General features: G+C 44.2%; 1 protein-coding gene and 3 long non-coding RNA genes across 8 annotated transcripts; 3 read left to right on the plus strand and 1 right to left on the minus strand.

Annotated features, from left to right (window-relative positions):
* The first annotated feature begins 110,795 nt into the window (after positions 1-110,795).
* On the plus strand, positions 110,796-238,076 carry LOC118379365 (docking protein 6-like). Its single transcript, XM_052500166.1, has 8 exons — positions 110,796-110,995; positions 166,194-166,301; positions 173,825-173,939; positions 187,492-187,611; positions 207,350-207,539; positions 211,691-211,823; positions 215,996-216,104; positions 237,798-238,076. The coding sequence occupies exons 1-8, from the start codon at positions 110,930-110,932 to the stop codon at positions 237,953-237,955; spliced, it is 999 nt and encodes a 332-aa protein (XP_052356126.1). The 5' UTR covers positions 110,796-110,929; the 3' UTR covers positions 237,956-238,076.
* Positions 182,682-184,192, plus strand: LOC127916869 (uncharacterized). The gene is made up of 3 exons (XR_008096378.1): positions 182,682-182,731; positions 183,234-183,285; positions 184,062-184,192. It is a non-coding gene; the product is annotated as an uncharacterized LOC127916869 (long non-coding RNA).
* LOC127916860 (uncharacterized) lies at positions 198,903-200,992 on the minus strand. Of its 5 annotated transcripts, none has more exons than XR_008096377.1 (3): positions 200,637-200,992; positions 199,911-200,537; positions 198,903-199,085 (listed from the first exon to the last, which is right to left on the minus strand). It is a non-coding gene; the product is annotated as an uncharacterized LOC127916860 (long non-coding RNA). The 5 variants fall into 5 exon arrangements; XR_008096362.1 differs by having other exon boundaries at positions 199,911-200,504; positions 200,571-200,992; XR_008096371.1 differs by having other exon boundaries at positions 199,911-200,240; positions 200,472-200,992.
* Positions 238,077-268,495: 30,419 nt separating the features above from the next.
* On the plus strand, positions 268,496-269,262 carry LOC127916150 (uncharacterized). Its single transcript, XR_008093635.1, has 3 exons — positions 268,496-268,579; positions 268,727-268,768; positions 269,146-269,262. It is a non-coding gene; the product is annotated as an uncharacterized LOC127916150 (long non-coding RNA).
* Positions 269,263-288,358: the final 19,096 nt, after the last annotated feature.

The raw sequence follows: 288,358 nt of genomic DNA on the forward strand, positions 1-288,358 counted from the left end.
GAGAGAGAGAGAGAGAGAGAATACAGTAGCAGAATACCTGACCCCTGTGACTGACCCAACATTAAGGAAAGCTTTGACTACGTACAGACTCAGCGAGCATAGCATTGCTATTGAGAAAGGCCGACATAGGCAGACCTGGCTCTCAAGAGAAGACAGGCTATGTGCACACTGCCCACAAAAGTAAGTGGAAACTGAGCTGCACTTCCTAACCTCCTGCCAAATGTATGACCCTATTAGAGACACCTATTTGCCTCAGATTACACAGACCCACAAAGAATTTGAAAACGAATCCAATTTTGGCAAACTCCCATATCTACTGGGTGAAATACCACTGAGTGCCACCACTGTCTGTGTAGACTTTTTATGTAGGCTATGGTCTGTGTATAGTCTGTAGACCGTCTGTGTTGACTATTTGTGTAGTCTCTAGACTGTGGGTACTTTGTAGACTGTAGACAGTTTGTGTAGAATATAGACTGTAGTCTATAGTCTGTCTGTGTAGACCGTTTGTGTAGTCTATAGACTGTCTGTGTAGACTGTCTGTGTAGACTGTTTGTGTAGACTATAGACTGTGTACAAACTGGGAGTAGCTCTCTGGAAGACAGTGGGGAGCACTAATGAATCTTCCGCCTCCCAATCACTCTTAATGGCCTCCCTTATTTATGGAGGTATTATTTTTAGCTCACCATCATTTCATCTCTCCTCTTCTCCGCCTTCTGAAAATTAACTGCTTTGTTAGAACTGCGATTGAGTTGCAGGGGAGGGGAGGGTGGAGAAAGAGAGAGAGAGATAGAGAGAGGGAGGGAGAGGGTAGCTATATATTTCAGTATGTCCCTAATGGGGTAACCATAACCCTAATGGGTTAACAATAACCCTAATGGGGTAATCCTCAGTGTTTCCCTAATGGAGTGTGTCCCTAATGGGAGAGAAGGGAGAAGGAGAGAAGGAGAGAAGGGGAGAAGGAGAGAAGGAGAGAAGGGAGAAGGAGAGAAGGAGAGAAGGAGAGAAGGGAGAAGGAGAGAAGGAGAGAAGGGAGGAGAGAAGGAGAGAAGGAGAGAAGGAGAGAAGGGAGAAGGAGAGAAGGAGAGAAGGAGAGAAGGGAGAAGGAGAGAAGGAGAGAAGGGAGAAGGAGAGAAGGAGAGAAGGAGAGAAGGGAGAAGGGAGAAGGAGAGAAGGGAAAAGAGAGAGAAGGAGAGGAGAGAAGGGAGGAGAGAAGGAGAGAAGGAGAGAAGGAGAGAAGGGAGAAGGAGAGAAGGAGAGAAGGAGAGAAGGGAGAAGGAGAGAAGGAGAGAAGGGAGAAGGAGAGAAGGAGAGAAGGAGAGAAGGGAGAAGGAGAGAAGGAGAGAAGGAGAGAAGGGAAAAGAGAGAAGGGAGAAGGAGAGGAGAGAAGGAGAGAAGGAGAGAAGGGAGAAGCGAGAAGGAGAGGAGGAGAGAAGGGAGAAGGAGAGAAGGGAGAAGGAGAGAAGGAGAGAAGGAGAGAAGGGAGAAGGAGAGAAGGAGAGAAGGAGGAGGAGAAGGAGAGAAGGAGAGAAGGGAGAAGGAGAGAAGCAGAGAAGGAGAGAAGGAGAGAAGGAGAGAAGGGAGAAGGAGAGAAGGAGAGAAGGGAGAAGGAGAGAAGGAGAGAAGGAGAGAAGGAGAGAAGGGAGAAGGAGAGAAGGAGAGAAGGGAGAAGGAGAGAAGGAGAGGAGAGGAGAGAAGGAGAGAAGGAGAGAAGGGAGAAGGAGAGAAGGGAGAAGGAGAGAAGGGAGAAGGAGAGAAGGAGAGAAGGAGAGAAGGAGAGAAGGAGAGAAGGGAGAGAAGGAGAGGAGAGAAGGGAGAAGGAGAGAAGGAGAGAAGGGAGAAGGAGAGAAGGAGAGAAGGAGAAGGAGAGAAGGAGAGAAGGAGAGAAGGGAGAAGGAGAGAAGGGAGAAGGAGAGAAGGGAGAAGGAGAGAAGGAGAGAAGGGAGAAGGAGAGAAGGAGAGAAGGGAGAAGGAGAGAAGGGAGAAGGAGAGAAGGAGAGAAGGAGAAGGAGAGAAGGGAGAAGGAGAGAAGGAGAGAAGGGAGAAGGAGAGAAGGAGAGAAGGGAGAAGGAGAGAAGGAGAGAAGGAGAGAAGGGAGAAGGAGAGAAGGAGAGAAGGGGAGAAGGAGAGAAGGGAGAAGGAGAGAAGGAGAGAAGGGAGAAGGAGAGAAGGAGAGAAGGAGAGAAGGAGAGAAGGGAGAAGGAGAGAAGGAGATAAGGAGAAAGACAGTTTGCAGAGAACAGATGCGTCATGGGCTAGCTACAACTAGCTAGTCAAACTGGAACTGTATACATCATTGAAAGCTGCTTTGAATAATTTGAATTTCATTTGAAACAAAGAACAGGGAGGGAGAAGAGAAGGTAGAGATAACAAAACAGAAACATAGAGTTGCTTTCAGAAATGGAAAATAAAGCGAGATAGAGAGAAATGAGGGAGTAGAGACATATGAAAGAGATAAATGTACAGTGCCAGTCAAAAGTTTGGACACACCTACTCGTTCACTATCATTGCAGAATGATAGTGAAGACATCAAACCGATTAAATAATACATATGGGATCATGTAGTAACCAAAAAAGTATATTTTAAGATTCTCCAAAGTAGCCACCCTTTGCCTTGATGACAGCTTTGCACAGTCTTGAAGGAGTTCCCAACATATGCTGAGCACTTGTTGGCTGCTTTTCTTTCACTCTGCGGACCAACCATCTCAACTGGGTTGAGGTCGGGTGATTGTGGAAGCCAGGTCATCTGATGCAGCACTCCATCACTCTCCTTCTTGTTCAAATAGCCCTTACAAATAGCCGTTTTCAACTATGCACTGTTGAGTGGATCGTTGATTCTCCATTTTTACAAATCTTTTTCATAAAGTGTTGTTTGAAAGAATCTGCAGTCTCCCTTCCCTTTGATTAGATATTCCACTACAGTTTGGTGACCTCTGTGGGATGCTAACTCTGCTTGTTGATTGCTCCCAGGAGACCGAGGCTAGACTGCGTGCAGAGGCATTAGACGTGGCTCAGGGTACCACACACTCAAACTAAAACGATGCAGAGGGGGACCCACCTCGGACCTGCTGGGAGTGTCAGTGAGTGGATATGTCATTCTGGACAGATAAGATAAATTCAGGGTGAGACTGATTCTCTTTCGAACATAGAAAATTCTGTTGTAAGAACAGGTTGTGCACCTTATGTCTTTGTTGTAGCAACGACAACCCTAGTTAGAAACGTTGTCGTAGCAACGACAACCCTAGTTAGAAACGATGTTGTAGCAATGACACCCCTAGTTAGAAACGATGTTGTAGCAATGACACCCCTAGTTAGAAACGATGTTGTAGCAACGACACCCCTAGTTAGAAACGATGTTGTAGCAATGACACCCCTAGTTAGAAACGATGTTGTAGCAACGACACCCCTAGTTAGAAACGATGTTGTAGCAACGACACCCCTAGTTAGAAACGATGTTGTAGCAATGACACCCCTAGTTAGAAACAGATGTTGTAGCAACGACAACCCTAGTTAGAAACAGATGTTGTAGCAATGACACCCCCTAGTTAGAAACAGTGTTGTAGCAATGACACCCTAGTTAGAAACGATGTTGTAGCAACGACAACCCTAGTTAGAAACGATGTTGTAGCAATGACACCCCTAGTTAGAAACGATGTTGTAGCAATGACACCCCTAGTTAGAAACGATGTTGTAGCAATGACACCCCTAGTTAGAAACGATGTTGTAGCAATGACACCCCTAGTTAGAAACGATGTTGTAGCAATGACACCCCTAGTTAGAAACGATGTTGTAGCAATGACACCCCTAGTTAGAAACGATGTTGTAGCAATGACACCCCTAGTTAGAAACGATGTTGTAGCAATGACACCCCTAGTTAGAAACGATGTTGTAGCAACGACACCCCTAGTTAGAAACGATGTTGCTCCATTTTTACAAATCTTTTTCATAAAGTGTTGTTTGAAAGAATCTGCAACCCTTCCCTTTGAAAGATATTCCACTAAGTTTGACACCTCTGTTAGAAACTCTGTTGTTGATTGCAGGAGACACCCTAGTTGCAGAGGCATTAGAACCACACACTCAAACTAAAACGATGCAGAGGGGGACCCATGACACCTGCTGGGAGTGTCAGTGAGTGGATATGTCATTCTGAAGATAAGATAAATTCAGGGTGAACTGATTCTCTTTCGAACATAGAAAATTCTGTTGTAAAACGATGTCTTTGTAGCAACGACAACCCTAGTTAGAAACGATGTTGTAGCAATGACAACCCTAGTTAGAAACGATGTTGTAGCAATGACACCCCTAGTTAGAAACGATGTTGTAGCAACGACAACCCTAGTTAGAAACGATGTTGTAGCAATGACACCCCTAGTTAGAAACGATGTTGTAGCAATGACACCCCTAGTTAGAAACGATGTTGTAGCAATGACACCCCTAGTTAGAAACGATGTTGTAGCAATGACACCCCTAGTTAGAAACGATGTTGTAGCAATGACACCCCTAGTTAGAAACGATGTTGTAGCAATGACACCCCTAGTTAGAAACGATGTTGTAGCAATGACACCCCTAGTTAGAAACGATGTTGTAGCAATGACACCCCTAGTTAGAAACGATGTTGTAGCAACGACAACCCTAGTTAGAAACGATGTTGTAGCAATGACACCCCTAGTTAGAAACGATGTTGTAGCAATGACACCCCTAGTTAGAAACGATGTTGTAGCAATGACACCCCTAGTTAGAAACGATGTTGTAGCAATGACACCCCTAGTTAGAAACGATGTTGTAGCAATGACACCCCTAGTTAGAAACGATGTTGTAGCAATGACACCCCTAGTTAGAAACGATGTTGTAGCAACGACACCCCTAGTTAGAAACGATGTTGTAGCAATGACACCCCTAGTTAGAAACGATGTTGTAGCAATGACACCCCTAGTTAGAAACGATGTTGTAGCAACGACACCCCTAGTTAGAAACGATGTTGTAGCAATGACACCCCTAGTTAGAAACAGTGTTGTAGCAACGACACCCCTAGTTAGAAACAGTGTTGTAGCAACGACACCCCTAGTTATAAACGTTGTTGTAGCAACGACACCCCTAGTTAGAAATGTTGTTGTAGCAACGGCAGCCCTAGTTAGAAACGTTGTCGTAGCAACGAAAGCCCTAGTTAGAAACGTTGTTGTAGGAACAAAGCCCCTAGTTAAAAAAACAGTTATGCATTAGGGGGCGCTATTAACATTTTGGGATGAAAAACGTTCGCGTTTTAAACAAGATATTTTGTCACGAAAAGATGCTCGACTATGCATATAATTGACAGCTTTGGAAAGAAAACACTCGGACGTTTCCAAAACTGCAAAGATATTGTCTGTGAGTGCCACAGAACTGATGCTACAGGCGAAACCCAGATAAAAATCCAACCAGGAAGCACCGCATTTTTTGAAACCGCCTCATGCCAATGACTCCTTATATGGCTGTGAATGAGATACGAATGAGCTTACGTTTTCCACGTATTCCCCAAGGTCTCTACAGCATTGTGACGTCTTTTTACGCATTTCCATTGAAGAATAGCCGTAAGGGACCATATATAACAAGTGGTCACATGGTGTCTCCCACAGAAAATCTTGCGTAAAATACTGAGGTAGCCATTTTTCCAATCGCTTCTTATGAGAAACCAATTGCCTCGACGGATATATTATCGAATATGTATGTTAAAAACACCTTGAGGCTGGATCCTAAACAACGTTTGCCGTGTTTCTGTCGATATTATGGAGCAAATTGTGAAAAAAGTTTGGCGTTATAGTTGTAGCATTTTCCGGTCGATTTCTCAGCCAAGCATGATGAAGAAATGGGAGCTACTTCGCCTACAAAAATAATATTTTTGGAAAAAAGTAACATTTGCTATCTAACTGGGAGTCACCCCTAGTTAGAAACATTGCTGTAGCAACGACACCCCAAGTTAGAAACGTTGATGTAGCAACGACAGCCCTAGTTAGAAATATTGTTGTAGCAACGAAAGCCCTAGTTAGAAACGTTGTTGTAGCAACGACAGCCCTAGTTAGAAATGTTGTTGTAGCAACGACAGCCCTAGTTAGAAACGTTGACAACTGTGCCTGTAATTGATTTAGACTTGTATAAAATTGTTATTTTGGGGTATCAGTTTGATTGAGGAGGTTTACACACTGCTACATTTATAGTTATTTTAGGCTAATGAATGCATTGAGATACCGATCTGTCATTAACATGCCACTCACGACAGTGTAAGACAGGAATAAACGGGGGCTGTAATTTTTATTTTTAATTTAATTTTATCTTTATTTAACCAGGCAAGTCAGTAAGAACAAATTCTTATTTACAATGACGGCCTAGGAACAGTGGGTTAACTGCCTGTTCAGGGGCAGAACAACAGATTTGTACATTGTCAGCTCGGGGATTTGAACTTGCAACGTTCCAGTTACTAGTCCAACGCTCTAACCACTAGGCTACCCTGCCGCCCCAAATGATAAATTGTTAAAACTGATCATAAGTAGTAAAAACTGTCTATATGTGATCCCGTTTGCAAATTTACATTCCAACTGTATTGGTGTGTGCTAAGTTGAGGGTCTTGAATTTGAGGGATAGACTCAACGTGGAGCACTGCATTTGGGTTGAATAACATTGTTAGTAGGGGTTTTATTTGACCATGTTATCATAATTCTAATGTTAAAGAGCATCAATACACATGGCTTTCTGGCTGATACAGTACAATTGACTTGAGCATGTTTAAGTATGTTTATATATAACTATGTAAGTGGACCAGCAGTAGTGACTAACGTGTTATGAATTAGAATGATTCATTGTGCAAAATGTATTTGTAGCCGGAGGCTAAGCGGAATGTTTGCAGAAGAGTGTAGGTGATGATAGGTGACCATGGATGTTCATTCATACTCCAGGGTTTACACACTATCTACTGACTGCCAAGTATACAGAAAGAGGCTGTATGTATTTTCATTCATACTCCAGGGTTTACACACTATCTACTGACTGCCAAGTATACAGAAAGAGGCTGTATCTATTTTCATTCATACTCCAGGGTTTACACACTATCTACTGACTGCCAAGTATACAGAAAGAGGCTGTATGTATTTTCATTCATACTCCAGGGTTTACACACTATCTACTGACTGCCAAGTATACAGAAAGAGGCTGTATCTATTTTCATTCATACTCCAGGGTTTACACACTATCTACTGACTGCCAAGTATACAGAAAGAGGCTGTATCTATTTTCATTCATACTCCAGGGTTTACACACTATCTACTGACTGCCAAGTATACAGAAAGAGGCTGTATGTATTTTCATTCATACTCCAGGGTTTACACACTATCTACTGACTGCCAAGTATACAGAAAGAGGCTGTATCTATTTTCATTCATACTCCAGGGTTTACACACTATCTACTGACTGCCAAGTATACAGAAAGAGGCTGTATGTATTTTCATTCATACTCCAGGGTTTACACACTATCTACTGACTGCCAAGTATACAGAAAGAGGCTGTATCTATTTTCATTCATACTCCAGGGTTTACACACTATCTACTGACTGCCAAGTATACAGAAAGAGGCTGTATGTATTTTCATTCATACTCCAGGGTTTACACACTATCTACTGACTGCCAAGTATACAGAAAGAGGCTGTATGTATTTTCATTCATACTCCAGGGTTTACACACTATCTACTGACTGCCAAGTATACAGAAAGAGGCTGTATGTATTTTCATTCATACTCCAGGGTTTACACACTATCTACTGACTGCCAAGTATACAGAAAGAGGCTGTATCTATTTTCATTCATACTCCAGGGTTTACACACTATCTACTGACTGCCAAGTATACAGAAAGAGGCTGTGTATTTTCATTCATACTCCAGGGTAACATCTGAAAGAGCTCAGTGGATGTTGGAATCCATTTGGATGGGTTATTTAGTTATTTTTTAAAGTTTGTTTTTACAATAATGCTGATTATAACTTGTGTTAATAACTTTTCATGTTCAAAACTGTGCACTTTCCTCAAACAATAGCATGGTATTATTTCACTGTAATAGATACTGTAAATTGGACAGTGCAGTTAGATTGACAATAATTTAAGCTTTCTGTCAATATCAGATATGTCCATGTCCTGGGAAATGTCCTTGTTACTTACAACCTCATGCTAATCTCATTAGCCTATGTTAGCTCAACCGTCCCGCAGGGGACCCAACAATCCTGAAGAAGTTTTAAGAATTGTGCAGCAAAGCCGCAAAGACTATTCTATCCATGCCATTACTGACTCCTGAAGGAGACGCCTCAGAACCTTATTTACCTGATTTACTTCCTATGTCTGATTACATGTCTGATGAAGACTATGATAATACATAACACTGAGGTAAAAACATTGAGTTAATGGTGCAGCGTGTCCATAGGCCATGCTCACGGCAGGAGTTATGTAAACAGCGCTCCCAAGGTAGAGTTAAGGGCCTACCATCATGGTGACCCTGTGGCAATATGGACAGTCTCAACTAAGCTATTGGTGATAAAGTATGTACTGATGTGTGAATTCATATGTTTCTTTTCCCCTTCTGAGAGTGAATTGCACTCTATGAAGGATTGAAACTCAATGACAACAGAGGTCATTTACAATTGTAATGTACTAAGTGTAAGAAAGTATTTTCTTTTCCTGTATGTATATATTTTCTATTAGGTTGAGACTTAGTCTCAAAAGGGAGGACATGTCGTGGAAAATTACATAATTAGTCATGCTATCCCGTGTTTTGCTGCTTAAAGAATAGTCTCTTGCTATGTGCTAGTGTTTTTCTAACCCGATACAAACTTGCCTTGATGTGACTTAGTCATAAGACTGGGCTTACAGCTAAGTGCAACTGCAGCATGTGAAATCCCATGGGTTTACTATCTACAGAAAGTCACACGTATGGAAACTTGCAGAAAGGAGCACAATATAGTGTTTGTTGTTGTGAATGCAGTTAGAAGGTTGAGCCCTAGGCCTGTCAACCTTGTGCTATCTTAAAGTCTGCACAGACAACTAATGACCTTTTACACACTATCTACTGACTGCTAAGTATACAGAAAGAGGCTGTATGTATTTTTTCTATAAAAGCATTGAACCGGCACTGTTGGTGAAGCTTTTCTTCTATGCACTGTTGTAAGTGTTGTTTGAAAGAATCTGCAGTCTCTCTTCCCTTTGATTTGATATTCCACGACAACACGCAGACACACACACGCAGACACACACAAAAACACGCAGACACGCAGACACGCAGACACACAGACACGCAGACACACACACACACACACACACACACACACACACACACACACACACACACACACACACACACACACACACACACACACACACACACACACACACACACACACACACACACACACGCAGACACACACACACGCACACACACACGCAGACACACACACGCAGACACACGCACACACACACAAAACACGCACATGTACACGCAGACACGCAGACACACACACACGCAGACACGCAGACACGCAGACACCCACACACACGCAGACACGCAGACACGCAGACACACACACACACGCAGACACGCAGACACGCAGATACACACGCAGACACGCAGACACACACACACACACACACACACACACACACACACACACACACACACACACACACACACACACACACACACACTGAGCATGCCGTCTAATATCATTGCAGACAATAGCATAATGAAAAGGCTAACATAAAGGTAACGGTGAAACCCCACTATAAAATCAGCCAGACTACATCAGTCATCTTTGGGAAGATACTTGCATTGGATAACCAGAATGAAAAGAGTGCCACCATCAGGAAACATCTATCCATATCTCTCACACTCTAACATGATGTTGAACGTAGATTTTCTGTTTGGCAAGAACTAATCCTTAAGTGTGTTTCCTGGTCAGGTTACTTGACCACCAGGAAACACCCCGTGTCCCCTGTAGGTATGGCTGCTGAAGGATCGTAGTGAAGCAACAGGAGTCCCCTGTAGGTATGGCTGCTGAAGGATCGTAGTGAAGCAACAGGAGTCCCGAGACTGTCAGCAGTCTTATTCCTACAGTTCCACCAGTTGAAAACGCTGATGTCATTATATTAGAGCTCGACTGGACTATGGATTTTCAAAAAAGCAATACCCTTCCATAAAAAAACTGTCATTTTTTTTTATTTCAAAGACCCCAGAGCTGTTTGAATGGAAGTAAGTAAGCACTTTCATCTCAGACTCAATTTTGAATAGACGCGATCTAGATTGTCACCAGGGGAGGGGACAAAAAGATAAAACGACAGAGCGGGAGAGGGAGAGGGAAAGGGAAAGAAAGAAAGAGTGGGAGAGAGAGATGGAGAGAGCACAATAAATATTTACAGCATAATCAAAGAGCATTTAACAGGAATAAATCGGAGGGATACATGAGTTTTGTTCTGTTATCGATACTTTTAGAGGCGAACAATATGAGTTTAACCCCATTTACACCATGTTGGTACAGCACAGTCCACTACCATTAGCCCAAAGCACCTCCGTTGTGCTTTTGTTGTGAGCTCACAATGAAAATAAAGCTAGGTGGGAGAGCGCTTCAGGACTAGTATTTGCCTTGCTGGCAACACCTCATATAGTATAATAGCAGTCAAGAAATAATTTGCCAGGTCAACTGTGTTAGTTTGTGTATGTGTCGCTGTGTGTGTTGACCTGTGTTTGTGTGTGTGGGTTGTGTGTGTGACTGTGTTTCTGTCTCTCTCTCTCTCTCTCTCTCTCTCTCTCTCTCTCTCTCTCTCTCTCTCTCTCTCTCTCTCTCTCTCTCTCTCTCTCTCTCTCTCTCTCTCTCTCTCTCTCTCTCTCTCTCTCTCTCTCTCTCTCTCTCTCTCTCTCTTTCTTTCTCACTTTTCTCTCTCTCAGTGTGTGTGTGTGTGTGTGTGTGTGTGTGTGTGTGTGTTGCTGTGTGTTAGTCTCTGTGATTGTATGTTTGTGTGTGTGTGTGTGACTGTGTTTGTGCCTCTCTCTCTCTCTGAGTCTGTATCTGTGTCTGTGATTCTGTGTGTATGTCTCACTCACTCACTCACTCACTCACTCACTCACTCACTCACTCACTCACTCACTCACTCACTCACTCACTCACTCACTCACTCACTCACTCACTCACTCACTCACTGTGTGTGTGTGTGTGTGTATCTGTGTGTGTCACTATGTCAAATCAAATCAAATTGTATTTGTCACATACACATGGTTAGCAGATGTTAATGCGAGTGTAGCGAAATGCTTGTGCTTCTAGTTCCGACAATGCAGTGATAACCAACAAGTAATCTAACTAACAATTCCAAAACTACTGTCTTATACACAGTGTAAGGGGATAAGGAATATGTACATAAGGATATATGAATGAGTGATGGTACAGAGCAGCATAAAGTAGATGGTATCGAGTACAGTATATACATATGAGATGAGTGTGTAGACAAAGTAAACAAAGTGGCATAGTTAAAGTGGCTAGTGATACATGTATTACATAAGGATGCAGTCGATGATGTAGAGTACAGTATATACATATGCATATGAGATGAATAATGTAGGGTAAGTAACATTATATAAGGTAGCATTGTTTAAAGTGGCGAGTGATATATTTACATCATTTCCCATTATTAAAATGGCTGGAGTTGGGTCAGTGTCAATGACAGTGTGTTGGCAGCAGCCACTCAATGTTAGTGGTGGCTGTTTAACAGTCTGATGGCCTTGAGATAGAAGCTGTTTTTCAGTCTCTCGGTCCCAGCTTTGATGCACCTGTACTGACCTCGCCTTCTGGATGATAGCGGGGTGAACAGGCAGTGGTTCGGGTGGTTGATGTCCTTGATGATCTTTATGGCCTTCCTGTAACAACGGGTGGTGTAGGTGTCCTGGAGGGCAGGTAGTTTGCCCCGGTGATGCGTTGTGCAGTCCTCACTACCCTCTGGAGAGCCTTACGGTTGAGGGCGGACCAGTTGCCGTACCAGGCGGTGATACAGCCCGCCAGGATGCTCTCGATTGTGCATCTGTAGAAGTTTGTGAGTGCTTTTGGTGACAAGCCGAATTTCTTCAGCCTCCTGAGGTTGAATAGGCGTTGCTGCGCCTTCTTCACGACGCTGTCAGTGTGAGTGGACCAATTCAGTTTGTCTGTGATGTGTATGCCGAGGAACTTAAAACTAGCTACCCTCTCCACTACTGTTCCATCGATGTGGATAGGGGGGTGTTCCCTCTGCTGTTTCCTGAAGTCCACAATCATCTCCTTAGTTTTGTTGACGTTGAGTGTGAGGTTATTTTCCTGACACCACACTCCGAGGGCCCTCACCTCCTCCCTGTAGGCCGTCTCGTCGTTGTTGGTAATCAAGCCTACCACTGTTGTGTCGTCCGCAAACTTGATGATTGAGTTGAGGTGTGCGTGGCCACGCAGTCGTGGGTGAACAGGGAGTACAGGAGAGGGCTCAGAACGCACCTTGGGGGCCCCCGTGTTGAGGATCAGCGGGGGAGGAGATGTTGTTGCCTACCCTCACCACCTGGGGGCGGCCCGTCAGGAAGTCCAGTACCCAGTTGCACAGGGCGGGGTCAAGACCCAGGGTCTCGAGCTTGATGACGAGCTTGGAGGGTACTACGGTGTTGAATGCCGAGCTGTAGTCGATGAACAGCATTCTCAAATAGGTATTCCTCTTGTCCAGGTGGGTTAGGGCAGTGTGCAGTGTGGTTGAGATTGCATCGTCTGTGGACCTATTTGGGCGGTAAGCAAATTGGAGTGGGTCTAGGGTGTCAGGTAGGGTGGAGGTGATATGGTCCTTGACTAGTCTCTCAAAGCACTTCATGATGACGGAAGTGAGTGCTACGGGCGGTAGTCGTTTAGCTCAGTTACCTTAGCTTTCTTGGGAACAGGAACAATGGTGGCCCTCTTGAAGCATGTGGGAACAGCAGACTGGTATAGGGATTGATTGAATATGTCCGTAAACACACCGGCCAGCTGGTCTGCGATGCTCTGAGGGCGCGGCTGGGGATGCCGTCTGGGCCTGCAGCCTTGCGAGGGTTAACAAGTTTAAATGTCTTACTCACCTCGGCTGCAGTGAAGGAGAGACCGCATGTTTTCGTTGCAGGCCGTGTCAGTGGCACTGTATTGTCCTCAAAGCGGGCAAAACAGTTATTTAGTCTGCCTGGGAGCAAGACATCCTGGTCCGTGACTGGGCTGGGTTTCTTCTGTAGTCCGTGATTGACTGTAGACCCTGCCACATGCCTCTTGTGTCTGAGCCATTGAATTGAGATTCCACTTTGTCTCTGTACTGACGCTTAGCTTGTTTAATAGCCTTGCGGAGGGAATAGCTGCATTGTTTATATTCGGACATGTTACCAGACACCTTGCCCTGATTAAAAGCAGTGGTTCGCGCTTTCAGTTTCACGCGAATGCTGCCATCAATCCACGGTTTCTGGTTTGGGAATGTTTTTATCGTTGCTATGGGAACGACATCTTCGACGCACGTTCTAATGAACTCGCACACCGAATCAGCGTATTCATCAATATTCCCATCTGACGCAATACGAAACATGTCCCAGTCCACGTGATGGAAGCAGTCTTGGAGTGTAGAGTCAGCTTGGTCTGACCAGCGTTGGACAGACCTCAGCGTGGGAGCCTCTTGTTTTAATTTCTGCCTGTAGGCAGGGATCAGCAAAATGGAGTCGTGGTCAGCTTTCCCGAAAGGGGGCGGGGCAGGGCCTTATATGCGTCGCGGAAGTTAGAGTAACAATGATCCAAGGTTTTACCACCCCTGGTTGCGCAATCAATATGCTGATAAAATTTAGGGAGTCTTGTTTTCAGATTAGCTTTTGTTAAAATCCCCAGCTACAATGAATGCAGCCTCCGGATAAATGGTTTCCAGTTTGCAAAGAGTTAAATAAAGTTTGTTCAGAGCCATCGATGTTTCTGCTTGGGGGATATATACGGCTGTGATTATAATCGAAGAGAATTCTCTTGGAAGATAATGCGGTCTACATTTGATTGTGAGGAATTCTAAATCAGGTGAACAGAAGGATTTGAGTTCCTGTATGTTTCCTTCATCACACCATGTCCTGTTAGTCATGAGGCATACGCCCCCGCCACTCTTCTTACCAGAGAGATGTATGTTTCTGTCGGCGCGATGCGTGGAGAAACCTGTTGGCTGCACCGCATCGGATAGCGTCTTCCCAGTGAGCCATGTGTGAGTCTGTGTGTGTGTATCTGTGTGTGTCACTATGTGTGAGTCTCTCTCTGTGTGTGTGTGTGTGTCTAAGCCTCTGGTGGAAGAAGGATTGGGAAAATAATTCCTGACCATCTGGGTGCTGGTCTGGTCTGGAGGACAGCTGTGGGATGGAGTGTCTGTCTACCTGTCTGTGTGTCCTGAGGCCTTTACCATCATCATGGCTGGTCCACTCTGAGGCTCAGCTGCAAGGCAGCTACAGAGGCTAGCGCTGCCAGCAAACCATTAGTCTATAAGCCAGACCTACAGATAAAGAGGGAGAGAGAAGGGAGAGAGGGAGGAGAGAGAGGGGAGAGAGAGTGAAACAGAGAGGGAGAGAGAGAGAGAGAGAGAGAGAGCGAAAGAGAGTGAGAGAGGGAGAGAGAGAGAGAGAGAGAGAGAGAGAGAGAGGGAGAAAGAGAGAGAGAGAGAGGGAGAGAGAGAGAGAGAGAGAGAGAGAGAGAGAGAGAGAGAGAGAGAGAGGGGGAGAAAGAGAGAGAGAGAGAGAGAGAGAGAGAGAGAGAGAGAGAGAGAGAGAGAGAGAGGGGAGAAAGAGAGAGAGAAACATGTTCCTCTAGCACACCCGATCAACCATTACAGAAATGCGTTATGTGTTTTGTTGACATAAAATGCATTGGAGGTTAAATTATTTCAGGTTATAGATAATGTATGAAAGGATGAGTTACTACAGGAGGGTAATGCATTTCTCTATACATCTCTGTATCATGAGTCAAGTTAAGACCCATACCGTATCGAAGTAACACTGTTTATTACAGCAACAGGGGAGGAGAGGAGAGAGAAGAGAAGAGAAGAGAAGAGGAGAGGAGAGGAGAGGAGAGGAGAGGAGAGAAGAATAGGAGAGGAGAGAAGAATAGGAGAGGAGAGGAGAGGAGAGAAGAGAAGAGAAGAGAAGAGAAGAGGAGAGGAGAGAAGAGAAGAGAAGAGGAGAGGAGAGGAGAGGAGAATAGGAGAGGAGAGGAGAGGAGAGGAGAGGAGAGAAGAATAGGAGAGGAGAGGAGAGGAGAGGGAGAGGAGAGGAGAGGAGAGGAGAGGAGAGGAGAGGAGAGAAGAGGAGAGGAGAGGAGAGGAGAGGAGAGGAGAGGAGAGGAAAAGGAGACTGGCAGTGATTTCCCAGGCTTTGGAGGCAGTTGCATGTATTCCCAATCTGAACTGCTTGAGGGCATTGCTTTGGTTAATTGTAGCGACAGACATTTTAATGTCTTGTTAAAAACAATTTGTTTGAAAGCTGGTTTAAAATATTTAATAAGGCCAAAGCCACGTATAATAACACAAAATAACACCACTAATAAATACAACTAGTCCATGGTACAACACTAAAAGTAAAATAAGCTATTTTGCAGACACAAAGTTTAAATAGTTTTGCTTTTGTGCAAACTTTGAGAGAGACGTTTGAGTTACAGAATTAAAGCTGTGACATCACTGTGTGGTTGTCGGGCCGACAGAACAGGAGGAGAGTGTCTGACCAGTACTACCCTAAGCTGTGGCCATGGCAAACACAACCCCTCCCCATCAGTTGGAACCTGTCACCGTGACGACCACAGCGGGACCGTGTCACTGAGACGACAACCACACAACCCTCCTCACCACATGGAGACCTGACTGAATACCCACTTGGCAACAACACAACTCACATGAGTCCTCAGTATAAACTGGTATTCAATTAGCCTATTAGCCTAGTCCCACATTTGTTTCTGTTATGGTGCCACCTCATTGCTACTGTTATTGTCAAGCTAAATAACGCTCATAGGAGTTAGCAAAAGAGCACAAACACACTGCCACTCAGGCTAGCATCATACAGCATGTGGGCTAATACCAGATTATTAAAAAAATAAAAATACAGCTGCAACAATTTGCATTTGGTTTCATCCAAGATGTTTACAGTGTGAAGAAAACAGTTATTCAATTCAAAGACAGAAAGTCTGACAGTCTTATGGTTCATAAAAACGAATGTATCGAGGAACAGTCCTTCCACATAATCTGCTTGTGAATGTTGGCAACAGAATGTGCTGCACTGTCAACAAAAGAAGAACTCAATGTATATATCTTCACTTTCTCTCCGGTGTCTCCTACGACAAGAAGAGTGCTCCAGAGAGAAATACATTTTTCTCACTATCGTTATATCCCCTGTGTAACGAGTTTCCTCCTCTTCTTCCGAAGAGGAGAGGCGAAACGGATCAGAGGACCAATACGCGGCGTGGTAATTTTCCATGGTACTTTTTAATGCTTTAAGGTACACATGAACAAACTAACAAAACAAGAAATGTGAAAACTCAAATTACAGTCCTATCTGGTGCACACACAGAGACAGGAAACAATCACCCACAAACACACAGTGAAACCCAGGCCACCTAAGTATGATTCTCAATCAGAGACAACTAATGACACCTGCCTCTGATTGAGAACCATACTAGGCCGAAACATAGAAATTCCCAAAACATAGACAAACAAACATAGACTGCCCACCCAACTCACGCCCTGACCATACTAACTAAACACAAAACACAGAAAATAAAGGTCAGAACGTGACAGTACCCCCAAAGGTGCGGACTCCGGCCGCAAAACCTTGACCTATAGGGGAGGGTCTGGGTGGGCGTCTGTCCGCGGTGGCGGTTCTGGCGCGGGACGCGGACCCCACTTCACCCTTGTCTTTGTCCGCCTTATTTTCCGCCTCCGTGGCTTTCTCACCATGGCAACCCCTCTCAATGACCCCACTGGACAGAGGGGCAGCTCGGGACAGAGGGGCAGGGGCTCTGGACAGAGGGACAGGGGCTCTGGACAGAGGGACAGGGGCTCTGGACAGAGGGACAGGGGCTCTGGCGCCTCTGGGCTGAGGGGCTCTGGCGCCTCTGGGCTGAGGGGCTCTGGCGCCTCTGGGCTGAGGGGCTCCGGCAGCGGCGCCGGACAGGCGGGACGCTCCGGCAGCGGCGCCGGACAGGCGGGAGGCTCCGGCAGTGGCGCCGGACAGGCGGGAGGCTCCGGCAGCGGCGCCGGACAGGCGGGACGCTCCGGCAACGGCGCAGGACAGGCGGGACGCTCCGGCAGCGGCGCAGGACAGGCGGGACGCCCGCAACGGCGCCGGACAAGTGGGACGCCCGCAGCGGCGCCGGACAGGCGGGACGCCCGGCAGCGGCGCCAGACAGGCGGGACGCTCCGGCAGCGGCGCCGGATGGGCGGGACGCTCCGGCAGCGGCGCCGGACAGGCGGGAGCACCTGCAGAGAGGAGACAGAGAGACAGCCTGGTGCGTGGAGCTGCTACAGGAGGCAGCGGCGCCGGACAGGCGGGATGCTCCAGCAGCGGTGCCGGACAGGAGGGACGCTCCGGCAGCGGCGCCAGACAGGCGGGACGCTCCAGCAGCGGCGCCGGACAGGCGGGACGCTCCGGCAGCAGCGCCCGGACAGGCGGGAGGCTCCGGCAGCAGCGCCGGACAGGCGGGAGGCTCCGGCAGCGGCGCCGGACAGGCGGGAGGCTCCGGCAGCGGCGCCGGACAGGCGGGAGGCTCCGGACAGGCGGGAGGCTCCGGCAGCGGCGCCGGACAGGCGGGAGGCTCCGGCAGCGGCGCCGGACAGGCGGGAGGCTCCGGCAGCGGCGCCGGACAGGCGGGAGGCTCCGGCAGCGGCGCCGGACAGGCGGGACGCTCCCGACAGCGGCGCCGGACAGGCGGGAGCACCTGCAGGGAGGAGACTGAGAGACAGCCTGGTGCGTGGGGCTGCCACAGGAACTACCAGGCTGGGGAGACTTTCAGGAGGCTTGATGTTAGGAGGAGCCTGAAAGATCGGGCTGTGGGGAGCACTGGAGCTCTGGTGCGCAACCTTGGCACCACTTCCCCAGGCTGGACAACTACTCGAGCCCGGACCCTCCAGAGTGCAGGCACAGGTTGAACCGGGCTGTGGGTAAGCACGGGAGATCTAGTGCTTACTACACGCACCTCTCCCCTAGGCTCCACTCCCACAGTTGCCCGGTACGAGCGGAGCGCAGGCAGAGGACGCACTGCACCCTCCCAGCGCCCGGAGACACAGCACGCAGAGCCGGCGCAGGATAACCTGGACCAAGACTGCGTACCGGCGACCAGACCCGCTGAGCAGGCACCATACGCCCTGGCTCAATGCCCACACTCGCATGGCACTCTCGGGGCTGCCCTATAGCGCACCGGGCTATGGACACGCACTGGCGACACCGTGCGCTCAACCGCATAACACGGTGCCTGACCAGTAATGCGCTGCTTATCATAAGCACGAGGAGTGAGCTCAGGTCTGCTACCTGGCTTAGTACCACACCTCGTGTGCCCCCCCCCAAAAAAAATTTGGGGCTGCCTCTCGTACCTGTCGCACTGCCGTGCTGGCTTCGCCAACCTCATTCTCCTGTAACCTTCCTTGCATTGCTCCATCGAATCCCAGGCGGGCTCCGGCACTCTCCCTGGGTCGACCGCCCACCTATCTATCTCCTCCCAAGTTGTGTAGTCCAGATTCAGCTCTGATGCTGGCCGCTGTTGTTGTTGCTGCTGCTGCTGTCGTCGCTGTCCTTTACCACGCCGCTTGGTCCGATTGTGGTGGGTGATTCTGTAACGAGTTTCCTCCTCTTCTTCCGAAGAGGAGAGGCGAAACGGATCAGAGGACCAATACGCGGCGTGGTAATTTTCCATGGTACTTTTTTAATGCTTTAAGGTACACATGAACAAACTAACAAAACAAGAAATGTGAAAACTCAAATTACAGTCCTATCTGGTGCACACACAGAGACAGGAAACAATCACCCACAAACACACAGTGAAACCCAGGCCACCTAAGTATGATTCTCAATCAGAGACAACTAATGACACCTGCCTCTGATTGAGAACCATACTAGGCCGAAACATAGAAATTCCCAAAACCTAGACAAACAAACATAGACTGCCCACCCAACTCACGCCCTGACCATACTAACTAAACACAAAACACAGAAAATAAAGGTCAGAACGTGACACCCTGACTCTGTTTACCTCAACTACAGTTGAGCTACATCATTATATCTCCTGACTCTGTTTACCTCAGCTACAGAACAACTACATCATTATATCTCCTGACTCTGTTTACCTAAAGCTACAGTTCAGCTACATCATTATATCTCCTGACTCTGTTTACCTCAGCTACAGAACAACTACATCATTATATCTCCTGACTCTGTTTACCTAAAGCTACAGTTCAGCTACATCATTATATCTCCTGACTCTGTTTACCTCAGCTACAGAACAACTACATCATTATATCTCCTGACTCTGTTTACCTCAGCTACAGTTGAGCTACATCATTATATCTCCTGACTCTGTTTACCTCAGCTACAGTTGAGCTACATCATTATATCTCCTGACTCTGTTTACCTCAGCGACAGTTCAGCTACATCATTATATCTCCTGACTCTGCTTACCTCAGCGACAGTTCAGCTACATCATTATATCTCCTGACTCTGTTTACCTCAGCGACAGTTCAGCTACATCATTATATCTCCTGACTCTGCTTACCTCAGCTACAGAACAACTACATCATTATATCTCCTGACTCTGTTTACCTCAGCGACAGTTGAGCTACATCATTATATCTCCTGACTCTGTTTACCTCAGCGACAGTTGAGCTACATCATTATATCTCCTGACTCTGTTTACCTCAGCGACAGTTCAGCTACATCATTATATCTCCTGACTCTGCTTACCTCAGCTACAGAACAACTACATCATTATATCTCCTGACTCTGTTTACCTCAGCTACAGTTGAGCTACATCATTATATCTCCTGACTCTGTTTACCTCAGCGACAGTTGAGCTACATCATTATATCTCCTGACTCTGTTTACCTCAGCTACAGAACAACTACATCATTATATCTCCTGACTCTATTTACCTCAGCTACAGTTGAGCTACATCATTATATCTCCTGACTCTGTTTACCTCAGCTACAGTTGAGCTACATCATTATATCTCCTGACTCTGTTTACCTCAGCTACAGTTGAGCTACATCATTATATCTCGTGACTCTGTTTACCTAAAGCTACAGTTCAGCTACATCATTATATCTCCTGACTCTGTTTACCTCAGCTACAGAACAACTACATCATTATATCTCCTGACTCTGTTTACCTCAGCTACAGAACAGCTACATCATTATATCTCCTGACTCTGTTTACCTCAGCGACAGTTGAGCTACATCATTATATCTCCTGACTCTGTTTACCTCAGCTACAGTTGAGCTACATCATTATATCTCCTGACTCTGTTTACCTCAGCTACAGTTCAGCTACATCATTATATCTCCTGACTCTGTTTACCTCAGCTTCAGTTGAGCTACATCATTATATCTCCTGACTCTGTTTACCTCAGCTACAGAACAACTACATCATTATATCTCCTGACTCTGTTTACCTAAAGCTACAGTTGAGCTACATCATTATATCTCCTGACTCTGTTTACCTCAGCTACAGTTGAGCTACATCATTATATCTCCTGACTCTGTTTACCTCAGCTACAGAACAGCTACATCATTATATCTCCTGACTCTGTTTACCTCAGCTACAGTTGAGTTACATCATTATATCTCCTGACTGTTTACCTCAGCTACAGTTGAGCTACATCACTATATCTCCTGACTCTGTTTACCTCAGAGTAAACCTCAGAGTTGAGCTACATTTGCACATAGAAGTCAAGCAAATTATAGACCTGAAGACATTCTGTCAAACATCAACATCATGTACTAGTCTACATATTTTCCACAGCATGTTGAGCTGCCTGTCTTCTCTTCATGCATCCCTCTGTTCAGCTACAGAGAGAAAGAGAGAGAGAGAGAGAGAGAGAGAGAGAGAGGGGGTGGGGGGAGAGAGAGCGAGGGGAGAGAGAGAGAGAGAGAGGGGGGGATAGAGGGGGAGAGAGAGGAGAGAGAGAGAGAGAGAGAGAGAGAGAGAGAGAGAGAGAGAGAGAAAGAGAAAGGGGGAGAGAGAGAGAGAGAGACGTGTTTCCCATGACAATAAAGCCCCTTTGAATTGAATTGAGAGAAAGAGAGGGAGAGAGCTGGAGCCTGCCTACAATAATGAATAATAAATGCAGAGATGAGGAACGTTATATTATGCTTGGACTCCTGATGTGTTTTTTTTTCTTCCCTCTTTGAAGATGTGGAGTGGAGCCAGTAGCCTCTCCATCTGGGTCTGTCAATCTGGATACCTGCAGACTGGACCCTGGCCCACACACATTGCTAGAAATGCAATAATGGCAAATCACTGTTGTGTACTACTCTAGCTACGCATGCATGCACACACACGCACACACACACACACACACACACACACACACACACACACACACACACACACACACACACACACACACACACACACACACACACACACACACACACACACACACACACACACACACGCGCGCGCACACGCACACGTACAAACACACACACACACGCACACGCACAAACACACACACACACACACGCACACGCACATATACACAAACACACACACACACGCACACGCACACACACGCAAACGCACACACACGCGCACACGCACACACACACACGCACACACACACGAACACACACATGCACACACACAATATACGTATTTCACACTCACACACTACAAGCACCTCATCTCACAGTCAATGTTTCGGTGTGTGTGTATGTGTGCTGCACATGTGTCAGGGACAGTGTGATGTGATTTGGATCCTAGACCTCAAATTCTTCTGTTTCCATACAGGGTCTGTCTCTCCTATATGATAGTGGATCAGTTCAAGCCTCCAACCATAAACCTTCAACTCTAACCCTCCAACCATAACCCTCCAACCATAACCCTTCAACTCTAACCCTCCAACCATAACCCTCCAACCATAACCCTTCAACTCTAACCCTCCAACCATAACCCTACAACTATAACCTTCCAACTATAACCCTCCAACCATAACCCTTCAACTCTAACCCTCCAACCATAACCCTCCAACCATAACCCTTCAACTCTAACCCTCCAACCATAACCCTCCAACCATAACCCTCCAACCATAACCCTCCAACTCTAACCCTCCAACCATAACCCTACAACTATAACCTTCCAACTATAACCCTCCAACCATAACCCTCCAACCATAACCCTTCAACTCTAACCCTCCAACCATAACCCTACAACTATAACCTTCCAACTATAACCCTCCAACCATAACCCTCCAACTCTAACCCTCCAACCATAACCCTCCAACCATAACCCTCCAACTCTAACCCTCCAACCATAACCCTCCAACTATAACCCTCCAACCATAACCCTCCAACCATAACCCTCCAACTCTAACCCTCCAACCAGAACCCTCCAACTCTAACCCTCCAACCATAACCCTCCAACCATAACCCTCAAACCATAACCCTCCAACTCTAACCCTCCAACCAGAACCCTCCAACTCTAACCCTCCAACCATAACCCTCCAACCATAACCCTTCAACTCTAACCCTCCAACCATAACCCTCCAACCATAACCCTTCAACTATAACCCTCCAACCATAACCCTCCAACTATAACCTTCCAACTATAACCCTCCAACCATAACCCTTCAACTCTAACCCTCCAACCATAACCCTCCAACCATAACCCTCCAACCATAACCCTCCAACTATAACCCTCCAACTCTAACCCTCCAACCATAACCCTACAACTATAACCTTCCAACTATAACCCTCCAACCATAACCCTTCAACTCTAACCCTCCAACCATAACCCTCCAACTATAACCCTCCAACTATAACCCTCCAACCATAACCCTCCAACCATAACCCTCCAACCATAACCCTCCAACCATAACCCTCCAACCATAACCCTCCAACTCTAACCCTCCAACCAGAACCCTCCAACTCTAACCCTCCAACCATAACCCTCCAACTCTAACCCTCCAACCATAACCCTCCAACTCTAACCCTCCAATCATAACCCTCCAACTCTAACCCTCCAACCAGAACCCTCCAACTCTAACCCTCCAACTCTATCCTTTTCCACCTTCTGGTTCTGCTCCAGCCCAGCTGTAATAACTGCCCTGTCGGAACAGTCGGAACCCGGGAATACTCCCCCTCCCCTGTTCTAGAATTCCAGAGATCCCAGTGTTCTGGGCCAATGAGTTCATCTCTGCCCCTCCCCTGTCCCTCTCTCCCTCCTCAAGCAGAGCGCTCGGGGGATGGGAAGTTAATACTAGGAGTGATATCATTACAGCACACTGTGCCAGAGTCAGCACCAGAGAGAAAAATAATAGAAAGAGTGAGAGAATGAACTGAAAGAAACCACTCTGGTGAGGCAGGGGCTGGCTGGACTGATTTGGATTTCACACACAAACACACTGGTAGGGATATCAGTTCCTCAAAGGACGCGCTACTATGTTCAGGTTAAGGGGAGAAAAATGACAGCATGGAGAATGGAAAAAAACAGATGGATAATGTACTGTACATTCCTTTCAGAGCAAAAAGTGACAAATGGCACCAGTGAACAGTGAACATCAGCAGGTGACAGGTGTCAGTTAACAATAAACTGATTTTAAGACATCCCGAGAGGTCAAATGGCACCATGTTCCCTACTAAGTGCACTTGTGAATAGGGTGCCCTTTGGGATGCATACATTGCTTTTTCCAAACGTAAATGTCTGAGACGGAAGAACATCCAGTCTATACAGTACCTGCATCGGCAATCAGCCACTATACCAAGTCTTTCTAAAACCTCCCTGTCAGGGCAACACAACTAGGGGGGTTAACACACCTCTCTGTCAGGGCAACACAACTAGGGGGGGGGTTAACACACCTCCCTGTCAGAGCAACACAACTAGGGGGTTAACACACCTCTCTGTCAGGGCAACACAACTAGGGGGGGGTTAACACACCTCCCTGTCAGAGCAACACAACTAGGGGGTTAACACACCTCTCTGTCAGGGCAACACAACTAGTGGGGGGGGTAGCACACCTCTGTCAGGGCAACACAACTAGGGGGGTTAACACACCTCTGTCAGGGCAACACAACTAGGGGGGTTAACACACCTCCCTGTCAGAGCAACACAACTAGGGGGAGGGGTTAACACACCTCCCTGTCAGAGCAACACAACTAGGGGGGGTTAACACACCTCTCTGTCAGGGCAACACAACTAGGGGGGTTAACACACCTCCCTGTCAGAGCAACACAACTAGGGGGGGTTAACACACCTCTCTGTCAGGGCAACACAACTAGGGGGGTTAACACACCTCCCTGTCAGAGCAACACAACTAGGGGGGGGGTTAACACACCTCTCTGTCAGGGCAACACAACTAGGGGGGGGTTAACACACCTCCCTGTCAGAGCAACACAACTAGGGGGGTTAACACACCTCCCTGTCAGGGCAACACAACTAGGGGGGGGGGTTAACACACCTCCCTGTCAGGGCAACACAACTAGGGGGGGGGGGGTTGAGACACCTCCCTGTCAGGGCAACACAACTAGGGGTGGGGGGTTAACACACCTCCCTGTCAGAGCAACACAACTAGGGGGGGGGGGGTTAACACACCTCCCTGTCAGAGCAACACAACTAGGGGGGTTAACACACCTCTCTGTCAGGGCAACACAACTAGGGGGGGGTTAACACACCTCCCTGTCAGAGCAACACAACTAGGGGGGTTAACACACCTCTCTGTCAGGGCAACACAACTAGGGGGGTTAACACACCTCCCTGTCAGAGCAACACAACTAGGGGGGGGTTAACACACCTCTCTGTCAGGGCAACACAACTAGGGGGGGGTTAACACACCTCCCTGTCAGAGCAACACAACTAGGGGGGTTAACACACCTCTCTGTCAGGGCAACACAACTAGGGGGGGTTAACACACCTCCTGTCAGAGCAACACAACTAGGGGGGTTAACACAGCTCTCTGTCAGGGCAACACAACTAGGGGGGTTAAGACACCTCCCTGTCAGGGCAACACAACTAGGGGGGTTAACACACCTCCCTGTCAGAGCAACACAACTAGGGGGGCTAACACACTCCCTGTCAGGGCAACACAACTAGGGGGGGGGGTTAACACACCTCTCTGTCAGGGCATCACAACTAGGGGGGTTAAGACACCTCCCTGTCAGGGCAACACAACTAGGGGGGGTTTAACACACCTCCCTGTCAGAGCAACACAACTAGGGGGGCTAACACACCTCCCTGTCAGGGCAACACAACTAGGGGAGGGGTTAAGACACCCCCTGTCAGGGCAACACAACTAGGGGGGTTAACACACCTCCCTGTCAGGGCAACACAACTAGGGGGGTTAACACACCTCCCTGTCAGAGCAACACAACTAGGGGGGTTAACACACCTCTGTCAGGGCAACACAACTAGGGGGGTTTAACACACCTCCCTGTCAGAGCAACACAACTAGGGGGGGGTTAACACACCTCTCTGTCAGGGCATCACAACTAGGGGGGTTAAGACACCTCCCTGTCAGGGCAACACAACTAGGGGGGTTTAACACACCTCCCTGTCAGAGCAACACAACTAGGGGGGTTAACACACCTCCCTGTCAGAGCAACACAACTAGGGGGCTAACACACCTCCCTGTCAGGGCAACACAACTAGGGGAGGGTTAAGACACCCCCTGTCAGGGCAACACAACTAGGGGGGGGTTAACACACCTCCCTGTCAGGGCAACACAACTAGGGGGGTTAACACACCTCCCTGTCAGAGCAACACAACTAGGGGGGTAAACACACCTCCCTGTCAGAGCAACACAACTAGGGGGGGGTAACACACCTCCCTGTCAGAGCAACACAACTAGGGGGGTTAACACACCTCTCTGTCAGGGCAACACAACTAGGGGGGTTAACACACCTCCCTGTCAGAGCAACACAACTAGGGGAGGGGTTAAGACACCTCCCTGTCAGGGCAACACAACTAGGGGGGGTTAACACACCTCCCTGTCAGGGCAACACAACTAGGGGGGTTAACACACCTCCCTGTCAGAGCAACACAACTACGGGGGGTTAACACACCTCCCTGTCAGAGCAACACAACTAGGGGAGGTTAACACACCTCCCTGTCAGAGCAACACAACTAGGGGGGTTAACACACCTCCCTGTCAGAGCAACACAACTAGGGGGGGGGGTTAACACACCTCTCTGTCAGGGCAACACAACTAGGGGGGGGTTAACACACCTCCCTGTCAGAGCAACACAACTAGGGGGGTTAACACACCTCTCTGTCAGGGCAACACAACTAGGGGGGGGATTAACACACCTCCCTGTCAGGGCAACACAACTAGGGGGGGGGTTAACACACCTCTCTGTCAGGGCAACACAACTAGGGTGGGGGAGTTAACACACCTCCCTGTCAGGGCAACACAACTAGGGGGGTTAACACACCCCTCTGTCAGGGCAACACAACTGGGGGGGTTAACACACCTCCCTGTCAGAGCAACACTACTAGGGGGTTAACACACCTCTCTGTCAGAGCAACACAACTAGGGGGGTTAACACACCTCCCTGTCAGGGCAACACAACTAGGGGGGTCAACACACCTCTGTCAGGGCAACACAAATAGGGGGAGTTAACACACCTCCCTGTCAGGGCAACACAACTAGGGGGGGGGGGGGTTAACACACCTCCCTGTCAGAGCAACACAACTAGGGGGGGGGTTAAGACACCTCCCTGTCAGGGCAACACAACTAGTGGGGGGTCAACACACCTCCCTGTCAGGGCAACACAACTAGGGGGGGGTTAAGACACCTCCCTGTCAGGGCAACACAACTAGTGGGGGGTCAACACACCTCCCTGTCAGGGCAACACAACTAGGGGGGTTAACACACCTCCCTGTAAAGGTAGGAGCTGAAGCAGGAAAACTATTATGGCTGCTGCTGTCTGAAAGGTCCCTCTAGAGATAGAGGTAAAGGCCTCAGTAGGCCGGGGCCTCAACTCCCTGGGGATAAATCATACAGGCTGCTATATAATGAGCTATGATAGAACACACAGGATGTTTTATAATGAGCTATGATAGAACACACAGGATGTTTTATAATGAGCTATGATAGAACACACAGGCTGCTATATAATGAGCTATGATAGAACACACAGGATGTTTTATAATGAGCCATGATAGAACACACATGCTGCTATATAATGAGCTATGATAGAACACACAGGATGTTTTATAATGAGCTATGATAGAACACACAGGATGTTTTATAATGAGCTATGATAGAACACACAGGATGTTATATAATGAGCTATGATAGAACACACAGGATGTTTTATAATGAGCTATGATAGAACACACAGGATGTTTTATAATGAGCTATGATAGAACACACAGGATGTTATATAATGAGCTATTATAGAACACACAGGATGTTTTATAATGAGCTATGATAGAACACACAGGATGTTTTATAATGAGCCATGATAGAACACACAGGATGTTTTATAATGAGCTATGATAGAACACACAGGATGTTTTATAATGAGCTATTATAGAACACACAGGCTGCTATATAATGAGCTACACTATATAAACAAAGTATGTGGCCACTCCTTCAAGTTAGTGGATTTGGCTATTTCAGTATAAGTATAGAATCAATAAAATCAAGCACACAGCCATGCATTCTCCATAGACAAACATTGGCAGTAGAATGGCCTTACTGAAGAGCTCAGTGACCTTCATCGTGGCACCGTCATAGGATGCCACCTTTCCAACAAGTCAGTTAGTCAAATTTATGCCCTGCTAGAGTTGTGCCTGGTCAACTGTAAGTGGAGGGCTGCTAGTTTTCCCCCAGTGATGTGTTGGTCAGACCGCACCCCCCTCTTGAGAGCCTTGCGGTTGCGGACGGTGCATTACAGCCCGACAGGATGCTCTCAATGGTGCATCTGTAAAGTTTGTGAGGGTTTTAGGGGCCAAGCCAAATTTCTTCAGCCTCCTGAGGTTGAAGAGGCGTTGTTGTGCTTTCTTCACCAGACTGTCTGCGTGGGTGGACCATTTCAGCTCGTCACTAATGTGTACGCCGAGCAACTTGAAGATCTCCTCCCTCTCCACTGCAGTCCCGTTGATGTGGATAGAGGGGTGTGCTCCCTCTGCTGTTTCCTGAAGTCCACAATCAGCTCCTTTGTTTTGTTGAGTGAGAGGTTATTTTCCTGGCACCACTCTCCCAGGGCCCTCACCTCCACCCTGTAGACTGTCTCGTCATTGTTGGTATAATCAGGCCTACTACTGTTGTGTCATCTGCTAACTCGATGATTGAGTTGGAGGCGTGCGTGGCCAAGCAGTCATGCATGGGTGAACAGGGAGTACAGGAGGGGGCTGAGTAGGCACCCTCCATATTCTTCAGATATACTACATATTCCATCCACATCCTGTCCATAATGTCTATCATGTCTATTAATCCCATCACATACAGTACCAGTCAAATGTTTGGACACACTTACTCATTCAAGGGTTTTTCTTTATATTGACTATTTTCTACATTGTATAATGATAGTGAATATATCAACACTATAACAAAAACATATATGGAATCATCTAGTAACCACAAAAAGAGTAAAAAATAAATCAAAATATATTTCATATTTTACATTCTTCCAATAGCCACCTTTTTCCTTAATGATTACTTTGCACACTCTTGGCATTCTTTCAACCAGCTTCACCTGGAATGCTTTTCCAACAGTCTTGAAGGAGTTCCCACATATGCTGAGTACTTGTTGGCTGCTTTTCCTTCACTCTGCGGTCCAACTCATCCTGGCTTGAAGAAGCCAGGTCATCTGAGGCAGCACTCCATCACTCTCCTTCTTTGTCAAATATCCCTTACACAGCCTGTAGGTGTGTTGGTTCATTGTCCTGTTGAAAAACAAACCAGACGGGTGGTGTATCGCTGCAGAATGCTGTGGTAGCCATGCTGGTTAAGTGTGTCTTGAATTCAAAATAAATGACAGACAGTGTCACCAGTAAAGCACACTCACACCATCACACCTCCTCCTCCATGCTTCACAGTGGGAACTCCACAAGCAGCGATCATCCGTTCACCTACACTGTGTCTCACAAAGACACGGCGTTTGGAACCAAACATCTCCCATTTGGACTCCAGACCAAAGGACACATTTTTTTCCAAGTCTAACCATAGCTCGTGCTTCTTGGCCCAAGCAAGTCACTTCTTCTTATTGGTGTCCTTTAGTAGTGATTTCTTTGCAGCAATTTGACCATGAAGGCCTGATTCACACAGTCTCCTCTGAACAGTTGATGTTGAGATGTGTCTGTTATTTGAACTCTGTGAAGCATTTATTTGGGTTTCAATTTCTGAGGCTGGTAACTCTGAACCTATCCTCTACAGCAGCGGTAACTGGCTCTTCCATTCCTGTGGCCGTCCTCATGAGAGCCAGTTTCATCATAGCGCATTATGTTCTTTTACATATTGACTGACCTTCATGTCTTAGATATTACTGCATTGCTGAAGCTAGGAACACAAGCATTTCACTACACACGCAATAACATGTGCTAAATATGTGTATGCGACCAATAACATATGACTTGATTTGATATAAACACATATATAAAGAATACGAGCTTAGTCCCATGCAGGTGCGATCTAAAACAGGGTATTGTAACATTCCAACTGTGCGCGTTCCTACTATCTCTAACACAGACTGGCCCGTTCCTACTATCTCTAACACAGACTGGCCCGTTCCTACTATCTCTAACACAGACTGGCCTGTTCCTACTATCTCTAACACAGACTGGCCCGTTCCTACTATCTCTAACACAGACTGGCCTGTTCCTACTATCTCTAACACAGACTGGCCCGTTCCTACTATCTCTAACACAGACTGGCCTGTTCCTACTATCTCTAACACAGACTGGCCCGTTCCTACTAGCTCTAACACAGACTGGCCCATTCCTACTAACACAGACTGGCCTAACACAGACTGGCCCACTTCCTACTAACACAGACTCCCGTTCCTACTACAACACAGACTGGCCCATTCCTACTAGCTCTAACACAGATTGGCCCTATTCCTACTGGCTCTAACACAGATTGGCCCATTCCTACTAGCTCTAACACAGATTGGCCCATTCCTACTAGCTCTAACACAGATTGGCCCATTCCTACTAGCTCTAACACAGATTGGCCCATTCCTACTAGCTCTAACACAGATTGGCCCATTCCTACTAGCTCTAACACAGACTGGCCCATTCCTACTAGCTCTAACACAGATTGGCCCATTCCTACTAGCTCTAACACAGATTGGCCCATTCCTACTAGCTCTAACACAGATTGGCCCATTCCTACTAGCTCTAACCAGACTGGCCCATTCCTACTAGCTCTAACACAGACTGGCCCATTCCTAATCTCTAACACAGACTCCCGTAACTCTAACACAGACTGGCCCGATTCCTAACACAGACTGGCCCGTTCCTAAGACAGACTGGCCCATTCCTACTAGCTCTAACACAGACTGGCCTATTCCTACTAGCTCTAACAACGACTGGCCTATTCCTACTAGCTCTAACAACGACTGGCCTATTCCTACTAGCTCTAACAACGACTGGCCTATTCCTACTAGTTCTAACACAGACTGGCCCATTCCTACTAGCTCCAAGACAGACTGGCCCATTCCTACTAGCTCTAACACAGACTGGCCTGTTCTTACTATCTCTAACACAGACTGGCCCGTTCCTACTAGCTCTAACACAGACTGGCCCATTCCTACTAGCTCTAACACAGACTGGCCCATTCCTACTAGCTCTAACACAGATTGGCCCATTCCTACTAGCTCTAACACAGATTGGCCCATTCCTACTAGCTCTAACACAGATTGGCCCATTCCTACTAGCTCTAACACAGATTGGCCCATTCCTACTAGCTCTAACACAGATTGGCCCATTCCTACTAGCTCTAACACAGATTGGCCCATTCCTACTAGCTCTAACCATGACTGGCCCATTCCTACTAGCTCTAACACAGACTGGCCCATTCCTACTAGCTCTAACACAGATTGGCCGATTCCTACTAGCTCCAAGACAGACTGGCCCATTCCTACTAGCTCTAACAACGACTGGCCTATTCCTACTAGCTCTAACAACGACTGGCCTATTCCTACTAGCTCTAACAACGACTGGCCTATTCCTACTAGCTCTAACAACGACTGGCCTATTCCTACTAGTTCTAACACAGACTGGCCCATTCCTACTAGCTCCAACACAGACTGGCCCATTCCTACTAGCTCTAACACAGATTGGCCCATTCCTACTAGCTCTAACACAGATTGGCCCATTCCTACTAGCTTTAACACAGATTGGCCCATTCCTACTAGCTCTAACACAGATTGGCCCATTCCTACTAGCTCTAACACAGATTGGCCCATTCCTACTAGCTCTAACACAGATTGGCCCATTCCTACTAGCTCTAACACAGATTGGCCCATTCCTACTAGCTCTAACACAGACTGGCCCATTCCTACTAGCTCCAACACAGATTGGCCCATTCCTACTAGCTCTAACACAGACTGGCCCATTCCTACTAGCTCTAACACAGATTGGCCCATTCCTACTAGCTCTAACACAGACTGGCCCATTCCTACTAGCTTTAACACAGACCTTTCCTACTAGGCCCATTCCTACTAGCTCTAACACAGACTGGCCCATTCCTACTAGCTCTAACACAGATTGGCCCATTCCTACTAGCTCTAACACAGATTGGCCCATTCCTACTAGCTCTAACACAGATTGGCCCATTCCTACTAGCTCTAACACAGATTGGCCCATTCCTACTAGCTCTAACACAGATTGGCCCATTCCTACTAGCTCTAACACAGATTGGCCCATTCCTACTAGCTCTAACACAGATTGGCCCATTCCTACTAGCTCTAACACAGATTGGCCCATTCCTACTAGCTCTAACACAGATTGGCCCATTCCTACTAGCTCTAACCATGACTGGCCCATTCCTACTAGCTCCAAGACAGACTGGCCCATTCCTACTAGCTCTAACAACGACTGGCCTATTCCTACTAGCTCTAACAACGACTGGCCTATTCCTACTAGCTCTAACAACGACTGGCCTATTCCTACTAGCTCTAACACAGACTGGCCCATTCCTACTAGTTCTAACACAGACTGGCCCATTCCTACTAGCTCTAACACAGCCTGGCCCATTCCTACTAGCTCTAACAATGACTGGCCCATTCCTACTAGCTCTAACACAGACTGGCCCATTCCTACTAGCTCTAACACAGACTGGCCCATTACTACTAGCTCTAACACAGACTGGCCCATTCCTAATAGCTCTAACACAGATTGGCCCATTCCTACTAGCTCTAACAACGACTGGCCTATTCCTACTAGCTCTAACACAGACTGGCCCATTACTACTAGCTCTAACAGAGACTGGCCCATATCCTACTCTCTAACAGAGATTGGCCCATTCCTACTATCTTTAACACAGATTGTTGGCCCATTCCTACAAACTCTAACTTCCTGGAAGTTAGTGTCCCTCTACAACCCCCTCTGACACGCTCTGCTGTAAACCAATTAGATGAAACAGAGATGTGGATGGAGACAGAGAGAGAGAGAGAGAGACAGTGAGAGAGATGTAGGTGCGGTATGGATTCTTGGGGCTGCTCCCTGCATGTACTGTACAGTACTCTACTTGTTCTGATTCCTACCCTCTTTTCTTCAAATAAGAAGAGCTTGAAGCTCTTATGAGAGAGAGAGAGAGAGAGAGAGAGAGAGAGGAGAGAGAGAGAGAGAGAGAGAGAGAGGGGGGAGAGAGGGGAGAGGGAGGGAGGGGAGGGGAGGGCGAGACAGAGATATATCGAGAGAGTAAGAGAGAGGGAGAGACAGAAAGGATATGAGAACTGTAATGACTGTGTATGGGGTGGTGTGGGGGGAGGATGGGGGAGGAAAGGGGAGAAAGGATATGAGAACTGTAATGACTGTGTATGGGGTGGTGTGGGGGGAGGATGGGGGAGGATGGGGGAGGAAAGGGGAGAAAGGATATGAGAACTGTAATGACTGTGTATGGGGTGGTGTGGGGGAGGATGGGGGGAGGATGGGGGAGGAAAAGGGAGAAAGGATATGGGAACTGTAATGACTGTGTATGGGGTGGTGTGGGGGGAGGATGGGGGAGGATGGGGGAGGAAAAGGGAGAAAGGATATGGGAACTGTAATGACTGTGTATGGGGTAGTGTGGGGGGAGGATGGGGGAGGATGGGGGAGGATGGGGGAGGAAAAGGGAGAAAGGATATGGGAACTGTAATGACTGTGTATGGGGTGGTGTGGGGGGAGGATGGGGAGGATGGGGGAGGAAAAGGGAGAAAGGATATGGGAACTGTAATGACTGTGTATGGGGTGGTGTGGGGGGAGGATGGGGAGGATGGGGGAGGAAAAGGGAGAAAGGATATGGGAACTGTAATGACTGTGTATGGGGTGGTGTGGGGGGAGGATGGGGAGGATGGGGGAGGAAAAGGGAGAAAGGATATGGGAACTGTAATGACTGTGTATGGGGTGGTGTGGGGGGAGGATGGGGAGGATGGGGGAGGAAAAGGGAGAAAGGATATGGGAACTGTAATGACTGTGTATGGGGTGGTAGGACTGTACTGTAGGCCTAATGACTGAAGCTGAACAACAAAGGGTCAGTCAAAGTGTGAGGGAGACCTCTGCCCTCTCGCTGTAGGTGGTGATGGCATGGGAACTCCAAGGAGAGTACAACACTACAAAGCGCACACAAGACACAACACAACCCAACACAGCAAGACCAAACATGACACAACACAACCCAACACAGCAAGACCAAACATGACAAAGCACAAAATGTAATAACATAGAACAAAACCCCCCAAAACATGACACAACACAACCCAACACAGCAAGACCAAACATGACAAAGCACAAAATATAATAACATAGAACAAAACCCCCCAAAACATGACAAAGCACAATACAACACAGCATGACAAAACATGACAAAGCACACTATGTAATAACATAAAACAAACCAAAACAAAAACATGACAAAGCACAAAATATAATAACATAGAACAAAACCCCCCAAAACATGACAAAGCACAATACAACACAGCATGACAAAACATGACAAAGCACACTACGTAATAACATAAAACAAACCAAAACAAAAACATGACAAAGCACAAAATATAATAACATAGAACAACCCCCCCCAAAACATGACAAAGCACAATACAACACAGCATGACAAAACATGACAAAGCACACTACGTAATAACAGAATAAAAACTAAAAATAACATGACAAAGCACAATACAACACGGCATCACACTACTATTACGACAACGCATGACATCACAGCATAGATATGGCACAAAACAAGAGCCCTGCTGAAGAAAACAGCATAGACCAGCATATGCTGGTGACCAGCCTTTGTTGTGTTTTCGCTGGTGACCAGTTTTGATGTTTTGCTTCGCAGTGTTTTCACTGGTGACCAGCCTTCGCAGTGTTTTTTTCTGGTGACCAGCCTTCGCAGTGTTTTTTTCTGGTGACCAGCCTTGGTTGTGTTTTGCTGGTGACCAGCTTTGGTTGGTTTGCTGGTGACCAGCCTTCGTTGGTTTGCTGGTGACCAGCCTTCGTTGTGTTTTCTCTGGTGATCAGCCTTCGTTGTGTTTTCTCTGGTGACCAGCCTTCGTTGTGTTTTCTATGGTGACCAGCCTTCGTTGTCTTTTCTCTGGTGACCAGCCTTTGTTGTGTTTTCTCTGGTGATCAGCCTTCGTTGTGTTTTCTCTGGAGACCAGCCTTCGTTATGTTTTCTCTGGAGACCAGCCTTCGTTGTGTTTTCTCTGGTGACCAGCCTTTGTTATGTTTTCTCTGGAGACCAGCCTTCGTTGTGTTTTCTCTGGTGACCAGCCTTTGTTGTATTGCTGGTGACCAGCCTTCATTGTGTTTTCTCTGGAGACCAGCCTTCATTGTATTTTCTCTGGTGACCAGCCTTCTCAGTATTTTTGCTGGTGACCAGCCTTTGTTGTGTTTTCAGTTTTTTTCTGGTGACCAGCCTTCGTTGTGTTTTCTCTGGTGACTAGCCTTCGTTGTTTTGCTGGTGACCAGCCTTTGTTGGTTTGCTGGTGACCAGCCTTTGTTGTGTTTTCTCTGGTGACCAGCCTTCGTTGTGTTTTCTCTGGTGACCAGCCCTCGTTGTGTTTTCAGTTTTTTCTGGTGACCAGCCTTTGTTATGTTTTCTCTGGTGATCAGCTTTCGTTGTATTTTCTCTGGAGACCAGCCTTCGTTATGTTTTCTCTGGTGACCAGCCTTCGTTGTGTTTTCTCTGGTGACCAGCTTTCGTTATGTTTTCTCTGGAGACCAGCCTTCGTTGTGTTTTCTCTGGTGACCAGCCTTCGTTGTATTGCTGGTGACCAGCCTTCATTGTGTTTTCTCTGGAGACCAGCCTTCGTTGTATTTTCTCTGGTGACCAGCCTTCTCAGTATTTTTGCTGGTGACCAGCCTTTGTTGTGTTTTCAGTTTTTTTCTGGTGACCAGCCTTCGTTGTGTTTTCTCTGGTGACTAGCCTTCGTTGTTTTGCTGGTGACCAGCCTTTGTTGTGTTTTCAGTTTTTTTCTGGTGACCAGCCTTCGTTGTGTTTTCTCTGGTGACCAGCCTTCGTTGTGTTTTCTCTGGTGACCAGCCCTCGTTGTGTGTTCTGTTTTTTCTGGTGACCAGCCTTTGTTGTGTTTTCTCTGGTGACCAGCCTTTGTTGTGTTTTCTCTGGTGACCAGCCTTCGTTGTGTTTTCTCTGGTGACCAGCCTTTGTTGTGTTTTCTCTGGTGATCAGCTTTCGTTGTGTTTTCTCTGGAGACCAGCCTTCATTGTGTTTTCTGTTTTTTCTGGTGACCAGCCTTTGTTGTGTTTTCTCTGGTGATCAGCTTTCGTTGTGTTTTCTCTGGAGACCAGCCTTCGTTATGTTTTCTCTGGTGACCAGCCTTCGTTGTGTTTTCTCTGGTGACCAGCCTTCGATATGTTTTCTCTGGAGACCAGCCTTCGTTGTGTTTTCTCTGGTGACCAGCCTTCGTTGTATTGCTGGTGACCAGCCTTCATTGTGTTTTCTCTGGAGACCAGCCTTCGTTGTATTTTCTCTGGTGACCAGCCTCCTCAGTATTTTTGCTGGTGACCAGCCTTCGTTGTGTTTTCAGTTTTTTTCTGGTGACCAGCCTTCGTTGTTTTGCTGGTGACCAGCCTTCGTTGGTTTGCTGATGACCAGCCTTCGTTGTGTTTTCTCTGGTGATCAGCCTTTGTTGTGTTTTCTCTGGTGACCAGCCTTCGTTGTGTTTTCTCTGGTGACCAGCCTTCGTTGTGTTTTCTCTGGTGACCAGCCTTCGTTGCGTTTTCATTTTTTTCTGGTGACCAGCCTTTGTTGTGTTTTCTCTGGTGATCAGCTTTCGTTGTGTTTTCTCTGGAGACCAGCCTTCGTTGTGTTTTCTGTTTTTTCTGGTGACCAGCCTTTGTTGTGTTTTCTCTGGTGACCAGCCTTCGTTGCGTTTTCTGTTTTTTCTGGTGACCAGCCTTCGTTGTGTTTTCTGTTTATTCTGGTGACCAGCCTTTGTTGTGTTTTCTCTGGTGACCAGCCTTCGTTGTGTTTTCTCTGGTGACCAGCCTTCGTTGCGTTTTCTGTTTTTTCTGGTGACCAGCCTTTGTTGTGTTTTCTCTGGTGATCAGCTTTCGTTGTGTTTTCTCTGGAGACCAGCCTTCGTTATGTTTTCTCTGGTGACCAGCCTTCGTTGTGTTTTCTCTGGTGACCAGCTTTCGTTATGTTTTCTCTGGTGACCAGCCTTCTCAGTATTTTTGCTGGTGACCAGCCTTCGTTGTGTTTTCAGTTTTTTTCTGGTGACCAGCCTTCGTTGTGTTTTCTCTGGTGACTAGCCTTCGTTGTTTTGCTGGTGACCAGCCTTCGTTGTGTTTTCTCTGGAGACCGGCCTTCATTGTGTTTTCTCTGGTGACCAGCCTTCAATGTGTTTTCGCTGGTGACCAACTATTGTTGTTTTGCTTCGCAGTATTTTCGCTGGTGACCAGCCTTGGTTTTGTTTTCGCTGGTGACCAGCTTTGGTTGGTTTGCTGGTGACCAGCCTTCGTTGGTTTGCGTTACTTATCATGGGGAGAATTAGACTTTATAAAAGGCTGGTAAAAACATTACAAAAGGCTTGTCACCAGCAAAAACACAATGAATGCTGATCACCAGCAAAACAAAATGAAAGCTGGTCACCAATGAAAGCACAATGAATGCTGATCACCACAAGCGAAAACATAACATAAGCTGGTCACCAGCAAAACACAATGAAGGCACGTCACCATCGAAAACACAATGAAGGCACGTCACCATCGAAAACACAATGAAGGCACGTCACCATCGAAAACACAATGAAGGCACGTCACCATCGAAAACACAATGAAGGCACGTCACCATCGAAAACACAATGAAGGCACGTCACCATCGAAAACACAATGAAGGCACGTCACCATCGAAAACACAATGAAGGCACGTCACCATCGAAAACACAATGAAGGCACGTCACCATCGAAAACACAATGAAGGCACGTCACCATCGAAAACACAATGAAGGCACGTCACCATCGAAAACACAATGAAGGCACGTCACCATCGAAAACACAATGAAGGCATAACATAAGCTGGTCACCAGTGAAAACACAACGAATTCTGGTCACCAGCGAAAACACAACGAATTCTGGACACCAGTGAAAACACAACGAATTCTGGTCACCAGTGAAAACACAACGAATTCTGGTCACCAGCGAAAACACAACGAATTCTGGACACCAGTGAAAACACAACAAAGGATGGTCACCTACGAAAACCAAGTCTGCCAGTAAGACCATGCTGGTCAGACCAGCTTGCCCAGAATCCGCCCAGCACTGGCCAGCATAGACGAGCATGTACCAGCATGGGCCAGTTTGACATTTATGCTGGTCTATGCTGTTTTTCTTTCCAGCAGGAAGTACACATCTGAAAAACAAATTAAGACCAGAGGAAAAGTTAATCAGAAAAGTGGTATTGTTAAACGAGACAAACCTAAATCCAAATGATTTATAATATAAACAGCTGAGAAACAAGCTGTCATCAGAAAAACCGAACATTCAGTTTCCTAAGCCAGACCATTGAGGGCCAGCAGATATCAATTCCAAGCCATTCTGTGCTGAGCTGGCTAAGCCTTTAAATACAATTGATTTATTTCTTTATTTATTGGAGCCAATCCTCAGAGAAACGATAAAAAAAATGCACCTAAAATAAAACAATGTCCTCTTGAGATGTTCATTTCCTTCCAACCAAAAATATATTTATCTTCAGAGGCATATGCCTTGGTGTGGCTGAGTGGTTTGTTGGAAACTGGGCAAATGTGGGTATTATTGTTCACAAAAATAACTATTAATTAAGTTTTCACAGAGAGGAGAAGAAACGATTTTACCACCATGTGGAAGTAACGCAGACAAGTCCGCAAAGAGAGAGAGAGAGAGACAGAGTGTGTGTGTGTGCGTTTGTGTGTTTGTAGACGTCTTTATTGACATCGCAGCCAGTCAAAAGTGTGACCTGTTTCCTGGCCTCTGACCCTAAGCCAGTAAAGACCCCACGTCCCCCTTCCCTGGTCTGAATAGAGAGGAGAAAGAGAGGCATTGGAGAAGAGAGGAGAGTTGGGGCATGTTAGAGTTAGGGTTGAGCTACTCTGGAGCTTGCTAACATTCCATTATCAGAGTCTGTGTGGCTGTGTGTGTGTGTGTGTGTGTGTGTGTGTGTGTGTGTGTGTGTGTGTGTGTACATGTAACTGCCAGAATAAAGGAAACACTTGAGTAAATGAGGGATACAACGTATATTGTTCTCCCTTCTCCCTACTCCCTGTTCTCCCTACTCTCTCCTCCCTCTTTGTTCTCCCTCCTCACTACTCTCCCTCATCCATCCCTGTTCTCCCTACTCCCTTCTCCCTTCTCCCTACTCCCTTCTCCCTACTCCCTTCTCCCTTCTCCATACTCCCTTCTCCCTTCTCCCTACTCCCTTCTCCCTTCTCCCTTCTCCCTACTCCCTTCTCCCTTCTCCCTTCTCCCTTCTCCCTACTCCCTTCTCCCTTCTCCCTTACTCCCTTCTCCCTACTCCCTTCTCCCTTCTCCCTACTCCCTTCTCCCTTCTCCCTACTCCCTTCTCCCTACTCCCTACTCCCTTCTCCCTACTCCCTTTTCCCTTCTCCTTACTCCCTTCTCCCTACTCCCTTCTCCCTACTCCCTACTCCCTTCTCCCTACTCCCTTCTCCTTTCTCCCTACTCCCTAATCCCTACTCTCTTTTCACCCTCCTCCCTCCTCCCTACTCCCTGTTCTCCCTACTCTCTCCTCCCTCCTTGTTCTCCCTACTCCCTACTCCCTTCTCCCTACTCCCTTCTCCCTACTCTCTGTTCTCCCTTCTCCCTACTCCCTCCTCCCTACTCCCTTCTCCCTAGTCCCTCCTCCCTACTCTCTTTTCACCCTCCTCCCTTCTCCCTACTCCCTTCTCCCTACTCCCTACTCAATCCGTCCTACTCCCTTCTCCCTACTCCCTTCTCCCTACTCCCTACTCCCTACTCCCTTCTCCCTACTCCCTACTCCCTACTCCCTACTCCCTACTCCCTACTCCCTACTCCCTTCTCCCTACTCCCTACTCCCTACTCCCTTCTCCCTACTCCCTTCTCCCTTCTCCCTTCTCCCTACTCCCTCCTCCCTACTCCCTTCTCCCTACTCCCTCCTCCCTACTCCCTTCTCCCTACTCTCTGTTCTCCCTACTCCCTACTCTCTCCTCCCTCCTTGTTCTCCCTCCTCACCACTCTACCTCATCCATCCCTGTTCTCCCTACTCAATCCGCCCTACTCCCTTCTCCCTTCTCCCGACTCCCTACTCAATCCGCCCTACTCTCTGTTCTCCCTCCTCCCTACTCCCTACTCCCTTCTCCCTCCTCCCTACTCCCTCCTCCCTACTCCCTTCTCCCTACTCCCTACTCCCTTCTCCCTTCTCCCTTCTCCCTTCTCCCTTCTCCCTTCTCCCTACTCCCTACTCCCTTCTCCCTACTCTCTATTCTCCCTTCTCCCTACTCTCTGTTCTCCCTCCTCCCTACTCTCTGTTCTCCCTCCTCCCTACTCCCTCCTCCCTACTCCCTTCTCCCTACTCCCTTCTCCCTACTCTCTGTTCTCCCTTCTCCCTACTCTCTGTTCTCCCTCCTCCCTCCTCTCTGTTCTCCTTGCTCCCTCCCTGCCTGGCATGAAGACAGAGCCAGCAATTGAACTACACCACTTTCATCTGCAGGATCGGCTCCTTTTCTTTCATTTGGCCGCCTGTTCAAATCTATGTGTGTGTGTGTGTGTGTGTGTGTGTGTGTGTGTGTGTGTGTGTGTGTGTGTGTGTGTGTGTGTGTGTGTGTGTGTGTGTGTGTGTGTGTGTGTGTGTGTGTGTGTGTGTGTGTGTGTGTGTGTGTGTGAGTGCAAAAGAGAGACCTCCCATCATTTGTTACTCTGTTTGAATGTCCATGCATGTGAGTGTGTCTGTGTGAGTTGTGTTTTCTCTCCATCTCCTCTCCTCTCCCTCCATATGTTACCCAGTCTATCTGTATGGCTCTGTTGTCCACTGGCATATTGTGAATAGAGCAGACAGACATAGACTGCAGTAATAATGTCAGTATGCGTAATGACATGTATGTGTGAGGGAGAAAGAGAGAGAGAGAAAACGAGAGAGAGAGAGAAAGAAAGAGAACGAGAGAGAGGAAGAGAGAGAGAAAGGGAGAGAGAGATCGGAGGGGAGGGAGGGAGAGAGAACAAAGGGGAGGGAGGGAGGGAGAGAGAATGGAAGAGAGGGAGGGAGGGAGGGAGAGAGAGAATGCAAGGGAGGGAGGGAGAGAGAGAACGGAGGGGAGGGAGGGAGAGAGAACAAAGGGGAGGGAGGGAGAGAGAACGGAGGGGAGGGAGGGAGAGAGAACAAAGGGGAGGGAGGGAGGGAGAGAGAATGGAAGGGAGGGAGGGAGAGAGAGAATGCAAAGGAGGGAGGGAGAGAGAGAACGGAGGGGAGGGAGGGAGAGAGAACAAAGGGGAGGGAGGGAGGGAGAGAGAGAATGCAAGGGAGGGAGGGAGAGAGAGAACGGAGGGGAGGGAGGGAGAGAGGAGGGAGGGAGAGAGAAAGAAAGGGAGGGGATATAAAGATAGACGGAGGAGAAAAACAGAAGAATAGGAAAGTATAAGAGACAAAAGTGATTTGCAGAGTAACTAGTATAACTAGCAATATAACTAGTACTATAATTAGTAGTATAACTAGTGGTATTGTCACGGCCGTCGAAAGAAGCGGACCAAAGTGCAGCGTGGTGAGCGTACATTTTCATTTTATTTATAGAAAATGTCGCCAACAAAACAACAAACAACAACAACCGTGAAGCTTACAGGGCATTAGTGCCACTAAGACAAGTCAACTACCCCCACCGAAGGAGGGAAAAAGGCCTACCTAAGTATCTCTCCAAAGCTACCTAAGTATGATTCCCAATCAGAGACAACGATAGACAGCTGTCCCTGATTGAGAACCATACCGGCCAAAACGTAGAAAACAACTTAGAAAACAAAACATAGAATGCCCACCCAAATCACACCCTGACCAAACCAAAATAGAGACATAAAAAGGCTCTCTCAGGTCAGGGCGTGACAGTACCCCCAAAGGTGCGGCCGCAAAACCTGAACCTATAGGGGAGGGTCCGGGTGGTCATCTATCCGAGGTGGCGGCTCTGGTGTGGGACGTAGACGTAGCTCCACCTCTGGCTCACCCCACTTTGGTAGCGCCTCGGACTGAGGACCCTCTCTGCAGGCCCCGGTCTGGGGACCCTCGCTGCGGGCCTCGGACGGTCTGCGCTGGCTTTCTGGCGCAGCACGGCCCGCTGAAAGTGAACATGAGCGGCGTCCCATGTCCGCACGCCTGAATCAGTCGTCCACCACAGGAGTCTCGATCTGACTGATGCCAAGGCGCCTAAACTGGCTAGTACCCCAGTACGCACTGGAAGGGGGAAAGGTTAGTGGAGGTGTGGCGGAGCGAGTTCTGGGCCATCTCAGATCGTGGTGTTACCCTGTGAGGGAGGAAGATTGGGAAGGAAATCAACCGACAGGTGCGACCAAGGCCGTTGCGGAACGGGTAAGGGGTGTGCAGGTGCCTTGGAGCCTTACACTGGGCGCACACCTAGTAGGAGGAAACATAAACCCTCAAGCCACCAGTACTTCCCACTCAGACAGTGCACCGTCCGACCGATGCCTGGATGACCAGAGGAGGGTGACGTGTGGGCCCAATAGATCAGCCGGTCACGGACAGCAGACGGAACGTACAGACGCTCAGCGGGACACTGGAGGGGAGCGGGCTCTGCACGTAACACCTGCTCAATGTCCGCGTCCAGCTCCCACACTATCGGCACCACCAGGCAAGAAGCCAGGAGTATGGGGGTGGGATCCATGGGCCGCTCATCTGTGTTATACTGCCGGGACAATGCGTCTGCCTTCACGTTCTGGGATCCTGGTCTGTAAGAAAGGGTGAAAACAAAACGGATGAAAAACATGGGCCACCTTGCCTGGCGAGGGTTCAGTCTCCTCGCTGCCCAGATGTACTCCAGTTTGCGGCGGTCACTCCAGATGAGAAAATGGTGTTTAGCTCCCTCAAGCCAATGTCTCCACGCCTTCAAAGCCTTTACGACAGCCAACAGCTCCCTGTCCCCCACGTCATAGTTTTGCTCCGCCAGGCTGAGCATCTTTGAGAAGAAGGGACAGGGGCGGAGCGTCAGTGGCGTACCCGAGCGTTGCGAGAGCACGGCTCCTATCCCAGCCTTGGACACGTCCACCTCCACTAAGAACGCCAAAAAAGGATCCGGATGGGCCAGCTCGGGAGCCGAGGTAAAGAGAGCCCTCGGGTGACATAAAGCCTTGTCCGCCTCAGCCGACCACTGCAAACGTTCCGGTCCTCCCTTCAGCAGTGAGATGGGATCCGCTACCTGACCAAAACCCCGGATAAACCTTCGGTAGTAGTTGGTAAACCCATAGAAACCGCTGCACCTCCTTTACCGTGGTGGGAGTCGGGCAATTACGCACAGCTGAAATGAGGTCACTCTCCATCTCCATCCCTGAGGTGGAAATGCGGTATCCTAGGAAGGAAGAACAGGCATTTCTCAGCCTTGACGTACAGGTCATACTCCAACAGTCGACCAAGAACCCTGCGCACCAGGGACACATGCTGGGCGCGTGCAGCGGAGTATATCAGAATGTCATCATCAACCCGTACAGCATGACGAGGTACTCATAGTGCACTGAGGTAGTACTGGACGCTGTCTTCCACTCGTCTCCCTCCCGGATACGCACCAGGTTGTAAGCGCACCTGAGATCTAGTTTGGTGAAGAAGTGCGCCCCATGCATTGACTCGATCGCAGTGATCTGGTTTAGGCCTCAATAGTCACTACACGGACATAGACCTCCCTCCTTCTTCTTCACAAAACAGAAACTCGAGGAGGCGGGTGAAGTAGAGGACCTTCCTGTTTGGCCCTGTCCGGGGGTGTCATCGGATGGGGCCACAGTGTCTCCTGACCCCTCCTGTCTCAGCCTCCAGTATTTATGCTGCAGTAGTTTATGTGTCAGAGGGCTAGGGTCAGTTTGTTATATCTGGAGTACTTCTCCTGTCCTATCCCTGGTGTCCTGTGTGAAAAGCATTTAAATGTATGCTCTCCTCTGAATTCTAAGTATGCTCTTAATTCTCTCTTCTCTTTCTTTCTCTCTCGGAGAACCTGAGCCCTAGGACCATGCCTCAGGAGTACCTGACATGATGATTCCTTGCTCTCCCCAGTCCACCTGCCTGTGCTGCTGCTCCAGTTTCAACTGTTCTGCCTGTGATTATTATTATTTGACCATGCTGGTCATTTATGAATATTTGAACATCTTGGCCATGTTGTGTTATAATCTCCACCCGGCACAGCCAGAAGAGGACTGGCCACCCCACATAGCCTGGTTCCTCTCTAGGTTTCCTCCTAGGTTTTGGCCTTTCTAGGGAGTTTTTCTTAGCCACCGTGCTTCTACACCTGCATTGCTTGCTGTTTGGGGTTTTAGGCTGGGTTTCTGTACAGCACTTTGAGATATCAGCTGATGTACGAAGGGCTATATAAATACATTTGATTTGATTTTAAATGTACCCCTGATGCAGGAATTCATTTGAGACATATGTCTCCATAGCCACCGTCTCCGCCTGTGACAGGGGATACACGTGACTCCTGGGAATTGCAGTGTCTACCAGGAGATTTATCGCACAATCCCCCCATCGATAGGGTGGTAATTGAGTCGCCCTCTTTTTGGAGAAGGCGAGAGCCCAGTCGGAAATATTCGGGGGGAATGTGTACGGTGGAGACCTGGTCTGTACTTTCCACCGTAGTAGCACCAACGGAAACCCCTAAACACCTCCCCGAGCACTCTCGCGACCACCCCATGAGAGCCCTACGTTGCCATGAAACAGTGGGGTCCTGGCAAGCTAACCAGGGTAGGCCTAGCACCACGGGAAATGAAGGAGAGTCAAGGAGGAAGATATTCTCTCCTTGTGACCCCCCTGCATCACCATTCCCAGAGGAGCTGTGGCCTCCCTAATCAACCCTAATGGTTGACTGTCTAAGGCGTGAACTGGGAAGGGCATAGCCACTGGAACAATGGGGATCCCTAAACTATGGGCGAATGATCTGCCTATAAAATTCCCATCCGCGCCTTACGCTGGGAAGGCGGGGAAAACTCTTCCCTGCAGCCAGTCACGCACCTCTTACAGAATTTTGTGACTGACTGAAGGAAAGTCAGGCGCAGGAGAGCAGAACTGGGTAATAACCGGAGCAGATAATATGCAAAAGCAACGGCACCCAGAACAACAAAATCTGGGTACAAAATAACCCGTCGCGAATCAGTCAAACACTTTACAACGTAATATTTCACACACAGCCATATGGGGGAACAGAGGGTTAAATACACGATAAGTAATGACGGAATGTAAACCAGGTGTGTGGGTAAACAAGACAAAACAAATGGCAAATTAAAGGTGAATCGGCGATGGCTAGAAGACCGGTGGCGTAGACCGCCGAACGCCGCCCGAACAAGGAGAGGAACCGACCACGGCGGAAGTCGTGACAGTACGTTGTTGAGAGCCTCCATTTTGACTAGGTAGATACAGTATGTTGTTGAGAGCCTGCATGTTGACTAGGTAGGTAGAGTATGTTTTGTGCATATTGTTGAGTGTATATACCAAGAAAACTATGGGAATGTGTATTGTGTTTGGTGTGTGTGTTCACTGAAGACTTCACTGAAGGCTGACTGACTCACTACTGGGCCTCTTCATGAGTTGTTGACCACCTGACCAGTGGCAGGCCCTACTCCCACCTGCTTCCATAGTCAAACTCCTCCTGCCGCACCCTTCAACAGCCTGACCTGGCATTGGCAGTCCCTTAACTCCCATGTCAATCTGGGAAGTGCCCACTGGGTAGCCCTCAATGAACCCCCAGTCATGCCACATCAGGGAGGCAGTGTCCTAATGGAGGGAGAGACAGTCCCTGTGCCAGTGCCAAATTGCACCCTGTTCCCTCACCACTTTAATGCACACTCCCTGTGTCAGAAGACCACTAGTGTCCCAGATAGCTCCCTATTCACCATATAGTGCACTACTTTAGACCAATTGCACAGTTTGGCCTGGCGGCCATCTTTAAGAGGAGTCTTGGTGGTTCCAAACATTTTCCATTTAAGAATGACAGAGGCCACTGTGTTCTTGGGGACCTTCAATGCTGCAGAAATGTTTTGGTACCATTCTCCAGATCTGTGCCTCGACACATTCCTGCCTCGGAGCTCTACAGACAATTCCTTTGACCTCATGGCTTGGTTTTTGATCAGACATGCACTGTTTAACTGTGGGACCTTATATAGACAGGTGTGTGTCTTTCCAAATCATGTCCAATCAATTGCATTTACCACAGGTGGACTCAAGTCAAGTTGTAGAAACATCTCAATGATGATCAATGGAAACAGGATGCACCTGAGCTCAATGTCGAGTCTCATAGAAAATGGTCTACATACTTATGTAAATAAGGTATTTCTGTATTATATATTTTATACATTTGCAGACATTTCTAAAACACAGTTTTTACTTTGTCGTTATGGGGTATTGTGTGTAGATTGCTAAGGATTTTTTATTTATTTAATCCATTTTAGAATAAGGCTGTAACGTAACAAAAGGTTGGAAAAAATCAAGGGTCTGAATACTTTCCGAAGACACTGAATGTAGGGAAGTCATTTGGGACTCTCTGAACTGAACTGTGTGTGTTTGCATGTGTGTGTGTGCGTGTGTTTGTTTACATGTGTGTGTGTGTGTGTGTGTGTGTGTGTGTGTGTGTGTGTGTGTGTGTGTGTGTGTGTGTGTGTGTGTGTGTGTGTGTGTGTGTGTGTGTGTGTGTGTGTGTGTGTGAGTGAGTGTATGTGTGTGTGAGTGTGTGTGAGTGTGTGTGTGATGTGTGTGTGTGTGTGTGTGTGTGTGTGTGTGTGTGTGTGTGTGTGTGTGTGTGTGTGTGTGTGTGTGTGTGTGTGTGTGTGTGTGTGTGTGTGTGTGCGTCGGTGCGTGAGTGTATGTGTGTGTGTGTGCTCGAGTGTGTGGGTGCGTGTTGTAAGTTCATGCATTGTGTGTGTCAGTGCTGGGCTTGGCTTGTTATTATGTAGACCCTATGCTGAGTGTTGAGAGACTGAGGTGACGATTAGAGCTGGATGTTGTAGCTAATTAAAACATCCTGAAGCAGGCAATTATACATTTGACGCAGAGAACCAAAAAGAAAACATGGTGTTGGAAAAAAATAATGGCCATATATTTGTTCTGAGTGAAAATTGTCCAATACAGCATGATGTTTTGTGAATTGCTAGTGTGTACTGAAGGTTTATGTGTGTCAGTGTGTTCACTAATATAACTCAACAGCCGTTGGGTTTTTGAATGTAGTCAAATCTCATGAGATGTAAAACATTTTCTATTGTCCACCCTGTTAAAGTACATGTCCCGCCACATCATACTACTACTCTTCATGACATATGGCAAACCATTCCATCCCTTTTAATAAGTTTAGTTTTTGTTTGAATGAACATATTCTTTTTATGATTGTGACCAAGAAAATTCCAATGTGAACGTTTCCTATTTGGGTAAACCAAAATGTTTTATTTTATTTTATTTATGTTTTATTTCGGTATCAGTATTTTATCTCCTCCCCCTATACCCCATCTTATTTTAAGGAGGTTTGTGTACACACCTCCTTAACAGTATAAATACTGTCTTATTAAAAGACACATATTTGTCCAACACAGAATAGCACCAAGGGCCTCCATTTTCTCTAGTTTCTGTTTTACTCTAACTTACATAAAACGAACGTTGTGCTAAACGTTGTGCTAAACGTTATGCTAAACGTTGTGCTGAACGTTGTGCTAAACGTTGTGCTAAGCGTTGTGCTAAACGTTGTGCTAAACGTTGTGCTAAGCTTTGTGCTAAACGTTGTGCTAAACGTTATGCTAAACGTTGTGCTAAACGTTGTGCTAAACGTTATGCTAAACGTTGTGCTAAACGTTGTGCTAAACGTTGCGCTAAACGTTATGCTAAACGTTGTGCTAAACGTTGTGCTAAACGTTATGCTAAACGTTGTGCTAAACGTTGTGCTAAACGTTGTGCTAAGCGTTGTGCTAAACGTTGTGCTAAACGTTGTGCTAAACGTTGTGCTAAGCGTTGTGCTAAACGGTTGTGCTAAGCGTTGTGCTAAGCGTTGTGCTAAACGTTATGCTAAACGTTGTGCTAAACGTTGTGCTAAGCGTTGTGCTAAGCGTTGTGCTAAACGTTGTGCTAAGCGTTGTGCTAAACGTTGTGCTAAACGTTGTGCTAAACGTTGTGCTAAACGTCGTGCTAAACGTCGTGCTAAACGTCGTGCTAAACGTCATGCTAAGCGTTATGCTAAACGTCGTGCTAAACGTCGTGCTTACATTGTATTAACAGCAAAGCATTTCCTATACTTCAGACAGTTCAAAGCCATGCCAGTGCAGTGGGACACAGACTGTGTTCTGGTGACTGTTGAATGCAGCGTCCAAAGAATACTAAAATATACTCTCTAAACACACACAATGAATAATACATCTATAATCTTTAACCCACAAAGCTAAATATTACGGAGGCCCTGTGAGACGGCCAAGCCACCTACAAGGTAGGCCAAGATCATCAGAATGATAATCAGAATCTGTGAAAAGAATTTAATTCCAATGTATTGTATAGTCTTAATGTTTTTTTTTTTCTCACTGTACCACGTGTTGTGATTAAAAAGGTTTCATTTGATGGCTACATGCCCATCCTTCTGATACTGTTAAGACCAGGCACCACTGACTGAAATTACATTTTATTTTTATTTGGAAGTTTGTTGGTATTTTTAATCCATTTATATTATATTAGCATTTTCCAAAAGTAAACATTAAAATGTTTTAATAAAATTTGATGAAAATGAGGGATGAGAATGTTAACCACTTCAAAATGAACATACATCAATGTTTTCCAAGCACACTACATTATACAACCCATCATTTAAAAGCCCATTTCATTCAGAGTGTTACAAACTGGGAGATATTTAGTGATTTAGTTTGAAGAGATGGTGATTGAGTCTAAACAGGCATTTGGTAGTCAAAATTCAGTGTGTTTGTCCTTAACTCCTCCTGAGTGGCACAGTGTTCTAAGGCACTGCTTCTTAGTGCTAGAGGCATCACTACAGACCCTGGTTCTATCCTGGGCTGTATCACAACCGGCCGTGATCGCGAGTCCCATGTTGTCTGGTAAGAGGAGGGTTTGGCAGGGGTAAGCCATTATTGTAAAAACAAATGTGTTCTTAACTGACACACCTAGGAAAATAAAGTTTAAATAGACTCCTCCCATCTCCCTTTTCTCAGCCTCAGGAGCATCTGCATTCACCGAATGTTGTGTGATTATCCTTAGACATATTCTCCAGATTTACACAGATACTTTAACCATTGTTGTGTGATTATCCTTAGACATATTCTCCAGATTTACACAGAGACTTTAACCATTGTTGTGTGATTATCCTTAGACATATTCTCCAGATTTACACAGAGACTTTAACCATTTTTGTGTGATTATCCTTAGACATATTCTCCAGATTTACACAGAGACTTTAACCATTGTTGTGTGATTATCCTTAGACATATTCTCCAGATTTACACAGAGACTTTAACCATTGTTGTGTGATTATCCTTAGACATATTCTCCAGATTTACACAGAGACTTTAACCATTGTTGTGTGATTATCCTTAGACATATTCTCCAGATTTACACAGAGACTTTAACCATTGTTGTGTGATTATCCTTAGACATATTCTCCATATTTACACAGAGACTTTAACCATTGTTGTGTGATTATCCTTAGACATATTCTCCAGATTTACACAGAGACTTTAACCATTGTTGTGTGATTATCCTTAGACATATTCTCCAGATTTACACAGAGACTTTAACCATTGTTGTGTGATTATCCTTAGACATATTCTCCAGATTTACACAGAGACTTTAACCATTGTTGTGTGATTATCCTTAGACATATTCTCCATATTTACACAGAGACTTTAACCATTGTTGTGTGATTATCCTTAGACATATTCTCCAGATTTACACAGAGACTTTAACCATTGTTGTGTGATTGTCCTTAGACATATTCTCCAGATTTACACAGAGACTTTAACCACATTTAGTTGTTTGGAAGGAGTGCAATGGAGAATTGAGTTATTTGCTGGGTTGGGTAGGTTACTTTCTAAATGTAATCTGTTACGGTTACAAGTTACCTGTCCAAAATTGTAATCAGTTCGGATTACCCAAACTCAGTTACGTAATCTGATTACATTCAGTTACTTGTAGATTACTTTCCCCTTAAGAGGCATTAGAAGAAGACAAAAATGTCTGTTACCAATTGAACAACATCTATTGCAGGATAAATCAATGTTAAAGTTTACATAGCTGGCCATATATGGATGTTACATGTTAAGTTATGGGTTGGTTATGTAGGCTTCTTCTAACCCATCGCTTTCTACTACATATAATATGATTATATCTTTACATTAAAAACCAAAGTCTATCAAAATTCCAGTCATTCCAATAAATGCTATACCCCTTAATCTTCAAGAATAGGACTTGGAAATATGGAAGTATAGATTAGCCAAATTGTTTTACCTGAGCATGACCTAAAAACAAAGGACTTTTTAGCCAGCCCTACTCTGTTGTTCATGAATTTAATGCCATGGATGACTGACTGGGCTCATTGATTCGAGTTGAAAAATAAAGTCTGCGATCATGGAATGGCATGCTTTGCCAAGAGTGAAAAGCATTCCAGGTGAAACTGGTTGAGAGAATGCCAAGAGTGTGCAAAGCTGTCATCAAGGCAAACAGTGGCTACTTTGAAGAATCTAAAATCTAAAATATATTTTGATTTGTTTAACACTTTTTTGGTTACTACATGATTCCATATGTGTTATTTCATAGTGTTGAAGTCTTCACTATTATTCTACAATGTAGAAAAAAAGTTAAAATAAAGAAAAACCCTTGAATGAGTTGTTGAGTTGAGTCCAAACTTTTGACTGGTACTGAATATATAATTTATAAATCCATAAATGGATGTAGCAACTACAAATTTCCCCTTTAAGTCTATCAAACATGTGTGAATTTGAGCGTGTGTGCATTAGGACTTTTTTATCAGCATGAATTAAATTGAGCAACAAAAGCCCCACTTGTATTCCATAGGCTGGGATCTGCACTATGTATCTGTTGTTCCATAGGCTGGGATCTGCACTATACAGCTGTTATTCCATAGGCTGGGATCTGCACTATACAGCTGTTATTCCATAGGCTGGGATCTGCACTATACAGCTGTTGTTCTATAGGCTGGGATCTGCACTATGCATCTGTTGTTCTATAGGCTGGGATCTGCACTATGTATCTGTTGTTCCATAGGCTGGGATCTGCACTATGTATCTGTTGTTCCATAGGCTGGGATATGCACTATGTATCTGTTGTTCTATAGGCTGGGATCTGCACTATGTATCTGTTATTCCATAGGCTGGGATCTGCACTATGTATCTGTTATTCCATAGGCTGGGATATGCACTATGTATCTGTTGTTCTATAGGCTGGGATCTGCACTATGTATCTGTTATTCCATAGGCTGGGATCTGCACTATGTATCTGTTGTTCTATAGGCTGGGATCTGCACTATGTATCTGTTATTCCATAGGCTGGGATCTGCACTATGTATCTGTTGTTCCATAGGCTGGGATCTGCACTATGTATCTGTTGTTCCATAGGCTGGGATCTGCACTATGTATCTGTTATTCCATAGGCTGGGATATGCACTATGTATCTGTTATTCCATAGGCTGGGATCTGCACTATGTATCTGTTATTCCATAGGCTGGGATCTGCACTATGTATCTGTTGTTCTATATGCTGGGATCTGCACTATGTATCTGTTGTTCCATAGGCTGGGATCTGCACTATGTATCTGTTATTCCATAGGCTGGGATCTGCACTATGTATCTGTTATTCTATAGGCTGGGATCTGCACTATGTATCTAGTTTTCCATAGGCTGGGATCTGCACTATGTATCTGTTATTCCATAGGCTGGGATCTGCACTATGTATCTGTTGTTCCATAGGCTGGGATCTGCACTATACAGCTGTTATTCCATAGGCTGGGATCTGCACTATGTATCTGTTATTCCATAGGCTGGGATCTGCACTATGTATCTGTTGTTCCATAGGCTGGGATCTGCACTATACAGCTGTTATTCCATAGGCTGGGATCTGCACTATACAGCTGTTGTTCTATAGGCTGGGATCTGCACTATGCATCTGTTGTTCTATAGGCTGGGATCTGCACTATGTATCTGTTATTCCATAGGCTGGGATCTGCACTATGTATCTGTTATTCCATAGGCTGGGATATGCACTATGTATCTGTTGTTCTATAGGCTGGGATCTGCACTATGTATCTGTTGTTCCATAGGCTGGGATCTGCACTATGTATCTGTTGTTCTATAGGCTGGGATCTGCACTATGTATCTGTTATTCCATAGGCTGGGATCTGCACTATGTATCTGTTGTTCCATAGGCTGGGATCTGCACTATGTATCTGTTATTCCATAGGCTGGGATCTGCACTATGTATCTGTTATTCCATAGGCTGGGATCTGCACTATGTATCTGTTGTTCCATAGGCTGGGATCTGCACTATGTATCTGTTATTCCATAGGCTGGGATCTGCACTATACAGCTGTTGTTCCATAGGCTGGGATCTGCACTATGTATCTGTTATTCCATAGGCTGGGATCTGCACTATGTATCTGTTGTTCCATAGGCTGGGATCTGCACTATGTATCTGTTATTCCATAGGCTGGGATCTGCACTATGTATCTGTTATTCCATAGGCTGGGATCTGCACTATGTATCTGTTATTCCATAGGCTGGGATCTGCACTATGTATCTGTTATTCCATAGGCTGGGATCTGCACTATGTATCTGTTATTCCATAGGCTGGGATCTGCACTATGTATCTGTTGTTCTATAGGCTGGGATCTGCACTATGTATCTGTTATTCCATAGGCTGGGATCTGCACTATGTATCTGTTATTCCATAGGCTGGGATCTGCACTATACAGCTGTTGTTCCATAGGCTGGGATCTGCACTATACAGCTGTTATTCCATAGGCTGGGATCTGCACTATACATCTGTTATTCCATAGGCTGGGATCTGCACTATGTATCTGTTATTCCATAGGCTGGGATCTGCACTATGTATCTGTTATTCCATAGGCTGGGATCTGCACTATGTATCTGTTATTCCATAGGCTGGGATCTGCACTATGTATCTGTTATTCCATAGGCTGGGATCTGCACTATGTATCTGTTATTCCATAGGCTGGGATCTGCACTATGTATCTGTTATTCCATAGGCTGGGATCTGCACTATGTATCTGTTATTCCATAGGCTGGGATCTGCACTATACAGCTGTTTTTCCATAGGCTGGGATCTGCACTATACAGCTGTTGTTCCATAGGCTGTATCTGTAATCTGATTACAGCATTTTTGCTGTTAACGTAACAGGGGACAAAAAAGTGAGTAAAGGGTACCGTTACCGTAACGGATCCCTTACGTTACTCTCCAAACCCGGTTATTGCACACGCGCACTTCACAAAGTAGGCGTTCGCTAACGGAAATAAACCAACACATGCTAGAATGTGCACACAGTGTTGCCAACTTAGCGACTTTGTCTCTATATTAAGCAAGTATTCAGACCCTTCTAGCGATACATGTTTTTAAAAATCAACTTTTTCTGGTGTTATTGGAGACTTTTGAAGACTCTGACGTGAAAGCACGTATTGTTCTTACTCTTCTCAACGAGCAGTGGGTGCTGACGTCCCAAAGCACTCACAGGCGGCCCAGTCCTCGAGCAGCAGTTCCTCCCAGCTGCAGTCAGAGCAGGAGATGTTCACCCCTCCGCATCCAGACTGCAAATGAATTGCGCATGTGGAAAGCCGCCGCTGGCTGATCCCGCCCTGGCTTACATTTAGGTCGGGATGTAAATGTAAAATGTTCTTTGTCTAAAATAAATCACTGCACAAAAATAAATCACTGCATTTGACTCACACAGCCTCAGTCACTTCCTCACCTTGTCCACTGTGTGTGTGCCTCTCTGCGACATAAGCTAAACATCTAGCTGGCTAGCTCATCATGTCATCTCATCATACAGGAAGGAGTGGGAATCAAACCTTGAATTCTGGTTGAGGCCGTTTATTGGAGATGATACACGGGCATACTGTCTGTATTGTACGGCTGATTTCTACGCCAAACTTAGTGATGTAAAAAAACACATGACAACTCAAAAACAACCTCAAAAGGCAAAGCCTTATAACAGTTCCATCCAAAACAAGCTGCCATTTATGGTTAAAAAAAAATTGGCTCTGCAAAAAAGGCTGAGGCCACCATGGCATTCAGCTATCGCTGAGCACTGTTCCATGCTGCCATGTGATCACATTGGAGAAGCATGTTTCGAGCTGCTTTCTCAGACTCCACTGCTGCTACCTACTTTAACATGCACAGGACAAAGTGCAAAGAAATGATTAATGGTGTTCTAGCACCATACTTTCTGAAAAATATGGTCGCAGATGTGGGTGACCAGTGTTTCAGCCTCCTCCTCGATGAGTCCACGGATGTGGGTGACCAGCGTTTCAGCCTCCTCCTCGATGAGTCCACAGATGTGGGTGACCAGCGTTTCAGCCTCCTCCTCGATGAGTCCACAGATGTGGGGTGACCAGCGTTTCAGCCTCCTCCTCGATGAGTCCACAGATGTGGGTGACCAGCGCCGGATGTGGGTGACCAGCGTTTCAGCCTCCTCGATGAGTCCACAGATGTGGGTGACCAGTGTTTCAGCCTCCTCCTCGATGAGTCCACGGATGTGGGTGACCAGTGTTTCAGCCTCCTCCTCGATGAGTCCACAGATGGGTGACCAGCGTTTCAGCCTCCTCCTCGATGAGTCCACAGATGTGGGTGACCAGCTTTTCAGCCTCCTCCTCGATGAGTCCACAGATGTGGGTGACCAGCTTTTCAGCCTCCTCCTCGATGAGTCCACGGATGTGGGTGACCAGTGTTGTCCAGTTTCAGCCTCCTCTCGATGAGTCCACAGATGTGGGTGACCAGTGTTTCAGCCTCCTCCTCGATGAGTCCACAGATGTGGGTGACCAGTGTTTCAGCCTCCTCCTCGATGAGTCCACAGATGTGGGTGACCAGTGTTTCAGCCTCCTCCTCGATGAGTCCACAGATGTGGGTGACCAGTGTTTCAGCCTCCTCCTCGATGAGTCCACAGATGTGGGTGACCAGTGTTTCAGCCTCCTCCTCGATGAGTCCACAGATGTGGGTGACCAGTGTTTCAGCCTCCTCCTCGATGAGTCCACAGATGTGGGTGACCAGCTTTTCAGCCTCCTCCTCGATGAGTCCACGGATGTCCAGCTTTTCAGCCTCCTTGAGTCCACAGATGGGGTGACCAGTGTTTCAGCCTCCTCCTCGATGAGTCCACAGATGTGGGTGACCAGTCCACAGATTTAAGGGTTTCTAAGTACCTGGGGGTTGTGATAAGGTAATTTAGTGACACCAAGCAGACAATTGTATCAACTGTTCTGGGGCATGTTGAGTTGGAGGGAGGAGATGCCAAATCTATATCCCGTGCTGTTGTGGCTTTCCTCGAGAAGTGTTGTCTTAAAAAAGAGAAACTCCTGGGGATAGGGACTGATAATGCCTCAGTAATGACGGGGATTAACAATGGGGTCCATAAAGTGCTGAAGGAGGAGTATGGCCTCAAATGTCTGGTTCTTATTCGCTGTGTGCCACTCTCTGCAGCTTGCTGTAAGTCATGCTTCCAATGACATCATCCCCCGTATTGTGGAGTACTTGGTACGGGAGAATTATAACTGATTTTCAGTGTCTCCAAAGCGCAGGGAGGCCTACAAGGCCATATATGACACCATCAACTGTGGGGAGAAACCTTTACAGATAACCAAGGTGTGTGCCACACGTTGGCTCCCTATTGAACCCGCGGTTTCACGCATTTTGAACCAGTGGGAGGAGCTTAGGCTGCATTTCGCAGTCACCAAGTCCAGTGAACACTGCTACATGGCTGAGGTTTTATACTCCATGTCCAGTGAACACTGCTCCATGGCTGAGGGTTTATACTCCAAGTCCAGTGAACACTGCTACATGGCTGAGGGTTTATACTCCAAGTCCAGTGAACACTGCTACATGGCTGAGGGTTTATACTCCAAGTCCAGTGAACACAGTCCAGTGAACAAAGGCTCTGGAGTAACGAACCGCCCTTGCTGTCTCTGCCTGGCCGGTTCCCCTCTTTCCACTGGGATTCTCTGGGGGCTGAGTCACTGGCTTACTGGGGCTCTCTCATGCCGTCCCTGCAGGGGGTGCGTCACCTGAGTGGGTTGATTCACTCCCCCCACACTTGGGCTGTGCCGTGGCTGCTATACTCACCTTGTCTCCAGGATGGTAAGTTGGTGGTTGAAGATAACCCTCTATGGTGGCTGTGCTTTGGCAAAGGTTATACTCCCTGTTTGGTCCTGGCTTACTGGGGCTGTCTCTCGGAAGTCCAGTGAACTCAGGATGTAGTTTGTTGAAGATAACTACATTTGGGATGGGGCCACTGAGGGTTTATACTCCTGTGTGAATCTAAGTGTGCAAGTCCAGTCCTTGAGTCCACCTGGCCATGCTGCTGCTCCAGTTTCAACTGACCTGGCCCTAGGACCATGCCCCAGGACCACCTGACATGATGACTCCTTGCTGTCCCCAGTCCACCTGGCCATGCTGCTGCTCCAGTTTCAACTAGGACCTGAGCCCTAGGACCGTGCCCCAGAACTACCTGACATGATGACTCCTTGCTGTCCCCGGTCCACCTGACTGTGCTGCTGCTCCAGTTTCAACTGTTCTGCCTTGTACATTGAACACTGGTCATTTATGAACATTTGAACATCTTGGCCATGTTCTGTTATAATCTCCAAGTCCAGTGGCCACCCCACACCTGGTTTCTTCCTAGGTTTTGGCAATTCTAGGCTGCCACCGTGTTTTGCATTGCTTGCTGTTTGGTGTTTTAGGCTGGGTTTCTGTACAGCACTTTGAGATATCAGCTGATGTACGAAGGGCTATATAAATACATTTGATTTGATTTGATTTGATTTGAACACTGCTACATGGCTGAGGTGTTATACTCCAAGTCCAGTGAACACTGCTACATGGCTGAGGTTTTATACTCCAAGTCCAGTGAACACTGCTACATGGCTGAGGGTTTATACTCCAAGTCCAGTGAACACTGCTACATGGCTGAGGTTTTATACTCCATGTACAGTGATCCTCAAAACATATTGTATCTGACTCTTTTCAAGTCAGTGCTGGGTGAGGTATAGTTGGCCATCAAGGCTTTTGAGGGAGAGCAAGTAGATCCTCTTAAGCTACTTGACAGTTTGGTTAGTCTGATCAAGTATGTGAGCAGCAGGGTGCTGAATCCACTTGCAAATGTTGATGTACTCAAAGGGCCAATAGATGGATACATCACTCCCAAACCGTGCCTTGGTTACCTTTTTGAGTCAAAGGCAGCTGAGCTCCACCTTGCGCCTGAGGATGAAAACAATGTCCGAAAGCGATGTGTAGCCTTTACCATCTCCCTCACTAAGGAGTTGAGGGTGAGACTGCCAGACAACATCAAAGTGGTGTGGAGCCTTCACCATCTCCCTCACTAAGGAGTTGAGGGTGAGACTGCCAGACAACATCGAAGCGGTGTGGAGCCTTCACCATCTCCCTCACTAAGGAGTTGAGGGTGAGACTGCCAGACAACATCGAAGTGGTGTGGAGCCTTCACCATCTCCCTCACTAAGGAGTTGAGGGTGAGACTGCCGGACAACATCGAAGCGGTGTGGAGCCTTCACCATCTCCCTCACTAAGGAGTTGAGGGTGAGACTGCCGGACAACATCGAAGCGGTGTGGAGCCTTCACCATCTCCCTCACTAAGGAGTTGAGGGTGAGACTGAGACAACATGCCTTCACCATCTCAACATCAACATCGAAGCGGTGTGGCCTTCACCATCTCCCTCACTAAGGAGTTGAGGATGAGACTGCCAGACAACATCTCCTTCACCATCTCCCTCACTAAGGAGTTGAGGGTGAGACTGCCGGACAACATCGAAGCATTGTGTCAGTTTTCAATGTGTAGGAAACTCTAAATCACACTAAGAGAAATAGAAAAAATAGTCAAGTTCCTGCAGAGATAGACAAGATGGTCCAGCAATGGTGGGCCATCCATCTTGGTAAATGGAATGAGACAAACAACACACTGGGCTTCTGGGGTGAGATTTGGAAGTTCAGGGATGCAGCTGATATCAACCCGTTGCCATGGCCACTGTGTCTGTGGTTGTCCTTGCCATGGCCACTGTGTCTGTGGTTGTCCTTGCCATGGCCGCTGTGTCTGTGTTTGTCCTTTGCCATGGCCACTGTGTCTGTGTTTGTCCTTTGCCATGGCCGCTGTGTCTGTGTTTGTCCTGTGGCTGCTGTGTCTGTGGTTGTCCTTGCCATGGCCACTGTGTCTGTGGTTGTCCTGTGTCTGTGTTTGTCATGGCCACTGTGTCTGTGGTTGTCCTTGCCATGGCCACTGTGTCTGTGTTTGTCCTTTGCCATGGCCACTGTGTCTGTGTTTGTCCTTGCCATGGCCACTGTGTCTGTGTTTGTCCTTGCCATGGCCACTGTGTCTGTGTTTGTCTTTTGCCATGGTTGCTGTGTCTGTGGTTGTCCTTGCCATGGCCACTGTGTCTGTGGTTGTCCTTGCCATGGCCACTGTGTCTGTGTTTGTCTTTTGCCATGGTTGCTGTGTCTGTGTTTGTCCTTGCCATGGCCACTGTGTCTGTGTTTGTCCTTGCCATGGCCACTGTGTCTGTGTTTGTCCTTGCCATGGCCACTGTGTCTGTGTTTGTCTGTCCTGCCATGGCCACTGTGTCTGTGTTTGTCCCATGGCCACTGTGTCCATGGCCACTGTGTCTGTGGTTGTCCTTTGCCATGGCCACTGTGTCTGTGTTTGTCCTTGCCATGGCTGCTGTGTCTGTGGTTGTCCTTGCCATGGCCACTGTGTCTGTGGTTGTCCTTGCCATGGCCACTGTGTCTGTGGTTGTCCTTGCCATGGCTGCTGTGTCTGTGTTTGTCCTTGCCATGGCCACTGTGTCTGTGGTCCTTGCCATGGCCTGTGTCTGTGTTTGTCCTTGCCATGGCCACTGTGTCATGGCCACTGTGTCTGTGGTTGTCCTTGCCATGGCCACTGTGTCTGTGTTTGTCCTTGCCATGGCCGCTGTGTCTGTGTTTGTCCTTGCCATGGCCACTGTGTCTGTGGTTGTCCTTGCCATGGCCACTGTGTCTGTGTTTGTCACCATGGCCACTGTGTCTGTGGTGTCCTTGGGCTGCTGTGTCTGTGGTTGTCTTGCCATGGCCACTGTGTCTGTGTTTGTCCTTGCCACACTCCAATGCTGAAGTCGAGAGAGTATTCAGCCAGATGAAGGTGTGGTGAAAAGCTAACTTAGAAATGGGATGTCCTTGCAGACCCTTAACTCCATCCTGTACATTCGATATGGACTGAAACTGTCTGGTGAGGCTTGCTATGAGCACCAGCTGCCTGATAATGTTTTGCAGCTTTTTGGCACATCAGCTGCTTACTCATTTAAATCAGATCCCTTGTTGAACCTGCCATAGAGAGCCTTAACCAAAATGACGACGACCCACCCTTTCTGTGAGCCAGCACAGTCTGTGTGTGTGTGGAGGGGGGTCTGGAAAAAAGACAATTAACTTGAATTAGGGCCAGACTAGTAACCATCATTTTCTCACATTGCCATTGACAGTCTTTTCTATGGTCTCTTTTTGGTCTATTTAGATTGTTAATGTAGTTTGTATACAAAAAAAAAACGTAAACAATGTTATGGTTAAAAATGTTCATGTTTTACTGTGACTTGTTGTAGGCTCCTAAGTGGACCATAAGGTCAAAAACCAAACCAAATTAAGAAAACTAAACTAAAAAACAATAAAAATAATAACATTTTTAAAAAAGAGAAAAAATGAAGTAACTCTGCCAGAGTGTCTCTTTTGGGTCACTTTTGCCAGTCCCAAGCCCGGATAAATGAGGAGAGTTGGAATTGTGACATTAAAAGAAACAAGAATCGACAGAAGAAAGTTCATTTGTAGTTCTAATCATATTTAGGGTGTTTTTTACTCACTTGTTGTCTCTCCCATGACGTTATTCCTCTCTCCTACAGCGTCCATCACAATTCCATGCACATGACCAATTATGTAAATTAGGCGATGACGTCATTCAACGACTTCTAGCAACTTTTAGGACAGCCAATAGCTACTTTCCTTACTGAGGAGTTGGCAACACTGCGTGTCCATAGGGTCTTGCTAGCTCATGCTCGGCTCTGCCCACCTCCTCTGCACACTATGATTCATTTGCTCCCATTGGTAACGACAGGTGGCGGTCAATCTTTGGTTAGTTATACAACATTACGGCTAACATTTGACATTACGGCTGCCATTTTAATCTGTGTCAGGATAAAATCTTTGTGGATGCAAATTACATTTTGGCACTTCTATCTCAGCTTGGCTTGTTGAATGCTGTACTAATGCACTGAACCTTGACCCCGTAATCAGGTCACTGCAATCCAGACAGAGACACTCTTAGTTCACTCTTCATAATACTAAATTTACTGGCAGTGAAGGAGAAGAGAACAGAAAAGCACATCGGTATTTACACAGCTGACTCACTCACTCAGCCTGCAGGGTAGGAGATGAGGTGAACTCCACTGAGTTGATCAGCTGTAAACTCTGAGTTAAGGATGCAGAGACAGCTCTCCAATAGACAGCAGGATGGTGGAAGGGGATGTCCGCATCACCATGGTAACCTTGCCTCTTCAACAGCAGCTGTCAAATGTTCTATCAGTTTCCACAGTAACGCCGTAAGGTGGATGAAAAGTTATTTCAAAAATATTACAGCCGGAGGGCTTGGATGGGTCCCTAATTTTGTTCTATTACTATGCAACTTGGTGATATTACTTCACGGGCAGAAGACAGAATTGCAGTAATAGCATGACCACCCAGGGAATTGCAGCAGGCTAATCCTATAGTTTAGACACCAACGGGGATTCAGTCAAGAGACGCCAGGCTAGACCAATCAAGAGAATAAAAACTGTGAAAGTCTGATCAGTCCCTCAGGATTTGTGGATATTTTTTTAATAACATTTTACATTGTCAGATTGGGGATTTGATCTTGCAACCTTTTGGTTACTCGTCCAACTCTCTAACCACTAGGCTACCCTAGGGGAGAACGGGCCACATATCAGGTGGCTGGGATCCCTGATGATCTTCTTGACATTCCTGCAACACCTGGTATTGTAGGTGTCCTGGAGGACAATGGTGCGTTCGGCTGAGCATACCACCCTCTGTAGAGCCTTGCGGTCAGTGGTGGTAGGTGTCCGTACCAGGCTGAAATGCAGCCAAACAGTATGCTCTCGATAGTGCTCTCGATGGTGCTCTCGATGGTGCTCTCGATGGTGCTCCTGTAGAACACAGTAAGGTCCCTGTTCCTCCACTTTGTTCCTATACTTGTGTCTCGCCATCTTGGTTGATCTGCGTAGGGTTGTTTTTGTGCTGTTTCCCCGGTCACCTTGCCATTTTTATATCCTTCAGTTTTCCGACAAGGTCGCCAAAATTCCACATTTTTTGACTCGTGTAAATTTTGAAAGACATTATCGGTATCACATAATCTATTCATTTTTTAAAGAATCCGGTGACTGAGTTGACAAAATCATTGATGTTATCGCCAGAGGCGATCCGGAACATGTTCCAGTACATGTGATCAAAACAGTCTTGGAGCTTGGATTCTGATTCGTCAGAACAGTGTTATACCCGACCGCCGGAACTTCCCTTTTGAATCTTTGTTCGTAGGCGGGGAGGAGGAAAATGGAATCGTGGTCAGAAATGCCAATAGGATGACGGGAGAGGGCCTTATACCTATGTCGAACAGGCGTGTAGCAGTGGTCAAGCGTGGAGTTTCCTCGAGTTGGACGATCAATGTGTTCAGGAGCATAATCCTAAAATTACTTTTGTTAAAGTCCCATGCGACAATGAACACTGCCTATAGTTATGCGGTCTCCAGTTTGTTCAGGAGCTTTTGAAGATCTTGGAGATAATTTTTGTGTCAGCTTAGGGCCTGGTGTACACAGCTGTGGTGATGATCTCTGACAACTCTCTTGTAAACAAGGGCAACATCTGATGACCAAGTATTCTCAGTCGGGAGAGCAGAAGCTTGCAAGTTCCTGTACATTTCCTCTGTCGCATCGTCATTGTTATTGGTCATAAAGCAGATGCCACCGCCTTTGTTATTGACAACAAGTGTGCGCTTCCTAGCCGCTCAAAGAACAGTAAAACCCACTGGTTGAAAATCATTTGTTTGGATGTCAGAGGAGGGTCTCCGAAAAACAGAGTACGTTGCAGAAACGTATGTCCCTCTGGAAGGAGATCCTCGCTCTGAGTTTGTCAAGTTTATTGACTAATGATTGAACATTGGCGAGTAGTATGCTCAGAAATTAAGGACGGGTCTCCCGATGTCACAATCTCACGAGGAGGCCTCACGGCTGCCTCAAGGGTGGCGTCTTCGTTTCTTTCTCTCCAGTAGGACTCCCAGGCTACCCAGCACCTCACAAAGAGGCCATTGTTCCGCCGTCTCTCAGAATTCAGGAAGGGAAAAGGGGGATACCTAGTCAGTCGTACAACTGAATGCATTCAACTGAAATGTGTCATGTGTGAAATAATGCACAAAACAAACTGAGGAAAATCATCTTAGAAAAACACTAGGAAAAAAAGTAGAAAAAGTAGAAACATGCAAATCTTTGTAGGTGCTCAAGGTAAGAATGCTTCGATTGCTTAATCAATGACAAAGTGTGTCAAACATTTTCACTCGCTGTGTAATATCAAAGTAATAAGTGGTATTAACTGTAAATCATTTCAAACTCCCTGATATCAGTTTTGATGAAATTGTCTGGTCTCTGCAGCAGATGCAGGAGGAAAGACACACAGCTGTCACTGGGGGGAGAGAGGCAATACAACCAGACTAGTAGAATCCCTAGTACTGTAAGTACATTATAATATTCAACAGGCCAATGCTGTGGTACAATACAAAACCTCCCCGATATATAGACCCGCTGTATACCATTTTACTGTGACACTGGCAGCTATTGAGAAATAATCTGATAAATAATCTAATCTTCTAAAAGACCCCCAGTACATTTGAAATCAAATGGCAGGGTTAGACTCATAGCCCACAACATGAGTGCAAGGGGTTTTGCATAGCCTCTATGATATGTGCTAGAAGAGCTCTCATTTATTATGCTCTCAGCAAGTTATGCTGTGATAGAATATTCTTTCTGAGCTCGAACTTCAGCTAGGACGAACAAGTCTCATAAGGAAAAGTGAAGCACATTATACTTTGAAGTGACGAGATAGATCACAGCCTAGGGGTCCTGGCATTAGGGCACTAACCCTGTCCATCGCCCAGTGCGATGAGGCTACTGATGCCTGTTGGGATACAGAACGCTCAGTCTGAGCAGAATGGTAATCACTCCTCTTTACTGTAATTCACAGAGGTTGCGTCCCAAAAATGGAACCCTAGTTTCTATAGAGTGCAATACTTTGACCAGGTAAATGGCAACCTATTCCCTACATAGTGCACTACTTTTGACCAGGGAAATGGCAACCTATTCTCTACATAGTTGATGCTTATTTATAAAGCCCTCTTCGGCCTCACTCCCAACCTATCTGAGACATCCACTGCAGCCCTCATTCTCCACCTTACAACACCCGTTCTGTCAGTCACATTGCCTTAAAGGTCCCCAAAGCACACACATCCCTGGGTTGCTCCTCTTTTCAGTTTGCTGCAGCTAGCGACTGGAACGAGCTGCAACAAACACTCAAACTGTACAGTTTTATCTCAATCTCTTCATTCAAAGACTCAATCATGGACACTCTTACTGACAATTGTGGCTGCTTTCTGTGATGTATTGTTGTCTCTCTCTACACATGTTGTGTTGCTACCATGTTGTTGTCATGTTGTGTTGCTACCATTCTGTGTAGAGAGCATGGTAGCATGCTGCCTCCTCCAGTTTTGATCCTTTATAATGGGCAGACCGACCAGTTCCCTACCTCCTCCTACTGCCACCTGCCTCCTCCAGTTTTGATCCTTTATATTGGGCAGACAGACCAGTTCCCTACCTCCTCCTACTGCCACCTGCCTCCTCCAGTTTTGATCCTTTATATTGGGCAGACAGACCAGTTCCCTTCCTCCTCCTACTGCCACCTGCCTCCTCCAGTTTTGATCCTTTATAATGGGCAGACAGACCAGTTCCCTACCTCCTCCTACTGCCACCTGTCTCCTCCAGTTTTGATTCTTTATATGGGCAGACAGACCAGTTCCCCTCCTCCTACTGCAACCTGCCTCCTCCAGTTTTGATCCTTTATATTGGGCAGACAGACCAGTTCCCTACCTCCTCCTACTGCCACCTGTCTCCTCCAGTTTTGATCCTTTATATTGGGCAGACAGACCAGTTCCCTTCCTCCTCCTACTGCAACCTGCCTCCTCCAGTTTTGATCCTTTATAATGCGCAGACAGACCAGTTCCCTTCCTCCTCCTACTGCCACCTGTCTCCTCCAGTTTTGATCCTTTATATTGGGCAGACAGACCAGTTCCCTACCTCCTCCTACTGCAACCTGCCTCCTCCAGTTTTGATCCTTTATAATGGGCAGACAGACCAGTTCCCTTCCTCCTCCTACTGCCACCTGTCTCCTCCAGTTTTGATCCTTTATATTGGGCAGACAGACCAGTTCCCTTCCTCCTCCTACTGCAACCTGCCTCCTCCAGTTTTGATCCTTTATATTGGGCAGACAGACCAGTTCCCTACCTCCTCCTACTGCCACCTGTCTCCTCCAGTTTTGATCCTTTATATTGGGCAGACAGACCAGTTCCCTACCTCCTCCTACTGCTACCTGTCTCCTCCAGTTTTGATCCTTTATATTGGGCAGACAGACCAGTTCCCTACCTCCTCCTACTGCCACCTGTCTCCTCCAGTTTTGATTCTTTATATTGGGCAGACAGACCAGTTCCCTACCTCCTCCTACTGCCACCTGTCTCCTCCATTTTTGGGGTAATCCTGTAATCAATTGGTTGTACTCATGGATTGAGCAGGACATAACTCTACCATTCCAATTTACAATATAATTTAAGAACAAAATACTATTTTCAAACATTTTCCATAAATGAAGGTATTTTATCAACCAGCACATTTGAGTTCAGCCATAATATTTGTTGTAATATTTGTTCTATCTTTTCAGGGGGAGGAAATTGAAATTGTAGCTCTGCAATGTTGGTTTGAAAAAGAGAGATACTTTGAAAACGTATCATTTTGAATGAATCGAAAATGAGATAATCTGCACAAAGGCAATTGTTTTTATTTTTTTAACCAGGCAAGTCAGTTAAGAACATATTCTTATTTTCAATGACAGCCTGGGAACAGTGGGTTAACTGCCTGTTCAGGGGCAGAATGACAGATTTGTACCATGTCAGCTCAGGGGTTTGAACTCGCAACCTTCCAGTTACTAGTCCAACACTCTAACCACTAGGCTACGCTGCCACCCCAAGGCACTCTTTAAACAATGAATGAGCTTTTCTTAGTAATCTACTTGCCAGATATTTTGTGTTATATTCTCCTACATTCAATTCACATTTACACAAAGTTCAAAGTGTTTCCTTTCTCAAACGGTACCAAGAATATGCATGTCCTTGTTTCAGGGCCTAAGCTACAGGCAGTTAGATGTAGGTATGTCATTTAGGCAATAATTGAAAAAAGGGGCTATCCCAGTGACTTATAACAGTGGACAGAGCAGACAGAAACATGTTAACAGTAAGGTATAACAGTGGACAGAGCAGACAGAAACATGTTAACAGTGAGGTATAACAGTGGACAGAGACAGACACGTTAACAGTGAGGTATAACAGTGGACAGAGCAGACAGAAACATGTTAACAGTGAGGTATAACAGTGGACAGAGCAGACAGAAACATGTTAACAGTGAGGTATAACAGTGGACAGAGCAGACAGAAACATGTTAACAGTGAGGTATAACAGTGGACAGAGCAGAAAGAAACATGTTAACAGTGAGGTATAACAGTGGACAGAGCAGACAGACACATGTTAACAGTGAGGTATAACAGTGGACAGAGCCGACAGAAACATGTTAACAGTGAGGTATAACAGTGGACAGAGCAGACAGAAACATGTTAACAGTGAGGTATAACAGTGGACAGAGCAGACAGAAACATGTTAACAGTGAGGTATAACAGTGTACAGAGCAGACAGAAACATGTTAACAGTGAGGTATAACAGTGGACAGAGCAGACAGAGACATGTTAACAGTGAGGTATAACAGTGGACAGAGCAGACAGAAACATGTTAACAGTGAGGTATAACAGTGGACAGAGCAGACAGAGACACGTTAACAGTGAGGTATAACAGTGGACAGAGCAGACAGAGACATGTTAACAGTGAGGTATAACAGTGGACAGAGCAGACAGAAACATGTTAACAGTGAGGTATAACAGTGGACAGAGCAGACAGAAACATGTTAACAGTGAGGTATAACAGTGGACAGAGCAGACAGAGACACATTAACAGTGAGGTATAACAGTGGACAGAGCAGACAGAAACATGTTAACAGTGAGGTATAACAGTGGACAGAGCAGACAGAAACACCAGTGAGGTATAACAGTGGACAGAGCAGACAGAAACATGTTAACAATGAGGTATAACAGTGGACAGAGCAGACAGACACACGTTAACAGTGAGGTATAACAGTGGACAGAGCAGACAGAAACATGTTAACAGTGAGGTATAACAGTGGAAAGAGCAGACAGAAACATGTTAACAGTGAGGTATAACAGTGGACAGAGCAGACAGAAACATGTTAACAGTGAGGTATAACGGTGGACAGAGCAGACAGAAACATGTTAACAGTGACTTATAACAGTGGACAGAGCAGACAGAAACATGTTAACAGTGAGGTATAACAGTGGACAGAGCAGACAGAAACATGTTAACTGTGAGGTATAACAGTGGACAGAGCAGACAGAAACACGTTAACAGTGACTTATAACAGTGGACAGAGCAGACAGAAACATGTTAACAGTGAGGTATAACAGTGGACAGAGCAGACAGAAACATGTTAACAGTGACTTATAACAGTGGACAGAGCAGACAGAAACATGTTAACAGTGAGGTATAACAGTGGACAGAGCAGACAGAAACATGTTAACAGTGAGGTATAACAGTGGAAAGAGCAGACAGAAACATGTTAACAGTGAGGTATAACAGTGGACAGAGCAGACAGAAACATGTTAACAGTGAGGTATAACAGTGGACAGAGCAGACAGAAACATGTTAACAGTGAGGTATAACAGTGGACAGAGCAGACAGAAACACGTTAACAGTGAGGTATAACAGTGGACAGAGCAGACAGAAACATGTTAACAGTGAGGTATAACAGTGGACAGAGCAGACAGAAACATGTTAACAGTGAGGTATAACAGTGGACAGAGCAGACAGAAACATGTTAACAGTGAGGTATAACAGTGGACAGAGCAGACAGAGACATGTTAACAGTGAGGTATAACAGTGGACAGAGCAGACAGAAACACGTTAACAGTGAGGTATAACAGTGGACAGAGCAGACAGAAACATGTTAACAGTGAGGTATAACAGTGGACAGAGCAGACAGAAACATGTTAACAGTGACTTATAACAGTGGACAGAGCAGACAGAAACATGTTAACAGTGAGGTATAACAGTGGACAGAGCAGACAGAAACATGTTAACAGTGATGTATAACAGTGGAAAGAGCAGACAGAAACATGTTAACAGTGAGGTATAACAGTGGACAGAGCAGACAAACATGTTAACAGTGACTTATAACAGTGGACAGAGCCGACAGAAACATGTTAACAGTGAGGTATAACAGTGGACAGAGCAGACAGAGACACGTTAACAGTGAGGTATAACAGTGGACAGAGCAGACAGAGACATGTTAACAGTGAGGTATAACAGTGGACAGAGCAGACAGAGACATGTTAACAGTGAGGTATAACAGTGGACAGAGCAGACAGAGACACGTTAACAGTGAGGTATAACAGTGGACAGAGCAGACAGAAACACGTTAACAGTGAGGTATAACAGTGGACAGAGCAGACAGAGACACGTTAACAATGAGGTATAACAGTGGACAGAGCAGACAGAAACATGTTAACAGTGACTTATAACAGTGGACAGAGCAGACAGACACATGTTAACAGTGAGGTATAACAGTGGACAGAGCAGTCAGAGACATGTTAACAGTGAGGTATAACAGTGGACAGAGCAGACAGAGACACGTTAACAATGAGGTATAACAGTGGACAGAGCAGACAGAAACATGTTAACAGTGAGGTATAACAGTGGAAAGAGCAGACAGAAACATGTTAACAGTGAGGTATAACAGTGGACAGAGCAGACAGAAACACGTTAACAGTGAGGTATAACAGTGGACAGAGCAGACAGAAACATGTTAACAGTGAGGTATAACAGTGGACAGAGCAGACAGAAACATGTTAACAGTGAGGTATAACAGTGGACAGAGCAGACAGAAACATGTTAACAGTGAGGTATAACAGTGGACAGAGCAGGACAGAAACATGTTAACAGTGAGGTATAACAGTGGACAGAGCAGACAAACATGTTAACAGTGAGGTATAACAGTGGACAGAGCCGACAGAAACATGTTAACAGTGAGGTATAACAGTGGACAGAGCAGACAGAGACACGTTAACAGTGAGGTATAACAGTGGACAGAGCAGACAGAACATGTTAACAGTGAGGTATAACAGTGGACAGAGCAGACAGAGACATGTTAACAGTGAGGTATAACAGTGGACAGAGCAGACAGAGACACGTTAACAGTGAGGTATAACAGTGGACAGAGCAGACAGAAACACGTTAACAGTGAGGTATAACAGTGGACAGAGCAGACAGAAACATGTTAACAGTGAGGTATAACAGTGGACAGAGCAGACAGAAACATGTTAACAGTGACTTATAACAGTGGACAGAGCAGACAAACATGTTAACAGTGACTTATAACAGTGGACAGAGCCGACAGAAACATGTTAACAGTGAGGTATAACAGTGGACAGAGCAGACAGAGACACGTTAACAGTGAGGTATAACAGTGGACAGAGCAGACAGAGACATGTTAACAGTGAGGTATAACAGTGGACAGAGCAGACAGAGACATGTTAACAGTGAGGTATAACAGTGGACAGAGCAGACAGAGACACGTTAACAGTGAGGTATAACAGTGGACAGAGCAGACAGAAACACGTTAACAGTGAGGTATAACAGTGGACAGAGCAGACAGAAACATGTTAACAGTGAGGTATAACAGTGGACAGAGCAGACAGAAACATGTTAACAGTGAGGTATAACAGTGGACAGAGCAGACAGAAACACGTTAACAGTGAGGTATAACAGTGGACAGAGCAGACAGAAACATGTTAACAGTGAGGTATAACAGTGGACAGAGCAGACAGAAACATGTTAACAGTGAGGTATAACAGTGGACAGAGCAGACAGAAACATGTTAACAGTGAGGTATAACAGTGGACAGAGCAGACAAACATGTTAACAGTGACTTATAACAGTGGACAGAGCCGACAGAAACATGTTAACAGTGAGGTATAACAGTGGACAGAGCAGACAGAGACACGTTAACAGTGAGGTATAACAGTGGACAGAGCAGACAGAGACATGTTAACAGTGAGGTATAACAGTGGACAGAGCAGACAGAGACATGTTAACAGTGAGGTATAACAGTGGACAGAGCAGACAGAGACACGTTAACAGTGAGGTATAACAGTGGACAGAGCAGACAGAAACACGTTAACAGTGAGGTATAACAGTGGACAGAGCAGACAGAGACACGTTAACAATGAGGTATAACAGTGGACAGAGCAGACAGAAACATGTTAACAGTGACTTATAACAGTGGACAGAGCAGACAGACACATGTTAACAGTGAGGTATAACAGTGGACAGAGCAGTCAGAGACATGTTAACAGTGAGGTATAACAGTGGACAGAGCAGACAGAGACACGTTAACAATGAGGTATAACAGTGGACAGAGCAGACAGAAACATGTTAACAGTGAGGTATAACAGTGGAAAGAGCAGACAGAAACATGTTAACAGTGAGGTATAACAGTGGACAGAGCAGACAGAAACACGTTAACAGTGAGGTATAACAGTGGACAGAGCAGACAGAAACATGTTAACAGTGAGGTATAACAGTGGACAGAGCAGACAGAAACATGTTAACAGTGAGGTATAACAGTGGACAGAGCAGACAGAAACATGTTAACAGTGAGGTATAACAGTGGACAGAGCAGGACAGAAACATGTTAACAGTGAGGTATAACAGTGGACAGAGCAGACAAACATGTTAACAGTGAGGTATAACAGTGGACAGAGCCGACAGAAACATGTTAACAGTGAGGTATAACAGTGGACAGAGCAGACAGAGACACGTTAACAGTGAGGTATAACAGTGGACAGAGCAGACAGAACATGTTAACAGTGAGGTATAACAGTGGACAGAGCAGACAGAGACATGTTAACAGTGAGGTATAACAGTGGACAGAGCAGACAGAGACACGTTAACAGTGAGGTATAACAGTGGACAGAGCAGACAGAGACATGTTAACAGTGAGGTATAACAGTGGACAGAGCAGACAGAAACATGTTAACAGTGACTTATAACAGTGGACAGAGCAGTCAGAGACATGTTAACAGTGAGGTATAACAGTGGACAGAGCAGACAGAGACACGTTAACAATGAGGTATAACAGTGGACAGAGCAGACAGAAACATGTTAACAGTGACTTATAACAGTGGACAGAGCAGACAGACACATGTTAACAGTGAGGTATAACAGTGGACAGAGCAGACAGAGACATGTTAACAGTGAGGTATAACAGTGGACAGAGCAGACAGAGACACGTTAACAGTGAGGTATAACAGTGGACAGAGCAGACAGAGACACGTTAACAGTGAGGTATAACAGTGGACAGAGCAGACAGAGACATGTTAACAGTGAGGTATAACAGTGGACAGAGCAGACAGAAACATGTTAACAGTGAGGTATAACAGTGGACAGAGCAGACAGAAACATGTTAACAGTGAGGTATAACAGTGGACAGAGCAGACAGACACATGTTAACAGTGAGGTATAACAGTGGACAGAGCAGACAGACACATGTTAGCAGTGAGGTATAACAGTGGACAGAGCAGACAGAGACATGTTAACAGTGAGGTATAACAGTGGACAGAGCAGACAGAGACACGTTAACAGTGAGGTATAACAGTGGACAGAGCAGAGTGTATAGGACCCCCCAAATATTTATATTTCTATATTTACTACTTAAGTACATTGAGAGTTCTCCTCCACATCCCTCCACACAGATCCTGATGGTATATAGGCCATGTCCCCTCCACTATCTAGAGTAGCCTAGCTAACGCGACCCACGTGACTACACATCGAGGAAGAGCTGTGACTCACTGAGTCAGGAGGACTTGAGAGCTGGCGTCAGCCAGACTATCCACAGTGGTGGAAAAAGTAGACAATGGTCATACATGAGTGAAAGTAAAGATACCATAATAGAAAATGACGTAAGAAAAGGTGAAAGTCACCCAGTAAAATACAACTTGATTAAAAGTCAACAAAAAAAATAGGTTTTAAATATACTTAAGGATCAAACGTAAATGTAATTGCTAAAATATGCTTAAGTATCAAAAGTAAACGTACAAATCCTTTCAAGTTCCTTATATTAAGCAAACCAGGCAGCAACATTTTCATGTTTAAACATTTTTACGGATAGCCAGGACCACAATCCAACACTAAGGATTTGCATTTAGTGAGTCTCCCAGATCAGAAACAGTAGGGATGATAGTGCGTGAATTGGATGATTTTCCTTTCCTGCTAAGTATTAAAAATATAACAAGTACTTTTGGGTGTCAGGGAAAATGTATGAAGTAAAAAGTACATAATTTTCTTTAGGAATGTAGTGAAAAAGTAAAAGTTGTTCAAAATATAAATATTAAATTAAATTACAAATTCCCCCAAAACTACTTAAGTAGTACTTTAAATAATTTTTACTTAAGTACTTTACACCACTGACTATCCACTACCTGCCTGTCTCTACAGTATCTCTGTTCCTACCATTGGGAGCCCTAGGATGCTAACTAGTGGCCATTTCAAAATTCTGCTGTTTGCCCAGTTGGTTTCCGGGCAGTTGGTTTCCGGGCAGTTGGTTTCCGGGCAGTTGGTTTCGGGGCAGTTGGTTTCCGGGCAGTTGGTTTCGGGCAGTTGGTTTACGGGCAGTTGGTTTCCGGGCAGTTGTTTTCCGGGCATTTTGATTAATTTGTTTTAGCACTCAGTCTATTGACTAATTATAAGAACTGTATGGGGACATATATACACTACATGACCGAAAGTATGTGGACGCCTGTCAAAAATCATGGACATTAATATTTGGTTTTGCTGCTATAACATCCTCCTCTGTTCTGGGAAGGCTTTCCACTAGATGTGAACATTGCTGCAGGGACTTGCTTCCACTCAGCAACAAGTGAATTAGTGAGGTCGGGCACTGATGTTGGGCGATTAGGCCTGGCTCCTTGGTATTCCAATCATCCCAAAGATGTTCGATGGTGTTGATGTCAGGGCTCTGTGCAGGCTGAAGTTCTTCCACACCGATCTCGACAAACCATTTCTGTGTGGACCTATTTTGTGCACGGGGGATTGTTCCTGTCAGGAAAGGACCTTCCCAAACTTTTGCCACAAAGTTTGAATCACAGAATCGTCTAGAATGTCATTGTATTTTGTATCGTAAAGATTTTTCACTGGTACTCAGCCCGAACCATAAAAACAGCCCCCAAAATGATTCCTCCTCCACCAAAATTTACAGTTGGCACTATGGATTTCCGACTCTCTTTTGACAAACAGGTAGCGCTTCCTGGCGTCCGCCAAACCCATATTCGTCCTTCGGACTGCCAAATGGTGGACGTGATTCAATATGGAGAACGTGTTTGGTATTGCTGCATGGTGATCTCAAGCTTGTGTTCTGGAAACCCTTTCCATGGAGCTCCAGATGAACTGTTCTTGTGCTGACGTTGGCAGTTTGGAACTTAGGTAGTGTTGCAACCGAGGACAGAAGATTTCTAATGCTTCAGCACGTGATGGTCTGTTCTGGGACACTGATGTGGCCTACCACTTCGTGGCTGAGCCGTTGTTGCTCCTAGACCTTTCCACTTCACAACAACAGCACTGACAGTTGCCCGGGGTTGATGTCAGGGCAGACATTTTGACGAACTGACTTGTTGGAAAGGTTGCATCCTATGACGATGCCACATTGAAAGTCACTGAGCTTTTCAGTAAGGCCATTCTACTACCCCATTCTACTACCAATGTTTGTCTATGGAGATGGCATGGCTGTGTGCTTGATTCTAAACACCTGTCAACAACGGGTGTGGCTGAAATAGCCTTCCATACATTTTACATTACATTTTTTAAAAAGTAACGTCTAGGCAAGTCATTAAGAACAAATTCTTAGCGTAATGACGGCCTACACCTTCACAAACCCTACGACGCTGGGCCTAATGTGCACTGTCCTATTGGAAAATCAGCCCCCAAAATTCTGGATTAGAACCAGAGTGTCTGTAGTGATGCCTCTAGCACTGAGATGCAGTGCCTTAGACCGCTACACCACTCGGGAGCCACAATGGGCATCCTTTTGTATATATAATGTATCACCTTGTTGACTTGATCCATCTATTTATAACTAGAAGTACTTTAACATGTTAATGAAGATGGAGATACACACATTGCCTGTGTAATGGATGTCACGTTGCTTGCTTAGCGAGTGACGCTTCCTCCTGATTTGGCTCGAACCCGGGACCTCTGCCTTGTGACCTTGTGACCTTGTGACTGTCTTACCAATCGTGAGCGGCAGCGTAGCCTCTTGGACTAGTAACCGGAAGGTTGTGAGTTCAAACCCCCAGGTGACAAGGTGAAATCCCTTCTGCCCCTAACTGGCATTTAACCCACGGTTCCCACCAGTCATTGCAAATAAGGATATGTTCTTAACTGAAAATAAAGTTAAAAAAATATTTAAAAAAGGCATAAAAGGAGCCATTTGGCAGCACAAGTGGTGAGACTTCAGGCGCTTCACTCATCCCCATGTATTTTGATCTACTTATTCATTTTTAATATAGTTATCTCTTATTCTTATCTGCATTTTTTGAAACTGCACTGTGGTTAGGGACTTGTAAGTAAGCATTTACAGGTGTAAGGTCTGTTGTATTCGACACATGTGACTAATAACATTTGATTTGATTTGTCCTTCACACCAATGCTTAGATTTGAAGTATAGCCTAGTTTAGACTGCGCGTATACTGTCTCTTTCCATAACCACCATTTTAATTAAACAGTACATCAGCATAGATGTGGTGCAACCAAGACAAGGAAGTCTACGTTCACGACCAGTGTCTTGCATTCCCTCACTTGTGTACTACTGCTTCCGCTCTGAAACATGCAAGACAATGTTGCCATCTAGGGGACATTGTTGTCAATCACAGGATGCATTCGCCTCATTCTCCTCAAGCAGCAAAAGGCAGGGTACTGAGAATTGTTTTAATAATTGTTGAATTGTTAATCATTTATCCCCCTAGAGACTATTGATGCACCGGTGCATCAATCTAAGAAACATAATAAAGAAATCCCCATCAAAATCCATCAGTTTGAGCTGGAAATATCTAGTTTTTTTGTTGCTGCATCTCAATCAACCAATCAATCTGTAGTCGATACCGTCAATGTGCCAACTTCTGTTTGTAGCGTCTGAACCTTTTGGGCTACAAACTGAGATTCTGAGTTCTCACGAATGCAATGATGTTATCCATTTTGCTCTACGACCCCAGCTGAAGATAACCAGTACCCGGTTAAAACAATGTAAGGATGAAAGTCGTTTTGTGCCGACCAAAAAAAGGGGCTAAATTTGTGTCAAAAACAATACAAATATTTTCTGATCTTTCTTAGATCTCTCAGAGACAGCACAGACACTTCAAAACCTTACTCCTTATGATGTATTGTTTGATTGTCTTTGTTTTATATAGATAAAAGGGTCCTAATATTAAACAATGAAATAGCTAAATGATCCACTGTTTGACCATCTTAAAACAATTCCATATGTTAACCCACCACCCCATTGGCTTAGACTCCTAAGAATGCTCAATGCAGAGCAATACAACATCCCTACCGTACATCCCTGTCTAATCTCATGCTGTATCTGTAATAACACCCTAGTACCTAGGCACTACCTTTGGCCAGAGTCTCACTATATAGAGAACAGGAAGTATAGACACAGCCTTCGGCTTCCCCTGGAGGCTCTCTTTCCGGGTTTGCCTTTCGTAATAAATAGGTTGTAGGATTATAATAGGTTGCCTTTATTAATAAAAAACACACATTTTCCTTTTCTGAAAAGGTTCTGTATACTTCAACGGACCCAGTTTCCCATCCTCCTTCTGAACAAGAGAGGAGCCACAACAACAGAACAGTCAAGCTGGTCCGAGGGGAGCTGAGGGGAGATCATTCACAAATTAACAAAATGAACCCTGATCCAGATCACTGGACCTGGGTGTAATCGTCTGGAACTATCCTCTGAACTCTTCACCCTGTCCTTCTGGCTGGTCAATGTGTGGTCAGGTGTCTTGGGACTGATGTCTTCCGTGTGGCGAAGCCGTTCCACTTGGCACAAGACCAAAACTGCAGTAGCTGCATCCCACATAATAGTGGATGAGGTGAGTTCTCTTACAATGTAAAGAACCTTGAGGTCTGGTGGAAATTAGAACTCGCATCAGTCTCTTCACATTCGTGTCCCTGCCTCAACCCTTCATTAACCCTAAACCACAACCACAACCACAACACTTGCTTCCTCATCTGTCTAAATGATTATCACACGGTAACACTGACATCTGTGGCCATGAAATGATTTGAAAGGCTGGTCATGGCTCATATCAACACCATCATCCCAGACACCCTGGACACACTCCCATTCAGACACCGCCCCAACAGATCCACAGATGAAGCTATCTACATTGCCCCACCTGGACAAGAGGAGCACCTATGTGAGAATGCTGTTCAATGACTACAGCTCAGCGTTCAATACCAGAGTGCCCTCAAAAGCTCATCATTAAACTAAGGACCCTGGGACTAAACACCTCCCTCTGCAACTGGATCCTGGACTCAACACAACACATCCGCCACGCTGACCCTCACCACAGGGGCCCCTCAGCGCTGTGTGTTTTGTCACCTCCTGTACTCCCTGTTCAGCCACGACTGCACGGCCGCGCATGACTCCGACACCATCATTAAATTCGCTGACGACACGACGGTGGTTGGCCTGATCACCGATGACGCTGAGACAGCCTATAGGGAGGAGGTCAGAGACCTGTCAGTGTGGTGCCAGGACAATAACCTCACCCTCAATGTCAGCAAGACAAAGGAGCTGATCGTGGACTACAGGAAACGGAGGGTCGAGCCACGCCCCCATTCACATCAGGGGCTGTAGTGGAGCGGGTTGAGAGCTTCAAGTTCCTCTGTGATCACGTCAAACTAACACAGCCGGGATAGAGGGCATGACAACACCTCTTCCCCATCAGGAGGTTGGGCCGTCAGAACCTGAAAAGGTTTTTCAGCTGCACCATTGAGAGCATCTCGACTGGCAGCATCACCATTTTGTATGGCAACTGCTTGGCATCCGACCGCAAGGCGATACAGAGGGTAATGCATACGGCTCAGTATACGGCTCAGTACTTTAATTGGGCCGAGCTCCATGCCATCCAGGACATCTAATTTATTTAGGTTTGCCATAACAAAGGGTTGAATACTTATTGACTCAAGACATTTTAGGTTTTAATTTTTAACTATTTTATAGTTTTTTGTCTTCTAACCCAATTCCACATTGGCAACATGGGGTATTGTGTGTAGATTAGTGACACAAAATCTACATTTAATTAATGCACATGGATGCTACTGGTACCCAGTGTTTATAGCCAAGTTATTACCCCGTACCCCTGCACATGGACTCTACTGGTACCCAGTTTATATCCAAGTTATTAACTCGTACCCCTGCACATGGACACTACTGGTACCCAGTGTTTATACCCAGGTTATTACCTCGTACCCCTGCACATGGACTCTACTGGTACCCAGTGTTTATAGTCAAGTTATTACCTCGTACCCCTGCACATGGACTCTACTGGTACCCAGTTTATAGCCAAGTTATTACCTCGTAGCCCTGCACATGGACTCTACTGGTACCCAGTGTTTATAGCCAGGTTATTACCTCGTACCCCTGCACATGGACTCTACTGGTACCCAGTGTTTATAGCCAGGTTATTACCTCGTACCCCTGCACATGGACACTACTGGTACCCAGTGTTTATAGCCAGGTTATTACCTCGTACCCCTGCACATGGACTCTACTGGTGACCAGTGTTTATAGCCAAGTTCTTACCTCGTACCACTGCACTGGGACTCTACTGGGATTTATAGCAAAGTTATTACCTCGTACCCCTAGTACCCAGTGCACATGGACTCTACTAGTACCCAGTTTATAGCCACGTTATTACCTCGTACCCCTGCACATGGACTCTACTGGTACCCAGTGTTTATAGCCAAGTTATTACCTCGTACCCTTGCACATGGACTCTACTGGTACCCAGTTTATAGTCAGGTTATTACCTCGTACCCCTGCACATGGACTCTACTGGTACCCAGTTTATAGCCAAGGTTATTTCCTCGTACCCTGCACATGGACTCTACTGGTACCCAGTGTTTATAGCCAAGTTATTACCTCGTACCCCTGCACATGGACTCTACTGGTACCCAGTGTTTATAGTGAGGTTATTACCTCGTACCCCTGCACATGGACTCCACTGGTACCCAGTGTTTATAGCCAAGTTATTACCTCGTACCCCTGCACATGGACTCTACTGGTACCCAGTGTTTATAGCCAAGTTATTACCTCGTACCCCTGCACATGGACTCTACTAGTACCCAGTGTTTATATTGAGGTTATTACCTCGTACCCCTGCACATCAACTCTACTGGTACCCAGAGTTTATAGCCAAGTTATTACCTCATACCCCTGCACATGGACTCTACTGGTACCCAGTGTTTATAGCCAAGTTATTACCTCGTACCCTTGCACATGGACTCTACTGGTACCCAGTGTTTATAGCCAAGTTATTACCTCGTACCCCTGCACATGGACTCTACTGGTACCCAGTGTTTATAGTGAGGTTATTACCTCAACCCCTGCACATGGACTCTCTACTGGTACCCAGTGTTTATAGTGAGGTTATTACCTCGTACCCCTGCACATGGACTCTACTGGTACCCAGTGTTTATAGCCAAGTTATTATCTCGTACCCCTGCACATGGACTCTACTGGTACCCAGTGTTTATAGTGAGGTTATTACCTCATACCCCTGCACATGGACTCTACTGGTACCCAGTGTTTATAGTGAGGTTATTACCTCATACCCCTGCACATGGACTCTACTGGTACCCAGTGTTTATAGTGAGGTTATTACCTCTTACCCCTGCACATGGACTCTACTGTTTATAGCCAGGTTATTTCCCAGTTTATAGCCAAGTTATTACCTCGTACCCTGCACATGGACTCTACTGGTACCCAGTGTTTATAGCCAAGTTATTACCTTGTACCCCTGCACATGGACTCTACTGGTACCCAGTGTTTATAGCCAAGTTATTACCTCGTACCCCTGCACATGGACTCTACTGGTACCCAGTGTTTATAGTGAGGTTATGACCTCGTACCCCTGCACATGGACTCTACTGGTACCCAGTGTTTATAGCCAGGTTATTACCACATGGACTCTACTGGTACCCAGTGTTTATAGTGAGGTTATTACCCCCCTGCACATGGACTCTACTGGTACCCAGTGTTTATAGCCAGGTTATTACCTCGTACCCCTGCACATGGACTCTACTGGTACCCAGTGTTTATAGCCAGGTTATTACCTCGTACCCCTGCACATGGACTCTACTGGTACCCAGTGTTTATAGTGAGTTATTACCTCGTACCCCTGCACATGGACTCTACTGGTACCCAGTGTTTATAGTGAGGTTATTACCTCGTACCCCTGCACATGGACTCTACTGGTACCCAGTGTTTATAGTGAGGTTATTACCTCGTACCCCTGCACATGGACTCTACTGGTACCCAGTGTTTATAGTGAGGTTATTACCTCGTACCCCTGCACATGGACTCTACTGGTACCCAGTGTTTATAGTGAGGTTATTACCTCGTACCCCTGCACATGGACTCTACTGGTACCCAGTGTTTATAGCCAAGTTATTACCTCGTACCCCTGCACATGGACTCTACTGGTACCCAGTGTTTATAGTGAGGTTATTACCTCATGTACCCCTGCACATGGACTCTACTGGTACCCAGTGTTTATAGCCAGGTTATTACCTCGTACCCCTGCACATGGACTCTACTGGTACCCAGTGTTTATAGTGAGGTTATTACCTCGTACCCCTGCACATGGACTCTACTGGTACCCAGTGTTTATAGTGAGGTTATTACCTCGTACCCCTGCACATGGACTCTACTGGTACCCAGTGTTTATAGTGAGGTTATTACCTCGTACCCCTGCACATGGACTCTACTGGTACCCAGTGTTTATAGTGAGGTTATTACCTCGTACCCCTGCACATGGACTCTACTGGTACCCAGTGTTTATAGTGAGGTTATTACCTCGTACCCCTGCACATGGACTCTACTGGTACCCAGTGTTTATAGCTGGGACTCTACTGGTACCAGTGTTTATAGTGAGGTTATTACCTCATACCCCTGCACATGGACTCTACTGGTACCCAGTGTTTATAGCCAAGTTATTACCTCGTACCCCTGCACATGGACTCTACTGGTACCCAGTGTTTATAGTGAGGTTATTACCTCATACCCCTGCACATGGACTCTACAGTGTTTATAGTGAGGTTATTACCTCGTACCCCTGCACATGGACTCTACTGGTACCCAGTGTTTATAGAGGTTATTACCTCGTTACCCCTGCACATGGACTCTGGTACCCAGTGTTTATATCCAAGTTATTACCTTGTACCCCTGCACATGGACTCTACTGGTACCCAGTGTTTATAGCCAGGTTATTACCTCGTACCCCTGCACATGGACTCTACTGGTACCCAGTGTTTATAGTGAGGTTATTACCTCGTACCCCTGCACATGGACTCTACTGGTACCCAGTGTTTATAGTGAGGTTATTACCTCGTACCCTGCACATGGACTCTACTGGTACCCAGTGTTTATAGTGAGGTTATTACCTCGTACCCTTGCACATGGACTCTACTGGTACCCAGTGTTTATAGCCAGGTTATTACCTCGTACCCCTGCACATGGACTCTACTGGTACCCAGTGTTTATAGCCAGGTTATTACCTCGTACCCCTGCACATGGACTCTACTGGTACCCAGTGTTTATAGTGAGGTTATTACCTCGTACCCCTGCACATGGACTCTACTAGTACCCAGTGTTTATATTGAGGTTATTACCTCGTACCCCTGCACATCAACTCTACTGGTACCCAGAGTTTATAGCCAAGTTATTACCTCATACCCCTGCACATGGACTCTACTGGTACCCAGTGTTTATAGCCAAGTTATTACCTCGTACCCCTGCACATGGACTCTACTAGTACCCAGTGTTTATATTGAGGTTATTACCTCGTACCCCTGCACATCAACTCTACTGGTACCCAGAGTTTATAGCCAAGTTATTACCTCATACCCCTGCACATGGACTCTACTGGTACCCAGTGTTTATAGCCAAGTTATTACCTCGTACCCTTGCACATGGACTCTACTGGTACCCAGTGTTTATAGCCAGGTTATTACCTCGTACCCCTGCACATGGACTCTACTGGTACCCAGTGTTTATAGTGAGGTTATTACCTCCTACCCCTGCACATGGACTCCACTGGTACCCTGTGTTTATAGCCAAGTTATTACCTCGTACCCCTGCACATGGACTCTACTGGTACCCAGTGTTTATAGTGAGGTTATTACCTCATACCCTGCACATGGACTCTACTGGTACCCAGTGTTTATAGCCAAGTTATTATCTCGTACCCCTGCACATGGACTCTACTGGTACCCAGTGTTTATAGTGAGGTTATTACCTCATACCCCTGCACATGGACTCTACTGGTACCCAGTGTTTATAGTGAGATTATTGCGTCGTACCCCTGCACATGGACTCTACTGGTACCCAGTGTTTATAGCCAAGTTATTACCTCGTACCCCTGCACATGGACTCTACTGGTACCCAGTTTATAGCCAAGTTATTACCTCGTACCCCTGCACATGGACTCTACTGGTACCCAGTGTTTATAGTGAGATTATTGCGTCGTACCCCTGCACATGGACTCTACTGGTACCCAGTGTTTATAGTGAGGTTATTACCTCGTAGCCCTGCACATGGACTCTACTGGTACCCAGTGTTTATAGTGAGGTTATTACCTCGTACCCCTGCACATGGACTCTACTGGTACCCAGTGTTTATAGTGAGGTTATTACCTCGTACCCCTGCACATGGACTCTACTGGTACCCAGTGTTTATAGTGAGGTTATTACCTCGTACCCCTGCACATGGACTCTACTGGTTCCCAGTGTTTATAGTGAGGTTATTACCTCGTACCCCTGCACATGGACTCTACTGGTACCCAGTGTTTATAGTGAGGTTATTACCTCGTACCCCTGCACATGGACTCTACTGGTACCCAGTGTTTATAGTGAGGTTATTACCTCGTACCCCTGCACATGGACTCTACTGGTTCCCAGTGTTTATAGTGAGGTTATTACCTCGTACCCCTGCACATGGACTCTACTGGTACCCAGTTTATAGCCAAGTTATTACCTCGTACCCCTGCACATGGACTCTACTGGTACCCAGTGTTTATAGTGAGATTATTGCGTCGTACCCCTGCACATGGACTCTACTGGTACCCAGTGTTTATAGTGAGGTTATTACCTCGTACCCCTGCACATGGACTCTACTGGTACCCAGTGTTTATAGTGAGGTTATTACCTCGTACCCCTGCACATGGACTCTACTGGTACCCAGTGTTTATAGTGAGGTTATTACCTCGTACCCCTGCACATGGACTCTACTGGTACCCAGTGTTTATAGTGAGGTTATTACCTCGTACCCCTGCACATGGACTCTACTGGTACCCAGTGTTTATAGTGAGGTTATTACCTCGTACCCCTGCACATGGACTCTACTGGTACCCAGTGTTTATAGTGAGGTTATTACCTCGTACCCCTGCACATGGACTCTACTGGTACCCAGTGTTTATAGTGAGGTTATTACCTCGTACCCCTGCACATGGACTCTACTGGTACCCAGTGTTTATAGTGAGGTTATTACCTCGTACCCCTGCACATCAACTCTACTAGTATCCCGTGTACATTGCCAGGTTGCCATCAAATCAAATCAAAATCAAATCAAATTAATTTATATAGACCTTCGTACATCAGCTGATATCTCAAAGTGCTGTACAGAAACCCAGCCTAAAACCCCAAACATCAAGCAATGCAGGTGTAGAAGCATGGTGGCTAGGAAAAACTGCCTAGAAAGGCCAAAACCTAGGAAGAAACCTAGAGAGGAACCAGGCTATGTGGGGTGGCCAGTCCTCTTCTGGCTGTGCCGGGTGGAGATTATAACAGAACATGGCCAAGATGTTCAAATGTTCATAAATGACCAGCATGGTCAAATAATAATAATCACAGGCAGAAGAGTTGAAACTGGAGCAGCGGCACGGCCAGGTGGACTGGGAACAGCAAGGAGTCATCATGTCAGGTAGTCCTGAGGCATTGTCCTAGGGCTCAGGTCCTCCGAGAGAAAGAAAGAGAGAAAGAGAGAATTAGAGAGAGCATACTTAAATTCACACAGGACACCGGATAGGACAGGAGAAATACTCCAGATATAACAGACTGACCCTAGCCCCCCAACACATAAACCACTGCAGCATAAATACTGGAGGCTGAGACAGGAGGGGTCAGGAGACACTGCAGCCCCATCCGATGACACCCCGGGACAGGGCCAAACAGGAAGGATATAACCCCACCCACTTTGCCAAAGCACAGCCCCCACACCACTAGAGGGATATCTTCAACCACCAACTTACCATCCTGAGACAAGGCCGAGTATAGCCCACAAAGATCTCCGCCACGGCAGAACCCAAGGGGGGGCGTCAACCCAGACAGGAAGATCACATCAATGACTCATTGTGTATTTATTATTACTTTAATTATTACGTGTTTAACTTTTCTATTATTTCTCTATTTCCCTTTCTGTCTGCGTTGTTGGGAAAGACCCATGAGTAAACATTTCACTGTTAGTCTACATCTGTTGATAACGAAGCATGTGACGATCAAACGTTTGATTGAGTTCATTTGACTGGCTGTATCAAACCCTAAAATAATCATGCTTTCAAGCATATCAGATTGCATGTTGTATGCGAAAGGTATTCTCTACAGACTTCCAGTATTATTGAGGCTATGAAAAACACCTCAGAGCTCTGACACACTGGGTTGTAGAATGGATTAAACCAACATCTCAGGGCACAACAGGGACTGCGAAGTGACATACACACAAACACTCTATCACACTCTAACACACACAATCTACACAAACATTATTATTTAGTTGGATTGTTTGTTTATCGTTGTCGGTTACATTTGTGTGACTGACCTTGTCTGTCAATGTTTTGATACTTGTGGTGTGTTATGTTTTTGGCCCCCATCAAGAATAGCTGCTGCTTCGGCAAATGGGAATCTGAATACAACTACAATCATCAGTCAGTCATTGGGTTATCCAGAACCTCTCTCTGCAGTCTCTGCTTTCATTGCTACCCTTCAAGTGAAGGATGCAGAGGCCATTCTCAGTTGAACTGTTATGGAGCGAATCACAAATGTGACACGGCGGGATCCTCCGGGAACAACTCTGCACCACCACAATGTGATATACACACAACACGCAACACACAACATGCACACACGCACACACACACACACACACACACACGCACACGCACACAGCACACAACACGCACACGCACACGCACACAACACAACACAACACAACACAACACACACACAACACACACACACACACACACACACACACACACACACACACACACACACACACACACACACACACACACACACACACACACACACACACACACACACACACACACACACACACACACACACACACACACACACACACACACACACACACACTGGCCTACGCACAGGGCAGAGGACCCAAGAAACAGGCATCAGCCCAACTCAGTTTGCTCAGTTATACTGTGAGCTGAGTGTGTATTTGACATTTAATCAAATCCAAATCCCACAGTGCTTATTAACATACCAGGGCTGAATGTGGGATGATTTAAAAAGTCAGACCAGAGAAATCCGGACCAGGACATTACCAGAACTCTGCCAGAACGATCTCTCTCCTCTCTTCACTCCCTCCCTCACCCCCCACCTACACGGATAAGTGCTTACAAGGCAAACCGTTAAGCGCTGAGATTTTTCTCTGTCTCCGCTCTCGCTCCCCCTCTCTGTCTCCTCTCTCTCTCTCTCTCTCTCTCTCTCTCTCTCTCTCTCTCTCTCTCTCTCTCTCTCTCTCTCTCTCTCTCTCTCTCTCTCTCTCTCTCTCTCTCTCTCTCTCTCTCTCTTTTTCTGTTTTCTCTCTCTCTCTCTCTCTCCTCTTTTTCTGTTCTCTCTCTCTCTCTCTCTCTCTCTCTCTCTCTCTCTCTCTCTCTGTTCTCTCTCTCTCCCTCTCTCTCTCCCCTCTCTCTCTCTCTCCTCCCCCCTCTCTCTGTCTCCTCTTTTTTTTCTCTCTCTCTCTCTCTCTCTCTCTCTCTCTCTCTCTCTCTCTCTCTCTCTCTCTCTCTCTCTCCCTCTCTCTCTCTCGCTCCCCCTCTCTGTCTCCTCTTTTTTCTCTCTCTCTCTCTCTCTCTCTCTCTCTCTCTCTCTCTCTCTCTCTCTCTCTCTCTTTTCTCTCTCTCTCTCTCTCTCTCTCTCTCTCTCTCTCTCTTTTTCTGTTCCTCTCTCTCTCTCTCTCTCTCCCCCTCTCTGTCTCCTCTTTTTTCTCTCTCTCTCTCTCTCTCTCTCTCTCTCTCTCTCTCTCTCTCCTCTTTTTCTCTCTGTCTCTCTCTCTCAAGTCAATTCAATTTCAATTTAAGGGCTTTATTGGCATGGGAAACATATGTTTACATTGTCAAATCAAGTGAAATAAATAATAAACAATTAGTGAAATAAACAATAAAAAATGTACAGTAAACATTACACTTACAACATTTCAAATGTCATGTGATGTCTACATACAGTGTTGGAATGATGTGCAAATAGTTTAAGTAGTTAAAGTACCATATAAATAAACTTAAATATTGGTTGTATTTACACTGGAGTTTGTTCTTCACTTGTTGACCTTTTCTTGTGGCAACAGGTCACACATTTTGCTGCTGTGATTGTGGTATTTCAACCAATAGTGTAATGAATTTCCTCCTCTTCTTCCGAAGAGGAGAGGCGAAACGGATCAGAGGACCAATACGCGGCGTGGTAATTTTCCATGGTACTTTTTAATACGTTAAGGTACACATGAACAAACTAACAAAAACAAAAAAAGTGAAAACTCAAAACAGTCCTATCTGGTGCACACACAGAGACAGGAACAATCACCCACAAACACACAGTGAAACCCAGGCTACCTAAGTATGATTCTCAATCAGAGACAACTAATGACACCTGCCTCTGATTGAGAACCATACTAGGCCGAAACATAGAAATTCCCAAAACCTAGAAAAACAAACATAGACTGCCCACCCAACTCACGCCCTGACCATACTAACTAAATACAAAACACAGAAAATAAAGGTCAGAACGTGACAAATAGATATGATAGTTTATCAAAATTAGATTTGTTTTTTCAAATTCTTTGTGGATCTGTGTAATCTGAGGGAAATATGTGTCTCTAACATGGTCATACATTGGGCAGGAGGTTAGGAAGTGCAGCTCAGTTTCCACCTCATTTTGTGGGCAGTGTGCACATAGCCGGTCTTCTCTTGAGAGCCATGTCTGCCTATGGCGGCCTTTATCAATAGCAAGGCTATGCTCACTGAGTCTGTACATAGAGAAGATTTCCTTAATTTTGGGACAGTCACAGTGGTCAGGTATTCTGCCACTGTGTACTCTCTGTTTAGGGCCAAATAGCATTCAAGTTTGCTCTCTTTTTTTTGTAAATTATTTCCAATGTGTGTCACTGTCAAGTGATTGCCTTCTTGTTTTCTCATGATTTGGTTCTAATTGTGTTGCTGTTGCTGTCCACTGGCTCTGTGGGGTCTGCTTGTGAATATGCCAGAGCAGAGGATGATGTTAAAGAGTTTTAGTATAGCCAATTGGAATTTGTTGTCTGTATATTTGATCATTTCATTGAGGATACCATCAACACCATAGGCCTTTTTGGGTTGGAGGGTTTTTATTTTGTCTTGTATTTCATTCAATGTGATTGGAGAATCCAGTGGGTTCTAGTAATCTTTAATAGTTGATTCTAAGATTGTATTAGAACATGTATATGTTTTTGCTGTTTGTTCTTTGTTATAAGGCCAAAAAGATTGGAGAATTGGTTTATCCATAACTTTCCGTTTCAGATAGATAACTCTTCATGTTGTTGTTTGTTTAGAGTTTTCCAATTTTCCCAGAAGTGGTTAGATTCTATGGATTCTTCAATTACATTGAGCTGAATTCTGACTTTCTGTCTTTTTCCGTGGTGTATTTCTGTATTGTTTTAGTGGTTCACCATAGTGAAGGCGTACACTCTGGTTATCTGGGACTCTATGTTTTTGGCTGGATAGGTTTCTCAATTTCTTTCTTAGGTTTTTGCATATGTCCTGCTGTCATGTTGAGGTCCTTGCTGCAGTGGCGGTGGTTATGTGGTTGTCACGACTCCCGCCGAAGGTGTCTCGCCTGCCTGTTCGGGCGGCGCTCGGCGCTCGTCGTCGCCGGTCTACTAGCTGCCACCCTTTTCCTTTTCTGTTTGTTATGTCTTATTGGTTGCACCTGTTTCTTGTTTGAGTTTTGATTCAGGACTATTTAAGCCTGTTAGGCCCGAATGTTTTTGTGCTTGTTTTACGTTTGTCGAGGTTTGTTGCGTGTCCTCTTCCCTGTCTGTTTGTGCCCAGTTTTGGGTTGGACACTTTTGATTATCGCCTGTTGTTTTGGCCGTTTATTTTGCTATAAAGTTCGGTTTCCCCCATTATCCTCTGCTCTCTGCACTTGACTCCGCCCCCACCACTCCTGGCTGTGTGACATGGGCGGAAAGGGCATAGGTCTGATATGGGGGGGGCTATATAGAGCGTGGCCAGGGTTTGTTTGGGGTGGTCTTAGCTGGTTGGGGTGTGGCTGGTGATGCTGCGGTCTGGGTGTAGGTCCTCTTGGCGTGGGTTCTCTTGGTGCAGGTCCTCCAGGAGGGGGTCTTGCAGGTCTGGGAGGGTGTTTCTCTGGTCTTGTCGAGGTTTCCCTTGCTCTGTTGCTCTTGTGTGCGGCGCTGGGGCTACGGTTGAGGGTGATGTCCTTCAGGGTTCTTGCAAAAGTTGGGATTGATATCTTGTAGCAGTGGACCTGGTCGTAAAGGCTGTTCAAGTCAAGGGTGGAGTGGTGGGCCAGGTAAACATTAGGTTTGAGGCAACATCCCTAACCCACTCTATTAAGTTAGTCAAAACAGGAACATTTTACATCTGTTTGGAAACTAATGATATAATTGTCTTAACAGATAAAAATGTCCTCATGTGTGCTACATCCCCCAATAAAATCCCCATACTTTAACAATGGTATAAAGGCCCTTCTTGCCTCGTCTCTCAGCTCGCTCACAGCTTTGTAGAGGTTACCAATGGCGCTGATGTTTAGGCCGATGTTTTCTCTCCCTCTCGCTCTGTCTCCGCTCTCTCCCCCTTCTCCCCACTCTGTGTCTCCTCTGTCTCTCTCTCTCTCTGTCTCTCTCTCTCTCTCTCTCTCTGTCTCTCTGTCTCTGTCTCTCTGTCTCTCTCTCTGTCTCTCTGTCTCTCTGTCTCTGTCTCTCTGTCTCTCTGTCAATCTCTCTCTCTGTCAATCTCTCTCTCTCTGTCTCTCTCTCTCTCTGTCTCTCTCTCTCTCTGTCTCTCTCTCTCTTTCTCTGTCTATATATTTCTTGTGATGTGTTAGTTATTTAGTTGTTTCATGTTCATGAACATTATCCAAACCAGACAGTGGTCTTGAAAGTGCGAAAAGCACTCTGACCGCTTTCATCCATGCATTACATTAAACTCCTTTTGTGTTTTCACAAAGGCAAGTATACTGTAGGCTACTGAATAAGACAAGTGTACTGTAGACTACTGAATAAGACAAGTGTACTGTAGACTACTGAATAAGACAAGTGTACTGTAGACTACTGAATAAGACAAGTGTACTGTAGACTACTGAATAAGACAAGTGTACTGTAGACTACTGAATAAGACAAGTGTACTGTAGGCTACTGAATAAGACAAGTGTACTGTAGGCTACTGAATAAGACAAGTGTACTGTAGACTACTGAATAAGGCAAGTGTACTGTAGACTACTGAATAAGACAAGTGTACTGTAGACTACTGAATAAGACAAGTGTACTGTAGGCTACTGAATAAGGCAAGTGTACTGTAGGCTACTGAATAAGGCAAATGTACTGTAGGCTACTGAATAAGGCAAGTGTACTGTAGGCTACTGAATAAGGCAAGTGTACTGTAGGCTACTGAATAAGCACTTTTTCTGGGATGTTATAGAGATATGCTTAGTGATGTAATGCATGCTGGGATACCTTGGAAACACTACCCTGACTTTAGCTGTAGTGCAAGTCTGGTACTCCTGATGTGGAACACCTATGAAAAATGGTCATGATTTATGGGGTCAATAGCTGATGAATTGCAAGATTGGAGGAAGTGTCATTTTTTCCCATAGCTCAGCAGAACTCTGTGGGTTGGTTGTTGGACTTGAACTTTCGTCAAGGTTTTTTCTGTTCTTGAGCTTCTGTCTTCACACATACTGTATGGAGCCAAATGTTAGCCGTTTGTGGATGACAGACCCATATGGTGATTTTCTATTTGGGACTGTACACTGCCTGGGACTGTACACTGCCTGGGACTGTACACTGCCTGGGACTGTACACTGCCTGGGACTGTACACTGCCTGGGACTGTACACTGCCTGGGACTGTACACTGCCTGGGACTGTACACTGCCTGGGACTGTACACTGCCTGGGACTGTACACTGCCTGGGACTGTACACTGCCTGGGACTGTACACTGCCTGAGACTGTACACTGCCTGGGACTGTACACTGCCTGGGACTGTACACTGCCTGGGACTGTACACTGCCTGGGACTGTACATTTGCCTGGGACTGTACACTGCCTGGGACTGTACACTGCCTGGGACTGTACACTGCCTGGGACTGTACACTGCCTGGGACTGTACACTGCCTGGGACTGTACACTGCCTGGGACTGTACACTGCCTGGGACTGTACACTGCCTGGGACTGTACACTGCCTGGGACTGTACACTGCCTGGGACTGTACACTGCCTTCAGGAAGTCGTCATACCCCTTGACGTATTCCACGTTTTATTGTGTTACTGTCACGACCGTTGTGTTGAGGAGACCAAAGCACAGCGTGGTGTGAATGTATGATTTAATGATTGACGAAAAAAACACAAAGCAACAAACCAACAAACCAACACCTCTATAGCAACTGAGTGCTAACTTGCAACATAACATAGACAATAACCCACGAACCACAATACAAAACAGGCTACCTAAATATGGTTCCCAATCAGAGACAACGACAAACACCTGCCACTAATTGAGAACCATATCAGGCCAAAACACATAGAAATAAACAAACTAGACATACAACATAGAATGCCCACTCATATCACACCCTGACCAAACAAAACATAGAAACAAACAACGCAAATCATGGTCAGAGTGTGACAGTTACAGCCTGAATTCATAACACACAATACCCCATAATGACAAAGTGAGAAAAAAAATGAAATTCTTGCAAATGTATTGAACTTTAAATAAAGAAATATCTCAAGTATTCACACCCCTGAGTCAATATGTTGGATTCATATCTGGCAGTGATTACAGCTGTGTGTCTTTCTGGGTAAGTCTCTAAGAGTGATTACAGCTGTGAGTCTTTCTGGGTAAGTCTCTAAGAGTGATTACAGCTGTGAGTCTTTCTGGGTAAGTCTCTAAGAGCTTTGCACACCTGGATTGTGCAATATTTTTTTACACATTATTCTTGAAAGAATTCTTCATGTTCTGTCAAGTTGGTTGTTGAACATTGCTAAAAAGTAATTTTCAAGTCTTGCCATAAATGTTCAAGCTGATTTTAAGTCCAAACTGAAACTAGGCCACTGGGGAACATTCAAAGTCGTCTCGGTAAGCAACTCCAGTCCATATTTGGCCCTGTGTTTTAGGTTATTGTCCTGCTGAAAGGTGAATGTCTCCCAGTTTCTGTTGGTAATTTAGACTGAACCAGATTTTCCTCTAGGATGTTTTTTATCCTAAAACAACTTGCTAGTCCTTGTCAATGATAAGCATACCCATAACATGATGTAGCTACCACCATGCTTGAAAATAAAGAGTGGTACTCACCAGAAGCGGTGTGTGGGTAAAATCACTGGGGAAACCAAGCCAGGGAAAAAAAAACATATTACAACCTATGTGTTGTGATAATTGCCTTGTGTTCTCTATAACCTGTTAGTTCATATGCCTTGTGACTGTGATATATAGGCCAAAAAGCTGAGACAATTAGAAGACACAGATTATTTGTATTATTAGTTTACTTAACCAGGCAAGTCAGTTAAGAACAAATTCTTATTTTCAATGACGGCCTGGGAACAGTGGGTTAACTGCCTGTTCAGGGGCAGAATTACTATTTGTACCTTTTCAGCTCAGGGATTTGAACTTGCAACCTACCAGTTACTAAGCCAACGCTCTAACCACTAGGCTACTCTGCCACCCCAATTAAATCAAACCACACTTTTGTTTCATTGCAAAAACCGGAGAACAACATCTGTCCGGTGGAGTCCACAGAGCATATTGTAACAAACAACAACAAACAAATGTAACAAACAGTTACATGACCTACAGCTTGGTCAAGCAAGTTAATGTTTCCAACATTTTCGGACTACAAAACAACTAATGATTTAGAACCACGGAGAGTTATCGCAAGTCGCAAAGAAAACAGGAGCTGCATCCACTATTCCTGCACCATTTCAACTTCAACATTTCATCAATTCACCTATGCTTTGTCTAATACAGTGACAACTAATATACCAAAAACGATTTAGTCCAGTCAATATAAGCTAAATATGATGTGGCTGTCTATGGTTTATATTGAACTCCCATTCTCTCAGGACAGGGTGAATTATTGGTTGGATCAGATATGGATGCTTATATAATCATTGGCCAGTAAAGAGAATTAAGTAAAACCACAAGTCTAAATCCCTATCTCCATCCATGGCTAATTTAGGAAAGGGACAATTTTAGCTAGCTGGATAGCCACCGGAGGACAACAACATAACAAGATGAAACAATCAAAGTTTTTTTCTGTCAATGACATATTGCTCTCAATGTGATGCGATAGGAAGGAAGCCAAATCCAAACTGGCTTCCCTTCCCTAGTCACGCCCTGACCATAGAGAGCCCTCTGGGTTCTCTATGGTGTTTTAGGTCAGGGCGTGACTAGGGGGTGTTCTACTCTTCACATTTCTATGTTGGTGTACTTAGTGTGGTTCCCAATTAGAGGCAGCTGATTTTCATTGTCTCTAATTGGGGATCATACTTAAGGTGTCCCTGTTCCCACCTGCGTGGTGGGATACTGTTTGTGTTAGTGTTTTGAGCATTACGGCGTTCACGGTCGTGTCATGTTTATTGATTTTGGTAGTTTCACTGTGTAATAAAGTATGTGGAACTCAACTCACGCTGCGCCTTGGTCCGTTCCTATCGACGATCATGACAATAACACTTTGTATTCAGGACATAGTTAATTACTTTGCCAAATGTTTTGCAGTTTTACTTTAGTGCCTTTTTGTAAACAAGATGCATGTTTTGGTATATTTTTCCTTCATTTAAGTTAATATTATGGAGTAACTACAATGTTGCTGATCCATCCTCAGTTTGCTCCAATCACTACCATTAAACTCTGTAATTGTTTTAAAGTTTTAAAATTGTTTTGGCCTCATGGTGAAATCCCTGAGAGGTTTCCGTCCTCTCTTGCAACTGAGTTAGGAAGGACGCCTGCATCTTTATGGTGACTGGGTGTAAATTGACCAAAACATTTGTCAAAGTTTAACTTTACGTTGGTATTTTCTTATTTTACAATGACGGCCTACACCAGCCAAACCCAGATGATGCTGGACCAATTGGACACCGCCCTAAGGGAATCCCAATCCCAGGTGGTTGTGATACAGCCTGGATTTGAACCACGGTGCCCGTAGTTATGCCTCTAACACTGAGACCGCTGCCCCACTCAGGAGCCCAAGAGGCTATTGCCTCTTCTTCTGTGTTGCTTCGGTTCCACACCTCTGCCTAGCTTCTCAAGAAACTGATCCGCCTCGGCTGGTGTCTAAAAAATGTAGGAACAATCGCCGTGGGAGACCCTCAGGAGCGCTGGAAAGATGATTCCATACCGGATAGCCTTAGCCCGTAGCCTTTCGCTTGACACTGTCAAAGCATTTCTGCTGCTTGTGGACTTCCATGGAGAGATCTGGGAAGAACATAACTTGCAGATTCTTGTAGAGTTCTCTCCCTTTCGCCCTGGCTGCATTCACCACGCGCATCTCATCTTTATAGTTTAAGAACGTCATTATCAGAGCCCTCGGGGGTGTGTTGGGGGCAGATCGTGGGCCAGACATCTGATGAGCTCTCTCAATGATCAAAGGAGAGCGGAGTGGCTCCATCTCCAGAGCCTCAGGAAGCCACCTCTCTAGGAATGAGCAAGAATCGCTCCCCTAAGCCCCTTCGGGGAGGTGTACTAGTCTTAACTTCGATCTCCTGCTGAAGCCCTCCAAATCAACTAAGCGATTCAACGTTTTCCTCGAGTGGTGCTCGTTGCCTGCAGGGTTATAATGTCTTTGGTTCCAGAGACATGTACCACAGCCTGAGCGATTTGCCCAGCAGATTCTTTGACTTCCTTAACCTTGTCTTTGGTTCCAGAGACACGTACCACAGCCTGAGAGATTTGCCCAGCACATTCTTTGACTTCCTTAACGTTGTCTTTGGTTCCAGAGACACGTACCACAGCCTGAGAGATTTGCCCAGCACATTCTTTGACTTCCTTAACGTTGTCTTTGGTTCCAGAGACACGTACCACAGCCTGAGAGATTTGCCCAGCACATTCTTTGACTTCCTTAATGTTGTCTTTGGTTCCAGAGACACGTACCACAGCCTGAGAGATTTTCCCAGCACATTCTTTGACTTCCTTAACGTTGTCTTTGGTTCCAGAGACACGTACCATAGCCTGAGAGATTTGCCCAGCACATTCTTTGACTTCCTTAACGTTGTCTTTGGTTCCAGAGACACGTACCATAGCCTGAGAGATTTGCCCAGCACATTCTTTGACTTCCTTAACGTTGTCTTTGGTTCCAGAGACATGTACCACAGCCTGAGAGATTTTCACATTCTTTGATTTCCTTTTTAATGTTGTCCACTGCAGACAGTACATTTTCGAATTTGATAGAGAATTCTGTATCTTTGATGGCCTTGAGGATATCTTCGGAGCTAACGGCACTGCATGTGTTTATCGCCTCAGTCCTGCTTCCACCACTAGCACATGAAGCTAGCACGGCGCCTTCGTCCTCAGACTCTAAACTTTCACTCATTAAGTCTGGCTTTTTGGTGGGACTTTTCTTATGTCGGCAATGTGGGTTTCGGAAGCTAATAATCTATTACTGCCTTTCCTGGTAAGTTAAGCTTAAGGGTGAACTTATTTCAGGATTTATTTCAAATTTGTAGCGGAGCTCAAAAAGATGCTGATCAGCTCTGCGCCAAACCCTCAGCTCTCTATTTTTAATTCATTTGTACACATTTTTTAAAACAGAATTCCACTTTGACATTATGGTGTATTGTGTGTAGGACAGTTACACAACGTCAACATTTAATAAATTCTAAATTCAGGCCGTAACACAACAAAATGTGGAAAACTCACGGGGTGTGACTACTTTCTGAAGATGCTGTATACAGTATACTGTACACTGTAAGTGGATTGTCATGAATTTGACAGTCATTTACAGGCTGCTTGGTGACAAGTACAATTATGTTTTTTAATATTACAGTGTGCCTACTGTAATATAAATACAGGTATCAACACAAGCACTGTGTAAGGACAGACAGTACAATAACGTAATCGTATTACTACTACAAAGCAGCACGACTCCTATGTGAGAGGCGATAAACAAGTTTTCGAAGTGGGATTAAAACCTTCACCTCTAGGGGAGACTGCGACCTAAACGCAGTGCCTTAGACCGCTCAGCCGTCCTGACTATTCATACATCAGCTGAGTATCATGGTGTTGGCAGTTGATGTTATTCTTCAGTAACACAGACCCCAGAGCAAAAATATATGCATTCAAAGAGAACAAATCATAGTTGCTATGCTGGAAAGTAGATGGCAGGTGGTCATTCTTCCCTGTCCTCAGTGTTTTCTCCACTGAACGAAGAGACAGGATGTCGTTTTATATCCAGGCCTAGCCTGTGGTTGACCAATTAGAATTCCTTGCAGTAAAATTGGGCCAATGTCCAAATGCCAAGTATCACATTTCAGGCTCAATGTATAGACAATTCTGACCAATGAGAACTTGCTAGATGTAGCTATGAGTCCCGGACTGAAATTCCTCCCATGTCCCTGACCCATTATTCTTCAGTTCCCCGTTACAGAAAACAACTATTCCCAATAGGACATGGAAAAATACTCAACCATTTAAGGTTTAGGATCTGCTGCCATTCCAATCTGTCCCCTATACAATTTAAATTGATTAGGCAATTTAACCACATAGTAGTTAAATAGGTACAACATTCTCACTCACTCACTCACTCACTCAAGTGCAACAAATATAGACTCTTACAAGGCACGCCTCAATATGTTAATGAAATACAGCAATTTTCCCACAATGCACCATCATTTACAGGGTGCTGCAGTAAATCGTTTCACAGTTTTTTTTCTGTTGATAATTACAAAAAATGCCAGTATGTTAATTTTCTGAAATACATGATTCATGTTGATGTATTATTGCCCCCCATAAAAAAAAAAAGTAGGACAGCTTTTTAATTACACTTTTTAAAGTCTCATATTTAAGTTTTTTAAAAAGGCAATGTTTGTTTCTGTAAAGATGTATTCGAAAGAGGGAGAAGAGAGTGACACATTTTGCGATTAAAGTATGTTGTAACAACATGATCATGAAGACTAAACAACTTTTGACAAATCTGACATTTGAGGGCAACCCCCAGAGAGGGGAGAAGACTATCAAAGCCAAGCTGTTTGTTGGTGGGGGATCTTGTTGTGAGCCCTGCGAACACAACAAATACAACAGAAAGCAAATGCATTGTGCTTTACTGCGACTCTGAAGAGCTGACACTTAACAAATAGCAATGCTCAAAGCGTCAATCACCCCCCACCCCTCACCCAATTGAGGGTAGAATATAGATTTATTTTTTTTCAGGGGAGAAATACATGCGTTAATAGCAGCATTAAGGGGATTGTGGTGGCAGGGAAGTGACTGGTTGAAATGCTGTAGTCCGTTTAAAGCAGAGAATCTGTTCTGTGAAACAAGCGGTATTAATTTAGGATGTCCTCCACTGAGAGGTCCACTCTAAACAAGCAAATGCGTAGAGGACCATTTTCAGATTTCAACGGAGAGCGGGTTGATAAGTAAAAGGGTGTTTACTGACGGAAAAAAAGGACTTGATATTTCCTTAATCACTTTGTTTACCCAACTTTTATTACACCTCTGCAGCTCACAATTCTATTCAACATAACCAATTCAAATGTTCTCTCTCCATTTATCTATCCATCCATCCATCAATCTCGCTCTCAATTTTCTCTCTCCATTGTCAAATCAAAGGGGATTTATTGGCATGGGAAACATATGTTTCATGAATTAAACAATAAACAAAAGTGAGAAGCCAAAACAGATAAATATAGGTGGTATTTACAATGTTGTTAGGGCTCTACTGATTGCTATGTTTTCATGGCAATGGGCCACACATCTTGCTGCTGTGGTTGTACATTATGGTATTTTTCCTAACAGATGTAGGATTTCATCAATGTCTGATTTGATTTCAAAATATTTGTGGATCTGTGTGATCTACGGGAAATATCTTTCTCTAGACCTTTGGCAGAAGGTAAGGGAGTGCAGTTCAGTTTCCACCTCATTCTGTGGACAGTGTGCACATATTTTTTGTATTTTTTTAAAACTAGGCAAGTCAGTTAAGAACAAATTGTTATTTACAATGACATCATACAGGGGAACAGTGGATTAACCGCCTTTTTGAGGGGCAGAATTAAATATTTGTACCTTGTCATCTCGGGGATTCGATCAAGCAACATTTCAGTTACCGACCCAACGCTCTAACTGCTAGGCTACCTGCCTCCTCTACACTCTAACCGCTAGGCTACCTACCACCTCAACACTCTAACCGCTAGGCTACCTGCCTCCTCTACACTCTAATCGCTAGGCTACCTACCACCCCAACACTCTAACCGCTAGGCTACCTGCCTCCTCTACACTCTAACCGCTAGGCTACCCACCACCCCAACACTCTAACCGCTAGGCTACCTGCCTCCTCTACACTCTAACCACTAGGCTACCTACCACCCCAACACTCTAACCGCTAGGCTACCTGCCTCCTCTACACTCTAATCGCTAGGCTACCTACCACCCCAACACTCTAACCGCTAGGCTACCTGCCTCCTCTACACTCTAACCGCTAGGCTACCTACCACCCCAACACTCTAACCGCTAGGCTACCTGCCTCCTCTACACTCTAACCGCTAGGCTACCTACCACCTCTACGCTCTAACCACTAGGCTACCTGCCACCTCTACACTCTAACCACTAGGCTACCTGCCTCCTCTGCACTCTAACCACTAGGCTACCTACCACCCCTACACTCTAACCACTAGGCTACCTGCCTCCTCTGCACTCTAACCACTAGGCTACCTACCACCCCTACACTCTAACCACTAGGCTACCTGCCTCCTCTACACTCTAACCACTAGGCTACCTGCCTCCTCTGCACTCTAACCACTAGGCTACCTACCACCCCTACACTCTAACCACTAGGCTACCTGCCTCCTCTGCACTCTAACCACTAGGCTACCTACCACCCCTACACTCTAACCACTAGGCTACCTGCCTCCTCTACACTCTAACCACTAGGCTACCTGCCTCCTCTACACTCTAACCACTGGGCTACCTACCACCCCTACACTCTAACCGCTAGGCTACCTGCCACCCCATAACCTTTCGAGTTCCAGGTCTGCCTTTGGTGGCCTTTCTCAATAGCAAGACTCTCTGAGTCTATACATAGTCAAAGATGTTCCGTGAACTCTCTGTTTAGGGCCAGAGAGCATTCCAGTTTGCTCTGTTATTTGGTTGATTCTTACCTGTGTGTCAAACAGTTATCTTTTTGTTGTTTCATAATCTTGTGGGGTCTAAATGTGTTTCTGGGGGCTCTGTGGGGTCTATTTGTGAACACAGCCCCGAAATCAGCTGGATGGATGGGGGGTTGGGGGCACGCTTTTTAGGTGGTTGTAGAATTGAACAGCTAGTTTGGAGTCCTAATTTTGCTCTGCATGCATTATTTGGGGTTTTACATTGTAACATATTTTGCAGACTTCTGCATGCAGAGTTTGAATTTGGGGGTCTGTCCCATTTTGTGAATTCTTGTTTGGTGAGTGGACCCCAGACCTCACAACCATAGAGAGCAATGTGTTGTATAACTGACTGAAGTATTTTTAACCAGATCCTAGTTAGGATGTCGATTTTTATGTTCCTTTTGATGGCATAAAAAAACATTCTTGCCTTGTCTCTTAGATCGTTCACAGCCTTGCGGAAATTACCTGTGATGTTGATGTTTAGGCCGAGGTAGGTATACTTATTTGTGCGCTCTAGGGCAGCTGTGTCTAGATGGAATTTGTATTTGTTGTCCTGGCAACTGGACTTTTTTTGGAATACCATTATTTTTGTCTTCCTGAGATTTACTGTCAGAGCCCAGGTCTGACAGAATCTGTGCAGAAGATTTAAGTGCTGCTGTAGGCCCTCCATGGTTGGGGACAGAAGCACCAGATCATCTGCATACAGTAGACATTTGACTTCATATTCTAGTAGGGTGAGGCTGCAGACTGTTTTAGAGCCATTGCCAGTTCATTGATATAGGGTGCATTCAGCAAGTATTCAAACCCCTTGACTTTTTCCACGTTGTTACGTTAGTCTTGTTCTAAAATGGATTAAATAGGCTTTTCCCCTATCAATCTCTACACAATATAATACATAATGACAAAGCAAAAAGTTTTAGCAAATTTATTAAAAATAAAAAACTTAAATGTCAAATGTACATAAGTATTCAAATCCTTTACTCAGTACTTTGTTGAAGCACCTTTAGCAGTGATTACAGCCTCGAGTCTTCTTGGGTGTGAAGCTACAAGCTTGGCACACCTGTATTTGGGGAGTTTCTCCCATTCTTCTTTGCAGATCCTCTCAAGTTCTGTCAGGTTGGAAGGGAGAATCGATGCACAGTTATTTCCAGGACTCTCCAGATCGTGTTCAAGTCCGGGCTCTGGCTGGGCCACTCAAGGACATCCCGAAGCCCCTCCTGTGTTGCCTTGACTTTGTGCTTACAGTCAATGTCCTGGTGGAAGGTGAACCTTCGCCCCCAGTCTGAGGTCCGAAGCGCTCTGTGGCAGGATTTCATCAAGGATGTCTCTGTACTTTGCTCCGCTCATCTTTGACTCATTCCTGACAAGTCTCCCGGTTCCTGCCTCTGAAAAACATCCCCACAGCATGTTGCTGCCACCACCATTCTTCAATGTAAGGATGGTGTCAGGTTTCCTCCAGACGTGACTCTTGGCATTCAGGCCAAGATCAATCTTGGTTTCATAAGACCAGAGAATTTTGTTTCTCATGGTCTGAGAGTCCTTTAGGTGCCTTTTGGCAAACTCCAAGCGCACTGTCATGTGTCTTTTACTGAGGAGTGGCTTCCGTCTGGCCATTCTACCACAAAGGCCTGATTGGTGGAGTGATGCAGAGATGGCTGTCCTTTTGGAAGGTTCTCCAATATCCACAGAGGAACTCTTGAACTTTGTCAGAATGACCATCGGGTTCTTGGTTACCTTGGTTACCTCTCTGACCAAGGCCCTTCTCTGTCGCCAGCTCTAGGGAGAGTCTTGGTGTTTCCAAACATCTTCAATTTAAGAATTATGGAGGCCACTGTGTTCCTGGGGACCTTCAATGCTGCAGAAATGTTTTGGTACCCTTTCCCAGACCTGTGCCTTGACACAATCCTGTCTCGGAGCTCTACGGACAATTCCTTCCACATCATGGTTTGGGTTTTGCTCTGACATGCACTGCCAACTGTGGGACCTTATATAGACAGGTGTGTGCCTTTCCAAATCATGTCCAATCAATTGAATTTACCACAGGTGGACTCCAATCAAGTTGTAGAAGTCTCAGTCTTAAATCATTTTCCACACACAGTCTGTGTCTGTATTTAGTTTTCATGCTAGTGATGGCTGAGAATCCACTCTCACATAGGTATGTGGTTGCAAAGTACGTCAGTGTCTTAATTAACAGCGCGATTTGCCAAGGCAGGATATGGAGCACAGCCCAATCCAGAAATCTGTCAGTGGCTTCTGATTAAATTCCATTTTCATAGAACCGCTTGTTGCAATTTCGATGAGGCTCTCTTGTTCAGATATTGGTAAATGGGCTGGGGGCAGGGCATGAAAGGGATAATGAATCCAGTTGTTTGTGTCATCCGTTTTGAAAAAATACCTGCGTAATTGCGCACCCAACTCACTCGGGAGTTTCGCTATATCACATTTGACATTTTCCGTAAGCTTGTGTTCATTTGCACACTAAAAATCATACCATGATGGAAAGACCTGTGTATTGTCCTTGTTAAAACTTCTTTAGTGTAGGGGGCAGTATTTTCGTTTTTGGCTAAAAAACGTACCAATTTGAAACTACCTATTTCTCAGGCCCAGAAACTAGAATATGCATATAATTTACAGATTGTGATAGAAAACATTAAAGTTTCCAAAACTGTAAAAAAATATTGTCTGTGAGTATAACAGAACTGATATTGCAGGCGAAAACCTGAGGAAAATCCAACAAGGAAGTGCTGTTTTTCCCGAAAGCTCTCTGTTCCATTGGATACCGTGCCTCCATTTAAAGGGATATAAACCAGATTACTTTTCCTGTGGCTTCCTCAAGCTGTGAACAGTCTTTAGACATAGTTTCAAGCTTTTATTTTGTAAAATGAGCGAGAAAGAATCCATTGCGTCAGTGGATGGCTGGGTGCCAGCAGAGTTTTTCATGCGCAACAGCCATTTTCTCTCTCTCGCCTATGGAAGAAGCTACATTCCGGTTGACATATTATCAATTTATATATTGTAAACACAACCTGAGGATTGATTATAAAAAACATTTGACATCTTTCTACGCACTTTACGGATACTATTTGGAATTTTCATCTGTGATGTCGTGACCGCTCGAGCCTGTGGATTTCTGACCATAACGCGCCAAACAAATGGAGGTATTTTGGATATAAAAATCATCTGGAACAAAAGGAGCATTTATTGTGTAACTGGGAGTCTCATGAGTGCAATCATCCGAAGATCATCAAAGGTAAGCGATTTAATGTATTGCTTTTCTGTCTTTCGTGACCAATCTACTTGGCTACTAGCTGTTTGTAATATTTTGTCTACTGAGAGAGATATGCTTACATAAACGCTTGGATAGCTTTCACCGAAAAGCTTTATTGAAATCTGTTCACGCCAGGTGGATTAACAACAAGCTAAGCTGTGTTTTGCTATATTGCACTTGTGATTTCATGAAAATTAAATATTTTTAGTCATTTGAATTTGGTGCTCTGCAATTCAGCGGATGTTGATGAAAATGATCCCGCTAACGGCATGGGTGCGTCAATAAGTTTTAATGCAGACAGAGTAGAGCTCCAACTTTTTAGCCTCAATTTTGTCCCTCACATTGAACATAGTGGTGGAGAGTCCCGGTAATCCTAGATTCAGATCATTCAGGCCAGAAAAAAACATCACCCAGATAGGCCAGTCGTGTGAGAAACTCAACATCATGCAAGTGGTCAGACATGCGAAAATTAAGGTCAGTAAAGAAAACTTTAAGCTCGTCTCTCTATTAAAAAAAACATGTAAATACCCCTTGATAACCAGCGCACTTCTGTATGTTATAAAAGCTTTACATCGTAAAAGCCATATCAGTGCTGCCCATATCATTGCATAGTTCAGGGGCATTGCTTTAACCTCTTGAAACACTGGGGGCAGTATTTCATTGTTGGATGAAAAACGTTCCCGTTTTAAACAAGATATTTTGTCACGAAAAGATGCTCGACTATGCACATAATTGATAGCTTTGGAAAGAAAACACTCTGACATTTCCAAAACTGCAAAGATATTGTCTGTGAGTGCCACAGAACTAATGCTACAGGCGAAACCAAGATGAAACTTCAAACAGGAAGTGAGCCAGATTTTTGAGGAGCTGTGTTCCAATGTCTCCTTATATGGCTGTGAAAGGGCCAGGATCGAGCCTACACTTTCTGTCATTTCCCCAAGGTGTCTGCAGCATTGTGACGTATTTGTAGGCATATCATTGGAAGATTGACCATAAGAGACTACATTTACCAGGTGTCCGCCTGGTGTCCTCCGTCGAAATTGGTGCGTAATCTCCAGCTGCATGTATTTTTCCATGTGATTCAGAGGAGAAACCAAACTTCCACGAATGATATATATGTGAAAAACACCCTGAGGATTGATTCTAAACAACGTTTTACATGTTTCTGTCGATATCATGGAGTTAATTTGGAAAAAAGTTTGGCGTTTTGATGAATGAATTTTCAGGTTTTTTTCTTAGCCAAACGTGATGAACAAAACGGAACGATTTCTCCTACACAAATAATATTTTTGGAAAAACTGAACATTTGCTATCTAACTAAGAGTCTCCTCATTGAAAACATCCGAAGTTCTTCAAAGGTAAATTATTTTATTTGAATGCTTTTCTTGTTTTTGTGAAAATGTTGCATGCTGAATGCTAGGCTTAATGCTATGCTAGCTATCAATACTCTTACACAAATGCTTGTTTTGCTATGGTTGAAAAAGGCTATTGTGTTTCAATATATTTCACTCTATTTATGAATATTTTCTAGTAATATTTATGTCCGTTGCGTTATGCTAATTAGTGTGAATTGATGATTATGCTCCCGGATTCGGGATGGGTAGTTACAAGAGGTTTTTAATAATAAAAACATTTTTTTTAAATGATGTTGCTCTTGCTGCGGGCGATTCCCTGATCCACCTCTACGCAGACGACACCGTTCTGTATACTTCCGGCCCTTCCTTGGACACTGTGCTATCTAACATCCAAACGAGCTTCAACACCATACAACATTCCTTCCGTGGCCTCCAACTGCTCTTAAACGCTAGTAAAACCAAATGCATGCTTTTCAACCGTTCGTAGCCTGCACCCGCACGCCCGACTAGCATCACCACCCTGGATGGTTCCGACCTAGAATATGTGGACATCTATAAGTACCGAGGTGCCTGGTTAGACTGTAAACTCTCCTTCCAGACTCATATCAAACATCTCCAATCTAAAATCAAATCTAAAGTCGGCTTTCTATTCCACAACAAAGCCTCCTTCACTCACGCCGCCAAACTTACCCTAGTAAAACTGACTATCCTACCGATCCTCGACTTCGGCGATGTCATCTACAAAATTGCATCCAATACTCTACTCAGCAAAATGGATGCAGTTTATCACAGTGCCATCCGTTTTGTTACTAAAGCACCTTATACCACCCACCACTGCGACCTGTATGATCTAGTCGGCTGACCCTCGCTACATATTCGTCGCCAGACCCACTGGCTCCAGGTCATCTACAAGTCCATGCTTGGTAAATCTCCGCCTTATCTCAGTTCACTGGTCACGATGGCAACACCCACCCGTAGCATGCGCTCCAGCAGGTGTATCTCACTGATCATCCCTAAAGCCAACACCTCATTTGGCCGCCTTTCGTTCCAGTTCTCTGCTGCCTGTGACTGGAAAGAATTGCAAAAATCGCTGAAGTTGGAGACTTTTATCTCCCTCACCAACTTCAAACATCTGCTATCTGAGCAGCGAACCGATCACTGCAGCTTTACATAGTCTATCGGTAATTAGCCCACCAAATGTACCTACCTCATCCCCATACTGTTTATATTTATTTACTTTTCTGCTCGTTTGCACACCAGTATCTCTACCTGTACATGACCATCTGATCATTTATCACTCACTCTGCAAAATTGTAATTATTCGCCTACCTCCTCATGCCTTTTGCACACAATGTATATAGACTCTCTTTTCTTTTTTTCTACTGTGTTATTGACTTGTTAATTGTTTACTCCATGTGTAACTCTGTGTTGTCTGTTCACACTGCTATGCTTTATCTTGGCCATGTTTCAGTTGTAAATGAGAACTTGTTCTCAACTAGCCTACCTGGTTAAATAAAGGTGAAATTTATAAAGATACAATTCTTAAATGGAAGAAGATTGGAACCACGAAGACTCTTCCTAGAGCTAGCCGCTTAGGCCAAACTGAGCAATTGGGGGAGAAGGGTCAGGGAGATGACCAAGAACCCGATGGTCACTCTGACAGAGCTCCAGAGGTCCTCTGTGGAAATGGGAAAACATTCCAGAAGGACAACCACCGCTGCATCACTCCACCAATCAGGCCTTTATGGTAGAGTGACCAGACGGAAGCCACTCCTCAGTAAAAGGCACATGACAGCTGTAACGGCGTTCGTCAGTTGAAGGAGAAGCGGACCAAAATGCATCGTGGTGGTTACTCATGTTCTTTAATGAAGATTCGACGATACATGAAATAACTATAATATACAAAAAACAACAAACGAAACGCGAAACCTATTACAGCCTATCTGGTGAACACTAACACAGAGACAGGAACAATCACCCACGAAAAAACTCACAGAATATGGCTGCCTAAATATGGTTCCCAATCAGAGACAACGATAAATCACCTGACTCTGATTGAGAACCGCCTCAGGCAGCCATAGACTAATTAGTCACCCCACAAAACCCCAAGACAAACAACACACCACAATAACCCATGTCACACCCTGGCCTGACCAAATATATAAAGAAAACACAACATACTAAGACCAAGGCGTGACAACAGCCCGCTTGGAGTACGAGAGCCAGTTTCATCATAACTGCTGATGTTTTTTTGCGACTGCACTTGAAGAAACGTTCAAAGTTCTTGGAATTTTCCGAATTGACTGACCTTCATGTCTTAAAGTAATGATGGTCTGTCGTTTCTCTTTGCTTATTTGAGCTGTTCTTGCCATAATATGGACTTGGTCTTTTACCAAATAGGGATATCTTCTGTATACCAACCATACCTTGTCACAACAAGGTATGGTTGTATATCGATTGGCTATATCGATTGGCTCGAACACATTAAGATGGAAAGAAATTCCACAAATTTGGTTTAACAAGGCACACCTGTTAATTGAAATGCATTCCAGGTGACTACCTCATGAAGCTGGTTGAGAGAATGCCAAGAGTGTGCAAAGCTGTCATCAAGGCAAATGGTGGCTAATTTGAAGAATCTCAAATTTAAAAAGATATTTAGATTTGTTTAACATTTTTTTTAGTAACAACACGATTCCATATGAGTTATTTCATAGTTTTGATTTCTTCACTATTATTCTACAATGTATAAAAATAGTAAAAATAAAGGAAAACCCTTGAATGAGCAGGTGTGTCCAAAGTTTTGACTGGTTTGGTATATAATGAAATAAATCAGACAGTCTTATCCCAATGATCTATAACAGGCTTGCTCCAAATATTAACATATAAACCGCATCCATACAGCATCGTGGGCTGGGATCACTGGGATAGGGGTTGTTCTGAAGTGGGTCGAGAGCTTCAACTTCCTTGGCGTCCACATCACTAAGGTATTAACATGGTCCACACACAACTTCCTTAGAGTCCACATCACTAAGGTATTAACATGGTCCACACACAACTTCCTTAGAGTCCACATCACTAAGGTATTAACATGGTCCACACACAACTTCCTTAGAGTCCACATCACTAAGGTATTAACATGGTCCACACACAACTTCCTTAGAGTCCACATCACTAAGGTATTAACATGGTCCACACACAACTTCCTTAGAGTCCACATCACTAAGGTATTAACATGGTCCACACACAACTTCCTTAGAGTCCACATCCCTAAGGACCAAACATTTTATTCGAACATGGTCGGCGTGAAGAGGGCACGTCAGTGCCTCTTCCCCTTCAGGAGGCGGAAAAGATTTGGCATGGGTCCTCGGATCTTCAAAAAGTTCTACAGCTGCACCATCGAGAGAATCTTGACTGGCTACATCCCCGCTTGGCATGCACCGCCCTTGACCACAAAGCTTTACAGAGGGCGGTGTGGACAGCCCAGTACGTCACTGGGTCTGAGCTCCCTGCCATCCAGGACCTCTATTTTAGGCGGTGTCAAAGGAATGCCCCAAAAATTTCCCAAAACTCCAGCCACCCAGGCCATAGACTGTTCACTCTGTTACCATCCGGCAAACGGTACCGGAGAACAAGCTCTCAGACCAACAGGCTCCGAGACAGCTTCTACCCCCAAGCCATAAGACTGCTAAATATCCAATTAAAGGTACACAAACTATCTGAACGGACTCTATCTTGCACTGACCGTACACACACTAACAATAATATATATACACACTCATTAGACTATATACTGTATATATACACACTCACACTACATTGACACTCCCACACCACACACAGCTTCCACACCACACACAAACTTTTTATTAACCAACAAACTTTTCAATTTTTCCAATAACCTTTATTTAACTAGGCATGTCAGTTAAGAATAAATTATTATTTACAATGACAGCCTACCAGGGAATAGTGGGTTTCCTGCTTTGTTCAGGGGCAGAATGAGACATTTTTACCTTGTCTGTTCTGGGATTCGATACAGCAACTTTTCGGTAACTGGCCCAATGCTCTAACCACTAGGCTACCTGCTGGTAACTGGCCCAAAGCTCTAACCACTAGGCTACCTGCTGGTTACTGGCCCAACGCTCTAACCACTAGGCTACCTGCTGGTAACTGGCCCAACGCTCTAACCACTAGGCTACCTGCCACCCCTCCACTCTAACCACTAGGCTACCTGCCACCCCTCCACTCTAACCACTAGTCTACCTGCCGCCCCTCCACTCTAACCACTAGGCTACCTGCCGCCCCTCCACTCTAACCACTAGGCTACCTGCCACCCCTCCACTCTAACCACTAGGCTACCTGCCGCCCCTCCACTGTAACCACTGGGCTACCTGCTGGTAACTGGCCCAACACTCTAACCACTAGGCTACCTGCCGCCTCTCCACTCTAACCACTAGGTTACCTGCCGCCCCTCCACTCTAACCACTAGGCTACCTGCCTCCCCTCCACTCTAACCACTAGGCTACCTGCCTCCCCTCCACTCCAACCACTAGGCTACCTGCCACCCCTCCACTCTCACCACCACTAGGCTACCTGCCACCCCCACTCTACTCTAACCACTAGGCTACCTGCCGCCCTGCCACCCCTCCACTCTAACCACTAGGCTACCTGCCGCCCTCCACTCTAACCACTCTACCTGCCGCCCCTCCACCTAACCACTAGGCTACCTGCCGCCCCTCCACTCTAACCACTAGGCTACCTGCCACTCTAACCACTAGGCTCCTGCCGCCCCTCCACTCTAACCACTAGGCTACCTGCCACCCCTCCACTCTAACCACTAGGCTACCTGGCTACCTGCCCCCTCCACTCTAACCACTAGGCTACCTGCCGCCCTCCACTCTAACCACTAGGCTACCTCCACTCTAACCACTAGGCTACCTGCCCCCTCCACTCTAACCACTAGGCTACCTGCCGCCCCTCCACTCTAACCACTAGGCTACCTGCCGCCCCTCCACTCTAACCACTAGGCTACCTGCCACCCCTCCACTCTAACCACTAGGCTACCTGCCACCCCTCCACTCTAACCACTAGGCTAGGCCCCTCCACTCTAACCACTGGGCTACCTGCCCCCCTCCACTCTAACCACTAGGCTACCTGCCACCCTCCACTCTAACCACTGGCTACCTGCCGCCCCTCCACTCTAACCACTAGGCTACCTGCCGCCCCTCCACTCTAACCACTCTACCTGCCACTCCACTCTAACCACTAGGCTACCTGCCGCCCTCCACTCTAACCACTAGGCTACCTGCCGCCCCTCCACTCTAACCACTAGGCTACCTGCCACCCCTCCACTCTAACCACTAGGCTACCTGCCACCCCTCCACTCTAACCACTAGGCTACCTGCCACCCCTCCACTCTAACCCCTAGGTTACCTGCCGCCCCTACACTCTAACCACTAGGCTACCTGCCACCCTCCACTCCCACTCTAACCACCACTAGGCTACCTGCCACCCCTCCACTCTAACCACTAGGCTACCTGCCGCCCCTCCACTCTAACCACTAGGCTACCTGCCGCCCCTCCACTCTAACCACTAGGCTACCTACCTGCCGCCCTCCACTCTAACCACTAGGCTACCTGCCGCCCCTCCACTCTAACCACTGGCTACCTGCCACCCCTCCACTCTAACCACTAGGCTACCTGCCACCCCACTCCACTCTAACCACTAGGCTACCTGCCGCCCTCCACTCTAACCACTAGGCTACCTGCCGCCCTCCACTCTAACCACTAGGCTACCTGCCACCCCTCCACTCTAACCACTAGGCTACCTGCCACCCCTCCACTCTAACCACTAGGCTACCTGCCACCCTCCACTCTAACCACTAGGCTACCTGCCGCCCTCCACTCTAACCACTAGGCTACCTGCCGCCCCTCCACTCTAACCACTCTAACCACCACTAGGCTCCACTCTAACCACTGGGCCCTGCCCCCCTCCACTCTAACCACTAGGCTACCTGCCACCCCTCCACTCTAACCACTAGGCTACCTGCCGCCCCTCCACTCTAACCACTAGGCTACCTGCCGCCCCTCCACTCTAACCACTAGGCTACCTGCCGCCCCTCCACTCTAACCACTAGGCTACCTGCCACCCTCCACTCTAACCACTAGCTACCTGCCACCCATCCACTCTAACCACTAGGCTACCTGCCACCCCTCCACTCTAACCACTAGGCTACCTGCCGCCCATCCACTCTAACCACTAGGCTACCTGCCTCCCCTCCACTCTAACCACTAGGCTACCTGCCTCCCCAAATCATGGTCCAAACACACCACGACAACCATGGAGAGCATCATGACTGGTTGCATCACCGCTTGGTATGGCAACTGCTCGGCCTCCGACCACAAGGCACTACAGAGGGAAGTGCGTATGTCCCAGTACATCACTGGGGCCAAGCTTCCTGCGATCCAGGACTATACCAGGCGGTGTCAGAGGAAGGCCCCCCAAAAAATGCAGAAGACTCCAGCCACCCTAGTCATAGACTGTTCTCTCTTCTACCGCACAGCAAGCGGTACCGGAGCACATAGTCTAGGTCCAAAAGGCTTCTTAAAAGCTTCTACCCCCAAGCCAAAAGACTGCTGAACAGCTAATCAAATGGCTACCCGGACTATTTGCACTGATCCCCACCCCTTTTTACGCTGCTGCTCTCTGAAGTAATATGTACATGAAGGTGGGGGTAAAGTAACGGTGCATAGATAATAAACAATGACCTCGACTACCCTGTACCCCCACACGTCGACTCAGTTCTGGTACTTTAGTTTATTTCGTAAATATATTTCTTAAAACTGCATTGTTGGTTTAATAAAGGGCTTGTAAGTAAGTATTTCACTGTAAGGTCTACACTTGTTGTATTCTGCTTTTACACTCATATCATATCTGTACATATCTACCTCAAATACCTTATTATTATAAATCCTGATGCCTAGTCACTTTACCCTGTGTTCATGTACATATCTACCTCAAATACCTTATTATTATCTATCCTGATGCCTAGTCACTTTACCCTGCCTTCATGTACATATCTACCTCAAATACCTTATTATTATCTATCCTGATGTCTAGTCACTTTACCCTGCCTTCATGTACATATCTACCTCAAATACCTTATTATCTATCCTGATGGCTATCCACTTTACCCTGCCTTCATGTACATATCTACCTCAAATACCTTATTATCTATCCTGATGGCTATCCACTTTACCCTGCCTTCATGTACATATCTACCTCAAATACCTTATTATCTATCCTGATGGCTATCCACTTTACCCTGCCTTCATGTACATATCTACCTCAAATACCTTATTATCTACCCTGATGGCTATCCACTTTACCCTGCCTTCATGTACATATCTACCTCAAATACCTTATTATCTATCCTGATGGCTATCCACTTTACCCTGCCTTCATGTACATATCTACCTCAAATACCTTATTATCTATCCTGATGTCTAGTCACTTTACCCTGCCTTCATGTACATATCTACCTCAAATACCTTATTATCTATCCTGATGTCTAGTCACTTTACCCTGCCTTCATGTACATATCTACCTCAAATACCTTATTATCTATCCTGATGTCTAGTCACTTTACCCTGCCTTCATGTACATATCTACCTCAAATACCTTATTATCTATCCTGATGTCTAGTCACTTTACCCTGCCTTCATGTACATATCTACCTCAAATACCTTATTATCTATCCTGATGTCTAGTCACTTTACCCTGCCTTCATGTACATATCTACCTCAAATACCTTATTATCTACCCTGATGGCTATCCACTTTACCCTGCCTTTATGTACATACAGTATCTACCTGAAATACATTGTGCCCCTGCACATTGATCTGGTACATATACTACCTCTATATAGCTCCATTCTTGTTGTCCATTTTATTCCTCTTGTGTTACTATTTATACATATCTTTTTTAAACTCTTTATTGTTAGGAAGTGCTCGTAAGCATTTCACGGTAAAGTATACGTCAGTTGTATTCATCGCATGTGTCAAATAAAATGTGATTTGATTTGAGAAGAGAGATCATTGTGCATAGCGAAGCCTTCTGTTTTACGCGCACTGCCTGCTGCTCCCCTGAAGAAGAGGTGATGGTGCGTTCCAGGAAGAGCCCCCCCACCCACCCGCTCTATCCATAGTCTGAATGAAATCAGCTGACGAATGGTATCTCCCTACTGCTTGATGGAACGCGCCGCTGCGCCGACGCCGGCTGTTGCCCGAGCATTGACACCGCAGCAGGTTGCCGTGTTGCTTTTATGTTGTGGATATCGGACTGATTCCGCGGTGGTCGACTTTTTTTGCGGCCGAAAAGGAGGTTACTTTTCTGGGGAAGTGGCGGACCACGCTGACCATGGCCTCCAACTTCAATGATATAGTGAAACAGGGATACGTGCGGATACGGAGTAAGAAACTAGGGGTGAGTGACACTTTGCTGTATAGGCGGAGAGGAGAGGCTTCCACAGAGAGGTATTTGCGGTCAGCGCAGGGAGGCAGGGAGTCAGGGTCCCTGGAAGCTGGATTAGAAGAGGTTTAGTTGCTCCGTAGGCAGCTGTCCTGATGTGAGCTTTACAGAGGAAAATAACAGATGAGCAAAACAACACGATTAACTTTCCTTCAGTGGTTGCATTTAGTTAAGATTTGTTTCGTTAGAATGTAAGATATGTAACATTTAACCGAATATGATGGCAATGACAATGTTTCAATTTGTTGAAGATTCACGTATATTATTATCTTGCAATAAATGGGACTCTTTTTATATATATATTCTTTATCACCACATCGATAACTATGTTGTCAAAAGTTATAATTTAGGATAAGTGCCAGATCACAGAGTCAACTCTATCGTTGACAACAGCTGTTTGCTATGCATTATCTTTACAATACTGCATGCAAGGCTTTGATGGATATAGGTTGTGTATTTGATAAAGACTGGATAGTATCCGAGTGGTTATGAGAGGCAGGCTATATGTATAATGTAGCCTAGGTTGCTAGGTTGCTATAGCTCTGGTCAGAGTTGTATTGATCACGAAGTTATATAAGTTATAACACGGTAGTAACACTAGCATTTTGCTACACCCGCTATATCATCTGCTAAACACATGTATGGGACCAATACAATGTATATTTGATTTGATTTAATACATTTATAATAATATCAACGGATTATGTTTATAACACTTGTCTATGTGCTCAAAGCACTTTACACGACATAGGCTACAGTGACCTGTACCACCGACTGGACAGCAGGTTACCAATAGTACCTGGTAATGATAATGGTACACGCTGTCACCCACAGTGTATCTGCCTGATGTTCCCAGTGTCATAAAGACAGCTGGTGTATTTTTTACAGCACCGTTACATTCCAGGATGACTGTAGAGCAGAAACCTGTCCCTCTGACCATGACGGGCGATGATGGCTAATGATGTCTGCCTCCATTCTCACCGCCTCCCGCATCATCATGACATTGTGTTCATGCGTTAAGATGTTAGAATAAGACTTTTGTAATTCATTTTTTTATGATGAAACAAAAGAGAGAAAAAAAACACACCTCATCCACTACTTCCATTTTAAAGCACTCTAGTTACATTGCTATGCATATGTATAGTGTGTATAGTGTGATCTGGCACACTGCTTCGCTGCAACTGTCAGTTAGATAATTCAATATTAATTCAGTGACTTTATGACTATAAGCTTAAACACGCTCTCTCAGGCACCTGTATTTACCCTTTTGTTTTATCATAAAGAGATTAAGTGAAGGACATTCTTCTGAAAAAGTGGTAAAAAAAAATCCAAGTATACTGAACATAAATATAAACGCAACAAGTGTTGGTCCCATTTTTCATGAACTGAAATAAAAAATTCCAAAAATGTTCCATTGTAACGGTTTCCCTCCTCTTCTGAGGAGTAGGAAGGATCGGACCAATATGCAGCGTGGTAAGTGTTCCTCATTTTATTAAACTGAACACTACAATGTAAATGAAAAGAACAACCGAAACAGTTCCATCTGGTAACTAATACAAAGACAACTACCCACAAATCATAGTGGGAAAACAGGCTGCCTAAGTATGGTTCTCAACCAGAGATAACGATTGCCAGCTGCCTCTGATTAGGAACCATACCAGGCCAAACACATAGAAATAGAAAACATAGAACACAAAACATAGAATGCCCACCCCAACTCACGCCCTGACTAAACTAAAATAGAGACATAAAAAAGGAACTAAGGTCAGGACGTGACAACCATACACACAAAAAGCTTATTTCTCTCAAATTTTGTCCACAAATTTGTTTGTATCCCTGTTAGTGTGCATTTCTCATTTGACCAAAAAAAAATCCATCCATGTGACAGGTATGGAAAATCAAGAAGCTGATTAAACAGCATGGTCTTTACACAGGTGCACCTTGTGCTGGGTACAATAAAAGGCCACTCTAAAATGTGCCGTTTTGTCACAAAACAGAATGCCACAGATTTCTCAAGCTTCGAGGGAGCGTTCAACTGGCATACTGACTACAGGAATGTCCAGCAGAGATGTGTCTCAGTCTTTCGTACCTCTCTACCTCATCTCAGTCTTTCGTACCTCTCTTCCTCATCTCAGTCTTTCATACCTCTCTTCCTCTCTCATCTCTTTCCCTCTCCCTAATCTCAGTCTTTCATACCTCTCTACCTCATCTCAGTCTTTCGTACCTCTCTTCCTCATCTCAGTCTTTCATACCTCTCTCCCTAATCTCAGTATTTCATACCTCTCTTCCTCATCTCAGTCTTTCATACCTCTCTTCCTCATCTCAGTCTTTCATACCTCTTTCCTCATCTCAGTCTGTCATACCTCCTCATCTCCTTCCTCATCTCATCTGTCATCTTTCCCTCTCCTTTCCCTAATCTCAGTCTTTCATACCTCTCTTCCTCTCTCATATCTTTCCCTCTCCCTAATCTCAGTCTTTCATACCTCTCTCCCTAATCTCAGTCTTTCATACCTCTCTTCCTCTCTCATCTCTTTCCCTCTCCCTAATCTCAGTCTTTCATACCTCTCTTCCTCTCTCATCTCTTTCCCTCTCCCTAATCTCAGTCTTTCATACCTCTCTTCCTCTCTCATATCTTTCCCTCTCCCTAATCTCAGTCTTTCGTACCTCTCTACCTCATCTCAGTCTTTCGTACCTCTCTTCCTCATCTCAGTCTTTCATACCTCTCTTCCTCTCTCATCTCTTTCCCTCTCCCTAATCTCAGTCATTCATACCTCTCTTCCTCATCTCAGTCTTTCATACCTCTCTACCTCATCTCAGTCTTTCGTACCTCTCTCCCTAATCTCAGTCTTTCATACCTCTCTTCCTCATCTCAGTCTTTCATACCTCTCTTCCTCATCTCAGTCTTTCATACCTCTCTTCCTCATCTCAGTCTTTCATACCTCTCTTCCTCATCTCAGTCTTTCATACCTCTCTTCCTCTCTCATATCTTTCCCTCTCCCTAATCTCAGTCTTTCATACCTCTCTTCCTCTCTCATATCTTTCCCTCTCCCTAATCTCAGTCTTTCATACCTCTCTCCCTAATCTCAGTCTTTCATACCTCTCTTCCTCTCTCATCTCTTTCCCTCTCCCTAATCTCAGTCTTTCATACCTCTCTTCCTCTCTCATCTCTTTCCCTCTCCCTAATCTCAGTCTTTCATACCTCTCTTCCTGTCTCATCTCTTTCCCTCTCCCTAATCTCAGTCTTTCATACCTCTCTTCCTCTCTCATCTCTTTCCCTCTCCATAATCTTAGTCTTTCATACCTCTCTTCCTCTCTCATCTCTTTCCCTCTCCCTAATCTCAGTCTTTCGTACCTCTCTTCCTCTCTCATCTCTTTCCCTCTCCCTAATCTCAGTCTTTCGTACCTCTCTTCCTCTCTCATCTCTTTCCCTCTCCCTAATCTCAGTCTTTCATACCTCTCTTATCTCTTTCCCTCTCCCTAATCTCAGTCTTTCATACCTCTCTTCCTCTCTCATCTCTTTCCCTCTCCCTAATCTCAGTCTTTCATACCTCTCTTCCTCTCTCATCTCTTTCCCTCTCCCTAATCTCAGTCTTTCATACCTCTCTTCCTCTCTCATCTCTTTCCCTCTCCCTAATCTCAGTCTTTCATACCTCTCTTCCTCTCTCATCTCTTTCCCTCTCCCTAATCTCAGTCTTTCATACCTCTCTTCCTCTCTCATCTCTTTCCCTCTCCCTAATCTCAGTCTTTCATACCTCTCTTCCTCTCTCATCTCTTTCCCTCTCCCTAATCTCAGTCTTTCATACCTCTCTTCCTCTCTCATCTCTTTCCCTCTCCCTAATCTCAGTCTTTCATACCTCTCTTCCTCTCTCATCTCTTTCCCTCTCCCTAATCTCAGTCTTTCATACCTCTCTTCCTCTCTCATCTCTTTCCCTCTCCCTAATCTCAGTCTTTCATACCTCTCTTCCTCTCTCATCTCTTTCCCTCTCCCTAATCTCAGTCTTTCATACCTCTCTTCCTCTCTTATCTCTTTCCCTCTCCCTAATCTCAGTCTTTCATACCTCTCTTCCTCTCTCATCTCTTTCCCTCTCCCTAATCTCAGTCTTTCATACCTCTCTTCCTCTCTCATCTCTTTCCCTCTCCCTAATCTCAGTCTTTCATACCTCTCTTCCTCTCTCATCTCTTTCCCTCTCCCTAATCTCAGTCTTTCATACCTCTCTTCCTCTCTCATCTCTTTCCCTCTCCCTAATCTCAGTCTTTCATACCTCTCTTCCTCTCTCATCTCTTTCCCTCTCCCTAATCTCAGTCTTTCATACCTCTCTTCCTCTCTCATCTCTTTCCCTCTCCCTAATCTCAGTCTTTCATACCTCTCTTCCTCTCTCCTATCTTTCCCTCTCCCTAATCTTTGCCACTCTCTCCTTCTCTGTCATCTCTTCTCCACTTTCTGAGAACCTGCTTACTCCTTCATCTGTTAGCCTCTCTCTCTGTCTCCCTCTCTCTCTCTCTCTCCCTAAGGGGCTTTATTGGCATGGGAAACAGATGTCAACATTGCCAAAGCAAAGTAGATAATATACAAACGTTAAATAAACAATACAAATGAACAGTAAACATTACACTCACAGAAGTTCCAAAATAATAAAGACATTACAAATGTCATATTATGTATATATACAGTGTTGTAACAATGTACAAATGGTTAAAGTACAAAAGGTAAAATAAAAAAGCATAAATATGGGTTGTATTTACAATGTTGTTTGTTATTCACTGGATGCCCTTTTCTTGTGGCAACAGGTCACAAATCTTACTGCAGTGATGGCACACTGTGGGATTTCACCCAGTAGATGTGGGAGTTTATCAAAATCAGGTTTGTTTTCGAATTCTTTGTGGATCTGTGTAATCTGAGGGAAATATGTGTCTCTAATATGGTCATACATTGGGCAGGAGGTTAGGATGTGCAGCTCAGTTTCCACCTAATTTTGTCAGCAGTGTGCACACAGCCTGTCTTCTCTTGAAAGCCAGTTCTGCCTATGGCGGCCTTTCTCAATAGCAAGGCTATGCTCACTGAGTCTGTGCATAGTCAAAGCTTTCCTTAAGTTTGGGTCAGTCTCAAGGTTCAGGTATTCTGCCACTGTGTACTCTCTGTTTAGGGCCAAATAGCATTCTAGTTTGCTCAGTTTTTTTGTTAATTCTTTCCAATGTGTCAAGTAATTATCTTTTTGTTTTCTCATGATTTGGTTGGGTCAAATTGCATTGCTGTCCTGGGGCTCTGTGGGGTCTGTTTGTGAACAGAGCCCCAGGACCAGCTTGCTTAGGGGACTCTTCTCTAGGTTAATCTTTCTGTGGGTGATTGCTTTGTTATGGAAGGTGTGTGAATCGCTTCCCTTAAGGTGGTTGTAGAATTTAATGGCTCTTTTCTGGATTTTGATCATTAGTGGGTATCGGCCTAATTCTGCTCTGCATGCATTATTTGGTATTTTACAGTCGTGGCAAAACGTTTTAAAATGACACACATATTAATTTCCACAAAGTTTGTTGCTTCAGTGTCTTTAGCTATTTTTGTCAGATGTTACTATGGAATACTGAAGTATAATTACAAGCATTTCATAAGTGTCAAAGGCTTTTATGGACAATTACATGAAGTTGATGCAAAGAGTCAATATTTGCAGTGTTGACCCTTCTTTTTCAAGACCTCTGCAATCTGCCCTGTCATGCTGTCATTAACTTCTGGGCCACATCCTGACTGATGGCAGCCCATTCTTGCATAATCAATGCTTGGAGTTTGTCAGAATTTGTGGGTTTTTGTTTGTCCACCCGCCTCTTGAGGATTGACCACAAGTTCTCAATGGGATTAAGGTCTGGGGAGTTTCCTGGCCATGTACCCAAAATATCGATGTTTTGTTCCCCGAGCCACTTAGTTATCACTTTTGCCTTATGGCAAGGTGCTCCAACATGCTGGAAAAGGCATTGTTCGTCACCAAACTGTTCCTGGATGGTTGGGAGAAGTTGCTCTCGGAGGATGTGTTGGTACCATTCTTTATTCACGGCTGCGTTCTTAGGCAAAAGTGTGAGTGAGCCCACTCCCTTGGCTGAGAAGCAACCCCACACATGAATGGTCTCAGGATGCTTTACTGTTGGCATGACACAGGACTGATGGTAGCGCTCACCTTGTCTTCTCCCAACAAACTTTTCTCCGGATGCCCCAATCAATTGGAAAGGGGATTCATCAGAGAGGTTTTTTTTGGGGGGGGGGGATTCAGTTCATTTGCATGGAAAAGAGGGACTTTGCAATTAATTTGATCACTCTTCATATCATTCTGGAGTATATGCAAATTGCCATCATACAAACTGAGGCAGCAGACTTTGTGGAAATTAAAATTTGTGTCGTTCTCAAAACCTTTGGCCATGACTGTACACGGAGGATATTTTTGCAGAATTCTGCATGCAGTCTCAATCTGGTATTTGTCCCATTTTGTCTCACTCTCTGTAGTGTGTCAGACAGAGGAATGGAATAGTGTTTCTCTATTCAGCGCCCACACTGCACCCTCTGCCTAACCTCCACACACACACACACACACACACACACACACACACACACACACACACACACACACACACACACACACACACACACACACACACACACACACACACACACACACACACACACACACACACACAGACACACACACACACAGACACAGACACACACACACACACACACACACACACACACACACACACACACACACACACACACACACACACCACACACACACACACACACACGACATTACACGGCATGCGCACACTGCTCCAACACGGAGGAATTGGCACAAAATGCCACACAAACAAACAAGCAAACAATCTGTTGCCAGAGTCTGTGGATCTTCAGTTAGATCTAATCAGAGTCTGTGGATCTTCAGTTAGATCTAATCAGAGTCTGTGGATCTTCAGTTAGATCTAATCAGAGTCTGTGGTTCTTCAGTTAGATCTCATCAGAGTCTGTGGATCTTCAGTTAGATCTAATCAGAGTCTGTGGATCTTCAGTTAGATCTAATCAGAGTCTGTGGATCTTCAGTTAGATCTAATCAGAGTCTGTGGATCTTCAGTTAGATCTAATCAGAGTCTGTGGATCTTCAGTTAGATCTAATCAGAGTCTGTGGATCTTCAGTTAGATCTAATCAGAGTCTGTGGATCTTCAGTTTGATCTAATCAGAGTCTGTGGATCTTCAGGTAGATCTAATCAGAGTCTGTGGATCTTCAGTTAGATCTAATCAGAGTCTGTGGATCTTCAGTTTGATCTAATCAGAGTCTGTGGATCTTCAGTTTGATCTAATCAGAGTCTGTGGATCTTCAGGTAGATCTAATCAGAGTCTGTGGATCTTCAGTTAGATCTAATCAGAGTCTGTGGATCTTCAGTTAGATCTAATCAGAGTCTGTGGATCTTCAGTTAGATCTAATCAGAGTCTGTGGTTCTTCAGTTAGATCTAATCAGAGTCTGTGGTTCTTCAGTTAGATCTAATCAGAGTCTGTGGATCTTCAGTTAGATCTAATCAGAGTCTGTGGATCTTCAGTTAGATCTAATCAGAGTCTGTGGATCTTCAGTTAGATCTAATCAGAGTCTGTGGATCTTCAGTTAGATCTAATCAGAGTCTGTGGTTCTTCAGTTAGATCTAATCAGAGTCTGTGGTTCTTCAGTTAAATCTAGTCTGGCTTTGTACCATAAGCTATTATTTGTTTTCTCTGCTCAGTTAATCTGCTCGGGAGAGAGACTGACAGACTGACAGACAGACAGACCCAAATGAAATGGTGGTAAACTGGTGGTGAAGCGCAGGTCGATGTATCTGTAATAACAGATTTATCTACCTACCGCTGTGTAAGGAATAGCTACGATGGCAGAGGATATTGCCGTTGTCCCCATATCCTGTCCCTCTTTTTGAGAAACGGCAGATCTAATCGGTGGGATAGACTGTCTTGGGAAGGGAGCAAAACATTACCTTTTTGTCATTTATGTAATTGCCTGAAGGCAGCTCCATGTTCCTCAGGTTGAGGTTAGTGTTGGAGACGTGGAAGGCAGCTCCATGTTCCTCAGGTTGAGGTTAGTGTTGGAGACGTGGAAGGCAGCTCCATGTTCCTCAGGTTGAGGTTAGTGCTGGAGACGTGGAAGGCAGCTCCATGTTCCTCAGGTTGAGGTTAGTGCTGGAGACGTGGAAGGCAGCTCCATGTTCCTCAGGTTGAGGTTAGTGCTGGAGACGTGGAATGCAGCTCCATGTTCCTCAGGTTGAGGTTAGTGCTGGAGACGTGGAAGGCAGCTCCATGTTCCTCAGGTTGAGGTTAGTGTTGGAGACGTGGAAGGCAGCTCCATGTTCCTCAGGTTGAGGTTAGTGCTGGAGACGTGGAAGGCAGCTCCATGTTCCTCAGGTTGAGGTTAGTGTTGGAGACGTGGAAGGCAGCTCCATGTTCCTCAGGTTGAGGTTAGTGCTGGAGATGTGGAAGGCAGCTCCATGTTCCTCAGGTTGAGGTTAGTGTTGGAGACGTGAAAGGCAGCTCCATGTCCCTCAGGTTGAGGTTAGTGCTGGAGATGTGGAAGGCAGCTCCATGTTCCTCAGGTTGAGGTTAGTGCTGGAGACGTGGAAGGCAGCTCCATGTTCCTCAGGTTGAGGTTAGTGCTGGAGACGTGGAAGGCAGCTCCATGTTCCTCAGGTTGAGGTTAGTGCTGGAGACGTGGAAGGCAGCTCCATGTTCCTCAGGTTGAGGTTAGTGTTGGAGACGTGGAATGCAGCTCCATGTTCCTCAGGTTGAGGTTAGTGTTGGAGACGTGGAAGGCAGCTCCATGTTCCTCAGGTTGAGGTTAGTGCTGGAGACGTGGAAGGCAGCTCCATGTTCCTCAGGTTGAGGTTAGTGCTGGAGACGTGGAAGGCAGCTCCATGTTCCTCAGGTTGAGGTTAGTGTTGGAGACGTGGAATGCAGCTCCATGTTCCTCAGGTTGAGGTTAGTGTTGGAGACGTGGAAGGCAGCTCCATGTTCCTCAGGTTGAGGTTAGTGTTGGAGACGTGGAAGGCAGCTCCATGTTCCTCAGGTTGAGGTTAGTGCTGGAGATGTGGAAGGCAGCTCCATGTTCCTCAGGTTGAGGTTAGTGTTGGAGACGTGGAAGGCAGCTCCATGTCCCTCAGGTTGAGGTTAGTGCTGGAGACGTGGAAGGCAGCTCCATGTTCCTCAGGTTGAGGTTAGTGCTGGAGACGTGGAAGGCAGCTCCATGTTCCTCAGGTTGAGGTTAGTGCTGGAGACGTGGAAGGCAGCTCCATGTTCCTCAGGTTGAGGTTAGTGTTGGAGACGTGGAAGGCAGCTCCATGTCCCTCAGGTTGAGGTTAGTGCTGGAGACGTGGAAGGCAGCTCCATGTTCCTCAGGTTGAGGTTAGTGTTGGAGACGTGGAAGGCAGCTCCATGTTCCTCAGGTTGAGGTTAGTGCTGGAGACGTGGAAGGCAGCTCCATGTTCCTCAGGTTGAGGTTAGTGTTGGAGACGTGGAATGCAGCTCCATGTTCCTCAGGTTGAGGTTAGTGTTGGAGACGTGGAAGGCAGCTCCATGTTCCTCAGGTTGAGGTTAGTGCTGGAGACGTGGAAGGCAGCTCCATGTTCCTCAGGTTGAGGTTAGTGTTGGAGACGTGGAAGGCAGCTCCATGTCCCTCAGGTTGAGGTTAGTGCTGGAGACGTGGAAGGCAGCTCCATGTTCCTCAGGTTGAGGTTAGTGTTGGAGACGTGGAAGGCAGCTCCATGTTCCTCAGGTTGAGGTTAGTGCTGGAGACGTGGAAGGCAGCTCCATGTTCCTCAGGTTGAGGTTAGTGTTGGAGACGTGGAAGGTTCTCTCTCATGTCTCTATCTTAGTCATAACTAATGGATATAGGAAGCACCATCTAACCACTTTACAGTCTTCTGGCTGTGAGTCAGGCTGCCATTCAAAAATCATATTCCTCTAAATGTTCACACTGTAAATGGGCCATGAGGGAGTGAGGGAGGGAGGTAGGTAGGGAGGAGAGAGTGTGTGAGAGAGTGCGAGAGAGAGACAGAGAGAGATGAAAACAGCAGGTCCAGGAAAAGGTAGCACGTCTGGTGAACAGGTCAGGGTTTCATAGCCGCAGGCAGAACAGTTGAAGCTCGAGCTTAGCAGCAAGACCAGGTGGACAGGGCACAGCCAGCAGTCATCAGGCCAGGTAGTCCTAACGGCTCAGGTCCTCCAAGAGAAAGAGACAGAGAGAGAGAATTAGAGGGAGAATACTTAAATTCACACAGGACATCGGATAAGACAGGAGAGTTACACCAGATATAACAGTGGGAGAGAGAATTGTTGATTTTTTTTCTCAAAAGAGACCTATTGAGAGAAATGGAAAGTGAAAGCATCTTGATTAAATCTGACCCTGGTTTTTATGCATTTGTTTTTGAATGAGAATTAATCTTGTTTGAGCCCTTTTGAATTATTTTCCCCGTTTAAGGGGAGTAGCTACATCGATTGTTTCGCCCCCTGCACCATGTTTCCCCCCTAACTAAGTTGTTTCCTCCTAACTAAGTTGTTTCCCCCCTAACTAAGTTGTTTCCCCCTAACTGAGTTGTTTCCTCCCTAACTAAGTTGTTTCCCCATAACTAAGTTGTTTCCCCTAACTAAGTTGTTTCCCCTAACTAAGTTGTTTCCCCTAACTAAGTTGTTTCCTCCTAACTAAGTTGTTTCCCCTAACTAAGTTGTTTCCCCCATAACTAAGTTGTTTCCCCATAACTAAGTTGTTTCCCCCTAACTAAGTTGTTTCCCCTAACTAAGTTGTTTCCTCATAACTAAGTTGTTTCCCCTAACTAAGTAGTTTCCCCCTAACTAAGTTGTTTCCCCCATAACTAAGTTGTTTCCCCCATAACTAAGTTGTTTCCCCCCTAACTAAGTTGTTTCCTCATAACTAAGTTGTTTCCCCCTAACTAAGTTGTTTCCCCCCTAACTAAGTTGTTTCCTCATAACTAAGTTGTTTCCCCTAACTAAGTAGTTTCCCCCCTAACTAAGTTGTTTCCCCCTAACTAAGTTGTTTCCCCCATAACTAAGTTGTTTCCCCATAACTAAGTTGTTTCCCCTAACTAAGTTGTTTCCTCATAACTAAGTTGTTTCCCCTAACTAAGTTGTTTCCCCCATAACTAAGTTGTTTCCCCTAACTAAGTTGTTTCCCCCTAACTAAGTTGTTTCCTCATAACTAAGTTGATTCCCCTAACTAAGTTGTTTCCCCTAACTAAGTTGTTTCCTCATAACTAAGTTGTTTCCCCTAACTAAGTTGTTTCCCCTAACTAAGTAGTTTCCCCTAACTAAGTTGTTTCCCCATAACTAAGTTGTTTCCCCCTAACTAAGTTGTTTCCCCTAACTAAGTTGTTTCCTCATAACTAAGTTGTTTCCCCTAACTAAGTTGTTTCCCCTAACTAAGTTGTTTCCTCATAACTAAGTTGTTTCCCCTAACTAAGTAGTTTCCCCTAACTAAGTTGTTTCCTCATAACTAGTTGTTTCCCCCTAACTAAGTTGTTTCCCCCTAACTAAGTTGTTTCCCCTAACTAAGTTGTTTCCCCTAACTAAGTTGTTTCCCCCTAACTAAGTTGTTTCCCCCTAACTAAGTTGTTTCCCCTAACTAAGTTGTTTCCCCTAACTAAGTTGTTTCCCCTAACTAAGTTGTTTCCCCTAACTAAGTTGTTTCCTCATAACTAAGTTGTTTCCCCTAACTAAGTTGTTTCCCCCCTAACTAAGTTGTTTCCTCATAACTAGTTGTTTCCCCCTAACTAAGTTGTTTCCCCCTAACTAAGTTGTTTCCCCCTAACTAAGTTGTTTCCCCCCTAACTAAGTTGTTTCCTCCTAACTAAGTTGTTTCCCCCCTAACTAAGTTGTTTCCCCCCTAACTAAGTTGTTTCCCCCTAAGTTGTTTCCCCTAACTAAGTTGTTTCCTCATAACTAGTTGTTTCCCCTAACTAAGTTGTTTCCCCTAACTAAGTTGTTTCCCCTAACTAAGTTGTTTCCCCTAACTAAGTTGTTTCCTCATAACTAGTTGTTTCCCCTAACTAAGTTGTTTCCCCATAACTAAGTTGTTTCCCCCTAACTAAGTTGTTTCCCCCTAACTAAGTTGTTTCCCCTAACTAAGTTGTTTCCCTCCTAACTAAGTTGTTCCATGTTCCTCAGGTTGAGGTTAGTGTTGGAGACGTGGAATGCAGCTCCATGTTCCTCAGGTTGAGGTTAGTGTTGGAGACGTGGAAGGCAGCTCCATGTTCCTCAGGTTGAGGTTAGTGCTGGAGACGTGGAAGGCAGCTCCATGTTCCTCAGGTTGAGGTTAGTGCTGGAGACGTGGAAGGCAGCTCCATGTTCCTCAGGTTGAGGTTAGTGCTGGAGACGTGGAAGGCAGCTCCATGTTCCTCAGGTTGAGGTTAGTGTTGGAGACGTGGAAGGCAGCTCCATGTTCCTCAGGTTGAGGTTAGTGCTGGAGACGTGGAAGGCAGCTCCATGTTCCTCAGGTTGAGGTTAGTGTTGGAGACGTGGAAGGTTCTCTCTCATGTCTCTATCTTAGTCATAACTAATGGATATAGGAAGCACCATCTAACCACTTTACAGTCTTCTGGCTGTGAGTCAGGCTGCCATTCAAAAATCATATTCCTCTAAATGTTCACACTGTAAATGGGCCATGAGGGAGTGAGGGAGGGAGGTAGGTAGGGAGGAGAGAGTGTGTGAGAGAGTGCGAGAGAGAGACAGAGAGAGATGAAAACAGCAGGTCCAGGAAAAGGTAGCACGTCTGGTGAACAGGTCAGGGTTTCATAGCCGCAGGCAGAACAGTTGAAGCTCGAGCTTAGCAGCAAGACCAGGTGGACAGGGCACAGCCAGCAGTCATCAGGCCAGGTAGTCCTAACGGCTCAGGTCCTCCAAGAGAAAGAGACAGAGAGAGAGAATTAGAGGGAGAATACTTAAATTCACACAGGACATCGGATAAGACAGGAGAGTTACACCAGATATAACAGTGGGAGAGAGAATTGTTGATTTTTTTTCTCAAAAGAGACCTATTGAGAGAAATGGAAAGTGAAAGCATCTTGATTAAATCTGACCCTGGTTTTTATGCATTTGTTTTTGAATGAGAATTAATCTTGTTTGAGCCCTTTTGAATTATTTTCCCCGTTTAAGGGGAGTAGCTACATCGATTGTTTCGCCCCCTGCACCATGTTTCCCCCCTAACTAAGTTGTTTCCTCCTAACTAAGTTGTTTCCCCCCTAACTAAGTTGTTTCCCCCCTAACTGAGTTGTTTCCTCCCTAACTAAGTTGTTTCCCCCATAACTAAGTTGTTTCCCCCATAACTAAGTTGTTTCCCCCTAACTAAGTTGTTTCCCCCCTAACTAAGTTGTTTCCCCCCTAACTAAGTTGTTTCCCCCTAACTAAGTTGTTTCCCCCCTAACTAAGTTGTTTCCCCCTAACTAAGTTGTTTCCCCCTAACTAAGTTGTTTCCCCCCTAACTAAGTTGTTTCCTCATAACTAAGTTGTTTCCCCCCTAACTAAGTTGTTTCCCCATAACTAAGTTGTTTCCCCCTAACTAAGTTGTTTCCCCCATAACTAAGTTGTTTCCCCCATAACTAAGTTGTTTCCCCCCTAACTAAGTTGTTTCCTCATAACTAAGTTGTTTCCCCCTAACTAAGTTGTTTCCCCCATAACTAAGTTGTTTCCCCCCTAACTAAGTTGTTTCCCCCCTAACTAAGTTGTTTCCCCCCTAACTAAGTTGATTCCCCCTAACTAAGTTGTTTCCCCCCTAACTAAGTTGTTTCCTCATAACTAAGTTGTTTCCCCCTAACTAAGTTGTTTCCCCTAACTAAGTAGTTTCCCCCTAACTAAGTTGTTTCCCCATAACTAAGTTGTTTCCCCCTAACTAAGTTGTTTCCCCCCTAACTAAGTTGTTTCCTCATAACTAAGTTGTTTCCCCTAACTAAGTTGTTTCCCCTAACTAAGTTGTTTCCTCATAACTAAGTTGTTTCCCCTAACTAAGTAGTTTCCCCCTAACTAAGTTGTTTCCTCATAACTAGTTGTTTCCCCTAACTAAGTTGTTTCCCCTAACTAAGTTGTTTCCCCTAACTAAGTTGTTTCCCCCTAACTAAGTTGTTTCCCCCTAACTAAGTTGTTTCCCCTAACTAAGTTGTTTCCCCTAACTAAGTTGTTTCCCCCTAACTAAGTTGTTTCCCCTAACTAAGTTGTTTCCTCATAACTAAGTTGTTTCCCCTAACTAAGTTGTTTCCCCTAACTAAGTTGTTTCCTCATAACTAGTTGTTTCCCCTAACTAAGTTGTTTCCCCTAACTAAGTTGTTTCCCCCTAACTAAGTTGTTTCCCCCCTAACTAAGTTGTTTCCCCTAACTAAGTTGTTTCCCTAACTAAGTTGTTTCCCCTAACTAAGTTGTTTCCTCCTAACTAAGTTGTTTCCCCTAACTAAGTTGTTTCCCCCTAACTAAGTTGTTTCCCCTAAGTTGTTTCCCCTAACTAAGTTGTTTCCTCATAACTAGTTGTTTCCCCTAACTAAGTTGTTTCCCCTAACTAAGTTGTTTCCCCTAACTAAGTTGTTTCCCCCTAACTAAGTTGTTTCCTCATAACTAAGTTGTTTCCTCATAACTAGTTGTTTCCCCTAACTAAGTTGTTTCCCCTAACTAAGTTGTTTCCCCTAACTAAGTTGTTTCCTCCTAACTAAGTTGTTTCCCCCTAACTAAGTTGTTTCCCCCTAACTAAGTTGTTTCCCCCCTAACTAAGTTGTTTCCTCATAACTAGTTGTTTCCCCCTAACTAAGTTGTTTCCCCATAACTAAGTTGTTTCCTCATAACTAGTTGTTTCCCCTAACTAAGTTGTTTCCCCATAACTAAGTTGTTTCCTCATAACTAGTTGTTTCCCCCTAACTAAGTTGTTTCCTCATAACTAGTTGTTTCCCCCTAACTAAGTTGTTTCCCCATAACTAAGTTGTTTCCCCTAACTAAGTTGTTTCCCCTAACTAAGTTGTTTCCTCCTAACTAAGTTGTTTCCTCCTAACTAAGTTGTTTCCCCCCTAACTAAGTTGTTTCCCCTAAGTTGTTTCCCCCTAACTAAGTTGTTTCCCCCTAACTAAGTTGTTTCCCCCCTAACTAACTTGTTTCCCCCTAACTAAGTTGTTTCCCCCCTAACTAAGTTGTTTCCCCCCTAACTAAGTTGTTTCCCCCCTAACTAACTTGTTTCCCCCCTAACTAAGTTGTTTCCCCCCTAAGTTGTTTCCTCCTAACTAACTTGTTTCCCCCTAACTAAGTTGTTTCCCCCCTAACTAAGTTGTTTCCTCCTAACTAAGTTGTCCCCCCCTCACTGTGTTTGTTTCCTCCTAACTAAGTTGTCCCCCCCCTCACTGTGTTTGTTTCCTCCTAACTAAGTTGTCCCCCTCACTGTGTTTGTTTCCTCCTAACTAAGTTGTCCCCCCTCACTGTGTTTGTTTCCTCCTAACTAAGTTGTCCCCCCTTCACTGTGTTTGTTTCCTCCTAACTAAGTTGTCCCCCCTCACTGTGTTTGTTTCCTCCTAACTAAGTTGTCCCCCCCCCTCACTGTGTTTGTTTCCTCCTAACTAAGTTGTCCCCCCCCCTCACTGTGTTTGTTTCCTCCTAACTAAGTTGTCCCCCCTCACTTGTTTCCTCCTAACTAAGTTGCCCCCCTCACTGTGTTTGTTTCCCCTAACTAAGTTGTTTCCTCCTAACTAAATTGTCCCCCCCCTAACTAAGTTGTCCCCCCCCCACTGTGTTTGTTTCCACCTAACTAAGTTGTTGTCCCCCCTCACTGTGTTTGTTTCCTCCTAACTAAGTTGTCCCCCCCCTCACTGTGTTTGTTTCCTCCTAACTAAGTTGTCCCCCCTCACTGTGTTTGTTTCCTCCTAACTAAGTTGCCCCCCCCCTCACTGTGTTTGTTTCCCCCTAACTAAGTTGTCCCCCCTCACTGTGTTTGTTTCCTCCTAACTAAGTTGCCCCCCTCACTGTGTTTGTTTCCTCCTAACTAAGTTTCCCCCCTCACTGTGTTTGTTCCTCCTAACTAAGTTGTCCCCCCTCACTGTGTTTGTTTCCTCCTAACTGTGTGTTTTGTTTCCTCCTAACAAAGTTGTCCCCCCTCACTGTGTTTGTTTCCTCCTAACTAAGTTGTCCCCCCCCCTCACTGTGTTTGTTTCCTCCTAACTAAGTTGTCCCCCCTCACTGTGTTTGTTTCCACCTAACTAAGTTGTCCCCCCCCTCACTGTGTTTGTTTCCTCCTAACTAAGTTGCCCCCCATCACTGTGTTTGTGACCTCCTAACTAAGTTGTACTGTTTATACGGTATATATTGTAATAGTGTTTATGTTCTCTGTTGTGGTTGAACGCAGAGCGCATGACACAACAGGCCAGTAGCGGAGATGAACAATGGTTATATTGTGGATGAGAATCTCCTCTCTCTGTGTATTGTCACTCTAAGCCATGACAGGCTGGCCTGGATACAGGGCGTCACAAGATATGCAACAGCTAGGCTATCTCACGAGGCCACTCAAACTTTAGCTTCCTGTTCCTGGTGATGAGATTCTGTAAAGAGGCATGCCGTTGCAGTGAACTTCCCATTTCTATCAACATAAAGTTTTTGTTTCCAGTTTTTGTAAATGTGAAGATGTTGATCTAAAAATATTGCCAAAGGAGATGTTTACTAGCTAAGTCACCATCACTGACTATCTATTGTACTACTGCAAGTAGTGGTGAGATTCTAGAATGGGCAGTCGGTCGTTCTTACCTATTGTCAACTGAGCTTCTCTCTTACATAGTTTCAAGTACACTTTCAGAGAGAGTATTGTTGTGTATATAGCCTAGCTACTGTTTACACAGTGATAGATGTTGTTGAAACCCAGTGCATTAATTCACAGATATGCAAGGCCGGGCATTGGCATGGCTTCGTTCGTTCAGACCAATTGTTTTTTTCTGTTTTCAGCAGCTCCTATCAGACACAAAAGAGCTGAAGACAAATGGCTTGGCTCTTATTGGTCCTGATGAATGGTGTCTCACAGGATATGAGAAACAACACAGCCAACATTATTGACTGTGAAAAATGTGCTACTATTATAAATAAATCTCTGCCTTCAGACAGTCCTTGAACATTTCACATCATTGATCCCCCACTGCTTTTAATTGTCAAAAGAGCGTTTTACTCCCGAACAGGGACAAATGTTGCTATTAGAAGTTGAGGATGTCTATGGCCCAATTGATGAAATAATGTGTCACACAGATGGGCCGGTGCTCACAATGGGGCATTGTGTGCATCAATACACTTTCTTCTCCTCTGCTCTCCTCCTCCTCTCTGCCATTCTCTCTTGACAATGCCAGGGAGGTCCTAACCTTCTCTCTCATTCTGTCTCCTTCTTTCACGCCCTGTCTCTCTATGTGCACTCTGTCTTTCTGTCTTCGCCCTTTCTCTTTCCTTCTCCCTCTCTCGCTCTCTTAAATCCTCTCACTAATACATGTAACATCAAGCCGTCTGTCCCGGCAATCCCAACAACAGCTTTGTGTTTTCTGCGTGTTTGTGATGAACTGCTCTGTAAACTGCAGAGTTCACTAATCCACACACAGGGAGGGCAGGGAGGGAGAGAGGGAGGAATGGAGTGAGGGAGAGAGAGAGGGAGGAATGGAGGGAGGGAGAGAGGGAGGAATGGAGGGAGGGAGGGAGAGAGGGAGGAATGGAGGGAGGGAGAGAGAGAGGGAGGAATGGAGGGAGGGAGGGAGAGAGGGAGGAATGGAGGGAGGGAGAGAGAGAGGGAGGAATGGAGTGAGGGAGAGAGAGGGGAGGAATGGAGGGAGGGGGAGGGAGAGGGGAGGAATGGAGGGAGGGGGAGGGAGGGAGGGAGGGAGGGGGAGGGAGGGAGGGAGGGGGAGGGAGGGAGGGAGGGGAGGGAGGGAGGGAGGGAGGGAGGGAGAGAGAGGGAGTGAGGGAGAGAGAGAGGGAGGAATGGAGGGAGGGAGGGAGAGAGGGAGGAATGGAGGGAGGGAGGGAGAGAGGGAGGAATGGAGGGCAGGGAGGGAGAGAGGGAGGAATGGAGGGCAGGGAGGGAGAGAGGGAGGAATGGAGGGCAGGGAGGGAGAGAGGGAGGAATGGAGTGAGGGAGACAGAGAGGGAGGAATGGAGGGAGGGAGGGAGGGGAGGGAGGGAGGGAGGGAGGGAGGGAGGGAGGGAGGGAGGGAGGGAGGGAGGGAGGAGGAATGGAGGGCAGGGAGGGAGAGAGGGAGGAATGGAGGGCAGGGAGGGAGAGAGGGAGGAATGGAGGGAGGGAGGGAGGGAGAGGGGAGGAATGGAGGGAGGGAGGGAGAGAGGAATGGAGGGAGGGAGGGAGAGAGGAATGGAGGGAGGGAGGGAGGAATGGAGGGAGGGAGGGAGGGAGGGAGGGAGAGAGGGAGGAATGGAGGGAGGGAGAGAGAGAGGGAGGAATGGAGGGAGGGAGGGAGAGAGGGAGGAATGGAGGGAGGCAGGGAGGGAGAGGAATGGAGGGAGGGAGGGAGAGAGGGAGGAATGGAGGGAGGGAGAGAGGGAGGAATGGAGGGAGAGAGGGAGAGAGGGAGGAATGGAGGGAGGGAGAGAGGGAGGAATGGAGGGAGGGAGGGAGAGAGGGAGGAATGGAGGGAGGGAGAGAGAGAGGGAGGAATGGAGGGAGGGAGAGAGAGAGGGAGGAATGGAGGGAGGGAGGGAGAAGGAGTGGACTCCCTAACACGGCAATTTATTCTCCCAAATCAATCCTTGCAGACCCTTATACCCTAACTCTCTGGCAACACATTTAAAAAGAGCAAATCACAAAAGGCCTACCGTATACACTCTATATACTACATACATTATAAACATTATATATACTATATATACTATATACAGTCGAAATCTGAAGTTTACATACATCTTAGCCAAATACATTTAAACTCAGTTTTTCACAATTCCTGACATTTAATCCAAGTAAAAATGTCCCTGTTTTAGGTCAGTTCGGATCACCACTTCATTTTAAGAATGTGAAATGTCAGAATAATAGTAGAGAGAATGATTTATTTCAGCTTTTATTTCTTTCATCACATTCCCAGTGGGTCAGAAGTTAACATGCACTCAATTGGTATTTGGTAGCATTGCCTTTAAATTGTTTAACTTGGGTCAAACGTTTTGGGAAACCTTCCACAAGCGTCCCACAATAAGTTGGGTGAATTTTGGCCCATTCCTCCTGACAGAGCTGGTGTAACTGAGTCAGGTTTGTAGGCCTCCTTGCTCGCACACTCTTTTTCAGTTCTGTACACACAATATACACTATATACACTGTATACACTATTTATACTATGTACACTATATATACAATATCCACTATATTCACTATGTACACTATATACACTATATATACTATATACACTATGTATACTATATACACTATATATATATATACTATAAACACTATATACACTATATACTACATACAATAATCACTATATATACAATATGCACTATATGCACTATATGCTATAAACACTATAAACACTATAAACACTATATACTGTATATATATACAATATCCACTATATTCACTATGTACACTATATATACTATATAGACTATGTACACTATAAACACTATATACACCATATACACTATATAAACTATATGCACTATATTTACACTATATACTATATACACTATATTTATACTATATGCACTATATACTATATACACTATATTTACACTATATACTTTATACACTATATTTACACTATATACTGTATACACAATATTTATACTATATGCACTATATACACTATATTTGCACTATATACTATATACACTATATTTACACTATATACTACATACACTATATTTATACTATATGGACTATATACTATATACACTATATTTACACTATTAACATTATAAACACTATAAACATCATAAACACTATAAACACCATAAACACTATATATACTGTATACAATATAAACTCGGTGTACACTATAAACACATTATACACTATTAACATTTCATACACTATATACTATATACAATACAGTGCCTTGCAAAATTATTCATCCCCCTTGGCGTTTTTCCTATTTTGTTGCATTACAACGTGTAATTTAACTAGATTTTTATTTGTATTTCATGTAATGGACATACACAAAATAGTCCAAATTGGTGAAGTGAAATTAAAAAAATTACTGTTTTTAAAAAATTCAAAAAAGAAAACCCCTGAAAAGTGTATGTATTCACCCGCTTTGCTATGAAGCCCCTAAATAAGAGCACCATTAAATCCACTATTAAAAAATTGAAAGAACATGGCAACACAACAAACCTGCCAAGAGAGGGCCGCCCACCAAAACTCACAGACCAGACAAGGAGGGCATGAATCAGAGAGGCAACAAAGAGACCAAAGGTAACCCTGAAGGAGCTGCAAAGCTCCACAGTGGAGATTGGAGTATCTGTCCATAGCACCACTTTAAGCCATACACTCCACAGAGCTGGGCTTTATGGAAGAGTGGCCAGAAAAAAGCCATTGCTTAAAGAAAAAAATAAGCGAACATGTTTGGTGTTCGCCAAAAGGCATGTGGGGGAGTCCCCAAACATATGGAAGAAGGTACGTTATGCATAGTTTTTATTTTATTTTTTATTTCAGCGAGCCAAGAAAGCGTAGCAGTGCGACCCAAATCCTTGAACACAGTCTCTTAAGGCTGGAGGCACCTATCATATCTCCTTGAACACTGTCTCTAAAGGCAGGAGGTATCAATCATATCTCCTTGAACACTGTCTCTTAAGGCTGGAGGTATCAATCATATCTCCTTGAACACTGTCTCTTAAGGCTGGAGGTATCAATCATATCTCATTGAACACTGTCTCTAAAGGCTGGAGGTATCAATCATAGCTCCTTGAACACTGTCTCTTAAGGCTGGAGGTATCAATCATATCTCCTTGAACACTGTCTCTAAAGGCAGGAGGTATCAATCATATCTCCTTGAACACTGTCTCTTAAGGCTGGAGGTATCAATCATATCTCCTTGAACACTGTCTCTAAAGGCAGGAGGTATCAATCATATCTCCTTGAACACTGTCTCTTAAGGCTGGAGGTATCAATCATATCTCCTTGAACACTGTCTCTTAAGGCTGGAGGTATCAATCATATCTCCTTGAACACTGTCTCTAAAGGCAGGAGGTATCAATCATATCTCCTTGAACACTGTCCCTTAAGGCTGGAGGTATCAATCACATCTCCATGAACATTGTCTCTTAAGGCTGGAGGTATCAATCGTATCTCCTTGAAAACTGTCTCTTAAGGCTGGAGGTATCAATCATATCTCCCTGAACACAGTCTCTTAAGGCTGGAGGTATCAATCATATCTCATTGAACACTGTCTCTTAAGGCTGGAGGTATCAATCATATCTCCTTGAACACTGTCTCTTAAGGCTGGAGGTATCAATCATATCTCCTTGAACACTGTCTCTTAAGGCTGGAGGTATCAATCATATCTCCTTGAACACTGTCTCTTAAGGCTGGAGGTATCAATCATAGCTCCTTGAACACTGTCTCTAAAGGCAGGAGGTATCAATCATATCTCCTTGAACACTGTCTCTTAAGGCTGGAGGTATCAATCATAGCTCCTTGAACACTGTCTCTTAAGGCTGGAGGTATCAATCATATCTCCTTGAACACTGTCTCTAAAGGCTGGAGGTATCAATCATATCTCCTTGAACACTGTCTCTAAAGGCTGGAGGTATCAATCATATCTCCTTGAACACTGTCTCTTAAGGCTGGAGGTATCAATCATAGCTCCTTGAACACTGTCTCTAAAGGCTGGAGGTATCAATCATATCTCCTTGAACACTGTCTCTTAAGGCTGGAGGTATCAATCATAGCTCCTTGAACACTGTCTCTTAAGGCTGGAGGTATCAATCATATCTCCTTGAACACTGTCTCTAAAGGCTGGAGGTATCAATCATATCTCCTTGAACACTGTCTCTAAAGGCTGGAGGTATCAATCATATCTCCTTGAACACTGTCTCTTAAGGCTGGAGGTATCAATCATATCTCCTTGAACACTGTCTCTAAAGGATGGAGGTATCAATCATATCTCCTTGAACACTGTCTCTAAAGGCTGGAGGTATCAATCATATCTCCTTGAACACTGTCTCTAAAGGCTGGAGGTATCAATCATATCTCCTTGAACACTGTCTCTAAAGGCTGGAGGTATCAATCATATCTCCTTGAACACTGTCTCTTAAGGCTGGAGGTATCAATCATATCTCCTTGAACACTGTCTCTTAAGGCTGGAGGTCTATATCATACAGTACATACATATCTTTAAAATGTCCTTTATTACTCTCTAACCCTACAACCCCTCCCCCAATTGGAGCAAACTAGTGAACAACACCACTTAGTTCTGCATTTCCTGCTTATACGTACTATATACATTTTATGGTCACAGAATATTTTACAGTAGTTTTATTTGGTTTGTTTTTACTCGTGTCCTTCCTCTACCCTCAACCTCTCTCTCTCCCATATATTTCTGTCGATCCAGTTTGATTTCTATTTGCCATATCTTTCAAACTGCTCTTTCAAAAACGTTCTCAACCTATATACGTTACACACAGACAAGTATTACAGAAGGAAACTTTTTTCTCTTGTTTTAATGAGAGAAACATCAGACATTTTAATTCAGACTACTGCGTTATGAAGAACTCCAGAAGCCAAAATAATTGTAATAATGAACCTTCAGCCTAAGAAACAATATTTGCTTTAATAACAACTATTATTATTATTATTTGGGAATGAATGTAATATGAGAGAGGTAACTTTGGCATTTTTGTTGATAAAGTTTTGACAGCTAGCATCTCTCAAAACACTCAGTAAAGAGGTGATGCTTACTTCTATGTATTCAGAGGTGAGTCCTCTCTCTCTCTCTCTCTCTCTCTCTCTCTCTCTGCCTCTCTGCCTTTATCTCTGCCTCTCTCACCATCTCTCTCTGCTTGCCTCTCTCTCTGCCCCTCTCTCTCTCACTCACACACTCTCTCGCTCTCTATCTCTCGCTCTCGCTCTCGCTCTCGCTCTCGCTCTCTCTTTATCCCCTTATCTCTCTCTCAATTCAAAGGGGCTTTATTGGCATGGGAAACGTGTTTATATTGCCAAAGCGAGTGAATAAAAAATAAACAGTGAAATAAAGAAACAAAAGTGAGAATACAAAACAATATCAACATTTAACTATTAGATATGAACAGTAAACGTTGCACAAAGGTTTCAATAAGATAAAGACATTTCAAGTGTTATATTATCAGCTATATACAGTGTTTTAGCAACGTGCAAATAGTTGTAGGACAAAGGGTAGGGAAAGATAAATAAACAGTTGGGTGTATTTACAATGTTGTTTGTGCTTCACTGGTTGCCCTTTTCTTGTGGCAACGGGCCACAAATCTTGCAGCTGTGATGGCACTCTGCGGTATTCCGCCTAACAGATATGGGAGTTCATCAATGTTTGGTTTGTTTTCAAATACTTTGTGGGTCTGTGTAATCTGAGGGAAATATGTGTCTCTAATATGGTCATACATTTAGCAGGAGGTTAGGAAGTGCAGCTCAGTTTCTACCGAATTTTGTGGGCAGTGTGCACATAGCCGGTCTTCTCTTGAGAGCCAGGTCTGCCGTTGGTGGCCTTTCTCAATAGCAAGGCTATGCTCACTGAGTCTGTACATAGTCAAGATTTTCTTAATATTGAGTCAGTCACAATGGTCCGGTATTCTGCCACTGTGTACTGTCTGTTTAGGGCCAAATACCATTCCAATTTGTTGCATTTTTTGGTTGAATCTCTCCAGTGTGTCAAATAGTTATCTATTTGCTTTCTATAATTTGGTTGGGTCTAACTGTGTTGCCGTCCTGGGGCTCTGTGGGGTTGTGTATGTGAAGAGAGCCCCAGAACCATCTCTCTCTCTCTCTCTCTCTCTCTTTCATCTCTCTCTGTCTCTCTCTCTCTCTTTCATCTCTCTCTGTCTCTCTCTCTCTCTTTCATCTCTCTCTGTCTCTCTCTCTCTCTTTCATCTCTCTCTGTCTCTCTCTCTCTCTTTCATCTCTCTCTGTCTCTCTCTCTCTCTTTCATCTCTCTCTGTCTCTCTCTCTCTCTTTCATCTCTCTCTGTCTCTCTCTCTCTCTTTCATCTCTCTCTGTCTCTCTCTCTCTTTCATCTCTCTCGTCTCTCTCTGTCTCTCTCTCTCTTTCATCTGTCTCTCTCTCTCTTTCATCTCTCTCTCTCTCTCTTTCATCTCTTTCTCTCTCTCTCCCTTTCATCTCTCTCTGTCTCCCTGTCTCTCTCTCTTTCATCTCTCTCTCTCTCTCACTGTCTCTCTCTCTTTCATCTCTCTCATCTCTCTCTTTCATATCTCTCTCTCTCTTTCATCTCTCTCATCTCTCTTTCATCTCTCTGTCATCCTCTCAGGGGTGTTCTTTTAATAGTAAGAAGTTGACAGTTAATTTTTCTCCCCATATGGGGTAGCAGTAAGCTACTTGTCTGTCCTGCTGAGTACTATAATGTATAACAGCTTCCTTATCGTACTTCCTGGCTTACTGTATCTGCCTGCTTAAAATATACTGGTTTCTAATGAGTTCCAGTGTTACAGAGAAACCTGGAGTGCTGTCTCATCTGGCCGCAGTATGATCCACTTTCTACTAAGACAGCGAGCTGCTAATGTTTCCTCAAGAGTTATTGCTCGAGGAATGAATTTGGAGGAAGGGCTGCCAAAGGAAGTACTACATGTTATATAAATATATATATATATATATATATATATATATATATATATAAATAAATAAATAAATGCTCGCGTGTTGTACAACAGCAGCCTGGTATCACCACTTCATGGTGTCACGGTTTTCTAGGTGTGGTGAAGGAGAGTCGGACCAAACTCCAGCGCGTATATTGCGATCCATGTTTATTAAAACAAACGTAAACACGAATAAACACGAACACTACAAAGCAATAAACGAAACCAGAAAACAACCTATACTTGTGTCAACTAACACCGAACAAGGACATCAGGACGCTAAGGACAATCACCCACAATACAACCAAAGAATATGGCTGCCTAAATATGGTTCCCAATCAGAGACAACGATAAACACCTGCCTCTGATTGAGAACCACTTCAGACAACCATAGACTCTCCTAGAACACCCCACTAAGCTACAATCCCACTAAGCTACACACCACATACAAAAACCCATGTCACACCCTGGCCTGACCAAATACATGAAGAAAAACACAAAATACTTCGACCAGGGCGTGACACATGGGGCCACAACGGAGAAAAGAATGACTCCCGCAGTCATAAAGAAATAGAAAAGCAGAAGGTCTTGAACAGTTTTCTGGATGGTAAATGTCTGTGATGTAGCCTATACATCATGTGTAGGTCAGAGTGGTTGAACCTTTGACCCATGGGCAGAATGTATGGTATGTTCTATATGCAAGAAGAGAATATTGAATTGATTTGTCGTAAGACTGTTTGAAGTACTCCGCAGCAAGCATTTAGATCAGACACATTTCAGTTGAAGGCATTCAGTTGTACAACTGACTAGGTGCCCCCCCTTCCCTCTCATTCTGATGAAAAGTCTTAGCTGAAGTGATAATTGCATTCCACAATGGCTCCATGCTGAGAATACACACAGTCACGCTGAATCACTGCCCATTTATTCCAACAGTGTGTTCTTTAGTTGAAACGAGACAAAAACAATATGACAAAGTCCATTGCTGTACTTGCTTTGACGTTGACTATGAGCTAAAAGGCTTTTTTTCACCCCTCGTCCTCTCTAACAAAACACGTGTGTTTATTTTACAGTGTGTAATTACATTTGGAAACTGTTATTCAGAGCTGGGGGCTAAATCAAGTTAGTTACAGTTGGAATATGCAAGAGATCCCTGTTGCTTCTAGTAGTCGTGGTGAAATCTAGATATAGAACCGAGTCTGTGTACAGCCCAGGCCCTGTTCAATGCATCATTGAACCAGCCAAAACATTGCTTCAGTATTCATGTATGGATACCGCATATCCTCTGGTTGTAAAGAATAACACATTGCAGATGTACAGTAGCTACTGCATGAGCGAGCCAGCCTAAACATCAGTACTTCTTTAGGAGCCAAAACATCAGTACTACTTTAGCAGCCAAAACGTCAGTACTACTTCTTTAGGAGCCAAAACATCAGTACTTCTTTAGCAGCCAAAACGTCAGTACTACTTCTTTAGGAGCCAAAACATCAGTACTTCTTTAGGAGCCAAAACATCAGTACTACTTCTTTAGGAGCCAAAACATCAGTACTTCTTTAGGAGCCAAAACATCAGTACTACTTTAGGAGCCTAAACATCAGTACTTCCTTAGGAGCCTAAACATCAGTACTTCTTTAGCAGCCAAAATGTCAGTACTACTTCTTTAGGAGCCAAAACATCAGTACTTCTTTAGCAGCCAAAACGTCAGTACTACTTCTTTAGGAGCCAAAACATCAGTACTTCTTTAGGAGCCAAAACATCAGTACTTCTTTAGGAGCCAAAACATCAGTACTACTTCTTTAGGAGCCAAAACATCAGTACTACTTTAGCGCCAAAACGTCAGTACTACTTCTTTAGGAGCCAAAACATCAGTACTTCTTTAGGAGCCAAAACATCAGTACTTCTTTAGGAGCCAAAACATCAGTACTACTTTAGCAGCCAAAACGTCAGTACTACTTCTTTAGGAGCCAAAACATCAGTACTTCTTTAGGAGCCAAAACATCTGCAGAACTTTAGGAGCCAAAACGTCAGTACTACTTTAGCAGCCAAGACATCTGTACTACTTTTGCAGCCAAACCATTGTGAGTATTCAGCCAACTGTACTACTTTAGGAGTAATCCTCATGCTGTATCTTAACCACTGGGCTAGGATTACCATCCTTAAGTCCTCTGATGATATTCCAGCATCAACCTCTCTCATATCTGTGTGTGTCTGTTCAACCCGCTATCATCCAGAAGGCGAGGTCAGTGCAGGTGCATCAAAGCAGAGACCGAGAGACTGAAAAACAGCTTCTATCTCAAGGCCATCAGACTGTTAAATAGCCACCACTAACTCAGAGAGGCCCTATATATACTGCCCTATATACATAGACTTTAAATCACTGGCCACTTCAATAAATGGAATAATAGTCACTTTAATAATGTGTAAATATCTTGCATTACTCATCTCATATACTGTATTCTACTCCTCTCTGACATTGCTCGTCTCTCCACACAACAGCCAACACCTTCACAGGCTAGTAGCTTCCAATTGGTCTCTCCACACAGCCAACACCTGTGTGACTAGTTTATATGCCAGTAGTATAGTTATTATATACTAACAATCATTGCCATACAAATCTGAGACCAGGCTAATGGCTAGCCTTATGCAATGACACTAATGTATGGACACTAATGTGTGGAAGCTAATGTAGCATGCTAATGGCTAGGCTACAAACGTCAGTCCCTACAAAAATCATTTGGTGGGTGCTTATATTGTTCTGTGTTTTTTGCATATCCCTACCCCTGGGACAGTCAGGTCACAGCCAGGATCCGCCATTATCAATAGCAACCCTGGAGCAAGTAGGCCTAGCTCAAAGGCACATCAACATATAGTTCACCTTGTTGGCTCTGGGATTCAAACTAGCAACCTTTTGGTTACTGGCCCAATGCTCTAACCGCTAGGCTACCTTTCCTCCCACAACATGGCTATAACGAGCTGGGGTTAAATGTAGATGTTTGTGTTGTGAGGGGTACGTTATCTGTTTCCCATGCTGAGACAGAATGAATACAATACTAGTGAATGTAGGAGCACACTCAGACAGTCATGCTCGTACACAATAATAGACTGACTAGTACACTCAGAAGCAGATTTACTGTGGCCCGTTTTGTTTGTCTGTGTTTGTGCTGAGCTGAAAACGTTGTCAACAGACGGACGGAGGGAGGGAGAGAGGGGGAGAGAGGGAAGGAGAGGGACGGACGGACGGACGGACGGACGGACGGACGGACGGACACACAGACAGACAGACAGACAGACAGACAGACAGACAGACAGACAGACAGACAGACAGACAGACAGACAGACAGACAGACAGACAGACAGACAGACAGGTTATTCTTACATAGTCAAATCCCTTTTTGTTTTGGTGTTATTGTCCGTGAACACAGCAAGTGGCAAACAGCTTCAGCCTTGTAGATAGTTTTAAATGGAAATTGCTCTCTGGCTGCAGAGGGATTGCTGACGGAAGCTGTAATACTGAGAGGCTTTGGGATAAGGGATGTTTTACAGAACAGGTCATAATGATGACTGAGAACAGAATATTTCCACCGTGAATCAATTGGCAGAGTATTTTAAAATGCACCGTACGTCTGTCACAGGCGGCCAGTGGAACCTTCATTGGGGAGGACGTGCTCATCGTAATTTCTGGAATGGAATCAATGGAATGGTATCAAATACATCAGATATATTTCCATGTGGTTGATACCATTCCATTTACTCCATTCCAGACATTATGATGAGCCGTCTTCCCCTCAGCAGCCTCCTGTGACGTCCATAGTAGGGACATGCTGCTCACATCAAATATCACAGATATACACCAGTCATTAAATTGGTAAACAGTTTAAAATAGCAATAAGGCACTGCAGGGGGTTTGTGGTATATGGCTGCTGTTCCACAGTTAAGGGTTGTACTTAAGCACGACGTAAAGCAACGCAAAGCCATGTACCACAAACCTCCAGCAGTGCCTTATTGCTATTATAAACTGTTTACCAATGTAATTAGAGCAGTCACAATAAGTGTTTTGTCATACCTGTGGTATACGGTATGATTAACCACGGCTGTTAGCCAATCAGTATTCCATGGCTTCAACTGCCCAGTTTATAAACTGGAATCAGAAATCCCACGAGGACAGAAATGTACAAAACAATGTATTCAAAATTTTAAACCAATAACATCAAGCAGTACATAGGACTGTGACAGTCATGGAATGTTGGAAGACGGGAATTAGCTAGCCAAATGTCCGCGGTCACCGTAGTAACCATTTGGACACGCATTTTCTCCTCTCCTCTCAGCTCCTGACTGCATGTGTTGCCATAGAAATAGAATGGATAGAACGTCCGTCCCCATTCAGGTCAATGATGTCATAACGGGTGGACTGGCAGACAATGGAAGGGTACCTATAGGTGCAAAGCAGGAAGTAAAATATCTGCTAAAATATGTGCTGTTATTTGTTGATTCAACGCAGTACACATGACAAAAAAATACATTCCATTGCATTTATTTAGTATTTTTTGGGTGGGGGTTATGACGGTTATTTTATTTTCCTGGCGGTCTACATTCATAACCGTTGGTTACATGGTTATAATGTAATTATAACCAGCCCTACAAGTATAAACCATCTTGGAGCATTTTAACCAGCACAGGGCATGTTCTGGAACTGATGTGATTATGATTGCAGGGTACTGTGCTGTGATCAGGTTTATTTGTTAAAAAAAAATAAAAATCAACAATGTTGTCAACCTATTGCCAGTGCTACTCCTGTAGGAAACCTTTCACAGTCAATCATGTATTATGTGACAGCCAGGGCAGGCCGGCTAGGTCCAAGACTCAAACAAGTGTGTGTGTTTCTGTGTGTGTTTCTGTGTGTGTTTGTGTATGTAGTGACAATACACTGTGCTGTTTCCAGGAAACATTCCCCCGTGCCCTCCAATCCCCCACACTTGAGAAAGGAGAAACTTCAATATTGACCTATATCTCCTTGAGAATAATTTGGCTCCTATTTCGGGTCCTGTTTTTTATTTATTTTTTTATTAAGAATGCTCCGTGAGGTGTGATGACTGCATTCTCTGCCGTGTTTGACATTCTACCTAATGTTCCTCGTTCCACGCTACAGTGGTCAACAAAGGCCAGGCATCCCCAGAGTAATAAGAAAACACAGGGACAAGCACTGCCTTGGTTGCCTGTGCTTGACAGGAATATTTGCATGAGAATGGAGCGTGTTTCGGGAAACAGAGCGGGGGCCCCGTTGACTTATTGGAGTAGAACGAGATAGTATAATAGTGTTGTCTGAAATAGGAATTCTACTTTTGAAGAGGAACAGCCTCAGTGTTTCTCTGTTGCCTTGTGTATTATAATCTATTCACGGGTCTGTTTAAACAGATCATCTATCCTGATGAAGACCTGCACGACATCGTACCAGGCTTCTCAACAGCCACTTTGTGATCTCTCTCTCTCTCTCTCTCTCTCTCTCTCTCTCTCTCTCTCTCTCTCTCTCTCTCTCTCTCTCTCTCTCTCTCTCTCTCTCTCTCTCGTATATATTTTTCATTAAACCTTTTATTTAACAAGACAAGTCAGTTAGGAACAAATTCTTATTTTACAATGACAACCTATCGGACAGTTGGTACAGCAATCATAGCAGTCATCATTTCCCTCATCCATCTCTCTCTTTCTGTTGGGATCTCTTTCTTTTATTTTCTCTCTCTCTCTCCTTCTTCCCTCCTCTCTCTTAACTGCATCCACGTCTTCCTCTCTTTACCTCTTCATCCCTCTTTCCCTGTGTATGGCTACAGCTCCTCATCAAACATCCATAGGCCAAAAACTAGTCCATTAATGTATTATCTATGTCCTAATGGGTTAGAGTGGAGACATGATAACTCTGTATTATCTATGTCCTAATGGGTTAGAGTGGAGACATGATAACTCTGTAATATCTATGTCCTAATGGGTTAGAGTGGAGACATGATAACTCTGTAATATCTATGTCCTAATGGGTTAGTGTGGAGACATGATAACTCTGTAATATCTATGTCCTAATGGGTTAGTGTGGAGACATGATAACTCTGTATTATCTATGTCCTAATGGGTTAGAGTGGAGACATGATAACTCTGTAATATCTATGTCCTAATGGGTTAGAGTGGAGACATGATAACTCTGTAATATCTATGTCCTAATGGGTTAGAGTGGAGACATGATAACTCTGTAATATCTATGTCCTAATGGGTTAGAGTGGAGACATGATAACTCTGTAATATCTATGTCCTAATGGGTTAGAGTGGAGACATGATAACTCTGTAATATCTATGTCCTAATGGGTTAGAGTGGAGACATGATAACTCTGTAATATCTATGTCCTAATGGGTTAGAGTGGAGACATGATAACTCTGTAATATCTATGTCCTAATGGGTTAGAGTGGAGACATGATAACTCTGTAATATCTATGTCCTAATGGGTTAGAGTGGAGACATGATAACTCTGTAATATCTATGTCCTAATGGGTTAGAGTGGAGACATGATAACTCTGTAATATCTATGTCCTAATGGGTTAGAGTGGAGACATAATCTGGTTAGAGTGGAGACATGATAACTCTGTAATATCTATGTCCTAATGGGTTAGAGTGGAGACATGATAACTCTGTAATATCTATGTCCTAATGGGTTAGAGTGGAGACATGATAACTCTGTAATATCTATGTCCTAATGGGTTAGAGTGGAGACATGATAACTCTGTATTATCTATGTCCTAATGGGTTAGAGTGGAGACATGATAACTCTGTAATATCTATGTCCTAATGGGTTAGAGTGGAGACATGATAACTCTGTAATATCTATGTCCTAATGGGTTAGAGTGGAGACATGATAACTCTGTATTATCTATGTCCTAATGGGTTAGAGTGGAGACATGATAACTCTGTATTATCTATGTCCTAATGGGTTAGAGTGGAGACATGATAACTCTGTAATATCTATGTCCTAATGGGTTAGAGTGGAGACATGATAACTCTGTAATATCTATGTCCTAATGATAGACATGATAACTCTGTAATATCTATGTCCTAATGGGTTAGAGTGGAGACATGATATCTATCTATGTCCTAATGGGTTAGAGTGGAGACATGATAACTCTGTAATATCTATGTCCTAATGGGTTAGAGTGGAGACATGATAACTCTGTAATATCTATGTCCTAATGGGTTAGAGTGGAGACATGATAACTCTGTATTATCTATGTCCTAATGGGTTAGAGTGGAGACATGATAACTCTGTAATATCTATGTCCTAATGGGTTAGAGTGGAGACATGATAACTCTGTAATATCTATGTCCTAATGGGTTAGTGTGGAGACATGATAACTCTGTAATATCTATGTCCTAATGGGTTAGAGTGGAGACATGATAACTCTGTAATATCTATGTCCTAATGGGTTAGAGTGGAGACATGATAACTCTGTAATATCTATGTCCTAATGAGTTAGAGTGGAGACATGATAACTCTGTAATATCTATGTCCTAATGGGTTAGAGTGGAGACATGATAACTCTGTATTATCTATGTCCTAATGGGTTAGAGTGGAGACGTGATAACTCTATAATATCTATGTCCTAATGGGTTAGAGTGGAGACATGATAACTCTGTAATATCTATGTCCTAATGGGTTAGAGTGGAGACATGATAACTCTGTATTATCTATGTCCTAATGGGTTAGAGTGGAGACATTATAACTCTGTATTATCTATGTCCTAATGGGTTAGAGTGGAGACATGATAACTCTGTAATATCTATGTCCTAATGGGTTAGAGTGGAGACATGATAACTCTGTAATATCTATGTCCTAATGGGTTAGAGTGGAGACATGATAACTCTGTAATATCTATGTCCTAATGGGTTAGAGTGGAGACATGATAACTCTGTAATATCTATGTCCTAATGGGTTAGAGTGGAGACATGATAACTCTGTATTATCTATGTCCTAATGGGTTAGAGTGGAGACATGATAACTCTGTATTATCTATGTCCTAATGGGTTAGAGTGGAGACATGATAACTCTGTAATATCTATGTCCTAATGGGTTAGAGTGGAGACATGATAACTCTGTAATATCTATGTCCTAATGGGTTAGAGTGGAGACATGATAACTCTGTAATATCTATGTCCTAATGGGTTAGAGTGGAGACATGATAACTCTGTAATATCTATGTCCTAATGGGTTAGAGTGGAGACATGATAACTCTGTAATATCTATGTCCTAATGGGTTAGAGTGGAGACATGATAACTCTGTAATATCTATGTCCTAATGGGTTAGAGTGGAGACATGATAACTCTGTAATATCTATGTCCTAATGGGTTAGTGTGGAGACATGATAACTCTGTAATATCTATGTCCTAATGGGTTAGAGTGGAGACATGATAACTCTGTAATATCTATGTCCTAATGGGTTAGAGTGGAGACATGATAACTCTGTAATATCTATGTCCTAATGGGTTAGAGTGGAGACATGATAACTCTGTATTATCTATGTCCTAATGGGTTAGAGTGGAGACATGATAACTCTGTAATATCTATGTCCTAATGGGTTAGAGTGGAAACATGATAACTCTGTAATATCTATGTCCTAATGGGTTAGAGTGGAAACATGATAACTCTGTAATATCTATGTCCTAATGGGTTAGACATGATAACTCTGTAATATCTATGTCCTAATGGGTTAGAGTGGAGACATGATAACTCTGTAATATCTATGTCCTAATGGGTTAGAGTGGAGACATGATAACTCTGTAATATCTATGTCCTAATGGGTTAGAGTGGAGACATGATAACTCTGTATTATCTATGTCCTAATGGGTTAGAGTGGAGACATGATAACTCTGTAATATCTATGTCCTAATGGGTTAGAGTGGAGACATGATAACTCTGTAATATCTATGTCCTAATGGGTTAGAGTGGAGACATGATAACTCTGTAATATCTATGTCCTAATGGGTTAGAGTGGAGACATGATAACTCTGTAATATCTATGTCCTAATGGGTTAGAGTGGAGACATGATAACTCTGTAATATCTATGTCCTAATGGGTTAGAGTGGAGACATGATAACTCTGTAATATCTATGTCCTAATGGGTTAGAGTGGAGACATGATAACTCTGTAATATCTATGTCCTAATGGGTTAGAGTGGAGACATGATAACTCTGTATTATCTATGTCCTAATGGGTTAGAGTGGAGACATGATAACTCTGTAATATCTATGTCCTAATGGGTTAGAGTGGAGACATGATAACTCTGTAATATCTATGTCCTAATGGGTTAGAGTGGAGACATGATAACTCTGTAATATCTATGTCCTAATGGGTTAGAGTGGAGACATGATAACTCTGTAATATCTATGTCCTAATGGGTTAGAGTGGAGACATGATAACTCTGTAATATCTATGTCCTAATGGGTTAGAGTGGAGACATGATAACTCTGTATTATCTATGTCCTAATGGGTTAGAGTGGAGACATGATAACTCTGTAATATCTATGTCCTAATGGGTTAGAGTGGAGACATGATAACTCTGTAATATCTATGTCCTAATGGGTTAGAGTGGAGACATGATAACTCTGTAATATCTATGTCCTAATGGGTTAGAGTGGAGACATGATAACTCTGTAATATCTATGTCCTAATGGGTTAGAGTGGAGACATGATAACTCTGTAATATCTATGTCCTAATGGGTTAGAGTGGAGACATGATAACTCTGTAATATCTATGTCCTAATGGGTTAGTGTGGAGACATGATAACTCTGCAATATCTATGTCCTAATGGGTTAGAGTGGAGACATGATAACTCTGTAATATCTATGTCCTAATGGGTTAGAGTGGAGACATGATAACTCTGTAATATCTATGTCCTAATGGGTTAGTGTGGAGACATGATAACTCTGTAATATCTATGTCCTAATGGGTTAGAGTGGAGACATGATAACTCTGTAATATCTATGTCCTAATGGGTTAGAGTGGAGACATGATAACTCTGTAATATCTATGTCCTAATGGGTTAGAGTGGAGACATGATAACTCTGTATTATCTATGTCCTAATGGGTTAGAGTGGAGACATGATAACTCTGTAATATCTATGTCCTAATGGGTTAGAGTGGAGACATGATAACACTGTAATATCTATGTCCTAATGGGTTAGAGTGGAGACATGATAACTCTGTATTATCTATGTCCTAATGGGTTAGAGTGGAGACATGATAACTCTGTATTATCTATGTCCTAATGGGTTAGAGTGGAGACATGATAACTCTGTATTATCTATGTCCTAATGGGTTAGAGTGGAGACATGATAACTCTGTATTATCTATGTCCTAATGGGTTAGAGTGGAGACATGATAACTCTGTAATATCTATGTCCTAATGGGTTAGAGTGGAGACATGATAACTCTGTAATATCTATGTCCTAATGGGTTAGTGTGGAGACATGATAACTCTATAATATCTATGTCCTAATGGGTTAGAGTGGAGACATGATAACTCTGTAATATCTATGTCCTAATGGGTTAGAGTGGAGACATGATAACTCTGTAATATCTATGTCCTAATGGGTTAGAGTGGAGACATGATAACTCTGTAATATCTATGTCCTAATGGGTTAGAGTGGAGACATGATAACTCTGTATTATCTATGTCCTAATGGGTTAGAGTGGAGACGTGATAACTCTATAATATCTATGTCCTAATGGGTTAGAGTGGAGACATGATAACTCTGTAATATCTATGTCCTAATGGGTTAGAGTGGAGACATGATAACTCTGTATTATCTATGTCCTAATGGGTTAGAGTGGAGACATTATAACTCTGTATTATCTATGTCCTAATGGGTTAGAGTGGAGACATGATAACTCTGTAATATCTATGTCCTAATGGGTTAGAGTGGAGACATGATAACTCTGTAATATCCATGTCCTAATGGGTTAGAGTGGAGACATGATAACTCTGTAATATCTATGTCCAATGGGTTAGAGTGGAGACATGATAACTCTGTAATATCTATGTCCTAATGGGTTAGAGTGGAGACATGATAACTCTGTAATATCTATGTCCTAATGGGTTAGAGTGGAGACATGATAACTCTGTAATATCTATGTCCTAATGGGTTAGAGTGGAGACATGATAACTCTGTATTATCTATGTCCTAATGGGTTAGAGTGGAGACATGATAACTCTGTATTATCTATGTCCTAATGGGTTAGAGTGGAGACATGATAACTCTGTAATATCTATGTCCTAATGGGTTAGAGTGGAGACATGATAACTCTGTAATATCTATGTCCTAATGGGTTAGAGTGGAGACATGATAACTCTGTAATATCTATGTCCTAATGGGTTAGAGTGGAGACATGATAACTCTGTAATATCTATGTCCTAATGGGTTAGTGTGGAGACATGATAACTCTGCAATATCTATGTCCTAATGGGTTAGAGTGGAGACATGATAACTCTGTAATATATATGTCCTAATGGGTTAGAGTGGAGACATGATAACTCTGTAATATCTATGTCCTAATGGATTAGTGTGGAGACATGATAACTCTGTAATATCTATGTCCTAATGGGTTAGAGTGGAGACATGATAACTCTGTAATATCTATGTCCTAATGGGTTAGAGTGGAGACATGATAACGCTGTAATATCTATGTCCTAATGGGTTAGAGTGGAGACATGATAACTCTGTATTATCTATGTCCTAATGGGTTAGAGTGGAGACATGATAACTCTGTAATATCTATGTCCTAATGGGTTAGAGTGGAAACATGATAACTCTGTAATATCTATGTCCTAATGGGTTAGAGTGGAAACATGATAACTCTGTAATATCTATGTCCTAATGGGTTAGAGTGGAGACATGATAACTCTGCAATATCTATGTCCTAATGGGTTAGAGTGGAGACATGATAACTCTGTAATATCTATGTCCTAATGGGTTAGAGTGGAGACATGATAACTCTGTAATATCTATGTCCTAATGGGTTAGAGTGGAGACATGATAACTCTGTAATATCTATGTCCTAATGGGTTAGAGTGGGAGACATGATAACTCTGTAATATCTATGTCCTAATGGGTTAGAGTGGAGACATGATAACTCTGTAATATCTATGTCCTAATGGGTTAGAGTGGAGACATGATAACTCTGTAATATCTATGTCCTAATGGGTTAGAGTGGAGACATGATAACTCTGTAATATCTATGTCCTAATGGGTTAGAGTGGAGACATGATAACTCTGTAATATCTATGTCCTAATGGGTTAGAGTGGAGACATGATAACTCTGTATTATCTATGTCCTAATGGGTTAGAGTGGAGACATGATAACTCTATAATATCTATGTCCTAATGGGTTAGAGTGGAGACATGATAACTCTGTAATATCTATGTCCTAATGGGTTAGAGTGGAGACATGATAACTCTGTAATATCTATGTCCTAATGGGTTAGAGTGGAGACATGATAACTCTGTAATATCTATGTCCTAATGGGTTAGAGTGGAGACATGATAACTCTGTATTATCTATGTCCTAATGGGTTAGAGTGGAGACATTATAACTCTGTATTATCTATGTCCTAATGGGTTAGAGTGGAGACATGATAACTCTGTAATATCTATGTCCTAATGGGTTAGAGTGGAGACATGATAACTCTGTAATATCTATGTCCTAATGGGTTAGAGTGGAGACATGATAACTCTGTAATATCTATGTCCTAATGGGTTAGAGTGGAGACATGATAACTCTGTAATATCTATGTCCTAATAGGTTAGAGTGGAGACATGATAACTCTGTAATATCTATGTCCTAATGGGTTAGAGTGGAGACATGATAACTCTGTAATATCTATGTCCTAATGGGTTAGTGTGGAGACATGATAACTCTGCAATATCTATGTCCTAATGGGTTAGAGTGGAGACATGATAACTCTGTAATATCTATGTCCTAATGGGTTAGAGTGGAGACATGATAACTCTGTAATATCTATGTCCTAATGGGTTAGTGTGGAGACATGATAACTCTGTAATATCTATGTCCTAATGGGTTAGAGTGGAGACATGATAACTCTGTAATATCTATGTCCTAATGGGTTAGAGTGGAGACATGATAACACTGTAATATCTATGTCCTAATGGGTTAGAGTGGAGACATGATAACTCTGTAATATCTATGTCCTAATGGGTTAGAGTGGAGACATGATAACTCTGTAATTATCTATGTCCTAATGGGTTAGAGTGGAGACATGATAACTCTGTATTATCTATGTCCTAATGGGTTAGAGTGGAGACATGATAACTCTGTATTATCTATGTCCTAATGGGTTAGAGTGGAGACATGATAACTCTGTAATATCTATGTCCTAATGGGTTAGAGTGGAGACATGATAACTCTGTAATATCTATGTCCTAATGGGTTAGTGTGGAGACATGATAACTCTGTAATATCTATGTCCTAATGGGTTAGAGTGGAGACATGATAACTCTGTAATATCTATGTCCTAATGGGTTAGAGTGGAGACATGATAACTCTGTAATATCTATGTCCTAATGGGTTAGAGTGGAGACATGATAACTCTGTAATATCTATGTCCTAATGGGTTAGAGTGGAGACATGATAACTCTGTATTATCTATGTCCTAATGGGTTAGTGTAGAGACATGATAACTCTGTAATATATATGTCCTAATGGGTTAGAGTGGAGACATGATAACTCTGTAATATCTATGTCCTAATGGGTTAGAGTGGAGACATGATAACTCTGTAATATCTATGTCCTAATGGGTTAGAGTGGAGACATGATGTGTAGGAAAGGGGGGTCAGGCCATGGAGCTGTAAGGAGGGGGGGGTCAGACCATGGAGCTTTGGGGGAGGGGGGTCAGGACATGGAGCTTTAGGGGGAGAGTCAGGCCATGGAGCTGTAGTTGGGGGTACTGTAGCTGTAGGGGGTTATTGTAGCTGTAGTTGGGGTTACTGTAGCTGTAGGGGGTTACTGTAGCTGTAGGGGGTTACTGTAGCTGTAGGGGGTTACTGTAGCTGTAGATGGGTTACTGTAGCTGTAGGGGGTTACTGTAGCTGTAGGGGGGTTACTGTAGCTGTAGCCGGTGTTCTATAGCTGTAGGGGGATAGTGTAGCAATGGGGGTGATACTGTAGCAATGGGGGGTGGTACTGTAGCAATGGGGGTACTGCAGCTTGTGTGAGGGTTACTGTAGCTTGTAGGGGGTTTACTGTAGCTCTAGTGGGTACTGTAGCTGTAGGGGGGTTACTGTAGCTTGTGTGGGTTACTGAAGATTGTAGGGGGTTACTGTAGCTTGTGTGGGTTACTGTAGCTATAGGGGGGGTTACTGTAGCTGTAGGAGGGGTTACTGTAGCTTGTGGGGTGGTTACTGTAGCTTGTGGGGTGGGTGCTGTAGCTGTAGCGGGGGATCTGTAGCTGTAGCGGGGGATCTGTGGCTGTAGGTGGGGGTGCTGTAGCTGTAGGGGGGTACTGGCTGTAGGGAGGGGGTACTGTAGCGGCGATGCTGTGGCTGTAGGGGGGGGTACTGTAGCTGTAGGGTGCTGTCTTTCAGATAGGATGTTAAATGGGTGGCCTGACTCTCTGAGGTCATTACAGATCCCATGACACTTATCGTAAGAGTAGGGGTGTTAACCCCAGTGTCCTGGCTATATTCCCAATCTGGCCCTCAAACCATCACGGTCACCTAATAATCCCCAGTTTACAATTGGCTCATTCTCTCCCCTGTAACTATTCCCCAGGTTGTTGCTGTAAATGTGTTCTCAGTAAACTTACCTGGTAAAATAAATAATAATAAGAAAATGTAATTTCCCTTTCTGGGAACATGGATCAGAGTTCTGGTCTCCTCTCAACACAAGATGTGTCCTCTTTCTTACCCAGCACCTGAGATATAATGGATGTTGATACTGTGAGCACCACACTCGTTCCTGAACAGACCTTCAGAGAGTCTTTGCTATTTTTACCTGATGTGAGATTAGTCATATACATGAAGCTAGCTGTCATTGGAAATCATTTAGATTGTGTCTCAGCCTGTTCAGCAGGTAAGTAATGTGCCTTCAGGGGCAGTTCACTTATGTTTTATTGAGAGGCCAGACACATCTTCAATATCGGCAGAACTTTCACCATGTCCTTAACGGATGGACATCAGGGTCCACTTACAGGACATTACAGAGGTTTCAAAGGTGACTCATTACCAGGGTTTAAAAGGTTATTTCACCATTTTCACTTCTGAAGGAGCCCTTTTTTATCGCAGCTGTGTTCTGCTGTGGTTTGATCAGGCTATACTCTGGAAGATTCCACGACACAAAACGAAATATGGACCGGAATTTAAACCAGCATAGCAGTGAAGAGATTCTAGAAAAACACGTAGAAAATGACTCTGTTATCAACTTCATAAAACCTAAAATGATTGCGATGTAACATTTTAATGAGCCAGTTTAATGCCTGTGGTCTCTGCCTCTAGCATTTCTATGCGAACTGTATCCTGGAGACAAACTCTTCTACCCACAAGCCCTTCTACCCACATAGGATATCATTGATTTATGATCATTATGTACAATATCTGCCATTGCTAAATATTTACATAATATTTCACCTGTTTGTGTGTTGAGGATTGAATTGAATTCTGATTTGAAACATCTGTAAAGAAGAGTTCTGATTTGGAACGTGGGTAAAAAGTGTTCCGAATTGGAACGTGTGCAAAAAGTGTTCTGAATTGGAATGTGTGCAAAAAGTGTTCTGAATTGGAATGTGTGCAAAAAGTGTTCTGAATTGGAATGTGTGCAAAAAGTGTTCTGAATTGGAATGTGTGCAAAAAGTGTTCTGAATTGGAATGTGTGCAAAAAGTGTTCTGAATTGGAACGTGTGTAAAAAGTGTTCTGAATTGGAACGTGTGTAAAAAGTGTTCTGAATTGGAATGTGTGTAAAAAGTGTTCTGAATTGGAATGTGTGTAAAAAGTGTTCTGAATTGGAACGTGTGTAAAAAGTGTTCTGATGTGGAACGTGTGTAAAAAGTGTTCTGAATTGGAACGTGTGTAAAAAGTGTTCTGATGTGGAATGTGTGTAAAAAGTGTTCTGAATTGGAAGCAGCGTAAAAAGTGTTCTGAATTGGAAGCAGCGTAAAAAGTGTTCTGAATTGGAAGCAGCGTAAAAAGTGTTCTGAATTGGAAACAGCGTAAAAAGTGTTCTGAATTGGAAACAGCGTAAAAAGTGTTCTGAATTGGAAACAGCGTAAAAAGTGTTCTGAATTGGAAGCAGCGTAAAAAGTGTTCTGAATTGGAAGCAGCGTAAAAAGTGTTCTGAATTGCTCTCATAGGCACAGCTCTCATAGGTCTGAACAACACAGAAGGTCTGTGTTGTTCAGAACACTCATAATGACAGGTCAGGACAGGCCAGTGACTGCCGTTGAGATTTCAGAGTGCAATCTGCCTCTGAGAGCTCTGCCTCCGAGACCTGTGCCTCCGAGAGCTGTGCCTATGAGAACTGTGCCTATGAGAACTGTGCCTATGAGAACTGTGCCTATGAGAGCTGTGCCTATGAGAGTTGTGCCTATGAGAGCTGTGCCTATGAGAGCTGTGCCACCAAGGCAGAGCAAACAAGCTACACTGATTTCATTTGTTCTTTTGGCCATAAATATAATGTATTTTTGTGAACCACAATTGTTCATGTTTGGTACAATTGGTTTCTTTCCACACTGAAATCAATAAACTGTAGTTATCATTGTGCACCTTGTGGACTTCTGCCATCAAACTCCTGTAAGAGCTTTTGCTTTGGTATACAATAAGAGACTAAACATGAAAAATACAATACTCTTTTTGAAAGTCTCTTGTAGACAAATGGAAAAGTGTTATTTGTTAAAAGACAGCAACATACCGTAGCCACAGTAGGATTCTCTGGGGGGTAGTTCTTCACATAAATGTAAGGGCCAGAATAGAGTTCACCATTTTGCATTCATCTGCTGCTAATAAGATCATGCCCTAAGAAAAGATGCTGATTGAACTTTAACAGCATCTTTCTTCTTCTTTCTGGGAGATGAGTCTGTCTTTGTTCAAACACACGCTCACACATCTCTATCTCTCTCTCCTGCTCTCCCTGTATAGAATAATGTTCCGGCATTCTAATTAGTCACACGTTCTAGAAGCGTCAGAGTCTCATTCACCTCAATGTAATTAGAATCAGTATTAAAGTCTTCCTGAATAAGACCCAGAAACAATCACTGACAAAGCATTTTGACAACCGTGGAACAGGTGGAATGAAGCCCTTTCCTTCGTTCCTTTTGTTCTCATAAACACTGTATCTATCTCTCTGAGCTTGCTTTGTTGCATCCTAATGACTTCTCGTCGTTCTCCGAGTGAATCACTTTGTGTACTGTAGGCAATGAATGGTTTTGTTTCATCGCTTTTCTTTCAAGAGGTGATTTTGATGCAGCAGGATTCCGTTTCTAAATGACAGGCATACTATTACAGATATAGATCATGATCAACGACCAGGAAACTCATTCTTGCCTTTTGGGCTTTAATGGTATGCATTTTTTTTTTCATACTTAGGTCAAATATTACAAAAGTATCATTATTAATGTTATTATTGACTATGGCCTCTTTTGTGATAGCACTTTCTAGATACAGCTCATCATTATCTTAAGTGTCCCATGCTAAAGCATTGTGTTGTGCACCTCCCTCTCTCTCTCTCTCTCTCTCTCTCTCTCTCTCTCTCTCTCTCTCTCTCTCTCTCTCTCTCTCTTCCTTTCTCTCTCTCTCTCTTCCTTTCTCTCCTCCACTCTCTTTATTTCTCTCCTTCGCTTGCTCGCTCCCTCTCGCTTGCTCTCTCTATCCCTCTTTTTCTTTCTCTCCTCTCTCTGTCTCTGTCTCTGTCTCTGTCTCTCTCCTCCTCTCTCTCCATCTCTACTCCTCTCTCCATTGTTTTTATCTGTATAATAGGCGTTAGCCTCACTTAAGTGGCCCTCAGCTCCATCAGTGGGATCAGAACAGGTAAGAACAGTCAATCTCCTGGAGTGTGAAGTTCAGGCTCTGTGTTCTTTTTATTAAGTACATCAGATGAATAAATAAATTATTCCTGGATACACAACCCCCCCCCCCCAACGGCGGAGATGCAGAGAGAGATAATAATTGAAATTCAGTTGATATTCACACAGATGATTATTAGCAAGCTATAACAGACAGGAAATACATAGATCCACAACAATCAGGGAACTGGGCCATTCAGAACAATATCACAACAATCAGGGAACTGGGTCATTCAGAACAATATCACAACAATCAGGGGACTGGGCCATTCACCACAATATCACAACAATCAGGGAACTGGGCCATTTACCACAATATCACAACAATCAGGGAACTAGGCCATTCAGAACAATATCACAACAATCAGGGAACTGGGCCATTCAGAACAATATCACAACAATCAGGGGACTGGGTCATTCAGAACAATATCACAACAATCAGGGAACTGGGCCATTCAGAACAATATCACAACAATCAGGGGACTAGGCCATTCACCACAATATCACAACAATCAGGGAACTGGGTCATTCACCACAATATCACAACAATCAGGGAACTGGGCCATTTACCACAATATCACAACAATCAGGGAACTAGGCCATTCAGAACAATATCACAACAATCAGGGGACTGGGTCATTCACCACAATATCACAACAATCAGGGAACTGGGCCATTCACCACAATATCACAACAATCAGGTAACTGGGCCATTCACCACAATATCACAACAATCAGGGAACTGGGTCATTCACCACAATATCACAACAATCAGGGAACTGGGCCATTTACCACAATATCACAACAATCAGGGAACTAGGCCATTCAGAACAATATCACAACAATCAGGGGACTGGGTCATTCACCACAATATCACAACAATCAGGGGACTAGGCCATTCAGAACAATATCACAACAATCAGGGGACTGGGCCATTCACCACAATATCACAACAATCAGGGAACTAGGCCATTCAGAACAATATCACAACAATCAGGGGACTGGGTCATTCACCACAATATCACAACAATCAGGGGACTAGGCCATTCAGAACAATATCACAACAATCAGGGGACTAGGCCATTCACCACAATATCACAACAATCAGGGAACTGGGCCATTTACCACAATATCACAACAATCAGGGAACTGGGCCATTCACCACAATATCACAACAATCAGGGAACTGGGCCATTCAGAACAATATCACAACAATCAGGGGACTGGGCCATTCAGAACAATATCACAACAATCAGGGGACTGGGCCATTCACCACAATATCACAACAATCAGGGAACTGGGCCATTCACCACAATATCACAACAATCAGGGAACTGGGCCATTCACCACAATATCACAACAATCAGGGAACAGGCCATTCACCACAATATCACAACAATCAGGGAACTGGGCCATTCACCACAATATCACAACAATCAGGGAACTGGGCCATTTACCACAATATCACAACAATCAGGGAACTGGGTCATTCACCACAATATCACAACAATCAGGGAACTGGGCCATTCACCACAATATCACAACAATCAGGGAACTGGGCCATTTACCACAATATCACAACAATCAGGGAACTGGGCCATTCACCACAATATCACAACAATCAGGGAACTGGGCCATTCACCACAATATCACAACAATCAGGGAACTGGGTCATTCACCACAATATCACAACAATCAGGGAACTGGGCCATTTACCACAATATCACAACAATCAGGGAACTGGGCCATTCACCACAATATCACAACAATCAGGGAACTGGGCCATTCACCACAATATCACAACAATCAGGGAACTGGGCCATTCACCACAATATCACAACAATCAGGGAACTGGGTCATTCACCACAATATCACAACAATCAGGGAACTGGGCCATTTACCACAATATCACAACAATCAGGGAACTGGGCCATTCAGAACAATATCACAACAATCAGGGAACTGGGCCATTTACCACAATATCACAACAATCAGGGAACTGGGTCATTCACCACAATATCACAACAATCAGGGAACTGGGCCATTCACCACAATATCACAACAATCAGGGAACAGGCCATTCACCACAATATCACAACAATCAGGGAACTGGGCCATTCACCACAATATCACAACAATCAGGGAACTGGGCCATTTACCACAATATCACAACAATCAGGGAACTGGGTCATTCACCACAATATCACAACAATCAGGGAACTGGGTCATTCACCACAATATCACAACAATCAGGGAACTGGGCCATTCACCACAATATCACAACAATCAGGGAACTGGGCCATTCACCACAATATCACAACAATCGGGGAACTGGGCCATTCACCACAATATCACAACAATCAGGGAACTGGGCCATTCACCACAATATCACAACAATCAGGGAACTGGGCCATTCACCACAATATCACAACAATCAGGGAACTGGGCCATTTACCACAATATCACAACAATCAGGGACTGGGCCATTCACCACAATATCACAACAATCAGGGAACTGGGCCATTCACCACAATATCACAACAATCAGGGAACTGGGCCATTTACCACAATATCACAACAATCAGGGAACTGGGTCATTCACAACAATCAGGGAACTGGGTCATTCACCACAATATCACAACAATCAGGGAACTGGGCCATTCACCACAATATCACAACAATCAGGGGACTGGGCCATTCACCACAATATCACAACAATCAGGGGACTGGGCCATTCACCACAATATCACAACAATCAGGGACTGGGCCATTCACCACAATATCACAACAATCAGGGAACTGGGCCATTCACCACAATATCACAACAATCAGGGAACTGGGCCATTTACCACAATATCACAACAATCAGGGAACTGGGCCATTCACCACAATATCACAACAATCAGGGGACTGGGCCATTCACCACAATATCACAACAATCAGGGAACTGGGCCATTCACCACAATATCACAACAATCAGGGAACTGGGCCATTCACCACAATATCACAACAATCAGGGAACTGGGCCATTTACCACAATATCACAACAATCAGGGAACTGGGTCATTCACCACAATATCACAACAATCAGGGAACTGGGTCATTCACCACAATATCACAACAATCAGGGAACTGGGCCATTTACCACAATATCACAACAATCAGGGGACTGGGCCATTCACCACAATATCACAACAATCAGGGGACTGGGCCATTCACCACAATATCACAACAATCAGGGAACTGGGCCATTCACCACAATATCACAACAATCAGGGAACTGGGCCATTCACCACAATATCACAACAATCAGGGAACTGGGCCATTTACCACAATATCACAACAATCAGGGGACTGGGCCATTCACCACAATATCACAACAATCAGGGGACTGGGCCATTCACCACAATATCACAACAATCAGGGAACTGGGCCATTCACCACAATATCACAACAATCAGGGAACTGGGCCATTTACCACAATATCACAACAATCAGGGGACTGGGTCATTCACCACAATATCACAACAATCAGGGAACTGGGCCATTTACCACAATATCACAACAATCAGGGAACTAGGCCATTCAGAACAATATCACAACAATCAGGGGACTGGGTCATTCACCACAATATCACAACAATCAGGGGACTGGGCCATTCAGAACAATATCACAACAATCAGGGAACTGGGTCATTCAGAACAATATCACAACAATCAGGGAACTGGGTCATTCAGAACAATATCACAACAATCAGGGGACTGGGTCATTCACCACAATATCACAACAATCAGGGGACTGGGCCATTCACCACAATATCACAACAATCAGGGAACTAGGCCATTCAGAACAATATCACAACAATCAGGGGACTGGGTCATTCACCACAATATCACAACAATCAGGGAACTAGGCCATTCAGAACAATATCACAACAATCAGGGGACTAGGCCATTCACCACAATATCACAACAATCAGGGGACTAGGCCATTCACCACAATATCACAACAATCAGGGAACTGGGCCATTCAGAACAATATCACAACAATCAGGGAACTGGGTCATTCAGAACAATATCACAACAATCAGGGAATGGGCCATTCAGAACAATATCACAACAATCAGGGAACTGGGCCATTCACCACAATATCACAACAATCAGGGAATGGGCCATTCAGAACAATATCACAACAATCAGGGAATGGGCCATTCAGCACAATATCACAACAATCAGGGAATGGGCCATTCAGCACAATATCACAACAATCAGGGGACTGGGCCATTCTACACAATATCACAACAATCAGGGAATGGGCCATTCAGCACAATATCACAACAATCAGGGGAACTGGGCCATTCAGAACAATATCACAACAATCAGGGAACTGGGCCATTCAGCACAATATCACAACAATCAGGGGACTGGGCCATTCTACACAATATCACAACAATCAGGGGACTGGGCCATTCTACACAATATCACAACAATCAGGGGACTGGGCCATTCAGCACAACATCACAACAATCAGGGGACTGGGCCATTCACCACAATATCACAACAATCAGGGGACTGGGCCATTCAGCACAATATCACAACAATCAGGGGAACTGGGCCATTCTATAAATAATACCAAGCTTTTTGTCAGGACTGGGCTGTAGGCTTGTATATTTGGTTTAGATCACTCTGTTCCAGACGGAAAGGCTCTTCATGCATTTACAGACTGTTAAGTTTGGAGGACAACATTTGTGCTTCCCTGGTCTTTCCGGGTGCCATTAAGGTATTATCCATTAATATAATAAAGTGGAGACAGGAAGTCTGTGAGCCAAACTCATCAGTGAACTATAAATCAGTCAATGACCACAGACATCTTTAAGGGCTGACATCTCAGAGTAAATCACACAGAATAATATAATGATGTGAAAGGTTAAAGGATTTACTCTGTCAGTGTCTGGTCTGTTATGGATGATATAGGTGATTGGTTTATCTAGATCCCCAGTAGCTTTTGCAGAAGCAGCTGCTACTCTTCCTGGGTTCCACAACACACAACAAAACACAAAACATGACAAGTAACAAACAACTGATACACTGATATGGATGTACTACTTGACTAGGAAAATATTTCACTACATAAAATAAGATGATTTAATGTATCTTTCATGAAAGCGCGAGAGAGCAGTAGAGGAGAGAGGGGAAGATGGAGAGTACACAGTGGCAGAATATTTGACTACTGTGACTGACTCAACATTAAGGAAATCTTTGACTATGTACAGACTCAGTGAGCATAGCCTTGCTATTGAGAGTCCAGGACATTCTCAGTATTGGCAAGACCGCCTTCCCTTCTTGTGCACCAGACGCATGGAATCATCTACAATCCATGCTTCATCTAGATATGTTAGTGTCCCTGAATGGGATAATCTACAATCCATGCTTCATCTAGATATGTTAGTGACCCTGAATGGGATAATCTACAATCCATGCTTCATCTAGATATGTTAGTGACCCTGAATGGGATAATCTACAATCCATGCTTCATCTAGATATGTTAATGCCACTGAATGGAATAATCTACAATCTATGCTTCATCTAGATATGTTAGTGACCCTGAATGGGATAATCTACAATCCATGCTTCATCTAGATAAATTAGTTACCCTGAATGGGATAATCTACAATCCATGCTTCATCTAGATATGTTAGTGACCCTGAATGGGATAATCTACAATCCATGCTTCATCTAGATATGTTAATGCCACTGAATGGAATAATCTACAATCTATGCTTCATCTAGATATGTTAGTGACCCTGAATGGGATAATCTACAATCCATGCTTCATCTAGATAAGTTAGTTACCCTGAATGGGATAATCTACAATCCATGCTTCATCTAGATATGTTAGTGACCCTGAATGGGATAATCTACAATCCATGCTTCATCTAGATATGTTAGTGCCACTGAATGGAATAATCTACAATCCATGCTTCATCTAGATATGTTAGTGCCACTGAATGGAATAATCTACAATCCATGCTTCATCTAGATATGTTAGTGACCCTGACTGGGATAATCTACAATCCATGCTTCATCTAGATATGTTAGTGACCCTGAATGGAATAATCTACAATCCATGCTTCATCTAGATATGTTAGTGCCGCTGAATGGAATAATCTACAATCCATGCTTCATCTAGATATATTAGTGACCCTGAATGGAATAATCTACAATCCATGCTTCATCTAGATATGTTAGTGACCCTGAATGGGATAATCTACAATCCATGCTTCATCTAGATACAGTGCCTTGCGAAAGTATTCGGCCCCCTTGAACTTTGCGACCTTTTGCCACATTTCAGGCTTCAAACATAAAGATATAAAACTGTATATTTTTGTGAAGAATCAACAACAAGTGGGACACAATCATGAAGTGGAACGACATTTATTGGATATTTCAAACTTTTTAAAGAAATCTAAAACTGAAAAATTGGGCGTGCAAAATTATTCAGCCCCCTTAAGTTAATACTTTTAGCGCCACCTTTTGCTGCGATTACAGCTGTAAGTCGCTTAGGGTATGTCTCTATCAGTTTTGCACATCGAGAGACTGACATTTTTTCCCATTCCTCCTTGCAAAACAGCTCGAGCTCAGTGAGGTTGGATGGAGAGCATTTGTGAACAGCAGTTTTCAGTTCTTTCCACAGATTCTCGATTGGATTCAGGTCTGGACTTTGACTTGGCCATTCTAACACCTGGATATGTTTATTTTTGAACCATTCCATTGTAGATTTTGCTTTATGTTTTGGATCATTGTCTTGTTGGAAGACAAATCTCCGTCCCAGTCTCAGGTCTTTTGCATCAGGATTTCTTCCAGAATGGTCCTGTATTTGGCTCCATCCATCTTCCCATCAATTTTAACCATCTTCCCTGTCCCTGCTGAAGAAAAGCAGGCCCAAACCATGATGCTGCCACCACCATGTTTGACAGCGGGGAAGGTGTGTTCAGGGTGATGAGCTGTGTTGCTTTTACGCCAAACATAACGTTTTGCATTGTTGCCACAAAGTTCAATTTTGGTTTCATCTGACCAGAGCACCTTCTTCCACATGTTTGGTGTGTCTCCCAGGTGGCTTGTGGCAAACTTTAAACAACACTTTTTATGTATATCTTTAAGAAATGTCTTTCTTCTTGCCACTCTTCCATAAAGGCCAGATTTGTGCAATATACGACTGATTGTTGTCCTATGGACAGAGTCTCCCACCTCAGCTGTAGATCTCTGCAGTTCATCCAGAGTGATCATGGGCCTCTTGGCTGCATCTCTGATCAGTCTTCTCCTTGTATGAGCTGAAAGTTTAGAGGGACGGCCAGGTCTTGGTAGATTTGCAGTGGTCTGATACTCCTTCCATTTCAATATTATCGCTTGCACAGTGCTCCTTGGGATGTTTAAAGCTTGGGAAATCTTTTTGTATCCAAATCCGGCTTTAAACTTCTTCACAACAGTATCTCGGACCTGCCTGGTGTGTTCCTTGTTCTTCATGATGCTCTCTGCGCTTTTAACGGACCTCTGAGACTATCACAGTGCAGGTGCATTTATACGGAGACTTGATTACACACAGGTGGATTGTATTTATCATCATTAGTCATTTAGGTCAACATTGGATCATTCAGAGATCCTCACTGAACTTCTGGAGAGAGTTTGCTGCACTGAAAGTAAAGGGGCTGAATAATTTTGCACGCTCAATTTTTCAGTTTTTGATTTGTTAAAAAAGTTTGAAATATCCAATAAATGTTGTTCCACTTCATGATTGTGTCCCACTTGTTGTTGATTCTTCACAAAAAAATACAGTTTTATATCTTTATGTTTGAAGCCTGAAATGTGGCAAAAGGTCGCAAAGTTCAAGGGGCCGAATACTTTCGCAAGGCACTGTATGTTAGTGACCCTGAATGGAATAATCTACAATCCATGCTTCATCTAGATATGTTAGTGCCACTGAATGGGATAATCTACAATCCATGCTTCATCTAGATATGTTAGTGACCCTGAATGGAATAATCTACAATCCATGCTTCATCTAGATATGTTAGTGACCCTGAATGGGATAATCTACAATCCATGCTTCATCTAGATATGTTAGTGACCCTGAATGGGATAATCTACAATCCATGCTTCATCTAGATATGTTAGTGATCCTGAATGGGATAATCTACAATCCATGCTTCATCTAGATATGTTAGTGACCCTGAATGGGATAATCTACAATCCATGTTTCATCTAGATATTTTAGTGACCCTGAATGGGATAATCTACAATCCATGCTTCATCTAGATATGTTAGTGACCCTGAATGGGATCATCTACAATCCATGCTTCATCTAGATATGTTAGTGACCCTGAATGGGATCATCTACAATCCATGCTTCATCTAGATATGTTAGTGCCACTGAATGGGATAATCTACAATCCATGCTTCATCTAGATATGTTAGTGACCCTGAATGGAATAATCTACAATCCATGCTTCATCTCGATATGTTAGTGCCATGAATGGATGTCAAATATTGATGGGAGACTCTGTTACAGAGGAGTGGAAATGCTTTTTTTAGGCTGGATCATGTTGTATGTTTTAATGATGTAATGTATTGGTGGTAGTTGCTGCCTTCTTGGCCAGGTCTCCCTTGAAAAAAAGACTCTGTGCCTCAATGGGCTTTTCCTGGTTAAATAAAGGTTAAATAAAATAAAATTGAGAAAGGCCGCCTTGGGCAGACCTGGCTCTCAAGAGAATACAGGCTATGTGCACACTGCCCACACAATGAGGTGGAAACTGAGCTGCACTTCCTAACCTCCTGCCCAATGTATGACCATTTTAGAGACCCATTTTTCCCTCAGTTTACACAGACCCACAAAGAATATTTAAAAAAAAACATGTTTTTGATAAACTCCCATATCTATTGGGTGAAATACCACCAATCACAGCAGCAAGATTTGAAAATGTCAACCAGTGAAGAACAAACACCATTGTAAATACAACCCATATTTATTTGGGGTGGCAGGGTAGCCTAGTGGTTAGTGTTGGACTAGTAACCAAAAGGTTTCATGTTCAAATCCCTGAGCTGACAAGGTACAAATCTGTCGTATTGCCCCTTAACAGGCAGTTAACCCACTGTTCCTAGGCCATCATTGAAAATAAGAATTTGTTCTTAACAGACTTGTCTAGTTAAATAAAGGTAACATTAAATGTATTTTCCCTTATGTACTTGAACTATTTGCACATTGTTACAACACTGTTATAGACATACTACAACATTTGAAATGTCTCTATTCTTTTGAAACTTGTGGGGGCCCCAGGATCAGCTTGCTTAGGGGACTCTTCCCCAGGTTCATCTCTCTGTAGGTGATGGCTTTGTTATGGAAGGTTTGGGAATCGCTTCCTTTTAGGTGGTTGTAGAATTGAATAGCTCTTTTCTGGATAATTCTGTCTAATTCTGCTCTGCATACATTTTTTGGTGTTTTACAATGTACACAGAGGACATTTTTGGTGTGTATAATTTTTAGTGTGCTCTAGGGCAACAGTGTCTAGATGGAATTTGTATTTGTGGGCATTATTTTTGTCTTTTGTCAGGGCCCAGGTCTGTCAGAATCTGTTCAGAAGATCTTGGTGCTGCTGTAGGCCCTCCTTGGTTGGAGACAGAAGCACCAGATCATCAGCAAACAGTAGACATTTGACTTCAGAGTCTAGTAGAGTGAGGCCGGGTGCTGCAGACTGTTCTAGAGCCCCCGTCAATTCATTGATATATACTGTATGTTGAAGAAGATGGGGCTTAAGCTGCATCCCTGTCTCACCCCACAGCCCTGTGGAAAGAAATGTGTGTGTTCTTTGCCAATTTTAACCTCACACTTGTTGTTTGTGTACATGGATTTTATAATGTCGTATATTTTTCCCCCAACAGCATTTTCAATGAATTTGTATAGCAGACCCTCAGGCCAAATTGAGTGAAACGCTTTTTTTACGTCAACAAAGCATGAGAAGACTTACTGTTGACGCATATCCCAAAGTAGTTATTGGGGTCAGATTTGTCTCCACTTTTGTGGATTGGGGTGATCAATCCTTGGTTACAAATATCGGGGAAGATGCCAGAACTGAGGATGATTTAAAGAGTTTTAGTATAGCCAATTGGAATTTGATGTCTCTATATTTGATCATTTCATTAAGGATAGCATCAACACCACAGGCCTTTTTGGGTTGGAGGGTTTTTATTTTGTCCTGGAGTTCATTCAAGGTAACTGGAGAATCCAGTAAGTTCCGGTAGTCTTTAATAGTTTAATCTAAAATGTTGTATTTGATCATGTATATGTTTTTGCTGTTTGTTATTTGTTATAGAGCCAAAAAGATTGGAGAAGTGGTTTATCCACACATCTCCTTTTTTGATAGGTAACTCTTTGTGTGGTTGTTTGCTTAGTGTGTTCCAACTGTCCCAGAAGTGGTTAGAGTCTATGGATTTGTCAATTACATCGAGCTGATTTCTGATTCACCATAGTGAAGGCGTAAACACAGGTTTTCTGGGTCTCTATGTTTTTGGTTGGATAGGTTTCTCATTATTCATCAAACCATTTGTCATTGTTGTTAAATTTCCTATGTTCTCTACTTGAAATGTTTAGATTCTGAGAGGAAGCTGAGAGGTCAAATATACTGTTTAGGTTTTCTACTGACAAGTTTAGACCTTCACTATTTTGTCCAGGAAGTTGTCTAAACAGGATTGAATTTGTTGTTGCATAATTGTTGTTTGGTAGAGGCATAGGTCTGATATTTTATTTATCTTTATTTAACTAGTCATTTAAGAACAAACTCTTATTTTCAATGACGTCCTAGGAACAGTGGGGTTAACTGGTCTAGGAACAGTGGGTTAACTGGTCTAGGAACAGTGGGTTAACTGGTCTAGGGGTTAACTGGTCTAGGAACAGTGGGTTAACTGTTAACTGGTCTAGGAACAGTGGGGAACAGTTAACTGGTCTAGGAACAGTGGGTTAACTGCCTTGTTCAGGGGTTAACAGAACAGTGAACAGAACAGTTTCTACCTTGTCAGGAACAGTGGGGTTAACTGGTCTAGGAACAGTGGGTTAACTGGTCTAGGAACTGGGTTAACTGGTTCAGGGGCAGACAGGGGTTCGAACTTGCAACATATCGGTTACTAGTCCAACGCTCTAACCACTAGGCTACGCTGTTGCCCCAAATATGATATGGGGGGGCCTATATAGAGCATGGCCAGGGTTTGTTTGGGATGGTGTTAGCTGGTTGGGATGTGGCTGGTGAAGCTGTTGTCTGGGTATAGGTCATCTTGTCGTAGCTTCTCTCTGTGCAGGTCCTTCGGCAGGGGGTCTTGCATGTCTGGAAGGGTGTCTCACTGGTCTTGGCAGGGTGTCTGTTGCTCTGTTGCTCCTGTGTGAGGTTATCTCTCTCTCTCTCTCTCTCTCTCTCTCTCTCTCTCTCTCTCTCTCTCTCTCTCTCTCTCTCTCTTTCTTTCTCTCTCTCTCTCTCTCTCTCTCTCTCTCTCTGTGTGTGTAAGAGTTTTTAAGTGTGTGTGTGTCCCTTTTTCTTGACCTTGTTGTGGCCCTTTGGCAAACGGTGTGTCCTAGTGTGTGTATATGTGTGCCTGTTACTGTGCAATAGCAGTGTACCCAAACTAATAGGTCTGGCTTGATAAATAGATGACTGCACAAACAGTCCAGGTTAAACTGACCGAGAGGAAGGTGTTTACTCTGTGAGTTATTCATGTGTTGATGCACCGGTGAGCATGTCATTGAGTCTGGATTCATATCCACACAGATAAATAATGAGAGATGCTGGCTGGAACACTTGGAAAGGAGATGGACAAATGAATCATTGAAGATGCTTATTAACGCATTCAATTTGTTTGAGTTTTTTTGTTTTGTTTTATACACTTCTAAATGAATTCCTTTAATTGTTTTATGATAACCATGTGTTTTCAATGGTTTGGGGTTCTTCTGCTGGGGGTTCTGATGGACCTAAAGGTTCTGATGGCTCTGTTCTCCATGTGTTTTCAATGGTTTGGGGTTATTCTGCTGGGGGTTCTGAGGGACCTAAAGGTTCTGATGGCCCTGTTCTCCATGTGTTTTCAATGGTTTGGGGTTCTTCTGCTGGGGGTTCGGAGGGACCTAAAGGTTCTGATGGCTCTGTTCTCCATGTGTTTTCATTGGTTTGGGGTTCTTCTGCTGGGGGTTCTGAGGGACCTAAAGGTTCTGATGGCTCTGTTCTCCATGTGTTCTCCATAGATCTTCAGGAGGTGTTGGCTGATGTTTAAGAAGGCGTCCAGTAAAGGCCCAAGGCGGTTAGAGAAATACCCAGACGAGAAGGCAGCATACTTCCAGAGCTTTCACAAGGTAAACACTAAACATCACTTTATATAGTAAAGGCCCAAGGCGGTTAGAGAAATACCCAGACGAGAAGGCAGCATACTTCCAGAGCTTTCACAAGGTAAACACTAAACATCACTTTATATAGTAAAGGCCCAAGGCGGTTAGAGAAATACCCAGACGAGAAGGCAGCATACTTCCAGAGCTTTCACAAGGTAAACACTAAACATCACTTTATATCGTAAAGGCCCAAGGCGGTTAGAGAAATACCCAGACGACAAGGCAGCATACTTCCAGAGCTTTCACAAGGTAAACACTAAACATCACTTTATATACTGTCACTGTTTTTTTACTGTGAAATATCCATCAATCCTCCCCTCTTGCTCAGTTATACTGTATATATATATTCACCTAATTGGATGTCAAAGTAATATGTTGTCTGGAAATGAAGGATCCACCCAGTAGACAGAGAAGTTTTTAGGCGCAGCATGAGACCAGACAGACAGATGTTCATTTGTCTGAGTCTGTTGACCCTTTTAACGCTGTCCACCGCATCATAATTTAACCACAACCTTGAAGTTTACCCAATAACAAGCCCCAACCGCCATTTCACCTCAGAAAATATAGCAGAGCACTTCTTTTATTACAGATGCATTGTAATAAATCATATTACACACAAACCGACACCAATCAATCTTGTTTTTCTCTTTATGTGTTAGATGAGGAGTACATGTTGCTGTTAAGAAGGCACATTTTGACCCTTTTATCTCGTTCTTCCTGGGCTTTTCTCTCCCTTTGAGGGGGATAATCTGGGTTCTAATATTTATTTTAATGTGTGAGGCTATTGTGAAAGGGGCTCTTTAATGCTCTGTAACCTGCTGTCTAATATACTTATACATATACATATACATCCTATGGCGTTCTGCATTAGCATCGAACAGCCCCCGTGATATGCAGCTGTACAGGGAAGCTAGAAACCGTTATACACAGGCAGTTAGAAAAACCAAGGCTAGCTTTTTCAAGCAGAAATTTGCTTTCTGCAACACTAACTCAAAAAAGTTCTGGGACACTGTAAAGTCCATGGAGAATAAGAACACCTCCTCCCAGCTGCCCACTGCACTGAAGATAGGAAACACTGTCATCACTGATAAATCCACCATAATTGAGAATTTCAATAAGCATTTTTCTACGGCTGGCCATGCTTTCCACCTGGCTACTCCTACCCCGGTCAACAGCACTGCACCCCCAACAGCAACTCGCCCAAGCCTTCCCCATTTCTCCTTCTCCCAAATCCATTCAGCTGATGTTCTGAAAGAGCTGAAAAATCTGGACCCCTACAAATCAGCCGGGCTAGACAATCTGGACCCTTTCTTTCTAAAATTACATTTACATTTACATTTAAGTCATTTAGCAGACGCTCTTATCCAGAGCGACTTACAAATTGGTGCATACACCTTATGACAACCAGTGGAACAGCCACTTGCATCTAAATCTTGTTGGGGGGGAGAAGGGGGGTGAGAAGGATTACTTTACCCTATCCTAGGTATTCCTTGAAGAGGTGGGGTTTCAGGTGTCTCCGGAAGGTGGTGATTGACTCCGCTGTCCTGGCGTCGTGAGGGAGTTTGTTCCACCATTGGGGGCCAGAGCAGCGAACAGTTTTGACTGGGCTGAGCGGGAACTGTACTTCCTCAGTGGTAGGGAGGCGAGCAGGCCAGAGGTGGATGAACGCAGTGCCCTTGTTTGGGTGTAGGGCCTGAAGAGCCTGGAGGTACTGAGGTGCCGTTCCCTCACAGCTCCGTGGCGAGCACCATGGTCTTGTAGAACATGCGAGCTTCCCACTGGAAGCCAGTGGAGAGATAGCGGAGGAGCGGGGTGACGTGAGAGAACTTGGGAAGGTTGAACACCAGACGGGCTGCGGCGTTCTGGATGAGTTGTTTCTAGGGGTTTAATGGCACAGGCAGGGAGCCCAGCCAACAGCGAGTGCAGTAATCAAGACGGGAGATGACAAGTGCCTGGATTAGGACCTGCGCCGCTTCCTGTGTGAGGCAGGGTCGTACTCTGCGGATGTTGTAGAGCATGAACCTACAGGAACGGGACACCGCCTTGATGTTAGTTGAGAACGTCAGGGTGTTGTCCAGGATCACGCCAAGGTTCTTAGCGCTCTGGGAGGAGGACACATTATCTGCCGAAATTGTTGCCACCCCTATTACTAGCCTGTTCAACCTCTCTTTCGTGTCGTCTGAGATCTCCAAAGATTGGAAAGCAGCTGCGGTCATCCCCCTCTTCAAAGGGGGGGACACTCTTGACCCAAACTGCTACAGACCTATATCTATCCTACCATGCCTTTCTAAGGTCTTCGAAAGCCAAGTCAACAAACAGATTACCGACCATTTCGAATCTCACCATACCTTCTCTGCTATGCAATCTGGTTTCAGAGCTGGTCATGGGTGCACCTCAGCCACGCTCAAGGTCCTAAACGATATCTTAACCACCATCGATAAGAAACATTACTGTGCAGTCGTATTCATTGATCTGGCCAAGGCTTTCGACTCTGTCAACCACCACATCCTCATCGGCAGACTTGGCAGCCTTGGTTTCTCAAATGATTGCCTCGCCTGGTTCACCAACTACTTCTCTGATAGAGTTCAGTGTGTCAAATCGGAGGCTCTGCTGTCCGGACCTCTGGCAGTCTCTATGGGGGTGCCACAGGGTTCAATTCTTGGACCGACTCTCTTCTCTGTATACATCAATGACGTCGCTCTTGCTGCTGGTGAGTCCCTGATCCACCTCTACGCAGACGACACCATTCTGTATCCTTCCGGCCCTTCTTTGGACACTGTGTTAACAACCCTCCAGGCAAGCTTCAATGCCATACAACTCTCCTTCCGTGGCCTCCAATTGCTCTTAAATACAAGTAAAACTAAATGCATGCTCTTCAACCGATTGCTACCTGCACCTACCCGCCTGTCCAACATCACTACTCTGGACGGCTCTGACTTAGAATACGTGGACAACTACAAATACTTAGGTGTCTGGTTAGACTGTAAACTCTCCTTCCAGACCCATATCAAACATCTCCAATCCAAAGTTAAATCTAGAATTGGCTTCCTATTTCGCAACAAAGCATCCTTCACTCATGCTGCCAAACATACCCTTGTAAAACTGACCATCCTACCAATCCTCGACTTTGGCGATGTCATTTACAAAATAGCCTCCAACACACTACTCAACAAACTGGATGTAGTCTATCACAGTGTCATATGTTTTGTCACCAAAGCCCCATATACTACTCACCACTGTGATCTGTATGCTCTTGTTGGCTGGCCCTCGCTTCAAACTCATGACCAAACCCACTGGCCCCAAGTCATCTACAAGTCTCTGCTAGGTAAAGCCTCACCTTATCTCAGCTCACTGGTCACCATAGCAGCACACACCTGTAGCACGCACTCCAGCAGGTATATCTCACTATATCTCACTTTCCTTCCAGTTCTCTGCTGCCAATACCTGGAACAAACTACAAAAATCACTGAAGCTGGAGACTCATCTCCCTCACTAGCTTTAAGCACCAGCTGTCAGAGCACAGATCACTGCACCTGTACATAGCCCATCTGTAAATAGCCCGTCCAACTACCTCATCCCCATGTTGTTATTTATATTTATTTTGCTTCTTTGCACCCCAGTATCTCTACTTGTACATTCATCTTCGACACATCTACCATTCCAGTGTTTAATTGCTATATTGTAATTACTTCGCCACCATGGCCTATTTATTGCCTTACCTCCCTTATCCTACTTCATTTGCACATGCTGTATATAGAGTTTTTCTACTGTATTATTGACCGTATGTTTTGTTTATTCCATGTTTAACTCTGTGTTGTTCTTTCGTTCCAGTCGTTGTATGTGTCGAACTGCTGTGCTTTATCTTGGCCAGGTCGCAGTTGTAAATGAGAACTTGTTCTCAACTAGCCTACCTGGTGAAATAAAGGTGAAATAAAAATAAAATAAACTGGGAATATGATGAAAGAAATAAAACCTAAAATAAATCATTCTCTCTGATATTATAAGAACATTTCATATTCTTAAATTAAAATGGTGATCCTAATTGACCTAAGACAGGGAATTCTTACTAGGATTAAATGTCAGGATTTGTGAAAAACTGAGTTTAAATGTGTTTGGCTAAGGTGTATGTAAACTTCCGACTTCAACTGTATATGTTCTTTGACAACAGCTCTGTTCTGAGAGGAGAGGCAGAAGGATGGGGAGAGGAGAGGAGAGAGGGATGGAGAGGAAAGAGGAGAGGAGAGGAGAGAGGGATGGGAGAGAGGGATGGGGAGAGGAGAGGAGAGAGGGATGGGAGAGAGGGAAGAGGAGAGGAGAGGAGAGGAGAGGAGAGGAGAGCTGCCTTACCACACTACCTTACCAAGCTACAATGCTGATGTGGTCTCCGTTGGCAGTTCTGTGTTATAATCATCTTTCTGGAGGAAGATAAGAACCATTTTCTCTTCATATTCACTTCCTGAAAGGCAGACAGATGGAATCAGTGCTATTTTCTGGATAATGAATACTAACTGAAAAATGGAATCGAATCCCAGATTTGACCACCCTCACCGTCACAATGCCTTGTTACCCAGTTTCACGGTGTTGACCATGTGAACTGCTGTTCCTGAAACATCTTAACAAATAGTATTATTTATTCCGCATGTGACATGTAAGTACTGTCAGGTCTGAGCTTTAACAGGCAGGTTGTTACTATATGGGCAACACACACACATACGCACGCACATACACACACGCACACGCACACACATGCACACACATGCACACACACAAACGCACACACACACACATACACGCACGCACGCACATGCACACACATGCACACACACAAACGCACACACACACACACACATGCACGCACATGCACACACATGCACACACACACATGCACGCACACAAACACACACGTGCACGCACACAAACACACACATGCACATTATTCTACAGTATATGGGCAACACACACACATACACACATGCACGCACATGCACACACATGCACACACACAAACGCACACACACACACGCACGCACGCACACAAACACACACACACACGTGCACGCACACAAACACACACACGCACATTATTCTAGAGTATATGGGCAGTGAGCCTACCTCATAAATTCCCAAAAGGCTGGCATTGTGTCCACAGTTTGCTCTGAGCGAGCGCTTTACAATAATGCACTGGCTCTCATCTGTCCAGCAGCAAACGGAGACCGTTGAATAAAGCAGTAAATGAAAAAGATATTCAATGAAACGCGACCTTGTTTCTTTGTTGTATTCCATCACTCTCAGAGTTAACATGATGTCGTAGCTTTTTGGATTCTGGTCCTGAGTATCGACTGGATCTTTAGTGATTCATTTGCAAAGTGAAGCAGGTTGACCATGGCTCCCGTTGTGTTTTTAGATCGAGCTACGGAAAATCCATACTCTCATTTAGGAGACTGAGTTGATTCAAGCTCGACAGGCTTGTTATGAACCATTACACAATTTATATGGCCTACTTCACACAATTTCCCCATTGATTTCCCTGATAAAAATGTGGTAATGAATTTCATTCATATAGCTAATTTCAACAGGTCTCACAGAGCTTTGAATATTGTTCAAATAAATCTGAAATGTATTTGATATATGATTCAATGTGTTTTTGTTCTGTACTTCTGGATGTACCTGAGCATCACCAACAGTCATTTAAGATGATGAATTAACAGTTAAAGGAACCAGCCAAACAACCAATTTACAAAGTGGATTTCCATCTCCAAACAGAACTTAACTAGACGATGTGTTCCCACTGTTTTCCCCCGTTAACTAGACGATGTGTTCCCACTGTTTTCCCCCGTTAACTGGACGATGTGTTCCCACTGTTTTCCCCCTTTGACTAGACGATGTGTTCCCACTGTTTTCCCCCGTTGACTAGACGATGTGTTCCCACTGTTTTCCCCCGTTGACTAGACGATGTGTTCCCACTGTTTTCCCCCGTTAACTAGACGATGTGTTCCCACTGTTTTCCCCCGTTAACTAGACGATGTGTTCCCACTGTTTTCCCCCGTTAACTAGACGATGTGTTCCCACTGTTTTCCCCCGTTAACTAGACGATGTGTTCCCACTGTTTTCCCCTGTTAACTAGACGATGTGTTCCCACTGTTTTCCCCCGTTAACTAGACGATGCCCACTGTTTTCCCCCGTTAACTAGACGATGCCCACTGTTTTCCCCTGTTAACTAGACGATGTGTTCCCACTGTTTTCCCCCGTTAACTAGACGATGTGTTCCCACTGTTTTCCCCCGTTAACTAGACGATGTGTTCCCACTGTTTTCCCCCGTTAACTAGACGATGTGTTCCCACTGTTTTCCCCCGTTAACTAGACGATGTGTTCCCACTGTTTTCCCCCGTTGACTAGACGATGTGTTCCCACTGTTTTCCCCCGTTGACTAGACGATGTGTTCCCACTGTTTTCCCCCGTTAACTAGACGATGTGTTCCCACTGTTTTCCCCCGTTAACTAGACGATGCCCACTGTTTTCCCCCGTTAACTAGACGATGTGTTCCCACTGTTTTCCCCGTTAACTAGACGATGTGTTCCCACTGTTTTCCCCCGTTGACTAGACGATGTGTTCCCACTGTTTTCCCCCGTTGACTAGACGATGTGTTCCCACTGTTTTCCCCCGTTAACTAGACGATGTGTTCCCACTGTTTTCCCCCGTTAACTAGACGATGTGTTCCCACTGTTTTCCCCCGTTAACTAGACGATGTGATCCCACTGTTTTCCCCCGTTGACTAGACGATGTGTTCCCACTGTTTTCCCCGTTAACTAGACGATGTGTTCCCACTGTTTTCCCCGTTAACTTTTCCCCTGTTAACTAGACGATGTGTTCCCACTGTTTTCCCCTGTTAACTGTTTTCCCCTGTTTTCCCCGTTAACTAGACAATGTGTTCCCACTGTTTTCCCCGTTAACTAGACGATGTGTTCCCACTGTTTTCCCCTGTTTTCCCCCACTGTTAACTAGACGATGTGTTCCCACTGTTTTCCCCGTTAACTAGACGATGTGTTCCCACTGTTTTCCCCCGTTAACTAGACAATGTGTTCCCACTGTTTTCCCCCGTTGACTAGACGATGTGTTCCCACTGTTTTCCCCCGTTAACTAGACGATGTGTTCCCACTGTTTTCCCCCGTTAACTAGATGATGTGTTCCCACTGTTTTCCCCCGTTAACTAGACGATGTGTTCCCACTGTTTTCCCCCGTTAACTAGATGATGTGTTCCCAGTGTTTTCCCCCGTTAACTAGACGATGTGTTCCCACTGTTTTCCCCCGTTAACTAGATGATGTGTTCCCACTGTTTTCCCCCGTTAACTAGATGATGTGTTCCCACTGTTTTCCCCCGTTAACTAGATGATGTGTTCCCACTGTTTTCCCCCGTTAACTAGACGATGTGTTCCCACTGTTTTCCCCCGTTGATTTTTGGCTGTTTTGTTTTGTTGTTCTGTCTGTATCAGATCACAGAGCTCCGCAGCATCAAGAACATTACACGGATGCCGAGGGAGACCAAGAAACATGCCGTGGCAATCGTGTTTTACGACGAGACGTCCAAGACGTTTGCCTGTGAGTCAGGTAAGCAATGCAACCCCGGGGAATGGAAGGAGGGAGGCAGCGAGGGAGGGAGAGTGGGATGAAGAGTACACAGGACATGGAGAAAACAGGAGAAGAGAGAGAAGGAAAGAGAGAATGTTCCAGAGTTTGAGGGAGAAAGATGAGCACTGAAGATGTCCCAAGCACCAGTCATTTGAATCTGTACTGTATTAGCTAGAAGGGGGTGTATTATTGTGGCAGGGGGTGGGGGGTGGGGTTCTGAATATTGAAGAGACTTAGTAATTACTTTGTTTGTGATTCAGACCAATTGTTCATTGTAACAATATATTGTTGCAAACCCTCTGGTAGAGCAGAAGGGATGCTGTGATCTGATAGGTTGTAATGAATTCTGCTGCAGGGATTGGCTTAGTTAATAGTGTTAGAGTCTTTATAGAGAACTCAGGAGAAACAGAGAAGGATGGATATTGTATTCATAGGGATGGGTAGGGAAAAAGAGAGAGAAAGGTGGGGAGATTGAAAGAGAGTGATAGAAAGAGAGCAATCTCCTCTCTTCTCCTCTCTCCTCCTCTCTTCTCTTCTCCTCTCCTCCTCTCCCCCTCTCTTTACCTCTCTTCTCCTCTCCTCCTGTCTTGTCCTCTCTTCTCCTCTCCTCCTCTCTTCTCCTCTCGTCTCCTCCTCTCTTTTCCTCCTCTCTTCTCTCCTCTCCTCTCTCCTCCTCTCTTCTCCTCTCATCTAATCTCCTCCTCTCCTCTAGTTACAGGTTGTAGGTGATTTCTGTGTGTGTGTGTGATTGTGTGTGATTGTGTGTGTGATTGTGTGTGTGATTGTGTGTGATTGTGTGTGTTTCTGTGTGATTGTGTGTTTATGAGATGTGCTGATGTGAGCTGTATCAGTGGATCTCAGAGGAGAGATTATGTGCCTTATGGGGTGCAGTGAATTCTATCTCTGTCGTCCTCTCTTTCGCTCTCTCTCTCTCTCTCTCTCTCTCTCTCTCTCTCTCTCTCTCTCTCTCTCTCTCTCTCTCTCTCTCTCTCTCTCTCTCTTTCTTTTCTTTCTTTCTTTCTTTCTTTCTTTCTTTCTTTCTTTCTTTCTTTCTTTCTTTCTCTCTTTCTCTTTCTCTCTCTCTCTCTCTCTCTCTCTCTCTCTCTCTCTCTCTCTCTCTCTCTCTCTCTCTCTCTCTCTCTCTCTCAGACACACGGCTCAGCAGTTACACGCCCACGGCTGAGTCCCTTGCCATATGGAGGGTTGTGTCCTCCGTGTCCACCACAGGGTCATTCACTTCCCACACACACACACACACACACACACACACACACACACACACACACACACACACACACACACACACACACACACACACACACACACACACACACACACACACACACACACACACACACACACACACACACACACACACACACACATGCATGTCCACCCTACGCAGGAGGCTAACCTGCCTGCCCTTCACTCCCTACTCCTCTCTGTGGTACTGTTCCAGTATCATCTACTCCTCTCTGTGGTACTGTTCCAGTATCAGCTACTCCTCTCTGTCCTCTCTGTGGTACTGTTCCAGTATCAGCTACTCCTCTCTGTGGTACTGTTCCAGTATCAGCTACTCCTCTCTGTCCTCTCTGTGGTACTGTTCCAGTATCAGCTACTCCTCTCTGTGGTACTGTTCCAGTATCAGCTACTCCTCTCTGTGGTACTGTTCCAGTATCATCTCCTCCTCTCTGTGGTACTGTTCCAGTATCATCTACCCCTCTCTGTGGTACTGTTCCAGTATCAGCTACTCCTCTCTGTGGTACTGTTCCAGTATCAGCTACTCCTCTCTGTGGTACTGTTCCAGTATAAGCTATTCCTCTCTGTGGTACTGTTCCAGTATAAGCTACTCCTCTCTGTGGTACTGTTCCAGTATCAGATACTCGTCTCTGTCCTCTCTGTGGTTCTGTTCCAGTATCAGCTACTCCTCTCTGTGGTACTGTTCCAGTATCAGCTACTCCTCTCTGTCCTCTCTGTGGTACTGTTCCAGTATCAGCTACTCCTCTCTGTGGTACTGTTCCAGTATCAGCTACTCCTCTCTGTGGTACTGTTCCAGTATCATCTCCTCCTCTCTGTGGTACTGTTCCAGTATCATCTACCCCTCTCTGTGGTACTGTTCCAGTATCAGCTACTCCTCTCTGTGGTACTGTTCCAGTATCAGCTACTCCTCTCTGTGGTACTGTTCCAGTATAAGCTATTCCTCTCTGTGGTACTGTTCCAGTATAAGCTACTCCTCTCTGTGGTACTGTTCCAGTATCAGCTACTCGTCTCTGTCCTCTCTGTGGTTCTGTTCCAGTATCAGCTACTCCTCTCTGTGGTACTGTTCCAGTATCAGCTACTCCTCTCTGTCCTCTCTGTGGTTCTGTTCCAGTATCAGCTACTCCTCTCTGTGGTTCTGTTCCAGTATCATCTACTCCTCTCTGTGCAGCATCTGTTCTCTTATCCAGGGTCTGACCAGGACCAACCCTGTTTAGCTTCAGAGGCAAGCCAGTAGTGGAATGCAGGGTGGCACACTGATGAAGTGTTTGTGTTTGTGATTTTCCACTCAGCAGCTCTAACAGCCTCTGTGAGTTTAGACTTCAGATACACTCAGAGGACACAGGCTCAGCGAGGGAGGAAATGGACAAATAGAGGCTCTTAAGTACAGAGTAATCTGTCTGTCTGTCTGTCTGTATGTCTGTCTTTCTGTCTGTCTGTCGGTCTGCGGGTCTGTCTGTTGGTCTGCGGGTCTGCGGGTCTGTCTGTCTGTCTGTCTGTCTGTCTGTCTGTCTGTCTGTCTGTCTGTCTGTCTGTCCGGCTGTCTGTCTGTCCGGCTGTCTGTCTGTCTGTCTGTCTGGTAATGTTTTACCCTTCAGAAACGACATTTTCTATCCTTTCAAACAATAGGTATATGTTTGGTTAACAGCAAACAATAGGTTTGGGAAACAGCAAGCAGACTGCAACCTTATTTAAATCTGTTCATATACACCCCCGGGAAGAATATTACACTCAAAAATAAAAATAATCTGACAAAAGATGCACTTACAGTAGATATGGTCATTATCACGTTTTCATAAATTCTTGTCGTACAGTGTATTAAGGCATTTGTGAAATTTCTATAGCAATATTTAGTGAGAAACACCCATGCTTCTGGACAATGAATAGACACGGCAGTAAATAAAACCTAATAAAAACATCTGTCTCGTCCAATACTGGATTCTACACAGAACGGTGCACCACAGCCAATCAGAGCTACAGTAGGCAGACAAGCGTTTTGCCACACAGGCCTGACATCATTCACTTTGAACTGGACTGTGTGTTTACAGGCAGTAGGGCCTGTCATCATTCTCATTCACTATGAACTGGACTGTGTGTTTACAGACAGTAGGGACTGTCATCATTTACTATGAACTGGACTGTGTGTTTACAGGCAGTAGGGCCTGTCATCATTCACTATGAACTGGACTGTGTGTTTACAGGTAGTAGGGCCTGTCATCATTCACTATGAACTGGACTGTGTGTTTACAGGCAGTAGGGTCTGTCATCATTCACTATGAACTGGACTGTGTGTTTACAGACAGTAGGGCCTGTCATCATTCACTATGAACTGGACTGTGTGTTTACAGGCAGTAGGGCATGTCATCATTCACTATGAACTGGACTGTGTGTTTACAGGCAGTAGTGCCTGTCATCATTCACTATGAACTGGACTGTGTGTTTACAGACAGTAGGGACTGTCATCATTCACAATGAACTGGACTGTGTGTTTACAGGCAGTAGGGCCTGTCATCATTCACTATGAACTGGACTGTGTGTTTACAGGCAGTAGTGCCTGTCATCATTCACTATGAACTGGACTGTGTGTTTACAGACAGTAGGGACTGTCATCATTCACAATGAACTGGACTGTGTGTTTACAGGCAGTAGGGCCTGTCATCATTCACTATGAACTGGACTGTGTGTTTACAGACAGTAGGGCCTGTTATCATTCACTATGAACTGGACTGTGTGTTTACAGGCAGTAGGGACTGTCATCATTCACAATGAACTGGACTGTGTGTTTACAGGCAGTAGGGCCTGTCATCATTCACTATGAACTGGACTGTGTGTTTACAGGCAGTAGGGCCTGTCATCATTCACTATGAACTGGACTGTGTGTTTACAGGCAGTAGGGCCTGTCATCATTCACTATGAACTGGACTGTGTGTTTACAGGCAGTAGTGCCTGTCATCATTCACTATGAACTGGACTGTGTGTTTACAGACAGTAGGGCCTGTCATGATTCACTTTGAACTGGACTGTGTGTTTACAGGCAGTAGGGCATGTCATCATTCACTATGAAGTGGACTGTGTGTTTACAGGCAGTAGGGACTGTCATCATTCACTATGAACTGGACTGTGTGTTTACAGACAGTTACAACAGCGTGACTTTAGATCATTAGAACACATTCACTAGAAGCCCCTCAAAACACCTGCATGGATTTCTGTAAATATCTTCTTCACAACAATTGAACCGCTCTCCTTGAAGTTCTTGATGATCCGATAAATGGTTGATTTAGGTGCAATCTAACTGGCAGCGATATCCTTGCCTGTGAAGCCTTTTTTTGTGCAAAGCAATGATGACGGCACGTGTTTCCTTGCAGGTAACCATGGTTGACAGAGGAAGAACAATGATTCCAAGCACCATCCTCCTTTTGGAGCTTCCAGTCTGTTATTCAAACTCAATCAGCATGACAGAGTGATCTCCAGCCTTGTCCTTGTCAACACTCACACCTGTGTTAACTAGAAAATCACTGACATGATGTCTGCTCGTCCTTATGTGGCAGGGCTGAAATGCAGTGGACATTTTTTTTTGTTCCGTTGTCAGTAGCTATATACAGGGTCTGTTCCTGGGTCAGTAGTTATATTCAGGGTCTGTTCCTGGGTCAGTAGCTATATACAGGGTCTGTTCCAGGGTCAGTAGCTATATACAGGGTCTGTTCCTGGGTCAGTAGTTATATTCAGGGTCTGTTCCAGGGTCAGTAGTTATATTCAGGGTCTGTTCCAGGGTCAGTAGCTATCTGTATCAGGGTCAGGTGACAGGGATACTGGGTATGTTCCAGGGTCACTATCTGTATCAGGGTCAGTAGCTATATGGAGAGATGGGTCAGTTCTGTATCAGGGTCAGGTGACTATATACTGGGTGATGGAACTATATACAGGGTCAGTGACCAGGGATACCAGGGATGGAGTAGCTACTATCTGGGTCGTAGCTAGGGTCTGTTCCAGGGTCAGTAGTTATATCTGTATTGGGGTAAGGTCAGTTCCTGGGTCAGTAGCTATCTGTATCAGGGTCAGTAGTACTGGATGATACAGGGTCGTCATCTGTATCCAAGGTGACAGGGATACTGGAGAGATGGAGGTCGATACTATCTGTATCAAGGTGACAGGGATACTGGAGTGATGGAGGTCGATACTGTCTGTATCAAGATGACAGGGATACTGGAGTGATGGAGGTACTGTCTGTATCGGGGTAAGGTGACAGGGATACTGGAGAGATGGAGGTCGATACTATCTGTATTGGGGTAAGGTGACAGGGATACTGGAGTGATGGAGGTCGATACTATCTGTATCGGGTCACAGGAATACTGGAGTGATGGAGGTCGATACTATCTGTATCGGGGTAGGTGACAGGGATACTGGAGAGATGGAGGTCGATACTGTCTGTATCGGGGTAAGGTGACAGGGATACTGGAGAGATGGAGGTAGATACTATCTGTATCGGGGTAAGGTGACAGGGATACTGGAGAGATGGAGGTCGATACTATCTGTATCGGGGTAAGGTGACAGGGATACTGGAGTGATGGAGGTAGATACTGTCTGTATCGGGGTAAGGTGACAGGGATACTGGAGTGATGGAGGTAGATACTATCTGTATCGGGGTAAGGTGACAGGGATACTGGAGAGATGGAGGTCGATACTGTCTGTATCGGGGTAAGGTGACAGGGATACTGGAGTGATGGAGGTCGATACTGTCTGTATCGGGGTAAGGTGACAGGGATACTGGAGTGATGGAGGTAGATACTATCTGTATCGGGGTAAGGTGACAGGGATACTGGAGTGATGGAGGTAGATACTGTCTGTATCGGGGTAAGGTGACAGGGATACTGGAGTGATGGAGGTAGATACTGTCTGTATCGGGGTAAGGTGACAGGGATACTGGAGTGATGGAGGTCGATGCTGTCTGTATCGGGGTAAGGTGACAGGGATACTGGAGTGATGGAGGTCGATGCTGTCTGTATCAAAGTAAGGTGACAGGGATACTGGAGTGATGGAGGTCGATGCTGTCTGTATCAAAGTAAGGTGACAGGGATACTGGAGTGATGGAGGTAGATGCTGTCTGTATCGGGGTAAGGTGACAGGGATACTGGAGTGATGGAGGTAGATGCTGTCTGTATCGGGGTAAGGTGACAGGGATACTGGAGTGATGGAGGTAGATGCTGTCTGTATCGGGGTAAGGTGACAGGGATACTGGAGTGATGGAGGTCGATACTATCTGTATCAGGGTAAGGTGACAGGGATACTGGAGTGATGGAGGTCGATGCTGTCTGTATCGGGGGTAAGGTGACAGGGATGGAGTGATGGAGGTCGATGCTGTCTGTATCAAAGGGTGACAGGGATACTGGAGTGATGGAGGTCGATGCTGTCTGTATCAAAGTAAGGTGACAGGGATACTGGAGTGATGGAGGTAGATGCTGTCTGTATCGGGGTAAGGTGACAGGGATACTGGAGTGATGGAGGTAGATACTGTCTGTATCAAAGTAAGGTGACAGGGATACTGGAGTGATGGAGGTCGATGCTGTCTGTATCAAAGTAAGGTGACAGGGATACTGGAGTGATGGAGGTCGATGCTGTCTGTATCAAAGTAAGGTGACAGGGATACTGGAGTGATGGAGGTCGATGCTGTCTGTATCAAAGTAAGGTGACAGGGATACTGGAGTGATGGAGGTCGATGCTGTCTGTATCAAAGTAAGGTGACAGGGATACTGGAGTGATGGAGGTAGATACTATCTGTATCGGGGTAAGGTGACAGGGATACTGGAGTGATGGAGGTCGATACTATCTGTATCGGGGTAAGGTGACAGGGATACTGGAGAGATGGAGGTCGATACTATCTGTATCGGGGTAAGGTGACAGGGATACTGGAGTGATGGAGGTCGATACTATCTGTATCGGGGTAAGGTGACAGGGATACTGGAGTGATGGAGGTCGATACTATCTGTATCGGGGTAAGGTGACAGGGATACTGGAGTGATGGAGGTCGATACTATCTGTATCGGGGTAAGGTGACAGGGATACTGGAGTGATGGAGGTCGATACTATCTGTATCGGGGTAAGGTGACAGGGATACTGGAGTGATGGAGGTCGATACTATCTGTATCGGGGTAAGGTGACAGGGATACTGGAGAGATGGAGGTCGATACTATCTGTAGCGGGGTAAGGTGACAGGGATACTGGAGTGATGGAGGTAGATACTGTCTGTATTGGGGTAAGGTGACAGGGATACTGGGTGATGGAGGTCGATACTATCTGTATCGGGGTAAGGTGACAGGGATACTGGAGTGATGGAGGTAGATACTGTCTGTATCGGGGGTGACAAGGATGACAGGGATACTGTATCGAGGTGACAGGGATACTGGAGAGATGGAGATACTGTCTGTATCGGGGTAAGGTGACAGGGATACTGGAGTGATGGAGGTCGATACTGTCTGTATCGCGGTAAGGTGACAGGGATACTGGAGTGATGGAGGTAGATACTGTCTGTATCGGGGTAAGGTGACAGGGATAGATGCTGTCTGTATCGAGTGATGGGATACTGGAGGATGGAGGTCGATACTATCTGTATCAGGGTAAGGTGACTGGATATCTGTATCGGGGTAAGGTGACAGGGATACTGGAGTGATGGAGGTCGATGCTGTCTGTATCAAAGTAAGGTGACAGGGATACTGGAGTGATGGAGGTCGATGCTGTCTGTATCAAAGTAAGGTGACAGGGATACTGGAGTGATGGAGGTAGATGCTGTCTGTATCGGGGTAGGTGACAGGGATACTGGAGTGATGGAGGTAGATACTGTCTGTATCAAAGTAAGGTGACAGGGATACTGGAGTGATGGAGGTCGATGCTGTCTGTATCAAAGTAAGGTGACAGGGATACTGGAGTGATGGAGGTCGATGCTGTCTGTATCAAAGTAAGGTGACAGGGATACTGGAGTGATGGAGGTCGTGCTGTCTGTATCAAAGTAAGGTGACAGGGATACTGGAGTGATGGAGGTCGATGCTGTCTGTATCAAAGTAAGGTGACAGGGATACTGGAGTGATGGAGGTCGATACTATCTGTATCGGGGTAAGGTGACAGGGATACTGGAGTGATGGAGGTCGATGCTGTCTGTATCAAAGATGACAGGGATACTGGAGTGATGGAGGTCGATACTATCTGTATCGGGGTAAGGTGACAGGGATACTGGAGTGATGGGATACTGTCTGTATCGGGGTAAGGTGACAAGGATACTGGAGTGATGGAGGTAGATACTATCTGTATCGGGGTAAGGTGACAGGGATACTGGAGTGATGGAGGTCGATACTATCTGTATCGGGGTAAGGTGACAGGGATACTGGAGATGGAGGTCGATACTATCTGTATCGGGGTAAGGTGACAGGGATACTGGAGTGATGGAGGTCGATACTGTCTGTATCGGGGTAAGATGACAGGGATACTGGAGTGATGGAGGTCGATACTGTCTGTATCGGGGTAAGGTGACAGGACACTGGAGTGATGGAGGTCGATACTATCTGTATCGGGGTAGGTGACAGGGATACTGGAGAGATGGAGGTCGATACTATCTGTATCGGGGTAAGGTGACAGGGATACTGGAGTGATGGAGGTAGATACTGTCTGTATTGGGGTAAGGTGACAGGGATACTGGAGTGATGGAGGTCGATACTATCTGTATCGGGGTAAGGTGACAGGGATACTGGAGTGATGGAGGTAGATACTGTCTGTATCGGGGTCTGGAGTGATGGAGGTAGATACTATCTGTATCGGGGTAAGGTGACAGGGATACTGGAGAGATGGAGGTCGATACTGTCTGTATCGGGGTAAGGTGACAGGGATACTGGAGTGATGGAGGTCGATACTGTCTGTATCGCGGTAAGGTGACAGGGATACTGGAGTGATGGGAGGGATACTGTCTGTATCGGGGTAAGGTGACAGGGATACTGGAGTGATGGAGGTAGATGCTGTCTGTATCGGGGTAAGGTGACAGGGATACTGGAGTGATGGAGGTCGATACTATCTGTATCAGGGTAAGGTGACAGGGATACTGGAGTGATGGAGGTCGATGCTGTCTGTATCGGGGTAAGGTGACAGGGATACTGGAGTGATGGAGGTCGATGCTGTCTGTATCAAAGTAAGGTGACAGGGATACTGGAGTGATGGAGGTCGATGCTGTCTGTATCAAAGTAAGGTGACAGGGATACTGGAGTGATGGAGGTCGATGCTGTCTGTATCAAAGTAAGGTGACAGGGATACTGGAGTGATGGAGGTCGATGCTGTCTGTATCAAAGTAAGGTGACAGGGATACTGGAGTGATGGAGGTCGATGCTGTCTGTATCAAAGTAAGGTGACAGGGATACTGGAGTGATGGAGGTCGATACTATCTGTATCGGGGTAAGGTGACAGGGATACTGGGTGATGGAGGATGCTGTCTGTATCAAAGTAAGGTGACAGGGATACTGGAGAGATGGAGGTCGATACTATCTGTATCGGGGTAAGGTGACAGGGATACTGGAGTGATGGAGGTAGATACTGTCTGTATTGGGGTAAGGTGACAGGGATACTGGAGTGATGGAGGTAGATACTATCTGTATAGGGGTAAGGTGACAGGGATACTGGAGTGATGGAGGTAGATACTGTCTGTATCAAAGTAAGGTTACAAGGATACTGGAGTGATGGAGGTAGATACTATCTGTATCGGGGTAAGGTGACAGGGATACTGGAGAGATGGAGGTCGATACTGTCTGTATCGGGGTAAGGTGACAGGGATACTGGAGTGATGGAGGTAGATACTATCTGTATCGGGGTAAGGTGACAGGGATACTGGAGTGATGGAGGTAGATACTGTCTGTATCGGGGTAAGGTGACAGGGATACTGGAGTGATGGAGGTAGATACTATCTGTATCGGGGTAAGGTGACAGGGATACTGGAGAGATGGAGGTCGATACTATCTGTATCGGGGTAAGGTGACAGGGATACTGGAGTGATGGAGGTCGATACTGTCTGTATCGGGGTAAGGTGACAGGGATACTGGAGTGATGGAGGTAGATACTGTCTGTATCGGGGTAAGGTGACAGGGATACTGGAGTGATGGAGGTAGATGCTGTCTGTATCGGGGTAAGGTGACAGGGATACTGGAGTGATGGAGGTCGATACTATCTGTATCAGGGTAAGGTGACAGGGATACTGGAGTGATGGAGGTAGATACTGTCTGTATCGGGGTAAGGTGACAGGGATACTGGAGTGATGGAGGTCGATGCTGTCTGTATCAAAGTAAGGTGACAGGGATACTGGAGTGATGGAGGTCGATGCTGTCTGTATCAAAGTAAGGTGACAGGGATACTGGAGTGATGGAGGTCGATGCTGTCTGTATCAAAGTAAGGTGACAGGGATACTGGAGTGATGGAGGTCGATGCTGTCTGTATCAAAGTAAGGTGACAGGGATACTGGAGTGATGGAGGTCGATGCTGTCTGTATCAAAGTAAGGTGACAGGGATACTGGAGTGATGGAGGTCGATGATCAAAGTAGGTGACAGGGATACTGGAGTGATGGAGGTCGATGCTGTCTGTATCGGGGTAAGGTGACAGGGATACTGGAGTGATGGAGGTCTATGCTGTCTGTATCGGGGTAAGGTGACAGGGATACTGGAGTGATGGAGGTCTATGCTGTCTGTATCAAAGTAAGGTGACGAGGCATCAGGATATACGGCACCTTCAGAAAGTATTCAGACCCCTTCACTTTTTCCACATTTTGTTACGTTACAGTCTTATTCTAAAATGTATTAGACGTGACGCTTGGCATTCAGGCGAAAGAGTTCAATCTTGGTTTCATCAGACCAGAGAATCTTGTTTCTCATGGTCTAAGAGTCTTTAAGTGCAGGCTGCCATGTACCTTTTACTGAGGTGTGCCTTCCGTCTGGCCACTCTACCATAAAAACCTGATTGGTGGAGTGCCTCAGAGATGTTTGTCCTTCTGGAAGGTTTTCCCATCTCCACAGAGGAGACGGGAGCTCTGTCAGAGTGACCATCACATTCTTGGTCACCTGAGTTCTTTCCGAAGTCACTGTATGTGTTTGTGTGTTTGAGTGTGAGTGTCTATGTCAGTGAGAGAGAGAAACGTTGAGATAATTCATCTAGGATGCATCTCACAATTTCCTCACTCAGGCTTTTCACCAATTAATTATATCACCCTATTTTGATAATAGGCTATTGATTTTCTGGTATTTCTGGGGATAACATCAGTTGATCCCCTTGTGCTCCACTTATGGACCAAATCTTTCCATGAAAAAAAAAAATGTATGGCCTGATCCCAGATCTGTCATGGATGTACTTTAGAAGGACAGTACAGATTAGGGTTGTTGCGATACCATGGTACTCCATGTTTCATAGCCAAATAGAAAACACAAAGCAGACAGAACTCTATGGCTCTTTAAAAACCTGCTGTATATAAAATATTGTGTGATACAAAGTAAAAAGTGATGGCTAGTTATATCTGGGATCTCGTGGTCAAGTCCAGATTTATTGTCCTGTATATGGGAGGAAGGGAGGAGGGTTAGAGAGAGAGGGTTAGGGGAGGGAGGGAAGAGAGAGAGAGAGGGTTAGGGGGAGGGAGGGAAGAGAGGGAAGAGAGAGAGAGAGAGAGGGTTAGGGGGAGGGAGGGGAGAGAGGGAAGAGAGAGAGGTTGAGGGGGAGGGAATGGAGGAGGGTTAGAGAGAGAGGGTTTAGGGGAGGGAGGGAAGGAAGAGATGGAAGAGAGAGGGGGTTAGGGGAGGGAGGGAAGAGAGAGAGAGGGTTAGGGAGGGAGGGAAGAGAGGGAAGAGAGAGAGAGTGGGTTAGGGGGAGGGAGGGGAGAGAGGGAAGAGAGAGAGAGGGTTAGGGGGAGGGAGGGGAGAGAGGGAAGAGAGAGAGAGAGAGGGGTTATGGGGAGGGAGGGGAGAGAGGGAAGAGAGAGAGGTTTAGGGTGAGGGAAGGGAGGAGGGTTAGAGAGAGAGGGTTTAGGGGAGGGAGGGAAGGAAGAGAGGGAAGAGAGAGAGGGTTAGGGGGAGGCAGGGGAGAGAGGGAAGAGAGAGAGGGTTGGGGGGAGGGAGGGGAGGGGGGAGAGTGGGGAGAGAGAGAGGGTTGGGGGGAGGGAGGGAAGAGATGGAAGAAAGAGAGGTTTAGGGGGAGGGAGGGAAGAGAGGGAAGAAAGAGAGGGTTAGGGGAAGAGAGGGAAGAAAGCGAGGGTTAGGGGGAGGGAAGAGAGGGAAGAAAGAGAGGGTTAGGGGGAGGGAGGGAAGAGAGGGAAGAAAGAGAGGGATAGGGGAAGAGAGGGAAGAGATGGAAGAGAGAGGGTTAGGGGAAGAGAGGGAAGAAAGAGAGGGTTAGGGGGAAGAGGGAAGAAAGAGAGGGTTAGGGGAAGAGAGGGAAGAAAGAGAGGGTTAGGGGAAGAGAGGGAAGAAAGCGAGGGTTAGGGGGATGGAGGGAAGAGTTGCGGGTGGTCAGAGGAGAGAGAGTGATGGGAGAGGAGAGAGAGAGAGGATATTCAGCATTCATCTGGTGTTTTGTGTTCATGAACTGCTTGCCTCTTTTCATCAGCAGGGAATCCATCAGATACATTTTCCCCCGGTTACCGTTACCGATAGTCACGTCCGAGGGATTTTTTTATCCAAAGTACTGTATGATTCATCTGTGTGTGTGTGTGTGGACTTTTCTAACTTTGTGTGATCTAGGTGCAGAGGAGTGGTGGATGCTGCTGTGTGTGTGTGTGTGTGTGTGTGTGTGTGTGTGTGTGTGTGTGTGTGTGTGTGTGTGTGTGTGTGGACTTTTCTAACTTTGTGTGATCTAGACGCAGAGGAGTGGTGGAAGCTACTGTGTGTGTGTGTGTTTAACTCTTGTTTTAACTCTTTGTAGAGCTGGATGCAGAGGAGTGGTGGAAGCTACTGTGTGTTTGTGTGTGTGTGTGTGTGTGTGTGTGTGTGTGTGTGTGTGTGTGTGTGTGTGTGTGTGTGTGTGTGTGTGTTTTAACTTTGTTTTAACTCTTTGTAGAGCTGGATGCAGAGGAGTGGTGGAAGCTACTGTGTGTTTGTGTGTGTGTGTGTGTGTGTGTTTAACTCTTGTTTTAACTCTTTGTAGAGCTGGATGCAGAGGAGGGAGTGGTGGAAGCTACTGTGTGTGTGTGTGTGTGTGTGTGTGTGTGTGTGTGTGTGTGTGTGTGTGTGTGTGTGTGTGTGTGTGTTTAACTCTTGTTTTAACTCTTTGTAGAGCTGGATGCAGAGGAGTGGTGGAAGCTACTGTGTGTGGAGTGTCTAGGAAGCTGTCTGAACGACATCAGCCTGGGAGAACCAGACCTGTTAGCAACGGGGGTGCAGCGGGAGCAGAACGGTGAGTCTAATGTCAACCCTTCCCCGAACTGGTTAGCAGTTTACGACTGGCCTTGACGTGTTAGTGCAACTGAGTCCTTAGAGGTTCGTGAGAAGGGAATGGTGAGTCCACTATTAGCCCCTGCCAATAGAAGCCATTTCAGGTCCATCTCTGTAAACCCCCCCCCCATGACCAGCACAGGACTTGAAGGCGGTTCCATTACTGGCCCATAAATGTTAGTGCAATAGAGGTGTGTGTGTGTGTGTGTGTGTGTGTGTGTGTGTGTGTGTGTGTGTGTGTGTGTGTGTGTGTGTGTGTGTGTGTGTGTGTGTGTGTGTGTGTGTGTGTGTGTGTGTGTGTGTGTGTGTGTGTGTGTGTGTGTGTACATGTGCCTTCCTGGCCTAATGAGAGGTGTTGTGCATCACTGCCTCTCCTCATAATGAAGCTTGTCACAGAGATGGATGAGATTATAGAGGCTGTGGCTGAGGCCATGTGAAATCACTGTGCTTCCCACACATTTCCCCCATCCAGGAAATAGAAAAGGAGAAAAGAGAGAGAGAAATACATAAAGAAGAGGAAGGTATAGCTGTTTTGTTATACCTAGACTAGCTGTGGAAATGATTACAATGTGTGTGTAATTTGTAGACTTTGGAAATCAAATAATAAAAAAAAAACTGTTCTGAATGGTAAAGAGGGAGTGTAACTGACCAGTAAAGAGGGAGTGTAACTGACCAGTAAAGAGGGAGTGTAACTGAATAAAGAGGGAGTGTAACTGACCAGTAAAGAGGGAGTGTAACTGACCAGTAAAGAGGGAGTGTAACTGACCAGTAAAGAGGGAGTGTAACTGACCAGTAAAGAGGGAGTGTAACTGACCAGTAAAGAGGGAGTGTAACTGACCAGTAAAGAGGGAGTGTAACTGACCAGTAAAGAGGGAGTAACTGAAAGAGGGAGTGTAACCAGTAAAGAGGGAGTGTAACTGAATGGTTTTAGAGGGAGTGTAACCAGTAAAGAGGGAGTGTAACTGACCAGTAAAGAGGAGTGTAACTGACCAGTAAAGAGGGAGTGTAACTGACCAGTAAAGAGGGAGTGTAACTGAAGTAAAGAGGGAGTGTAACTGAATGGTTAAACTGAGGGAGTGTAACTGAACGGTTTAGAGGGAGTAACTGAACAGTTTAGAGGAGTGTAACTGACCAGTAAAGAGGGAATGTGAAGTAAAGAGGGAGTGTAACTGAATGGTTTGAGAAAGAGGAGTGTAACTGAATGGTTTAAAACGGTTTAGAGGGAGTGTAACTGACCAGTAAAGAGGGAGAATGTAAAGAGGGAGTGTAACTGACTAGTAAAGAGGAGTGTAACTGAATGGTTTAAAGAGGGAGTGTAACTGAATGACCAGTAAAGAGGGTGTAACTGAATATAACTGACCAGTAAAGAGGAGTGTAACTGAACGGTTTAGAGGGGAGTGTAACTGACCAGTAAAGAGGGAGTGTAACTGAATAGTAAAGAGGAGTGTAACTGACCAGTAAAGAGGAGTGTAACTGAATGGTTTAGAGGGAGTGTAACTGAACGGTTTAGAGGGAGTGTAACTGACCAGTAAAGAGGGAGTGTAACTGACCAGTAAAGAGGGAGTGTAACTGACCAGAAAGGGGAGTGACCAGTAAAGAGGGAGTGTAACTGAACGGTTTAGAGGGAGTGTAACTGACAGTAAAGAGGAGTGTAACTGAATATGTAAAGAGGGAGTGTAACTGACCAGTAAAGAGGGAGTGTAACTGAATGGTAAAGAGGAGTGTAACTGACCAGTAAAGAGGGAGTGTAACTGAATATGTAAAGAGGGAGTGTAACTGACTAGTAACGAATGTTTAGAGGGAGTGTAACTGAGGGGGGTTCGAATGTTCAGAGGGAGTCTAGTAACTGAATACTGTAAAGAGGGAGTGTAACTGACACAAAGACAAATAAAAAAATCCCCATAACATGAACATTAAATGAGGGGCACCATCAGTGTAATTTTCTATTTTAGAAAAGTGGGCGAAAAAAACAATAATAGTTTTCTAGAAATATTTTAAAATATAATTGGGAAATACAATAAAATAAAGTGAAAAATCTGAATGACCAGTAAAGAGGGAGTGTAACTGAATAGTAAAGAGGGAGTGTAACTGACAATGTTCGGGGTAAAGAGGAGTGTAACTGAATGTTTTGTTCAAGTTCAGAGGGGTAGTGTAACTGAACAGTGGATTAGAGGAAGTGTAACTGAACCCACTGGTTTTTGAGGGAGTGTAACTGAATGGTTTGAGGGTGGTGTAACTGAAATGGGTTAAGAGGGAGCTTTTTGTGCTTCAAAGTCAGCAAATCGGGCGTAACTGACTAGTAAAGAGGGGAGTGTAACTGAATGGTAAAGAGTTTGGAGTGGTTCTGACCAGTAAAGAGGCTGCAGTGTAACTGAATGTCACAGTAAAGATTTCACACAGGTCTCGGAGTTGTAACTGACTGTCCAAGAACAGACAAATCTCCTCACGAAACTCGAAAGAGGGAGTGTAACAAATCACCATGCTCCGTTTCTAACTCCGTAAAATGCCTTGAACTGGCGGTGATTCAAACCTGGCTCTGATAAAGAGGGAGTCATAACTGAATGGTTTAGAGGGAGTGTAACTGAATCGGTTTAGAGGGAGGTAACTGAAACCAGTTTTCCCAAAGAGCTCCATCTCATTTACATCTTGACACCTCTTCATAAATCATGAATGCATAGTAAAGCTCCTCTGTCACGAGTGTAACTGGGCAATGTCAGAAATGTCGTAAAGAGGAGTGTAATTGATGGACAACTGGTCTACTCTCTCGGCAATGGTGTTTCTGCTCAGACTCACATTTAAAGAGTTGCCTTTTTCTGGGCAAACTTCGTGTAATCATGAGTTTTTGATGAAATCCCCCTCCGTAAATGAGGGCTGATTTAGCGATCTCTTCTGCCAAAATAAAACTGGCCTTGACAGCAGCCTGGCCTTGTGATTTGGCTTTTTTGAAAGAGCCTGAGTGTAACTGTTTTAATTCCTCTGGTTTTGTTCCATGTCCATATTCTTGTTTTTGTCCGGTGTGTTTCAAATGTCTGATTATACTCTTTCAGTAAAGAAGGGTTTTCCAGTGTAACAAATACTCCGAACCTTGTTTGAAACCCCGGTTTTCAGTGTCCACCTTCCGTTTTGCCATTTTGATGGGTATCTGTAATTTTACTGTGATGCTGACAACTGCTGTGCCAATAAATATTTAAATGAAGCAGCCTACTGCTCGGTGTCACCGTTGCAAAATGTAGTATTGGTGCGTGTAAAAGAGGGGCTGCCGGCTTGCTGCGGTCTGCGGGCCGGTTCTAATAAATCAAGATCATCCCAGGGCCGTAAAAAACCTTCTCGCGGGCGGAGTGGCCCGCCGGGGCCTTGAACATATGGTTTAGAGGGAGTGTAACTGAACGGTTTAGAGGGAGTGTAACTGACCAGTAAAGAGGGAGTGTAACTGAATATGTAAAGAGGGAGTGTAACTGACCAGTAAAGAGGGAGTGTAACTGAACGGTTTAGAGGGTGTGTAACTGACCAGTAAAGAGGGAGTGTAACTGAATATGTAAAGAGGGAGTGTAACTGACTAGTAAAGAGGGAGTGTAACTGAATGGTTTAGAGGGAGTGTAACTGAACAGTTTAGAGGGAGTGTAACTGAACGGTTTAGAGGGAGTGTAACTGAATGGTAAAGAGGGGGTGTAACTGAATGGTAAAGAGGGAGTGTAACTGACTAGTAAAGAGGGAGTGTAACTGAATGGTTTAGAGGGAGTGGTTCTGACCAGTAAAGAGGGAGTGTAACTGACCAGTAAAGAGGGAGTGTAACTGAACGGTAAAGAGGGAGTGTAACTGAACGGTTTAGAGGGAGTGTAACTGAACGGTTTAGAGGGAGTGTAACTGAACGGTTTAGAGGGAGTGTAACTGAACAGTAAAGAGAGAGTGTAACGGAATGGTAAAGAGGGAGTGTAACTGAATGGTAAAGAGGGAGTGGAACTGAACTGTTTAGAGGGAGTGTAACTGAGTAAAGAGAGAGTGTAACGGTAAAGTAACTGTTTAGAGGGAGTGTAACTGAACGGTAATGTAACTGAATGGTAAAGAGGGAGTGTAACTGAACGGTAAAGAGGGAGTGTAAACTGAACGGTTTAGAGGGAGTGTAACTGAACGGTTTAGAGGGAGTGTAACTGAATGGTAAAGAGGGGGTGTAACTGAATGGTAAAGAGGGAGTGTAACTGACTAGTAAAGAGGGAGTGTAACTGAATGGTTTAGAGGGAGTGGTTCTGACCAGTAAAGAGGGAGTGTAACTGACCAGTAAAGAGGGAGTGTAACTGAACGGTAAAGAGGGAGTGTAACTGAACGGTTTAGAGGGAGTGTAACTGAACGGTTTAGAGGGAGTTTAACTGAACGGTTTAGAGGGAGTGTAACTGAACAGTAAAGAGGGAGTGTAACGGAATGGCAAAGAGGGAGTGTAACTGAATGGTAAAGAGGGAGTGGAACTGAACTGTTTAGAGGGAGCGTAACTGAACGGTAAAGAGGGAGTGTAACTGAATGGTAAAGAGGGAGTGTAACTGAACAGTAAAGAGGGAGTGTAAACTGAACGGTTTAGAGGGAGTGTAACTGAACGGTAAAGAGGGAGTGTAAACTGAACGGTTTAGAGGGAGTGTAACTGAATGGTAAAGAGGTAGTGTAACTGAACGGTTTAGAGGGAGTGTAACTGAACGGTAAAGAGGTAGTGTAACTGAACGATAAAGAGGGAGTGTAAACTGAACGGTTTAGAGGGAGTGGAACTGAACGGTAAAGAGGGAGTGTAACTGAACGGTTTAGAGGGAGTGTAACTGAACGGTAAAGAGGGAGTGTAAACTGAACGGTTTAGAGGGAGTGGAACTGAACGGTAAAGAGGGAGTGTAACTGAACGGTTTAGAGGGAGTGTAACTGAACGGTTTAGAGGGAGTGTAACTGAAAATAAGCCAAGGTTTCATTTTGATTCCACTAACATCGTCTTACTGCATAACTTTGTGCTCTGCCCTCGCTTATTTATACGAATCCGTCTTTTAATGTGAGGAATCTGAACAGCCCATCTAGTTCAATGAACAGTACTAACCTTTATCTTCCCTCTCGCAGCTTCGATGTAAAAGGACAGGGAAATATTGAATTACAGTACATTCGGAAAAGTATTCCAACCCCTTGACTTTTTCCACATGTTGTTACGTTACAACCTTATTCTAAAATGAATTTTTTAAAAACATCCTCATCAATCGACACACAATACCCCACAATGACAAAGCAAAATATGAAATATCTCATTTACATAAGTATTCAGAACGGTTGATATGAGACTCGAAAAATTGAGCTCAGGTGTATCCTGTTACCATTAATCATCCTTGAGATGTTTCTACAACTTGATTGGAGTCCACCTGTGGTAAATTCAATTGATTGGACATGATTTGGAAAGACACACACCTGTCTATATAAGGTCCACAGTTGACAGTGCATGTCTGAGCAAAAACCAAGCCACGAGGTCAAAGGAATTGTCCATAGAGCTCTGAGACAGTACTGTGTCAAGGCACAGATCTGGGGAAGGGTACCAAAATATTTCTGCAGCATTGAAGGTCCCTAAGAACACAGTGGCCTCCATCAATGGAAGAGGTTTGGAACCACCAAGATTCTTCCAAGAGCTGGCCGCCCGGCCAAACGGAGCAATCGGGGGAGAAGGGCCTTGGTCAGGGAGGTGACCAAGAACTCTATGGTCACTCTGACAGAGCTCTAGATTTTCTCTGTGGAGATGGGATAACCTTCCAGAAGGACAAGCAGCTCTTCAGCACTCCACCAATTAGGCCTTTATGGTAGAGTGTCCAAACGGAAGCCACTCCTCAGAAAAAAGCACATGACAGCTCGCTTGGAGTTTGCCAAAAGGCACCTAAAGGATTCTCAGACCATGAGAAACCAGATTCTTTGGTCTGAAGAAACCAAGATTGTGGAGTGGGGAGGGAGTGGGGGAGTCAAGTGTACTAATATCGTAAACAGCTCCACACTCAGCAGTTAGACTTCAGTTAGTGATCTCCCAACTACAGGGGCCGATAATTAAATCATAGTTCATTTTCTTGCTGCTCCTAAAAATAGTGTAATGAGGGAGATTTGCTACCACTTGTTAGTTTGAGTCCGTTTTGATGAAGCGAAGGAGATGATACGGGAGGACATATTTTAAGTCTATTGAGACTTAATTTAAAACACTCCTTAGCAACTGGACGCTGACCTTCACAATGCTCATCCTTCTGTCTCTCTCTCTCTCACTCTTTCTCTTTCTCTGTCTCTCTCTCTCTCTCTCTCTCTCTCTCTCTCTCTCTCTCTCTCTCTCTCTCTCTCTGTCTCTCTCTCTCTCTGTCTCTTTCTGTCTGTCTCTCTGTCTCTTTCTCTGTCTCTCTCTCTCTCTTTCTCTCTCTCTCTCTCTCTCTCTCTCTCTCTGTCTCTCTCTCTCTCTCTCTCTCTCTGTCTCTCTCTCTCTGTCTCTCTCTCTCTGTCTCTCTCTCTGTCTCTCTCTGTCTCTCTCTCTCTCTCTGTCTCTCTCTCTCTCTCTCTCTCTCTGTCTCTCTCTCTGTCTCTCTCTCTGTCTCTCTCTCTCTCTCTCTCTGTCTCTCTCTGTCTCTCTCTGTCTCTCTCTGTCTGTCTCTCTCTCTCTCTGTCTCTGTCTCTCTCTCTGTCTCTCTCTCTCTGTCTCTCGCTCTCTCTGTCTCTCGCTCTCTCTGTCTCTCGCTCTCTCTGTCTCTCGCTCTCTCTGTCTCTCGCTCTCTCTGTCTCTCGCTCTCTCTGTCTCTCTCTTTCTCCCTCGCTCTGTCTCTCTCTCGCCCTCCTTCATCTTCTTCTCTCTCTCAAGGAAAGAGGAAAATAATAGAGTCCTTGTAAAGGACGAATGTTTTGTCTTTAGTCTTTATCAGTCTGTTATATAACGTCCATTTGTGTTGAGAACTACTACATTTAGTTATACTGAACAAAAATATAAACGCATCATGCAACCATTTCAATGATTTTACAGAGTTACAATTCATATAAGGAAATCAGTCAATTAAATTAAATACATTAGGCCCTAATCTATGGATTTCACATGACTGGGCAGGGTTGGTGCAGCTAAGGGTGGGCTTGGGAGGACATAACCCGCCCACCCACTTGGGAGCCAGGCCCACCCACTTGGGAGCCAGGCCCACCCACTGGAGAGCTAGGCCCACCCACTGGAGAGCTAGGCCCACCCACTTGGGAGCCAGGCCCACCCACTGGAGAGCTTGGCCCACCCACTGGAGAGCTAGGCCCACCCACTTGGGAGCAAGGCCCACCCACTGGAGAGCTAGGCCCACCCACTTGGGAGCCAGGCCCACCCACTGGAGAGCTAAGCCCAGCCAATCAGAGTGAGTTTTTCCACAGAAAAGGGCTTTATTACAGATAGAAATACTCCTTAGTTTCATCAACTGTCCTGGTGGCTGGTCTCAGATGATCGTGGTTACACTTGGTCTGCGGTTGTGAGGCCAGTTTGACGTATTGCCAAATTCTCTAAAACGTTGGAGGTGGCTCATGGTAGAGAAATCAACATTCAATTTTCTGGCAACAGCTCTGATGGACATTCCTGTAGTCAGCATGCCAATGTCACACTCCCTCAAAACTTGAGACATCTTTGACATTGTGTTGGTGACAAAACTGCACATTTTAGAATGGCCTTTTATTGTCACCAGTACAAGGTGCACCTGTGTAAGAATCATGCTGTTTAATCAGCTTCTTGACATGACACTCCTGTCAGGTATTATCTTGACAAAGGAGAAATGCTCAAAAACAAAACTTTGAGAGAAATAAGCTTTTTGTGCGTCTAGAACATTTCTGGGATCTTTTATTTCAGCTCATGAAACATGGGAGCAACACTTTACATGTTGTGTTTATATTTTTGTTCAGTGTAATATTGTGCGTGTGAGCTGTCTTTGTTATCCTTTCAGTACATGGATTCCATCTTCATGCAAGGTGGTTTGAATGATACTTCTGGATTTTAAGTCGTCTGTACAACAGCATGGACTCAAATGCTAGTGATCAAGTGGAGAAGCATATTTCAGTGACTCATGGGCCAGAAGTATGCAATAGCCGAACTCTCAAACTGCTGATACTGGGTTGATTTAGTCCGTTTTTGACACTTTATGAGCCTTCTCAGTACACTAATGGCTTCTGTCAAACAGATGAGACCTTTCATTGTGTCCATCCACCTATCCATCTGTCCATCTGTCCATCTGTCAGCCACAATGATTTATACTGTACCGTTGAAAAACTTGGGGTAACTTAGAAATGTCCTTTTTTTTTAAAGAAAAGCACATTGTTCGTCCATTAAAACAACACCAAATTGATCAGAAATACAGTGTAGACATTGTTAATGTTGTAAATTACTATTGTAGCTGGAAACGGCAGATTTTTTAATGGAATATCTACATAGGTTTATAAAAGCCCATTATCAGCAACCATCACTCCTGTGTTCCAATGGCACATTGTGTTAGCTAATACAAGTTTATCATTTTAAAATGCTAATTAGAAAACTATTTTTCAATTATGTTAGCACAGCTGAAAACTGTCGTTCTTATTAAAGAAGCAATACAACTGACCTTCTTTTAGACTAGTTGAATATCTAGAGCATTAGCATTTGTGGGTTTGATTATAGGCTCAAAATGGCCAGAAACAGAGTTTTCTTCTGAAACTCATCAGTCTATTCTTGTTCTGAGAAATTAAGGCTATTCCATGCGAGAAATTGCCAAGAAACTGAAGCTCTCATACAACACTGTGTACTACTCCCTTGAAAGAACAGCGCAAACTGGCTCTAACCAGAATAGAAAGAGGAGTGTGAGGCCCCGGTGCACTACTGAGCAAGAGGACAAGTACATTAGAGAGTCTAGTTTGAGAAATAGATGCCTCACAAGTCCACAACTGGCAGCTTCATTAAACAGTACCCGCAAAACACCAGTCTCAACGTCAACAGTGAAGAGGCTCCAGGATGCTGGCACATACTGCACACTGCCCTATCCCATCTGGACAAAAGGAATACCCATGTAAGAATGCTGTTCATGAACTACAGCTCAGCATTCAACACCATAGTACCCTCCAACTCCCCTCTCTGTGCAATTGGGTCCTGGACTTTCTGACGGGCGTCCCCCAGGTGGTGAAGGTAGGAAACATCTCCACTTTGCTGACTCTCAACACTGGGGCCCCACAAGTGTACGTGCTCAGCCTCTCCTGTACTCCCTGTTCACCCACGACTGTGTGGCCACGCACGCCTCCAACTCAATCATCAGGTTTGCAGACGACACAACAGTTGTAGGCTTGATTACTAACGATGACAAGAGGAGGTGAGGGCACTCGGAGTGTGGTGTCAGGAAAACAACCTCTCACACAACGTCAACAAAACAAAGGAGATAATCTTGGACTTCGGGAAACAGCAGAAGGAGCACCCCCTTCAGCAGTGGAGAATGTGTAAAGTTCCTCGGCGTAGACATCACAGACAAACTGTGAAATGGTCCACCCACACAGACAGCGAGGTGAAGAAGGCGCAACAGCACCTCTTCAACCTCAGGAGGCAGAAGAAATTTGGCTTGTCACGTAAAATCATGACACACTTTTACAGATGCACAAACGAGAGCATCCTGTCAGTCTGTATCACCGCCTGGTACGACAACTGCACCGCTGTCAACCGTAAGGCTCTCCAGAGTGTGGTGTGGTCTGTAAAACGCATCACCTGGGGCAAACTACCTGCCCTCCATGACACCTACACCACCCGATGTCACAGGAAGGCCAAAAAGATCATCAAGGACAACAACCACCCGAGCCACTGCCTGTTCACCCCACTATCATCCAGAAGGCGAGGTCATTACAGGTGCATCAAAGCTGGGACAGAGAGAGACTGAAAAATAGCTTCTATCTCAAGGCCATCAGACTGTTAAACAGCAATCACTAAGTCAGAGAGGCTGCTGCCTACATTGAGACCCAATCACTAACTCAGAGAGGTTGCTGCCTACATTGAGACCCAATCACTAACTCAGAGAGGCTGCTGCCTACATTGAGAACCAATCACTAACTCAGAGAGGCTGCTGCCTACATTGAGACCCAATCACTAACTCAGAGAGGCTGCTGCCTACATTGAGAACCAATCACTGACTCAGAGAGGCTGCTGCCTACATTGAGACCCAATCACAAACTCAGAGAGGCTGCTGCCTACATTGAGACCCAATCACTAACTCAGAGAGGCTGCTGCCTACATTGAGAACCAATCACTAACTCAGAGAGGCTGCTGCCTACATTGAGAACCAATCACTGACTCAGAGAGGCTTCTGCCTACATTGAGACCCAATCACTGACTCAGAGAGGCTGCTGCCTACATTGAGAACCAATCACTGACTCAGAGAGGCTTCTGCCTACATTGAGACCCAATCACTGACTCAGAGAGGCTGCTGCCTACATTGAGACCCAATCACTAACTCAGAGAGGCTGCTGCCTACATTGAGACCCAATCACTGACTCAGAGAGGCTGCTGCCTACATTGAGACCCAATCACTAACTCAGTGAGGCTGCTGCCTACATTGAGACCCAATCACTAACTCAGAGAGGCTGCTGCCTACATTGAGACCCAATCACTAACTCAGTGAGGCTGCTGCCTACATTGAGACCCAATCACTAACTCAGAGAGGCTGCTGCCTACATTGAGAACCAATCACTAACTCAGAGAGGCTGCTGCCTACATTGAGAACCAATCACTGACTCAGAGAGGCTTCTGCCTACATTGAGACCCAATCACTGACTCAGAGAGGCTGCTGCCTACATTGAGACCCAATCACTAACTCAGAGAGGCTGCTGCCTACATTGAGACCCAATCACTAACTCAGTGAGGCTGCTGCCTACATTGAGACCCAATCACTAACTCAGAGAGGCTGCTGCCTACATTGAGACCCAATCACTAACTCAGTGAGGCTGCTGCCTACATTGAGACCCAATCACTAACTCAGAGAGGCTGCTGCCTACATTGAGACCCAATCACTAACTCAGAGAGGCTGCTGCCTACATTGAGAACCAATCACTAACTCAGAGAGGCTGCTGCCTACATTGAGACCCAATCACTAACTCAGAGAGGCTGCTGCCTACATTGAGACCCAATCACTAACTCAGAGAGGCTGCTGCCTACATTGAGAACTTATCACTGACCACTTTAATAAATGGATCAACAGCCACTTTAAATAATGCCACTTTTTTATTTATTTTTTATTTCACCTTTATTTAACCAGGTAGGCCAGTTGAGAACACCTTTATTTAACCAGGTAGGCCAGTTGAGAACACCTTTATTTAACCAGGTAGGCCAGTTGAGAACACCTTTATTTAACCAGGTAGGCTAGTTGAGAACACCTTTATTTAACCAGGTAGGCCAGTTGAGAACACCTTTATTTAACCAGGTAGGCCAGTTGAGAACACCTTTATTTAACCAGGTAGGCTAGTTGAGAACACCTTTATTTAACCAGGTAGGCTAGTTGAGAACACCTTTATTTAACCAGGTAGGCTAGTTGAGAACACCTTTATTTAACCAGGTAGGCTAGTTGAGAACACCTTTATTTAACCAGGTAGGCTAGTTGAGAACACCTTTATTTAACCAGGTAGGCTAGTTGAGAACACCTTTATTTAACCAGGTAGGCTAGTTGAGAACACCTTTATTTAACCAGGTAGGCTAGTTGAGAACACCTTTATTTAACCAGGTAGGCCAGTTGAGAACACCTTTATTTAACCAGGTAGGCTAGTTGAGAACACCTTTATTTAACCAGGTAGGCTTGCTGAGAACACCTTTATTTAACCAGGTAGGCTAGTTGAGAACACCTTTATTTAACCAGGTAGGCCAGTTGAGAACACCTTTATTTAACCAGGTAGGCCAGTTGAGAACACCTTTATTTAACCAGGTAGGCTTGCTGAGAACACCTTTATTTAACCAGGTAGGCTAGTTGAGAACACCTTTATTTAACCAGGTAGGCTAGTTGAGAACACCTTTATTTAACCAGGTAGGCCAGTTGAGAACACCTTTATTTAACCAGGTAGGCTAGTTGAGAACACCTTTATTTAACCAGGTAGGCTAGTTGAGAACACCTTTATTTAACCAGGTAGGCTAGTTGAGAACACCTTTATTTAACCAGGTAGGCTAGTTGAGAACACCTTTATTTAACCAGGTAGGCTAGTTGAGAACACCTTTATTTAACCAGGTAGGCTAGTTGAGAACACCTTTATTTAACCAGGTAGTCCAGTTGAGAACACCTTTATTTAACCAGGTAGGCTAGTTGAGAACACCTTTATTTAACCAGGTAGTCCAGTTGAGAACACCTTTATTTAACCAGGTAGGCTAGTTGAGAACACCTTTATTTAACCAGGTGGGCTAGTTGAGAACACCTTTATTTAACCAGGTAGGCTAGTTGAGAACACCTTTATTTAACCAGGTAGGCTAGTTGAGAACACCTTTATTTAACCAGGTAGGCTAGTTGAGAACACCTTTATTTAACCAGGGAGGCTAGTTGAGAACACCTTTATTTAACCAGGGAGGCTAGTTGAGAACACCTTTATTTAACCAGGTAGGCTAGTTGAGAACACCTTTATTTAACCAGGTAGGCCAGTTGAGAACACCTTTATTTAACCAGGTAGGCCAGTTGAGAACACCTTTATTTAACCAGGTAGGCTAGTTGAGAACACCTTTATTTAACCAGGTAGGCTAGTTGAGAACACCTTTATTTAACCAGGTAGGCTAGTTGAGAACACCTTTATTTAACCAGGTAGGCTAGTTGAGAACACCTTTATTTAACCAGGGAGGCTAGTTGAGAACACCTTTATTTAACCAGGTAGGCCAGTTGAGAACACCTTTATTTAACCAGGTAGGCTAGTTGAGAACACCTTTATTTAACCAGGTAGGCTAGTTGAGAACACCTTTATTTAACCAGGTAGGCTAGTTGAGAACACCTTTATTTAACCAGGGAGGCTAGTTGAGAACACCTTTATTTAACCAGGGAGGCTAGTTGAGAACACCTTTATTTAACCAGGTAGGCTAGTTGAGAACACCTTTATTTAACCAGGTAGGCCAGTTGAGAACACCTTTATTTAACCAGGTAGGCTAGTTGAGAACACCTTTATTTAACCAGGTAGGCCAGTTGAGAACACCTTTATTTAACCAGGTAGGCTAGTTGAGAACACCTTTATTTAACCAGGTAGGCTAGTTGAGAACACCTTTATTTAACCAGGTAGGCTAGTTGAGAACACCTTTATTTAATCAGGTAGGCTAGTTGAGAACACCTTTATTTAACCAGGTAGGCAAGTTGAGAACAAGTTCTCATTTACAATTGCGACCTGGTCAAGATAAAGCAAAGCAGTTCGACAGATACAATGACACAGAGTTACACATGTAGTAAAACAAACATACAGTCAATAATACAGTATAAACAAGTCTATATACAATGTGAGCAAATTAGGTGAGAAGGGAGGTAAAGGCAAAAAAGGCCATGGTGGTAAAGTAAATACAATATAGCAAGTAAAACACTGGAATGGTAGTTTTGCAATGGAAGAATGTGCAAAGTAGAAATAAAAATAATGGGGTGCAAAGGAGCAAAATAAATAAATTAAATACAGTTGGGAAAGGGCTAAATTACAGGTGGGCTATGTACATGTGCAGTAATCTGTAAGATGCTCTGACAGTTGGTGCTTAAAGTTAGTGAGGGAGATAAGTGTTTCCAGTTTCAGAGATTTTTGTAGTTCGTTCCAGTCATTGGCAGCAGAGAACTGGAAGGAGAGGCGGCCAAAGAAAGAATTGGTTTTGGGGGTGACTAGAGAGATATACCTGCTGGAGCGTGTGCTACAGGTGGGAGATGCTATGGTGACCAGCGAGCTGAGATAAGGGGGGACTTTACCTAGCAGGGTCTTGTAGATGGCATGGAGCCAGTGGGTTTGGCGACGAGTATGAAGCGAGGGCCAGTCAACGAGAGCGTACAGGTCGCAATGGTGGGTAGTATATGGGGCTTTGGTGACAAAACGGATTGCACTGTGATAGACTGCATCCAATTTGTTGAGTAGGGTATTGGAGACTATTTTGTAAATGACATCGCCAAAGTCGAGGATTGGTAGGATGGTCAGTTTTACAAGGGTATGTTTGGCAGCATGAGTGAAGGATGCTTTGTTGCGAAATAGGAAGCCAATTCTAGATTTAACTTTGGATTGGAGATGTTTGATATGGGTCTGGAAGGAGAGTTTACAGTCTAACCAGACACCTAAGTATTTGTAGTTGTCCACGTATTCTAAGTCAGAGCCGTCCAGAGTAGTGATGTTGGACAGGCGGGTAGGTGCAGGTAGCGATCGGTTGAAGAGCATGCATTTAGTTTTACTTGTATTTAAGAGCAATTGGAGGCCACAGAAGGAGAGTTGTATGGCATTGAAGCTTGCCTGGAGGGTTGTTAACACAGTGTCCAAAGAAGGGCCGGAAGTATACAGAATGGTGTCGTCTGCGTAGAGGTGGATCAGGGACTCACCAGCAGCAAGAGCGACCTCATTGATGTATACAGAGAAGAGAGTCGGTCCAAGAATTGAACCCTGTGGCACCCCCATAGAGACTGCCAGAGGTCCGGACAGCAGACCCTCCGATTTGACACAGTGAACTCTATCAGAGAAGTAGTTGGTGAACCAGGCGAGGCAATCATTTGAGAAACCAAGGCTGCCGAGTCTGCCGATGAGGATGTGGTGGTTGACAGAGTCGAAAGCCTTGGCCAGATCAATGAATACGGCTGCACAGTAATGTTTCTTATCGATGGCGGTTAAGATATCGTTTAGGACCTTGAGCGTGGTGGCTGAGGTGCACCCATGACCATCTCTGAAACCAGATTGCATAGCAGAGAAGGTATGGTGAGATTCAAAATGGTCGGTAATCTGTTTGTTGACTTGGCTTTCGAAGACCTTAGAAAGGCATGGTAGGATAGATATAGGTCTGTAGCAGTTTGGGTCAAGAGTGTCCCCCCCTTTGAAGAGGGGGATGACCGCAGCTGCTTTCCAATCTTTGGGAATCTCAGACGACACGAAAGAGAGGTTGAACAGGCTCGTAATAGGGGTGGCAACAATTTTGGCAGATAATTTTAGAAAGAAAGGGTCCAGATTGTCTAGCCCGGCTGATTTGTAGGGGTCCAGATTTTTCAGCTCTTTCAGAACATCAGCTGAATGGATTTGGGAGAAGGAGAAATAGGGATGGCTTGGGCGAGTTGCTGTTGGGGGTGCAGTGCTGTTGACCGGGGTAGGAGTAGCCAGGTGGAAAGCATGGCCAGCCGTAGAAAAATGCTTATTGAAATTCTCAATTATGGTGGATTTATCAGTGGTGACAGTGTTTCCTATCTTCAGTGCAGTGGGCAGCTGTTCTTATTCTCCATGGACTTTACAGTGTCCCAGAACTTTTTTGAGTTAGTGTTGCAGGAAGCAAATTTCTGCTTGAAAAAGCTACCCTTTTCTAACTGCCTGTGTATAACGGTTTCTAGCTTCCCTGAACAGCTGCATATCACGGGGGCTGTTCGATGCTAATGCAGAACGCCATAGGATGTTTTTGTGTTGGTTAAGGGCAGTCAGGTCTGGGGAGAACCAAGGGCTATATCTGTTCCTGGTTCTAAATTTAAATTTGAATAGGGCATGTTTATTTAAGATGGTTAGGAAGGCATTTAAAAAAAATATCCAGGCATCCTCTACTGACGGGATGAGATCAATATCCTTCCAGGATACCCCGGCCAGGTCGATTAGAAAGGCCTGCTCGCTGAAGTGCTTCAGGGAGCGTTTTACAGTGATGAGTGGAGGTCGTTTGACCGCTGACCCATTACGGATGCAGGCAATGAGGCAGTGATCGCTGAGATCTTGGTTGAAGACAGCAGAGGTGTATTTAGAGGGGAAGTTGGTTAGGATGATATCTATGAGGGTGCCCGTGTTTAAGGCTTTGGGGGGGTACCTGGTAGGTTCATTGATAATTTGAGTGAGATTGAGGGCATCAAGTTTAGATTGTAGGATGGCTGGGGTGTTAAGCATGTTCCAGTTTAGGTCGCCTAGCAGCACGAGCTCTGAAGATAGATGGGGGGCAATCAGTTCACATATGGTGGCCAGAGCACAGCTGGGGGCAGAGGGTGGTCTATAGCAGGCGGCAACGGTGAGATACTTGTTTTTAGAGAGGTGGATTTTTAAAAGTAGAAGTTCAAATTGTTTGGGTACAGACCTGGATAGTAGGACAGAACTCTGCAGGCTATCTTTGCAGTAGATTGCAACACCGCCCCCTTTGGCAGTTCTATCTTGTCTGAAAATGTTGTAATTTGGAATTAAAATTTCAGAATTGTTGGTGGTCTTCCTAAGCCAGGATTCAGACACAGCTAGAACATCCGGGTTGGCAGAGTGTGCTAAAGCAGTGAATAGAACAAACTTAGGGAGGAGGCTTCTAATGTTAACATGCATGAAACCAAGGCTATTAGGGTTACAGAAGTCATCAAAAGAGAGCGCCTGGGGAATAGGAGTGGAGCTAGGCACTGCAGGGCCTGGATTCACCTCTACATTGCCAGAGGAACATAGGAGGAGAAGAATAAGGGTACGGCTAAAAGCAATAAGAATTGGTCGTCTAGAACGTCTGGAACAGAGAGTAAAAGGAGGTTTCTGGGGGCGATAAAATAGCATCAAGGTATAATGTACAGACAAAGGTATGGTAGGATGTGAATACAGTGGAGGTAAACCTAGGTACATCATTGAAACCAGGAGATGTCATTGCATGTGTGGGTGGTGGAACTAATAAATTGGATAAGGTATAGTGAGCAGGACTAGAGGCTCTACAGTGAAATAAGCCAATAAACACTAACCAGAACACCAATGGACAAGACATATTGACATTAAGGAGAGGCATCCTTAGTCGAGTGATCAAAAGAGTTCAGTGAGTGGAGTGGTTGGTTTGGGGGTCACGGCGATTTAGACAGCTAGCCAGGACATCGGTAGCAAGCTAGCATAGGATGGAGGTCTGTTGTTAGCCACCTCTTGCGTTCCGTCAGTAGATTAGTGGGGTTCCGTGTGGTAGAGGGGATTAGTCCAAATCACACAACAACAAAAATAAAATAAATATATATAGTTATAGAGGCCCAAGAAGAAACATAATAATAATAAAAATAAATAAATTGTCCGATTGTCTATTCTGAGAGCAGCCGGTAAGACAGCTAACGGTTAGCAGGCCGCAGATGGGCGTTCAGGTAACGTCGCGACGGAGGAGCCAGCCGGATCTCCTTCAGGTAGATAACGTCGGCAGTCCAGTTGTGAAGGCCCGGTGGGGCTCCGCGTAGGCAGTAAAACGGGTCCGGATAGGTGACTGCAGCCCAGGAGTGATTGACGGAGCTCAGGAGTGATTGACGGAGCTGGCTAGCTCCGGAGTAATTGATGTTTGCTCCGGAATCGACGAGAGCAGATAGACACACGGATAGCAGCTGTGAGATCCGGGAATGAATGTCCAGAGAGCAGTTGAAATCCAAGGACATGGAGAGAAAAATTGGTCCGGTATGTTCCGTTCCGAGCCGCGCTGCGCCGTACAAAACTGGCGATAGATTTTCGAGCTAAAGGATAGCTGGTGACCACAAACCGTGGTTAGCTGAATACTAACGATTTGCCAGTAAAGAAGCTAACTAGCTTCTGAACTAGCTTCTGATTAGCTTCTAGCTAGCTCCTGGCTAGCTTCTGGTTAGTTTCTGGCTAGCTTCTTGGAGTTTCTGGCTAGCTTCTGGCTAGCTTCTTGGAGGATTGCAGATTTTAGGTAAATAATACTTATTTATAAATATAAATTGGTGAGGCAGGTTGCAGGAGAGTGTTTTGAAGATGAGTTGATGGAAAATAAAAATAAAATGTACGTGAAAAAAAGTTGTAAATATATATATATATACAGGACACGACAAGACGAGGACATCTCGGGCAGTAGATTACATTACTCATATCACATGTATAAACTGTATTGAGACCCAATCACTGGACACTTCAATAAATGGATCCCTAGTCACTTTAAACAATGCCACTTTAATAAATAATGTTTACATTTCTTACATTACTTATATCTTACATTATGTATGTACTGTATTTCATACCATATATTGTACCTTGCCTATGCCGCTCGGCTATCGCCCATCCATATATTTATATGTACATATTCTCATTCACCCCTTTAAATTTGTGTGCATTAGGTAGTTGTTGTGGAATTGTTAGAATACTTGTTAGATTTGTGTGTATTAGGTAGTTGTTGGGGAATTGTTAGATTACTTGTTAGATTTGTGTGTATTAGGTAGTTGTTGTGGAATTGTTAGATTAAATCAAAATCAAATCAAATGTATTTATATAGCCCTTCGTACATCAGCTGATATCTCAAAGTGCTGTACAGAAACCCAGCCTAAAACCCCAAACAGCAAACAATGCAGGTGTAAAAGCACGGTGGCTAGGAAAAACTCCCTAGAAAGGCCAAAACCTAGGAAGAAACCTAGAGAGGAACCGGGCTATGTGGGGTGGCCAGTCCTCTTCTGGCTGTGCCGGGTAGAGATTATAACAGAACATGACCAAGGAGATTACTTGTTAGATTTGTGTGTATTAGGTAGTTGTTGGGGAATTGTTAGATTACTTGTTAGATTTGTGTGTATCAGGTAGTTGTTGGGAATTGTAAGATATTACTGCACTGTCAGAACTAGAAGCACAAGCATTTCGCTACACTCGCATTAACACCTGCTGATGTGTGTGATCTGCTGATGTATGTGATCTGCTGATGTGTGTGATCTGCTGATGTGTGTGATCTGCTGATGTGTGTGATCTGCTGATGTGTGTGACCTGCTGATGTATGTGATCTGCTGATGTATGTGATCTGCTGATGTATGTGACCTGCTGATGTATGTGATCTGCTGATGTATGTGATCTGCTGATGTATGTGATCTGCTGATGTATGTGATCTGCTGATGTATGTGATCTGCTGATGTATGTGATCTGCTGATGTGTGTGATCTGCTGATGTATGTGATCTGCTGATGTATGTGATCTGCTGATGTGTGTGATCTGCTGATGTATGTGATCTGCTGATGTGTGTGATCTGCTGATGTATGTGATCTGCTGATGTATGTGATCTGCTGATGTATGTGATCTGCTGATGTATGTGATCTGCTGATGTATGTGATCTGCTGATGTGTGTGATCTGCTGATGTATGTGATCTGCTGATGTGTGTGATCTGCTGATGTGTGTGATCTGCTGATGTATGTGATCTGCTGATGTGTGTGATCTGCTGATGTATGTGATCTGCTGATGTATGTGATCTGCTGATGTATGTGATCTGCTGATGTGTGTGATCTGCTGATGTATGTGATCTGCTGATGTATGTGATCTGCTGATGTATGTGATCTGCTGATGCATGTGATCTGCTGATGCATGTGACCAATAACATTTGATTTGATTTGTAGCCTTCACTTTTACTGAAAAGCTTGAAAAGTGTTTAAAAACAGCCAAAATGAGGACTGGAATAGATTCTATCCAATGGTCAAATTCTTACTGTTGTAACAATGCTGTTGTAACAATGCTACCATGTTATTCTGCCATTTCAAACATTTTTTCTGTTTGTAAAATTGCCATTTTTTATTTCTTACTAGTGACTCAAAATCTGTTTTCGGTCATAAAAGCAACAAAAAAAAAGACGTGTTTTGTTCCAGAGCGGTTCAACGTGTACCTGATGCCCACTCCCAACCTGGACATCTACGGGGAGTGTACGATGCAGATCACACATGAGAACATCTACCTGTGGGACATCCACAACGCCCGCGTCAAACTGATCATGTGGCCCCTCAACTCACTGAGGAGATACGGACGAGACTCCACCTGGTTCACTTTTGAGTCAGGAAGGTATGTTTGTGTGTGTGTGTGTGTGTGTGTGTGTGTGTGTGTGTGTGTGTGTGTGTGTGTGTGTGTGTGTGTGTGTGTGTGTGTGTGTGTGTGTGTGTGTGTGTATCCATCTGGTTCACCTGTGAGGCGTGACTGATTACACACAGTAATCTGCCTGTGTATCTGTTTCATAGGAGTCTGTCTCATTCACATGTCTCCTGGATCTGACCCTAACCCCTTCCAGGAGACATGTGAAGGGGTTAGGGTCAGATCCAGGAGACATGTGTATGGGTTAGGGTCAGATCCAGGAGACATGTGAAGGGGTTAGGATCAGATCCAGGAGACATGTGAATGGGTTAGGGTCAGATCCAGGAGACATGTGAAGGGGTTAGGATCAGATCCAGGAGACATGTGAATGGGTTAGGATCAGATCCAGGAGGCATGTGAATGGGTTAGGATCAGATCCAGGAGACATGTGAAGGGGTTAGGATCAGATCCAGGAGACATTTGAAGGGGTTAGGATCAGATCCAGGAGGCATGTGAAGGGGTTAGGATCAGATCAAGGAGACATGTGAAGGGGTTAGGATCAGATCCAGGAGACATGTGAATGGGTTAGGATTAGATCCAGGAGACATGTGAAGGGGTTAGGATCAGATCCAGGAGACATTTGAAGGGGTTAGGATCAGATCCAGGAGGCATGTGAAGGGGTTAGGATCAGATCAAGGAGACATGTGAAGGGGTTAGGGTCAGATCCAGGAGACATGTGAAGGGGTTAGGATCAGATCCAGGAGACATGTGAATGGGTTAGGGTCAGATCCAGGAGACATGTGAAGGGGTTAGGATCAGATCCAGGAGACATGTGAATGGGTTAGGATCAGATCCAGGAGACATGTGAAGGGGTTAGGATCAGATCCAGGAGACATTTGAAGGGGTTAGGATCAGATCCAGGAGGCATGTGAAGGGGTTAGGATCAGATCCAGGAGACATGTGAAGGGGTTAGGATCAGATCCAGGAGACATGTGAAGGGGTTAGGATCAGATCCAGGAGACATGTGAAGGGGTTAGGATCAGATCCAGGAGACATGTGAAGGGGTTAGGGTCAGATCCAGGAGACATGTGAAGGGGTTAGGGTCAGATCCAGGAGACATGTGAAGGGGTTAGGGTCAGATCCAGGAGACATGTGAAGGGGTTAGGGTCAGATCCAGGAGACATGTGAATGGGTTAGGGTCAGATCCAGGAGACATGTGAAGGGGTTAGGATCAGATCCAGGAGACATGTGAAGGGGTTAGGATCAGATCCAGGAGACATGTGAAGGGGTTAGGATCAGATCCAGGAGACATGTGAATGGGTTAGGATCAGATCCAGGAGACATTTGAAGGGGTTAGGATCAGATCCAGGAGGCATGTGAAGGGGTTAGGATCAGATCCAGGAGACATGTGAATGGGTTAGGATCAGATCCAGGAGACATGTGAAGGGGTTAGGATCAGATCCAGGAGACATGTGAAGGGGTTAGGATCAGATCCAGGAGACATGTGAAGGGGTTAGGATCAGATCCAGGAGACATGTGAAGGGGTTAGGATCAGATCCAGGAGACATGTGAAGGGGTTAGGATCAGATCCAGGAGACATGTGAAGGGGTTAGGATCAGATCCAGGAGACATGTGAAGGGGTTAGGGTCAGATCCAGGAGACATGTGAAAGGGGTTAGGGTCAGATCCAGGAGACATGTGAAGGGGTTAGGGTCAGATCCAGGAGACATGTGAAGGGGTTAGGGTCAGATCCAGGAGACATGTGAATGGGTTAGGGTCAGATCCAGGAGACATGTGAAGGGGTTAGGGTCAGATCCAGGAGACATGTGAATGGGTTAGGGTCAGATCCAGGAGACATGTGAAGGGGTTAGGATCAGATCCAGGAGACATGTGAAGGGGTTAGGGTCAGATCCAGGAGACATGTGAAGGGGTTAGGATCAGATCCAGGAGACATGTGAAGGGGTTAGGATCAGATCCAGGAGACATGTGAAGGGGTTAGGGTCAGATCCAGGAGACATGTGAAGGGGTTAGGGTCAGATCCAGGAGACATGTGAAGGGGTTAGGATCAGATCCAGGAGACATGTGAAGGGGTTAGGATCAGATCCAGGAGACATGTGAATGGGTTAGGATCAGATCCAGGAGACATGTGAAGGGGATAGGGTCAGATCCAGGAGAGATGTGAAGGGGTTAGGGTCAGATCCAGGAGACATGTGAAGGGGTTAGGATCAGATCCAGGAGACATGTGAAGGGGTTAGGGTCAGATCCAGGAGACATGTGAATGGGTTAGGGTCAGATCCAGGAGACATGTGAATGGGTTAGGATCAGATCCAGGAGACATGTGAAGGGGTTAGGGTCAGATCCAGGAGACATGTGAAGGGGTTAGGGTAAGATCCAGGAGACATGTGAAAGGGGTTAGGGTCAGATCCAGGAGACATGTGAAGGGGATAGGGTCAGATCCAGGAGACATGTGAAGGGGTTAGGGTCAGATCCAGGAGACATGTGAATGGGTTAGGGTCAGATCCAGGAGACATGTGAAGGGGTTAGGGTCAGATCCAGGAGACATGTGAATGGGTTAGGGTCAGATCCAGGAGACATGTGAAGGGGTTAGGATCAGATCCAGGAGACATGTGAAGGGGTTAGGGTCAGATCCAGGAGACATGTGAAGGGGTTAGGATCAGATCCAGGAGACATGTGAAGGGGTTAGGATCAGATCCAGGAGACATGTGAATGGGTTAGGATCAGATCCAGGAGACATGTGAAGGGGTTAGGGTCAGATCCAGGAGACATGTGAAGGGGTTAGGATCAGATCCAGGAGACATGTGAAGGGGTTAGGATCAGATCCAGGAGACATGTGAATGGGTTAGGATCAGATCCAGGAGACATGTGAAGGGGATAGGGTCAGATCCAGGAGAGATGTGAAGGGGTTAGGGTCAGATCCAGGAGACATGTGAAGGGGTTAGGATCAGATCCAGGAGACATGTGAAGGGGTTAGGGTCAGATCCAGGAGACATGTGAATGGGTTAGGGTCAGATCCAGGAGACATGTGAATGGGTTAGGATCAGATCCAGGAGACATGTGAAGGGGTTAGGGTCAGATCCAGGAGACATGTGAATGGGTTAGGGTCAGATCCAGGAGACATGTGAAGGGGTTAGGGTCAGATCCAGGAGACATGTGAAGGGGTTAGGGTCAGATCCAGGAGACATGTGAAGGGGTTAGGATCAGATCCAGGAGACATGTGAATGGGTTAGGATCAGATCCAGGAGACATGTGAAGGGGTTAGGGTCAGATCCAGGAGACATGTGAAGGGGTTAGGGTCAGATCCAGGAGACATGTGAAGGGGTTAGGGTTAACGCCTTCACATGTCTCCTGGATCTGGGATTGGTTTTGAAGCAGTAGAGGAAAACTGTTCCCATGGGTCCTGATAAAAACACACACGCACACGCACATGCACATGCACACACATGCGCATACATACACACATACACACACACACACACGCACATAGCCTGTCTTCTCTTGAGAGCCATGTCTGCCTAGGGTGGCCTTTCTCAATAGCAAGGCTATGCTCACTGAGTCTCTACATAGTCAAAGCTTTCCTTAAGTTTGGTCAGTTACAGTGGTCAGGAATTCTGCCACAGTGTACTCTCTGTTTAGGGCCAAATAGCATTCTAGTTTGCTCAGTTTTTTTGTTAATTCTTTCCCTTCTCTCTTCCCCATCTCTCGCTCTCTTCCGCATCTCTCTCGCTCTCTTCCCCATCTCTCTCGCTCTCTCGCTCTCTCCCCCATCACTCTTCCTCTCTCGCTCTCTTTCCCATCTCTCTCCCTCTCTCGCACTCTCCCCCATCTCTCTCCATCTCTCTCTCTCTCTCCCCATCTATCTCTCTCTCTTTCTCTCTCTCTCTCGCTCTCTTTCCCATCTCTCTCCCTCTCTCGCTCTCTTCCTCATCTCTCTTCCTCTCTCGCTCTCTTTCCCATCTCTCTCCCTCTCTCGCACTCTCCCCCATCTCTCTCCCCGTCTCTCTCCATCTCTCTCTCTCCCCATCTCTCTCTCTCTCTCTCTCTCTCTCTCTCTCTCTCTCTCTCTCTCTCTCTCTCTCTCTCTCTCCCTCGCCCCCTCTCTCCCTCCCTCGCCCCCTCTCTCTCTAGGATGTGTGACACAGGGGAGGGTCTGTTTACGTTCCAGACGCGGGAGGGAGAGATGATGTACCAGAGAGTCCACTCAGCCACCCTGTCCATCGCACAGCAACATGAGAGGATGATGGAGGAGAAGACTTCACAGGTAACACACACTACACACACACAACAGACACACACAATACACACACACACACGCAATACACACACACACACTACACACACAAAACACACACTACACACAACACATACAAATAATACACACATGCAATACACACACACACTACACACGCAATATACACACACAACACACACACTTCACACGCAATACACACACACACACTACACACACAAAACACACACTACACACAACACATACAAATAATACACACACACACATACAACACACCCACACACACACACACACACACACACACACACACACACACACACACACACACACACACACACACACACACACACACACACACACACACACACACACACACACACACACACACACACAGAAGCCACACAACGCACACACAACACACAAACAATACACTAACACACACACACTTATATTTTTATTTCATTTTCTTTTTATTTCACCTTTATTTAACCAGGTAGGCTAGTTGAGAACATTACAGCCTATACATTACAGCCTATACATTACAGTCTATACATTACAGCCTATACATTACAGACTATACATTACATCCTATACATTACATCCTATACATTACAGACTATAGATAACAGCCTATACATTACAGCCTATACAGTACAGCCTATATATAACAGCCTATACATTACATCCTATACATTACAGCCTATACATTACAGCTTATACATTACATCCTATACATTACAGCCTATACATTACAGACTATACATTACAGCCTATACATTACAGACTATACATTACATCCTATACATTACATCCTATACATTACAGTCTATACATTACAGCCTATACATTACATCCTATACATTACAGCCTATAGATAACAGCCTATACATTACAGCCTATACAGTACAGCCTATATATAACAGCCTATACATTACATCCTATACATTACAGCCTATACATTACAGCTTATACATTACATCCTATACATTACAGCCTATACATTACAGCCTATACATTACATCCTATACATTACATCCTATACATTACAGACTATAGATAACAGCTTATACATTACAGCCTATACAGTACAGCCTATATATAACAGCCTATACATTACAGTCTATACATTACAGTCTATACATTACAGTCTATACATTACAGTCTATACATTACAGCCTATACATTACAGTCTATACATTACAGTCTATACATTACAGCCTATACATTACAGTCTATACATTACAGTCTATACATTACAGTCTATACATTACAGCCTATACATTACAGCCTATAGATAACAGCCTATACATTACAGCTTATACAGTACAGCCTATATATAACAGTCTATACATTACAGTCTATACATTACATCCTATACAGTACAGACTATAGATAACAGCTTATACATTACAGCCTATACAGTACAGCCTATATATAACAGTCTATACATTACAGTCTATACATTACAGTCTATACATTACAGTCTATACATTACAGACTATACATTACAGACTATACATTACATCCTATACATTACAGACTATAGATAACAGCTTATACATTACAGCCTATACATTACATCCTATACATTACAGCCTATACATTACAGACTATACATTACATCCTATACATTACAGACTATAGATAACAGCTTATACATTACAGCCTATACAGTACAGCCTATATATAACAGCCTATACATTACAGTCTATACATTACAGTCTATACATTACAGTCTATACATTACAGTCTATACATTACAGTCTATACATTACAGCCTATACATTACAGCCTATACATTACAGCCTATACATTACAGACTATACATTACATCCTATACATTACAGACTATAGATAACAGCTTATACATTACAGCCTATACAGTACAGCCTATATATAACAGTCTATACATTACAGTCTATACATTACAGTCTATACATTACAGTCTATACATTACAGCTTATACATTACAGCCTACACAGTACAGCCTATATATAACAGTCTATACATTACAGTCTATACATTACAGTCTATACATTACAGTCTATACATTACAGACTATACATTACAGACTATACATTACATCCTATACATTACAGACTATAGATAACAGCTTATACATTACAGCCTATACAGTACAGCCTATATATAACAGTCTATACATTACAGTCTATACATTACATCCTATACATTACAGACTATAGATAACAGCTTATACATTACAGCCTATACAGTACAGCCTATATATAACAGCCTATACATTACAGTCTATACATTACAGTCTATACATTACAGTCTATACATTACAGCCTATACATTACAGTCTATACATTACAGTCTATACATTACAGCCTATACATTACAGTCTATACATTACAGCCTATACATTACAGTCTATACATTACAGTCTATACATTACAGTCTATACATTACAGTCTATACATTACAGTCTATACATTACATCCTATACATTACAGTCTATACATTACATCCTATACATTACAGCCTATACAGTACAGCCTATATATAACAGTCTATACATTACAGTCTATACATTACATCCTATACATTACAGACTATAGATAACAGCTTATACATTACAGCCTATACAGTACAGCCTATATATAACAGTCTATACATTACAGTCTATACATTACATCCTATACATTACAGACTATACATTACAGACTATAGATAACATCCTATACATTACATCCTATACATTACATCCTATACATTACATCCTATACATTACAGTCTATACATTACAGCCTATACATTACAGCCTATACATTACAGCCTATACATTACAGCCTATACATTACATCCTATACATTACAGCCTATACATTACAGACTATACATTACATCCTATACATTACAGACTATAGATAACAGCTTATACATTACAGCCTATACATTACAGCCTATACATTACAGCTTATACAGTACAGCCTATATATAACAGCCTATACATTACAGTCTATACATTACAGTCTATACATTACAGTCTATACATTACATCCTATACATTACAGTCTATACATTACATCCTATACATTACAGACTATAGATAACAGCTTATACATTACAGTCTATACATTACAGTCTATACATTACAGTCTATACATTACAGTCTATACATTACAGTCTATACATTACAGTCTATACATTACAGCCTATACATTACAGCCTATAGATAACAGCCTATACATTACAGCCTATACAGTACAGCCTATATATAACAGCCTATACATTACAGTCTATACATTACAGTCTATACATTACAGTCTATACATTACAGTCTATACATTACAGCCTATACATTACATCCTATACATTACAGTCTATACATTACAGTCTATACATTACAGTCTATACATTACAGCACGTTTAGTACATAATCCCCCCATTATATGAGACCAAGAGTATAGAGACAAATTCACTTATATGTGTATTAAAGTATTCAAAAGTTGTGTATTTTGTCCCATATTCTTAACATGCCATGATTACATTAAGCTTGTGACTCTACAGACTTGCTGGTTGCATTTGATGTTGGTTTTGCTTGTGTTTGAGATTATTTGGTGCCTAACAGAAATGAATGGTAAATCAGGTATTGTGTCCTTTTAGAGTCACTTTTATTGTGTAAATCACAATAGAATATGTTTCTAAACACGTCTACAAGACATGCTAACCTCTCACCATTACAATAACAGGAGAGGTTAGCATTTTATATCATACCCCCAAGACATGCTAACCTCTCACCATTACAATAACAGGGGAGGTTAGCATTTTATATCATATCCCCAAGACATGCTAACCTCTCACCATTACAATAACAGGGGAGGTTAGCATTTTATATCATACCCCCAAGACATGCTAACCTCTCACCATTACAATAACAGGGGAGGTTAGCATTTTATATCATATCCCCAAGACATGCTAACCTCTCACCATTACAATAACAGGGGAGGTTAGCATTTTTGGGGGGGCTAAGATATTTGTGCCTCTGTAACTGTCCCTTGAGGTGACTACACCCAGAGATAACAGTTGGATCCCAAATTGCACCCTATGCCCTATATAGTACACTACTTTTGACCAGAGTCTGTACACTTTCTTGAAAATCGGGTGCCATTTTGGACACGTGCCCACGTACTGAGGAAGATGTTGTTGCCTCTGTTTCAGACACACTCCAACCAGACAACGTTAACCAAGTCCATCTCCCTGCCTCGCAGTGCCTACTGGCATCACATAATGCGCCAGAACAGTGTTGGAGACATCTACAGCTACCAAGGTACGCACAAGCTAGTCAAATCAAATGTATTTATGAAGCCCTTCTTACATCAGCCGATGTCCCAAAGTGCTGTACAGAAACCCAGCCCAAAACCCCAAACAGCAAGCAATGCAGGTGTAGAAGCACGGTGGCTCGGAAAAACTCCCTAGAAAGGCCGGAACCAGGCTCTGAGGGGTAGCCAGTACTCTTCTGGCTGTGCCGGGTGGAGATTATAACAGAACATGGCCAAGATGTTCAAATGTTCATAAATTACCAGCAGGGTCAAATAATAATAAGCACAGTGGTTGTAGAGGGTGCAGCAAGTCAGCACCTCAGGAGTAAATGTCAGTTGGCTTTTCTTAGCCGATCATTCAGAGTAGCTCTACCGCTCCTGCTGTCTCTAGAGAGTTGAATGTCTGGGACAGGTAGCACGTCCGGTGAACAGGTCAGGTTTCCATAGCCACAGGCAGAACAGTTGAAACTGGAGCAGCAGCACCTCCAGTTGGACATCGGACAGCAAGGAGTCTTCAGGCCAGGTAGTCCTGAGGCATGGTCCTATGGCTCAGGTCCTCCGAGAGAAAGAGACAGAGAGAGAGAGAGAGAGAGAGAGAGAGAGAGAGAGAGAGAGAGAGAGAGAGAGAGAGAGAGAGAGAGAGAGAGAGAGAGAGAGAGAGAGAGAGAGAGAGAGAGAGAGAGAGAGAGAGAGAGAGAGAGAGAGAGAATTAGAGAGAGCATACTTAAATTAACACAGGACACTGGATAAGATAGGAGAAATACTCCAGATATAACAGACTGACCCTAGCCCCCCGACGCATAAAATATTGCAGCATAAATACTGGAGGCTGAGACAGGATGGGTCGGGAGACACTGTGGCCCCTTCCAACGATAGCCCCGGACAGGGATAAACAGCCAGGATAAAACCCCACCCACTTTGCCAAAGCACAGCCCCCACAACACTAGAGGGATATCTTCATCCACCAACTTACTATCCTGAGACAAGGCCGAGTATAGCCCACAAAGATCTCCCCCATGGCACGAACCCAAGGGGGGGCGCCAACCTGGACAGGAAGATCATGTCAGTGACTCAACCCACTCAAGTGACACACCCCTCCAAGGGACGGCATGGAAGAGCACCAGTAAGCCAGTGACTCAGCCCCTGTAATAGGGTTTGAGGCAGAGAATACCAGTGGATAGAGGGGAACCGGCCAGGCAGAGACAGCAAGGGCGGTTCGTTGCTCCAGTGCCTTTCCGTTCACCTTTACACTCCTGGGCCAGACTACACTCAATCATAGGACCAATGGCAGACCATTCCATAAAAATGGAGCTCTATAGGAGAAAGCCCTGCCTCCAGCTGTTTGCTTAGAATATCTACACATGCATATCTACACATAAAATTTGATTTGATTTGATAAGTACACACGCATAACTACACATGCATATCTACACACACATATCTACACACACATATCTACACACGCATATCAACACACGCGTATCTACACACACATATCTACACAAACATACGTACACATACAAGCAAACACACAATGTTTCAGTAGATTTGGACCAGATTCCCTGGGTCTCACTTTGCAGTTGATAAATGTATAATGTGATAAAGCAGTGAAATAACCGTATTGTAATAGATAACGAGGTGAGATATGTGAGATGGAATAAATGGAACACACCAGCCCCTTGTGTTTCAGTGGGCCCATAATGATCATATAATATAGCAAGCCAATGATAACCATTTAATTACATGATTATGACTATATTAATACTGTAGATTAAAGGAAAGGTTCACCCATTTTGATTTTTTAAATAGTTTTTTTGTGTATCTCTGAGTGATATTCTATCGATTCCCCTGGGTATAATGCTCCACCCAGCAGACTGTCGACCAATCGCGTTCACTTTGTCTTGCTGTGTCACGCGGTTGCTAAGCTAATTGTTACGCAATCCTTTCTCAAAGTCAGTGTAAATGTCAAGAAACGTGCCTAATGTCACGATTCCAAAGCTGTACGATATTACAGATAGCAAGTTAGTTATCTCATAACTCGGGAAAAATGTGTAATGTTCTAGTTCTTGTTGACGAAATTCGTGCTAATGTTTTTTTTTTAGGTAGCGCCCAATATACTCCAATTCAGTCCTTGAAGGAGAGTGCTGCTTGTCCCAGAATCACCCAGAAAGCACTGCGTTGCCCACTGACGTAGCATGGGCAAGGTTTCCCATCTCCTGAAAAGTATAGGAGAAAAGTTGCGAATGTCAGACTCCACTCTGTGAGGCACATTGATCTTCATATGGTGGCAATCAGACGACATTCATTTACTCAATAAATGTTCCTTTTGTTCGATGAAGTCTCTTTATACCCAAAAGCCTCAGTTTTGTTAGCGTGTTTTCTTCAGTAATCCACAGGCTCAAACTCAGTCAAAACAATCAAATTGTATTCGTGAAGTTCATAGAAACATGTCAAACAATGTTTTTATTCAATATTCAGGTTGGTTTTTAGCCTAAATGATCTATAATATTTCAACCGGACAATAATGTCATCAATATAAAAGGTAAACAAGAAATGCACATGCGCCTGAAAAAAATCTGCGTCACATTAGGGTCCACTCGTTCAGACTGGTCTTACTCCCTCATTTATAAGAATGCAAGCCTGAAGACTGTTGACATCTAGTGGAAGGCATTGGAACTGCAAGTGGGGTCCTAAGTCAATGGATACTGTAATGGCATTGAATAGAAAACTACAAAAACAAATACTACTTCCTGAATGGATTTTTCTCAGGTTTTTGCCTGCTAAATCAGTTCTGTTTTACTCACAGACGGAAATGTTCACTTTTGTTTTTTTGTATTCGTTAATTTTGTTTGAGTGATTCTTGACAATAAAGATCATGAACACTTTCCATGCTGCGCTTTGGTCCACTCTTCCTTACGACGACGGGCGTTACAATGTCCTGGGAAATGTTCTTGTTACTGACAACCTCATGCAAATCGCATTAGCCTACGTTAGCTCAACCGTTCCGTGGAAAGGACACCGATCCCAAAGAAGTTTTAATATGAAGCCAAAATGAAATATTTATTCACCAAAAATATTATTCTCACATATTAGTGTTATTTAACACTGTAAATTAAAGGAATGTGCGGTTTTGGGTGGATTTTTCCTTTAACTGAGTATGTGCTGATCTGGGTGTGAGTGGATGTGAGAGAACCTGTGGACCAGACTAGCCCCCTGTGGACCAGACTAATCCCCTGTGGACCAGACTAGCCCCTGTGGACCAGACTAGCCCCTGTGGACCAGACTAACCCCCTGTGGACCAGACTAACCCCCTATGGACCAGACTAGCCCCCTGTGGACCAGACTAACCCTCTGTGGACCAGACTAACCCCCTGTGGACCAGACTAGTCCTCTGTGGACCAGACTAACCCCCTGTGGACCAGACTAATCCCCTGTGGACCAGACTAGCCCCCTGTGGACCAGACTAATCCCCTGTGGACCAGACTAGCCCCGGTGGACCAGACTAACCCCCTGTGGACCAGACTAGCCCCCTGTGGACCAGACTAATCTCCTATGGACCAGACTAGTCCCCTGTGGACCAGACTAGTCCCCTGTGGACCAGACTAACCCCCTGTGGACCAGACTAACCCCTGTGGACCAGACTAATCCCCTGTGGACCAGACTAGCCCCTGTGGACCAGACTACCCCCTGTGGACCAGACTATCCCCTGTGGACCAGACTAAGCCCCTGTGGACCAGACTAACCCCCTGTGGACCAGACTAGCCCCAGGGGACCAGAATAACCCCCTGTGGACCAGACTATCTCCTGTGGACCAGACTAATCCCCTCTGGACCAGACTAGCCCCTGTGGACCAGACTAATCCCCTGTGGACCAGACTAAGCCCCTGTGGACCAGACTAACCCCCTGTGGACCAGACTAGCCCCCTGTGGACCAGACTAGCCCCTGTGGACCAGACTAGCCCCTGTGGACCAGACTACCCGCTGCGGACCAGACTAATCCCCTGTGGACCAGACTAGCCCCTGTGGACCAGACTAGCCCCCTGTGGACCAGACTAATCCCCTGTGGACCAGACTAGCCCCGGTGGACCAGACTAACCCCCTGTGGACCAGACTAGCCCCCTGTGGACCAGACTAATCTCCTATGGACCAGACTAGTCCCCTGTGGACCAGACTAACCCCCTGTGGACCAGACTAATCCCCTCTGGACCAGACTAGCCCCTGTGGACCAGACTAATCCCCTGTGGACCAGACTAAGCCCCTGTGGACCAGACTAACCCCCTGTGGACCAGACTAGCCCCCTGTGGACCAGACTAGCCCCTGTGGACCAGACTAGCCCATGTGGACCAGACTACCCGCTGCGGACCAGACTAATCCCCTGTGGACCAGACTAGCCCCTGTGGACCAGACTAGCCCCCTGTGGACCAGACTAATCCCCTGTGGACCAGACTAGCCCCGGTGGACCAGACTAACCCCCTGTGGACCAGACTAGCCCCTGTGGACCAGACTAATCTCCTATGGACCAGACTAGTCCCCTGTGGACCAGACTAGTCCCCTGTGGACCAGACTAACCCCCTGTGGACCAGACTAATCCCCTGTGGACCAGACTAGCCCCTGTGGACCAGACTAATCCCCTGTGGACCAGACTAATCCCCTGTGGACCAGACTAATCCCCTGTGGACCAGACTAATCCCCTGTGGACCAGACTAGCCCCCTGTGGACCTGACTAATCCCCTGGGGACCAGACTAGCCCCTGTGGACCAGACTAGCCCCTGTGGACCAGACTAATCCCCTGTGAACCAGACTAACCCCCTGTGGACCAGACTAATCCCCTGTGGACCAGACTAGCCCATGTGGACCAGACTAATCCCCTGTGTACCAGACTAGCCCCCTGTGGACCAGACTAGCCCTCCGTGGACCAGACTAGCCCTCCGTGGACCAGACTAACCCTCTGTGGGCCAGACTAGACCCCTGACTAGGTGAATCCAGTTGAAAGCTATGATCCCTTAATGGTGTCACCTGTAAAATCCACTTCAATCAGTGTAGATGAAGGGGAGGAGACAGGTTAAAGAAGGATGTTTAAGCCTTGAGACAATTGAGACATGGATTGTGTGTGTGTGCCATTCAGAGGGTGAATGGGAAAGACCACATATTTAAGTGCCTTTGAACGGGGTATGGTAGTAGGTGCCAGGCACACTGGTTTGTGTCGAGAACTGCAACGCTGCTGAGTTTTTCATGCTCAACAGTTTCCTGTGTGTATCAAGAATGGTCCACCACTCAAAGGATATCCAGTCAACTTGACACAGCTGTGGAAAACATTGCAGTCAACATGGGCCAGCATTCCTGTAGAACTCTTTCGACACCTTGTAGAGTTCAGGCCCCAACTAATTGAGGGTGGGGTGTGGGGGGTGCGCAACTCAAAATTATGAATATATTAAAGTTTTGTACACTCAGTTTTGTACACTCATAATAACAGTACAGTTACTATATTAATACTGAATATGGTCTGATTTGGGTGTGAGTGGAAAGTGTTGGACTAGCCCCCTGTGTGTCACTGTGCCGTGATCATTTTGCAATCAGCATGCTCAATTGACTGAGTCATGGTGGGGTTGTGATAAATACCCACAAGCACCCTGGAATAATGACGGATCACTGCTTCTTGTCCCATCCAGCTCTGTTGCTTCGCAATATGTTTGTTTATCTATTTTTCCTCTCTCATTCAGTTAATCAGAGAACCAGAAGTAAATTAGTTGCTTTATTTGTTTATTAGTGTGTGTGTGTGTGTGTGTGTGTGTGTGTGTGTGTGTGTGTGTGTGTGTGTGTGTGTGTGTGTGTGTGTGTGTGTGTGTGTGTGTGTGTGTGTGTGTGTGTGTGTGTGTGTGTGTGTGTGTGTGTGTGTGTGTGTGTGTGTGTGTGTGTGTGTGTGTGTGTGTGAAGGTTTCTGTTTCGATTAGACTTTGTCACTAGGCGGGGAGGGAATGTTAGAAACTTCATGAATAGTTTGGTTTGCTTGGAAATGAAATGAAATGGGTACAGGTAAGGTAGCAGGGGTAACTGTATGAATAGAAGCCATACACTTATTTGAGCCCTATCAGTAAAGCTTAGCTACACACGGCATTAATGCACCTTTACAGGTAAGTCCAGGTTTGAGTGTTCACATCAAAAGTGGCAGGTTGACACTACTGTATAATATAATGAAGAACACAAAGTGGCAGGTTGACACTACTGTATAATATAATGAAGAACACAAAGTGGCAGGTTGACACTACTGTATAATATAATGAAGAACACAAAGTGGCATATGTCATATTTTGAGATGGTACATTTCGCTCAATATTCCATGTTTTGGTGACATGTGCAAAGCATATATGTTAGCTCAAAACCATGTTTCATCTTCAATTAAAGCTTTTATTATTTTACTTTTCTCTGATATACTTGAAACTTTAATCAGTAAATATATAGAAAACAACTTCCCCCTTAGTCAAAGAAGATCGCAAATACACTTCCTCTCCACGTAAAAGTCTTAGCAATAACCATGAGACAGAATGACTGGCTATTGATATCCTCACGAACGTTCCAGCATTCCTTTTAATAGTATGCAGATTTTGCAAGAGGATAATGGTGCTCTGTGTTTTCCAGATTGTAGTAGCATAGAAATAATGTGCACTTTAAGTTTTAAAGGCAACAGACTGTCTGAAACGCCCCATCGACTGTCTGAAACGCCCCAAAACACCCCAACGACTGTCTGAAACGCCCCAAAACACCCCAACGACTGTCTGAAACGCCCCAAAACACCCCAACGACTGTCTGAAACGACCCAAAACACCCCAACGACTGTCTGAAACGCCCCAAAACACCCCAACGACTGTCTGAAACGCCCCAAAACACCCCAACGACTGTCTGAAACGCCCCAAAACGCCCCATCGACTGTCTGAAACGCCCCAACGACTGTCTGAAACGCCCCAACGACTGTCTGAAACGCCCCAACGACTGTCTGAAACGCCCCAACGACTGTCTGAAACGCCCCAACGACTGTCTGAAACGCCCCAACGACTGTCTGAAACGCCCCAAAACACCCCAACGACTGTCTGAAACGCCCCAAAACACCCCAACGACTGTCTGAAACGCCCCAAAACACCCCAACGACTGTCTGAAACGCCCCAACGACTGTCTGAAACGCCCCAACGACTGTCTGAAACGCCCCAAAACACCCCAACGACTGTCTGAAACGCCCCAACGACTGTCTGAAACGCCCCAACGACTGTCTGAAACGCCCCAAAACACCCCAACGACTGTCTGAAACGCCCCAACGACTGTCTGAAACGCCCCAACGACTGTCTGAAACGCCCCAACGACTGTCTGAAACGCCCCAACGACTGTCTGAAACGCCCCAACGACTGTCTGAAACGCCCCAACGACTGTCTGAAACGCCCCAAAACACCCCAACGACTGTCTGAAACGCCCCAAAACACCCCAACGACTGTCTGAAACGCCCCAAAACACCCCAACGACTGTCTGAAACGCCCCAACGACTGTCTGAAACGCCCCAAAACACCCCAACGACTGTCTGAAACGCCCCAAAACACCCCATCGACTGTCTGAAACGCCCCAACGACTGTCTGAAACGCCCCAAAACACCCCAACGACTGTCTGAAACGCCCCAAAACACCCCAACGACTGTCTGAAACGCCCCAAAACGCCCCATCGACTGTCTGAAACGCCCCAACGACTGTCTGAAACGCCCCATCGACTGTCTGAAACGCCCCAACGACTGTCTGAAACGCCCCATCGACTGTCTGAAACGCCCCATCGACTGTTTGAAACGCCCCAACGACTGTCTGAAACGCCCCAACGACTGTCTGAAACGCCCCAACGACTGCTATTGGAAGGGAATGGCTGGTTTAACTGGTTCTCTTTATGTTATATCACTGGTTGTCTTCTCTCACTCCTCATCCCTCTCATTCAATCCCCCCCTTGCTTTCTACTTCTCTCTCCCTGGTGCTTGCCTCCCTCTCTCTCTTCCCCTGCCTATCTCTTTGTCTGTCTTTCGCTCCTGTTCTGCCTCCCACGTACACACTCTCCCTCTCTGCAATGCAAAGTGTTCAACAGTTATCCGCCTATCTGCAGCAACATTAGCAATTCTAATAGCAGTGTTCTGATTTGATCCTTAGAGGAGGATAGGAAGTCTGTAAGAACAAGGCATGATGATAGGAGAGAGAATATGATGATAGAACTATCTCTGTTGCAACAGGCATAGATTATATACGGGATCACTTGCAGATAATACATGTACTGTACTGTTAGGATGTCTTTATGCAGCACTATTGTAATCTCATCACCAGCCGTCTCTCTCTCTCTCTCTATCTCTCTCTATCTCTCTCTCTCTCTCTCTCTCTCTCTCTCTCTCTCTCTCTCTCTCTCCATCTCTCTCTCTCTGTCTCTCTCTCTCTCTCTGTCTCTCTCTGTCTCTTTCTCTCTCTCTCTCTCTCTGTGTCACTCTCTCTCTCTGCGTCTCTCTCTCTCTCTCTCTCTCTCTCTCTCTCTCTCTCTCTCTCTCTCTCTCTCTCTCTCTCTCTGTCTCTCTTAGTACAATGAATATATTGGTTTTTAAGGAGACAGACTAGACTAGTCTCATCTACATGTATATTGGTTTAAGGAGAGAGACTAGACTAGTCTCATCTATATTGGTTTAAGGAGAGAGACTAGACTAGTCTCATCTATATTGGTTTAAGGAGAGAGACTAGACTACTACCATCTATATTGGTTTAAGGAGAGAGACGAGACTAGTACCATCTATATTGGTTTAAGGAGACAGACTAGACTAGTACCATCTATATTGGTTTAAGGAGGCAGACCAGACTAGTCTCATCTATATTGGTTTAAGGAGACAGTCTAAACTAGTACCATCTATATTGGTTTAAGGAGCCAGACTAGACTAGTACCATCTATATTGGTTTAAGGAGACAGTCTAGACTAGTACCATCTATATTGGTTTAAGGAGCCAGACTAGACTAGTACCATCTATATTGGTTTAAGGAGACAGTCTAAACTAGTACCATCTATATTGGTTTAAGGAGCCAGACTAGACTAGTATCATCTATATTGGTTTAAGGAGACAGTCTAGACTAGTACCATCTATATTGGTTTAAGGAGAGAGACTAGACTAGTACCATCTATATTGGTTTTTAAGGAGACAGTCTAGACTAGTCTCATCTATATTGGTTTAAGGAGAGAGACTAGACTAGTACCATCTATATTGTTTTAAGGAGACAGTCTAGACTAGTACCATCTATATTGGTTTAAGGAGACAGTCTAGACTAGTACCATCTATATTGGTTTTTAAGGAGACAGTCTAGACTAGTACCATCTATATTGGTTTTTAAGGAGACAGTCTAGACTAGTACCATCTATATTGGTTTAAGGAGACAGTCTAGACTAGTACCATCTATATTGGTTTAAGGAGACAGTCTAGACTAGTACCATCTATATTGGTTTATGGAGACAGTCTAGACTAGTCTCATCTATATTGGTTTAAGGAGACAGTCTAGACTAGTACCATCTATATTGGTTTAAGGAGACAGACTAGACTAGTCTCATCTATGTTGGTATAAGGAGAGTGTCTAGACTAGTCTCATCTATATTGGTTTAAGGAGACAGTCTAAACTAGTACCATCTATGTTGGTTTAAGGAGACAGACTAGACTAGTCTCATCTATGTTGGTATAAGGAGAGTGTCTAGACTAGTACCATCTATATTGGTTTAAGGAGACAGTCTAAACTAGTACCATCTATGTTGGTTTAAGGAGACAGACTAGACTAGTCTCATCTATGTTGGTATAAGGAGAGTGTCTAGACTAGTACCATCTATATTGGTTTTTAAGGAGACAGTCTAGACTAGTACCATCTATATTGGTTTAAGGAGACAGTCTAGACTAGTACCATCTATATTGGTTTATGGAGACAGTCTAGACTAGTCTCATCTATATTGGTTTAAGGAGACAGTCTAGACTAGTACCATCTATATTGGTTTAAGGAGACAGACTAGACTAGTCTCATCTATGTTGGTATAAGGAGAGTGTCTAGACTAGTCTCATCTATATTGGTTTAAGGAGACAGTCTAAACTAGTACCATCTATGTTGGTTTAAGGAGACAGACTAGACTAGTCTCATCTATGTTGGTATAAGGAGAGTGTCTAGACTAGTCTCATCTATATTGGTTTAAGGAGACAGTCTAAACTAGTACCATCTATGTTGGTTTAAGGAGACAGACTAGACTAGTCTCATCTATGTTGGTATAAGGAGAGTGTCTAGACTAGTACCATCTATATTGGTTTAAGGAGACAGTCTAAACTAGTACCATCTATGTTGGTTTAAGGAGACAGACTAGACTAGTCTCATCTATGTTGGTATAAGGAGAGTGTCTAGACTAGTACCATCTATATTGGTTTAAGGAGACAGTCTAGTCTTATAGCAGCACAGTCTTTTGGGAAGGTACCTAGTGGCAGCGGTGTAACAAGGAGGTCAGCAGGGGATGACCAGGTACAGAAGGGTCGTGTGTTTCTTCTGTACATGGAGGAATGCTTCAGTGTCTGTATCTCTTCTCTGTAAGGACAAGGCATGATGATAGGAGAGAGAATATGATGATAGAACTATCTCTGTTGCAACAGGCATAGATTATATACGGGATCACTTGCAGATAATACATGTACTGCACTGTTAGGATGTCTTTATGCAGCACTATTGTAATCTCATCGCCAGCCGTCTCTCTCTCTCTCTCTCTCTCTCTCTCTCTCTCTCTCTCTCTCTCTCTCTCTCTCTCTCTCTCTCTCTCTCTCTCTCCATCTCTCTCTCTCTCTCTCTCTCTCTCTCTCTCTCTGTCTCTCTGTCTCTCTCTCTCTCCCTCTCTCTCTCTCTCTCCCTCTCTCTCTCTCTCTCTCTCTCTCTCTCTCTCTCTCTCTCTCTCTCTCTCTCTCTCTCTCTCTCTCTCTCTCTCTCTCTCTCTCTCTCTCTCTCTCTGCCCCCTTGTCCTCCCTGTGTACCATCCCAACACCCCAGCAGCTGCCACCCCACCAACCCACCAAACCAGCAGCTGCCACCAGGCAAGATAGGATGACATGACCTTCCCTTGTAATGAAAAGGCTCTGACAAATCACAGTATGTTTCTCACAGACTGGGGGAGAGTAGGGGAGGTGCTACGGTCCATGGTCTGTCTGTCTGTCTGTGTAGAGTTACGCAGTCACACAAGCCCACCCACGCCCTCAGTCACACAAGCCCACCCACGCCCTCAGTCACACAAACCCACCCACGCCCTCAGTCACACAAGCCCACCCACGCCCTCAGTCACACAAGCCCACCCACGCCCTCAGTCACACAAACCCACCCACGCCCTCAGTCACACAAACCCACCCATGCCCTCAGTCACACAAACCCACCCACGCCATCAGTCAAACAAACCCACCCACACCATCAGTCACACAAGCCAACCCATGCTCTCAGTCACACAAACCCACCCACACCCTCAGTCACACAAACCCACCCACACCCTCAGTCACACAAACCCACCCACGCCCTCAGTCACACAAACCCACCCACGCCCTCAGTCACACAAACCCACCCACACCCTCAGTCACACAAACCCACCCACGCCCTCAGTCACACAAACCCACCCACGCCCTCAGTCACACAAACCCACCCACGCCCTCAGTCACACAAACCCACACACGCCCTCAGTCACACAAACCCACCCACGCCCTCAGTCACACAAACCCACCCACACCCCCAGTCACACAAACCCACCCACGCCCTCAGTCACACAAACCCACCCACGCCCTCAGTCACACAAACCCACCCACACCCTCAGTCACACAAACCCACCCACGCCCTCAGTCACACAAACCCACCCACACCCTCAGTCACACAAACCCACCAATGCCCTCAGTCACACAAACCCACCCACACCCTCAGTCACACAAACCCACCCACGCCCTCAGTCACACAAACCCACCCACGCCGTCAGTCACACAAACCCACCCACGCCCTCAGTCACACAAACCCACCCACGCCCTCAGTCACACAAACCCACCCACGCCCTCAGTCACACAAACCCACCCACGCCCTCAGTCACACAAACCCACCCACGCCCTCAGTCACACAAACCCACCCACACCCTCAGTCACACAAACCCACCCACGCCCTCAGTCACACAAACCCACCCACGCCCTCAGTCACACAAACCCACCCACACCCTCAGTCACACAAACCCACCCACACCCTCAGTCACACAAACCCACCCACGCCCTCAGACACACAAACCCACCCACGCCCTCAGTCACACAAACCCACCCACGCCCTCAGTCACACAAACCCACCCATGCCCTCAGTCACACAAACCCACCCATGCCCTCAGTCACACAAACCCACCCACACCCTCAGTCACACAAACCCACCCACGCCCTCAGTCACACAAACCCACCCACACCCTCAGTCACACAAACCCACCCACACCCTCAGTCACACAAACCCACCCAAACCCTCAGTCACACAAACCCACCCACACCCTCAGTCACACAAACCCACCCATGCCCTCAGTCACACAAACCCACCCACGCCCTCAGTCACACAAACCCACCCATGCCCTCAGTCACACAAACCCACCCACACCCTCAGTCACACAAACCCACCCATGCTCTCAGTCACACGAACCCACCCACGCCCTCAGTCACACAAACCCACCCACGCTCTCAGTCACACAAACCCACCCACACCCTCAGTCACACAAACCCACCCATGCTCTCAGTCACACGAACCCACCCACGCCCTCAGTCACACAAACCCACCCACGCTCTCAGTCACACAAACCCACGCACACCCTCAGTCACACAAACCCACCCATGCTCTCAGTCACACAAACCCACCCACGCCCTCAGTCACACAAACCCACCCACACCCTCAGTCACACAAACCCACCCACGCCCTCAGTCACACAAACCCACCCACACCCTCAGTCACACAAACCCACCCACACCCTCAGTCACACAAACCCACCCATGCCCTCAGTCACACAAACCCACCCACACCCTCAGTCACACAAACCCACCCATGCCCTCAGTCACACAAACCCACCCACACCCTCAGTCACACAAACCCACCCATGCTCTCAGTCACACGAACCCACCCACGCCCTCAGTCACACAAACCCACCCATGCTCTCAGTCACACAAACCCACCCACACCCTCAGTCACACAAACCCACCCATGCTCTCAGTCACACAAACCCACCCACGCCCTCAGTCACACAAACCCACCCACACCCTCAGTCACACAAACCCACCCACGCCCTCAGTCACACAAACCCACCCACACCCTCAGTCACACAAACCCACCCACGCCCTCAGTCACACAAACCCACCCATGCCCTCAGTCACACAAACCCACCCACACCCTCAGTCACACAAACCCACCCATGCTCTCAGTCACACGAACCCACCCACGCCCTCAGTCACACAAACCCACCCATGCTCTCAGTCACACAAACCCACCCACACCCTCAGTCACACAAACCCACCCATGCTCTCAGTCACACGAACCCACCCACACCCTCAGTCACACGAACCCACCCACACCCTCAGTCACACAAACCCACCCATGCTCTCAGTCACACGAACCCTGCTGTTTATGGTCCAGCAGATGATCAGATCCGTTGTATTTTCTCTGTGAGCCGGACTGTCACTTTCCAGCCTACATTGAGGTGGGTAGAGAAAGGGATTCTCTTGGCAGAGACAGAAGAGAGGGCTGTTGTTGGCTGCACTCCGGCTGTTTCACAAATCTAATAAGGAGAAAAAAAGAGTCCCTCTTTTCCCCTGTTTCCGTCTCAGTGATTTTCAAAAGTGACGATAGGAGTGAACAGTGGAGGATCTGTACTGGGAACATTTTGAAGTGGATCATTTGACTTGTGTGTGTGACTCACTCCACCTGTTCTGTATGAAACTGCTGTGATTGGCTTCACATCACACTGGCTTGTTTCTCTCTCTTTCCCCACCCCCCTTTAGATCCCTCTGTAATCAAATAGTCCTCATCCTCTCTCTGCCCCTGCTTCCACGCCCATGGTATATGTGGAAGAGTCACTGGTAGGCAGACAGACAGACAAGCAGACAGACACAAAGGCAGACACACAGGCAGACACAGACCAGTGACCACCCAGCCAACACCCTCCAGATAGATCCAGCCACAGCTGGACCAGACAAGTGACCATCCAGCCAACACCCTCCAGATAGGATCCAGCCACAGCTGGACCAGACGAGTGACCACCCAGCCAACACCCTCCAGATAGATCCAGCCACAGCTGGACTAGACCAGTGACCACACAGCCAACACCCTCCTTATAGGATCCAGCCACAGCTGGACAAGACCAGATAGGATCAGCTGGAGGCCTCTGTGTATAACACATACTGTATTTGATGTAAAAATGGACAAACCTACACCATAGAACACCTGCAGTTTAGAATACCTGCACCATAGAACACCTGCACCATAGAACACCTGCAGTTTAGAATACCTGCACCATAGAACACCTGCAGTTTAGAATACCTGCACCATAGAACACCTGCAGTTTAGAATACCTGCACCATAGAACACCTGCACCATAGAACACCTGCAGTTTAGAATACCTGCACCATAGAACACCTGCACCATAGAACACCTGCAGTTTAGAATACCTGCACCATAAAACACCTGCACCATAGAACACCTGCAGTTTAGAATACCTGCACCATAGAACACCTGCAATTTAGAATACCTGCACCATAGAACACCTGCAGTTTAGAATACCGGCACCATAGAACACCTGCACCATAGAACACCTGCAGTTTAGAATACCTTCACCATAGAACACCTGCAGTTTAGAATACCTGCACCATAGAACACCTGCAGTTTAGAACACCTGCATTGTAGAACACCTACATTATAGAACACCTGCACCATAGAACACCTGCAGTGTAGAACACCTACATTATAGAACACCTGCAGTGTAGAACACCCGCAGTATAGAACTCCTGCAGTATAGAACACCTGCAGTATAGAACACCTACAGTATAGAACACCTACATTATAGAACACCTGCAGTGTAGAACACCTGCAGTATAGAACACCTACATTATAGAACAGCTACAGTATAGAACTCCTGCAGTATAGAACACCTGCAGTATAGAACTCCTGCAGTATAGAACACCTACATTATAGAACACCTGCAGTGTAGAACTCCTGCAGTATAGAACACCTACATTATAGAACACCTACAGTATAGAACTCCTGCAGTAAAGAACACCTACAGTATAGAACTCTTGCAGTATAGAACACCTGCAGTATAGAACACCTACAGTATAGAACTCCTGCAGTATAGAACACCTGCAGTATAGAACACCTGCAGTATAGAACACCTGCAGTAAAGAACACCTGCAGTATAGAACACCTGCAGTGTAGAACACCTACAGTATAGAATACCTGCAGTAAAGAACACCTGCAGTAAAGAACACCTGCAGTATAGAACACCTGCAGTATAGAATACCTGCAGTATAGAATACCTGCAGTAAAGAACACCTGCAGTATAGAACACCTGCAGTATAGAATACCTGCAGTAAAGAACACCTGCAGTAAAGAACACCTGCAGTATAGAACACCTGCAGTATAGAACACCTGCAGTATAGAACACCTGCAGTAAAGAACACCTGCAGTAAAGAACACCTGCAGTATAGAACACCTGCAGTATAGAACACCTGCAGTATAGAACACCTGCAGTATAGAATACCTGCAGTAAAGAACACCTGCAGTAAAGAACACCTGCAGTATAGAACACCTGCAGTATAGAACACCTGCAGTATAGAACACCTGCAGTGTAGAACACCTAAAGTATAGAACACCTGCAGTATAGAACACCTGCAGTAAAGAACACCTGCAGTATAGAACACCTGCAGTAAAGAACACCTGCAGTATAGAACACCTGCAGTATAGAACACCTGCAGTATAGAACACCTGCAGTAAAGAACACCTGCAGTATAGAACACCTGCAGTATAGAACACCTGCAGTGTAGAACACCTAAAGTATAGAACACCTGCAGTATAGAACACCTGCAGTATAGAATACCTGCAGTAAAGAACACCTGCAGTAAAGAACACCTGCAGTATAGAACACCTGCAGTATAGAACACCTGCAGTATAGAACACCTGCAGTATAGAATAACTGCAGTATAGAACACCTGCAGTATAGAACACCTGCAGTAAAGAACACCTGCAGTATAGAACTCCTGCAGTATAGAACACCTACAGTATAGAACACCTGCAGTATAGAACACCTGCAGTAAAGAACACCTGCACCATAGAACACCTGCAGTTTAGAACACCTGCACCATAGAACACCTGCAGTAAAGAACACCTGCAGTATAGAACACCTACATTATAGAACACCTACAGTATAGAACACCTGCAGTATAGAACACCTGCAGTAAAGAACACCTGCACCATAGAACACCTGCAGTAAAGAACACCTGCAGTATAGAACACCTACAGTATAGAACACCTACAGTATAGAACACCTGCAGTATAGAACACCTGCAGTATAGAACTCCTACAGTATAGAACACCTACAGTATAGAACACCTGCAGTATAGAACACCTGCACCATAGAACACCTGCAGTAAAGAACACCTGCAGTAAAGAACACCTGCAGTTTAGAACACCTGCACCATAGAACACCTGCAGTAAAGAACACCTGCAGTATAGAACACCTACAGTATAGAACACCTACAGTATAGAACACCTGCAGTATAGAACACCTGCAGTATAGAACACCTACAGTATAGAACACCTACAGTATAGAACACCTGCAGTATAGAACACCTGCAGTATAGAACACCTACAGTATAGAACACCTGCAGTAAAGAACTCCTACAGTATAGAACACCTGCAGTATAGAACTCCTACAGTATAGAACACCTGCAGTATAGAACACCTGCAGTATAGAACACCTACAGTATAGAACACCTACAGTATAGAACACCTACAGTATAGAACACCTGCAGTATAGAACACCTGCAGTATAGAACACCTACAGTATAGAACACCTACAGTATAGAACACCTGCAGTAAAGAACTCCTACAGTATAGAACACCTGCAGTATAGAACTCCTACAGTATAGAACACCTGCAGTATAGAACTCCTACAGTAAAGAACACCTGCAGTATAGAACACCTACAGTATAGAACTCCTACAGTATAGAACACCTGCAGTATAGAACACCTGCAGTAAAGAACACCTGCAGTATAGAATAACTGCAGTATAGAACACCTACAGTATAGAACACCTGCAGTATAGAACTCCTACAGTATAGAACACCTACAGTATAGAACACCTGCAGTAAAGAACACCTGCAGTATAGAATAACTGCAGTATAGAACACCTACAGTATAGAACACCTGCAGTATAGAACTCCTACAGTATAGAACACCTGCAGTATAGAACTCCTACAGTAAAGAACACCTGCAGTATAGAACTCCTACAGTATAGAACACCTACAGTATAGAACACCTGCAGTAAAGAACACCTGCAGTATAGAATAACTGCAGTATAGAACACCTACAGTATAGAACACCTGCAGTATAGAACTCCTACAGTATAGAACACCTGCAGTATAGAACTCCTACAGTAAAGAACACCTGCAGTATAGAACTCCTACAGTAAAGAACACCTGCAGTATAGAACTCCTACAGTAAAGAACACCTACAGTATAGAACTCCTACAGTATAGAACACCTGCAGTAAAGAACACCTGCAGTATAGAATAACTGCAGTATAGAACACCTACAGTATAGAACACCTGCAGTAAAGAACACCTGCAATATAGAATAACTGCAGTATAGAACTCCTACAGTAAAGAACACCTGCAGTATAGAACTCCTACAGTAAAGAACACCTACAGTATAGAACTCCTACAGTATAGAACACCTGCAGTATAGAACACCTGCAGTAAAGAACACCTGCAGTAAAGAACACCTGCAGTATAGAACACCTGCAGTATAGAATAACTGCAGTATAGAACACCTACAGTATAGAACACCTGCAGTAAAGAACACCTGCAGTATAGAACACCTGCAGTATAGAACTCCTACAGTAAAGAACACCTGCAGTATAGAACTCCTACAGTAAAGAACACCTACAGTATAGAACTCCTACAGTATAGAACACCTGCAGTATAGAACACCTGCAGTAAAGAACACCTGCAGTATAGAATAACTGCAGTATAGAACACCTACAGTATAGAACACCTGCAGTATAGAACACCTACAGTATAGAACTCCTACAGTATAGAACACCTGCAGTATAGAACACCTGCAGTAAAGAACACCTGCAGTATAGAATAACTGCAGTATAGAACACCTACAGTATAGAACACCTGCAGTAAAGAACACCTGCAGTATAGAACACCTGCAGTATAGAACTCCTACAGTATAGAACACCTGCAGTATAGAACACCTACAGTAAAGAACACCTGCAGTATAGAACACCTACAGTATAGAACTCCTACAGTATAGAACACCTGCAGTATAGAACACCTGCAGTAAAGAACACCTGCAGTATAGAATAACTGCAGTATAGAACACCTACAGTATAGAACACCTGCAGTATAGAACACCTACAGTATAGAACTCCTACAGTATAGAACACCTGCAGTATAGAACACCTGCAGTAAAGAACACCTGCAGTATAGAATAACTGCAGTATAGAACACCTACAGTATAGAACACCTGCAGTATAGAACTCCTACAGTAAAGAACACCTGCAGTATAGAACTCCTACAGTAAAGAACACCTGCAGTATAGAATAACTGCAGTATAGAACACCTACAGTATAGAACACCTGCAGTATAGAACTCCTACAGTAAAGAACACCTGCAGTATAGAACTCCTACAGTAAAGAACACCTGCAGTATAGAACACCTGCAGTATAGAACACCTGCAGTATAGAACACCTACAGTATAGAACTCCTACAGTATAGAACACCTGCAGTATAGAACACCTGCAGTATAGAACACCTGCAGTATAGAACACCTACAGTATAGAACTCCTACAGTATAGAACACCTGCAGTATAGAACACCTGCAGTAAAGAACACCTGCAGTATTGAATAACTGCAGTATGGAACACCTGTAGTATAGAACACCTGCAGTATAGAACACCTGCAGTATAGAACACCTGCAGTATAGAACACCTACAGTATAGAACTCCTACAGTATAGAACACCTGCAGTATAGAACACCTGCAGTAAAGAACACCTGCAGTATAGAACACCTACAGTATAGAACTCCTACAGTATAGAACACCTGCAGTAAAGAACACCTACAGTAAAGAACACCTGCAGTATAGAACTCCTACAGTATAGAACTCCTACAGTATAGAACACCTGCAGTATAGAACACCTGCAGTAAAGAACACCTGCAGTATAGAATAACTGCAGTATGGAACACCTGTAGTATAGAACACCTGCAGTATAGAACACCTGCAGTATAGAACACCTGCAGTATAGAACACCTACAGTATAGAACTCCTACAGTATAGAACACCTGCAGTATAGAACACCTGCAGTAAAGAACACCTGCAGTATAGAATAACTGCAGTATGGAACACCTGCAGTGGAGATCACCTGCAGTATAGAATAACTGCAGTATAGAACACCTGCAGTATAGAACACCTGCAGTATAGAATAACTGCAGTATAGAATAACTGCAGTATAGAACACCTGCAGTATAGAACACCTGCAGTATAGAATAGCTGCAGTATAGAACTCCTGCAGTATAGAACACCTGCAGTATAGAATAGCTGCAGTATAGAACTCCTGCAGTAAAGAACACCTGAAGTATAGAATAATTGCAGTATAGAACTCCTGAACACCAGTATCTATTTACATCCCTGTTTCCACAGATATTCAATTACAGGAAGCGTGAAGCAATTTTGACAATTCATTTGAATTAAGAAAGAGAGGAGTTTTTACTGAGGTTGTTTTGCGGTGCAGAGAAACATGTTAAATGTTTAGGACTGTACAGTACAACAAAGCAAACACTGGGAACTGTACATCGCAGTAGGCTGCTGAAGGGGATGGCGGCTCGTAATAATGGCCGGAACGGCTTAAATGGAATGTCATCAAACACTTGGAAACCATGGAAACCATAGAAAACACCTGTTTGATCTACTTGATACCATTCCGTTCATTCCGCTCCAGTCATTACCACGAGCCTGTTCTCCCCAATTAAGGTTCCAACAATCTCCTGTGGTACATACCTACCTACCTAGCATGTACCTATCTACCTACCTACATACGTACGTAAGTACGCACCTAGTACCATACCTACGTACAGTATGTAATTACATGCATACACGTCACAGGAGGCTGCTGAGGGGAAGACGGCTCATCATAATGTCTGGAATGGAGTAAATGGAATGGTATCAACCACATGGAAATGGAAAATCTGGTGTATTTGATACCATTCCACAGATTCCTCTCCAGCCATTACCACAAGCCCATCCTCCCCAATTAAGGTCCCAACAGCCGCCTGTGATACACATTTGCACTCCTACTGAAATGCTAAATGATTAAAACCCAAAACAAATACCTTTAAGTTATACAACCTATCGTGTCTCGTCATCCAAGCTTTGGAAATAAAAATTGCAACCAGGAATATTTATGTTCTGAATAGCCATTCAAGTTGTTCTTCATCAGTACTCCAGAATAGTTCTGGTTTCTGTTGTCGCATTTTCTCAAACAAGGACACTCTTAAATCAACATATAAAGGACAGTCAGATATACAAAGTGCAGTTCCTTCTCTATCTCCCCTAAATCACAGACAGCACATAGCCGCTCATCTTCATCTATGACATTGAACATGCCCACTTCAATAGCCAGAGGCAGTATCTCGGTTATCAACAAGGACCATTACATTTGTTGTTAGGTGACATGTGACATAGGGTTCTGGATCATAGCTGTTTTTCATCTCGTTGTAAGTTCTGTGTTTTTGTTTTAGCCATATATCAGTTGAACCATTTTGTCTTTGTAGATAAGGGTTAAGTTGTGTTTGATTGACATTGCCTCGTAACTGGTATCTAAATATGTTTTCTAGATCAGCTTCCTTAAATATGTAATTGTGTTCCTTTGTCCAGGGGTAGTTGTGTGTTTTATCCCAGTTGAAATAGTATTTATTATTCTGTCCTCTTGCATATCGATAAGACAATTCCATAAACATTTGACCCTTCTGCTTTATTTTACCGGGCTCCCATCCCATGTCTCCTTGAATAGCAAGGCTTGGGACAAGCTTATGCACTCCAAGGAAACATCTATTGGCTCTGTTTTGACTAGAGTTAGCTGTTTGTAGAATGAAACGACGTAAAGTATGTACCACAGGAGGCTGTTGAGGGGAGGACGGCTCATAGCAATTGCTGGAAAGGAACCAATAGAATGTCATCAAAAACATAGAAACCATGGAAACCATGTGTTTGACGTATCTGATACCATTCCACCCCTTCCTCTCCAGCCATTACCACGAGCCTGTCCTCCCCAATTAAGGTGCCACCAACCTCCTGTGGTATGTACCATTATGGACATCGGGATGTAGTATAGCCAGAGAGACGGTCCTCTTCCTCACCACGGGCCTTCTGTTGTTTCCAGGTACTAGCCTGACGATGACCCTGATGACCCGAGCACAGACCTTCCCCAGCTTCCTCTCTGGAAAGACAGAAGAAGAGCAGTCCTCTCAGCACAAGGAAGAGGCACTATCCCCCTCTAGTGGCTACAGCTCAAACTGCAGCCAGGTGACTCTCCAATGACAAGTACCTTCAGAACAAAACTGGACATTCCAACACTTTAGAAAGCCTGTAGAAATATGTATAGGAACATGTATGATATATCATTTTATGTTAATACATTATGGTGATATTGTTAATTGTAGACAGGTACATATACATATATATACTTATATATATATATATATATATATATATATATATACTTATGAAAGGATTATTGGGGGACACCTGCTGGGTCCTGTTCATTAGGGAGATCTGTTCTACCTTTCTGTAATGTTTGTGGCTGTTTCAATCTGTTCACCTGCAACAAGCACTACCAAGCACTACTATCTGCTTGTCCAAGAGTACAGGTCTGTATGTACGGTATGTGTAGAATCATCTCAACTTCAAAAGGCATGAACAAATACATACGATTCAAATACTAGCAGAGTCTGAGAAACAGGACTGTAAGGCTTAGACTTTCTAACTCTGACCCTCGTGGGCTCCTTGAGTGGCGCAGCGGTCTAAGGCATTGCATCTCCATGCTTCAGATGTCACTACAGACACCCTGGTTCCAATCCAGACTGAATCACAACCGGCAATAGGGACTTATTGTAAAATAATATTTTTTTCTTAAATGACTTGCCTTGTTAAATTACATTTAAAATACAGTGTCAAAAAAACTATGTGAATCATTTGGAAATACCTGGATTTCTGCATAAATTGGTAATACAATTTGATCTGATCTTCATCTAGGTCACAACAATACACATTCTTCTTAAACTAATACTAATACTAACACAAAAAAGTATACATTTTAATGTCTTTATTGAACACACGGTGTAAACATTCACAGTGGAGGGTTGGAAATGTATGTGAACCCTTGGATTTAATAACTGGTTGACCCTCCTTTGGCAGCAATAATCTCAACCAAATGTTTTCTGTAGTTGCGGATCAGAATTCCACAATGGTCAGGAGGAATTTTGGACCATTCCTCTTCACAAAACTGTTTCAGTTCAGCAATATTCTTTGGATGTCTGGTGTGAACTGCTCTCTTGAGGTCATGCCATAGCATCTCAATCGGGTTGAGGTCAGGACACTGACTGGGCCACTCTAGAAGGCTAATTTTCTTCTGTTGAAGTGATTCTGTTGTTGATTTACTTCTGTGTTTTGTGTTGTTGCTCTGTTGCATCACCCAACTTCTGTTAAGCGTCAATTGGCGGACAGATAGCCTAACATTCTCCTGTAAAATGTCTTGATAAACTTCCAAATAAAAATTTTCGTCGACGATAGGAAGCTGTCCAGGCCCTGAGGCAGCAAAGCAGCCCCAAACCATGATGTTCCCTCCACCAGACTTTACAGTTGGGATGAGGTTTTGATGTTGGTGTGCTGTGCCTTTTTTTCTCCACACATAGTGTTGTTTGTTCCTTCCAAGCAACTCAACTTTAGTTTCATCTGTCCACAGAATATTTTTCCAGTAGCTCTGTGGAACATCCAGGTGCACTTTTGCAAACTTCAGTTTTTTTGAACAGCAGTGGCTTTTTCTGTGGTTTCCTCCCATGACCACCATTCTTGTTTAGTGTTTTACGTATCGTAGACTCATTAACAGAGATGTTAGCATGTCCCAGAGATTTATGCAAGTCTTTAGCTAGGATTCTTCTTAACCTCATTGATCATTCTGCTCTGTGCTCATGCAGTCATATTTGCATGACGGCCACTCCTAGGGAGAGTAGCAACAGTGTTGAACTTTCTCCATTTATAGACACTTAGTCTTACTGTGGACTGATGAACATCAAGGCTTTTAGAGATACTTTTGTAACGTTTTCCAGCTTTATGCAAGTCAACAATTCTTAATCTTAGGTATTCTCAGATCTCTTTTGTTCGAGGCATGGTTCACATCAGGCAATGCTTCTTGTGAATAGCAAACTCAAATTTTGTGTGTGTTTTTTATAGGGCAGGGCAGCTCTAACCAACATCTCCAATCTCGTCTCATTGATTGGACTCCAGGTGAGCTGACTCCTGACTCCAATTATCTTTAGGAGAAGTTATTAGCCTCGGGGTTCACATGCTTTTTCTCACCTACACTGTGAATGTTTAAATAATGTATTCGATATAGAGAGGGAAATACTATAATTTGTGTGTTATTAATTTAAGCACACTATGTTTGTCAATTGATGTGATTTAGATGAAGATCAGATGAAATGTGATGACCAATTTATGCAGAAATCCAGGTATTTCCAAAGGGTTCACATACATTTTCTTGACACTGTATATATGGTTAACAAGCGGTTTGATGCCTTCTGTGTGGAGCCCTCAGACCTGTTCTGACTACTGTTGTTTTCCAGACCTTGCACCTCGTCCTCCAGCCACTGAATGAAGTGCCTTGTGATGCATGCAGACTGCAGTGTGACACTACTGTACCAGACAGAGGCCTCTGTCTCTGGGTCTGTGTTTGTCATTGTTAGCGATGATTACGGTACATATCTGGAGTAAGACATTCTGAAAATAGTCTTGTCAATTTGTATTACATTATATTTTAAATTCTTGTCACTATCTGAGAAATGATACAGTTTCCACCAATTCACAGTTTCCAAGAACACAAAGTCAATGTTCACAAGAAAATACAATCTGTTTATTGAGGTACTCAGATGAGCAAATTTGTCCAAAACTGTTTATCCTATTAATTATTTTGTCGAGGTTTGATTATTTATTTTCATTGCGGTAGATATGTTTATATGGAATCCCAAAAACGTCCAAGGCACGGTACAAAATAATAACCATGAATATCATGTATTTAGATCACACAATTAGCACGTTTGTTTAGTTCTACTTAACACATACGTGAATCAATTTAAGCCTCAACGTTGGTTGGATTAACAAAGAATGTGCCCTTCTACGAAAGGTTCTCGTTTATCTATTTGTTACGATGTTAAAACTGTGTAAAACTGTAAAGGGATGAATCAGTTCCATTTAGTTTGGAGTATTTATAGGACTATGGTAAGAAGACAAAGTATTTCTAGGATGTTCTGTGACATTCCTCATTTTCTGTTTTCCACGTTACATTTCCTTCTCCTGTTGTTTATGTCAGCCATCTTGTTTTAATAAAGTTGAGGAATACACAGGAGGTTGAGGAATACCCAGGAGGTTGAGGAATACCCAGGAGGTTGAGGAATACCCAGGAGGTTGAGGAATACCCAGGAGGTTGAGGAATACCCAGGAGGTTGAGGAATACCCAGGAGGTTGAGGAATACACAGGAGGTTGAGGAATACCCAGGAGGTTGAGGAATACCCAGGAGGTTGAGGAATACCCAGGAGGTTGAGGAATACCCAGGAGGTTGAGGAATACACAGGAGGTTGAGGAATACACAGGAGGTTGAGGAATACCCAGGAGGTTGAGGAATACCCAGGAGGTTGAGGAATACCCAGGAGGTTGAGGAATACCCAGGAGGTTGAGGAATACCCAGGAGGTTGAGGAATACCCAGGAGGTTGAGGAATACCCAGGAGGTTTTCTGTCAGGCACTACGCAACACATTGGTAATGTTCCTACCACCACAATGTTAGTTTGATGTCAATGTCTAAATAATCACACACTATATGCGTTTGTGTGTTTGTTTTTTTACTTTGTCGTAATATGTGTTAATAGCACTTTTAATTGAGTGTAGGATTACTTTATTCACTCACTCAATGTATATACTGTATGTAATATGTTTTTTTTCTGATGAGGTAAGAGAATAAATTGAATGTAAATGCTGTCAAGGTATAAAATGTCTTCTTTTTGTATTTCTTCCGTGTCTTCTTTGTTCTGATGACGATCCATTTCTCAGTTGATTTACCCAATGTGTAACAGGGCTAAATGCAGTTCCATTAGAGGCTCCCTGATAAGCCGGTTAGTGATAAAGTAACTCGGGCAGAGATTCAATCAAAAGCGCGTTGCAATGTGCTTTAAAAGTCCATTTTCCAGACATTCGCGAAGATCGCTGCAGATGTCGGCCGAGCGAAAATGACCTTTAACAGTTAAGTGCAATGCGCTTGTTTACAACACACCTTTTTTTTATTTAAACCCCGTCAAACATTCCTAGAAAATACCAATTGATGTCCCGGTTGGTTTTTATTTAGTTCACATGAGGTCATTAAAGTCACAGAGAAACAGACTGTATATTGTATGCTTAATACATTGACAAGACTAAAACCCTGTATTCCCACGTTGTCCATTGTTCCTCCTCTTCCTGCTGAGAGGTCTTTCATTCCCAAGACCTCCGTTATGTTCTTCGCTGTGAATATAATTTTAATTGTGTCTCATCGGAGCATTCATATGCACTGAGTGTACAAAACATTAAGAACACATTCCTCATAGCTCAATTTTATTCTTAGCTATGAATATAATTATATTTTGTCCAACACAGTCAGAATGATTTCTAATCACAGCATTCATATGCACTGAGTGTACAAAACATTAAGAACACCTTCCTATTATTGAGTTGCATCCCCCCCACCCCAACCCAACATTTTTGATACACACAGGACACTGTTGAGTGTGAAAAAACAGCAACATTGCAGTTCTTGACACAAACCTGTGTACTTGGCACCTACTATCAAACCCCCGCTCAAAGGCAGTTAAGTTTTTGTCTTGTCCATGCACCCTCTGAATGGAACACATGCACAATTCATGTCTCAGTTGTCTCAAGGCTTAAACTCCCTTCTTTAACCTGTCTCCTCCCCTTCATCTACACTGATTGAGTGGATTTAACAGGTAACGTCAATAAGGGATTGTATCTTCCACCTGGATTCACCTGGTCGGTCTATGTCATGGAAAGAGCAGGTGTTCTTAATGTTTTGTATACTCAGTGTAGATTCTACAGTTAGAATGAGAATGAATAATTGATCTATGGCTTAGATGCAAGGAACATACACTGTTACATCTGATGATTAGAATTTTACATCAGAGAAATTCCATGACAACATTCCATGAGAACCCACAGGGCCTATTTGCATAATAACAACCAGGAAATACAGCACTCCCTGAGGATGACACGGCATGATTGCTTTGTTCTTTGTCACACAATTGAGTTAGAGACGATTGTGAGGATTTGAATAGAGAATGTGATAGTTTCTAATGGTGAACGCTTTTAATGACAGTTTGCTTAGGTAGTTACTGAGTTCTGCACGTGATGCCTTCAACGATACATCTTTAGGTCAGACAGGGGTCTGTAACACAGCACTGAGGTCAGACAGGGGTCTGTAACACAGCACTGAGGTCAGCGGTCAGACAGGGTTGTGTAACACAGCACTGCTCCCTATTTTGTCCTCTTAGTGTGTAGACGTATGGTGTGCATGTTGGCATACACTGGCATATCTCCCCTCTGATTGGTCCCCTTCCTCATCCTGTCATGCACAGGCACGTTCTGATTGTCATTGCAGGAATAGAAAGACATTAGAAATTAGAGATTACATTTATATATTAGAGATGTGCCACAGACTGATTCATGGAAAGATGATGAACCTAATTCTATTATGTTAATGTCCAGTATCCACATGATCAGGAAATTACGAGAGATAATGTTATATTTTTACCTGTCTCTGAGCTGGATGCAATTTGATCCTGTACTCCTCTCTCCTCTTCTTCTTTCTGGAGAGACAGACATAGACAGAGAGTAAGACAGAGTCAGAGAGAGAGACAGAAACAGAGAGAGAGACAGAGTCAGAGAGAAACAGAGAGAAAGAGAGTCAGAGAGAGAGTCAGAGGGAGAGAGAGAGAGTCAGAGAGAGAGAGAGAGAGAAAGACACAGATAGTCAAAGAGAGAGACAGAAACAGAGAGAGAGAGAGTCAGAGAGAGAGACAGAAACAGAGAGAGAGAGAGTCAGAGAGAGAGACAGAAATAGAGAGAGAGAGAGAGAGAGACAGAGAGAGAGAGAGAGTCAGAGAGAGAGACAGAAATAGAGAGAGAGAGAGAGAGAGAGAGACAGAGAGAGAGAGAGTCAGAGAGAGAGACAGAAACAGAGAGAGAGAGAGTCAGAGAGAGAGACAGAAATAGAGAGAGAGTCAGAGAGAGAGACAGAAATATAGAGAGAGAGAGAAAGACACAGATAGTCAGAGACAGATAGACAGACAGACACACACACACACACACACACACACACACATTGTCCTAGCCCACACTCTATTGTAAGTACAACACCTACACTTTAACCTTTTCGCTGTGACAGCAAAATGAAAGTGCACTTTCTGAGCAAAACTCTTTTAGACATATGGTGCGGGGGAAGGGAGAGATGGATGGAATAAATAGAATTTCACAGCAAAAAGTTTATTCTCTAACAAATGAGTACCTACAGTACTCCCAGTAGCCTGTTTACCTTTAACTGGGATGACTAATGTATAGTCTGGGAGAGGTATTTACCTTTAACTGGGATGACTAATGTATCGTCTGGGAGAGGTATTTACCTTTAACTGGGATGACTAATGTATCGTCTGGGAGAGGTATTTACCTTTAACTGGGATGACTAATGTATCTTCTGAGAGAGGTATTTACCTTTAACTGGGATGACTAATGTATCTTCTGGGAGAGGTATTTACCTTTAACTGGGATGACTAATGTATCTTCTGGGAGAGGTATTTACCTTTAACTGGGATGACTAATGTATCTTCTGGGAGAGGTATTTACCTTTAACTGGGATGACTAATGTATCTTCTGGGAGAGGTATTTACCTTTAACTGGGATGACTAATGTATCTTCTGGGAGAGGTATTTACCTTTAACTGGGATGACTAATGTATAGTCTGGGAGAGGTATTTGCCTTTAACTGGGATGACTAATGTATCTTCTGGGAGAGGTATTTACCTTTAACTGGGATGACTAATGTATAGTCTGGGAGAGGTATTTACCTTTAACTGGGATGACTAATGTATAGTCTGGGAGAGGTATTTACCTTTAACTGGGATGACTAATGTATCTTCTGGGAGAGGTATTTGCCTTTAACTGGGATGACTAATGTATCGTCTGGGAGAGGTATTTACCTTTAACTGGGATGACTAATGTATCTTCTGGGAGAGGTATTTGCCTTTAACTGGGATGACTAATGTATAGTCTGGGAGAGGTATTTACCTTTAACTGGGATGACTAATGTATCTTCTGGGAGAGGTATTTGCCTTTAACTGGGATGACTAATGTATCGTCTGGGAGAGTATTTACCTTTAACTGGGATGACTAATGTATCTTCTGGGAGAGGTATTTGCCTTTAACTGGGATGACTAATGTATAGTCTGGGAGAGGTATTTACCTTTAACTGGGATGACTAATGTATAGTCTGGGAGAGGTATTTACCTTTAACTGGGATGACTAATGTATCGTCTGGGAGAGGTATTTACCTTTAACTGGGATGACTAATGTATCTTCTGGGAGAGGTATTTACCTTTAACTGGGATGACTAATGTATCTTCTGGGAGAGGTATTTACCTTTAACTGGGATGACTAATGTATAGTCTGGGAGAGGTATTTACCTTTAACTGGGATGACTAATGTATCTTCTGGGAGAGGTATTTGCCTTTAACTGGGATGACTAATGTATAGTCTGGGAGAGGTATTTACCTTTAACTGGGATGACTAATGTATCTTCTGGGAGAGGTATTTACCTTTAACTGGGATGACTAATGTATCTTCTGGGAGAGGTATTTACCTTTAACTGGGATGACTAATGTATCGTCTGGGAGAGGTATTTACCTTTAACTGGGATGACTAATGTATAGTCTGGGAGAGGTATTTACCTTTAACTGGGATGACTAATGTATCTTCTGGGAGAGGTATTTACCTTTAACTGGGATGACTAATGTATCTTCTGGGAGAGGTATTTACCTTTAACTGGGATGACTAATGTATCTTCTGGGAGAGGTATTTACCTTTAACTGGGATGACTAATGTATAGTCTGGGAGAGGTATTTACCTTTAACTGGGATGACTAATGTATAGTCTGGGAGAGGTATTTACCTTTAACTGGGATGACTAATGTATCTTCTGGGAGAGGTATTTGCCTTTAACTGGGATGACTAATGTATCTTCTGGGAGAGGTATTTACCTTTAACTGGGATGACTAATGTATCTTCTGGGAGAGGTATTTACCTTTAACTGGGATGACTAATGTATAGTCTGAGAGAGGTATTTACCTTTAACTGGGATGACTAATGTATCTTCTGGGAGAGGTGTTTACCTTTAACTGGGATGACTAATGTATCTTCTGGGAGAGGTATTTACCTTTAACTGGGATGACTAATGTATCTTCTGGGAGAGGTATTTACCTTTAACTGGGATGACTAATGTATAGTCTGGGAGAGGTGTTTACCTTTAACTGGGATGACTAATGTATAGTCTGGGAGAGGTATTTACCTTTAACTGGGATGACTAATGTATCTTCTGGGAGAGGTATTTACCTTTAACTGGGATGACTAATGTATCGTCTGGGAGAGGTATTTACCTTTAACTGGGATGACTAATGTATCTTCTGGGAGAGGTATTTACCTTTAACTGGGATGACTAATGTATCTTCTGGGAGAGGTATTTACCTTTAACTGGGATGACTAATGTATCTTCTGGGAGAGGTATTTACCTTTAACTGGGATGACTAATGTATCTTCTGGGAGAGGTATTTACCTTTAACTGGGATGACTAATGTATCTTCTGGGAGAGGTATTTACCTTTAACTGGGATGACTAATGTATAGTCTGGGAGAGGTATTTGCCTTTAACTGGGATGACTAATGTATCTTCTGGGAGAGGTATTTACCTTTAACTGGGATGACTAATGTATCGTCTGGGAGAGGTATTTACCTTTAACTGGGATGACTAATGTATAGTCTGGGAGAGGTATTTACCTTTAACTGGGATGACTAATGTATCGTCTGGGAGAGGTATTTACCTTTAACTGGGATGACTAATGTATCTTCTGGGAGAGGTATTTACCTTTAACTGGGATGACTAATGTATCTTCTGGGAGAGGTATTTACCTTTAACTGGGATGACTAATGTATAGTCTGGGAGAGGTATTTACCTTTAACTGGGATGACTAATGTATCTTCTGGGAGAGGTATTTGCCTTTAACTGGGATGACTAATGTATAGTCTGGGAGAGGTATTTACCTTTAACTGGGATGACTAATGTATAGTCTGGGAGAGGTATTTACCTTTAACTGGGATGACTAATGTATAGTCTGGGAGAGGTATTTACCTTTAACTGGGATGACTAATGTATAGTCTGGGAGAGGTATTTACCTTTAACTGGGATGACTAATGTATCTTCTGGGAGAGGTATTTACCTTTAACTGGGATGACTAATGTATCGTCTGGGAGAGGTATTTACCTTTAACTGGGATGACTAATGTATCGTCTGGGAGAGGTATTTACCTTTAACTGGGATGACTAATGTATCGTCTGGGAGAGGTATTTACCTTTAACTGGGATGACTAATGTATCGTCTGGGAGAGGTATTTACCTTTAACTGGGATGACTAATGTATCTTCTGGGAGAGGTATTTACCTTTAACTGGGATGACTAATGTATAGTCTGGGAGAGGTATTTACCTTTAACTGGGATGACTAATGTATCGTCTGGGAGAGGTATTTACCTTTAACTGGGATGACTAATGTATCTTCTGGGAGAGGTATTTACCTTTAACTGGGATGACTAATGTATCGTCTGGGAGAGGTATTTACCTTTAACTGGGATGACTAATGTATAGTCTGGGAGAGGTATTTACCTTTAACTGGGATGACTAATGTATAGTCTGGGAGAGGTATTTACCTTTAACTGGGATGACTAATGTATAGTCTGGGAGAGGTATTTACCTTTAACTGGGATGACTAATGTATCGTCTGGGAGAGGTATTTACCTTTAACTGGGATGACTAATGTATCTTCTGGGAGAGGTATTTACCTTTAACTGGGATGACTAATGTATCTTCTGGGAGAGGTATTTACCTTTAACTGGGATGACTAATGTATAGTCTGAGAGAGGTATTTACCTTTAACTGGGATGACTAATGTATCTTCTGGGAGAGGTATTTGCCTTTAACTGGGATGACTAATGTATAGTCTGGGAGAGGTATTTACCTTTAACTGGGATGACTAATGTATAGTCTGGGAGAGGTATTTACCTTTAACTGGGATGACTAATGTATAGTCTGGGAGAGGTATTTGCCTTTAACTGGGATGACTAATGTATCTTCTGGGAGAGGTATTTGCCTTTAACTGGGATGACTAATGTATCTTCTGGGAGAGGTATTTACCTTTAACTGGGATGACTAATGTATAGTCTGGGAGAGGTATTTACCTTTAACTGGGATGACTAATGTATAGTCTGGGAGAGGTATTTACCTTTAACTGGGATGACTAATGTATAGTCTGGGAGAGGTATTTACCTTTAACTGGGATGACTAATGTATCGTCTGGGAGAGGTATTTACCTTTAACTGGGATGACTAATGTATAGTCTGGGAGAGGTATTTACCTTTAACTGGGATGACTAATGTATCGTCTGGGAGAGGTATTTACCTTTAACTGGGATGACTAATGTATCGTCTGGGAGAGGTATTTACCTTTAACTGGGATGACTAATATATAGTCTGGGAGAGGTATTTACCTTTAACAGGGATGACTAATGTATAGTCTGGGAGAGGTATTTGCCTTTAACTGGGATGACTAATGTATCTTCTGGGAGAGGTATTTACCTTTAACTGGGATGACTAATGTATAGTCTGGGAGAGGTATTTACCTTTAACTGGGATGACTAATGTATAGTCTGGGAGAGGTATTTACCTTTAACTGGGATGACTAATGTATAGTCTGGGAGAGGTATTTACCTTTAACTGGGATGACTAATGTATAGTCTGGGAGAGGTATTTACCTTTAACAGGGATGACTAATGTATAGTCTGGGAGAGGTATTTGCCTTTAACTGGGATGACTAATGTATCTTCTGGGAGAGGTATTTACCTTTAACTGGGATGACTAATGTATAGTCTGGGAGAGGTATTTACCTTTAACTGGGATGACTAATGTATCTTCTGGGAGAGGTATTTGCCTTTAACTGGGATGACTAATGTATCTTCTGGGAGAGGTATTTGCCTTTAACTGGGATGACTAATGTATCGTCTGGGAGAGGTATTTACCTTTAACTGGGATGACTAATGTATCTTCTGGGAGAGGTATTTACCTTTAACAGGGATGACTAATGTATAGTCTGGGAGAGGTATTTACCTTTAACTGGGATGACTAATGTATCTTCTGGGAGAGGTATTTATCTTTAACTGGGATGACTAATGTATCTTCTGGGAGAGGTATTTACCTTTAACTGGGATGACTAATGTATCTTCTGGGAGAGGTATTTACCTTTAACTGGGATGACTAATGTATCGTCTGGGAGAGGTGTTTACCTTTAACTGGGATGACTAATGTATCTTCTGGGAGAGGTGTTTACCTTTAACTGGGATGACTAATGTATAGTCTGGGAGAGGTATTTGCCTTTAACTGGGATGACTAATGTATCTTCTGGGAGACCTTTAACTGGGATGACTAATGTATCTTCTGGGAGAGGTATTTACCTTTAACTGGGATGACTAATGTATCTTCTGGGAGAGGTATTTACCTTTAACTGGGATGACTAATGTATCTTCTGGGAGAGGTATTTACCTTTAACTGGGATGACTAATGTATCTTCTGGGAGAGGTATTTACCTTTAACTGGGATGACTAATGTATAGTCTGGGAGAGGTATTTGCCTTTAACTGGGATGACTAATGTATCTTCTGGGAGAGGTATTTACCTTTAACTGGGATGACTAATGTATAGTCTGGGAGAGGTATTTACCTTTAACTGGGATGACTAATGTATAGTCTGGGAGAGGTATTTACCTTTAACTGGGATGACTAATGTATTGTCTGGGAGAGGTATTTACCTTTAACTGGGATGACTAATGTATCTTCTGGGAGAGGTATTTACCTTTAACTGGGATGACTAATGTATCTTCTGGGAGAGGTATTTACCTTTAACTGGGATGACTAATGTATAGTCTGGAGAGGTATTTACCTTTAACTGGGATGACTAATGTATCTTCTGGGAGAGGTATTTGCCTTTAACTGGGATGACTAATGTATAGTCTGGGAGAGGTATTTACCTTTAACTGGGATGACTAATGTATAGTCTGGGAGAGGTATTTACCTTTAACTGGGATGACTAATGTATAGTCTGGGAGAGGTATTTACCTTTAACTGGGATGACTAATGTATAGTCTGGGAGAGGTATTTACCTTTAACTGGGATGACTAATGTATCTTCTGGGAGAGGTATTTACCTTTAACTGGGATGACTAATGTATCGTCTGGGAGAGGTATTTACCTTTAACTGGGATGACTAATGTATCTTCTGGGAGAGGTATTTACCTTTAACTGGGATGACTAATGTATCTTCTGGGAGAGGTATTTACCTTTAACTGGGATGACTAATGTATAGTCTGGAGAGGTATTTACCTTTAACTGGGATGACTAATGTATCTTCTGGGAGAGGTATTTGCCTTTAACTGGGATGACTAATGTATAGTCTGGGAGAGGTATTTACCTTTAACTGGGATGACTAATGTATAGTCTGGGAGAGGTATTTACCTTTAACTGGGATGACTAATGTATCTTCTGGGAGAGGTTTTTGCCTTTAACTGGGATGACTAATGTATAGTCTGGGAGAGGTATTTACCTTTAACTGGGATGACTAATGTATAGTCTGGGAGAGGTATTTACCTTTAACTGGGATGACTAATGTATCTTCTGGGAGAGGTATTTACCTTTAACTGGGATGACTAATGTATAGTCTGGGAGAGGTATTTACCTTTAACTGGGATGACTAATGTATCGTCTGGGAGAGGTATTTACCTTTAACTGGGATGACTAATGTATCTTCTGGGAGAGGTATTTACCTTTAACTGGGATGACTAATGTATCGTCTGGGAGAGGTATTTACCTTTAACTGGGATGACTAATGTATAGTCTGGGAGAGGTATTTACCTTTAACTGGGATGACTAATGTATCTTCTGGGAGAGGTATTTACCTTTAACTGGGATGACTAATGTATCGTCTGGGAGAGGTATTTACCTTTAACTGGGATGACTAATGTATAGTCTGGGAGAGGTATTTACCTTTAACTGGGATGACTAATGTATCTTCTGGGAGAGGTATTTATCTTTAACTGGGATGACTAATGTATCTTCTGGGAGAGGTATTTGCCTTTAACTGGGATGACTAATGTATCTTCTGGGAGAGGTATTTGCCTTTAACTGGGATGACTAATGTATCTTCTGGGAGAGGTATTTACCTTTAACTGGGATGACTAATGTATAGTCTGGGAGAGGTATTTACCTTTAACTGGGATGACTAATGTATAGTCTGGGAGAGGTATTTACCTTTAACTGGGATGACTAATGTATCTTCTGGGAGAGGTATTTATCTTTAACTGGGATGACTAATGTATAGTCTGGGAGAGGTATTTACCTTTAACTGGGATGACTAATGTATCTTCTGGGAGAGGTATTTACCTTTAACAGGGATGACTAATGTATAGTCTGGGAGAGGTATTTACCTTTAACTGGGATGACTAATGTATAGTCTGGGAGAGGTATTTGCCTTTAACTGGGATGACTAATGTATCGTCTGGGAGAGGTATTTACCTTTAACTGGGATGACTAATGTATCGTCTGGGAGAGGTATTTACCTTTAACTGGGATGACTAATGTATCGTCTGGGAGAGGTATTTACCTTTAACTGGGATGACTAATGTATCTTCTGGGAGAGGTATTTACCTTTAACTGGGATGACTAATGTATCGTCTGGGAGAGGTATTTACCTTTAACTGGGATGACTAATGTATCGTCTGGGAGAGGTATTTACCTTTAACTGGGATGACTAATGTATCTTCTGGGAGAGGTATTTACCTTTAACTGGGATGACTAATGTATAGTCTGGGAGAGGTATTTACCTTTAACTGGGATGACTAATGTATCGTCTGGGAGAGGTATTTACCTTTAACTGGGATGACTAATGTATCTTCTGGGAGAGGTATTTACCTTTAACTGGGATGACTAATGTATCTTCTGGGAGAGGTATTTACCTTTAACTGGGATGACTAATGTATAGTCTGGGAGAGGTATTTACCTTTAACTGGGATGACTAATGTATAGTCTGGGAGAGGTATTTACCTTTAACTGGGATGACTAATGTATCTTCTGGGAGAGGTATTTACCTTTAACTGGGATGACTAATGTATAGTCTGGGAGAGGTATTTACCTTTAACTGGGATGACTAATGTATCTTCTGGGAGAGGTATTTACCTTTAACTGGGATGACTAATGTATCGTCTGGGAGAGGTATTTAACTTTAACTGGGATGACTAATATATAGTCTGGGAGAGGTGTTTACCTTTAACTGGGATGACTAATGTATCGTCTGGGAGAGGTATTTACCTTTAACTGGGATGACTAATGTATCGTCTGGGAGAGGTATTCACCTTTAACTGGGATGACTAATGTATCGTCTGGGAGAGGTATTTACCTTTAACTGGGATGACTAATGTATAGTCTGGGAGAGGTATTTACCTTTAACTGGGGTGACTAATGTATCTTCTGGGAGAGGTATTTACCTTTAACTGGGATGACTATCGTCTGGGAGAGGTATTTACCTTTTAACTGGGATGACTATCGTCTGGGAGATGTATTTTACTTGTTAGAATATATATAACTTTTATAATTATCACATACAGATCTCATATCAAAATAAAGCTTGACTGTTAAAAGGCAATGTGTAAAAAGGTACCTTCCTCAACTCATGCTTTCATCAATGTGAATTCACTGGATATTGTTTTGAAGGTTACCTAGACCAAACTGAAGTAAAAATAGCTGTATATTGTCCCTGCATTAAGAAAGAGTAGGGGAAGTCAACTCTTACCTCTGCCAAACGACCATTATTAGAATGCTACTCCTCCACCAAACATAAATGTAAATCAGATAGGCAGACAGGCTGAAATCAACTGAGAACAGAGAGAGAAAAGAGAGAATTGAGGGAGAAAAGAGAGAACGGAGGGAGAAAATAGAGAATAATGGGAGAAAAGAGAGAACAGAGGTAGAAAAGAGAGAACAGAGGTAGAAAATAGAGAACAGAGGGAGAAAATAGAGAACAGAGGGAGAAAAGAGAGAACAGAGGGAGAAAAGAGAGAACAGAGGGAGAAAAGAGAGAACAGAGGGAGAAAATAGAGAACAGAGGGAGAAAATAGAGAACGGAGGGAGAAAAGCGAGAACGGAGGTAGAAAATAGAGAACGGAGGGAGAAAAGCGAGAACGGAGGTAGAAAATAGAGAACAGAGGGAGAAAAGAGAGAACAGAGGGAGAAAATAGAGAATAATGGGAGAAATGAGAGAACAGAGAATAATGGGAGAAATAAGAGAACAGAGACAGAAATTGAGAGAACAGAGGGAGAAAAGAGAGAACAGAGGGAGAAAAGAGAGAACGGAGGGAGAAAAGAGAGAACAGAGGTAGAAAATAGAGAACAGAGGGAGAAAATAGAGAACAGAGGGAGAAAATAGAGAACGGAGGGAGAAAAGAGAGAACAGAGGGAGAAAAGCGAGAACGGAGGTAGAAAAGAGAGAACGGAGGGAGAAAAGCGAGAACGGAGGTAGAAAATAGAGAACGGAGGGAGAAAAGCGAGAACGGAGGTAGAAAATAGAGAACGGAGGTAGAAAATAGAGAACGGAGGTAGAAAAGAGAGAACGGAGGGAGAAAAGCGAGAACGGAGGTAGAAAAGAGAGAACGGAGGGAGAAAAGCGAGAACGGAGGTAGAAAAGAGAGAACGGAGGGAGAAAAGCGAGAACGGAGGGAGAAAAGAGAGAACGGAGGGAGAAAAGCGAGAACGGAGGTAGAAAATAGAGAACGGAGGTAGAAAATAGAGAACGGAGGGAGAAAAGAGAGAACAGAGGGAGAAAATAGAGAACAGAGGGAGAAAAGAGAGAACGGAGGGAGAAAAGAGAGAACGGAGGGAGAAAAGCGAGAACGGAGGTAGAAAATAGAGAACAGAGGGAGAAAATATAGAACAGAGGGAGAAAAGAGAGAAAATAGGGAGAAAATAGAGAACAGAGGGAGAAAATAGAGAACGGAGGGAGAAAAGTGAGAACGGAGGTAGAAAAGAGAGAACAGAGGGAGGAAGGGGGAATGGAGGTAGAAAATAGAGAACGGAGGTAGAAAATAGAGAACGGAGGGAGAAAAGAGAGAACGGAGGGAGAAAAGCGAGAACAGAGGGAGAAAATATAGAACAGAGGGAGAAAATATAGAACAGAGGGAGAAAAGAGAGAAAAGAGGGAGAAAATAGAGAACAGAGGGAGAAAAGAGAGAACAGAGGGAGAAAATAGAGAACAGAGGGAGAAAAGAGAGAACAGAGGGAGAAAAGAGAGAACGGAGGTAGAAAATAGAGAACAGAGGGAGGAAGGGGGAACGGAGGTAGAAAATAGAGAACAGAGGTAGAAAATAGAGAACAGAGGGAGAAAAGAGAGAACGAGGGAGAAAATAGAGAACAGAGGGAGAAAATAGAGAACAGAGGGAGAAAATATAGAACAGAGGGAGAAAAGAGAGAAAAGAGGGAGAAAATAGAGAACAGAGGGAGAAAAGAGAGAACAGAGGGAGAAAATAGAGAACAGAGGGAGAAAAGAGAGAACAGAGGGAGAAAAGAGAGAACAGAGGGAGAAAAGAGAGAAAAGAGGGAGAAAATAGAGAACAGAGGGAGAAAAGAGAGAACAGAGGGAGAAAAGAGAGAAAAGAGGGAGAAAATAGAGAACAGAGGGAGAAAAGCGAGAACGGAGGTAGAAAAGAGAGAACAGAGGGAGAAAATAGAGAACAGAGGGAGAAAAGAGAGAACAGAGGGAGAAAAGCGAGAACAGAGGGAGAAAATAGAGAACAGAGGGAGAAAATATAGAACAGAGGGAGAAAAGAGAGAAAAGAGGGAGAAAATAGAGAACAGAGGGAGAAAAGAGAGAACAGAGGGAGAAAATAGAGAACAGAGGGAGAAAAGAGAGAACGGAGGGAGAAAAGAGAGAACGGAGGGAGAAAAGCGAGAACGGAGGTAGAAAATAGAGAACAGAGGGAGAAAATAGAGAACAGAGGGAGAAAAGAGAGAACAGAGGGAGAAAATAGAGAACAGAGGGAGAAAATAGAGAACGGAGGGAGAAAAGAGAACGGAGGGAGAAAAGAGAGAACAGAGGGAGGAAGGGGGAACGGAGGTAGAAAATAGAGAACGGAGGTAGAAAATAGAGAACGGAGGGAGAAAATAGAGAACAGAGGGAGAAAAGCGAGAACGGAGGGAGAAAATAGAGAACAGAGGGAGAAAATATAGAACAGAGGGAGAAAAGAGAGAAAAGAGGGAGAAAATAGAGAACAGAGGGAGAAAAGAGAGAACAGAGGGAGAAAATAGAGAACAGAGGGAGAAAAGAGAGAACGGAGGGAGAAAAGAGAGAACGGAGGTAGAAAATAGAGAACAGAGGGAGGAAGGGGGAACGGAGGGAGAAAATAGAGAACGGAGGTAGAAAATAGAGAACGGAGGGAGAAAAGAGAGAACAGAGGGAGAAAAGAGAGAAAAGAGGGAGAAAATAGAGAACAGAGGGAGAAAAGAGAGAACGGAGGGAGAAAAGAGAGAACGGAGGGAGAAAAGAGAGACCAGTGGTCCTTTTGTACAGCCATCTTGGCCCTCTTAGGCACAACGGAAGCTGCATTGACGAGATGAGAGGCACCAGGGCTGCACTTCTTCCTCTCTCTCTCTCTCTCTCTCTCTCTCTCTCTCTCTCTCTCTCTCTCTCTCTCTCTCTCTCTCTGTCTGCTCTCTCTATATATATATATATACAGTGGGGAGAACAAGTAAAATCACATTGTATGATTTTTAAGTAATTCATTTGCATTTTATTGCATGACATAAGTATTTGATACATCAGAAAAGCAGAACTTAATATTTGGTACAGAAAACTTTGTTTGCAATTACAGAGATCATATGTTTCCTGTAGTTCTTGACCAGTTTGCACACACTGTGGCTTTCCATACGTTATGTCTGAATGTTAGAGTGTGCCTGTGGCTTTCTGTAAATTATGTCTGAATGTTAGAGTGTGCCTGTGGCTTTCTGTAAATTATGTCTGAATGTTAGAGTGTGCCTGTGGCTTTCTGTAAATGATGTCTGAATGTTAGAGTGTGCCTGTGGCTTTCTGTAAATTATGTCTGAATGTTAGAGTGTGCCTGTAGCTTTCCATACGTTATATCTGAATGTTAGAGTGTGCCTGTAGCTTTCCATACGTTATGTCTGAATGTTAGAGTGTGTCTGTGGCTTTCCATACGTTATGTCTGAATGTTAGAGTGTGCCTGTGGCTTTCTGTAAATTATGTCTGAATGTTGGAGTGTGCCTGTGGCTTTCTGTAAATTATGTCTGAATGTTAGAGTGTGCCTGTGGCTTTCTGTAAATTATGTCTGAATGTTAGAGTGTGCCTGTGGCTTTCTGTAAATTATGTCTGAATGTTAGAGTGTGCCTGTGGCTTTCTGTAAATTATGTCTGAATGTTAGAGTGTGCCTGTAGCTTTCCATACGTTATATCTGAATGTTAGAGTGTGCCTGTAGCTTTCCATACATTATGTCTGAATGTTAGAGTGTGCCTGTAGCTTTCCATACGTTATGTCTGAATGTTAGAGTGTGCCTGTAGCTTTCCATACGTTATGTCTGAATGTTAGAGTGTGCCTGTGGCTTTCCATACGTTATGTCTGAATGTTAGAGTGTGCCTGTAGCTTTCCATACGTTATGTCTGAATGTTAGAGTGTGTCTGTGGCTTTCCATACGTTATGTCTGAATGTTAGAGTGTGCCTGTAGCTTTCCATACGTTATGTCTGAATGTTAGAGTGTGCCTGTGGCTTTCCATACGTTATGTCTGAATGTTAGAGTGTGTCTGTGGCTTTCCATACGTTATGTCTGAATGTTAGAGTGTGTCTGTGGCTTTCCATAAGTTATGTCTGAATGTTAGAGTGTGCCTGTAGCTTTCCATACGTTATGTCTGAATGTTAGAGTGTGCCTGTAGCTTTCCATACGTTATGTCTGAATGTTAGAGTGTGCCTGTAGCTTTCCATACTTTATGTCTGAATGTTAGAGTGTGCCTGTAGCTTTCCATACATTATGTCTGAATGTTAGAGTGTGCCTGTGGCTTTCTGTAAATTATGTCTGAATGTTGGAGTGTGCCTGTGGCTTTCTGTAAATTATGTCTGAATGTTAGAGTGTGCCTGTGGCTTTCTGTAAATTATGTCTGAATGTTAGAGTGTGCCTGTGGCTTTCTGTAAATTATGTCTGAATGTTAGAGTGTGCCTGTGGCTTTCTGTAAATTATGTCTGAATGTTAGAGTGTGCCTGTAGCTTTCCATACGTTATATCTGAATGTTAGAGTGTGCCTGTGGCTTTCCATACGTTATGTCTGAATGTTAGAGTGTGCCTGTAGCTTTCCATACGTTATGTCTGAATGTTAGAGTGTGTCTGTGGCTTTCCATACGTTATGTCTGAATGTTAGAGTGTGCCTGTAGCTTTCCATACGTTATGTCTGAATGTTAGAGTGTGCCTGTGGCTTTCCATACGTTATGTCTGAATGTTAGAGTGTGTCTGTGGCTTTCCATACGTTATGTCTGAATGTTAGAGTGTGTCTGTGGCTTTCCATACGTTATGTCTGAATGTTAGTGTGCCTGTAGCTTTCCATACGTTATGTCTGAATGTTAGTGTGCCTGTAGCTTTCCATACGTTATGTCTGAATGTTAGAGTGTGTCTGTAGCTTTCCATACGTTATGTCTGAATGTTAGAGTGTGCCTGTAGCTTTCCATACGTTATGTCTGAATGTTAGAGTGTGTCTGTGGCTTTCCATACGTTATGTCTGAATGTTAGAGTGTGTCTGTGGCTTTCCATACATTATGTCTGAATGTTAGAGTGTGCCTGTAGCTTTCCATACGTTATGTCTGAATGTTAGAGTGTGTCTGTGGCTTTCCATACATTATGTCTGAATGTTAGAGTGTGTCTGTGGCTTTCCATACATTATGTCTGAATGTTAGAGTGTGCCTGTAGCTTTCCATACATTATGTCTGAATGTTAGAGTGTGCCTGTAGCTTTCCATACGTTATGTCTGAATGTTAGAGTGTGCCTGTGGCTTTCCGTACGTTATGTCTGAATGTTAGAGTGTGCCTGTGGCTTTCTGTAAATTATGTCTGAATGTTAGAGTGTGCCTGTGGCTTTCTGTAAATGATGTCTGAATGTTAGAGTGTGCCTGTGGCTTTCTGTAAATGATGTCTGAATGTTAGAGTGTGCCTGTAGCTTTCCATACGTTATGTCTGAATGTTAGAGTGAGCCTGTAGCTTTCCATACGTTATATCTGAATGTTAGAGTGTGCCTGTAGCTTTCCATACATTATGTCTGAATGTTAGAGTGTGCCTGTAGCTTTCCATACGTTATGTCTGAATGTTAGAGTGTGCCTGTGGCTTTCTGTAAATTATGTCTGAATGTTAGAGTGTGCCTGTGGCTTTCTGTAAATGATGTCTGAATGTTAGAGTGTGCCTGTGGCTTTCTGTAAATGATGTCTGAATGTTAGAGTGTGCCTGTAGCTTTCCATACGTTATGTCTGAATGTTAGAGTGAGCCTGTAGCTTTCCATACGTTATATCTGAATGTTAGAGTGTGCCTGTAGCTTTCCATACATTATGTCTGAATGTTAGAGTGTGCCTGTAGCTTTCCATACGTTATGTCTGAATGTTAGAGTGTGCCTGTGGCTTTCTGTAAATTATGTCTGAATGTTGGAGTGTGCCTGTGGCTTTCTGTAAATTATGTCTGAATGTTAGAGTGTGCCTGTGGCTTTCTGTAAATTATGTCTGAATGTTAGAGTGTGCCTGTAGCTTTCCATACGTTATATCTGAATGTTAGAGTGTGCCTGTAGCTTTCCATACATTATGTCTGAATGTTAGAGTGTGCCTGTAGCTTTCCATACGTTATGTCTGAATGTTAGAGTGTGCCTGTAGCTTTCCATACTTTATGTCTGAATGTTAGAGTGTGCCTGTAGCTTTCCATACGTTATGTCTGAATGTTAGAGTGTGCCTGTAGCTTTCCATACGTTATGTCTGAATGTTAGAGTGTGCCTGTAGCTTTCCATACGTTATGTCTGAATGTTAGAGTGTGCCTGTAGCTTTCCATACGTTATGTCTGAATGTTAGAGTGTGTCTGTGGCTTTCTGTAAATTATGTCTGAATGTTAGAGTGAGCCTGTAGCTTTCCATACGTTATGTCTGAATGTTAGTGTGCCTGTAGCTTTCCATACGTTATGTCTGAATGTTAGTGTGCCTGTAGCTTTCCATACGTTATGTCTGAATGTTAGAGTGTGTCTGTAGCTTTCCATACGTTATGTCTGAATGTTAGAGTGTGCCTGTAGCTTTCCATACGTTATGTCTGAATGTTAGAGTGTGTCTGTGGCTTTCCATACATTATGTCTGAATGTTAGAGTGTGCCTGTAGCTTTCCATACGTTATGTCTGAATGTTAGAGTGTGTCTGTGGCTTTCCATACATTATGTCTGAATGTTAGAGTGTGCCTGTGGCTTTCCATACATTATGTCTGAATGTTAGAGTGTGCCTGTAGCTTTCCATACATTATGTCTGAATGTTAGAGTGTGCCTGTGGCTTTCTGTAAATTATGTCTGAATGTTGGAGTGTGCCTGTGGCTTTCTGTAAATTATGTCTGAATGTTAGAGTGTGCCTGTGGCTTTCTGTAAATTATGTCTGAATGTTAGAGTGTGCCTGTGGCTTTCTGTAAATTATGTCTGAATGTTAGAGTGTGCCTGTGGCTTTCTGTAAATTATGTCTGAATGTTAGAGTGTGCCTGTAGCTTTCCATACGTTATATCTGAATGTTAGAGTGTGCCTGTAGCTTTCCATACATTATGTCTGAATGTTAGAGTGTGCCTGTAGCTTTCCATACGTTATGTCTGAATGTTAGAGTGTGCCTGTAGCTTTCCATACATTATGTCTGAATGTTAGAGTGTGCCTGTAGCTTTCCATACGTTATGTCTGAATGTTAGAGTGTGCCTGTAGCTTTCCATACGTTATGTCTGAATGTTAGAGTGTGTCTGTGGCTTTCCATACGTTATGTCTGAATGTTAGAGTGTGTCTGTGGCTTTCCATACGTTATGTCTGAATGTTAGTGTGCCTGTAGCTTTCCATACGTTATGTCTGAATGTTAGTGTGCCTGTAGCTTTCCATACGTTATGTCTGAATGTTAGAGTGTGTCTGTAGCTTTCCATACGTTATGTCTGAATGTTAGAGTGTGCCTGTAGCTTTCCATACGTTATGTCTGAATGTTAGAGTGTGTCTGTGGCTTTCCATACGTTATGTCTGAATGTTAGAGTGTGTCTGTGGCTTTCCATACATTATGTCTGAATGTTAGAGTGTGCCTGTAGCTTTCCATACGTTATGTCTGAATGTTAGAGTGTGTCTGTGGCTTTCCATACATTATGTCTGAATGTTAGAGTGTGTCTGTGGCTTTCCATACATTATGTCTGAATGTTAGAGTGTGCCTGTAGCTTTCCATACATTATGTCTGAATGTTAGAGTGTGCCTGTAGCTTTCCATACGTTATGTCTGAATGTTAGAGTGTGCCTGTGGCTTTCCGTACGTTATGTCTGAATGTTAGAGTGTGCCTGTGGCTTTCTGTAAATTATGTCTGAATGTTAGAGTGTGCCTGTGGCTTTCTGTAAATGATGTCTGAATGTTAGAGTGTGCCTGTAGCTTTCCATACGTTATGTCTGAATGTTAGAGTGAGCCTGTAGCTTTCCATACGTTATATCTGAATGTTAGAGTGTGCCTGTAGCTTTCCATACATTATGTCTGAATGTTAGAGTGTGCCTGTAGCTTTCCATACGTTATGTCTGAATGTTAGAGTGTGTCTGTGGCTTTCCATACGTTATGTCTGAATGTTAGAGTGTGCCTGTGGCTTTCTGTAAATTATGTCTGAATGTTGGAGTGTGCCTGTGGCTTTCTGTAAATTATGTCTGAATGTTAGAGTGTGCCTGTAGCTTTCCATACGTTATGTCTGAATGTTAGAGTGAGCCTGTAGCTTTCCATACGTTATATCTGAATGTTAGAGTGTGCCTGTAGCTTTCCATACGTTATGTCTGAATGTTAGAGTGTGCCTGTGGCTTTCCATACGTTATGTCTGAATGTTAGAGTGTGTCTGTGGCTTTCCATACGTTATGTCTGAATGTTAGAGTGTGCCTGTAGCTTTCCATACATTATGTCTGAATGTTAGAGTGTGCCTGTGCCTTTCCATACGTTATGTCTGAATGTTAGTGTGTCTGTGGCTTTCCATATGTTATGTCTGAATGTTAGAGTGTGTCTGTAGCTTTCCATACGTTATGTCTGAATGTTAGAGTGTGCCTGTAGCTTTCCATACGTTATGTCTGAATGTTAGAGTGTGCCTGTAGCTTTCCATACATTATGTCTGAATGTTAGAGTGTGTCTGTAGCTTTCCATACGTTATGTCTGAATGTTAGAGTGTGCCTGTGGCTTTCTGTAAATTATGTCTGAATGTTAGAGTGTGCCTGTGGCTTTCTGTAAATTATGTCTGAATGTTAGAGTGTGCCTGTGGCTTTCTGTAAATTATGTCTGAATGTTAGAGTGTGCCTGTGGCTTTCTGTAAATTATGTCTGAATGTTAGAGTGTGCCTGTGGCTTTCTGTAAATTATGTCTGAATGTTAGAGTGTGCCTGTAGCTTTCCATACGTTATGTCTGAATGTTAGAGTGTGCCTGTGGCTTTCCATACATTATGTCTGAATGTTAGAGCGTGCCTGTAGCTTTCCATACGTTATGTCTGAATGTTAGAGTGTGTCTGTGGCTTTCCATACATTATGTCTGAATGTTAGAGTGTGCCTGTAGCTTTCCATACGTTATGTCTGAATGTTAGAGTGTGTCTGTGGCTTTCCATACGTTATGTCTGAATGTTAGTGTGCCTGTAGCTTTCCATACGTTATGTCTGAATGTTAGTGTGCCTGTAGCTTTCCATACGTTATGTCTGAATGTTAGAGTGTGTCTGTAGCTTTCCATACGTTATGTCTGAATGTTAGAGTGTGCCTGTAGCTTTCCATACGTTATGTCTGAATGTTAGAGTGTGTCTGTGGCTTTCCATACGTTATGTCTGAATGTTAGAGTGTGCCTGTGGCTTTCTGTAAATTATGTCTGAATGTTAGAGTGTGCCTGTGGCTTTCTGTAAATTATGTCTGAATGTTAGAGTGTGCCTGTGGCTTTCTGTAAATTATGTCTGAATGTTAGAGTGTGCCTGTGGCTTTCTGTAAATTATGTCTGAATGTTAGAGTGTGCCTGTAGCTTTCCATACGTTATATCTGAATGTTAGAGTGTGCCTGTGGCTTTCCATACGTTATGTCTGAATGTTAGAGTGTGCCTGTAGCTTTCCATACGTTATGTCTGAATGTTAGAGTGTGTCTGTGGCTTTCCATACGTTATGTCTGAATGTTAGAGTGTGCCTGTAGCTTTCCATACGTTATGTCTGAATGTTAGAGTGTGTCTGTGGCTTTCCATACGTTATGTCTGAATGTTAGTGTGCCTGTAGCTTTCCATACGTTATGTCTGAATGTTAGTGTGCCTGTAGCTTTCCATACGTTATGTCTGAATGTTAGAGTGTGTCTGTAGCTTTCCATACGTTATGTCTGAATGTTAGAGTGTGCCTGTAGCTTTCCATACGTTATGTCTGAATGTTAGAGTGTGTCTGTGGCTTTCCATACGTTATGTCTGAATGTTAGAGTGTGTCTGTGGCTTTCCATACGTTATGTCTGAATGTTAGAGTGTGCCTGTGGCTTTCTGTAAATTATGTCTGAATGTTAGAGTGTGCCTGTGGCTTTCTGTAAATTATGTCTGAATGTTAGAGTGTGCCTGTGGCTTTCTGTAAATTATGTCTGAATGTTAGAGTGTGCCTGTGGCTTTCTGTAAATTATGTCTGAATGTTAGAGTGTGCCTGTAGCTTTCCATACGTTATGTCTGAATGTTAGAGTGTGCCTGTGGCTTTCCATACATTATGTCTGAATGTTAGAGTGTGCCTGTAGCTTTCCATACGTTATGTCTGAATGTTAGAGTGTGTCTGTGGCTTTCCATACATTATGTCTGAATGTTAGAGTGTGTCTGTGGCTTTCCATACATTATGTCTGAATGTTAGAGTGTGCCTGTAGCTTTCCATACGTTATGTCTGAATGTTAGAGTGTGTCTGTGGCTTTCCATACGTTATGTCTGAATGTTAGTGTGCCTGTAGCTTTCCATACATTATGTCTGAATGTTAGTGTGCCTGTAGGTTTCCATACGTTATGTCTGAATGTTAGAGTGTGTCTGTAGCTTTCCATACGTTATGTCTGAATGTTAGAGTGTGCCTGTAGCTTTCCATACGTTATGTCTGAATGTTAGAGTGTGCCTGTGGCTTTCTGTAAATTATGTCTGAATGTTGGAGTGTGCCTGTGGCTTTCTGTAAATTATGTCTGAATGTTAGAGTGTGCCTGTGGCTTTCTGTAAATTATGTCTGAATGTTAGAGTGTGCCTGTGGCTTTCTGTAAATTATGTCTGAATGTTAGAGTGTGCCTGTGGCTTTCCATGAATTATGTCTGAATGTTAGAGTGTGCCTGTAGCTTTCCATACGTTATGTCTGAATGTTAGAGTGTGCCTGTAGCTTTCCATACGTTATATCTGAATGTTATAGTGTGCCTGTAGCTTTCCATACGTTATGTCTGAATGTTAGAGTGTGTCTGTGGCTTTCCATACGTTATGTCTGAATGTTAGAGTGTGCCTGTAGCTTTCCATACGTTATGTCTGAATGTTAGAGTGTGCCTGTAGCTTTCCATACATTATGTCTGAATGTTAGAGTGTGTCTGTGGCTTGCTATACATTATGTCTGAATGTTAGAGTGTGCCTGTAGCTTTCCATACATTATGTCTGAATGTTAGAGTGTGCCTGTAGCTTTCCATACATTTTAAAAAGTCAAGAAAAAGGTTTCACCTGGTTTGCTTAATACAGGAATTTGAAATGATTCATACTTTTACTTTTGATACTTAAGTATTTTTATTTTTTCACCTTTATTTAACCAGGAAAGTCAGTTACGAGAAGAACAAATTGTTATTTTCAATGATGGCCTTGGAACAGTGGGTTAACTGACAGTTTTTTTTTTATCTTGTCAGCTCAGGGATTCGATCTTGCAACCTTTTGGTTACAAGCCCAACGCTATAATCACTCAAATGGATTTTACTGGTTGACTTTTACTTGAGTCATTTTCTATTTAAGGTATTTTTACTAGTACTCTAGTATGATAGTTGAGTACTTTTTCCACCACACACACACACACACACACACACCAGGATAGCAGGATAGCAGGATAGCAGGATAGCAGGAGGGAAAGAGTGAATGATTCGTGGATGTTTACATTTAAATGAATGAATCAACATCGTGCAGCCCTGTAAAACCAAATCCTTAAAATGTTTGAGACTTGTTCACACCCCGGGCACTTCTGTCTACAAAACACACACTGTCATCAATCACACACAGCTCAGCATTAATCTTTCACAGGGCGCATCAGATATTCCCTGCAGCCCCATTAGACAAAGAGAGGATTACGAGGAGGTGGAGAAGGAAGGAGGAAGAAGAAAGGAGGAGGATGTAGAAAGGACAAGGAAGAGGGAGGAGGAGGAGAAGGAGGAGGGGGCAGGAAGAGAAGGAGGAGGATGAGCAGGAGGGTGTAGAAAGGACAAAGAAGAGGGAGGAGGAGGAGGAGGGGGCAGGAAGAGAAGGAGGATGAGCAGGAGGAGGATGTAGAAAGGACAAGGAAGAGGGAGGAGGAGGAAGAAGAGGAAGAGAGGATGAGCAGGAGGCGGATGTAGAAAGGACAAGGAAGAGGGAGGAGGAAGAAGAAGAGGAAGAGAGGAGGAGAAGGAGGGGGCAGGAGGAGAAGGCGGAAAGAGGAGGAAGAGGGACAAGGAAGAGGGAGGAGGAGGAGAAGGAGGAGGGGGCAGGAAGAGAAGGAGGATGAGCAGGAGGAGGATGTAGAAAGGACAAGGAAGAGGGAGGAGGAAGAAGAGGAAGAGAGGATGAGCAGGAGGAGGATGTAGAAAGGACAAGGAAGAGGGAGGAGGAGGAAGAAGGCGGAAAGAGGAGGAAGAGGGAAAAGGAGAAATAGGGAGGAGGATGAGCAGGAGGAGGATGAGCAGGAGGAGGATGTAGAAAGTACAAGGAATAGGGAGGAGGAGGAAGAAGATGAAGAGAAGGAGGAGGAGGCAGGAGGAGGAGGGGACGGACAAACTGCATGCTCCCTGTGTTCCTAGAACAATTTCAAGACACACCTGTGAATGTTTTGCAGCAGACAGATGGATAGGTTACATATACAGAGGGGTAGGTTACAGATACAGAGGGGTAGGTTACATATACAGATGGGTAGGTTACATATACAGAGGGGTAGGTTACATATACAGAGGGGTAGGTTACATATACAGAGGGGTAGGTTACAGAGACAGAGGGGTAGGTTACAGAGACAGATGGGTAGGTTACATATACAGAGGGTAGGTTACATATACAGAGGGGTAGGTTACATATACAGAGGGGTAGGTTACATATACAGAGGGGTAGGTTACATATACAGATGGGTAGGTTACATATACAGAGGGGTAGGTTACATATACAGAGGGGTAGGTTACATATACAGAGGGGTAGGTTACATATACAGATGGGTTGGTTACATATACAGAGGGGTAGGTTACATATAATAATAATAATAATATAATATATGCCATTTCGCAGACGCTTTTATCCAAAGCGACTTACAGTCAGTCATGTGTGCATACATTCTACGTATGGGTGGTCCCGGGAATCGAACCCACTACCCTGGCGTTACAAGCGCCATGCTCTACCAACTGAGCTACAGAACCACTACAGATGGGTGGGTTACATATACAGAGGGGTAGGTTACATATACAGAGGGTGGGTTACATATACAGAGGGGTAGGTTACATATACAGATGGGTAGGTTACATATACAGATGGGTAGGTTACATATACAGAGGGTGGGTTACATATACAGAGGGGTGGGTTACATATACAGAGGGTGGGTTACATATACAGATGGGTAGGTTACATATACAGAGGGGTTGGTTACATATACAGAGGGGTAGGTTACATATACAGATGGGTAGGTTACATATACAGATGGGTAGGTTACATATACAGAGGGGTTGGTTACATATACAGAGGGTAGGTTACATATACAGATGGGTAGGTTACATATACAGATGGGTAGGTTACATATACAGAGGGTAGGTTACATATACAGAGGGGTAGGTTACATATACAGAGGGGTGGGTTACATATACAGATGGGTAGGTTACATATACAGAGGGTAGGTTACATATACAGATGGGTGGGTTACATATACAGAGGGTAGGTTACATATACAGAGGGGTGGGTTACATATACAGAGGGGTAGGTTACATATACAGATGGGTAGGTTACATATACAGATGGGTAGGTTACATATACAGAGGGGTGGGTTACATATACAGAGGGGTAGGTTACATATACAGATGGGTAGGTTACATATACAGATGGGTAGGTTACATATACAGAGGGGTAGGTTACATATACAGAGGGTAGGTTACATATACAGATGGGTTGGTTACAGATACAGAGGGTAGGTTACACATACAGAGGGTAGGTTACATATACAGAGGGGTAGGTTACATATACAGAGGGGTAGGTTACATATACAGAGGGTAGGTTACATATACAGAGGGGTAGGTTACATATACAGAGGGTAGGTTACATATACAGATGGGTAGGTTACATATACAGAGGGTAGGTTACATATACAGATGGGTAGGTTACATATACAGAGGGTAGGTTACATATACAGATGGGTAGGTTACATATACAGAGGGGTAGGTTACATATACAGAGGGGTAGGTTACATATACAGATGGGTTGGTTACAGATACAGAGGGGTAGGTTACATATACAGAGGGGTAGGTTACATATACAGAGGGGTAGGTTACATATACAGAGGGGTAGGTTACATATACAGAGGGGTAGGTTACATATACAGAGGGGTAGGTTACATATACAGAGGGGTAGGTTACATATACAGATGGGTAGGTTACAGATACAGAGGGGTAGGTTACATATACAGATGGGTAGGTTACATATACAGATGGGTAGGTTACATATACAGAGGGGTAGGTTACAGATACAGAGGGGTAGGTTACATATACAGATGGGTAGGTTACAGATACAGATGGGTAGGTTACATATACAGATGGGTTGGTTACATATACAGATGGGTAGGTTACATATACAGATGGGTAGGTTACATATACAGATGGGTAGGTTACATATACAGAGGGGTAGGTTACATATACAGAGGGGTAGGTTACATATACAGAGGGGTAGGTTACATATACAGATGGGTAGGTTACATATACAGATGGGTAGGTTACATATACAGATGGGTAGGTTACATATACAGATGGGTAGGTTACATATACAGATGGGTAGGTTACATATACAGATGGGTAGGTTACATATACAGATGGGTAGGTTACATATACAGATGGGTAGGTTACATATACAGATGGGTAGGTTACATATACAGATGGGTAGGTTACATATACAGAGGGGTAGGTTACATATACAGATGGGTAGGTTACATATACAGAGGGGTAGGTTACATATACAGATGGGTAGGTTACATATACAGAGGGGTAGGTTACATATACAGATGGGTAGGTTACAGAGACAGATGGGTTGGTTACATATACAGAGGGGTAGGTTACATATACAGAGGGGTAGGTTACATATACAGAGGGTAGGTTACATATACAGAGGGTAGGTTACAGATACAGAGGGGTAGGTTACATATACAGAGGGGTAGGTTACATATACAGATGGGTTGGTTACAGATACAGAGGGTAGGTTACATATACAGATGGGTAGGTTACAGATACAGATGGGTAGGTTACATATACAGAGGGGTAGGTTACAGATACAGAGGGTAGGTTACATATACAGATGGGTAGGTTACAGATACAGATGGGTAGGTTACATATACAGATGGGTTGGTTACATATACAGATGGGTAGGTTACATATACAGAGGGGTTGGTTACATATACAGATGGGTAGGTTACATATACAGAGGGTTGGTTACATATACAGAGGGGTAGGTTACATATACAGAGGGGTAGGTTACATATACAGATGGGTAGGTTACAGAGACAGATGGGTAGGTTACATATACAGAGGGGTAGGTTACATATACAGAGGGGTAGGTTACAGAGACAGAGGGGTAGGTTACATATACAGAGGGGTAGGTTACATATACAGAGGGGTAGGTTACATATACAGATGGGTAGGTTACATATACAGATGGGTAGGTTACATATACAGAGGGGTAGGTTACAGATACAGATGGGTAGGTTACAGATACAGAGGGGTAGGTTACATATACAGAGGGGTAGGTTACAGAGACAGAGGGGTAGGTTACATATACAGAGGGGTAGGTTACATATACAGAGGGGTAGGTTACAGAGACAGAGGGGTAGGTTACATATACAGAGGGGTAGGTTACATATACAGAGGGGTAGGTTACATATACAGATGGGTAGGTTACATATACAGATGGGTAGGTTACATATACAGAGGGGTAGGTTACATATACAGATGGGTAGGTTACATATACAGATGGGTAGGTTACATATACAGAGGGGTAGGTTACAGAGACAGAGGGGTAGGTTACATATACAGAGGGGTAGGTTACATATACAGAGGGGTAGGTTACATATACAGATGGGTAGGTTACATATACAGATGGGTAGGTTACATATACAGAGGGGTAGGTTACATATACAGAGGGGTAGGTTACATATACAGAGGGGTAGGTTACAGAGACAGAGGGTAGGTTACATATACAGAGGGGTAGGTTACATATACAGAGGGGTAGGTTACATATACAGATGGGTAGGTTACATATACAGAGGGGTAGGTTACATATACAGAGGGGTAGGTTACATATACAGATGGGTAGGTTACATATACAGATGGGTAGGTTACATATACAGAGGGGTAGGTTACATATACAGAGGGGTTGGTTACAGAGACAGAGGGGTAGGTTACATATACAGAGGGGTAGGTTACATATACAGAGGGGTAGGTTACAGAGACAGATGGGTAGGTTACATATACAGAGGGGTAGGTTACATATACAGAGGGGTAGGTTACATATACAGAGGGGTTGGTTACAGATACAGAGGGGTAGGTTACATATACAGAGGGGTAGGTTACATATACAGAGGGGTAGGTTACATATACAGAGGGGTAGGTTACATATACAGATGGGTAGGTTACATATACAGATGGGTAGGTTACATATACAGATGGGTGGGTTACATATACAGAGGGGTAGGTTACATATACAGATGGGTAGGTTACAGAGACAGAGGGGTAGGTTACAGATACAGATGGGTAGGTTACATATACAGAGGGGTAGGTTACATATACAGAGGGGTAGGTTACATATACAGAGGGGTAGGTTACATATACAGATGGGTTGGTTACAGATACAGAGGGGTAGGTTACATATACAGATGGGTAGGTTACATATACAGATGGGTTGGTTACATATACAGAGGGGTAGGTTACATATACAGATGGGTAGGTTACATATACAGAGGGGTAGGTTACAGAGACAGATGGGTAGGTTACATATACAGATGGGTAGGTTACATATACAGAGGGGTAGGTTACATATACAGAGGGGTAGGTTACATATACAGATGGGTAGGTTACATATACAGAGGGGTAGGTTACATATACAGATGGGTAGGTTACATATACAGAGGGGTAGGTTACAGATACAGAGGGGTAGGTTACATATACAGAGGGGTAGGTTACATATACAGATGGGTAGGTTACATATACAGAGGGGTAGGTTACATATACAGATGGGTAGGTTACATATACAGATGGGTAGGTTACATATACAGATGGGTAGGTTACAGATACAGATGGGTAGGTTACAGATACAGATGGGTAGGTTACATATACAGAGGGGTAGGTTACATATACAGATGGGTAGGTTACATATACAGAGGGGTAGGTTACATATACAGATGGGTAGGTTACATATACAGATGGGTAGGTTACATATACAGATGGGTAGGTTACAGATACAGATGGGTAGGTTACAGATACAGATGGGTAGGTTACATATACAGATGGGTAGGTTACAGATACAGATGGGTTGGTTACATATACAGAGGGGTAGGTTACAGATACAGATGGGTAGGTTACATATACAGATGGGTAGGTTACAGATACAGATGGGTAGGTTACATATACAGATGGGTAGGTTACATATACAGAGGGGTAGGTTACAGATACAGATGGGTAGGTTACATATACAGATGGGTAGGTTACATATACAGAGGGGTAGGTTACATATACAGATGGGTAGGTTACAGAGACAGATGGGTAGGTTACATATACAGATGGGTAGGTTACATATACAGATGGGTAGGTTACATATACAGATGGGTAGGTTACATATACAGAGGGGTAGGTTACATATACAGAGGGGTAGGTTACATATACAGATGGGTAGGTTACATATACAGAGGGGTAGGTTACATATACAGAGGGGTAGGTTACATATACAGATGGGTAGGTTACATATACAGAGGGGTAGGTTACAGAGACAGATGGGTAGGTTACAGAGACAGATGGGTAGGTTACAGAGACAGATGGGTAGGTTACAGAGACAGATGGGTAGGTTACAGAGACAGATGGGTAGGTTACATATACAGATGGGTAGGTTACAGAGACAGATGGGTAGGTTACATATACAGATGGGTAGGTTACAGATACAGAGGGGTAGGTTACATATACAGAGGGGTAGGTTACATATACAGAGGGTAGGTTACATATACAGATGGGTTGGTTACAGATACAGATGGGTTGGTTACATATACAGATGGGTTGGTTACAGATACAGATGGGTTGGTTACATATACAGATGGGTTGGTTACATATACAGATGGGTTGGTTACATATACAGATGGGTTGGTTACAGATACAGAGGGGTAGGTTACAGATACAGATGGGTCGGTTACATATACAGAGGGGTAGGTTACAGATAGGTAGGTTACATATACAGAGGGGTAGGTTACAGAGACAGATGGGTTGGTTACAGATACAGATGGGTTGGTTACAGAGACAGATGGGTAGGTTACATATACAGAGGGGTAGGTTACATATACAGATGGGTTGGTTACAGATACAGATGGGTTGGTTACAGATACAGAGGGTAGGTTACAGATACAGATGGGTCGGTTACATATACAGAGGGTAGGTTACAGATAGGTAGGTTACATATACAGAGGGTAGGTTACAGAGACAGATGGGTTGGTTACAGATACAGATGGGTTGGTTACAGATACAGAGGGTAGGTTACAGATAGAGATGGGTAGGTTACAGAGACAGAGGGTAGGTTACATATACAGAGGGGTAGGTTACATATACAGAGGGGTAGGTTACATATACAGAGGGGTAGGTTACAGAGACAGAGGGGTTTACATATACAGAGGGTAGGTTACATATACAGAGGGGTAGGTTACATATACAGATGGGTAGGTTACATATACAGAGGGGTTTACATATACAGAGGGTAGGTTACATATACAGATGGGTAGGTTACATATACAGAGGGGCAGGTTACATATACAGATGGGTAGGTTACATATACAGATGGGTAGGTTACATATACAGAGGGGTAGGTTACATATACAGATGGGTAGGTTACATATACAGATGGGTAGGTTACATATACAGAGGGTAGGTTACATATACAGAGGGGTAGGTTACATATACAGATGGGTAGGTTACATATACAGAGGGGTAGGTTACATATACAGATGGGTAGGTTACATATACAGAGGGGTAGGTTACATATACAGAGGGTAGGTTACAGATACAGAGGGTAGGTTACATATACAGAGGGGTAGGTTACATATACAGATGGGTAGGTTACATATACAGAGGGTCGGTTACATATACAGATGGGTAGGTTACATATACAGATGGGTAGGTTATATATACAGATGGGTAGGTTACAGATACAGATGGGTAGGTTACAGATACAGATGGGTAGGTTACATATACAGATGGGTAGGTTACATATACAGATGGGTTGGTTACAGAGACAGAGGGGTAGGTTACATATACAGATGGGTAGGTTACATATACAGAGGGGTAGGTTACATATACAGATGGGTAGGTTACAGATACAGATGGGTAGGTTACAGATACAGATGGGTAGGTTACATATACAGATGGGTAGGTTACAGATACAGATGGGTAGGTTACATATACAGAGGGGTAGGTTACAGATACAGATGGGTAGGTTACAGATACAGATGGGTTGGTTACAGATACAGATGGGTAGGTTACAGATACAGATGGGTTGGTTACATATACAGAGGGTAGGTTACAGATACAGATGGGTAGGTTACATATACAGATGGGTAGGTTACATATACAGAGGGTAGGTTACATATACAGATGGGTAGGTTACAGAGACAGATGGGTTGGTTACATATACAGAGGGGTAGGTTACATATACAGATGGGTAGGTTACATATACAGATGGGTAGGTTACATATACAGAGGGGTAGGTTACATATACAGATGGGTAGGTTACATATACAGATGGGTTGGTTACATATACAGAGGGGTAGGTTACATATACAGAGGGGTAGGTTACATATACAGATGGGTAGGTTACAGATACAGATGGGTAGGTTACAGAGACAGATGGGTAGGTTACAGAGACAGATGGGTAGGTTACAGAGACAGAGGGGTAGGTTACAGAGACAGATGGGTAGGTTACAGAGACAGATGGGTAGGTTACATATACAGATGGGTAGGTTACAGAGACAGATGGGTAGGTTACATATACAGAGGGGTAGGTTACATATACAGAGGGGTAGGTTACATATACAGAGGGGTAGGTTACATATACAGAGGGGTAGGTTACATATACAGATGGGTAGGTTACAGAGACAGATGGGTAGGTTACATATACAGATGGGTTGGTTACAGATACAGATGGGTTGGTTACATATACAGATGGGTTGGTTACATATACAGATGGGTTGGTTACATATACAGATGGGTTGGTTACAGATACAGAGGGTAGGTTACAGATACAGATGGGTCGGTTACATATACAGAGGGTAGGTTACAGATAGGTAGGTTACATATACAGAGGGGTAGGTTACAGAGACAGATGGGTTGGTTACAGATACAGATGGGTTGGTTACAGAGACAGATGGGTAGGTTACATATACAGAGGGTAGGTTACATATACAGATGGGTTGGTTACAGATACAGATGGGTTGGTTACAGATACAGAGGGTAGGTTACAGATACAGATGGGTCGGTTACATATACAGAGGGTAGGTTACAGATAGGTAGGTTACATATACAGAGGGTAGGTTACAGAGACAGATGGGTTGGTTACAGATACAGATGGGTTGGTTACAGATACAGAGGGTAGGTTACAGATAGAGATGGGTAGGTTACAGAGACAGATGGGTAGGTTACATATACAGAGGGTAGGTTACATATACAGATGGGTAGGTTACAGAGACAGAGGGTGGTTACATATACAGAGGGGTAGGTTACATATACAGAGGGTAGGTTACATATACAGAGGGGTAGGTTACATATACAGAGGGGTAGGTTACATATACAGATGGGTAGGTTACATATACAGATGGGTAGGTTACATATACAGATGGGTAGGTTACATATACAGAGGGTAGGTTACATATACAGAGGGTAGGTTACATATACAGATGGGTAGGTTACATATACAGAGGGGTAGGTTACATATACAGATGGGTAGGTTATATACAGAGGGTAGGTTACATATACAGATGGGTAGGTTACAGATAGAGATGGGTAGGTTACAGAGACAGAGGGTAGGTTACATATACAGATGGGTAGGTTACATATACAGAGGGGTAGGTTACAGATACAGATGGGTAGGTTACATATACAGATGGGTAGGTTACATATACAGATGGGTAGGTTACATATACAGATGGGTAGGTTAGATACAGATGGGTAGGTTACATATACAGAGGGTAGTTACAGATACAGATGGGTAGGTTACAGATACAGAGGGTAGGTTACATATACAGAGGGGAGGTTACAGATACAGATGGGTAGGTTACATATACAGATGGGTAGGTTACAGATACAGAGGGGTAGGTTACATATACAGATGGGTAGGTTACAGATACAGATGGGTAGGTTACAGATACAGATGGGTAGGTTACAGATACAGAGGGTAGGTTACATATACAGATGGGTAGGTTACAGATACAGAGGGTAGGTTACATATACAGATGGGTAGGTTACATATACAGATGGGTAGGTTACAGATACAGATGGGTAGGTTACATATACAGAGGGGTAGGTTACAGAGACAGAGGGGTTGGTTACAGATACAGATGGGTAGGTTACATATACAGATGGGTAGGTTACAGATACAGATGGGTAGGTTACATATACAGAGGGTAGGTTACAGAGACAGAGGGGTTGGTTACAGATACAGATGGGTAGGTTACATATACAGAGGGGTAGGTTACAGAGACAGAGGGTTGGTTACAGATACAGATGGGTAGGTTACATATACAGATGGGTAGGTTACAGATACAGATGGGTAGGTTACATATACAGAGGGGTAGGTTACAGAGACAGAGGGGTTGGTTACAGATACAGATGGGTAGGTTACATATACAGAGGGTAGGTTACAGAGACAGAGGGGTTGGTTACAGATACAGATGGGTCGGTTACAGATACAGAGGGTAGGTTACAGAGACAGATGGGTAAGTTACAGAGACAGATGGGTAGGTTACAGAGACAGATGGGTAGGTTACAGAGACAGAGGGGTAGGTTACAGAGACAGATGGGTAGGTTACAGAGACAGATGGGTAGGTTACAGAGACAGATGGGTAGGTTACAGAGACAGATGGGTAGGTTACAGAGACAGATGGGTAGGTTACAGAGACAGATGGGTAGGTTACATATACAGATGGGTAGGTTACAGATACAGATGGGTAGGTTACATATACAGATGGGTAGGTTACATATACAGATGGGTAGGTTACAGAGACAGATGGGTAGGTTACATATACAGATGGGTAGGTTACATATACAGAGGGTAGGTTACAGAGACAGAGGGGTAGGTTACATATACAGATGGGTAGGTTACATATACAGATGGGTAGGTTACATATACAGATGGGTAGGTTACAGAGACAGAGGGTGGTTACAGATACAGATGGGTAGGTTACATATACAGATGGGTAGGTTACAGATACAGATGGGTAGGTTACATATACAGAGGGGTAGGTTACAGAGACAGAGGGGTTGGTTACAGATACAGATGGGTAGGTTACATATACAGAGGGTAGGTTACAGAGACAGAGGGGTTGGTTACAGATACAGATGGGTCGGTTACAGATACAGAGGGTAGGTTACAGATACAGATGGGTAGGTTACAGAGACAGATGGGTAGGTTACATATACAGAGGGGTAGGTTACAGAGACAGATGGGTGGGTTACAGAGACAGATGGGTAGGTTACATATACAGATGGGTAGGTTACATATACAGAGGGGTAGGTTACAGAGACAGATGGGTGGGTTACATATACAGATGGGTAGGTTACATATACAGAGGGTAGGTTACATATACAGATGGGTAGGTTACATATACAGAGGGTAGGTTACAGAGACAGATGGGTAGGTTACAGAGACAGATGGGTAGGTTACATATACAGAGGGTAGGTTACAGAGACAGATGGGTAGGTTACATATACAGATGGGTTGGTTACAGATACAGATGGGTAGGTTACATATACAGAGGGGTAGGTTACAGAGACAGATGGGTAGGTTACATATACAGATGGGTTGGTTACATATACAGATGGGTAGGTTACATATACAGATGGGTTGGTTACATATACAGATGGGTAGGTTACATATACAGATGGGTAGGTTACATATACAGAGGGGTAGGTTACAGAGACAGATGGGTAGGTTACAGAGACAGATGGGTAGGTTACATATACAGAGGGGTAGGTTACATATACAGATGGGTTGGTTACAGAGACAGATGGGTAGGTTACATATACAGATGGGTAGGTTACAGATACAGAGGGGTAGGTTACATATACAGAGGGTAGGTTACATATACAGATGGGTAGGTTACATATACAGATGGGTAGGTTACAGAGACAGATGGGTTGGTTACATATACAGAGGGGTAGGTTACATATACAGATGGGTAGGTTACAGAGACAGATGGGTAGGTTACATATACAGAGGGTAGGTTACATATACAGATGGGTAGGTTACAGAGACAGAGGGGTAGGTTACATATACAGAGGGGTAGGTTACAGAGACAGAGGGGTAGGTTATATATACAGATGGGTAGGTTACAGAGACAGATGGGTAGGTTACATATACAGATGGGTAGGTTACAGAGACAGATGGGTAGGTTACATATACAGATGGGTAGGTTACAGATACAGATGGGTAGGTTACAGATACAGATGGGTAGGTTACATATACAGATGGGTAGGTTACAGAGACAGATGGGTTGGTTACAGAGACAGAGGGGTAGGTTACATATACAGATGGGTTGGTTACAGATACAGAGGGGTAGGTTACATATACAGATGGGTTGGTTACAGATACAGATGGGTAAGTTACAGAGACAGAGGGGTAGGTTACATATACAGATGGGTTGGTTACAGATACAGATGGGTAGGTTACATATACAGATGGGTTGGTTACAGATACAGATGGGTTGGTTACAGATACAGATGGGTTGGTTACATATACAGATGGGTAGGTTACATATACAGATGGGTCGGTTACAGATACAGATGGGTGGGTTACAGATACAGAGGGGTAGGTTACATATACAGAGGGGTAGGTTACAGAGACAGATGGGTTGGTTACATATACAGAGGGGTAGGTTACATATACAGAGGGTAGGTTACAGAGACAGAGGGTAGGTTACATATACAGAGGGGTAGGTTACATATACAGAGGGGTAGGTTACAGAGACAGATGGGTTGGTTACATATACAGAGGGTAGGTTACAGAGACAGAGGGTAGGTTACATATACAGAGGGTAGGTTACATATACAGAGGGGTAGGTTACAGAGACAGATGGGTTGGTTACATATACAGATGGGTAGGTTACATATACAGAGGGTAGGTTACATATACAGATGGGTAGGTTACATATACAGAGGGTAGGTTACATATACAGAGGGGTAGGTTACATATACAGATGGGTAGGTTACATATACAGAGGGTAGGTTACAGAGACAGATGGGTCGGTTACATATACAGAGGGGTAGGTTACATATACAGAGGGTAGGTTACATATACAGATGGGTAGGTTACATATACAGAGGGTAGGTTACATATACAGAGGGGTAGGTTACAGAGACAGATGGGTAGGTTACATATACAGATGGGTAGGTTACATATACAGAGGGGTAGGTTACAGATACAGATGGGTAGGTTACATATACAGAGGGGTAGGTTACATATACAGAGGGGTAGGTTACAGAGACAGATGGGTAGGTTACATATACAGATGGGTCGGTTACAGATACAGATGGGTTGGTTACATATACAGAGGGGTCGGTTACAGAGACAGATGGGTAGGTTACAGAGACAGATGGGTTGGTTACAGATACAGATGGGTCGGTTACAGATACAGATGGGTCGGTTACAGATACAGATGGGTCGGTTACAGATACAGATGGGTCGGTTACAGATACAGATGGGTAGGTTACAGAGACAGATGGGTAGGTTACAGAGACAGATGGGTCGGTTACAGATACAGATGGGTAGGTTACAGATACAGATGGGTTGGTTACAGATACAGATGGGTCGGTTACAGATACAGATGGGTCGGTTACAGATACAGATGGGTCGGTTACAGATACAGATGGGTCGGTTACAGATACAGATGGGTAGGTTACAGAGACAGATGGGTAGGTTACATATACAGATGGGTTGGTTACAGATACAGATGGGTAGGTTACAGATACAGATGGGTAGGTTACAGATACAGATGGGTTGGTTACAGATACTGATGGGTAGGTTACATATACATATGGGTAGGTTACAGAGACAGATGGGTAGGTTACAGAGACAGATGGGTAGGTTACAGATACAGATGGGTAGGTTACAGATACAGATGGGTCGGTTACAGATACAGATGGGTCGGTTACAGATACAGATGGGTAGGTTACAGAGACAGATGGGTAGGTTACAGATACAGATGGGTAGGTTACAGATACAGATGGGTAGGTTACAGATACAGATGGGTAGGTTACAGATACAGATGGGTTGGTTACAGATACTGATGGGTAGGTTACATATACAGATGGGTAGGTTACAGAGACAGATGGGTAGGTTACAGAGACAGATGGGTAGGTTACAGAGACAGATGGGTAGGTTACAGAGACAGATGGGTAGGTTACAGATACAGATGGGTAGGTTACAGATACAGATGGGTAGGTTACAGATACAGATGGGTAGGTTACAGATATAGATGGGTAGGTTACAGAGACAGAGGGGTAGGTTACAGAGACAGAGGGGTAGGTTACAGATACAGATGGGTAGGTTACAGATACAGATGGGTAGGTTACAGATACAGATGGGTAGGTTACAGATACAGATGGGTAGGTTACAGATACAGATGGGTAGGTTACAGATACAGATGGGTAGGTTACAGAGACAGATGGGTAGGTTACATATACAGATGGGTTGGTTACAGATACAGATGGGTAGGTTACAGATACAGATGGGTAGGTTACAGATACAGATGGGTAGGTTACAGATACAGATGGGTAGGTTACAGATACAGATGGGTAGGTTACAGATACAGATGGGTAGGTTACAGATACAGATGGGTAGGTTACAGATACAGATGGGTAGGTTACAGATACAGATGGGTAGGTTACAGATACAGATGGGTAGGTTACATATACAGATGGGTAGGTTACAGAGACAGATGGGTAGGTTACAGAGACAGATGGGTAGGTTACAGATACAGATGGGTAGGTTACAGAGACAGATGGGTAGGTTACAGATACAGATGGGTAGGTTACAGATACAGATGGGTAGGTTACAGATACAGATGGGTAGGTTACAGATACAGATGGGTAGGTTACAGAGACAGAGGGGTAGGTTATATATACAGATGGGTAGGTTACAGAGACAGATGGGTAGGTTACAGATACAGATGGGTAGGTTACATATACAGATGGGTAGGTTACAGATACAGATGGGTAGGTTACAGATACAGATGGGTAGGTTACAGAGACAGATGGGTAGGTTACAGATACAGATGGGTAGGTTACAGAGACAGATGGGTAGGTTACAGATAGGTAGGTTACAGAGACAGATGGGTAGGTTACAGATAGAGATGGGTAGGTTACAGATACAGATGGGTAGGTTACAGAGACAGATGGGTAGGTTACAGATACAGATGGGTAGGTTACATATACAGATGGGTAGGTTACAGAGACAGATGGGTAGGTTACAGAGACAGATGGGTAGGTTACAGAGACAGATGGGTAGGTTACAGATACAGATGGGTAGGTTACAGATACAGATGGGTAGGTTACAGAGACAGAGGGGTAGGTTACAGATAGAGATGGGTAGGTTACAGATATAGATGGGTAGGTTACAGAGACAGAGGGGTAGGTTATATATACAGATGGGTAGGTTACAGATACAGATGGGTTGGTTACATATACAGATGGGTAGGTTACATATACAGATGGGTGGGTTACATATAGAGATGGGTAGGTTACAGATATAGATGGGTAGGTTACAGATATAGATGGGTAGGTTACAGAGACAGAGGGGTAGGTTATATATACAGATGGGTAGGTTACAGAGACAGATGGGTAGGTTACATATACAGATGGGTGGGTTACATATACAGATGGGTGAGTTACATATACAGATGGGTAGGTTACATATACAGATGGGTAGGTTACAGAGACAGATGGGTAGGTTACAGAGACAGATGGGTAGGTTACAGAGACAGATGGGTAGGTTACAGATACAGATGGGTAGGTTACAGAGACAGATGGGTAGGTTACAGATACAGATGGGTAGGTTACAGATACAGATGGGTAGGTTACAGATACAGATGGGTAGTTACAGATACAGATGGGTAGGTTAGAGACAGATGGGTAGGTTACAGATACAGATGGGTAGGTTACAGATACAGATGGGTAGGTTACATATACAGATGGGTTACATATACAGGTTTACATATAGAGATGGGTAGGTTACAGATGGGTAGGTTACAGATATAGACAGAGACAGAGGGTAGGTTACATATACAGATGGGTAGGTTACAGAGACAGATGGGTAGGTTACAGATACAGATGGGTAGGTTACAGATATAGATGGGTAGGTTACAGATACAGATGGGTAGGTTACAGAGACAGAGGGGTAGGTTATATATACAGATGGGTAGGTTACAGATACAGATGGGTAGGTTACAGATACAGATGGGTAGGTTACAGATACAGATGGGTAGGTTACAGAGACAGATGGGTAGGTTACATATACAGATGGGTAGGTTACAGATACAGATGGGTAGGTTACAGATACAGATGGGTAGGTTACAGATACAGATGGGTAGGTTACAGATACAGATGGGTAGGTTACATATACAGATGGGTAGGTTACATATACAGATGGGTAGGTTACAGAGACAGATGGGTAGGTTACATATACAGATGGGTAGGTTACAGAGACAGATGGGTAGGTTACAGAGACAGATGGGTAGGTTACATATACAGATGGGTGGGTTACAGAGAAAGATGGGTGGGTTACAGAGACAGATGGGTAGGTTACAGATACAGATGGGTAGGTTACAGATATAGATGGGTAGGTTACAGATACAGATGGGTAGGTTACAGATACAGATGGGTAGGTTACAGAGACAGATGGGTAGGTTACATATACAGATGGGTAGGTTACAGATACAGATGGGTAGGTTACAGATACAGATGGGTAGGTTACATATACAGATGGGTTGGTTACAGAGACAGATGGGTAGGTTACAGAGACAGATGGGTAGGTTACAGATACAGATGGGTAGGTTACAGATACAGATGGGTAGGTTACAGAGACAGAGGGGTAGGTTACATATACAGATGGGTAGGTTACAGATACAGATGGGTAGGTTACAGATACAGATGGGTAGGTTACAGAGACAGATGGGTAGGTTACAGATACAGATGGGTAGGTTACAGATACAGATGGGTAGGTTACAGAGACAGAGGGGTAGGTTACAGATACAGATGGGTAGGTTACAGATACAGATGGGTAGGTTACAGATACAGATGGGTAGGTTACATATACAGATGGGTAGGTTACATATACAGATGGGTGGGTTACATATACAGATGGGTGGGTTACAGGGACAGATGGGTAGGTACAGAGACAGCTGGGTAGGTTACAGAGACAGATGGGTAGGTTACAGATATAGATGGGTGGTTTACAGATACAGCTGGGTAGGTTTACAGATACAGCTGGGTAGGTTACAGAGACAGATGGGTAGGTTACAGAGACAGATGGATAGGTTACAGAGACAGATGGGTAGGTTACATATACAGATGGGTAGGTTACAGAGACAGATGGATAGGTTACAGAGACAGATGGGTAGGTTACAGAGACAGATGGGTAGGTTACATATACAGATGGGTAGGTTACATATACAGATGGGTTGGTTACAGATACAGATGGGTAGGTTACAGATACAGACAGAAGGTTACAGAGACATCCTTCCTCACTACAGTGTCCAGCAACATCTGTCCAGCACACACACACACACTGCAGTGTAAATCTATGTACAAGCTGAGGAGCATAAACAAGACAGAGACAGGCCCTGGTGTGAATATCTTTAATGAGCTTAAATTCGGGATCTGAACACGCTTTTAATGATGTGAGCAGATGAGGGCAGAACATGGAACAGCATTTCACTTTATATCAAAAATAAATATTTAACATTTTTATTTGACCCCTTTTTCTCCCCAATTCTACGCTTTTCCAATTGGTAGTTACAGTCTTGTCTCATCGCTGCAACTCCTGTACGGACTCAGGAGAGGCGATGGTCGAGAGCCGCGCGTCCTACTAAACACAACCCATCCAAACCGCACTGCTTCTTGACACAACTCCCACTTAACCCGGAAGCCAGCCACACCAATGTGTCAGAGGAAACACAGTGCACCTGGCCCACCACAGGAGTCACTAGTGCGCAATGGGACAAGGACATCCCTGCCAGCCATACCCTCCCCATATCCCGGATGATGCTGGGCCAATTGTGAGCCTCCCCATGGGTCTCCCAGTCGCGGCCTGATGCGACAGAGCCTGGACTCGAACTCAGAATCTCTAGTGGCACAGCGAGCACTGTGATGCAGAGCTGAAAAGCTGCCTGAATTTTAATGCCATTTAATGGCTGCCCTTAATAATGATACAATCCTGTTGTAACTGATGACCACCTGTCCATGGAGACGTTATGTTGTCTATGGTTAGGTCTGTTGAGAGTCCTATAGGCATAAAATGACCCAAGTCTTTGGTATCAAGCTTGAAACCAGAACTGGAACAGAGTCAGGACTTAGGGGATGACACACACAGGTATAGCTACACACAGGCATATCTACACACAGGTATAGCTACACACAGGCATAGCTACACACAGGCATAGCTACACACAGGCATAGCTACACACAGGCATAGCTACACACAGGTATAGCTACACACAGGCATAGCTACACACAGGTATAGCTACACACAGGTATAGCTACACACAGGTATAGCTACACACAGGTATAGCTAGCTAGCTACACACAGGCATAGCTACACACAGGCATAGCTACACACAGGCATAGCTACACACAGGCATAGCTACACAGGCATAGCTACACACAGGCATAGCTATATAGCTACACACAGGCATAGCTACACACAGGCATAGCTACACACAGGCATAGCTACACACAGGCATAGCTACACACAGGCATAGCTACACACAGGCATAGCTACACACAGGCATAGCTACACACAGGCATAGCTACACACAGGCATAGCTACACACAGGCATAGCTACACACAGGCATAGCTACACACAGGCATAGCTACACACAGGCATAGCTACACACAGGCATAGCTACACACAGGCATAGCTACACACAGGCATAGCTACACACAGGTATAGCTACACACAGGCATAGCTACACACAGGCATAGCTACACACAGGCATAGCTACACACAGGCATAGCTACACACAGGCATAGCTACACACAGGCATAGCTACACACAGGCATAGCTACACACAGGCATAGCTACACACAGGCATAGCTACACACAGGCATAGCTACACACAGGCATAGCTACACACAGGCATAGCTACACACAGGCATAGCTACACACAGGTATAGCTACACACAGGCATAGCTACACACAGGCATAGCTACACACAGGCATAGCTACACACAGGCATAGCTACACACAGGCATAGCTACACACAGGCATAGCTACACACAGGCATAGCTACACACAGGCATAGCTACACACAGGCATAGCTACACACAGGCATAGCTACACACAGGCATAGCTACACACAGGCATAGCTACACACAGGCATAGCTACACACAGGTATAGCTACACACAGGCATAGCTACACACAGGTATAGCTACACACAGGTATAGCTACACACAGGCATAGCTACACACAGGCATAGCTACACACAGGCATAGCTACACACAGGCATAGCTACACACAGGCATAGCTACACACAGGCATAGCTAGACACAGGCATAGCTACACACAGGCATAGCTACACACAGGCATAGCTACACACAGGTATAGCTACACACAGGCATAGCTACACACAGGCATAGCTACACACAGGCATAGCTACACACAGGTATAGCACACAGCATAGCTACACACAGGCATAGCTACACACAGGCATAGCTACACACAGGTATAGCTACACACAGGCATAGCTACACACAGGCATAGCTACACACAGGCATAGCTACACACAGGTATAGCTATCTCCACACAGGTATGCATAGCTACACACAGGCATCCTACACATTTTTTTATAGCTATCTCCTCCCAGGCATAGCTACACACAGTCTATCTCCTCCCAAGTATGACACACAGATCTCCTCCCACAGGCATAGCTACCACAGATCTCCTCCCACATCGTCAGGCAGATCTCCTCCCAGGCATAGTGACATAGTCAGACAGGTATAGCTCCCAAGTAGTGACATATAGTCCACAGGCTCCTCCCAGTAGTGACATCAGGCCAGATCTCCTCACAGGTAGTGACATCAGGTAGATCTACTCCCAGGTAGTGACATCACAGATCTCCTCCCAAGTAGTGACATCACAGATCTCCTCCCACACACAGGTAGCTACACACAGGTATAGCTACACACAGGCATAGTGACATAGCTCCAGATCATAGCTCCACAGGCATAGCTGACATCACAGGATACACACAGCATAGCTCCACAGGTAGGACACATCAGGTAGGACTGACATCGCTACACAGATCTCCTCCCAAGGTAGTACACACAGGCATAGTACACAGATCTAGCTACCCAAGTCCAGGAGTCCTGAGATCGCTGCTGCTGCACACAGGTATACTACACACAGGCATATAGCTGCAGGTGGGAGAAAGAGAGGAGGACACAAAGCTACACGTGGTTAGGCATAATTTTACAACAGGTATAAACACTGAACACTGAATAATACAAAAATAACTAAATGACACAACAAAACAGGCTGTCTGGTGACACACAGGTAACTACACACAGACACTACACACAGAAAATAAATACACACAAACCCAGGTGGAACCCAGGTATACCTACACACAGGTATAGCTACTCAATCAGAGACACACAGGCATAACGACACCTGCCTACACACAGGTATTGATTGAGAACCACTAGGCCCACACAGGTATAGCTACACACAGAAACCAAGACATAGCTAAAAGGTGCACTCACACAGGCATTACCCATACTACACAGGCCTGACCATTTTTTTTAAGTACACCACCACTTCAGACAGGAAACAGAAACCTGTCTAAAGTCCATCCACTCCAAGACAGTGACACAGAAACAGATCTTAAAGTCCACCACTTCAGACAGAATCTACGTCAGAAACCTCCCAAGTAGTGACAAGTCCACCATCTTCCCAGACAGTGACACAGAAACAGAGTGAAAGTCCACCACTCCTCCCAGGAAACAGAAACAGAGTTAAAGTCCACCACTTCAGACAGTGACACAGAAACAGATCTCCTCCCAAGTCCACCATCTTCAGATCTCCTCCCAAACAGTGACATTAAAGTCCAGATCTCACTCCCACAGTAAACAGAATCGAGATCTCCTCCCAAGTAGTGACATCGAAACAGATCTCCTCCTCAGCTCTAGCAAGAATAAAGTGACATCGACAGGAAACCAGATCTCCTCCCAAAACAGTGACATAAAGTCCAGATCTCCTCCCAAGTCCAGTGATCTCTGAGATCGCTGTTCCAGAACCACGCTGCTTGGTCCTTGTGGTAAAAGAGAGGAGGACAGAACGCAGGTGGTTAGTGTTCATAATTTTAATTAGAAACACTGAACACTGAATCAATACAAAAATAACTAAATGAACGAAACAAAACAGTCCTGTCTGGTGATCTACAAGTGTTCCAGAACACAACAGAAATTAAAGAACCACAAAACCCAGGTGGAAAAAGTGATCTCTAGTGTTCTCAATCAGAGACACAACAGCCTTGATTGAAACCATACTAGGCCCAACACAGAAACCAAACATAGAAAAACAAACATAGACTGCCCACCCCAACTCTCGCCCTGACCATATAAACAAAGACAAAACAAAGGAACTAAGGTCAGAACGTGACACCACCACTTCAGACAGGAAACAGAAACAGAGTTAAAGTCCACCACTTCAGACAGGAAACAGAAACAGAGTTAAAGTCCACCACTTCAGACAGGAAACAGAAACAGAGTTAAAGTCCACCACTTCAGACAGGAAACAGAAACAGAGTTAAAGTCCACCACTTCAGACAGGAAACAGAAACAGAGTTAAAGTCCACCACTTCAGACAGGAAACAGAAACAGAGTTAAAGTCCACCACTTCAGACAGGAAACAGAAACAGAGTTAAAGTCCACCACTTCAGACAGGAAACAGAAACAGAGTTAAAGTGATCCTAGTGTTCCAGGAACACAACAGTTATTTAAAGAACAGGAAACAGAACGGGGAATGAAAGTGATCTCTAGTGTTCCAGAACACATAAGTTATTTAAAGTCCACGGAAACAGAACGGGGAATGAAAAACAGTGATCATTTAGTGTTCCAGAACAGAATGAAAGTTATTTAAAGAATGGAAACAGAACGGGGAATGAAAGTGATCTCTAGTGTTCCAGAACAAAACAGTTATTTAAAGAACGGAAACAGAACGGGAATGAAAGTGATCTCTAGTGTTCCAGAACACAACAGTTATTTAAAGAACGGAAACAGAACGGGAATGAAAGTGATCTCTAGTGTTCCAGAACACAACAGTTATTTAAAGAACGGAAACAGAACGGGGAATGAAAGTGATCTCTAGTGTTCCAGAACACAACAGTTATTTAAAGAACGGAAACAGAACGGGGAATGAAAGTGATCTCTAGTGTTCCAGAACACAACAGTTATTTAAAGAATGGAAACAGAACGGGGAATGAAAGTGATCTCTAGTGTTCCAGAACAAAACAGTTATTTAAAGAACGGAAACAGAACGGGGAATGAAAGTGATCTCTAGTGTTCCAGAACACAACAGTTATTTAAAGAACGGAAACAGAACGGGGAATGAAAGTGATCTCTAGTGTTCCAGAACACAACAGTTATTTAAAGAATGGAAACAGAACGGGGAATGAAAGTGATCTCTAGTGTTCCAGAACACAACAGTTATTTAAAGAATGGAAACAGAACGGGGAATGAAAGTGATCTCTAGTGTTCCAGAACACAACAGTTATTTAAAGAATGGAAACAGAACGGGGAATGAAAGTGATCTCTAGTGTTCCAGAACACAACAGTTATTTAAAGAATGGAAACAGAACGGGGAATGAAAGTGATCTCTAGTGTTCCAGAACACAACAGTTATTTAAAGAATGGAAACAGAACGGGGAATGAAAGTGATCTCTAGTGTTCCAGAACACAACAGTTATTTAAAGAATGGAAACAGAACGGGGAATGAAAGTGATCTCTAGTGTTCCAGAACACAACAGTTATATAAAGAACGGAAACAGAACGGGGAATGAAAGTGATCTCTAGTGTTCCAGAACACAACAGTTATATAAAGAACGGAAACAGAACGGGGAATGAAAGTGATCTCTAGTGTTCCAGAACAAAACAGTTATATAAAGAACGGAAACAGAACGGGGAATGAAAGTGATCTCTAGTGTTCCAGAACACAACAGTTATATAAAGAACGGAAACAGAACGGGGAATGAAAGTGATCTCTAGTGTTCCAGAACACAACAGTTATTTAAAGAATGGAAACAGAACGGGGAATGAAAGTGATCTCTAGTGTTCCAGAACACAACAGTTATATAAAGAATGGAAACAGAACGGGGAATGAAAGTGATCTCTAGTGTTCCAGAACACAACAGTTATATAAAGAATGGAAACAGAACGGGGAATGAAAGTGATCTCTAGTGTTCCAGAACACAACAGTTATATAAAGAACGGAAACAGAACGGGGAATGAAAGTGATCTCTAGTGTTCCAGAACACAACAGTTATTTAAAGAACGGAAACAGAACGGGGAATGAAAGTGATCTCTAGTGTTCCAGAACAAAACAGTTATTTTCAAATCTTGGAGAACAGTTTAATAATTGTATTTTTTGTTCCAAAAATATTCCTAATATTTAGTATATAATTCTGTAATTTGGTGAATTTCTAATGCTAGTAATAGCCTAAAGAAATAGTTCCCATCATGTCATGATGATCAACACCCTCTACCACTCTCTCTGACTATCTCCCCACCCCCCAAATTACAGTTGCATCTCGCCCATCTACTTATCTGACCGATCTAACAGGTAAACAACAAGCTGACGCGTCCCATGGTAACCTTCTCTATCTGTGCAAATGGATCGAGGAAATTAATGAGCTATTTTTTTTGTTTTTTTGTTG

The sequence above is a fragment of the Oncorhynchus keta genome, chromosome 4 (assembly GCF_023373465.1).
Source record: "Oncorhynchus keta strain PuntledgeMale-10-30-2019 chromosome 4, Oket_V2, whole genome shotgun sequence".
NCBI lineage: Eukaryota > Metazoa > Chordata > Actinopteri > Salmoniformes > Salmonidae > Oncorhynchus > Oncorhynchus keta.

Coding starts and splice junctions, on each gene's coding strand:
- LOC118379365 (XM_052500166.1), top strand. CDS start 110,930: ATGGCCTCCAACTTCAATGATATAGTGAAACAGGGATACGTGCGGATA. Junction 187,612..207,349: donor GGTGCAGCGGGAGCAGAACG/GTGAGTCTAATG, acceptor GTTTTGTTCCAG/AGCGGTTCAACGTGTACCTG. Junction 211,824..215,995: donor TGGAGGAGAAGACTTCACAG/GTAACACACACT, acceptor CCTCTGTTTCAG/ACACACTCCAACCAGACAAC.